The sequence below is a fragment of the Erpetoichthys calabaricus genome, chromosome 3, assembly GCF_900747795.2.
Source record: "Erpetoichthys calabaricus chromosome 3, fErpCal1.3, whole genome shotgun sequence".
Classification (NCBI taxonomy): Eukaryota; Metazoa; Chordata; class Cladistia; order Polypteriformes; family Polypteridae; genus Erpetoichthys; species Erpetoichthys calabaricus.
This window is the reverse complement of record NC_041396.2, coordinates 40,219,140-40,507,497: the sequence shown is the minus strand read 5'-3', so window position 1 is coordinate 40,507,497 and position 288,358 is coordinate 40,219,140. Positions and strand designations below refer to the sequence as shown.

Sequence of the window (288,358 nt, the reverse complement as noted above, 5' to 3'; positions counted from 1 at the left end):
TGTGTTTCTCACCTCATGTATTCTCCCAGTCCTTCTCTTTAATTCAAACTGAGTTTTTAATAACAATACATTTTATTTATATAGCACCTTTTTTATTGGTAGTCAGTACACAAAGACCTGATAGCCACACTGGCAGACCAAAGAAAAAGGCCAATATTTGTATTTCTAACTCTGGGGCAGTGTTCAATTCTGAAACTTACTAGAACTAAATTCCCTAGTCTGCTTGCAAAAGTATTGTATGCAAACGCTAATCTTAAATCAGGATGTCTGCTTGGTTATTGGCATATGCTCTTTTAAGAAAAGACTATAACAAGTCAATACAATAAATATAATGTTACTATCAACAAGTGGAAATGCAGGGTATAGAACTGTAGGTGGGTGCAAGATTGGCTCAGACACAGGAAGCAAAGGGTAATGACGATGGGAACTTTTCAGAATTACCGTATTTTTCGCTGCATAAAATGCACTTTTTTTCCTCAAAAGAAGGGTGGAAATGTTTGTGCATCTTATGGAGCGAATATTGCGTCATAGACCGTGATGTGTATTACCTGACAAAAGTCGACATCCAGGGGTAGAGGGTGACAATCAGCTGTTAATGGCAACAAAACTCACTGTTACGTTACAGGCATTCCCTCTCTGCTGTGAGAAATGTTAGACTCATTGACTCGGCATCTAATCCTTGCGTGTGCGTGAGTTACAGAATGTAAACAAAGGCAAGATGGCATCGACATCTCACGAGGGACCGAAGAGAGTGCAGAAAACAAAATACTCAGCAGTCGATGTTTTGCGCATTATCGCTGAGTCGGACTCTGATTTTTCAGAATCTGATTTTGTTGAGAATGATCAGGAGATTGAGCAAGAGAGTAAGGTACTGGCATCAGCTAATCGGACACCAGCTGATGCCGCCCCAGCTGAGCGCATTCACGCAGCTGATGCACCTACAGCAAGGTTCGTGTGGGAGCCAAATTTGCTACCGGGCTTCACAAGACAGCATGGGTTGCTGTTGGACTCGACAGATTACCAGCCGCTGGACTACTGCAAGCTGTTCTTTCCTGAGGCTGCCTTTCAGCTACTGTCAGATGAGACAAACAGGTATGCAGAGCAATTTTTTGAATCGCGGGCTGCACTTGCACCGCATTCCCATTTTTCAAAGTGGAAACCCACAACAAAAGACGAGATGAAGAGCTTTGTGGCATTACAAATAGATGGGAATAGACCGGCGATGTAACTTCAGGGAGCATTGGTGCAAATGTGCTTTGTCCCCTGGTGGCTTTGGACAGGTTATGCCGTGTGATAGGTACTTGCTCCTGCAAAGTGATTGTGAGCAACTGAGCTTCATAAATTCTGACACTAGCGATGAGGAGTTCTTGGGGTTTCCAGAAAACTAGAAGAGTGCTAGAACCTAAAAGTCTCTCCTCATTTGTTAATGACAGTGATGAAGGTTCTTAATACCGCTGTTGACTTTACATGGTTGAAATATTATTCTGCTATATTTTATTAAATATATTAGTACACCATTTGGTTCAGAATATTTTTTTCCATGTTTTCCTCCTCTAAACCTAGGTGCGTCTAATGGTCAGGTGCGTCTTAAGGAACGAAAAATATGTTCGTTTTTTTTTTTTTAATATACATAAATGATCCGATAAAAATATAATCAATAAGCTGGTTAAGTCTACAGATGATATCAAACTAGGTGTAGGGGAGGTAGTGGAGGATAACTGAAATTGTTTCAGAGGGACCTGAACAGCATACAGGTTTGGGTAGACTTGTGACAGATTAAATTTAATGTAAGGAAATTGAAAGTTTTACCCATAGGAAGTAAAAAAATCAGATTGGAATACACAATGGGATGGGGGTCTGAAAATTGAAAGTACACCTCATGAAAAGGACCTAGGATTTATAGTGGACTTACAATTATCTACATCCTGATAGTGTTCAGAAGCGATCAAGAAAGTGAATAGGATGTTGGGTTATATAGCACGATGTGTGCAGTACAAGTCAAAGGAGGTTATGTTTAAGTTTTTTATTGTACTCGTGAGGCCTCGTCTGGACTACAGTGTTCAGTTTTGGTCTCCAAAGTACAAATAAGACACAGCAGCACTAGAGAGAGACCAGAGGAGAGGAGAGCATCTAGGCTGAGGTATAGCTATGAGGAGAAAATAAAGTCGCTGAGCCTTTGCAGTTTAAGAAAAATTAGATTAAGAGGGTGCATGACAGTGAATCCCGGTCATGTGCAACAAGTACACCAGGACACGGATGGAAATTTCTTTAGGGCAGATTTTGCACAAATGTTAGAAAGGTTTTCCTCACGCTATAAACTATAGACACATGGAAAAAATTACCAAGTAGGGTGGTATTGAGCAGGACTTTAGGGAATCTTCAAATCTCAGCTTGATGTTATTTTTGACAATCTAGGTAAATAGAAGGGATGAGCTTGTTGGGCTGAATCTCCTGCTCTTGTCACAATTTTTCTAATGTTCTGGTGTTCTATGGTGGTCATTGTTGTACGACATTAAACACTACCATGCAATCGAGGTTTTGAATTGAAGACCCACCTTTAACTATCATTCATTGATTTTGAGAAAAAAAGATTGAAGTGGCTGAACCTTTTCAGTTTAAATAAACTGAGATTAAGAGGTGACATGAGTAAGAGAATCACAAGACAACGATAAAGAGGTGGAGCACCACCCTGGTCACCCCATAAACTTTTGAAGTCAAATAAGAAAAAAAAAACATGCAATAATTGTGGAGATGACTTTTCAAACAGGAGTTCTAAGTGAACTAGCAATGATTGTGGAGCTTCTGGCTTTGAGGCCTTCCAGTAGGTCCAGGGGGATGGACACCAGAAGTGACGTCAGAGGTGTTACAGACGTCAATCATCTGGTCGACAAGGTAGAAGAGAAAAGGCATTAGGACACAGCACCAACATCCTGGAGCGGCAGTAGAATTACATTTAGTAGAGCCCTTCAGCTGTTCTGTATGTGTGCACACGTGACACTTTATAGAAGTATTTAAAATTATGAAAGGAATACGTGCAGTAGATGCCAGCTGTTATTTTAAAATAAATTCTGTAATAAGAACACAGGAACACAGTTAGAAACCTGTGCAATATTCTAGAAAGTTTTTCATCATGCAAAGAACCATACATACCATGGAATAAATTGCCAAGTAATATGGTGGAGAGTAGGACTTTAGGGATCTTCAGACTTGACTTGATGTTATTTTGGACAATAAATAGGATAGAAGAGCTTGTTGGGCTAAATGGCCATCTTATCACCATTTTCTAAATAATCTAATGTTCTAAAATCTCATCTTATATGTAAACATCTACATGTGGAAGTGTGTGTGTCTGTCTGTCCAGCCCAGAAGTGCGAGGCTACCAGCAATGAAGCTGAAAGAGCTGGCAAGGCGACCCCAAGTTAACGAGTCAGAAGAAGAAAGAACTACGCAGCTACAGCATGAAGCTGAAAGAAAGCGACTCCATCAACAAAGTGAAACCTCTGAGGAAAGACAAACGAAAGAGGAAACTCACTTATAGATAGACAACGAAACCGCAGACTCTGTATTTCATTTTTTTTTCTGATGATTTCAATAGTTTCTAGGTGGCTGGGCTTTTAACAGTATGGACTTACACAGCTAGTTGAAAATAATATCTGTCTGAAAGCAAATGCAAAATACAAAAAAAAAATTGTGAGAAAGTTAATTTACCAAGAGTGCAATGTGTGAAATATTAATCCTTAAACTTACTAGACTGTTACTACACGGGCATGAAATTTATAAAGATGAAGGCACTGGATCTCCTGTTCTCCTTGGGCCTCCCGTCCAGGGATGTTTCCTGCCTTGATGTTCAGTGCTGCTACTCCCATCAAAGAGCTGCTGTGATGGGCTGGCACGCCATCCATTGTTGATTTGTAAAATGTGTTTGATGCTGTCAAATTAATCCCTTGGTTGACGCTCTTCATTCCTCTACAGACCGGATGATTGATGGCTATAACACCTCTGATGACCTCCGGCAACCCTGAGATAGATTAAGTGAGTCTGGAAATAAATGGATGAATGACTAGAAGTAGAATTGGTTCAAAAACTCAATTGTTATTATGTTCGGTTTGTTAGGTTTGAAATTAAACTAATTTACCACGTAAATTAGTTGATGCAAAGTCCATCTCTACTGTATTTTTGAGCAGTATATAAACTTGTAGTTGTCTTTACGTACATTTAAGAAATTTGTTTTAAAACTTTACCACCCTGAAAATTCTGTGCTGTTTGCTTGTTTGGGATTTTGTTTTGGTAAAGACACTACCTGTGGTTAAGGGGCTTCTTAATTTTCACCCCATTCTTAACAGTCTTGCAGATGTATATTCATTCATAGGATAAGCATTCTAGGGGTCAAAGGGGACAAGCTGGGACTAAAAACCACTGGTGCCATATAGCCGCCCCTTGAGGCTCATGGGTCTGAGGAGGCTTGATCAGGGTAATGCAAACATTCAGCGGCAGAGCTTAGATTTCAAACAGAAGCAGGTTTTGAATGTTTTTTGCCTCTTTGATCTTACACCCTGGAGGCACATTGGCGTTCATCAGCTTGTATCATGTGGTCATGCACACGATGTAGTAATCATGATCCACAGTTATGGCAGAACTATCACTTATTGGCTTGACAAGTATTTCAGATCCATTACCTCTTTGACTTTTTGTTTCCCATTTTTTTATATGTCAGAAGCAAAAAATATTAAGGGGCGTCATGTTTGCTCATTGCATTGTAAACCATCTTTGCCTTGTGATCTTGCTCGCAGGAATTTGCAAAGGCCTATAATCTTCATTCAAGTGTCACAGAAGGCTTTAAAATTTCTCTGTGGGGAGCTCTTTTGACCCTCTCTCTCTCTGTATTTCATCTCAACAGGATTTAAAAAGACGAATGGATCTAGTAAAAAAAATAAATAAAGGACATGAGAGGAAGATCTAAGTTACTGGGCTTACAGAAGGGGAAGCGAGTGGAGAGGATTCGGTTTCATTGACTTCATCCTTCTCCAGGCGTGCATAATGCAAGAGCGACAGTCTGAGCTGAGCCAGTTCATGAGCTTTGTGTGACATTCTATTAAGTGCCACTGAAGAGCCTGGATTATTTCTTAAAACTCTCTCAAAATGTCTCAAAGAATTTTGAACGCAGTATGGCTAAGACATGACCAAGACATTTCACATTAGGCTATCACTCACTTTGATCATTTTCAGTTTCTCCATTCACTGTAATGGTGTTGAAATTTTGAACTTTTTCATTGATTTTTACATACACTTTATAATTGCTGTCCCTGAATGTGAATGTGATGTTTGTGTGTGTGTTCCTCTGTCTGTAATGCAACAATGGCACATAAAACTTGTGAATTGATCAATCAATCAAAATGACTTTAATTTTGAACACTTTGCTCAATATCATTTCTAATTTTTCGACCTGATGCAACACAGAAAGTTATTTTTATTAAAAAAATTTGTATGACAGTTTTTCAATGTTTCTTACCATTTCCACTGTGTCATGATTTTTGCAGAGAAATGTTTGCTGTTTCTGACCACTGACACATCAACAGCATTCATTTTGGAATGTTTTTGGAAGTTCTCAGCCTTTTGAGACTTCCCAAACATCTACAGCGTGTTTACTTCAGTCACGTGAGCAGTGATGTTGATTTTTCCAAATCTGGAGCAGGGAGGCAGGGAGAAAGTCACACAAACCCCTGAGCAAGATTTGACTTTTTTCTTTGACGGTAAGTCCTTCTCTCTGGCTGTAATTCAATGTGTCCTCCCACTTTGCCTCTCACAAATGACTCCTCTGTCCCAGGTGCCACTTAATACTTTTATACTTTCCACTGACTGATGTGTTTGTTACGCATAGCCTTTCCCATCTCTCCATCTGCTATGCTGAGCTTTCACATACAGTGGATTCAAAAAGCATTCAGACCCCTTCACTTTTTTCTCATTTTACAGCCTTCTGATAAAATCACTTAAATTAAGTTTTATTTATTTCATACAAAACTTAATACCCCAGAAACACAAAGCGAAAACGAGATTTTAAACATTTCTGCAAGTGTATGAAAAATAAACAACTGAAATATCACCTTGGCACAAGTATTCACACCCTTGAAAGTTGGCTCAAGTTCAATCCATTTCAGTGATCATCACTGAGATGTTTCTGCACTTTCTTTGGTGTCCACCACTGATTGGTCATGAGGTGGAAAGGCACATACCTGTCTAGAGAAGGTCCCACAGTTGGCAATGTCTATCAGATTGAAAACCAAGCTGTGAATTTGAGGGAACTGTCTGCAGAACGTAGAAACAGGATTTTGTCAAGGCACAGATCTGGTGAAGGTTACACAAATTCCTGCAGCACTGAAGTTTCCCTAGTGTTTAGTGTCCTTCATAATTATTTGGAGCAATTACAACGCTTCCTAAAGCTAGCCACCTAGCCAAACTGAGCAATCTTTTACATTTACTTATTTGGCCGATGCCTTTATCCAAGGGAACTTACATCATTTATGACACAATTGGTTACATTTCTTTTGGTTTTCCAATTGGAGCACAGGCAGGTCAAGTGACTTGTTTATAGTCACACAGTGTTAGTAGCAGGATTTGAACCCATAACCTCAGGATTTAAAGTCCAAAGCCTATAACCACTACACCACACTGCCCGCCTCATGGGGGAAGGTGACCAAGACCCCAATGGCTGTACTTCAGAGAACCTGTGTGGAGATGGGAGAAAGTTCTAGAAGGACAACCATCACTGTAACACTGCACCGATGTGGTCTTTATGACAGAGTGGTCAGTCAGAAGTATTTCTTCAGTAAATGGCACACTTGAGCCCGCTTGGAGTTTGCATAAAAGCACCTAAAGACCTGTCAGGCTGTGAGAAACAAGATTCTCTGATCTCCTGAAGCCAAGATTACCATAATTTCTGGAGAAATCCAGGAACCACTCATCATCAGTGCAATACCTCGGTGGTGGCAACATCATGCTGTGGAGTTGTTTTTCAGTGGCAGGAACTATGAGACTAGACAGGGCTGAGGGAAAGCTAAATGACAAAAAATACAAAGATACCCTAAATTAAGATCTGTTCTAGAGTGCAAACGTTCACCTTCCAACAAGATAATGACCCTAAACACAAAGATAGCACTGGAATACCTCAGGGACAATTTGGGCAATGTCTTTAAGCTGCCTGGCAGAGATAGAACTTGAATCCAGTTGAACATCTCTGGAGAGACCTGAAAATAGTTGTCCACCGACAGTCTCCATCCAAGCTGAAAGAGTTTGAGAGGATCTGTAGGGAAGAATAGAGGACAATCCCCAAATCCAGGTGTGCGAAGCAAGCTATACCCAAGAAGACTGCAGGCTGGAATTGCTGATGAGTAAAGGGTCTGATTGCTTATGTCAATGTAATATTCCAGTTTTTTATTTTTAATAAATTTGCAAAAAATTCTAACATCCTGTTTTTGCTTGTTCATTCTTGATGAGGAAAAAATGAATTTTAATGAGTTTAGCATAAGGCTGCAACATAGCAAAATGAGAAAAAAGTGAAGGGATCTGAATACTTTCTGAAGGCACTGTGTTTCTAGTCAGTAGGCGGCATGGCACCATGGGTAAGTTATTGAACGTTAAACCACAAAGCTGCCTGTTCAGTCTCCTGCTCTGACACATTATATCATCCAGAAAATGCCAAAAAACATTGTGAGCAATAGTACTGCGTATTGTATTGTATTATATTATATTATGTTAAATTATATTATTATAATATATATTGTCCTGCGGTGGGTTGGCACCCTGCCCTGGATTGGTTCCTGCCTTGCGCCCTGTGTTGGCTGGGATTGGCTCCAGCAGACCCCCGTGACCCTGTAGTTAGGATTCAGCGGGTTGGAAAATGGATGGATGGATAATATATATTATATTATATTATATTATATTATATTATATTATATTATATTATATTATATTATATTATATTATATTATATTATATTATATTGTAGTGGTACTATGGTGTTAGCCATTATGGATGAAATAAGAAGTAAAGCAAAATATCACCATTTATTGACTAACTGATGTTTACTTCTTGCCCGAAGAAGGGGCCAAAAGCTTGCATTTTGTAATCTTTTTACTTAGCCAATAAAAAGTGTAATTTTCCTTGACTTCTCATTTCTGTCATAATTTCGTAAATCTAAATACATCTACTAGACCAACTAGTAATAAGATTGATTATTTCCCTTTAGTAAATAGTTCCAGCGCCCTTCACATCTGTCTGTCTGCATCGATGTATTCTGCTTCTGAGTATCTCAATCTGCCCACTATCCCCTAAGCCTTTCTCATTGTCCTGGACCCCATTAGTCTTTCATTGCTCTCCCATTATCTTGAGTCGTCATCGCTTAGCTCTTCCTGTCAGCCTCGTGACCTCATCATTTTGAGGGCCCCTCTAATTTTCTCTTATTATCCTTAAATTCGCTCTGTAATTCCATTTCAGGACTCCTGACCCTTTGACTTTTCTGTAGTTATCTCTAACCTTTTCAATCCCTTCAGGATTAGCAAAGAAATGTTAGGTCTGTCCACCATTAGTCTCTGCTGAAATAATTGAAACCCCACAGTTCGCACACTTTACTGCTAATTTGTGTGTAACTGGTTTAAGTTAAACTTCTTACTTTAGATTGGATCCCTTAAGGGGAGGACAGATGTGAAGTTAGGCAAGCAAAGGGATAGTTGGGAGTTGTGCACATTTGAGATTCCTGCTGCAAGCAAAGAAAGAACACAAGAGACCTGTTTTAAGGCGTTCAGGTCTGTGTTAATTTCATACTGTAAAAGAACAATTTCAACTCAGGAATCTTGTAAAGGCAATGTTACTGGAGAACCTTAGAAAACTGGGGAGCAGATAAAGGGAAAAAGAGAAGAAAGAACGCAGAGTATTAATTAGTAAGAAGGACCTGGTAATGAGAAAGGCAAGGAGTCGTTAAACCGCAGCTGTCCCACAACCTGCACTGCAGATGCGCTCCATACTGGCACACCTCTAGGTCACAGAAAATGAGGGGCTTGCTCTAATCACACCAACCAAAAAACATCTAGTAATTGGGCAGGTTTGGAAAAAAAAAAGTACAGCCGCAAAAGGTATTTACAAAGTGCCAGAAGCCCTGAGTGCTCAGAAGTCAGACAGGAGCACTGGAAAGGAGGCGACAACCATCCCTGAGCTGCCCAAGTAACAACAGGAGGCCACTTACACACAGGTTTGTACCAATGGCATGACTCGCCAGGATTATTCATTTTTAATTTTCAGAAATTAACACCTAAACTTTGGCCTCTTTAGAAATTCTAATTATAACCAATGTTGTTTTTGGCCCTCTCACCTTGAAAGGCTGCTGATCTCTCTGTAGCCTGAAGCAATCTGCTATACAGAAACTCCTAAACATTTTACACATACTTTGTGTTTTTGCTTGTGTGTTTAATTTGAGTCTAATATTTTGTAGTACAACTGGACTTTTTACAGGTAATGATTAAAGGGTTTCTTACTAATTAGAAAACAACAATGAAAATTCAAGAAGTGTATATGAAATATAAGTTGTATACAATATAAACACATTTACATTATGAATGGATGTGTGTATGTATATATTTTCTCTTGTATATATTGAATCATAGTTTAACAATTAATTTATGGAAGGATATTGCTGAGCTCCATTTATGTTAAACAGTTTTTAAATCAATTTATTTTCCTGAGTGCTTGATTCAGTCTGTGTCTTTATGTGTACTCATTATGTAGTTAGTCATTTGTAAAGCTTGTAATTGCATTTTATATAAAATAAACTGAATTGAACTGAATATATTAAAATATATATATGTATGATGTGTATGTAAACAGTAGCTGGGTCTAACTATAAAAATAAGGACTGCAGCAGTAACATAGCATACACACATTTATTATAAATGGATATATCTATGTACTGTACACCCACAAACCACTACACCTATGCATTCAAATGTGGATGGATGGGTATGCAGAGAGAAGTATAAACACAGATAACAGAGTTATTCTTATGCACATATTTATAAACTTAAAAATAAATAAATGCACATACTGGCAGGTGGTTTGGTGTAGGGGTTAAGGCTTTGGATCTAAAACTTCTTACCTTGAGGTTGTGGGTTCAAATCCCACTACTGACACCATGAGCAGGTCACTTCTCCTGCCTGTGCTCCAACTAGAAAAACAAAAAGAATGTAGCCAATTGTATCTTAGATGTGGTAAGTTGCCTTGGATAAAGGCATCTGCTAAATAATATTACAGTATAACCCTAAATTTGAAACAAGTGGTTATGAATAGGTAAACATGTAACTATTGTATATATATTCACTTTATGTATGTTTCTACTGTAATTATGCACACACTGTATATAAACATGTATTTAATATTGGTAACACTGTAGATTAGGTACTGCCAGAATGCATCTATTACTCATTTACTCCTCTTCTTTTGGTCTTCATCATGCTTATAAAAGATCAGTTTGTAGGTTATTCATCTTGGTGCTCTGTGGCATGAGAAGAGTCATTGATATGCTGGTAAAATAACTTGTAAATATTAGAGATATACAAGTCTTATAATGAAGTATGCAATATTAAGAGAACTCTGCCTCACTTAACCCACCGCTGACCACTCCAAAGTGAAGTTAGTGTAGAAGGCCGCATTGCTCAGATTAATAACCACTTTAAGGGTTATTAACACCAGAAGACACTTTTGGTGAGGTCTTGATACATAACAGTAAATGACTAATAGATTTGTTATTGCAGTGCCTAAACTAGGGTGTTTGTTACCTTAATATTTACATTTATAAATTCCTGTGACAGACTGACACCCTGCCTAGAACATAGATCCTGCCTTTCAATCAGTGCTGTCTGCACAGGCTAAACTGGATGACACAAGGCAGAGACGTTATGTTATGTTTTTCGTGAACACACACACACACAAGAGTAATCAGTGAATCTTTGTCAACTAATTACAGTACAGATATATACTTTATCTGGTTATACTCAGAAAAAATGTTCAGTAATTAAAGATTCATTATATATTTTCTAAGGAAAACTTAACTTTGTTGTGACATGCTTTGATTTCAAAATAAGGATTTTTTCATTTATAAACATATTTGTATCATTCAAGGTGGCTAATCTCTCCATTAAACCCATTTTCATAGCTAGCAGTATTACTGAACATTCACCTTTATCTGATATGGCACTTTTATCCCAGGCACATTAGGCTTTTACAAAAAATTCTAAAACAAAAGAATAGAAACAAAACATTCCATATACACCAAGAAGATTAAACTCTGCCATCTTGACATACAGTCTTATAGGGTCATTATTGTTATGTGTACATACAGGAGATACACATCAAAAAAAAGAACAATTTCGAACCTAAAAACTACCATGAATGATCATTATTACGTAACATAGTTGAGAAGGCAGGACTTTTAGCCTAAACTTAAATATTGAGACTCATGGAGCCTTGTGAAATAAGATACGACAGTGCAGGAAACGAGTTCATTAAGATCTCTGCATGGTTAAAAGATCTCAGCTGTTTCTTGGAATCTGGTGGGGAAAACAGTCTTGACTAGACTTGTAATAGCTTTGAGCAGATTAACCTCCTTGCCTTGCTCGTTGCAGATATGAAGCTTATTCTGTTCCTGACAGTAGCTGGATTTTGCGGGCATGCACTTTGTCAGCAGGACGACACCTACTTCTGGATGTCCTATCTGCGGAGCTACTGGCTTGGGTACAGTAGGTTTGCTGATCCAAGCCCTCAAAGAGCGCAGGGCAGAGATTGTCCCCTGGAATGCGAATGTCCTCCCAATTTCCCAATTGCCATGTATTGTGATAGCCGTAAACTAAAACACGTACCTTTTGTGCCATCCCGTATGAAGTATGCGTATCTCCAGAACAACAGGATCACCTTCATCCAGGAGGGAGTGTTTGACAATGCCACTGGGCTGGTGTGGATCATGCTGCACAGAAACCAGTTAACTGATGAAAAAATTGGGGAGAATGTTTTCGCCAAGATCATCAACCTGGAACGTCTTTATCTTGACCAGAACAACTTGACCGTCATCCCCTCTCCTTTGCCATCATCACTGAAGGACTTGCGCCTGTCCAACAACAAAATAGCCAAGATCCCAACTAATGCCTTTGAGGGAATGGAGAATCTCACCAGCCTGATCCTCAATAACAATCAAATTGAAGACATCGGAGGATCTTTGAAAGGACTCCAATCCCTCACCCTGCTGGATTTAAGCAACAATTATTTGAAAAAGCTGCCAGAGCAGCTGCCAGGCCAACTGCATCAACTTTACCTGGAGTTCAACAGCATCAACACCATTCCAAATGAGTATTTTAGGAAGCTCCCCAAACTACAGTTTGCCCGGCTCTCCAATAACAACCTGACTGATGAAGGTGTTCCATCTAATGCTTTCAATGTCAGCAGCCTGATTGAGCTGGACTTGTCCTACAACAAACTTCAGAAGATCCCGCCAGTCAACTCCAACCTGGAGAACCTCTACTTGCATGCCAATCAAATCAAAGGTGAGTGGGAATTAATCATTTGATAGCCTGACTAGTGTTTTTAGAAGGGCCTCAGTGCTAATCTAATTTCTTCATGAGAGTTCTTCATCTCAGAAGTGTTTCAGCTCATCATTACAGAAAGAAATTTTATGCAACATTTTGCCTCAGTCAGGGCCTTGTTTGCAAAGATCTTTTTCATATATCATAATTCAAACAACTTCTCTGATATGAGCCTCATTTCCATGGTGGTCTTCCACAACTGTCACCAAAACAAGTGGATAGAGTGGATGCTTTTGTATGAGACAGTATTCTATACCAAGATTCCTTCTTAGACTTCAGATTTGTATGGAAGTGGTTTCTTATATATGTTCTCAGGCTATTAACGTTGTTGGCAAAGTGCAAAATATTTAGAAACATTTCAGACTGATGTACCAGTGCAAGTGATTCCAGGACATGAAGTTTCTTCCCTCATTCATAAATCATCTTAGAACAAACATATGGCGTTCAATATCCAACATTCTTAGAAATGTGTCCTAATTTTTTATGTTTAAAAGTTAGTTGCACATTGAGTTGTCTTAAGCTGCTGCATATTGAGGAGGCAAGCTCTTCTTACTGGTTAGAAACTGTGAACAGACTGCTAATTGAAGACGGAAGTGAGGGTGCGTGAGTGAATGTGCCCTAATATGGCTTGGTACCTCGGGCAGGGATTAGCCCTACCTTTCCGTCACAATGTTATCTGGGTAAGCTCTGGCATGATGCCGAGTTAAAGAATGGGTGCTTGAAGACAATATCATAATGGCACCTTTGGCCCCAAAAATAATGTATTGAAGACATTTTACAAAATTTATTTGAATGGGGTGGTTTGCAGCTGAATGTGAAGTTCAAGGTTGTGTTTCCTAGCTGGAGAATGGTGGAATGGCCTTTCTGGGTTGGGGATGAGGTACTGCCTCAAGCGGAGAACTTTAGGTGTCATGGGACCTTGCTCATTAGTGAGGGAAGATTGACAGGCAGATCGGAGCAGTGTTCGCACTCAAGTGGATGTTGTACCAGTTAGTTGAGTGACAGAGAGCTCAACCAAAAAGCAAAGCTCTCAGTTTACTGGTCGATCTACATTCCTACCCTCACCTATGATCATGAAATATGAACAGTGACCAGAATAACTGGTACATAGGTACAACCTGCAGAAATTAGTTTCCTTCTCAGGGTGTATGGGCTCAGCCTTACAGAGGTGGTGAGGAGTGCATACATTTGGGAGGAGGAACTGCTGCTCTTCTGCATCGAAAGGACCAAGATGAGATGGCTCCTGGATGCCTTCCTGAGGAGGTGTTTTGGGCATATCAAACCAGGAGGAGATGTTTTGGCATCTTTGCTTTCACTGCCACCCCCTCTACCTGGACACGAATAAGTGGTGGAATATGGATGGGTGAATTTGATTTACTCTTTGTTACTGATCTCATAGACATGCTCTCTTTCACTATAAAAAATGCTATAACTTGGAATTTTCCAGATAAATAGAAAATATAAAAATGTTAACTGGTGGAATCCCAAACAACAAAGCCATCAATCCATTTTCAAATCCACATAACCTTCTGCAACTTAACATTGTGTTCTGAATGGAGCCTGTCCCAAACACTTTGAATCTAAAGCAAGAGGCCATCTTTGATGGGGCACAATAGTGCACTTTTCCGCACTGATTCATGCAGGGCTCATTTAGTCGTTGAATTAGTAGCAGTATAATTATACATTTCACATTGGATAGTACAGAGAACTCTCCTGCGTCATGAAAAACAAATGCACAACTACATTTGATTTAAGAGAAAACACAAAGCTGCTTACTTGATGTACTTAGGGGACACGGGGAACACAATATAAAGAATGCTACCTTGTTCATAAGCAATTAATATTTTCTCTAATGTGTTCCATGGGTTATCTATTGTAACATCTGTGCTGATACTTTCAACTTTGCTACCCCACATCTTTCATGGTTTCTGATATCTATAAGTTTTTACTACTTACTGGTCTTCAAGCAGTTTTCTGAGTACTCTGCTTGTTGTGCACATCCCTAATAAACAGTAGGTGAATTTTCATCTTTAATAAAAAGGTTTAGCAGTAATTATAAGATGTCTATTTATTAAAGTACAACCTTCTCGTTATGCTGCACACACTTCAATGGTAGCAAAAGTAGTCAAACAGCAGTTATTATGTACAAACTACTGAATAATAAACAATAAGAAAGAAAATGTAGTGCTACAAAGAACTATGAGGGTATTAATCAACCCCAAGTAAGAAATGCATGTTATATACATTATACTTGTTAGACCAAAAGAAAGTGACAGTTTGTTGCAAAATTACTCAGCTAGAGTGTAGGTGCAAAATCATAAAGGTATAGCTGAATTCTGAGTCAGTGCTCCAATAAGCATCCTTGTGGATAGCTGTGTCATGTGCAGATTATTAATTGTTAGAGTTTTATAGCTCTTCTCAAAGTACCTGTATTTCCATAAAACAAAAGTAGGTGTTGTACCGTGTTAGCCATTATGAATGTAGCGAGAAGTCAAGCAAAATGACACCTTTTATTGGCTAACTAAAAAGATTACAATATGCAAGCTTTTGAGGCAACTCAGGCCCCTTCTTCAGGCAAGATGTAATAATGTTATTACATTAAAACAAAAGTTACATCTAAAGTCTCATTTTCAAATAAAAAATATTTTTTGCAGTTTAAGAAGCAATGCTTTTTTATATAGTTATTGTCAAGCCTGGGTCACAGAGTTGCATGACAGGAAAGTGAGTCAAGGATTCCATGGAAACTACTGTGCAGTACTTTATTACTGTATAGCGAAGGTAGGCACAGTCTCAAGACTTCATTCAAAATAGGAGCTGTTACTTCAGTACTCTAGCACATGAGAAAGGAGCCGTGACTCGGCAGTCGTCCTGCCTCCCATCTTAAGATTAGAAGAACACCAGAATCACTGCTGTGGAAGACCAGGAGAATGCAAGAAAGAGCTGGTCAAAGACCAGTATTAAATGTTCTAAACATTGTGTGACAAGCATGTTACACAGTAAGCCTGTCCCTGTAGAGGACAACCAATTACTTTGCTTTCGTTTTACTGTTTACCAGGCGCAGCAGAAAAACTATGGAGCTGTCCTTGCGCCGCTGTCTCTAGACATGGTGAATCGCTAACTTCCCTCGTCACAATAGTATACGTATTTTCCCCATTTTCACCTGTACTCATTTTTTGAATGTCTATGTTTATTTATATATGTATATCTATGTTTTGTTTCGTATCCTTTGCTTAATTTAATATGTCCATCCATCCATTTTCCAACCTGCTGAATCCGAACACAGGGTCACGGGGGTCTGCTGGAGCCAATCCCAGCAAACACAGGGCACGAGGCAGGAATCAATCCTGGGCAGGGTGCCAACCCACCACACAACTGAATATGTAATTATTATTATTTTGTATCTTTCTATCTTCAATCTGTTAGTAGCTGGTTTTCTTGTTGGTGGGGCTAGATATGGTATGATATTGGCTACGCCTGAACATACAGTAAGCTCACACTCCCTTTGGCACTGGGCAGAGTGGTAACTCATTTAAGTTCTTTTTTGAGTGAGTCATTACAACAAGTTTTTGTTTCTGAAAAAATGAAAAGGAGACTCTTAAAACCACTCACGAAGCTTCTACAAATTCAGAAAGTTGAACAATGGGAAATGTGTGATGCCAACCTTTATACCAGTTTATACCGGTCACAGCCACCCAATGACACCTCTTAACAAAGTGCATTGCAACTATAAGAAATGTAGCTCAAAATGGCAGCGTCCATAAGGAAAACAAAATGGCAGCTTGCCAAAAAAACAGCCCCAGATAAGAAATCTATTAACAAAAATGAATTTCATATACTGTATATGGAAACACCTAAAAACAAGAAAAAAGCTCTACATAAATATGTGGAATACTCACAGAGAAAAATGATAAATTGCTCATTCTCATGACAGTTGCCAGTTAGCCTCAGAGCTACCACTCAGATCAGGCAATTTCAAGGATGGGCAAGGCTTTGTGGTGCACTCTTTCTAGGGGCTGTCGTGATTGTTTCCCTGACTAATTTTTTGTGTTTTTTTAATTTAGTTACATATGTGTATTATTTATTTTGAGATGATTTATTGTTGTTTTTGTTTACTTCTGGTTATCACCATTTTGTGTCATGGCTGCTGTTTTGTGCCTGTGGATGTTATGGTGAATAGTCTTAGAAGTTATGTGAATTCATTTATCGCTTTGACACAATAAAGATCAGTGCAATGGAAACCGTAAATAAATGAGTTCAATGGATTTAAACAAAATGCTTTTCACATTTTCTTTCATAGATATCTTCTAAAGAGCCCTTGATGAATCACTTTTGCTTTACATTTTCGACTACGGTTTTTGAGTTACAGTTAGGGTTCAATGATCTCTCTATTAGTTTTCTTATTATGATCCTCGCTTGTTCATACAACTCTTCTTCTTGTCTTCATATTAATTTTAATTGCATCTCCATGTCACCCCTAACTGAGGCTAAAGACGTGCACATTCATGGTTTAGAGACTTGATAAAGCTCTTCCTGTCCCAATAAGTTATTATATGACATCAGATCTGCTCCAAGCCAGAGCCTGAATAAGGAAGGCAGTTGGGTGTCAGGAGCTCTGCTGTTATTTTTTTTCTTTTTTGGATAATGTCATGGTTTGTTGTTATTATCATCCCTGATCCCACCTCTTTTCCTTTTTTTTTTTTGGCTTTCCCATTTTTCATTTTCTATTACTCGTTCCCCTATGCATTGTTTTCATGTTTTGTTTAATCAATGTGAAGGGGGGGCTTCCAGTCAGTCAGTTTCTTTCAGGGGGTGAGGCAGTTAGAAGTGCAGTCACCTGAAGGACACATAAGCACTGCCTTGGCTGCAGCTCCTTGTTGTGGCATTACCCTAGTCTCCTTTGTCTATGATAAACCTTGGTTAATTCTTAAGCATTTTGTTTTGTGTGGGTTTTCTGGTTTTCACTTTAGCATGTTGTTTGGTAATGTATGGTTAGATTTTCATGGTTAACAGTTTAGAGGTTATAAGTATTTCTTATAAATCCCCTTTATTCTAGTTTTCACACTTCTCCTCTTTTTTGTTTCTTCAGTAATGTTCGCTCTTTCATTTTTTTCTTTACGACAACAAGAACAACATTTATTTATATAGCATATTTTCATACAAATGATGTAGCTCAAAATGCTTTACATAATGAAGAAAGATAAGTAAAAAAAGACCACATTTTTTTTTCCTTTCTTTTTAATTGTTCCTGTCCTTTCTTTAATATTTCCATTACACTGGTCTGCACCAAAATCTTCTTGCGCAAAAAAAATTGTGTGCATTATAGATTTAGGTGTGCTGAATCCATTTCTGAAATTGGAACTTATTTACCCCAAACCATTTCCATGGAATATTGGATTTTGTGGAAAACACTGTTTTGGAAAATTTGTGGGTTTTTTTTTATTTAATTGTTTGTTTCATGCACAAGATACTATTTAAAGCATATTTTTAGCAGTCTTAACAATTAGTTGAGGTGAAATCAGCATACAATCAAATATTTGCTCCACATTTTTTGCTCTCATCCATTGTTTTTTTTGTCTCTTTTTATTCCTTCAAATAGTTAGGAATTTATATTTAGAAAGAAAGACGCCCTCAGAAAACAGGAAGTTGTTGTTTAAATATTTTTTACAAAAAATATGCAAAGTTGGAGTGATCCATCTATTGTCTTGACCAGGTAATAGATAAGCAAATGGTAAACAAAATGCACAGCCTTCCTTTTATAAAAAACAACGGGTTGCTTCAATTGTCTTGGAAAAACAAATGTAAAAAACTATGAAGAACTAGCTGAGGAGCTTCTGTCTTCCTACCCAGCATTTAGGAGCAACATATCTTTAAAGATCCTGTGAAAAGAGACAAGGAAATTCTGTACTGTATACTTGGCAAACAAGTAAAAAAAATCAGGTTACACGTCTTCACAGATTTGAGTTCACAACAGAACAGAGGATCTTCACAAAAGGCCTGGCAAATATATAAAACTGACAGGAAGACGGATTAAGGAAGTGATGAAATTTGAAGGGTGGAATCCTGGTGACCAGAAGAGGATGTGATTTCATCTAAAGGCTAATTCTGGATTACTAGATGAGGAAGTGTTGTGAAACTCCTGTGGATCGGAAGAGTGGTTAGTTACTGCTGGTCTACAGGGGAAGGGAAAAAGACAGAAGGCAATGCCAAACCCTGCTCCAGTGGGGAAACACATTTATTTGAGCCGGTAAACTGTCTCCCATGCCTACATGTGTGACAATCCATATCCTACACACTGGTTTGGATATTTTCCATGAGAATGTGGGAGCAGTCTCTGATGATGATCACGGAGAGAGCTTCTATCAGGATATTGCTCAAATAGAGAGACGTTATAGTGGAAAGTGGAGTGAGTCAACGTTAGGAGACATCTTCTGGTTAGACCACCGTGATACAAATTCAGTGGAATTTATAGGGGAAAAAACTACTGACTATTTTTTTGCAACCCACTCAGAAGCCCAACAGTGTTTAAAATGTAACAACAGGTGTAGAATATCCTGGCATTCATCCATCTACCTGTCATCCCTTTGTCTGTGTTTGTTTTTTACAAGACATGGTATTTTGTGTAACAACTAGACAACTCCATTGTGTGCTCACACAGGTAGAAAATGTTGATCCAGAAGTTTCTTCATCTTGGCACCAGAGAGTAGCAGCTTGCTGTATGTTGGTTCTTACAGACGTTTCATTATTGTGTTTGTCTTTTTTTTTTTGTCATTGTCTTTTTATGCCTTCTGCTCAGCTACTATTAGATATGATCGTCTGATGCTTCTTGACCTAATAGTGAGTGTACAAAACTGGACAGTATATGACGTGAAACTTGAGCTACTGCCTCCACCCATGTCAAGGCCTGTATGGTCTGTATGGGCATCCCAATTTACCTGCAAACAAGACAGGAATTGGGGACAAAGAGCAGGCATCTACACCAGGGCAAAACGCTGTGAACTATGACCTCTGCCAAGCATCCTTCTGGCCAATGTTTAATCACAGGACACTTAAACACTTTATCCTTTCCATGAGTGAAGCAGCAGTAAAATATAACTGTCATTCTAGTGTCAAAGAGTATTATTCCAAATAGCCTGACCCATATGCAGTTTGCTTGTAAACATGACAGGTCTGGATAGGATGTTGTAGCCCATGCACTGCACAGCCCCCTGGAACAACTGGATAAAAAGAGCTCTTATGTCTGACTACTAATTGCAGATTTCAGCTCTGCTTTCAACACTGTAATTCCATTCAGACTGAACACCAAGCTCCTTGACCTGCGTCTCAGTTTCTTTCTGTGCAATTGGATCTTGGCTTACTGACTGGCAGACCCCAGCGCGTACAATTTGGTAGACTCACCTCTTCTACGATGATTCTGCACACTGGCACTCCCCAGAGCAGTTTACTAAGTCCCCTGCTGTACTTTCTGTTCACCCAAGACTGTATGGCCTGATATAGCTCCAATGCCATCATAAAGTTTACTAATTAATCCACCATCATAGAGTTGCTCACAAATAATGATGAGCCAGCCTATCGAGAGGAGATTAGGCTTCTGTCAGAGTGGTGTCAGGACAATAACCTCTCTCTGAATGTCAGTAAGACTAAGGAGATGATCATTGATTTCAGGAAGCATCAGGTAAATCACATTCCCATTTACAATGGGGACACGGCTGTGGAGAGACTTAACAGTTTTAAATTCTTGGGGGCTACCATCACCAATGATCTTAGGCGGACGACACACACTACAGCAGTCAACAAAAAGGCCAATCAGGAACTTTACTTTCTCAGATGTCTGACGAAGGCCCAAACATCTCCAGCAGCCCTCATCAACTTTTATAAATGTACTGCAGAGTCCATCCTATGGACTCACTCTCTCTTTCTGCATATATATATATATATATATATATATATATATATATATATATATATATATATATATATATATGGTTGAAATAGTTTACTGTCAAATAAATGCAAAGAGTACACGACACGTGTTTCGCCCTCATTCTGGGCTCATCAGGTGTACACACTCCACTGCACTCCCTCTCGGGAATCGAACCTCGGATGTCAGCGTCAGAGGCAATGCCCCTAACGTTGTGCCACGGCGTGTGGTTCGTTTATTTGACAGCATGTAGATCGGGGTAATTACATTCACGGCATTCGTAGTCTGTGTCACAATCTGATTGTATGGGTGGTTACCTACCAGGTAACGCTTGTGGTTGGCCAGCAATCTGCTAACATCCGCCACGGTGCCCTCAGTTTGTATATATATATATATATATATATATATATATATATATATATATATATATATATATATATATATATATATATATACAGTATATATATATTGTGGACGCTAGAGGCGCAGTTGCCCCGTGAAACCCCATAGACAGACATCCAGGACACACGTTTAAAAGCACCAAGAAGAATTCTTTAATAATTTCTTCAAATAAAGTGCACAAAGTGCCACACACTCTACAATTCACAAATCAGTAATCAATAATACAATAAACACAATCCTCCTCTCCACCCAGCAGCTCCGTCACTCTACCACCCAACTCCGACTCCCTTTGCTGGGTCTTGACCAGTCCTTTAAATAGTCCATGACCCGGAAGTACTCTTTCTCTTCTTCTGGGCTAATGCCACATCCTCAGTTCTCAAATAGCCCGGAAGTACTGCGGGCTTCCATCCTTGTGCCTCCGAAGTACTTCCGGGTCGTAGTAACAATAGGAGTCCCTGAGTTCTTTGTGAGCTCCCATCCACGGTACCCAACAGGGCTGAAGAAACGGACTCCATGTCCCAGGATGCCCTGAGGGAATCTGGGGAATCATTGTCATTCAGGGGAGCTGCCACCTAGCATCCCAGGGGAGGCAGTGTCCCGAAAAGGCTGCTCTTCTACCTTCTTCCCGTTCTGGGACATCCCGGCCGGACTGAACCTCCGGCCGTTCATCACAATATATATATATATACTGTATATATATATATATATATATATATATATATATATATATATATATACAGTAATCCCTCCTCCATCGCGGGGGTTGCGTTCCAGAGCCACCCGCGAAATAAGAAAATCCGCGAAGTAGAAACCATATGTTTATATGGTTATTTTTATATTGTCATGCTTGGGTCACAGATTTGCGCAGAAACACAGGAGGTTGTAGAGAGACAGGAACATTATTCAAACACTGCAAACAAACATTTGTCTCTTTTTCAAAAGTTTAAACTGTGCTCCATGACAAGACAGAGATGACAGCTCCATCTCACAATTAAAAGAATGCAAACATATCTTCCTCTTCAAAGGAGTGAAGCAAACAAATCAATAGGGCTGTTTTGCTTTTAAGTATGGGAAGCACCGCGGCACAAAGCTGTTGAAGGCGGCAGCTCACACCCCCTCCGTCAGGAGCAGAGAGAGAGAGAGAGAGAAAAATCAATACGTGCCCTTTGAGCTTTTAAGTATGTGAAGCACTTTGCAGCATGTCGCTTCACGAAGCAGCTGCACACAGAAGGTAGCAACGTGAAGATAATCTTTCAGCATTTTTAGACGAGCGTCCGTATAGTCTAGGTGTGCGAACAGCCCCCCTGCTCACACCCCCTACGTCAGGATCAGAGAGAGTCAGCGCAAGAGAGAGAGAAAAGTAAGTTGGGTAGCTTCACAGCCATCCACCAATAGCGTCCCTTGTATGAAATCAACTGGGCAAACCAACTGAGGAAGCATGTACCAGAAATTAAAAGACCCATTGTCCATAGAAATCCGCGAACCAGCAAAAAATCCGCGATATATATTTAAATATGCTTACATATAAAATCCGCGATGGAGTGAAGCCGTGAAAGGCGAAGCGCGATATAGCGAGGGATTACTGTATATATATATATATATATATATATATATATATATACATATATATATATATATATATATATATATATATATATATATATATATATATATATATATATATATATATATTAGTGCTGGGCAACAATTAAAATTTTTAATCTCAGACAATCACAACAATCACATTGTTATGTGCAAAATTCAATAATGAACTCAAAAGTAGTGTATTGCGTGTATTTGGTTTGCAAACAGTTTAAACAAATAAGGTGTTTTTAAACAGCAGCATCCCTTTACATAGTAGAAGTTAAAATATTTCTTGTAAATCTGAACTTAAACATTAATGTAATCAAATCAAATATAAAACCAAAGCTATTTGCCACTGTCAGGGCATTAATGTTTTATCTAGTTTCTTATAGAAAAACAAGTTGCCCTCAGAGTCCAGAGCAACAATCACAACATTTTAACAGGACCCTTCTGAGCAACAGCAAGTTAACATTTCTAAATCAGTTTTCTTTTTTATCTGAACAGATACCAGCAGAAACATTTCCTTTTATCAGGGAGCAGCATAAACAGTCTATGTTCAATAGCAACTCTTTGAGGGCTAATATTTTTTCCAAAAAACTCTGAAAGCGCACAAAGCAATGGTTTCACACATAAATCAACATAAAACGTCTGTTGCTGCCTGTTGTGCCTGCTGTCGGCACCTGTTTGCAGTTTTCGGCTGCGTAGCGGGTGGCTCAACGGCCAGTAGGAATGCACGGATGGCTAGAATTTCATTATACATTGTACAAGTGTCAGTAAAGAAGACCTTGACCTTGTAGTTTGTTCAGATGTTAGATGCCCTACCATTAAAGTTGTACTTGTTAACAGTTGTGTTTTTGCCATGAAAACCATGGGGAAGCCATACCAGAATTTCCCCTATGAGTGCAAATGTCACTAATATTTCACATGAACTTTCTACTAATAATGTCTGTGCCTTTTTCTGTAATGATTAGTGAAGCATACAGGTTCACGCACCTTTAATATCACAAAAAATTCCATCAAACAATAAAATGCTGGTGCCTGGTCTGTCTCAGTTGGCATTTGATAATTATGATATTGTCTGACATCATCATCTTCTGAAAAAATATTTCCACAGAAATTTAAATATTAAGTAAAGAGAGAACTTCACAACCACTCACTGTTCAGGAAACTGTATTGGCTATAAACTGTCTAGACTGAAATATCAATGCCTCAAATTTAGAATTGAACTGCTTTGAGGTGGAAAAGGACAAGCCGCCATAACATGGAAAAAACATGCAGACTACTCACATGGCACGACTCAAACCGTACACTGCATGTCCAACAGCAGCACTAACTACCACGCAGGCAGGTGTTTGCTACTCAGTGTGAGACCAGAAAAATCAATAGCAGCAGCGATTTTCTACACACATCCCTGTTCTTTCTGCACCAGGTTTCTGAACTTCTTTGAAAAACGAGCATCAGTCTGTTGGCTTCTTTTCCACAAAGTGGAAAGAGCACATGTAATTTTCTTTGCTGGCTTTTTCAAATTTAGAGTAGTTCTCCTCTGATTCCTTTGAGAGCAAATCTCACTGGACTAAAAAGTACATCTGGTATGTACAGCATGCTGTCCTGCCAAGAAATGGACAGATGATTTATTTACTGAACCGGGAGAAGCACATAAAAAAATTAAATCAAAAGAAATAAAAATAAACTTGACTACCAAATCCTAACAAGAGACAAGAATTGATGCTGACAAAACAGCAAAGAGGTCAAACCAAATAAAACTCACGAGAAGCACAATAACTAAAGGTTTCTTTTTAAGTATAGGTTTGTATCTGCAGATCAGATAATGAAAGCAACCTCTAGGTAACCTTTCATCCTGTCACACCGATTACCTCCAAGTGATGATCGTAGAAGACACAACCCTTGCAATGCAGAATGCAGCACCAATGACAACTCTCAAAATGGTGGCAATGGGAGGAACTGAAAATAACATTCAAGACACAGAAAATACTAAATGAATCCATCCAAAACCTAATCATGACACATGGCATAAACTGGGAAACGCTGAAACAGAAGTGCAAATGTGTGTTTAACAAAAATAATAACAACCAGTGGTTGTCATGTTAATGCAGACAATAGCCTTCAAGCCTCATCGCTAAACTGGGAATTTCTATCTATCTATCTATCTATCTATCTATCTATCTATCTATCTATCTATCTATCTATCTATCTATCTATCTATCTATCTATCTATCTATCTATCTATCTATCTATCTATCTATCTATCTATCTATCTAGAGAACACTGCAGGACCAATTGGTTAGTCCCTAAGCGGGAATACAATTTAACAGAATGCAAAAGCAGTACTTTTTTAGATTAGTAATTATTTCCAGTATGTAATAGAAAATTTCAAAAAACCTTATGAGGGAAAACCTGAGAAACATTTTAATAACAAGTTAGATTACACAAGAAACCTTATTGCTTATGACCTTTAATACTTAAATATCACTGCTTGTCATTTTGTGACGGTGTAGTCATGAACAGTACCACTTACCCTGCTGTCAGAGGAAGGGATATTCATGAATGTTAGTTTCTTAACAGTTCCTCTGAGTATGCCTATTTGATGTGTCAGAGAATTTTCTTGAATATCCACTCCTGACAAGGCTAACAACTTGTGAATCTTCCCTGTTTCTATATGGATGTGACCCTTCCCATGCTGATGAACAGAAGGAGTGTTTCTGAGATCCTCACAAATATCCTTTCCTTACTGTAGCGTTACAAGAAGCTTAATTGCTTCTGTTATGATTCCTACCATACAAAAATAGCAGGAATGGATGTGAGTCTCAAAAACCCAAAAGATAGACCTGAATTTCACTCAGGGCTAATCCTAAAAGATTATGCCTCACCACTGGCTGCCAAGCCCTAAACTCAAGGAACTGTCCTGCACAGTCTAAAAAAATAGGGCAAATTTTCACCAAAACGAAGAAAGTAAAACTGTTAACCTCTAGTCCAGAACAAAACAAGTACATTTCTTTATGTTTATATGTTTATTCTACAAGGAATGCAAAAGATGATGTGGTAGACGACCAGAGACCTTACTCAGCCTGAGCGCCTGGAGCATGGAAGGACCGGGGGAGAGTGCATTTTTAAGATTGTTTCTCCACTGGACTGACAGAGTGCAGCCCCCATGGCTTGCAGCAGGACCACAGGTCATGAACATAGAAGTTCAACCCTGTGTGGGCCAATGGCCACCACCAGGGGGCGCTTGGACATTTGCAAGGCCCTATTTAGCCGCACTTCCGCCACACCCAGAAGAGGCTTGTTGGGCACCTGGAGTCCTTCCAAATGCCCTATAAAAAGGGGCCAGTCCCCACCATTCATGGGCCAGAGTCTGGAGGAAGAGGACAAAACCTGAGGAGGAGTGGAGGTGGATCGACTGGCAGCAGAGAAGGGACTGTTTTGTGTTTTAGTGCTGGTTTACTGTGTGCCCAGAAATGCAAATAAACTGTGTGCTTGGTGCAAAACCTGTCTCCTGCCTGTCCTGCTTCACAATGATTACAAAAACAGGCAGGAGCAAAATATAGGTTTTGACAAAAAAGCCAAACAAATCTGAAAAAATAACAAAATAGTAACAGTGCCTTATAGACAAAGTAAGGATCAAGGCCCAAATCTCCATTAGAATGGAAGTACAAAAACAAAAAAACAGGAATCGAAAGCCAAGAATGCAATGCTAAAGCTGCAATGAGAAGTAATGCCACAGATCAATTTGCATCCAAGCGTTTGTGCATGTTATTTATTAATTCTGGTGTTAAAAACATTTTCTTTTGATTATGATTCTTGGTTAGCATTAGGGCTTTGGTACCATTAACTGCAACTTTCTGGTTTACAACTCCTTTGTGAATTTTGACTCGTTTCATCACTTGGCCCATTTTGAAATCCTTAATGTTGCTTAGTAGAATTGTTGTGATTGTCTCTCTCTTAGGTAACCTCAAAAAGTGAGATAAAGCCAAACCTACACTCCATCACACATGTGAACCAAAAGTGTAGGCCTGCCATGCCAAGCAGCCTAGCTTCAAACTCAAGGTGCAGGTTATTGGCCTACACAGGCTCAATAGCGAGGCAAAGACTTTATATCAAAAATATCTTTAGAGGAAGAGGGGGAAACTGAAAAATGAAAAAACAAAACATAAACTTTGGGTCCACTCCACTTGATCACTGTTACAATAGTGATTTTATTTAAATTAATAGCATGCTGAGGCACCACATAAGCATTGTTTTGGAGTGCCTGAGGCACCTAGAGCCAGGGCTGGTTCCATTGATGTCATATTGTAATATTGCCAAGGCCATCCTGAGAATGTCATTCTTCTACTGGGGTTAACAGTAACATTAACAAATTTAACCAAGAGAAATACAAAACCAGAATTCCATGATTCCCAACCTGTGAATTATTTCAATATTAAATGAAAGTTTCTTAAACAGCATGCAATCAGAGAAGCAAAAAGGTAGCTTGGCTTTAACAGCTAGCAGTAACTACAGCATAGCATTTGTTTAATAGAAAGAGGGCTTCTGATTTATGTTTCAGATTAGTTTAATTGAAGAAGTTTTTAAAATGATTGATCCTTCTTCTCCTCCTTCTCCTGAAAGATAACAGTTACCGTATATACTTGCGAATAAGTTCTCCCGCGGATAAGTCGGGACTTGATTTTACAGTATAATTTCAAATGCAGAAAACTCACGCTATTGGTCCAAGAGATTATAATATGCTAATGCCCACCTAAGAGAGTGACCATGGAGCACACTGCCTTTTTTCTATGTGGGTGCGGCAATGTGCTGTATCAGCGTGTGCTCCTAACCTCTCTCTCTCTCTCTCTGTCCCTCTCTATTGTGCCTACGTGACCACACAGTAATACCCAAACTATTCCGAAGCAACGTTTGCCCTGATTTGTATTTTTTGTATCTCACAACCTCATACACCTTTATCATAAGAGCATCCCTTATCTACGATGGAGCATTCGATGAGAAGAAAATATGAAGCTGGTTTAAAATTAAAACTCATTGAAGTAGTGAAAGAAATTGGTAACTGCGCTGCTGCAACAAAATTCGATGCGTCTGAGAAAATGATGCAAGATTCAAGGGGGCAAGAAGATTTAAAAAAAAAAATTAAGTGTTGCATTTTTGAATGGGTGTATAAGTTGGGGTCTGATTTTATGATTTTTTGGGTTTCAAGGCCCGACTTATACATGAATATATACAGTAGTTAATTTACTGAGTGACGGATGCCACAAGGGGACTGTCACCCCAGCTAGAGGTGTACTGGGAACCTTACCTGGCTGGTACACCCATGGCGTGTAAGTCCTGTTGGGTTCTATGGGTGCTGCTAGGGGGCACAGAAACAATCAGTGAGCCCTACTTTTTTGGGCTCTAGCTTCACCTGGAAGTGCTCCTTGGCCAGAATTTCGGGACACTGGAAGTACTCCCGGTGTAACATAAAAGGAGCTGCCTGCCTCAACTCCAGGAGCCAGAGTTGAGAGGAGGAGGAGGATAAAGCTTGGAGGAGACGGAGGGAAAATATTGCTGAGAGCTGAACTGTGAATGTGGTGTGTATAATGCTTACTTGTAAAGAGTTTCCCACGAATAAACCCTTTGTGATTGAAGAACTTGCATCCAAGCTTGTGTGTATTGGGAGTTTGGGGAGCTGCAGCGCCCCCCGGTGACCACAAATGTTAGACCTCTCTGCTTGGCTGACTTTTCCTTTGAAGAGATCAAACATGCACATATCTTTTGTAAGGGCAGACTTTGCAAAAACTGAAGGCAGTAAAGCTGTGGCCTTTGTAAGGCCGGGGTTATACTTCACGCAATGCAACACATGCTGCAGCGGATGCTCCTGCTACGCAAGCATTATAGTGTTTATACTTGTGCGTGCACTTTGCGTAAATCTGGAGGAATCCACCAGGTGGCAGTGCGAGATATTATCAGGGGGAGAATAGGTTCGGCTTTGCTGTGTTGTGAATTGCTTTGAACACCCATTACATTCCGATGACACCTTACCTCAATATCTCTGAAAAGGATGTTTAACGATTAAATCCATCAGTCCAGGGATTTTTCCATTTCAGCTAGCGTTGGGCACGAGGAAGAAACAATTCCTGGACGAGGCATCATCTCATCGCAAGGTGAATACAAGCACTCACATACACACTTGCGTCATTTTAGTGTAACCAAATCTGCATATCTTTGGAAGGAAACTGGAGCACACTGTGGAAACCCAGCAGGAAAACATGTAAACTCCAGGTAGGGAAAATCAGCGACGTGACTCCCTGCAAGACAGCAGTGCTAACGCTCCGCCACTGTGTAATCCCATGTGTGTAATTATTAACAGCATTCATTATTTAAATGAAATTACCGATTTATCTGTAAAATGTAATATACATACTTTAATGCTTTTCATCATGAAAGTGATATCAAGTACAAATCTAAGGATTCTAAATGTGCAGAGAGTTGGAATATCATACATTTAATGTGCTCAGTGTGGCAATCAATTGCTGGCGATTCGCTGCTGTCAGGAGCAGAGGAAACCCTAGAAAAAAACACTGCGCAGAAGACGGTATGTGAGACTTTTAAAATGTATCATGTCATTACGATCGGGAATATGCGATGTTTGAATATAAAAATACCACGAATACATCTGTATGTCGGAATTTTGCTTCACCACATCGAACCATTCATCAAACATCGAAGCGCACACATCGATCTCGTAGGATCCGAAAAGCTTTCTGTCACATGTAGATAGTAACCAAAGACTCTGACGACACATTCTAACTTTTAGCACACTGCGCCCCCCGACTTTTTGCTGGTACTGCAAGTCGCGCACGCATCGTGTTAATTTCTGAGGACCTGCTCAGAGGGCACGTCAAATGAACGCTGGGAACGCGTGGCAGCCATAATGCGGGTGTGTACGCGCTTTGAGCGTGAAGTATAAACGAGCCCTAAGACATTGATTTCAACTGATTATGATTGTAGGCAGTAATTGAAACAAATCAAATCAAATTTGACGGGTTGTATCCTGCAGTGATATATTCATAACGTAAACGAGAACTAGAATTAAAAATATTGTTTTTCTTTTTACAAGAACAAGAACTGAAATTAAGGCAAACAGAGAAACTAAAACTAAATAAAAATAAAAATTAGTGATTTGTGAACTAACTAAAACGAGAACGAAAATTGTGTAAAACGAAAATAAAAGCAATAGCATTTTCATTCAATCTGGTTCAGTCGTGCAGAGGGGTTGTTTGTAGGTCGCAGTGAGCGTTCACTTACGTTGCGCTCTTCACTATGCGGTGATCTTGTAACTTGGGCTTACTATAGTCACATGGCACAACTTCCGTAAAGGACTGTTGTTTGTTTGTTGAGCACATTTACAGTAGCTCGTCGGGTTGAAGTTGTAATAGCTTGTGGTTGATGATAGCAAGTTTTGCATAGATGATTGCGGGTAGAAAGTAAGAAAGTAATGTGTGCAAATACTTTAATTACAGCACAGATGATAATAAAAGTAAATGTAGTGTGCAAGAAGAAGAAAAGAGTCTCGGAGGTTCAGTGCAGGGTCAGCAGGATCAGTGCTTAGTGGAAGTCCAGCACTTCTCTGGCATCATGACTGCACTTCATACAGGAACATGCAGTCTCACCTGTCATCATGAATAGTAAAAGAAATAATGATAGCATAAAATAAATTTGTCCACTGGTCTCCGCTATAAATTTGTTTTGTCTATGATTCCAATAATTTTGATAATTTTTATAGTCAAAATCGCTGAATTTGCACATTTCCTGTTCAAATACAGGAGAGAGACGTGATGTACGATGAGACAAGCCCTCACATTAAACTGTGCTGTCCCTCACACACAGGCTTGATGCATGCAATTGGCGTGTGCCTGTTGCTGTCTCTCTGTATGTTGCCAATAAAATGTTTGCACACGCGTTTATTATACACCCTGATTTTCCACAGTCTGGCTAAAATCTTTAATAAATGTGTGTGACATATCTAGTCTTGCTGATCGGACTTATAAAACCGCAGTGAAAAGGTACAAGGTTGTGAACCCAACATGTGCTTGTTGCTACTGTTCTTCTACACAGAGGCTCAAGGCGCCAATAAGTTAGCAATATCAGAAAGTAAAGTGCACTGCACTTCCGACTGACTGCCAAAAATGGAAGATTAAGAGTTTTTAAACTAAAGGAAAATAAGGAGGACTTTTACAAGAAAGTGACGAAGATTTTCATGGAGAAGGACAGGTGCATGGACTTCATTTACAAATAAAGGTAAGACCATAAATGGTTTTCAATTTCATAAAAATGTGATCAGACTAAGAAAAAAAATCCAATATTTAAAAACTAAATTTTGAACTTAAATAAAATATCCTTTTGTTGAGCAGTCTGTATTAAAATTGATTAAAGCATCAGAATTAAAAGCTTTTAAAAACAACTAAATATTTCAATTAAGGTCAAATTGAAATCCGTTTTTTTTGTACACCACTCTATACTTTCATTTGTATTGAATGAGTAGGAATTGTGAAATTGCAACGACAAATTTAGAACACATGGAGGGTGCAGCGCAAATGCGCACTCTCTGCTCTTTCTTTCAGCTATAAATGTAACGTTCTTTCTTAGCCAAATATGAACGTTACCTATGTGTGTGTAAAGAATGCTGATGAGATATGAAACATAACCAGTAACAAATGTGCATGCTGCCAATTGAATAGTGAATAAGGTACTCTTTAGGATTCATATGTTTGTAAATCTGACTCTGAAGGAGTCAGTGCCTCACCAGCCATAAACCACCGCACGTCACTGCTTCAGGACTGGCAGCAGAACTCGTCAACGTACAACGCCAAGGACCTTGTCTGTGCACCTGTGAATATTTTCAATGTGCGGCTATCTGTGCAATGGACATCGTTGCAACATGAACGAATCTCTCGAAATGCTTGCTTGTTTAAAGCTTAACAGCAACGTGCTTGCACAGACTAGTTTATTAGGTTGAAACATTTGATCTTGCTGACTGTACTCATTAGGCCTCTTGATCTGTTTCATCATTGATAGTCAAGCTGTGTGTAACAGCATTATGACCTGTGAGTGTATGTTGTTGACTGAAACATAACTTGCATTGAAATATGTGTAGGCCAGCATTTGTGGTCTTGCAACAGAGAAAAACTTATATATTGTACTAATATTATGTAAAAAAGCCAGAACGAAATAAAATAAAAACTACAATTTTAAACACAGAACTAAATAAAAATAAAAATTGTTGACTCCACTGAGAATTAGAACGAAATAAAAATTTAAATTAATTTTATAAAATAAAAACTAAAACTACAGTTAATATCAGAACTGAAATATCACTGGCATCCTGCTATGTGCTTGCAGTGTAAGAGCACAGCACTCAATGTCCTTCAAACTAAATCTGTTTAAAATTAAATATTAAGGAAACAATGACCAGACAGAAATGTCCTCAAACGTTTTATAAAATGTTTTGAACTCCTGAACTTCCTATCAAAGCTAAAATATCAGTAACATATTTCTACAGTAAATGTTCTATTGTTGCTTTATGAGAACAGGAAGGAGACAAAATAGGAAGTTTTGTAAATGTTACACTGATGTTATGAACATAGCATGCTGATATAATCCAAAAGGTACCAAATGCAAAAATGCTCTGCTGATGTCCTGAATGTAACATACCATAAATAAAAGAAAACCATACAGTCCTGCAAATGTTTAGACGGTAACGTTATGTGGTAACTGAAGATGAGCCAAGCACAAATTCCCTCATGTATTATGTAAAGGTCATTTTTAATTGCAATGTACGGTACAAGTTTATATTGAATAGCATTGAATATATTGAAGAGTTCAATCATGAAGAGCAAATCACAGAACTACTGGGCTAGAAAGATTGTCAATTAAGAGTCTTATGCAGTACTTGAATGAAACTTTACAAAAACATGACATATTCTACAGGCCTTCATGTTAAGATGTATACTGTTGTTTCAGAATGTGATAATCACAATTTTATATACAGTACACCCCCAAAATTCGTGGGGGCTATGTTCCTAGAGCACCCACGAATTGTGAAAAACTGTGAATTTTGGATGTGGTTACAAAAATGCCTATTTTTATAGTTTAAACCCTAAATATGCCCCCAAAACTCTTTAATTTGATTTCAAACTCAGCTTAATACATTACCTAACAAAAGAATGTAAAGGTAAACCTGTATACTGTACTGCTGTGTCTCCCGCAGTGCTAGAATGTAAAATACCGATGTTACCACTATATGTACTGTAGCTCATGCAAGCATGTTTTCATTGCCAGAAGCCTTAGAAGGTGCAGGGCATTTCGACGGCATCTTGGGGCTTTAACCGTGAAACTGCCACATACTTGGGGGTTAATGCATCCCTGGACGCCAAATACTTTTTTGCTGCACTTTAGGTAAACGTCACAATTCACAAAGAAAAAGTGAAATTTTAATAGAACACATTTTTTTTCCATGCAAAGAGTATCACAATTACTGCAACACTGATCATTTTACACACTGCTAATGAACTGTAAAAACTATTTAAAAAACTACTGGAACAATATGTACAAAGTGCAACTGACGGATGAAACTCAGTAAATCACCGAGCCAACTGCGCTTGAACTATAAGCACGCAAACACACAGAGGTAAACGCTGACGCTGTCTCAATCCCAGAGACTTCAGGCTGCAGTGCTGCAGGGTGTCACGGTTGGGTCACAGAGTTGCACAGAAACACAGGAGATTGTAGAGACAGGAACTTTATTCAAACTCTTCAAACAAGCAATCATGTCTCTTTCAGAAGTTAAACGAGCTCAGTATGCAGTTAGTTATCGATTAAAGAATAGACAAACATCATAGGAGCAGCGGATGTTGGTGGAGGAGAGAAAAACAAAGCAATCAGCCAAAAAGTACAGGTGCTGTTCAGGCTTTTAAGTCAGCTCCTGTGGGCTCACAAATGGCACTGGAAAACGACTACAGTAATCCCTCACTGTATCGCGCTTCGACTTTCGTTGCTTCACTCTATCGCGGATTTTATACGTAAGCATATCTAAATATATAACGTGAATTTTTCGCTGCTTCACGGGTTTCTGTGGACAATGGGTCTTTTTACTTCTGGTACATGCTTCCTCAGTTGGTTTGCCCAGTTGATTTCATACAAGGGACGCTATTGGGGGATGGCTGAGAAGCTACCCAATCAGAGCACGCAGTTAAGTTCCTGTGTGCTGATTGGCTCAGCGACGGAGTGCCGAATTCGATTCCGCTGCGTTAACCAGGAAGTCTTGTCTCGCTCATTCAGCATCAACGTGTTTCGCTGTGTAAAGAGTTAACTTTTGTGCTCTTTTTTGTTTGTCTTTGTGCATAGTCAAGCCCTTCGTTATGTCTCCAAAACGATCTGCTCCTACTACTGTTTCAGGGGCCATGGCCAAGTGCAAACGGAAGATGCTAACGATTGCCGAAAAGGTAAAAGTTTTGGATATGTTGAAGGCAGGGAACAGCTACACCGCTGTAGGACGCCATTACAGCATCAATGAGTCTACAATTCTTTTTATTTAAAAAGGAGGAAAAGCATATAAGATCTACGGCCGCGGTGTCCTTTAACCAGGGCGCAAAACGAGTTGTAAGTGGATGTAATAAGGCGGTAGTCTGGATGGAATCTGCTTTAGGGATTTGGATTGAAGATTGTCGGAAGAAGAACAACGGTGGTGCTACACAGACGCCTGAAGAGGCTCCTTTAGAAGAGCTGTAATGCTCTCCATTGTTGTGCAGTAAAATTAAACTCATCGTTATCGGACAAGTCGTCATGTCATTGTTGGTGAGTAACCATAATTAATTTTCTACGTACAGTACTTATTACATGTACATAGTTTAGTGTCACTGTACACACATTTTACTGTATATAATTTTTCTTAAATTGTACGTATTTGTTGCTGGTGGCCTGTCTGTTGTAACAGCTGTAACATATGTGATATCGGAGACGCTCGATATCTTTAAAATAATATTTAGGTTTTACTCTATATAAACAGTGTGTTTACATACGTACATAATTTCAACGAATCTTACCTAATATCTTAAAGAGTACAAAGAGTTTATGCTGTATAATTGTGCGGGAAATGTTTATAATAGTGTGGACGAGTTTATAAGTTTATAAAATATATAAAAATAACCGTACGATCATATGGTTTTTACTTCGCGGATTACTGTATAGCTGGTGGTGGCGGTTTAAGGGTTAAGAGGAACAAAACGGAAAACACAAGAACACTCAGCTGGAGATGCATCTCAGTCAATCAGCAGCAAGGAGAAATGAATAATGCTGTAGCAGTCCGGTGCTGCTAAGATTCACACTGTCAAGAAGACGGCAATTTATTTATTTTTATGGTGGAGATTCCAGGGACTTTGACCCGACCCGCATGCACTCACAAACAGAGACAAAAATAAAACAATCCGGTAATCATACAGCAAATAAAGAATGTAATGAAAACAAATGAAAACAACGATGCCACCCCTGTTCCTCTTACAGCGATTACACATTAAATACAACAAAGCACCAACAAAACACACACAGTAAATCATGAAAAACAGCAACAGATGAAATGTAATGATGAAAATAGATAGTCCAGAGATCCGCACGTTGAATGGGAATGTAAAGATAGTACTACCACTAGTTTCTGACATGGTGAAGATGGGTTCAGGAGCGCTTCTTTGCAGGATGGCCATGAATCCACTTACAGTCCTCATGTACACAGGCAGATAATGCAAATGCCAAACACGAAACGATCCAGGACAAAACAAATAAGTACAGGTAACCCAACAGAAGGCAGGCAGAGAGACAGAAGCTTGAAACACAAATTACATAAACTTTTTTTTTGTTTTTGGTCACCGCCCCCCCTTTGTAAAAGCTGCGCTGACATCCTTTGACCCCAATAGCCCCAGCATCCTCAGCAGAAGACCAATCAGAGCCACTGCAGGGACTGCTGGAAGTTGAAGTTTCAAATTCTATTGGCTACTTTCACCATCCCAAGTTACGTTTGCGCTGCAGTTTCTTCCCGTTCTCTCTACAGTACTGTATTGCCATGAAAAAAGCCATAAAAATTGCGGAGGATATTTGTGGTTTCCGCTAATAATTATTAGATACAGTAGGTTCTAAGGAAAAATCCGTGAATGACTGAGGCTGTGAACTCTGAACTGCGACTTCGCGGGGGTCTACTGTACTTCATATTGACATGATGTGTCATGAAGATGGCAAGTGCAATGTTTAGTGGGAAAGTTGTGACTTGGATTGGTTGTGTAGTTGAAGCAAGGGCTTGAGAATGAGCTGGCACCAAGCAGATCATGAGGGACCTTGGCTAATTAAGTATGCATGTGTGATCGAGACATCAGTGCAGCCATCCCTTATTGACAGCCCCAGGTGTTGGTAGTACAGCGCCTACACTGCCGCATTAAAGGTCTGAGTCCAGAGAGAGAAGGGAAAATAACAAAGAAATGGAAGAGAAAGGATGTCCAAAGTATGTCCAAAAGCCAGCAGGAGAATTTGAGTGATAGACAGCCGGTCAGGTGGAAGTCTGTTGGAGGAGCAAGTGTGATGATTGTCAAGGACCAAGGGTCAAAGGTCCTAGTGTCATTGCAGATACTGACAGAGATAGCAGTAAGTAGAGTAGGCTCAGTTCTAAGCGAACATTGACGTAGGTAACTAAAAGGTAAGTGAATTGCTTGGTACCCATGGCGTCATCAGTCTACTAATCTATTGTTGAATGGGAGCTGAGGGCAGAGGAGGTTCGCTGGATAAGAGGGAATTATGGCTGACTGTGATTTTATATTTTTTATCTATTTACTCTCAAAGTCTCTGGTTTTAAGGATCTATGTATTGAAAAATATTTATTGGAATTTCACAATGACTCTTTAAATTTTCCTTTTTAGGTAAGAAACATGCACTTCTATACTTCTTTACATCACAAAACTGGTGTGTCCTCATGCTATCCTTGATCAGAGATTTCACTTTTTGATTTTTGTTAAAATTGTAAATCTTTCTGAAAACATGTTTTCACTTTATCATTAGAGGACTGAGTATATGGATTGATGGGCTGAAATGGCACATTTGTCATTTTAAAACTAAATCTACTGTACAAGGCACTAAACTGTGCTGAAAGTAAAGGTGTCTCAAAACATTTTGGATCCACTGTATTTCACTGTGATCTGATCACTGTGTTTCTGGCTAAAATTCTAGAAAGAATTATTTATAATCAATTGGTCGATCACCTTAACTCCAATAATTTATTTGAGATCTACCAATCGGGCTTTAGGCGTTATCATAGTGTTGAAACGGCACTCCTGAAAGTGTTCAATGACATCTCTCTTATTACTGACTCAGGTGATGCGGCAGTCCTTCTCCTCCTTGACGTGTCCGCTGCCTTTGACACCATTGACCATGAAATATCGCTGATGCGGCTTGAAAATCTTGTTGGGCTTAAAGGGGCTGCTCTTAACTGGTTCAGGTCATATTTAACTGGTAGACACTTTTCAGTGACTTTTAATTCCTCTTTTTCATCTACTGCTCCTCTTAAATATGGTGTTCCTCAAGGATTCATTTTGGGTCCTATTTTATTCTCTATATACCTTCACCCTATTGGAGCGATTTTTAGGAAATTTAACATTTCTTTTCACTGCTATGCTGATGATACTCAGGTTTATATTCCTGTCTGCAACTCTGCAAGAAATCAACACCACAACTGTCTGTCTGAACTAAGATCCTGGATGGCTAATAATTTTCTGGATCTAAATCAAAATAAAACGGAGGTGCTTATAGTGGGCTCATCAGCTAAAGCCCAAATTGGTCTTGGACTTCTCGGCTCTTTCTCTGTCTTTTCCAAACCTCAAGTCCGCAATTTTGGTGTTACCTTTGATAGTAACCTCTCTTTTGAAAAACAAGTAAATTCTGTAGTCAAGAGATGCTTTTTCCAACTTCATCTATTAGGTAAGATCAAGCCTGTTTTATCTTCTAGGGATCTTGAGATAGCTACTCATGCTTTTATTTTTTCTCACCTCGATTACTGCAACTCGCTGTATTCTGGGATTAACAAATCTCTGATACACAGGTTACAGCTGGTCGCTTTCTGATTGGGGCAAGAAAGTATGACTCTGTTTCTCTTATTTTAGCTTCTTTACACTGGCTGCCTGTCAGTTTTCGAATTGATTTTAAAATCTTGCTGCTAGTTTTTAAATCTTTACATGGGCTTGCTCCTGCCTATTTATCTGAATTGTGTGTTTTACACCAGCCATCTAGAGTGCTTAGATCCTCTGATCAGTTGTCTCTTGTTGTCCCTCGTACCAAGTGTAAAACCAAGGGGGACAGGGCCTTTGCAGCTGCTGCGCCTCGCCCGTGGAACTCTTTACCTCATCATATAAAGGAGTCGTCTACAATTGAACTGTTCAAAACAAGATTAAAAATTCATTTCTATTCACTTGCATTCTGTGACCTTCAGTAATACTGATGGTTTCCTCTTTGTGATTATATAACATTACTTCTATTTATTATGTATCTCATTTTATGTTCATATATTTTATTTCTATTTATGTTTTTATGGGGCGGAATGGTGGTGCAGTGGCGCAGTGGTAGCGCTGCTGCCTTGCAGTTAGGAGACCCGGGTTCGCTTCCTGGGTCCTCCCTGTGTGGAGTTTGCATGTTCTCCCTGTGTCTGCGTGGGTTTCCTCCGGGCACTCCGGTTTCCTCCCACAGTCCAAAGCCATGCAGGTTAGGTGGATTGGCGATTCTAAATTGGCCCTAGTGTGTGCTTGGTGTGTGGGTGTGTTTGTGTGTGTCCTGCGGTGGGTTGGCACCCCACCTGGGATTGGTTCCTGCCTTGTGTTGGCTGGGATTGGCTCCAGCAGACCCCCGTGACCCTGTGTTCAGTGGGTTGGAAAATGGATGGATGTTTTTATCTTAATTGTTTTGTTTTTCTTTTATTCTATTATTGTAAAGCACTTTGGCCACAGCATTACTATGATGTTTAAAATGTGCTATATAAATAAATTGACATTGACATTTCAGCACCACCCGGTGTGTCTCCATTGTTCCAAGTGTCTCTAAGCATGGTTTCAAATATACAATTTTGTTACAATTGACTTTGTCTTATTTATGTGATTCCCACCTCTGATGATTATTTTCCTCCTTTCCCCATTTTCCTTTCCAGAGTTCTCACTTGGCAGCTTCTGTAAGGTGGTGGACATAATGAACTTCTCGCGTCTGAGGGTCCTACGGCTAGACGGAAACTCCATCCCCCTGAGTGCCCTCCCACCAGAAACGGCCCTCTGTCTGCGCCTGGCTGCTGTCATTGATTTGTAGGCTGATGATGGGTAATATTGGGTGGAAACCCACTTGAAGCTGAGGGTATGGAATGGCAGTGGGAGTGTTTATGTGTGAATGGGTTCCCATTGGCCACGTTTGGGCCATCACCTACACCCACTGCTGCCCATAGCTGAAAAGATATGTGGTGTGAGGAAGGCGTGTGCGAACGGAGGGTGAGCCATGTACAGTATCTATCACTTGTGTGAGGCCCATTAATCATTACTAATCTTGTTTGTGTCTGTGTGTGCACTTGTGACCCCTCACCACCACAGGTGACACCTGGAGATCATACGTCTAACTTTAATCAGAAACTCTTGTCAATGGATGAATATGACTTAAGTCTTGTATAGCATATATGGAAACAGTCTGCTGTAGAAAATCCAACCCATATGCAACTGGCGGACTTTGAAAATTATTTTAACTCTAAACATTTTGAAACCCTTGATCACAAATTGAATTACGTGGGTTTGAGAATAATATGTTATGTTATGTTACATTTGTAAGCACCAATTAGTCAAGACTGTATGGATTCTAATTACTTGAGTGACTAACTTACTAATGTGCTATAAATGAATTACTGTATTTGTATAAATACTGAATAAAACATTTTTAATTAAAAACAATCAGGTCCATCCATGTATTTTTTTCATTTATTGTCTGCTTTCACATTTAGAATTTTTGTGGTTTAAATCAGCCATTATGAAAATCTGTATATTAATTATTTATAATCCATATTTAGATTAAATAGGATCCATTTCTTAACACAATCAGTCATCAATTATGAATATTTTGTGTAAGTTTAGGAAATGATAGAACTATTTGACTTTTTAATGCAATGGTGTAAGACACCATCATTCACGATGCTTATAAGACATGCAGTGATTTACTTCATGAGGTAGAAGTACATAATAAACAAGAACATCCATCCATTATCCAACCTGCTATATCCAAACTACAGGATCACGGGGGTCTGCTTAAGCCAAACCCACCCAACCCCCGGGCATTGTGCCAACCCACCGCAGGGCACACACACACACACCCAAACACCAAGCACACACTAGGGCCAATTTAGAATCGCCAATCCACCTAACCTGCATGTCTCTGGACTGTGAGAGGAAACCGGAGCACCCGGAGGAAACCCACGCAGACACGGGGAGAACACGCAAACTCCACACAGGGAGGACCTGGGAAGAGAACCCGGGTCTCCTAACTATGAGGCAGCAGCACTACCCACTGCGCCACTGTGCCGCCCTAAACAAGAACAGTTTTGTCTAATATTTCAAATATTCAAATTTGTCCTTTAACTTAAATGTTTAAAGCCTAAATATTCTCAATTGTAATAGAAATTTGTCATTTTCACCCTCTGATGGAGGTTCATAGAGTACCAGATCACTAGTAAAGGGTCAAAAATCAAAATAACATTATATTTGAAATCACCGACCTTGAAATAGTCCAAAACGATACCCCACGGGCTTGTGTCTGAAGTCTGACACTTTTAACCTTCTGAGAGTGGCTCTTAAGAGTGTTGGGACCACCAGTGAAGAATCAAATATCAAAAATATTATCATACTCATGAATAACCTCAACCTCAAAATAGCATAAAATGATACTCCATATGCCTATATTACTGATGCCAGTATTTTCAAAGTTTTATGAAAATTAGTAACTTTGATCACTTAGGGGGTGAACCTTTGGTGTTGGTTGATGTGGTCTACACAACTTCAGTTATTTCTGATTGTTTTAGCTGAAAACACTTATTTGTTTATTCTTTATCATAAGGATGCAATTTTCTGCACAAAATATTGTCCAAATAATGATTAAAATAAGGGTTTTTAAGTCTAGCGGGCCAAAAACAGAGGAGAACCCCAAAAATTGTAATGTTTTTCATAACTAGACATTAAGACAAGTTGAATGGTATGTCGTATGTGGGAGTTTTCTCATACTGGAGATTCAGCAGGTGCTGGACAAAAAAAAACTGAAGTGATTTCAATGCATCCATAATAATTCTTATAAACGCAAAAACAGAACTGTTATATGTAACATAATGATAATGAAAATTCACTTTATTTGCCATATACAATGTCTTCCTATAACAGGCTTTTTGGAGTGCAGGTCAATGGGGAGCTTTAGCTGATCCCAACAGTAACAGGCACAACTTTAACCCGAAATGAACACACCGGCCCACGTTGTGTTCTCACTCAGCCTGATATGAACATCTTTGGGGTGAGGAGGAAATTAGAATACCAAGCGAAAATCCTTGCATCCCCTCAGAGACCACAAAGGCCCAAAATCAAACCCATTTAGTTGGATGTGTTCAATATGAGTACTACCATTGTGCCACAATGCCATCCACTTCCAATGTTTACAGAAAGTATTCAGACCCCTTCACTTTCTGCACACTTTATTGTGTTGGATATTTAATTTTAAATGGGGGAGTTTGCTATTTTTGCCCATTAACTTACGCTCAATAACCCATAATGACAAAGTGAATGGGCTTCTTGTGTCAATTGGCCATATCCATTCTGAGTGCTGCTCTATCCCAGACTGAGATGTGACAGAGGAGATGGCCAGTTTATTTAGCTACAGCCTCAGTGACATCAATCATTAACTAAATATAAAACTGAGCCAGGGAACAGAAGGTCATGAGAATTGTGAAAACAGACGGGCTTGTCAGAGATTTTCCTTTGATCAAGAAATCTTTCTTCTATTTCCAGTTTTTGTCATTACCATTTTAGAACTCACTTGAAAATTGTTCGAAGCTTAGACAAAAATATTGGAAAAAATGTGCAGGACAACATTTTAAAGTGATATGTACTGTAAATAAAACTCTATATTGAATGTATCTGATGCTTTTTTAATGTGTGATCCAGTGGACACTGATTTTAATCTTACTTTTAATTTATTTGGCTGTATACCACTGAGGACACAGTTGTTTGGTACCTTCACTTAAATACTCAGTTTAAAAGTAACAATTAAACTTATATGCTCATCCATGGGTTTAGCAGGAAATATAATGTAGATAGATAGATAGATAGATAGATAGATAGATAGATAGATAGATAGATAGATAGATAGATAGATAGATAGATAGATAGATAGATAGATAGATAGATAGATAGATAGATAGATAGATAGATAGATAGATAGATAGATTTGCAGTTTAAAGTGCTTTCCTGCTTTTTAAAGCACTTTACATGAACAGTAGGAGAACCACTTCCACCACCAATGTGTAGCATCCACGTGGATAATGCAATGGCAGCCATTCTTGTGCTAGTGCACTCAACACACATTAGCTATTAGGTGATGAAGTAGTGATAGTCAATAATCAGGGCCATCTTAACATATGGGCACAATGAACACCTGCCTGGGGCCCCAGGAACATAGGGGCCCACGATGTTTCTGATGTCTATGTATGTTTCCCTTTTGCTGTAAAAACAGGGACCCCAGCACACTGCTTTGGTCTGGGGCCTATGATGCTATTAAGATGGCCCTGAGTCAATTGGAGACAGATAAGAATTACGGAGCCAGAATACACAAGGTCATAATAGGCAAGTTTTGCCAGGACATCAGGGTACAACATACAATTTTTGAAGAATACAGGGATTGCTTGTGACCACAGAGAGTCAGTACCTCGGTTTTATGTCTCAAAGGAAGGATTTCATAGAGAAACCCAGTACAGAGAAGTAGATTATCCACAGACTCTACACAAAGAGTGACCAAACCAGGATTCAAGCTCAGTTCTTTGGAAGTAAGAGGTAGCGTCAATAACTGATGCATCACATTAGAATATTAGAAAAATCATGATATCCAACAAGCTCATCCGTCCTATTCACCTAGCTTCTCCAAAACTGTTTAAGATCGAGATTTGAAAGTCTCTAATGTACCACTTTCCACCACACTACTTGGTAATTTATTTTATGTGTCTGTGAGATTCTGTGTCAAGAAAAACATTCTTTCATTTGTTGGAAATCCAACTGGGTACTCCAGAATCTTCAGTGCTGAAGCATTGCTGTGCTCAAGTCTCGTGAGTGTATGGATCCTTGCTGTAGCTCTGAAAAGGTTCTCTTTTGACCTGGAGAACATTATGAAGAGATGTCAATGTTTGTGAAGCAGATGATATGCCTGCTTGTGCAGATCAGCAAGCTGCTAGTGTCATGAAGGAAGCTGTCCTAGCATTTTGATATCATATTACTGTGCTAATGAGGCTAATATTCCTTTTATTTAGAATGTTAATTCCTTATATGATTTGAAACTCAAAATATACATTTGATTGTTCCAAATAGAGAAAATGCTGTATGTACAGTATGCCCATACTTAAGTGGTGGCAACTAATATTAAATTATGAAGGATGTATCAAAGTCTGAGAAACATGAGACCCCAGGTGAAAAGGTTAAGTTTGTACCCAACAGAAGACACTGACAAGTAAGGGTTGCTTTGTATTCTTCCATTTATTTGAACATATCAGGCTCTTTTGACATGCAGGTCATGATGCACACCATTCAGAAACACTGGCTATCTGATTTGTGCTCAAGGCCAGTTGCAGCAGGAGCAGCTGGCATCGAAGACCAGGCCAGCAGCACAGTTCTGGTTGTAGGTGACACCATTCATGCAGTGCCAGAAATGGTTCTTGTTGGAGGTATCAGGGTAGAGGCCATTGGCTTTACCAGCACAGAATCCACTGCCTCCACTGCTGCTTCCTCCACTGCCACTGCTGCTGCCTCCGCTACCACTTCCGCCACCAGCTGGAGGGTTGGGAGCCTGGGTGATTGGGGGCAGAGGGTTGGCGGGGGCGGTGCAACCTGAAAAGGGTAAACAACACAAAAGGAAGCATCAGGTACACCTGCTAACTAGCAGCACACCTCACATGTATACAGCGGAGAGCACTGCATGAACATACCTGAGGTGTTTATTCCCAAGGCGCTCTTCAGGGTGTTGATCAGAGGGTACCTGCCCTGGTTACAGAATGTGCCAGAGAAGTCATCCAGATCAAGACTCCAGACCATAGCACCTCCAAAGTTGTTCTGCATGAGCCAGTTAGTCTGTAGAGGGAAGCAGAAAGAAGAATAGTGAGTGTGTTGAGAGCTGAAAATCGAACCCTGTTCCGGAATAAGGGTAAATAAAAGTATCTGGCTTTAAAATTGGTAGATTGACTGTACTGAAGTAGAAAGAAAAAGAGAAAAAATAAGAATACAAATTTAGGGATAACTTGTGATGATGTAGAGCCACAAAGGATAAGACTTTTAGCACAACCATTCTCTGCAATGTCTGGAATGTGCCGGATGTAATCCTACTAAGGACCTACTGGTGTTTGATCATTTACATTAGTTTCCTCTCTCAATGTCCAGTGGTCATATTTGAAGTGAAACTCTCCTTCGAGTTCAACAAAAGTACACTTCAGTTTGTGCTAATGCCCACCTTGATCTTGAAGCTCTTCTCGTTGTCATAGCCGACCCAGAGGTTGCCATTGTATGCATAGGGGACGTCCTGAGCAGAATCCCAAGCCTGAGTCGCTCCCTGGCCGAGGAAGGTGCAGATCTAAAGAATCAAAGAAAGAGGAAGATGTAAGAAGAAGCATTAATTTCAATTCATTTTATTTTTGTATAGCACACATCACTGAGTACAGGTGCAGAACCCGAAAAAAACGTTCACAAGTAAAATGCAATTGCAACTTTACGAACTACTAATTACAGAAAGAGTACATATAAAGATACAAATTTGTTTTAAGAATTTCCAAACTAATTAACAGAGGGGACTTAGCCATTTTGTCCATTAAATTTATTGCTGAGGTAAAATCACCGCTCTCAAGTAAAATTGAAACAGTAAACTCACAGAATGTATGTCTATTATAAGAAAGACAAGTTTGCCAGTTCACCAGCACTTTTCAATGGGAGATTCTGAGATTTCGGGAACAGGTACAGCATACTATATTCCAAATAGCTCAACAAATAATAACATGGAGACAAATTTCCATAAAGAATAAGTGGGCCAAATTTCAACAAAATTGGTCCACTGGGAATCAAGTTGCTTCATGTGACTAGACATAGATGTCAACGCATCAACAGACGAAGAATAAGTGGGCCAAATTTCAACAAAATTGGACCACTGGGAATCAAGTTGCTTCATGTGGCTAGACATAGATGTCAACGCATCAACAGACAAATATTCACTAAAAGAATTCCCAAAATGGGACCCATTAGAAAAAAACATTAGAAAAACTGGAATGCTAGAAACACTGCAGGTGCTCAGTGTTGTGAAGCTCAAGATACAAAGTGCTAGAGCAGCAACACTATTTGAACTCTCCTTTGACTTCTTCTGCTCTGCCGATTAGTGACTACTGCTTGATTAGCATATCCTAGCAATAGAGAATGGCAGAAGAGGCAGCTGGCAGTGGAGCCCCCCCACAGGCAAACCACTGCTACACACCAGTGAAAACAGGAATAGGCAGACCAGGAGTTGATTTCTCATACTGTATGTGAGCATAAGTGTGCCAGCAGTATGAGCATTACAAAGAAAGAAGAAATGGTTTCACCAGTCAACAGCTGTATCAGCATGTGATGATGAGAAAAGATAGGTGGAATGTAAATTCCAAATATCTCTGTATATTCAAGAAAAATTATATTACAGTCTATAATTGTTTTTTAATCTTCACTTTTCTTCATTAAAACAAGTGTCACGGTGGTTGCACACAAGGATTACGAGGTTCACAATGACATTCACGCCTGACTTGGTCAGTAGGGTGGATCCATTTCATGAGTCTCCCACACAATGATCCTGAACTCCATACGGATACAACAAATCAACACCATACTGAAAGTCTAGAAATTGTTTGTAAAAAGTCTAAAGGAGTGTTGTCATCTTAAAAGCCCAGCAAGTGTTTTGTAATGTTAGTGCTTTCAGAGCTAGTCATGGATGCCATATCAAAACCTTTAAAGGAATCAAAGTAAATTCTTAGCTTTTCTGTTTCTCTTCTGCATCAAGATTCCTAATGTTTGACACAACACTCCTGTCATCTTTATTTGTTGTAAAATCTGAAATGTGTCATAGCTTGGTGATATTTCAGAATTACACATACTGAGCTACCTATAAATAGGCCTATCAACAACAACAACAACAATTACAAAAGGAATGACTCAATGGGTCCCCCAGCCTTGACTTCCAGAGAAGACAAGGAAAAACTCAAACAAATTTGCAGGGAAAAAATATAAAAAATCTTGGGAGAGACAATCCAGAGAGAGGACCCTTTCCAGATAGGTTGGGTGTGTAATGAATGTAAAGAATGGCGTATATACAACAAACAAAACAAAACACAAGCTAGATGGCCACTCTATCATGGCCGCCTCAGAGATGCAACAGGGCAGTACAAAATACTTTGTTCTCACACAACACTCCTTACCAAGTACAGGCACAGAGTGCAGCAGCTACTTTCAAGGAAAAATGGAAGAATAGATTAAACCATTGACTAAATACAGGATAAAGATATGTTCAAATGCATCAAAAACAAATTAGAAACTAGTTAACATAAATGAAAAACAACACCGTCTAACCATCAGTTAACTGTAGAACCACGGCCAGATTGTAAAAAAGGAGAGAGAAAGACAACTCAGAGCTGACTTTCTTGAGATTCTGAATGTTATGAAAAGTCAAGCAAAATGACACCTTTTATTGGCTAACTAAAAAGATTACAATATGCAAGCTTTTCAGGCAACTCAGGCCCCTTCTTCGGGCAATGAGATTCTGAGAAAACAGTTTATCATCATGGCTCAAATTTCTTGTGATCCTGTAAGAACTTGTTTTACTTTTCACTTTGTTTGGTATTTTTCCACCCCCTCCATAAACTCCAAGAGCCAGTTTCAGCTGCCAAGATCTAGACCTGTCACACCCAAGTCTGTGACCTGACTAGCTTTGCACACAGCCCTAATCTCCAATTTAAGATGCTGAGTCCACATGACAAGCTTACCTGGCTTCTGGGGCTCACCTGGACAATATGTGCTTACTTTAAAACATGACTTCAAGGCCTGTCTACAGGAGATGGTGTTTCTGTTCTGGGTTGGGTTTGACTTGATTTAGTATGAACTGTCATGGAAGCCCAAATATTAGATTGCTCTTTGCCAGCCCCCTCCCCATACATTTCACCATAGATAAATCAACTGACTCTGACATCATACATCTGAAAATCATTCAGACATATCTGTTAGTCAGAGCTAAGAGATCCACCTCATAGTAGGACCAGATGTTGGAATGCCTAGTGTAGGGTACTTGTTGGATACTCTAGGATTACTCATATTTTAATATTAGAAAATATACCCAGTCCAGTTTGGTAACCTCAAGATCACATCCCTGCTTTTTGCAAATAATGTGATCCCGTTGGCTTCATCAGCTGGTGACCGCAGGTGAACACTGCGGCAGTTTGCCACTGAGCGTGAACTGGTCAGCATGAGGATTAGCACTTCCAAGTTTTGGATCATGTTTCTCACACAAAAAGACTGGAGTGCATACTCCAGGTCTGGGGAGAAGTTTAAATATCTTGGGGTCTTGCTCACAAATGAGAGAATAAAGGAGCAAGAGATAAATAGGCAGATCAGAGTGGTGTCGACATTAATGGAGAAGTTGCACTGGTCAATCAAGGTGAAAAAAGAGCTCTCTTCAAAGTTCTTAATGTATTGGCTAATCTACATTCCTACTCTCACCTGTGGCTATGAACTTTGGGTAGTGACTGAAAGAACTGGATTGTGGATACAAGTGGTTGAAATAAACTTCCTTTGCAAGGCATCTCAGCTCAGAATTAGAGATAAGATGAGGAGTGCCAACATTCGGGATGATCTCAAATTAGAGTTGCAGTCAGTTGAGATAGTTGAGGTATCAGATTAGGATGCCTCCTACATGCTTCCCTGTAGAGGTGTTTTGGGCAGGTCCAACCTGGAAGAAACCTCGGGGTAGACCCAAGACACGTTGGAGAGATAATATATTCCAGTTGACCTGGTAATGCCTTAGTATTGGGGGGGAGTTGGAGGTGGTGGCAGTAAAAAGGGAAGTCTGAGCATCTTTGCTTAGACTACAGCACCCAATACCTGGATTGGATAAGCAGTAGAAAATGGATGGATATGTCTATCAACAATGCAGAAGGCTGATTTTCTGGCCCTTTTCAAAGAACTATTTTTTCTTTGGCTCAAATTTGATGTGATCTTGCAAAGTTATTCATTATGTTTCATTTTTCTTGCAATTTATGTCACTTGATTACTCTTAATTCTTTTTCTTTCATCCAAGGGGCAATCTTAAAATTAGCTATTGCGCATATAATCCTATTCTTTATTTTTTTCCACCTATCTGGAAAATGTAATAGATATTCTTTATGCCATCTATTTCATTCAATCATTGGCTTATGTTTTTTTAGTGCACCTTGCCACATTCAAATGAATGACAGGGCTAAGGGACCCACCTCATAGTAGGCCCAGAAGCCGGATTGCCTGGTGTAGGGGCCAGCAGGTCCTGGTCCAGTAGTGGAAGCTCCTACGCCATTGTTGGAGGGATTGGCCAAGACAAAGGTGTGTCCATAGGTGGGGAAGCCAACCAACAGTTTCTCAGCTGGAGCACCATTGCTCTTCCAGTAGTTCATGGCATATTCCTGGTACGAAGAAAGATCAGTATGCAAGAAGATTAGAAAAAAATCATTCTTATAAAAAGATACATCCATGAAATTTCTTAACTTTAACTGATATAATGTTACAGGTATGAAGCAGTTATTTAGACATAGCAAAAAATTTAAATTAAATTGTTCAAAAAGACATTGGAGAGGCGCAGTACTTAATGCTGCTGTCTCAATGCTTCAGAAAAGTGATTTAAAATTCTGGTCCATTGATGTCTTCTATGCGGCTAGCTTCTTAGTCTGGCTATGCCTAAGCTTTTCTCCTGGTAGTGCATTTTCCTCACATAATCTCAAAACACAAGTTTAATAAATGGCTTCTTTAAGGTCACCTGTTATGGGCAAGTGTGGTTGTTTTGGTGACTGTGGCCACCGAATGAACTGGTGTACTGTTCAGGAATACTTTCTTTATGGAAAAAAATGCTAGAGGCTAGCCCCTGAACACCTGCCCCCACATAACTACCATTATATTAAGAGGGTTCAGCAATTATATGAACAAATGCATTAGGAAAGGCTGACTTGAAAAGATGACCTGTTTTGTTTATCTATTAACATGTCTTAATATTAAAACAAAAAAAATCTAAAATTGTAAAATTTACTTTATTGGAAGATATCCAATTGAATTCCTTTTACAGTCTGGGTACTTTTTATATTTTTTTTCAATTGTGGTACAGTGTAATGTGGAAATCTACTGTATATATAAAATGTATGAAATCTTCAAATATACATCAAGCATGTTTTCAATACTATTTATTACTAATCCACCAGAAAAACATGCTAAGGTAAACTTATCATTTCTAACCATGTGCCTTAAATACAGCAAGGAAAATGTCCATCTAACTATTCATTTTCTAATCTTCTTATCCTAACAGAACTGGACAGAAAGTGGAAATGGTCCTGGATGGGTGCCCGTCCATCACAAAGACCATTCACATACATACAGACTCATTCACACCAAGTCAAATTAGAATTAACAACTTACCTAAGATGTATGTCTTTGAGAGAGAAAAAACCCATGCAGACATGGCAAAGCCATCACATGACATGAGACGGGGTACAAACCCAGGATTCTGAGACACAAACCATTATGCCTCTCTATTATCTCTTGATTAAGAAGTGATAAGCACCATCTTATTATTTTTCCATTTAAATTTAAAGTATACATAAATATATATAATAAGCACCAGCTCCACACAACCCTAAATGGGTGGGTGGGCTCAGAAAATGGGTGGATGGATTAATATATTCATGAAAGATCATTAGTTTTTAATATCTCCTGAAAACAATTCTTTCTTTGAGTATCACTTTTATCAATGATTGTAGATGACCATAATGCTCACCTGGGGTCACCTTATAGTCATATTGTATCATTTACTTCACATTTCACAAATTAAAGGTTGACGTATTGATTCTCTGACTTCTAGATGATGCATTAAAGCATTAAATATTTGATAACAATTTTGTTTTTATGTATTTATTTGTGGACTAGTTCTCCCCAGCTTTACTCACCACATTGAAGTAGATGTAGCTACCCTGGTCAGCGGGTCCCTTGTACAGTGGGCTGTTCTCACCAGTCTGGGTCTCCCAGGATCCATGGAAGTCGTAGGTCATGACATTGAGGTAATCAAGGTACCTGGTGCAAAGTTAATGGGACTAAGTTCAGATCACTGGGCCATCAATTTTTTTATTTTAGTGTTGAATATAAACGCAGTGCTGTACTCACTGAGAAACCTCAGCAATCTGATATCCAGAGTCAATGTTGGACTTTCCAGCAGCCACGGCAGCGGTGATCATGAGACGAGGGCGGTTGGTCTGTTTGGCCTCAGCCTCAAAAGCTGCCAGCATTTCCTAAAAGTAAGAATGGGGTGGAAGTTAAATGAATGGAAGGTGTTGATCTTCTATTCAATGGAATAGTAGTGGAAATTAGTTTTGTGTGGGAATACATGTATTTGGTTTGCAGTTTAATATTGTAGTTAATTAGCGGAACATTAATTTGTTTGAAGATGATATTTAAAAACATTTTTGTTTTATTTGTAATGTACCTATTAAAAGTAATGTGTCGGCATCAAGCAGACTTAAATAAAAATGCATTTGCCCCTGCTGGGACAGATGAATTGTCTGCATTCATAGATCTTTGAGGAAAATATGTCACCCAAGTATTGACATTTGTGGTTTTACTGAGTAAAGTGGTTATTTTAAATGACTTTTCTTTGCTGGTAACATAACAATACCTGCATAAGGACAGTGTAGAGCTGTTTGTCCTGAGGGAGACTGCCTCTGGAGCCAGGATATTCCCAGTCAATGTCCAAGCCATCAAATTCGTAGCCCCTGAGGAACTTGATCGCAGACTGGATGAAGGTCTGGCGGGTCGCAGAAGAGGCGACCATGGCAGAGAATCTGTGATGTGGGAATAAGAAGGTGGACAACAAACAATCAGACTGTGTTTGAGTTTGGATTGAAAATAAAGCTAGAAGATAAGAAAAGTCACAACATACTTAGCTGTTCCAAAGTTCCAACCACCAACAGACAGCAAGGTCTTCAGGTTCCCATTCCTATGGAAGTATGGGGTTCATGATTAAATCAAACATTTCATCATTTGCCTAAATTCTTATCTCATTTTAATAGTTTTACTCACTGGTTTTTGAGGCCGTTGAACTGCTGGTAGAGGGTTGCATCATCCCACTCATAGGTGCTGATCTGGTTGTTGTTCATTCCAGCAAATGCATAGATCATAATGTCACATAGGCATGGGTCGACGTTCTTGGGGAAATACTTCCCAGCTCCTGGTCTGTACTGGCCCCAGTTAGTGAAGTAACATGAAAGGATGTAGGACGATCCTGTGGTAGAAAAGGTTAGGTCATGTGAATGGAAATGCAGAGTCCCACAAGAGTATTACCAGTCATGTATTACATCATAACTCCATGACACTTTTAAATGTATTTTGGTTTTTATGGTCACTATAGCTAACTATAGGAGGTAGCTATTAAAAGAAGCATTTACAGAGAATTTCTAGCCAATAACACTTGGACACTTAGGACTGTATATATGTAGTTCACCAGTTTAAATAGACTGAACATTCAGAATGTGGATGAGACCTTTCTGAACATCCTCACAATAGCTGTAATGTCCTGGCTATAGCTATTTCTGTTTACCTTATGTGCCTATCATGAATTTCATCAACCTGTGGTAGAAAGGGTTATGTATTGTGAATGGAAATGTGGAGTTCTTTCAGTAATGTGTTATTTTATATCCCTCCAACACTTTTAAGTTTAGTCTTACTTTACAGCTCACCAGTGACAAGTTACCAAGTTCAGTGAAAATGTTTAGATGTTCAACCACTTCAAAAGCATCAAAGTGGACTTCAGATTTGATTCTCCAATATAAAAAGACTACAATTTGAAAGGTTTTTAATGTGGGTAAGAATTACCAGAAGAATTAGTACCATCTTCAAAACTCTATAGTGTTCTTGTCTGTTTTTTCTGTACTTTATACAGTAAATTCCATATTTCCTCAATAGTAGTATCAGCCAACTCTTTTGCATTGGCGTTATCTTCAAGAGCCCACTACTCACTCAAGAAAAGCTTTCAAACTAAGTGCTTCCCCCAGAGCACATGCTTCTCTCTTTTCACCAGTACCACCAATAAGTTTCTCAGAGAGTAGCTCTCTAACTGTTAAGAAGAATCGGTAACACTTTTTAGTTTCAGTGCTGCAAAAATGCATCTATTACTCATTTCCACTTATGTAACAAGACTTTAACAAAGGCTTCTTTTGATCTACATGACACTTATTCATCTCTGTACAATATGGAGTATTAACATGATGACTTCTTAATATGAAGGGCTCACAGATCTTATACTAATGTATAATATCAAGAGAAATGTGTCCCAGTCAAGCCACCTCAGACCACTCCAAAGTGAAGTTTTGTTTAAAGGCCACTTTGCAGAGATGAACAAACACTCTAATGGGTCTTTGGAAGTGTTATGGAGACCCAAAAAGTGTTTGGTAAGGTCTTGTTACGTAAGAGTAAAATGAGTAATGGATACTTTTGGACTTAAGAATAGAAGATTAGTTTTGGTTAAGTGTACGCTGTTCAGCTCACCAGCTACTATCCTCTTGATATCTACAGAATATTAATGGCTTAGATCAGCGTTTCTCAACCTTTAAATATTTGCGACCCGAGTTTTCATAACAGTTTTAATCGCGCCCCACCTAACGTTTTTTTGAAAGGAGCCCAATAATACCAATTTGTTCTTTTTTAATTAATGATATATCATAGATGAATATTTTATTATACCTACTTAACTTTTATCGACATTTATCTAACTCTATATTTATTTTTCTAGTATCAGAATGTAGTTTAAGTTCTTTTGTTTTAGTTTCAGTAGATGTGTTTTTCATAGTTTTGATTCTTGTTTTTTTTTTTTTTTACATCTTCGCGCCCCCCTTTTTGTTACTTCGCGCCCCCCTAGGGGAGCCCACCCCACAGATTGAGAACCACTGGCTTAGATATTTGAAGGTCTTCTGCGCATTGCTTCACACATTCATTTTCTTTTTCTATTTTTTAGTAATTTGCAGAAAAAAATGAAATATTATATAATTTATAGATCACATACTTAATCTTCACAAAATGAATTCGTTATAGTCATATTTAAACATCATTTATTCTTCATTTTGGTGCACAAAATGAAAAGAAGCCAAAGGTTACATGTTGACTACTATAAAATGTTCCCATCCTTTGACTTAAAAAATATGCAACATCCTTGCCGTCTTGTGTATGTTGATCAAATGTGTAAGTAAGAATTTCATTATACTCGGTTCATGTGACAAGAACTTAGAACTTGAACTTGAATTAGTCTCCAGTCAATGCCTATTAATGATGAATTGCTTTGCCATTCTTGCTTTATATATTGAACGTATTCCAGTAACTTTCTCCTCAAATTTCTTTTCACAAAAAATGGAAAGAGTCTTTCAAACACGGCCCAGATTGCTGCCTGGAACCTCAACTAGATCTTCTGCGCAGGCTTGCTCTTCAGTTTTCAAAGGTTAAACATAGATAGTTAGAAACTTTGATAGACTAACGTTAGTGCTCTCTACTCAGATTTGTGACCCCTGATGACTAAAACACTACTGCATTACTTACTATCATCATTTAAATTTAGATCACTAACTCAAATGTTCTCATGTTTGAAACTAATATATGCATCTTTTGCTTTTTTATTTTCATTTACAGTAGGTTTGTTGCCGCCTTTGGCATATCAGGTATGCAATATTTCTAGATATTCTTTTATATTCGGCTTCTGTTGCCATCTATACACTGTGACTATTTTGTTTTTTATCAAATCCCACTTTAAGGGAAATCTAATTTTAGAAAAGTGCTGTAAGGAGAGGTGACCTCTAGAAATCGAACATTGTCAAGTGGACTTAGCAGTCTGATCTTGGCAAGAGAAAGTTAGAGAGCAGATTAGTACTCACCTAGCTGCAGGTGCAGCAGGAAGGCCAAACCTGAAGCAGATAAATGGAAAAATTATTAGTGTCACTCTAACTTTCACCAGTAGTAAGTAAAGGAAAAAAAGTGCTAATGATGTCTGTGCCAGCAGAGACACATCTTAATTCTACCACCTCCCACACTGAAGTAATGGTTAATTTTGAAGCCAATATAAGTTTTACTTAAACAGAATAAAGAGAAAGACAAGTTAACATGTACTCACCAGTCCAGATCAGCAGCTTACCCATCTTAAGCTCTGTGCGAAAAAACAATTGCTCAATACCCCTTTATATACTTTGAAGACACACCTCGACCTTTCCTATTTTTAGGTAAGCCAGCCCCTCGATTGTTTGCCTAAAGCAGTGATAAAATTGTTCCCTGTTTTAAAAAGTGAATATAAGTTGCTGACACGGCAAAAATTGGACTTTAGAGGTCAGTCAGCACAAACTCATGTCCTTGAGTGGACTGGAAATCTTCTAACCTTCGAAGCTGTTTGAAGAAATGTTGTGTTTTTCTTTTCCATATATAGAAATTACAATATAGGGTAGGGAGGAAAACTGAAACTAAAGGGCTCTGTGGGACACAATTCCTTTGAATGATAAAGACCCTACTCCCATACTCATCCTCGGTAATAACTATTACAGATTAAGACTCATTTCATGAGTATTGAAAAAATTACTGTTCCATCTGTAACCAACGCCACGAACTACCACTAAGAATCAACTTGAAAACAGCAGTTAAATCCGATTTCTCTTGTAATTAGTTTTTAGGAGTATTTATACTGAATTTTGTATGCATTATGTTAAGTTTTTTGAAGCAACTCATAAATCATTAATGCGTAGAATATTTTTTACACTTTAAGGCACTGGCAGGTTTACAGAAACAAGCCATACCACCTAGCATACAATGATTTCTCTGATTGAAAAGCCTTACATTGAAAAGATATCTTATAATGGTAAGAAGAGCAAAAAGTGGATATTGCATCACCTCAGGCATTTTCAGGCTCTTTCAATCCTTGATTTACTCTGCCTTTGACGAAATGTTGCAAGTGTGTTATCTAGTAATGGAATTAATTGAGGAACAAAATTTTTTGTATTCTGTCTAACAATTATTCTCAACTTCCTCTTCTCTTTACAATGTTATTTGTAAGAGTGGCTTCACACTCCGTGACTTTGAGTTGGAGAGTATGTCACACTTAACAACTGCAGTTCCTGGACTGTGAGGATGTCAGATTACATGACTATGAATCGCATGCGATGACAGACTGCATGACTTCCTCATTACTTTTCTGCATAGTTTTGAAATTTTTGCAATTGCAAATGTGTTGCAAGCTCACCTCATTTTGACAGCTAATTCACATGCTACCTGACCCTGTCATTAACTATTTATGCCCCTCTGAATACATTCCAGACAATCTATAGGGGTTTTGACATTCAAAGATTCTGAAAATTTGGTGTACCTGTTCATATTTTGTCTGTGTTTTACCACACTGCCTTATTGTTTCCTGAAGAGGAATGCTATTTTACAGCTGTGTTTTTGCTGTCTCTCTGGCAGAGGTTCCAAGAATGCTCTGCAGCAGCTTGTTGGTGATGTCATTGGAGCGACGGCTTAAAGATCATCCTCAGAGGTTCCTTAGGATCTAATTTTGACAGATAAACCCTGTTTCACTGTGCTAAAGAACTTTATGTTTGTCCTTCTTGGTGATTGAATTTCTGCTCTTGTTCTTTACCTTTCCTTTAACATTCTCTTTTTGGTTTTGGTTTTAGACTTTATCATCTTCTGGTTTTGACCTCTTCCGCATTCTCTGACTATAATTCTTCTGGTCTTTTCTCATTTTTTCTTTTACTGTCTCTCAGAACTGGTGGTTGTATGAATCTTTTCCAGGTGTGTTTAGTTCTTCCACATTCTTGGCCCATCTTCTTACTTTTTTCATTCTGTCATGGCATGACAGATTTAAGACATGAAACAGACAAGCCTTCCTGTTATTTGTATGGTCCAAAACATCCACTTTCCTTTTTTCCTTGCACCCATGGTACTTCTGTCTGAACACTCATTGATTGTTGACTCTCGCAAATGCTGGAGCCGATCATCACAACTAGTGACAAACTGCAGATCTTTGTTGTAGTGAATTATACCGCACTATGAATATGTTTCTGGAAATGTCGCACTACACAACTGGTGGACAGGTGAGTGCAGTGCGGCTGACCACAACTCTCTCTGCTTCTCTTCTTGGTATCTGGATGTGGCTCTTGGTGCCACTGCCCTACTGCCAGTCTGTTCTCCTGCATATGGAAAAGTCATTTTGGAATAAAGGAGTGTTGAAATCATCGGATGGAAACATTCTCTCATGTATGTATTGAATGTAGTATTATTATTATTATGGTTATTGTTAGCTGTAGCAGTAAGCTAATGGAGTATGGAACAGTGATGTTAAGATTCCAACTCAAGTTCTCACAAACAAAATACCTTCTATTATTTCACAAAATCAAACAATATTTGGTAGATAATTTCTATGAAATCTTTAATGTATGTTGTGTAATATCCAGCACCAAGGGTTTTCTTGAGGTCTTGCTATTTTTGAAAGCCGAAAAAGCTTTTAATTGAACTGAATGGGGTTATGCATTCACTGCATTAGATATTTTTGGATTTGCACCCCGTATATTTGCATAAATGCACACTACCATGTGTACTAAAAGCATTGATGGAGTTCTCAAAAATCTAATGCTGCCAGATTAATTTGAACAAGAATATATTACTTTCTGTTAATAGCAATGCACTTCAATTTAAAGTTGCTCAGATTTCATTTAATTATCTTATAGTAGTTCACATACTTAGGAATTTGAATTACACAACAACTTAAAGACATATTCAAATTTAATTTAGCGACCTGATGGAAAGTGTCAATCAAGACATTATTAGCTGGCCGTGTCTTCATCTTACATTAGAGGGGAGAATTAACATTGTTAAACTGAATATCCCCTTAAATTCTCATTTCCTATTCAGTGCATTGAGATATATATTAATAAATAATTCTTTTAAAAATTACACACAATTGTATCATCATTCATTTAGAACACAAAGAGGCCACAGATAAAAGAAATTCAATTTTCACACATCTAGAGCTAAGAGAGGGGTGGGCGCTATTTAACTTTTGCTGGGTTTCAGATATACAGCACTTACTGCCAGACTGCAGAAAGAATGAGAAAGAAGTTAAACGACTCTGACTTGGTTAGCTGTGCGGAGAGCAAATCCTACTGATTACTGTAACGCACTCCTCTCAGGACCACCCAAAAAAGACATCAATCGATTGCAACAAGTGCAGAATGTAGCTGCTAGAATCGTAACTAGGAAAAGAAAGTCCAAACACATCTACTTTTGTAGTTTTGTAGTTTTGATGTCACTACACTGGTTACCTGTGCCATTTAGAATTGACTTTAAAATACTGTTTGTGGTTTACAAAGCCTTAAATCATCTCGCTCCATCCTATATTTCAGAATGTCTTTCACCTTACACTCCAAATCGTAACCTTAGATCTTCAAATGAGTGTCTGCTTATTATTCCAAGAGCTAAACTTAAAAGAAGTGGCAAGGCGGCCCTCTGCTGTTATGCACCTAAAATCTGGAGGAGCTGACCAATAGAAATTCACCAGACAGTGGAGCACTTTAAAAAACTGCTAAAAACACATTACTTTAACATGGCTTTCTCATAGCTTCATTTTAGTTTAATCCTGATATTCTGTATATGCATTTAATTATCAATATCATTCATGGTGGCTCCGCAATACGTACAAACCCCTTCTTTCTCTATTGTTCTTTGTCCAGTTTTCTGTGGTGGCGATCTGCGCCACCGCCACCTGATCAAAGCACCGTGCTGTCCCTACATTGATGGATTAAAGGCCAGAGGTCCACATGACTGTCATCATCGTCAAATTCTTCCACGTGAAGCCTGAAAACCATGAGGACTGATTGAGATCATTTATGTTAGGTAGAATGCCTAGATGGGGCTGGTGGTGTCGTGGCCTTGAAACCCCTGCAGATTTTGTTTTTTTCTCCAGTTCTCTGGAGTTTTTTTTGTTTTTTTTTTCTGTTCTCCCTGGCCATCGGACCTTACTTTATTCTTTGTTAATTAGTATTGTCTAATTTTATTTTTATATTTTGTCTTTTTTCTTTTTTTTCTCTTCCTTCATCCTGTAAATTACTTTGAGCTACACCTTTTGTATGAAAATGTGTTATATATATAAATGTTGTTGTTGTTGTTGTAATTCCTCTTTAATTAGTTTTCTCTGCACTCCTTCATTTACCACCAGTTATGCACAAACCTTCTGCTCCAACACTCATTCAGAGTAGACCACCAATACTGGGGGCGCTTTATTGTTGTGATGTTGTAGCCAATTGTACCCTTAATAAAACAATCATATATGTGCCCACTATCCCTAAAGTACGCAATATTTAACATACACTGTGAAAGGTACTTAGAACTAAAGTCATGCATGTGAGCTTCAAGAAAGACTATGAGCCCATTCACACTTGGCTGTTGTTAATTTCCAGCGTTTGTTTAGAGTTTTTCACACTTTTTTCAAGCGCTTTTCAAATGTTTTTATGCTTTTTTGTTTTTTTATTTACTTTCACATATCTCACATTTCCCAGCATTTTCAGAGAAGCGTTTTGCAGGGAAAATATGAGTGACATCATTTCTATTTTGTAGGCTGTGAGTTGTTGTGTTTCTAGAAAGCCTTCTATGACTTTAGTGCTCTTTTTCCTAGTGATGACAGAACAGAAGAGCAGGTGTCCTCAATGTCATGAGTGAATATATCGGGTTCAACCTGTTGTGCAGCAAAGGGAGTCGAGAGAGTAATTATGAGCTCTCTATGTGGCAGGCATCATCCTGAAAACACAGCTGTAGATAAGCATGTCAGCACATACAATAATTGTGTTATTACACAGAAATTGCAGGTTAAGGGCCTTGCTCAAGGGCCCATCGAAGTAGAGAAGTAGAGAAACTTTTGGCATTTAAGGGATTAATGCGGCCAAATATAAAGAGGTCTATGAAGAACACCTGTTCGGCAGTGCACATAGCCTCAGACTGGTGTGAATGTTCACCTTTCATTATGACAATGACCTGAAGAATAGAGCCAAGACAATGCTGGGTGGTCACTGGGACAACTCAGTGTGTGCTCTTGTGTCACTGTGTGTTCCAGGCTGAAACCACATAGCACTTCTGTGGAGAGACCTGAAGTTGGCAGTTTTCAGAAGCTTCCCATCCAATCTAATGCAGCGTAAGAGAATCTGCCAGGAAAGATGGAATAAACTGCCCAAATCCAGGTGTGCATAGCTTGTAGGGACCTACCCAAGAAGACATGGAGTTGTAATTGCTTCCACAAAGTACTGAATTAAGGGTTTTGAATACTTTGATTTTTAATGAATTGGCAAACCTATCTGAGAACATTTTTTACTTTGTAATTATGAATAAGTGCAGACTGATGGGCAAGAATGGCAAATTTTCCATTTGAAATTAAATGTTCAAGGCAATAAAGTATGCAGAAAGTGAAAGGGTCTCAATACTTTCTGAATCCACTGTACACCTTCTATAACAATAGCTACAGTTCCTATCCCCCAGGGTGGAGGAAATATTACAGTATGTCCAAGCAGTCATCAGTCCTTGCCTTCTGGTGAAGATGGCACGAAACCATCTAGAAACAGAAAACAGTTGTCATTTGACACCTGCAGCAAGCAGATGGCACAAATCTATCTGGCTGATGCACGAATGGACCCAACTTAGTTAAACTCAACCTTCCATTAAACTGGGTTTTCCCAGCTGGGGCCCCAAATCTTTTATCATTCTTATTGTCTTTATTACAGTATGTTTACACCATACTTTCAAACTTTAAACAGCTGTTCCTTAAATAAAGCCATGTATCCAGAAATTTCTGTTACTACGTGCAAGTTAGACATTTTATTGAAAGAATCCAGGCTGACATTTTTAACCTTCTATCAAAGTCTCCTGTGGAAATTATACTATCAAGTTGTGATAAAGTTAAATAAAGCATTTCTATCAGTGTGTTCAAAAAGAGCGTACGTGTGCCTCTAGATAATGTGCAGGAGCTTTAGGAGCGAGACCTTTCAATTACATTTTCAGATAATGAATAGAAGTCAAGCCTTGATAAAATGCACTTCATCAATGTGTGCCGAGCAAAGTCTACTTCACCCCTGAATTGTACATCACATACATCTCTTTCATCAAAGACTATTCGTAGTGCAATGAGTGAAAGTCGTCAGACATCTGACTCAATGGTTGCTTGTGCTGCATGTGCCCTGCTGAGTCCCGTTTTGAATAAAATATCCTTCAGATGGAATTGGATTCACTTTAATTCCTAATCCTCTTACAGCTCTGTTTGAAGTAATAAGTAATGGAACATTATCATAACTTAAACTTTGCTAAAGCACGTCGCCTTATCTTAGTGAAATGGAAGAATCCTAACCCACCCTCTCAAACACAAAGGAAAAAAAAGTCAGATTAAAATTTAAAAAAAAAATCAAGCAATAGTTCAAAAACTCTTTAGACTCTGACGGGTATTTATTAATGTTGTCCTCAATTAATTAAACTGCTGAACCTCTACAAACCTTTTAGATGCCCCCATATCTTTAAATGATTACTTCATATTAATTCTTTTCTTCTTATGCTTTCTAGTTGAATAGCAAATGGAGTATCTGATCTGATTTAAATAAGATGTGCTGTACTGTAGTGATGAATGTCTGACTGACTTATAACTTACTCATTGTGATGTAAACTATATAATCAATATAATTTAACAAAAAGAATAAAAAAAAATCTCATCTCTAGTGAGTGAAACGCCACACAATGTGGTGTGGTGGAAAAAATTAATTTGCAAATGACTGAGGAAGGTATGAAGATTTCAGAATTGGACTTGAGATGAATGAGTGACTCTTTCATTTCTTTACGCTATTGCTTTTGTATAACTTAAAATATTGGCACCAGAACCTTGGCAGCCAAGATCAGAGCTACCTAACATTCTTTTCGTAACTTCAGAAACATTTTCTATTGTTGAAAAGTGAGGAAGGAGATGAAAACCTCTGGCTTCTTGTTTTGATAATTCTATTCATTATTTTTCTATTCTCTGTTCTCCATTTGCTATTCTTATCTTATCTAAAGGATCTTTATTTGCCCTGCCAGCACAATTAATTCTAAGATACATCTTAGAGGTTGGCACCATGGGTGAGTTAATGATTCATGATTCATTCAAGTATTATAACATAAGATATAATTTAGGTCAGGGATGGGTATAGATGTACAAAGCACACGCTGTGACAGTTGCTTTATCCAGGGTAATTTGCTGGACTACAGCATAGACAACACCCACCTACTTTTTGAGTTCCACCTGACCCTTTTTTTTATTAACATTTGATTGAATTTATTTAAAGCAAGTAACACTCTATACAAGGCAGTCAAACTTCTCAAAACTAAATTCCAATCAACCCCCACCCATGAGAGTAAGAGTTTAAGAGTAGAAAAAAAGGGGGAGAAAATCCTTTTCCCCAAATTAAGTGTTTTTTCTAAAATGTTATTAATTAGATCCTGCCAATTTTTAAAAAAGTTTTGAACAGATCCTCTAAGTGAGAATTTGTTGTTTTTTTCCAATTTCAAATAGTATATAACATTAGTTGCCCACTGACTTTAAAAAGATAGACTTGGATTCTTCTAGTTGTGCAAGATAAGTCTACGTGCCAATAGTGTAGTAAAGGCAATTACAGTTTGTTTGTCCTTCTCCACTTTAAGCCCATCTGGGAGTCCACCAAACATGGCTGTTAATAGATTAGGAGGGATTGTGATGCCAAGGCTGTCTGAAAGGCATTTCAAGATTTTGGTCCAGAATGATGTTAATTTGGTAAAGGCCTAAAACATGTGGCCCAATGAGGCTGGAGTTCAATTGCAACGTTCGCAGGTTGGATCTTGTCCTGGAAGCATTTTGGACAATTTTAAATGAGACAGATGTGCTTGATAAAAGATTTTAAGTATGCTCTGCACATATGGAGCTTGAGTGAATTCTGTGCATGGCTTCCGTCCACTCCTTTTCTGAAATGTTGAGTAAGAGATCCTTTTCCCACTGTACTGTGGGATCTTTGAAAGGAAGGGACTTTAAAATAGTTTTATATACTGTATTACAGAAATGCTGCCTGAGTCCTCGAGACTGATCAATATTTCTTCCAGAATACAAGTAGGTGGGAGGTGAGGAAGATTGGGTAGATTTTGTTTAGCAAAGTTTCTGATTTGGAGGTAGTGGAAGAATTGCATTGCTGGGAAGTTAAATTTGGACTGTAATTGTTTGTAGGATGCAAAGACGTTGTCTATGTACAGATCTCTAAGTGATTTAATCCTGAATGTTTTCCAAACATTACAAACTACATACGTTTGAGAGGGTGGAAAAAGGTGGTTATCGTGCAGTGGTGCCAAAGATAAAAGCTTCTCTATCTTGAAGTGCTTCCCACATTGATTCCATATTCTGAGTGAGTAAAGCACAATTGGGTTGTTAGTATATTGATGATAACTCGTATTTACTACGGTACAAAGTAAGGGATATAAAGAAGTACTGCAGGATTTTATTTCTATTGCGGACCAAGCTGCTGTGTATTCATGTATTTGTGTCAATGTCCAGATTTTTATCGCTTGTATATTTGCCACCCAGTAATAAAAATGAAAGTTAGGTAGTGCCATGCCACCTTCTGCCTTAGGTCTTTGTAGGGTCGCCCTTTGGATGTGTAGATATTTTGCATTCCAAATAAATGAGGTTATGATTGAATCTAATTTCTTAAAAAATATTTGTTAATGTATATGGGAATGCTTTGAAATAGAAAAATTAGCTTAGGAAGGATATTCATCTTGACAGTGTTAATTCTTTCAGCTAAAGTGAGATGAAAGGTGGACCATCTCTGCAAGTCTTGCTTAACTTTTTCCATGCAGACAGCAAAATTTTGTTGATAAAAAGCTTTATATTTACTCGTGATGTTTACCCCTAGGTATTTAAACTGATCTGCGATGATAAAAGTGTAGGTGTTTAATCTAATATTGTGAGCTAGAGAGTTCACTGGGAAGAGCAAACATTTATTCATATTAATTTTGAATCCAAAAATCTTTTGAAATTCTGTTAGTGCTATTAGGACTGCAGGCACAATATTTTGTTGATCTGATATAAACAGTACAATATCATCTGCATATAGTGGTATTTTCTGTTCAAGCCCTTCTCTGATAATCCCCTTTATCTCATAAGCATTTTGAAAGTGAATTTCCAGTGGCTCAATGGCAATTGAAAATAGCAGTGGTGACACAGGGCATCCCTGTCTAGTACCGCATTCTATTTTGAAGTAGTCTGAAATCATTTTGCCCAGCTGACACTTCTTAATTGACTACTGGGAAGAAGCAAAGTTACCACCCACTGGGTAACTAGACTGAGAGATGTGCACTTGTTCATGAAACTGTTCCAAGAGTTGATAATGAAAGTCTTAGAAATGATCATCAAAGTCAAAGTGGAAAACCACACAAGTAGCTAAAATGTGAATAGCCAGAAATCAGTTACCAAAAGAAAACCCTAAACATGAATTGACAACAAAGTCGAGAGGTGAACTGCCATGAGTCAGAATTCCAAAGACATGCTGTCCCCAAAAGAACACACAAAAGCATTTGTGGGGTCGTGAGGCGATTTACAATGAATTGAAAGTCAAAATCCATCTAACAAGGTCAAGCACTGAAGTTGTTTTGTGCTTGGATCCATAATCTCAGACACTGTGCTAACTGCAGCATAAAGAGATTATAAATCATGCCTTCTGCATGGGAGCAACAATGCAACATGTCTTTATAACACAAAATGTTCAAAGCTTACAAAATGATGGCACAGGAAATCTGAAAAATAATAATAATAAAATTCTTCTTCCTATTAATATGAAACACCCACGAATTATCATTCCCTGTTCGTCCATCACATGGTCCACAGAAACATCCAGATGCCTTCAGATTTCATCAGTATTTTCACATTTTGTTATGGTTCAGTCTTATGCTAAAGTCATTTCAATTAATTTTTCACCCCAGCTGACAACACTCTGAATAATAATGGGATTTTAGGATTTTTTACAAATTTATTTAAAATAAAAAAACAAACTATTACATTGACACAAGTATTCAGACCCTTTACTGTGACACTTGAAATCTGGTTAAGGTGTATCCCATTATGCTGATCATCAGTGAGATGTTTCTATGCCTTATTTGGTGCCCACCTTTGGTCAATTCAACTGATTGGTCCTGATTACGAAAGCAACAAAATTGTCTATAGAAAGTCCAACAGTTGACAATGTGTGTCAGAGTAAAAAAAACAACAAATGAGGTCCTAGGAATTACCTGAAAAGATTAACCTCAACTTCAACGTTATTGTCATATGTACTCAGTACAATGAAAATCTTATTCTGGAAGTCCTACTGCCATAGACAAGAATACACAACAATAAACTAAAAACACTCAGGTGAAAAGGAAATGCAAAAAAATAAAACAGAGTAAGAGTGCAAGTTCAAGTAAACAAGTGATTCAGTGTAAATTCTGTAGGTATATTGTCTCAAGATGGCCTTCGATCCTCCAGATACAAACTAGCCTGCAGTATTAAGGTTACAAACCTAATGGAGAAAACTGTCTTTTAGCCTTGATGCTCTAGCTGCTATGCTCTTATAACGTCTTCCTGATAGTAGCAGTATGAACAGTTCATGTTGTGGGTGGGTTGTGCCCCTAATAATGTTATGGGCCCTCTTGAGAACTCTGGTGTTATAGATGTCCTCTAGTGCAGGGAGTTCTGTCTCAACAATATTTTGCGCTGATGTTACTACCCACTGTAGAACCTTGTGGTCCCATGCTGTACTGTTGTGTTCAGGCACAGAACTGGAGCAGGCCAGGAAAGATTTCTTTAGCATTGCCCAAGAGCATAGGGACCTCCATAATTCTTAAATGGAAGCAGTGTGGACCAACTAAGGCTCTTCCTAGAGCTGTCTGCCAGGCCAAACTCAGTAAATGGGTTTGGATGACCTTGGTAAGAGCGATGATCAGCAATCCAGTGGTTACTCTGGCAGAGCTCCAGAGAACCTGTATTGAGATAGCAGAAACTTCAGGAAACAACCACCATTGCAACACTCCACAAATCTGGGCTATACGTCAGAGTGGTCAGACAATACATTAAAGCTCACTTGGAGTTTGCGAAATGGCTTCCAAATACTTGCACACTGTGAGAAACAATATTCTCTGGTCTGATGACATCAAAATTAAACTGTTTGGCCTCAATTGTAAGCATCTGGAAAAAAAAAAGGCTGTACTCATCACATTATCATTCCAGCAGTAAAGCATGGTGGTGGCAGTATTAGTCTGTAGGGTTACTTTTTAGTGACAGGGACTGAAAAACTGGTCAAAGAGGAGATAAGCTAAATAGAGTAAAATGCAGAGATATCCTTAATGAAAGCCAACTCCGGAGATCTCTGAACCTCAAACTGGGTCACCTTCCAACAGGACAATGGTTCTAAGCACAAAGCAAAGACAACACAGATGTGGCTTAAGGACAACTCTGGGAATGGTTTTGAGAAGCCTAGCCTGAGCCCATACTTGAACCCAATCAAACATCCCTGGAAAGACCAGAAAATAGCTGTGCACCAACGGTCACTATCCAACCCAACAGAGCTTGAGAGAATCTGCAGAGATGAATGGCAGATTCCCCCAAACTCAGGTGTGTGAAGCTTGTTGTGATATACCCAGGAAGACTCCAGGCTGGAACTGCTGCTAAAGGGGCTTCAACTAAATACTGAGTTAAAGGTCTCAGTACTTGTGTCAGTGTAAGATTTCAGTTTTTTATTTTTAACATTTCTAAAATTCCTGCGTTCACTTTGTCAGTCTAGGGTATTGAGAGTTGCTTTGTGGTGAAAAAAAATGAATTTAAATTAGAACATTAGAACATTCTAGACGAGAACTGGCCATTCAGCCCAACAAAGCTCGCCAGTCCTATTCACTTATTTCTTCCAAAAAAACATCAAGTCGAGTTTTGAAAGTCCCTAAAGGCTTACTGTCTACCACTCTACTTGGTAGCTTATTCCATGTGTCTATCGTTCTTTGTGTAAAGAAAAGCTTTCTAATGTTTGTGCAAAATTTACCCTTAACAAGTTTCCAACTGTGTCCCCGTGTTCATTATGAACTCATTTTAAAATAACAGTCTCGATCCACTGTACTAATTCCCTTCATGATTTTAAACACTTCAATCATGTCACCTCTTAATCTTCTTTTGCCTAAACTGTAAAGGCTTAGCTCTTTCCATCTTTCCTCATAATTCACCCCCTGTAGCCCTGGAATCAGCCTAGTTGCTCTTCTCTGGACCTTTTCTAGCACTGCTATGTCCTTTTTGTAGCCTGGAGACCAAAACTGCACACAGTATTCAAGATGAGGCCTCATCAGTGCATTTTAAAGGTTGGGCAGAACCTCCTTGGACTTGTACTCCACACATCAAGGCGCTATATAACCTAACATTCTATTAGCCTTCTTAATGGCTTCTGAACACTGTCGGGAAGTCGATAGCTTAGAGTCCACTATGACTCCTAAATCCTTCTCATACGGTGGACTCTCAATTTTCCGACCGCCCATTATGTATTCAAACCTAACATTTTTACTTCCTATGTGTAATACTTTACATTTACTGACATTAAATTTCATCTGCCCAAGCCTGTATGCTATTCAAGTCCTTCTGTAATGATATAATGGATTCTAAATTATCTGCTAATCCACCTGTCTTGGTATCATCTGCAAACTTAACCAGCTTGTTACTTATATTCCTATCTAAATCATTTATATATATATATTAAAAATAGCAGTGGCCCTAGCACTGACCCCTGTGGAACACCACTCTTAACATCGGCCAGTTCTGATGAGGTTCCACACACCATCACTCTCTGCTTCCTATGTCTGAGCCAATTCTGCACCCATCTACAAACATCACCCTGAACTCCCACTTCTTTTAATTTGATGCCCAACCTCTCATGCGGCACCTTATCAAATGCTTTCTGAAAGTCAAGATAAATAATCTCATAAGCTCCACTTTGATTATATCCTTTTGTTGTCTCCTCATAGAATTCCAGCATGTTAGTAAAACATGATCTCTCTCTTCTGAATCCACACTGACTGTTCAGAATAACTCCTGTCCTTGCCAGGTGTTGCTCAATCTTATTCTTAATAATTCCTTCCATTAATTTTCCTGTGATGCATGTTAAGCTTACTGGCCTATAGTTGCTTGGATCTGCCCTGTCACCCTTTTTATATAATGGGATGATATTTGCCATTTTCCAGTCCTTTGGAATCTCTCCAGTGCGCAGTGACTTCCTAAAAATATGTGTCAAGGGTTTATATATGTACTCGCTAGCCTCCTTAAGAACTCGAGGGTAAATATTATCTGGTCCTGGTGATTTGTTTGATTTCATCTTATTTAATCTGAGCAGCACTTCTCCCTCTACAATTTCCAAATCCCTCAGTACCTCCTTAGTAGTCCCTGTTACCTCTGGGAGGTTATCCACTTGCTAACTTGTGAACACCTCAGAAAAATGTAAGTTTAGGGCATCTACTATTTCATTGTCTGTATCTGTTTATTCCCCTTTACTATTTCTGATGCACTTGACCTCCTACTTGACTGTTCTTTTACTACTAAAATACTGAAAGAATCTCTTAGGGTCGTCTTTCGCCCTATCTGCTATATTCCTCTCCAACTGTCTTTTAGCCTCCCTGCTACAGTGTCCTTCTAAATGGTTGCCCTCATGTTCTCATACGCTATACGATTCACTTTGCAGTCATTAGTCTTATATGCCTTATAAAGCAGTTTTTTCATTGCAACTTCTTTTCTAAATCTTTATTAATCCACTGTGGAGTTTTTAAAAATTTCCTATTAATTCCAAATTTAGTTATGTATCTGTCTTGCATTACATTACATTAGCATAAGGCTGAAACATATCATAATGTTAAAAAGTGAAAAAAATGAAGAGGTCTGAATGCTTTCTGAAGACACTGGATGTAATAGAATCTCTTTGGAGAGACAGGACATTGCTATTTCTCTCTCTCATATTATATCCCACAACCCCAAAATGGAGGTCTGATGTTTTGATTATTTTGGCATTTTGACATGTGCAGATTCTTGCTTTGTTTTTATTCTGGGTCTTCCTTTCCTTGCTGTTGTTATTCATTTTTATCCCCATTTGTGTGAAGTTTCCACTCCACCACTTTGAGTCATGATTTGGATAGTAGGTGCTGCCATTTTGTGTATTTTTCATATATTTCATGGCCATGGCCATATTGTGCGCAGTTGCTATGGCCATTATCAGTTATATGACACAGCAATCACCTGAATTATTTCATTGCTTCCTGCCTAAATAAGATGGCTCGCTACTTTCAATGTCCAAGTTTCTGGATTTTCTAAACAAGTCATCTTGTGCTTAAGTTACTTCGAAGTTATGAATTGGGTGTTTGGTGTCTGGTTTCAGTGCTGGGCTTTGGTGATCAGAGTTTTTTGTTTTGTAGGTTTTTGACCCTTTGTTTTCATGATCACGTTTTCTCTGTTTCATTTCCCAATCCTTATAAAATATTTTCTGTCACCTGCTTTATGGTATCATAAAAACTGGGGTCTCATGTTTAAAATCTTGCTTAGACTCCATACTAAACTTTAGCTTACATTTAAAAAATGGTGTAAACACTAAAAGTGTCAGATTAATAACACCAAACATGTGCTAAGTTCCTTTATAAATCACAAATCAACTTAAAACTATTTGCTCATGCTCACAGTTTTAGCTATTATCCAAAAGTAGCCATTGTGATGTGCATGCAACATGGGGGACAGCTGCAGGACTCTTTTAACTGTAATTCTACTGATACTCCAGGGGCTGGCGCTCTGCCCTAATGCCTTTCTCACTTCCTCCCTCTGCAGACCAAATGATTGATGGCTAGATGACCTCTGATGTTACTCCTGGTGTCCGTCCACCTAGACCCACTTCTTCCTGTCAGAAGGACCCAAAACTGGAAGCTCCTCCATCTTGGGATGGTTCTGTTTTGAACTCATGTCTTCAAAGATGACTCCGCAATAATTGCATGTATTTATGTTGATTGTTCAAAACCAATTATATGGGTTGACTAGACTGGTACCCCAACTCTGTATCATTGTGGTCTCTTTCTCTTACACCATATATGGTTTAAAATCACCTTTTTTGAATATTCATGACCTAATCACCACATAAATTAGGCCATGTTTCTGAGTGACATCTTTACTACAAACCATGGAAGAACACATAGAACTTAAGTTATAAGTTATTACTGACTGAAATGGAGAACTGCAAAAACATTCTAATAACATTAATCAGACACATTTGAGCATCACATATTAGTTGTATATTAGTGAAAATGAAAGAGTTTTCTGTTTACAAAAACAAATTCATTCTTTGGTGGTGCCATAATCAAAACATGAGTGCAGTGAATTGCACCAATTACATTAGGAAAATCAGGAATTGTTGCAAATTGACTTTTGTTCTTTTGCTTGCTCACCCTGACTGTAAGGATGTATCTGGGTAGCATCTTAATTATATCATCCCATATAGATGGCATGACATGGCTCAGGGCTGACTGCAAGATAACTGACCCATTCAGCAAGTTCACACTGAAAAGCGCCCTTTGCCAAATACCCCACGGTTGTTAGAACCTGTGAGGGAACAGAGATTGTGTGATTTCTGCATGATGACCCCTGTAATGTAGGCTCTAATGCGACACTCAGCTCCAACAGAATGGCTCCAAACCACTCATCACCATTATGAGCCAAAAAAATCGTTGCGATCCCAAAATGTTTGCACCTTACATTGACTGCCATTGGCAAAATCATTCAAAAGAGCTAACTCTGAAATTGCCAGTTATGTTATACAGCATACAGCTCACCCATTTTATAGACAAAATAGATAGGCTACACACTAAGGAAATTAACTAAGTGTATGCATTAATTAAGTGTATGCATTAGGCGTTAATACCAACATTGAAGACAGTAGTATTGTTAGAACATGTTTGATCTAATTGATTCAAGAATAATGGAATGTGACTGACATATTATTGAAATATGCAATAAAAAAAGATTTTCTTTTCATTTCATTGTTCAGCCACCTGGAGTCACTAAATTTTCAACAGACAAAAAGTCTGCTAGGATTTGGAGATGGTGGAAATTTGCCATAACACTGAGTTAATTGAGTGGCTGGGGTCCTCAACAATGAGGATCCTGCGAGCCAGATCCTCCTCGGGAAATCGCGCCACATGGCCGTAGTGTAATAACTGTCCTTCCCTCACAATGCAGGGAATGTGCCTCATTTGGAATGTCAGGATAAATAATATCGTATGCACCACTTTGATTGTATCCTTTTGTTGCTTCCTCCAGCATGTTAGTAAAACACAACTTCCCTCGTATGAACCCTTAGTGACTGATCAGTAAAACTCCTATTCTTCCCATGTGTTGCTCAATCTTACCCTTAATAATTCCTTCCATTAATTTACTTGTAGTGCACATTAAGCTTAATGGCCTAGAGTTAGATCTGCCCGGTCACCCTTTTTATGTACCGCGATAATATTTGCTATTTTCCACTCCATCAGAATTTCCCCAGCGCACAGTGACTTCCTAAAGATTTGAGTAAAGGGTTTATATACAGGTAAAATTCCATTACAACGAATATCTTTACAATGAAATTTTCATTACAACGAAGTATTTTTATGGTCTGGACAGTTTCCACATAAGACAGAGTCTATAAAAATCTTGTTACTACAAAATATATTCAGCAGATACTTTCATTACAATGAAGTGCCCAAAAGACCTTGAAATGCCTGAATGAATCCTCCACAGAGCAGTTAGTTCGGTGGTCGCAGCTCAGTTGTGCACAACGATCCCCAAACAGAAACACTATAAATTTCTGTTCTTCGAGCTTTCCTCGTATCATTTTTTTGCTGTTTTTGTTTTCGGTGGTTTTCAGTGATACCTTTTGCTTATTGCTCATCAACATTTGAAAAACATCCATTGGAATTTAACTCATTGCCACCCTCCTATAGAAACGGCAGACACGAAAAAACGATAACAGTTCATATTAGAAAAAAAACTTTACATTTTTGCAGCTCTCGATTGCAGCAAAAAGAAAAAAGACGTTGCCAGTGAATTCGAAATTTCGCCATCGACACTGTCAACTTTCTTGAAAGACCGAACAAAAAAAGAAGAAAAATCTCAGGTTGCAAATGTATGCAAACTGCTGCATTTGAAGACGTTGAAAAAGCCGTTTTTATGTGGTTCAGTGATGATGATTCAAGAAACATTCCTATTAATGTGGCACTCATTCAAGAAAATGTGAGGCTTCTAAACTCTATTGGGACCTCCCACAACTGGACAACATGCTGAAGAGCGTCCCGAAGTGCGATCACCACGTCTGTGGAAGACTGTTTATATGTTGCCAGGGCAACAGCAGGCTCCCAGCTCTGCTGTGTCTCTCCGCCATAGCAAACTCGATGGGTGATGCAAGGAACATTGTAAATGCAGGGGACAGGATTACTTGGTCATTAACCTGGCCACGATCCTACCTGACTGCTGTGTCTGTTTATTGGAGAGTGGCAGATCACGCTACAATAAATAACCGTGCTGTTCCTGTTTCAAGCTGAATAAAGCTAGTTTTGCTAAAGTACTTAGACTCAGCCTCATGTTTTGGGGTGTAAGACAGAGACTTATAGCACGGCCCTGATCTTTTAGGATTCGCTTCTGTGGAGCCTCACTGCACCTCTGTGAGCCTGCTGTTGCCCTGCCCCGACAACGGATGAACAATCTTCCACAGAAGCAGCAATCACACTTCAGGATGCACTTCAGCGTAACGTTCCTGTTGGGTGGGGGGGATTGGGGGGGATCCCAAAAGAGTTCAGAAACCTCACAATATGAAGAAGAAGAAAAGGATGATTCGGCTTCTGATTGATAACTGTGCTGCACACAATATGCTTCCACATTTAGATAATGTCCCCGCGACCAGACCTCGGATAAGCGGAAGAGGATGGATGGATGGATGGATTTAGATAATGTTCGCGTAGAATTCCGTCCACCCAATTGCACAACAGTGCTTCAGCCATTGGATTTGGGCATCATTCGCACCCTGAAAGTGTATTATTGCAAGGAAATGCTGAGAAAAATTCTCATCAGCATAACTTGTAGATAGGAGAAGATTAAAATTAACGCAAAAGAAGCTATGGATATGATTGCAGACACCTGGACACAACTTAAAGAAAGCACTATAGTGACAAATACAGAATCTCATTACAACAAAATACTTTTTAGGTCCCTGGAAGTTCATTGTAACGGAATTTTACCTGTATAAATCACTAACCTCCTTAAGCACTCGACTATAAATATTATCTGGTTCTGGTGATTTGTTTAATTTCAGTTTATTTAATCTAAGCAGCACTTCTCCCTCTACAATTTCCCAATCACTCAATATCTCCTCAGTAGCCCCTTTTACTGCTGAGATGTTGCCCACTTCCTCACATGTGAAGACTTCAGTAAAGGTTTAGAGTATTTGCTGTCTCATTGTTTTTATATTTTGATTCACGTCTACCTGTACTATTCCTGATACACCTCACTTTTTTCTGAACTTTTTTTTTTGATTACTAAAAACTGAAATAATTTTTTGGGTCATCTTTCACTTTATCTTTTAGCTTCCCTATTATCCCTTCTAATGTTTGCACCCATGCCTTCATATGCCATATGGTTAGTTATTTTTTCTTGTAAGATTTACTAGTGTGACTACATCCCTGTCCTCACCTATGGTTGCAAACTCTGGGTAGGGACTGAAAAATAAGACTGGGAGTACAATGAGGAACTTAACAAGGAAAGAAAACTTTCTGCACACTTTATTGTGTTGTAGATTTAAATTTAAATGGATGCATTTGCCTTTTTTGCCCAAATTGGAAAGGTGTTCTCTGAAAGGTTTGCAAATGTATTAATATTCAAACAGTGAAATTTGTTATTCTTAGAAGGACCCTGTGCTATGGTACTCTAAATTATAGTCCGGTCATCCTGTTTGCTTTAATTCTCCTTGAGATGTGTCTAGAACTTGATTGGAACCCACCTGAGGCAAACAGAATAGCGTGGACATTGTTTAAAAAGGCATACATCTGTGTATAAAAGGTCAACAATTCATACTGCATGTCTGGACAAAAACCAAGCCATGAAGTCCAAAGGAGCTCTCTGTAGTCCTTGTGGTGAGGCATAGATCAAGGCAAGGATATAAAACTGTTTTTAAAGCTTTGAGTGTTCCCTAAATAACTGTGAAATAGAAGAAGTGTGGAACCACCAGTATTCTTTCTAGAGTTGGATGTCTGACCAAACAGTGTAACTGGGAAAGAAGGGCCTTAGTCAGAGAGGTGACCAAGAACCCAATGGTCACTCTAATAGAGCTTCAGAAGTCCTCTGCTGAGATGAGAAGACCCGTCTGAAGGAGGACCCTCTCGGCAGGACTCCATCAATCAGATATTTATGGTAAAGACGTTAACTCCTGCTTAGGGTTTGCTAAATAGCAATTAAGGACTTTGATAGCCTGAGGAAAAAGATTCTCTGTTCTGATGAGACAAAAATTAAACTCTATAGACAGTATAGATAATAATAATAATAATAATAATAATAATAATAATAATAATAATAATAATAATAATAATAATAATAATACTTTTATATTTATATAGTATGCTCAAAGTGCATTTCAGTATTTCAGATTTTTAAGTTCTATTTCTAGGAAAGCTCAGGCACTGCTTATTACCTGCCTAATACTATCCCCATGGTGAAATACAATGGTGGCATCATTGTGTTATATGGGTGCTTCTCAGCAACAGGGACAGGGAGACTGGTTGAAACTGAGGGAAGGATGAATACAGCCAGATCTACAGAGATCCTTGAAGAAAACCTACCTCAGAGCACACATGACCTCAGGCTTGGACAACAGTTCACCTTCAAACAGACAACGACCCAAAGGATACAGCCAAGACAATACTGGAGGGGCTTCTGGGAAGTCTGAGTTTCCTTGAGTGACACGGCCAAAATCCAGACTGAAATCCCATCTGTGGAGAGACCTTAAAGATGGCAGTTTACAGAGACTTCTCGTCCAACCTAATCAAGCTTGAGAGGATCTGTCAGGAAGATTGGGATAAACTGTTCCAACTCCAGGTGAGCAGAGCTTGTAAAGACTTACCCAAGCACATTTGAAGCTGTAATTACTGCCAAAAGGGAATTAACTGAATCAAGGATTTTATGTATATAAAAGAAACATTTCAATTTTTGATTTTTAATACATTTGTAAACCTTTCTAAAACACCTTCTCACTTTGTCGTTTGAAAGTGTAGATTGATGGCCAAAAATAGCAAATCTGTACATTTAAAATTAAATCTGTAAAACAACAAAAAGTGCTGAAAGTCAAGGGGTTTGAGGATGTTGTGAATCCATTGTACATTGCATATTATTAAGTAGTGCCCATAGTGTAATGTACCTGAAAACTTTTGTTCATAAAGAAAAAAAATTGCTCATGTTAGCCTGGTTTGAGTTTGAGCAACAGAGGAATGGCCTAGCACTCACATTGGTGTTGGGTGATCTTTACAAAAGACTCAGTGGGCTAAGCTGTGATCCAATGCCACCACTCTTCCCGTGAGACTTTGCTTTTTGTCTTTTCAAAAGAGCATCTCTCTTGTTTTTTTTTTATAACATGTTATTAATTTTATTAAAATCAGGTAACATTCCATACATGCAAGTCAAGTTTAACAAAACTAGGATTAAAAAAAAATCAATCCCCACCCATGAGAAAGAGAGCTATGCAAGCAGAGTGAAACTTTAATAATAGTAAAAATATGTAAGTAAATAAATGAATAAAAATAAATAGAATAATAAAAGAGGAGAGAGAATCCACTTCCTCAGTTTAAATGCTTATTATAGAATGTTATTCATCAGACCCTGCCAAGTTTTGAAAATGTTTTGTACAGATCCTCTAAGTGAGAATTTGATTTTTTCCAATTTTAGATAATGTATAACATCCATTATCCAATGCCTTCTCTCTTCTGATCTGTATCCAACTAATTTAGAATTTGCATCTGCTCATGTGGGGTCCAAGGCAACATCTCCCTCGCTCCCCAACTCTTTGAGCTGATCAGTGATCATTTCTGAAACTCATCAAGATCAGCCCACCAAGCCTGATAAATTTTAGCGGGCGAGAGCCTCATAATTGCTGTAAAAAGGTGCTATATAGGCGTCCAACCCAACACAGATGGACCGGGTGTGGTGAAAACACAGCCCACAAGGGCTTAGGAGTGCCAGCTGCAGCCCCCCCTGGCGGCACCTGCGGGACCCAATAGAGCTGCCCCAAACTCCAATTCCCATGGAGCCCTGCGGGAAACCGAGGCATCGCTCCAACCCAGGGGGGCGGCCATCTAGCATCCAGGGGGAGGTATTGCACCGTCCATGGCTGCTCCCAGCCGAGCATATAACGAAGGGGTGTCCCGGCCGGACGTGGATCCCAGCCGTCCACCACATTGCTTATGTCCTAAGAGTGAAGTGCTCTCTTTTTATCCCCCATTTACACCCTACACAGACAACATTTTATGACAGACTCTTCTAACAGTTGTCATGTATGTGCACCAGAGGGTCACCTTCCAGTTTCGCCTAAAGTAAGTAAAAATTAACCTAGAGGGATGGGGTTGCGCTATCACTAGCAGTTTTGTCTCCTTTTTCCCTCAAAGTCTCAAGAAACCACCACTTGAGGGCAATGAAGAAAATGAAGCCTCGCCTCTTCCGGTCCACTCGATATAAAAGGGGAATGCTCCCAGAAGGTGAGTTCTCATTTCTATGCTGACCATACTACTGTGCAGACCTAAGCAAGACCCTGTAACTTCCAGAGTGAAGGACTGTATACTCTAAAAGTATACAGTCATTGAGTCACATATTTTTTGTTACCTTTCTTATTTTCGTTCCAATTAAAATGGGGTTTTGCCCAGTTGGCACCCCAACCATTTGGCTTTGTCCTGCCTCTTCATTCACTCTGCTACACAGCCCATGGTCACTTAGCAGGATCTCTTTTGTCCCCTCGCTCTGTATACAGTATGTATATTTCAGACCCATGGATAGCAAAATACAATTTATTTGAACCATGTAATTTGCTGCACTGTGCAGTGATGAACGTTTCAAATGAGGCAGTACTGCATGAACTTTGATAGAAGGGTAACATCCACGAGCGGTGTGGTGAACAGTTGGCGACAATAAAGACACTGACACACAAGAGTTGCTTCATATCGGTTGAATTTATTTTAAACTTTTTGTTGTATATTGTGCTTTGTTGACATAAAGCTTGTGACATTTGTTAGGCAATCATTTACTATTCAAGGCCAGTTGCAGCAGGAGCAGCTGGGGTCAAAGACCAGGCCAGCAGCACAGTGTTGGTTGTAAGTGTTGCCATTCAAGCAGTGCCAGAAGTGGTTCTTGTTGGAGGCATCGGGGTAGAGGCCATTAGCTTTACCAGCACAGAATCCGCTGCCTCCACTGCTGCTTCCTCCACTGCCACTGCTGCTGCCTCCGCTACCGCTTCCGCCACCAGCTGGAGGGTTGGGAGCCTGGGTGATTGGGGGCAGAGGGTTGGCGGGGGCGGTGCAACCTGAAAAGGGTAAACCACACAAAAGGAAGCATCAGGTACACCTGCTAACTAGCAGCCCACCTCACATGTATACAGCGGAGAGCACTGCATGAACATACCTGAGGTGTTTATTCCCAAGGCGCTCTTCAGGGTGTTGATCAGAGGGTACCTGCCCTGGTTACAGAATGTGCCAGAGAAGTCATCCAGATCAAGACTCCAGACCATAGCACCTCCAAAGTTGTTCTGCATGAGCCAGTTGGCCTGTAGGGAGAAGAAGAAACAAAAAAAACAAGAGAATGCATTGTCATTACAAATGGTTGTATTTTCATCTGCAGAAAACAAGGATATGCCAGTAAACAAAAAGGAAAAGAAACAAATAAAAAGTATGACTGTATCATGTATTCCTTGTCAATCTGTGATCATTACTTCCATCATTAGGAAGGCTTGCCAATAGATGTATTTTCTATACTGACTAAAGACATGAAATATTTCAGAGGCCACCCTAGTACAGTTCTACCAAACCATAATTTCAACCATAATTGAAAGTGTGACCATTTGGTCCGGTCCCAAAAATAAATTATAGCGTGTTTTGAGGTCTGCTGAGAAAATAATTGGCTGCACTCTTCCATCTGTTACAGAACTGAATGCGTCTAGTATCATAAACCACATCAAAAGGACCACTACAGACTCATCTCACCCAGGTCATCACTTGTTCCAAAATCTCCGTTCTGGTAAATGCTTTATGTCAATGAAAACTAAAACTAATAGACACTTAAACTGTTTTTTTTCCCCAGAGTCCATAGCCCTTGCCATAGCCCTCACAAACCAATAACCTAGACTATCTTCCTCACTAATTTGTATGTTCTTTCAAAAATGAATGTTTGTGCATGTGTGTGTATTTTTTGATTTTTTTGATTTGATATACTTTGTTATTGCCCAAGGGGAAATTATATTTTTGCAAGACCTTTGGGTATTAGAATGTAGGGTCAGCCATTGTACAGCATCCCTAGAGCAGTATATGCATATACACATGTATGTGTGTGCACGTGCCTACACTCTGTACACACACATGCTTTCATTTGCACGTCTCCTGTTTATAATATACCATATCATAACATTTTCAGGGTCATTGGGTTCTGGAGCCTAGCCAAGCACAGGGTGCAAGGCAGGAACAATCCCACAGCCAGGGTGCCAGTCTATGAAAGGCGACTGTTTATAATATGTCATGTCATCTCATGTTGTAACCCACTTAATCCAGACTGGGGTCACTGGGGGTTGACAGGGCTGGAGCCCATCCAATTTATATGATATGTTCTTTAATTAATGTTATTTGTATACTGTATGATGTTGTTTTCTGTTGTAAGCAGCTTCCGAGCTACCAAGTTAAACTGCTGTACATTAAGTGTTGCCAAATAAAACTGATTCTGATAAGAGGCCTGCCAAAACTGAGCGCCATTATGAACAATGCTGCACATCATCTCTCTGACAAACTAACACTGAGGACATTCAGCCAACGAATCATTCAGCAGAAGTGTGTCAAGAAATGGTACTGGGGCTCCTTCATACCAAAAGCAATACGTTGTCTGCATAATGCCTCACTGGGTCTGGGACTGCCAAGTCAGAAGTTTTCTTTATTTTTAATTTCCTTGCGTTTTGTCATTTTGGAGTATGTTCAGAACATAGTGTTTGTTTGTTTGTTTGTTTGTTTGTTTGTTTGTTTGTTTGTTTCTTTCTTTCTTTCTTTCTTTCTTTCTTTCTTTCTTTCTTTGTTTGTTTGTTTGTTTGTTTGTTTGTTTGTTTGTTTGTTTGTTTGTTTCTTTCTTTCTTTCTTTCTTTCTTTCTTTCTTTCTTTCTTTCTTTCTTTCTTTCTTTCTTTAAAGAGCATCTGTAAAAAACCTAATTTCCCCTGGGGACAAAAAATGTTGTTTTCTCTCACTGCATTGTAAAACAGAATGCTTTAGAACAGCGTTTCTCAACCTTTAAGTATTTGCGACCCGAGTTTTCGTAACAGTTTTAATCGCGCCCCCCCCCCCCCCCCCTTAACATTTTTTTGAAAGGAGCCCACTAATACCAATTTGTTCTTTTTTAATTAATGATATATCATAGATGCATATTTTATTATACCTACTTAACTTTTATCGACATTTATCTAACTCTATATTTATTTTTCTAGTATCAGAATGTAGTTTAAGTTCATTTGTTTTGGTTTCAATAGATGTATTTTTCATAGTTTTGATTCTTGTTTTCTTTTTTTCACATCTTCGCACCCCCTTTTTGTTACTTCATGCCCCCCTAGGGGAACCCACCCCACAGATTGAGAACCACTGCTTTAGAAGATCATTTGATCCTACTGCAGTAAGATTTCATGACACTGTTCTCAATAGAAATGATTCATATCCTGGTTACCCCTCTGCCTTCCAACACTGTAACGACTGATCTATTTGTACTTTTTACTATTTATTTATTAATGTTTGTTCTCCTTTTATAATAAATTATGTGTCCAAATGTGTTTGGACTACTGGACACCTGAATTTCCCTGAGGGGATGAATAAAATAATAAAATATCTATCTATCTATCTATCTATCTATCTATCTATCTATCTATCTATCTATCTATCTATCTATCTATCTATCTATCTATCTATCTATCAAAAACAAGAAATTCTGAACTCTACCAGGGCCACGCTGTTGTGATTTGTCTGTCTGGTTTATGCTAATGCCCACCTTTATCTTGAAGCTCTTCTCATTGTCATAGCCAACCCAGAGGTTGCCATTGTAAGCATAGGGGACATCCTGAGCAGAATCCCAAGCCTGAGTTGCTCCCTGGCCGAGGAAGGTGCAGATCTAAGGAAAGGAAAGGAAAAAAAGGCAAAATGTGACATCAGACAAATAGAAGCAAGTAGGGATTAAAAAGAGTCGCCGTGTAGACCGTGAGATATGGTAGCAAGTCATCACTGCACAATGTGGGAAGTGTTGATACTTGAGATCAGATAGTAAAATCAGACTCTAATCTCTTCCTTGAATGAGCAGATGAGAGCAAGTTAAACAAAGCAAAACCACCTCCTCAAACATGGGGTCAGAATTGGCCTCTATTAGCATCTTACGGCTATTCCAAGATTTCTTTTTAAAATTGCCTCAATTTCTGGGCTTATTGTAATATTTCATTAAATTCAAAACATCTAATGAGGATCTTTAACTTAAAAATTCTTAGTTTTTATCTTTATCTTACTCAGGCCACAGTCACAATGAATCTTACCAGTAGTGCAGAGGTCTGGCTAATGAACATAGCATGAGTCAAAGGTCTAGGAAGAAGCCAAGAAATTCATAAAGCCAGTTGTCCTCCTGGTGTGTGCCTGACCTCGGTCAGTGAGGAGATGACCACTCAGCCCTACTCACAGCCCAACCTCCATGCAAACGATATAAAAGCACACCATCGTCAACATGCATGTTTTCATTTAATTAAGACTGAATGAGGACTGGCAGTCAGCAAAGGATTGAAGAAAGCCAAAGATTGTTGAATTACAAATGGCACTCCCATTAAGACCTGTCAAGCCATGTCATTAAATTGTGAGTTAGTCTACAATTTTTCTGTGACAAAATAGATATTACTGGCAATATTTACAATCTCAAAGTACATCTAAAGTCATAAATGTCAGTGTTTGTGTATCATTTAGCTTGTTGGATTCTCTAATATTAAATTTATTTCTAGTATACAGTATATGTCTATCATCAACTCAGAAGGCTGATTTTCTGGACATTTTCAGGAATCACTTTCTTCTTTGGCTCACATAAAATCTGATCCTGCAAAGCCTTTATTATGTTTCATTTTTCTTGCAATTTATTTAACTTAATTGCTCCTTCTTCTCTTTTTTTCCATCCAAACAGCAATCCTAAACCTATTTCTTATTAATATAATCATATCCTTGTTTTTTTCCAACTATCTGGTAAGCATACCATAAGCAGATGTGCTTATGTCATCTATTTTAATCGATCATTGGCTTACGTTTTTTAGTGTGCCTTGCAGCATTCAAATGAAGAACAGGGCTAAGGGACCCACCTCATAGTAGGCCCAGAAGCCAGTTTGCCTGGTGTAGGGTCCAGCAGCTCCTGGTCCAGAGGTGGGAGCTCCTACGCCATTGTTGGAGGGGTTGGCCAAGACGAAGGTGTGTCCATAGGTGGGGAAGCCAACCAACAGTTTCTCAGCTGGGGCACCATTGCTCTTCCAGTAGTTCATGGCATATTCCTGGGAAGAAGAAAGATCAGTATGCAACAAGATTACAAAATAGGAACACTACCCAAGGTCCTTCAGTGAAATTTAATGAGAAAAATAGAAGTAGTGATACCATTTTAAAGGTAACTATACTTTTTTTTCTTAAGAATATTTCAAATAATATAATGGAGAGGAGTTGACTTTATAAGAGAGCCATTTAAAGAAGTGCTCTTATTAAGATATTGAAGAGGACTCCTCCATTTATCTGATTGCTGATATTCTTTAGAATAAATCTTTCATCTCTTCATACACTGAAGTCAGAATATGGTACACATTATATAAAATAACTATATTAAAAATGAACAGTATAATTAATAATGTCTGAAAATGTGTTTCATGTGCAGGTCCATGACTGATCTCAAAAGCATGAGTGGTGTGTTTGTTACCAACAGTATTGTCCTTAGTTTTCCACTGTATTTCCTAATGGATCCAAAAAGAGACTATTGCTAGCTTACACAGTTCATTTAAGTTCAATTTCATATATTCTTGTAAGGAGTATTTTACTGAAATTCTGTCATCTTGCCGCCATGTGAGAGACACTTCATTATAATAAACTAGCTGAAATACCCAGCGTTGCCTGGGAGGAAAATAAAGTGTATTTTTTCTTAATTATTTGAGAAAAATATAATTAAAAATAACACAACTTTAAAAATAAAAAATAAATTAACAAATAATGAAGACTCAATAATGTGCTTGTCTTGCGGTCTTGTATTTACTGTATGTTATCACCCATTTGAAGCTCGGAACTGGTTGACTCTATTTAATTTCAAAAGCAACAGGGGCGCGGTGGTGCTCAAACATAAAGAATGCTGGCAGTCATCTCCAGTTTGCCCTCCGGTGGTCGTTCTGAGTGTCAACTGGATGATAACATGCATACAAGACTGCAAGATCACCCCCACCGTACCCAGAAGGGGGTGAGTTAGGGTTGGTTTCACCCTACAGTATTGTTAGTCGACCAATGAGAAATGTGTACCAAGTTTCATGAAAATCGCTCCAGCCTTTCGGAAGTGATGCTGGAACATACACACACACAAGCATACTTTGACTTTTTATATATATATATATATTACTGCATGCTTTGAACCTTCAATTTGTTGATGAAACATTAAGTATTGTAATCAATATATTTTGATTTTATATATCCTGTGGCGGCCCACTTCAACAGCCATGGACACTGTGAGAGGGACTTTAAAGTCACAGTGCTTATGGGCAACTTCAAAACACAGCAAGAGAGAAAAGAATGGGAAGTTAAACTCATGCTAAAATTTAATACTTTACAACATGGATTGAATAGAGACAAGAGTTTTATGGCCAGATATGAGGATTGTTTACATCTCTCAGAATGACAGACAAACCTGTCTACAGACCCACATTGTTTTGAAAAAACTCATTACAAACTTCAAAAGACTTTGTTGGACAGTTATCTTATCCAGAGATCTTGGCAATACATTGTTCTTTTCTCTCTTGTTAAATTAACCCTAGCCTGAATGAATCTATTAATTTTTTACATTTAAAATTTCTTATTTAAAGATTTACCAATGTTGTTTCTTGTCCTAGAGTGTGTATATAAACTCAGGGAACTCCAGTCTCTGTATTATATCTTGCCTGAAGAAGGGGCCTGAGTTGCCTCGAAAGCTTGCATATTGTAATCTTTTTAGTTAGCCAATAAAAGGTGTCATTTTGCTTGGATTTTATATATTAAAGTCAAGTTTTGCTGGTTGATTGCTTCCAGCTCTACTCACCACATTGAAGTAGATGTAGCTGCCCTGGTCAGCGGGTCCCTTGTACAGTGGGCTGTTCTCGCCAGTCTGGGTCTCCCAGGATCCGTGGAAGTCGTAGGTCATGACATTGAAGTAATCAAGGTACCTGGTGCAAAGTTAATGGGACTAAGGTCAGATCACTGAGCCAACAAAATTTCTCTTTTAGTGTTGAAAATAAAAGCAGTGCTGTACTCACTGAGAAACCTCAGCGATCTGATATCCAGAGTCAATGTTGGACTTTCCGGCAGCCACGGCAGCGGTGATCATGAGACGAGGGCGGTTGGTCTGTTGGGCCTCAGCCTCAAAAGCTGCCAGCATTTCCTAAAAGCAAGAAGGTGTTGAGATATACCTGAATGAAGATGTTGTTTGATGAGGTTGCAGATTACTCTGGCTTGCTATCTAAGACCTTTCTAAACGTGGACACTATAAAATACTGAAAATTAATTTGTCTATCAAATATATGTTGCCTACTCAACTGGAGCAATTCTACATTCATGCATCTGTATCTGTAGATAGATTCTACATTCAAATATCTGTATGGAAAAGTGATCACCCTTGTGGTAATTTCAGTCTTGACATTTCCACACTTACAGGGTCTTTCTTTAAACTGTGGTTCTTTGCTGGTAATGTAACAATACCTGCATAAGGACAGTGTAGAGCTGTTTGTCCTGAGGGAGACTACCTCTGGAGCCAGGATATTCCCAGTCAATGTCCAAGCCATCAAATTCATAGCCCCTGAGGAACTTGATCACAGACTGGATGAAGGTCTGGCGGGTTGCAGAAGTGGCGACCATGGCAGAGAATCTGTCATGTGGGAATAAGAAGGTGGACAACAAACAATCAGACTTTGTTTGAGTTTGGATTGAAAGTATAGCTAGAAGATCAGAGAAGCCACAACATACTTAGCTGTTCCAAAGTTCCAACCACCAATAGACAGCAAGGTCTTCAGGTTTCCATTCCTATGTAAGAATGGGGAGCATTTTTAAATTGAACATCTCACCATTTGCCTAAATTCTTATTTCATTTTAACAGTTTTACTCACTGGTTTTTGAGGCCATTGAACTGCTGGTAGAGGGTTGCATCATCCCACTCGTAGGTGGTGATCTGGTTGTTGTTCATTCCAGCAAAGGCATAGATCATAATGTCACATAGGCATGGGTCGACGTTCTTGGGGAAATACTTCCCAGCTCCTGGTCTGTACTGGCCCCAGTTAGTGAAGTAACATGAAAGGATGTAGGATGATCCTGTGGTAGAAAGGGTTATATCATGTGAATGGAAATGCAGAGTCCCCCAAGACTTTAAGTTACTACATAACTCCGTGACACTTTTAAATGTATTTTGGTTTTTAAGGTCACAATTGCTAACTATAGGAAGTAGGTATTAAATGAAGCATTTACAGAGAATTTCTAGCCAACAACACTTGGGCACTTTGGACTGTATATATACTGTATATAGTTCACCAGTTTAAATAGACTGAACATTCAGAATGTGGATGAGACCTTTCTGAACATCCTCACAATATCTGTAATGTCCTTATTGTAGCTATTTCTGTTTTCCTTATGTGCCTATCATGAATTTCATCAACTTTCCCCTCAATGGTCTTTTAAACCAGTTCTGTTGAATTAGTTTCTTTTTCATGTTATCACTCTGTTCAAGACCCTGGGTGCTTTGAATGCCGTTCTCAGAGTGTTTGTCTACAATGCCATTCGGCATTCACCTCATTTTTGCGTTTGACAAATAAGAGTCTCTTAATTAAAGGAATACTCCATCCAAAAGTGGGATTTTTATATTGCAGTGGACAGCAAGATAAAACCCATACCCTTTCCTTGCAGAGAGGGCAGTGTAGTGAATGGACAGGGGGAGATAGCTTCCCAAGAGCACCAACATGGTGGGCAGCAGGATTCCTGGGCCATTATGCCCATTCATGTACCTGCAGGGCAGGGCTGGATTAACCATTAAGCAAAATAAGCATGTGCTTTGTGCATCAAGGGAAAGGGGGTACCACAGGAATTTTTCATTGCTGGATTTTTCATGGACTATATGGTGCACAACTGCAAATTGTACACCTGAACCAGGTTCCACAAAAGGGGCTCCCACATTACATGAAAAAAATTGCATACATATAAATACAAAAAAAAAATAAAGTAATAATTAAGGTTAATGATATATATTAATCTTGGGAATACAACAAAATTAGAATCTGGTAACTGCCATACGGTCCACCGAGGCTCACGTGATTGTTCTTGTCTTGGTCATGTTGTCCACTGAGAGAGAGTGAGTGCAGCTCATACATATGAAGGCACCAAAATCATTTACATGCTTAGGGCCACTAAATGTCTTAATATTGTCCTACTGCAGGGCATGCTGGGGATTGCAGTCCCATGGTACAGCCCTAATGGGCTATGTGGGTGCTGACAGGGGAAGCTGCAGGGGAGAGCTGTCCCTATTTTCCAGCACTCCTGCCTGACCTGGGTATGATTCCTCATGGACTTGAAATTACTCCTGGGTCTGAAATAAAGGGGGCTGCCTCTGTCCACTCGAGGACTCGAGCCAGGAGAGGACTCAGACTACACTCACCTGGGAGGAGTGGAGGTAAAAAGAAGCTTGTATTTTAGTTGTGAATGAAGGATGGAAGTGATCAGTGCAAAATAGTTGTCAAATAAAAGCCATTTGTGTGCACCGAAACTGGGTCTGTGAAGTTGTGTCAAGAGTTAGAAGGCCGTGAGATATCCCCTAAAGGGCACAATACATTATTTACTCTTTGCAGTTTGTAGTGAGGGTCAAGAAGAAAATTTACACTCAAGTTTTCATGCCAAACAGTAATGACAAAGTTTTTGATAGAATAGGCATGTATGCTGACCAATGCTGGACAACAGCAAGCAATATCAAAAATGTCCTTGAAAAACTTTCACGTCACTCATGTAGCATTATCCACAAGTCAGGTCATCCAGTTTTATGTTCACAGTCCCCCAAACATATGCATTTTGCTTAAAGCTCTCAACTAACCAAAACAGAATGCACTTAAACACGTTTTTGGTCATCATCACAAACTACATAGGGAAAGTACCATATAAAAAAAATAATTTTCTTTGGGTGGAATATTCAAGTCTGCAATCTATTCAGAATACGTGATTCACTTTTCTCTATAATAAAGTGAAGATAAGAAAATGAATGTGGAGGAAGAGCCCAACATAACAAACTGTGATACAAAGATCTCTAAATTTATTATTTTCAATTACACACACCAATTCAAATTCCAAATGATTTGTCTTAACTTCTTAAAGAATTCCATGAAATTAACTTTTTAAAAACACTGGTCATTATTTATGGAATATTTTAATAAATTAAAATCCTATGATACCAAGGTGATTCTACTCACTAATCGTGGAGTGACATGTTACATATTAATTAACATGTGAGTAAGAATGTCACTGTACTCTGTACACAGGACAATGAGGACCCTTTCCCAACTAAAATCTCAGATCCTATCGACTATTCCAAATTCAGCCAGTCTTTTACTTTCCTTTTTCACTCTGTAATTTTACAGTTGCATTATTTCTCCACTTTGATTGCAAAGCATAATTTATTTATATACTATAAACAATAAAGAGCCTTCTTAATATTTTAGTTGGCTTGCAGTAAAATTGCCTCAAAGTTTTTATTTTCCACAAAAATCCTACACAGGCATTTAAATGCTATTTTGTAAAGTCCAACACCATGGACATGTCAACCCATCTGAATCCACATTATTAGTTTCCTAAAGACTTTGGGATTCTTCTAAGGTTCTACTTCTTTATACTTCTTTGCATTCATATAGCACTTTTCTCCTACTCAAAGCGCTCAGCAATTGCAGGTTAAGGGCCTTGCTCAAGGGCCCAACAGAGCAGAGTCCCTATTGGAATTTTATGGGATTCGAACCAGCAACCTTCCGATTGCCAGTGCAGATCCCTAGCCTCGGAGGCACCACTCTGTTCTGCCATTAATATTCACAGCTCAGATTTCCCTTCTACACTGCCCAGATAATTAAATAAAGGCCCCCCGCTTCTTCGATACACTTCATTCAGTACCACTCACTCAGCTTTGAGGAAGTCTCAGCTGACCTGAACTCCATCTTGTTATCAGCTTCCAGCATGTAGCTCTAGATCAAACAGCCAGATGCCTCAAAAGGATTACTTGAAACTAAGGTACAGAATGATTTGTTTCTTCTTACTTTCACTAAAATGACATTGAATCTTTCTAGAATTACTTGCATTTCCTTATAGGCCCTAGTACCATTCACCGAAGTATATTAATTTATTTTGCGGCATTATTCCTAAAGTTGCTTTAGTTCTTTCTTATGATCCTTACGGAAGGTTTCACATAAAGTGAAAAACAATGAACTAATCTATAACAGTGTTAGAGGAAGAGATGACTTCTAGAAAGCAATATGCGTCTTATGCACTTTAACGTTGGTCGAAGAATTCATTGACTACTTACCTAGCTGCAGGTGCAGCAGGAAGGCCAAACCTAAAGCAAACAAATGGAACATTGTAGTTTAGTCAGCGTCATGTACTGAACAAATTTCACATACATTAAGTATAAAATCATACTGGTGCTATCTTTGCCAACAAGTCTAGTCTAATGCTTATTACCTTCAAAAATGAAGGCAAATGGGGCGATCAAGTTTAAAACTAACAAAAGGATTTACTCTGAGAACAAAGAGTAAGAAGAAGAAAGGAGTACTCACCAGTCCAGATCAACAGCTTACCCATGTTGAGCTCTGTGCGACAGACGGTGTCTCTCTGGCGCTTATATACTCAAAGGACATGCCTTTATCCATCATATCATTATGTAACCCAGTCGTTCGATTATTTGACCAAGACAAACCCTTTGCCAAAAGTGATAAAAATGTTCCATGTTGTGGATGGTCCAATAGAATTCAATTTTCAGTGTCATTGAGCACAGTGCCATGTCCTTGAATGTGGATGAAAGTGTCTGTTGTTTGAACATTTTGAAAATGTATGTTTTTTTTATTGTCTTTATTATAAAATGAAACTATCGAGCGGTGTGAAGGAGTTATGAGGCTGAACAGTCTTATTAACTGGTGGTCCTCTGAAGGGTGCTGGCCATGTCACCCACTCAAATGGCACCAATGATTGTTAATAGTGTAGCCTTTATTAACTCTGTCTCACCATTTTGGAACGGTATAAGGTATTGTAATGTAAATTTGACAACTTATGCTCTGATCTTTTTTTGTTTAGGTAGCTTTTAGATTATAAGTAAAAAATTAATTTTTATTTTCCAGTTTGTTTAGTTACTGTATGTCAGATTAAGTAACTTACTCAGTTTACATAGTCAGTAATAATGGAGATCAAACATACTGGTTTCTGTATATGTACCACTGGAATGCATACAGTACTATGTCAAATGAGGGGTAATATATGGGGCACATCATAACCTTACAGTTTTGTAACAATGTACACTGCAAGAAATGTTATGTAAAACATTAATTGAGTGGATACATACAGTGGATTCAGAGCGTTTTCAGAGGCCTTCACTTTCTGCACAGTTAGTTGTGTTGTAGATTTAATGTTAAATGGATACATTTGCCATTGTTGCCCATCAATCTACAAAAAATAGCCCATAATGACAAAGGGAAAACATGTTTTTCAGAAAGGTTTGCAAATTTATTCAATATCAAAAGATAAAATTGCTCATTCATATAAAAATTCAGACCCTTCCCTGTGACACTCCATATTATAGCTTTAAACTCTCCTTGAGATGTACCTAGAACCTGGTTGGGGTCCACCTGTGGTACACTGAATTGATTGGACACCATTTAAAAAGACACACACCTGTGTATAGAAGGTCCTACAATTCACACTGCATGTCAGGACAAAAAACAAAGCCATGAAGTCCATGGAACTTTCTGTAGACCTCTGCTATCAAGTTATCATGAGGTATAGATCAGGGCAAGGGGATCAAACACTTTCTAAAGTTTGTGTGTTCCCAGAAATGCAGGGGTGTCAATAATTGTGAAATGGAAGAACTTTGGAACCAACAGGACTATTCCTATAGCTGGCTGATTGGCCAACTTGAGTAACTAGGCAAGAAGAACCTTGGTCAAGGTGGTGACCAAGAACACAATGGTGACTCTAACAGAGCCTCAGGAGTCCTCTGCTGAAATGAGATAACCTGCCAAAAGGATGACCATTAATATATGAAGTTTGAGAGCCCTGGTCTAAATTGACGTTAACCGGTCTCAAACCTGGAGTTAAGCGGGCAGTTCATTCAGTTAAGGACACCCTACAATTTGTAGCAGCCTCCATGCTTCTTCTGCACATGGTGACTCACTTGCCTATCCTGCCCAGTGTGGTGTTGGTCTGGTTGGCATCAGGTCACCTCCAGAGGCGAGGGCACCTCTCTTCTTTCTAATCTTGTGTTGGCCATCGATGATCAAATGCCCGTGAAAGGTACGTACACACCAAACAATGCACTTAATCTTAAGTGCTTCTGATTAAAAGTCTGGACAAACATCGCCTGCAATGGCTCTGTTTCATGTTTCTATTAAAAACTCTGATAACTTTAAGCAAATAAAGGAAATTAAGTAGATTAATAATGCCTTGTTTCCAGTGCAAGGCTACACATTTATGTAAGACAATTTTTAGATGTGCTTTCCAACATTTTTTTCTGCTAGAATGTGTCTTCCTATGCTTTAGATGCCAAGCCCAGCCACACTGTGAATTTATGGTTGAAAGTCATATATTATAAGCCTTTTTTGTAGACACTGTCACTAACTTGAGAAGCCAAAATTGCGGTAATTTTATGAGCAATTTCAGATGTTTCTTTCTGGAAAGGTTTTCATCAGGCTATGGAGATTATGAGTTTGTTCTAACAAATTTCCACTTATTCTATCCAGAGGTGTTCTTTGCATTGTCAATCAAGTTGTGTAGTCAGAAAGTTTTGAGAAAGTAGATACCTTTTGTAGTTAATAATGAATCATGCTTTTATCCACCATCCACAGCAGGGAACATTTTTATCACTTTTGGCAAAGGTCAATATAGTGCCTTTGCTGTTTTATATTGTGACATGGGGCCCATCAAAGTCGCACCTTGACAAAGTAAAAAAAAACAAAACTATACAGTATTCATCTCCTTGAACGTCTTTAAATTTTAGTGTGGAATCATAATGTATTTAACTGAGATTTTTGCCATTCATAAATGTAAAGTATTTTGTAATGTCAAAGTAAAAAAAAAATCTAAATTAAAAATTAAAACAGAAAATGGCGTATGTATTCACACAAACCCTCAGTGAATATTTTCTAGGACCATTTTTGCCAGCAGTTACACCTGTGACCACCAGTGTTGTATATTTTGAAAGCAGATGTTTGGCCCATTCTTATTAGCAAAACTGGACAAGCTCAATCAATCAGGTGAGATAAAGATCATCTATAAGCAACGATCTTCATGTCATTCCACAGATACTCAAGTGGACTGCGGTCTATGTCTTCACATGGCCACTCTAGGACATTCACCTTTTTTGTTTTTAAGCATTCTCTTCATGTTTCAGATCGTTGTCCTGATGGAAGATGAAATGCCACCTAAGCCCTAGTGTTCTTGCAGACTCAGCCAATTCTCCTCCTGCAGTTTTTATACTTATCCCCTTCCATTTCCGTATAATGCGCAAAGCACCTATTGGAAAGCCCATGTCTGTCTGTCTGTCTGTCTGTCCTTATGAAACAACTCGGCCAAACCCTGTAGACCAATTTTGTTGAGATGTGGCACACTTATTCCTAAAGAAATTTATTGAGACAGTTAAATTTTTTGTTGCAATATCTCAATCATTTAAAATGTAAAAATTCCCATTGAAAAGCTTCAGAAAATTTGTGAACTCGCCCATCATAAAATGAACAAACATTCTGTGCAGCGTCAACTAGGAATTAGTTTACTGTTTCAATTTTACCTTGACAGCTGTTGCTTGAATTGAATATTTTGTATTTTGTCTGCTTTCACTTATCTGACAGTCATTCATATATCCAATGCAGGTGAGTCAGACACCGGGCAGAGCGGGCAGGAGCTGACACAACAGCGCCTTCACCTGCTGCTTTAGGTAAGTAACTAACTGGACAAAAAATCACTTCTTTAAAAATAAATGGAAGGGGAAAGCAAATATGTAACCATATTTAAGAATGAACTGATATTATCTGCAGATTGTTATTGTAAAGAACTGGCATTACCAACCTGCAACTAAATGACGTTTTAACTAAATAACACAGGAAAGATGCAGATACCCTAACTGAGGTAAAATAGGATGGGTTTAAAAATGGACCATGATATCAGGAGTTGGGGGGCATTCTGTGGCTTAAGCCCTTATTCTCTGGTGCTCAACCCCTGATCTTTCACTCCCAGCTATACAGAAACAATCCCAGCAGGCCCTTGATCTTCTTGCCTATATTGTACCATTTGTATTCCCATTACACAGTAACTCAGTTCCTTTCTAAGTTCTTACCTATTTGTAAAATTGTAATGAATGACAGGGTTTAATTGATATTAGCTAGATGGTGAACCTATTTCAGTTCATTTCTTCCTTTCACGTGGAAATATTGAGAGTGATTTTTATACTAGTATTGGTCATTTTTGTATTAATCGATAATTTTCAATTGCTAATTACTACTCTATTGGTTATACTTTCAAAAATTTAAGAAACTGAACAATTAGTCATAGATCTTCCACCACTAACACTTATCAGTCGACATTTTCACATCACTTGAATTGTAGACTGCTGTGTATGGAAGCCATTGAGCCACCACACATCTATTTGTGCTTCGTTTTTAACTCCTTTGTAAAGTCTGGTAAAAATAAGGTATTTAATGTGATCTACTAACACATGGAATTGCAGTCTATTGTTGCTATTACTTTTGAATATGATTTATTGTTACAAAATAACTTAAACAAAAATTTAATAACTGACTCTTGGATGAAGCAAATAAGAATGTGAACATCTCCAACTTTCATATCATTTAACTTTGTCAATGAGCGTACCTGAATGTTACGTCATGCGGATATTGTCCTAATTGTTGTTTCTCAGTTTTCCATTCCTCGTCACTAAGAAGCATCTCCAAGACATGCTGTTGCCAAAGCCATTCTTTCCATTATGGATGGTGGTCCCACTGTGATGTGCCGTGTAAGGCGTGCACCAACCACACCGCTTGGGACTAAAGCCTAAAAATTCAATTTTGGCCTCATTAGACCAGAAAGTGCCATGAAAAAGTATTTACCCCTTTCCTCATTTCTTCTAGTTTTGCTTATTCATAATACTTGTTCCTGATCTGCAGAAAAAAAAATGCAATAAAATACAAAAGACAACCCAAGTAAACACTTGTGATAGACAGTCAAGGACTTTGCCCGGTTGGGACGTCCTTTTGAGGTAGAGGACCAGTGGAGTGGACATATCAACAACAGTACCTCCCCCGAGACACGAGAGGGCCGCCCCCCGGGTTTGTTTTAGGGCCACGGATTTTGGGCTTAGAAGCCCAACCCTGCTGGAGCCTGTGGCCACCACTAGGGGGACCTGGACAGCTCTGGAGCCTTGGAATACAGGAAGTGCTGCCAGAAGAGGAGCTGAACTCACATGCAGCACTTCCACCACACCCGGAAGTGCTGCCGGATGTTAATTAGGAAGCACCTGGAGCACTTCCAGGTGCAGTATAAAGGAGGCCACCTCACTCCACTCAGGGAGCCGGAGTCGAGAGGAGTAAGACGGAGCTTGAAAGTGAGGAGTGGAGGTGGCAGAAGAAAGCACTGAGTTTATTGGGGTTTGTGCATTGTGTTGTGCCAAAAAGAAATAAACGTGTGTTCTGGACATTGTTGGTCTGGGTGTCTGTCTGTAGCTGGGCTGATCTTCTGCACACTATACACAATTTTTAAATGATCACTTGATTTTTTGCAGGTAAAAAAAGTTCACCAACACCTATATCACCTTCCCCAATGTGACAAAGTAATTGCCCCTTAAATGTGATATATGGTTGTGTCACCTTTAGCAGCAACAACTGCAATCAGACTTTTTTGGTAACAGAAGATCAATCCTTGGCATTGCTCTGGAGAAATTTGGGCCCAATCTTGTCTACAGCATTGCTTAAATTCAGCGACATTGGAGGGTTTTGACTATGAAAAACCCATTTAAGGTCCTGCCACAACATCAAGAAGGGGCTCAAGTTCAGACATTGACTAGGTCTCTCCAAAACCCTAATTTTATTGTATTTTTTCAAACATTCAGAGGTGGACTCACTCTTGTGTTTCAGATTGTCATCCTGCTGTATTACCCAATTGTACTTGAGCTCCAGATCAGACTGATGACCGGACATTCTCCTGCAGTACTTTGGTAGACAGCTGAATTTACGCATCTCTCAAAAATGGTAAGATGCCCAGGCCCTAAAGCAGCAAAGTATATTCACACCATCACACTCAAACCACCATGTTTGGTTATGAGCATGATGTTCTTATTGTGAAAACTTGTATTAGTTCCACTTCTGATTCATCAGTCCACTGAACAATAATCCTCAAGTGTTTTTTGGCACATGACCCTTTAGATTTCTCTTCTTTAGCAGTGGTTTTTGCCTTGCAACTCTCCCATGGATACCATTTTTGTGCAGTCTTTCTAATGGTGGAATCATGAACACTGACAATAACTGAGCTGGGAGAGGCCTGAAGTTCCTTAAATATTCATCTGGGATCTTCTCTGAGTTTTCTAAGGGCTTTTGGAGTATTTGTGTTAGGCCGGACACTCCTGGGCAGATTTATCACTGCATCCAAGTTTTCCCTATTTGGAGATGATGGCTGTCACAGTGGTTTGCTGGAGGTTTTACACAGATTGCTTTGTAACTCTTTGATATATTTTATTAGCATTCTTTCTCAGGTTTTCTGGAATTCTGCTTGTCGAGAGCTTTTAGCCAACTTCACATTGCTGGGAAGGTTCTTTTTAAGTGATGTTTAGAGTCAGTATGGATTGCAGCAATCAAACTCTATGTGTCTAGTCTAATTTAACTCATTATCATTTAAATTTGGTTCACTGCTTAAATGACTAAAGGGGTGTTACAGCCTGTTAAAGGCTAGGGGGCATAGAATTAGGCTGCACACAAGTAAGAGAGAGACAAAAAAAAAAAACTAAACCAGCTAAACAGACTCCATTTATTATCAAAAAGAAAAACCTCAAAATATGGTGAAAGTTGCACACAAAACAGAAGCAAGGCAGGAGGACAACACTAACTTCACTATCTAGCTAAACAAAGTTTACACAGCTAGATACACACTATCCACATTTATCACATAGATGGCTAGCTAACGACAACAATTACATTTCTTTAACAAGCAATAAGAAAAAACCCCAAAGCCAGGACATCCAACCCTAACTCTCCATACCTTGCTCTGTGATACCCAACCCCTTCTCCTCTCTCACTCTATCTCTACCCTACATTCCAAACAAGCTTCATTTTATAACCTACATTAACCTACAAACCCAGATGATTTAATAACAGTGGGTAATTCAATAGGTGGGTAATTAGGGCAGGTCTCAATTAAGTAATCTGCATCAAATTAAAGAAAACAAGCTTAATTTACCAAGTGTCACACATGTACGAGTAGGATGAAGCTGAGTGGACCAAGTCAAGGTAATTCCCACCATACCAGGGGGTGTCAGGGTGCACTAATCCCACTTCTGTTATCCCTGAAGGCCAAATATGAGAAAACCTACAAGATGCACCACCATTGATACCACTTCCGGTTCTGGTGCCACGCATGATGGCACTTCCGGTTCTGATGCCACGGATGATGGCACTTCCAGTTTGTGGCCTTTAAAGCCGCCATCATTTCTTCAGCACATCAGTTTGATTCAGGACTCAAACCAATGCACATGAGTGCACTAAAAAAAAACATTTGCTGCCAGGGAGAATATATGGGTGGCTGCTCCAAACCTTTGTGTGTGTCGAGGCTCTTCTTTTCACACAAGTAACAGATCTGGAGTAGGTCATAACATACCCCCTCCCTTAAAATTCAAATACATTTTTGTTTTTTATTATAAATATCTATACATTAATACATGGGTGGCACGGTGGTGCAGTGGTAGTGCTGCTGCCTCGCAGTTAGGAGACCCGGGTTTGCTTCCCGGGTCCTCCCTGCATGGAGTTTGCATGTTCTCCCCGTGTCTGCGTGGGTTTCCTCTGGGCGCTCTGGTTTCCTCCCACAGTCCAAAGACATGCAGGTTAGGTGGATTGGTGATTCTAAATTGGCTCTAGTGTGTGCTTGGTGTATGGGTGTGTTTGTGTGTGTCCTGCAGTGGGTTGGCACCCTGCCCGGGATTGGTTCCTGCCTTGTGCCCTGTGTTGGCTGGGATTGGCTCCCGCAGACCCCCGTGACCCTGTATTCGGATTCAGTGGGTTGGAAAATGGATGGATGGATGGATGGATGTTTTACTTTGAATTTTAAGTAAACTTTTAAAAACGACTTTGATACAGTTTTAACATATTAACAAAATTGGGTTTTACGTTTATGATTAGGAGTATGGAGAAGATAATCCTGGTCACTCACTTTTCTATCAATTACGTAATGACCAGAAAAAGAAGTTAGTCACTAATTAAGAAGATGGTTAGAATGAAAACCTGCAGCCACTGTGGCCCTCCAGCCCTGGAGTTCGACACCCATGATCTAGCTAAACAAAGTTTACACAGCAAGATACACACTGTCCACATTTATCACATAGATGGCTAGCTTACAACAACTACATTTTTTTAACAAGTAATAAGAAAAGAAAAAAAAACAAAGTCAGGCCATCCAACCCTAACTCTCCATACCTTGCTTGTTGAAACCCAAATCAATCAATCAATTAATCCATCCATCCATCCACATCCATCCATCCATCCTTCCTTCCCTCACACACACACACACACTCACTAAAACCCAAACAAGCTTCTTTTTCTAACCTACATCCCACCTACAAACCCAGATGATTTAATAGCAGTGGGCAACTCAATAGGTGGGTAATTAGGGCAGAACTCAATTAAGTCATCTACACCAAATTAAAGAAAACAAGCTTAATTTACCAAGTAATAGATCTAGACTGCGGTGGGCTGGCGCCCTGCCCGGGGTTTGTTTCCTGCCTTGCGCCCTGTGTTGGCTAGGATTGGCTCCAGCAGACCCCCATGACCCTGTAGTTAGGATATAGTGGGTTGGATAATTGATGGATGGATGGATAGATCTAGAGTAGGTCGTAACAGGGGCAATTAATTTTTCACCTGGGTAATATAGGTGTTGATAAACTATATTAATTCAATAAATCAAATGATCATTTTAAAATGGTATTGTGTTCATTCATGTTGTCTTTTGTTTGGAGCTCAGAAAAATTTAGGTGTTATGATTGAGCAAAAATAGAGGAAATCAGGAAGGGGGCAAATACCTTTTCACAGTACTATAAGTGGCCTTTAGATTTGGAGGAGGAGAAGAGGGAATTGCCAATGGAAATAGGGCATGGGTTTAAGATCCAAAAAAGTCAGTGGGCTGCTTCTGCTACACGAGGCGTGGGTTCAGATCCCATTACTGACACTGTGTGGACACAAGCATGTCACTTCACCTGCCTGTACTGCAATTGGAAAAACAAAAGAAACATATCCAATTGTATCTCAAATGTTGTAAGTCGCCTTAGACAGTAATAATGATTTTGCTGCTGTTTGTTGGGGAGGCAGTACGACAGATAAGAACACTACAAGGCTGGACAAGGTGCTGAAGGCTGGTGGATGCGCAGGGAAATGTGGTGGAAAGGTGTATGGAGAAGAAGGTACAGGCCATCCTTGACAATAGCAGTCACCCTCTCCACAACATTTTGGAGGGTCAGAGAAGTAAGTATAGCAATTGTCTTCTCTCACTACACTATAGAACAGAACACTTTAGAAGATTTATCTATCTATTTACTTATTTATCTAAAAAGGTGGTTTACTCCAAAAGAAGTCTGCATATTTGTACCCCACTAATAGAATTTTAAAGATGTTCAAACTATGCTGTTGATAGGTTGGATTCCAATCCGTTCTTTTGTGTACATATAATACACTTTAACATTTTAAACCCCTCCAAAGTGTTTGCATTGCCCCCCCTTGGTATTTATTTATCCTAATAATACTTATCTTAGGTTTACTGACTGATTATTCTTTCCATTTTAAGCCGTCTGATATTTTATCAATGAACCTTTTCAAACTAACAGTTTAAGTAGCAATGGGTAAATTCACTTATCGGTAGATAACAGTCACACGATCCTACAAAAATCATTTCAAGAGTATTGTTTGCTGAATCGAATAGGGCCACAACAAGGCACAATGATTAGACTGAGTTTTAAGGACCTGCGTTTAATCGCCGGTCTGTGTTGAGTCTGCACATTCTACCCAATGAAGATGTGTCTGTTAAGTTCATTGATAAACACTAAATTACCCAAATGTGTTTCTCAAGTGATGGAATAACATCCCATCAAATGTTACTTCCTATGTTTTCCTGATGATGCTGTGACCAGTAGAGGGCGTTGTAGCACCCCAAACCCTAGACGCAACCTCACTGACACAAGTCCCAGTTTAAGTAAAAGGTTTATTTACACAGGTACCTTTCAGCACAAAGTTCTTGTTAAATACAATAAAATCTTCTCTCTTTCTGTTTCTCTCTCTCTGCTCCTTCTCCCTTCTTCCCAGTCAAGCCTTGTCCCTCCTTCACTCCCGACTCCAACTCACCTGGATAAGTTAGAGCAGCTTCTTTTATCTGTGACCCGGGAGGACTTCTGGTGCCAAGCATAGCCCGATGGAAGCACTTCCAGGTCAAATGGAAGTCCCTGAATGTAGGGATTGCAAATCCTGGTAGCTACTCCTGGCAGCCTCCACGGAACTCAACATGACTGCCCAATGGGACTACAGGTCTTAGTATACCATATGGATGCCTGTGTGGAAATCCAAATCTAAGAATAGTACTTGTATGTTGTTGTCTACCCTCGTCTCCTGGCAGGGTAAGGATCCCTGTCCCAGCCCATGCATTGCAAAAAATCAACTTAGCCACTCCTGGTAAAGCATTTCCTTCAATAGAGGTGAGGTTAGGAGCATGCACTGATACAGCGCATTGCCACACCCACCAAATGGCAGATCAACTTAGGATCCCCAGATTAGGACCCAAGTGCAGCCAAGCAATGGGTGACACCTCAGCACCATGCTAGTTCCGATGGAATGGAACAATGTGAGGTTTTTGTATGGTGGCTGGAGTGCCAATTCTTCAATAGAAATGACAATTAAAAAGTGGAATGTCAATGGGCTGCTAGCTGTGGCCTAGTGATGAAGCACACTAGATAGCCAATGCAGAACACTTCCAGATTTTGAGGAGTGTCCTTTAGGGATAGCAGCTGTGTCTTGCAAAGTCTGAAGACAATTGACCAGCTTGAATGATGAACTTTCATTAGCTTTGTGTGAATTAGTGTGGGTGAATAAATCAAATCAATTTAAAACTACAAACAGTTAAGAAGAAACAACTACCGAAGCCACTCGTGGTGGAGAAGTTGAAAGATTGAACCATGACGGCTGATTTCACCCTGAAGATACAAAATAAATTCCAAGTGTTTGAAGCATTGGATGGCATCAAGGATAAATGGACCCATTTCAATTAGACAATTGTGGGATGTGCTGATAAGACCATTGGACGCCGATAGGGCAGCCTGAAAGAACAATAGATTCAGGATCGCTCGTGGTTCTTAACCAACCAATGGAAGTCAGCAAAGCAAAGTTGAGAACAAGACAAAATAGATGAAGAGATCGTCACCACCTCAAAATGATATGGTGAGTTACATTGGTTGGTCAAGCAAAGTTGTAGATGTGACTAAAAAGAGTGGATTGTTTGAAAAGGTGAATAGGCACAGAAATTAGTTGAAAGAAATGATTACAAGTCCCTTTATTGTATCATCAATGAAATCATGGGCACGAAGAACGATGCAAACATGCTGATCAAAGATAGAAAGGGATGGGTATTGGCTAAGGAAGCGGAGCAAGAAGAAAGATGGTTAGATCACTTTTGAGAGACCCTGAATCAGCCCAATACACAGATGAAATAACACCAATAGAGGTGAAACAGGCTCTCAAGGGCATCAAGAATAGCAAAGTGGCTGGTTTGGATGAAATCACGGCCATATTTCTCAAGGCTGGAGGTTAGACCATCATCCATGAGCTCACCAGTTTGTTCAATAGATGCTGGATGTCTGGGGAAGTTCCAGTGGATTTTAGAAGAGGCACAATCATCAAAGTCCCAAAGAAGGGCAATAACTAGTGTGGCATCACCCACCTATCCATACCAGGAAAGATATTCTGTACCATACTACTCAGGAGACACAAACAGGCGACCAACAATGTCTTTGGGTGGAGCAAGCTGGATTTCATCACGGAAGATCTTGCAATGACCAGATTTTTGCACTCTGGAACATCATTGAATAGTCCATTGAATATCAGGGGCCACTGAGGATAAACTTTGTTGACTTCAAGAACGCTTTTGGCAGTATCTACTGATATTCACTTTTGGTTATCCATCCATCCATTTTCCAACCCACTGAATCCTAACTACAGGGTCACAGGGGTCTGCTGGAGCCAATCCCAGCCAACACAGGGCACAAGGCAGGAACCAATCCTTATCCCGAAGGTAAATGGGATCCCACTAAAGTTCATTAGCATTTTCAGCAGCCCATATCTACAGTCAAGCTGTTGCATTCGGATGGCTTCAGGTTACTCCGCATTTTTTGAGATTGAGACTGGAGTACAACAAAGATATATCTTATCACCAGTTCTGTTAATATTGGACCTCAACTTTGTCATGTGAAAGGCGATTGACAGCCAAGATGTTGGCATTGACTGGAATGGAAATGATTGACTTGCCGATTTAGATTTTGCAGATGACATCACTTTGACAGCAGAAGGCGACTCCCTCCTGCAGACATCAACGTCGTCCCTGCACCACAAAGCCAGTTAGATTGGGCTGCGGATTAGCACCGGGCAAGGGAAATGCCTGTCTCAGGATCGAGTTAGTCTGGATCTTCACCTCAGACCTGTTTGAATTGGGAAGCCCTACCAGAAGCATGTAGCTCCCAACAACATAGCTCCGAGGATCACTAGACCACGCAAGCCCTTCTGCCACGGCAAGGCCTCGATCAAAGAAGGGAATATACGCATGCAAAACCTGGAAATCAACAGCCAGGATTAAACATGTTCCACCAGCAATGCCTTTGACAGATTTTTGACATCCACTACTTCAACCATGTTGCAAATGAGGAGGTATTTCAACAAAGTGGCCTGAAAAGTCTCCATAACATCATTGCTCTCTGTTGACTATGCTTCGCCGGCTGTGTCTTTTGTATGGCAGCTACTCAAAACCCAAAAATGGCCATGACATGGAAACTATCAGTCTGTTGGCGAGGAAGGGGATGACCATGAATAACCTGGCGTGGGACTTTCATTGATTATCTGAAATGACTCGATACGTCATGGGCTGAGGCAGAGGAAATCGCAACCGATCATATTCACTGGAAACAACGTGTTGCCCGATATGCTACATAACTATTAGTGGAACTAGACTAGATTAAACTAGAATGAGTGAGTGTGCAGCTGGTGGCTGAGCTCCATAGTAGAATATATCAACAATATTTCAATCCATTAATTAATTTTTAATTTAATTTTTGACAGTTTTGTGCTCTGACTTTTAGAATTATGATAGCCAAAATGTCCAACCTTTACATTCTGTAGCTGTAATTCTTAAGCTGGGCCAAAGTGGAACAGAACTCAATTTCAGTAAACACTCTAAGTCCATTTATGTCATTTCTGTCAAGCTTGATCCATTCATTTTGCAAATTGATTACCCTCTTAATTGTAGCAGGGATCTTTTGCATGTACATTTTTTTTGCAAAACTGATCAGAATCCTGGGAGCAGCAGTCTTTGTAGCTGCTGGGTAGCTAGAACCCTAAAACAACTAAAGTGACAAGAGCAGTCTGGTGATAAGAGGAAGTGTGGAATGACAGTCGCCAAATGATCTGGGTTCTGCATCACAAATGGTGTTTTGTCAGTTTATGATGATAGGGTGACCAGATTCTTCCACAACCAATGTAATCTAGGTGGGAAACATGTTGCTATAGGCGTGATCTTTGAAATCACAGAACTTCTGATTTGGCAGACAGCATCTGTTTGCAATAAAACTGACAAAACTGTTGAGTAAAGACAGTGCATTGGCATTCCTACAAGGCATGGCGCAGTGTAATGTACAGACTGCAATGTCTGCAGAAAGAACTGCACTGAAAAACTGGTCACTTCTGAAATGTGGGCTAAATAATGATTTTTAAGAAAAGTATTTAATTTCAAGAATGGATGCTGAAGATGGATGGGCATCCTAGCTGGGGATTGGTTGTTTTTTCTGTTCCAGGTGTCAGGAGGTCGTATAATGGATAGGCAAATACAGACTGCAACCTAGGACTATGTGTTCCCCCAGTACGCTGGGTGGCTGTCTAGTGTAGCTCCTGTTTGAATGCTTGAAAGGGTTTACTTGGGAGTTGTAGCTCGGCCAAAGAAAACAGAGAGAAAATGGAAGTAGAATTATGCCTGTTGGTTTGTGTGAAAAGCATCTTTTTGGAAGTAACCCCACTTGTAACAAAAGTAGTGTCTTAATAAAAGATTCTTTTGGACCAGAGTCTCAGTTGTATGTCTGAGATTTGGGGTGTGAGACACCCCCTACAGACCACTCTATCTATCTATCTATCTATCTATCTATCTATCTATCTATCTATCTATCTATCTATCTATCTATCTATCTATCTATCTATCTATCTGTGTGTGTGTGTGTATACATGCGGTATATACAGTATATTATGTACTTCTTATAGTTGTATGTTGGTCTTTTGCATTGTAATCCAGGCCTACTTTGTCACCTGCATTGCATTTTCACTATGAAGGTGACTTTCTTATTCGTGTTTGTTTCCCAACTAAAGCACTGCTTAGCTCTAAAGTTGTCCTGAAACTGTGAGCTTCACCAGGTAACTTTACTGCCACCTGCAGTTGAAAACTAGAATACCAGGCACTGTTAAGATTTAGATAGATAGATAGATAGATAGATAGATAGATAGATAGATAGATAGATAGATAGATAGATAGATAGATAGATAGATAGATAGATAGATAGATAGATAGATAGATAGATAGATAGATACTTTATTAATCCCAGGGGGAAATTCACATTTATCACACTTCCAAGGCTAACCAAACATCCCTGCTTATTGGCTGTATTATTAGGGTATAGTCAGATTTTACTTGAATGTATTTTTATTGCAAGAAAAACTTCTCAAGATGTCTTTCAGAACTAAAGACCAAAAGTCTAAAACTCAGTAGGTGTCTGCAAAGCTGACCTCTGAAAGATTTTTTTTTTCTGGGTGACTTTTGTGAAGTTTCATAAATGATGTAAATTAAACTATACAACTTCACTACTCTCTTTGATTTAGTACAATTGCATTAAATTGCTATTATTACAAATTATTACAAATTTCTTCTTGTTCCGGTGCCTTTGTGATCCTCTAAAACAGGGGTCCTCAATCACAGTCCTGGAAGGCCGCAGTGGCTGCAGGTTTTTGTTCAAACCCAGTTGCTTAATTAGAAAGCAATTCCTGCCAATAATTTAATTTCATGGCATGTTAGTGCTTTAACTCTGCTATGTCAGGTCATTCTCATATCTTAGATTTTCTTCCCCTTTCTAAGGATATCATCCAAATGATCTGAAGGCTAAAATTGAGGAGTATCCTCAGTCCTTCACTTTCCTTCCAAGTATTTAATTAAACCCAATAGCGCATGATAAATACACATAGGTGTAAATGGTAACAAGCTAAATGGAGAAATGCTGGTATCTTTTGTCATTTGCATGCTATTGCTAATTAGGAGCGATTAAAAACCAAGAATACAGCTGTTTTAGAATAAAATACCCACTAAGGGTTCAAATTCTTAACAAGCAAGACAACTAAAGTGAAGCAGAAGTGTTAATTGAGCAATAAGTGCTTCTTATTAAGCAACTGGGTTGGAGCAAAAACCTGCAGCCACTGCGGCCCTCCAGGACTGTGATTGAGGACCCCTGCTCTAAAAGATCCATCCTATAAAAGATATTTAAATAGAAGCTTTGGGTTCTCTCATGTAATTTTGTCTTTACTTAATAAAAAGTTGATCACAAAAAAATAAGAATTGGGTTTGAGAAATGTTGCTACTCTATAGAGCTGGTGGATAGGAGTTGGTCCTGAACAGTTTGTTGTCAAGTTCTTTCAGATGTCATAATACCTGATTCTAAATCAGTTGTCGCATCTTTGAATGGTTTCAGAAAAGAAACCACAGTTGTACTTTTTGTTGATGTGGCCAGTCGTCAAATTGCTGTAACACCGAACCCAACATATCGAAATTAGAGTTCCACTGACACAAGCAGACACCAGGCACAAGTCCAGCATAACACCCATTCATTTGAAGTGTAGGAAATGCTTCCTTTTGTTTCCCCACCACTGCACTGTGTACAGCACAATAAACACATACCTTCTTTCTCCATCTGCCTCCACTCCTCCTCTGGAAAGCTTTGTGTCTCTCTCTCTCTCTTCCTCTTCCTCTCTCTCTCTCTCTCTCTCTCTCTCTCTCTCTCTCTCTCTCTCTCTCTCTCTCTCTCTCTCTCTCTCTCTCTCCCTCCCCCTCCTGACTCTGGCTCCATAAGTGAAGTGAAGCAGTTCCTTTCATGTTGCACCTGGGAGTACTCCAGGTGGCTCGTTAATAAGGTCTAGAATCACTCCCAGGTGTGGTGAAAGACTAAAGTAGGGTCCTGCAGCTCCCCCTGGTGGCTGCCATGTAACACAACAGGACTGTGCCAGACTCCAATTCCCATGGAGTCCTGTGGGGAGGTGCTGCTGAAACCCAGGAGTATTGCCATCTAGTGCTCTGGGGGAAGCAGTGCCCTGTGTATATCTGCTTTTTTAATTTTAATTTCCAGACTCTAGCTCCCACCTGCACACAGGTGTCAACCACCCGCTGCAGCTTGCAATACTTAAAATCCGTTCTGCGTCGCAACACTTGCATTGGGTCCCGCGAGTCCCAGGGTAATCCTGTGGGTGTGCAGAACTCTTCTGTTGCACTCAGGACATTTTTTTTTTGCCACAGAAACCATAAACTGCAGACTACTAGGCATTTCAAAATCTAAATGCTGAAATAAGACATACTTTTACCTGTTGAAATCTTTATTTTAATTTTTTTGTATCTTTAACTGATGTTAATGTAAGCAAGGTATTTGACTTAAATTTTAAATCATTGTTGATCTGAATCTTTATCTTTGGGTTAATTTCTTTGAAATGTGCAAAAATAACTTAATTTTTTATCCTGGGGTAATTAGGATCAGAAGGGACATCAATAAAATGGAAAATAAAATGTTGATGTAATGAGATTATTGGTTATTTGTGCATTGATTGTTAAATCTATATGAAAAATGGTCTTTTTAAGTGGGATTCATGCTACATATTGACAAGGGAACAAAATAAGGAAGAAGAGCAAGAGAGAGAAGATCGTCACCCAGACTAAATCTGAACTTCAAGAGACCTCTGCGGACTGAAGACAAATTTCCACAGATGCGTGCCTGGAGTCCACCTGTGGCAAATTGAATTGATGGACACCATTTAGAAAGGCAGACACCTGTGTATAGAAGGTCCCATCATTTACAAGTTCAAGGAACTCTCTGCAGACCTCCATGATCAAATTGTGATGATGCATGGAGTAACAAGAATACCCTGTGTTTTTAAAACAAGTTGCTATTTTTGGGGCCTCTATTAGAATTTAAGACTGACTTAAACACTGCTGGAAAATGTTATGAAGTAGTCTTGTGGTAAATTCTTCCAAGTTTCTTTCAGGATTTGCTACAACACTTTTTTTATTTTGGCTGCTTTCTGTTCTTTTTTTCTGTCCAAGTGATTCTTCACAGCTTCAGTTATGAAGAGATCAGGCTCTGAGGTAGCCTAAAGCTGTTAGTGTTTCATCTACAGGCATCCATTCCAAGTAGGTCTTAATTGTATTTTCAGTTCTTGGCATGTTTTAGTATGTTATCATCCTGGAAGATTAATATTTTGCCAGGAAATCTTTTCCCCAGAGGTACAATATGATGAATAAAAATGTGCTCATATTTTTCAGCAGTGCTCATTCCACTGATCTTGACCAGATTCCCTATGCAGTAGGCTGAAGTGCACTTACAGACCACAACTGAGTGGCCACTGTGCCTCACACAACACTGCAGACAGGCTTCTCACCAACTCTTCTTCTGACATACGGGCATCTTTGTGACTCCAAATGTTCAGATTTGGACTTATCAGCCCTGTAAGACATTTCACCACTGCTTGCTGCTTTGCGCTCTATGGCCTTTCACATTCTACAATCTACTTGTTGCCATTCCACAAGGATGCTGCAGCATGCGCTACAAGACCAGTTTCCTATAAGCCTTTTGCACAGTCGAAGTGCATGCTTTGGCGCCAGAAGGCTCTGCCAGATGCCGAGAAAGCACTTTGCTGGATTTCCTTCTGTCTTTTAAGGATGTGACCTTTGAGTACTGTTCATTACATGCTGCCAGTGTTTGTGGGCACAATTGGTTCCAACTTTTTGGCCACTGCCTGTGTGGGAATTGTTAGAACATTTTGCCTAATTTTAGTTTTAGTTACTGTATTGGCTGCTGACATTGCTGCCTCTCACAACAGTGTGGGCCAACCTGGATTAATACTGAGACCAGCTGGTGTTAATCCATTTGCTTCTTGGCCTTCATTATTACCAGCATACATACTTTATCTAATTCTTTTCCATCATTTGTAATTATATAATAATGTGGATCCAGTCTTGGAATTATCCCCAATTTCACACAGTCTTTATTTTGCCTCCTGTTTTTAACACCCTGTGTGTCATAGCTGGCATAACAAATCTCTCGGAAGCCTAGAGAATTTGCTCAATGGCAGGTGGACATTTACATTCTTTGGACTGATTCTTTTTTGAATCCCCCATGCTATGCACAAGACCTTGTGTTTCATAGTTTCCATAACCAAACCACAGACATTCTCACAGTTTGATGAAGTCCTTCCCAGTCTCCTCTCATTTTAAGATCTTCACTTTTCCTTCTTGCTCCCTCATTCCATGTATGGGTTCTTGCTTGATATTCAAGACATATGTATTTTTGTCCTGCTTCTGTATTGTCTTTATATTCTTAGCAGGAATATGAAACCTCTAGGTTCAGGCTAGGGTGTAATCTTCAGATGTAGTCTTTCTGCTCCCATCTTCTTCTTCTTCTTCTTCTGGGATCACCAGTTTCCTTTCAATGACATGTTGTTACATTTTTTTAATGACATGACTAGATATGAGTGACTAGGCTGAGAGGTACGTAAGAACTGTGAGGATAGATTGAAGGAGCTGAATGTTTTTATTAAAGGTGTTAGATCAGTGGATTCATCCTGCTACTTTAAAATGAGTTCAACAACAGCACAGTGCCCATTTGGAAGCTTGTTGAGTGAGCATTTCATACAAAAGGTAGAAACATTTTCTTCACACAGAGAACCATAGACACATGGAATAAATTACCAAGTAGTGTGGCAAAGAGTAGGGCTTTAGAAGATTTCGACTAGATCTTATTTTGGAAGAATAAGTTGAATAGGCTTGCTGAGCTTTGTAAGGCTGAATTACTTTTTCATGTCAAAATTTGTCTAATGCTATAATGTGTGTCTGGCAGCATGATTGTGTATGACCTGAGACCTCATTTATAAAGTGTGGTTATTCACAAAAAGAGTCCCAAAATGTGAACACACAACTTTCCATGCAATGTCGAGATTTCTTAAAATTCCCTTGGGATCAATAAAGGATCCATACACTCATGAGACTTGAGCACAGCAATGCTTCAGCAGTGAAGGGTACCCAACTGGATTTCCCACAGATGTAACAATGTTTTTCTTCACCCAGAGACTCATAGACATATAAAATAAATCACCAAGTAATGTGGTGGGGAGTAGCGTATTAGAGACTTTCAAATCTTGACCTTAAACTATTTTGGAAAAGCTAGGTGAATAGGATAGATGAGCTTGTTGGGCATCATGGTTTTTCAAATGTGATGCATCAGTCATTGATGCTGCCTCACATTTCCAAAGAACTGAGTTTGAATCCTGGTTTGGTCACTCTGTATAGCGTCTGTGAATTATTTGCTTCTCTGTATGAGTTTCTCCATGAAATCCTTCCTTTGGATGAAACATAAAACTGAGGTACTGACTCTCTGTGGTCACAAGCAATCCCTAAATCCTTCAAAAATAGTATGGTGCATCCTGACATCCTGGCAAAAGTTGCCCATTATGACTTTGTCTATTCTGGCCCCCTAATTATCGCCTGTCTCTAATTGACTATCACCACTTCACCACCTAATAGCTAATGTGCGCTGAGTGCACTAGCACAAAAATGGCTGCCATTGCATTTGGTGGATACTACACATTGGTGGTGGAAGTGGTTCTCCTACTGTCCATGTAAAGTGCTTTAAATATCAGGATAGCACTTTATACTGTAAATCTATCTATCTATCTATCTATCTATCTATCTATCTATCTATCTATCTATCTATCTATCTATCTATCTATCTATCTATCTATCTATCTATCTATCTATCTATCTATCTATCATATATACTCACGTTTAAGTTCTCCCGTGGATAAGTCAGGACTTGATTTTACTGTATAATTTCCAGTATTTTATAATATTGGTCGTATAAGTCGAATACGGAAAACTGACGCTATTGGCCCAAGAGATTATGATATGCTAACGGCCACCTGAGAGAGTAACCACGGAGCACATTGCCTTTTTTTTCTTATGTATTGTGCCTACATGACCACACGGTAATACCCGAACTATTCCGAAGTGACGTTTGCACTGTTTTGCAATTTTTGTATCTCCTTTATCGTAAGAGCATCCCTTATCTACGATGGAATGTTTGATCACAGGGAAGTATGAAGCAGGTTTTAAATTAAAAGTCGTTGAAGTGGCGAAAGAAATTGGTAACTGCGCTGCTGCAACAAGATTAGATGTGTCTGAGAAACTGGTGCAAGATTGGAAGAAGCAAAATAGAGTTAAAAAAAAATTAAGTGTCGTATTTTTGAACGGGTGCATAAGTCGAGGTCTGATTTTATGATCGATTTTTCGGGTTTCAAGACCTTACTGTATATGACTTATATGTAAGTATATGCAGTATCTATGAAAGAAAACTTGACTGGGGTACATGCATATATTTACTGCAACTCTGAGCCATATGTACGCAACATTTCCTAAAAAGTGGGAAATGACGACACCCTTGATCAAGTGGGCAATGCAGCCAAACCAGCTAAACGACAACGTGCACGCATAATAATTCATATCTCGAAGCTGTTGTTATAATGTACGTTGACATGACAAACATATTACACCTCAAAGTGATGATTATGATGCACAGACTGTATTTTAGTTCCCTTTTTAGAGAGCCAATGTTGCGTATTTAACTGGAGAACTTTTTCGGTTATTCATCAGTTAATATCGCCTATCTGTTGTCACTACTCAGGGAACTGGCTGACACAACAGTAATATCTCAGTCAATCTTCAGCTGCATTGTGCTTGCTGTGCTGGAATCCATTAATGAACTGGGCTCTATGTTTTCAGTTTTCGTATGGTGTGGGTGCACATGAATAAAACATAACATGCTTTTGCCACACTAAAAAGTCAATTTGCAGCAGTGTCTGATTCTCCTAACGTAATCGGAGAACTTTACCGCACTCATATTGCTATGAGGGCATCTAGCATGAATGAGGCTGCTTTTGTTAACTTCAAGCAGTGATATTCCATCAATGCACAAGTCATCTGCAATGCCAATATGTGGCTGACAAACATTATGTCTCAGTGGCCTTGGCCAAGCCGCCATTTATTTATTTTGATGCAAAGTTGCTTTGACAGATGTGATGCTGCTGTATGTGGTGAACGACTTGTTGGTGAGGTAACTGGCTAAACCCTCAGTTTTTCATATGGCCTGTACTATTTATTCTAACAGCAGTCATGTCATTACATGTGCCTGGTAATAGCAGCTACCCGCTCAGGCACTGATGCCTTTCCTTTCCTTACACCCCAAAAACACAGAAGAGTTGCACTATAATGCCAAGCATGATCTTGCACTTTCAGTTGTGCAGCACAGCCAGACACTCTTGAATACAAGTGGCAGGGTCTTGAAGCATCAGAAGGGGGCTCCTGTACCAGCCAATGAAGTTCTGCAGCATCATGACTGCATATGTAAGAGGTTCACTAGCATGCTCCATATATGAATGTGTAAGGGCAGCATTCGACATGTGTTCCCATACGCATTATTTACAAGGTAATTGTAATGTATGAAGGTTTAATTGCATAGAAATATGTACTGTATATGCCATGTTTTATAAATGTGATTTTTTGCTTTTGGTATATGCATGTTCTTGGTTTTTTTTTTTGCTGTGCACATATTTTCATGTTTAAATCCATGCAGGGTTTTCTAAATGAGGCACAGGGCATATTAAGAACAATGACTTACATGTTTTTGGTCTCATCCTCCTGAGTTGAATAAAAAGTACACAACTGATGACTTCTAAAAACTTATTTAAGAATCTGTAATATGAGGTAACACAATGGTTAGCACTGCAGGCTCATGAATCCAGCATCCTCATTCTGAATCTGGTTGCTGCCCACATGGAGTCTGCATGTTCTTCTAACATCCATCCATCCATTTTCCAACACGCTGAATCTGAACACAGGGACACGGGGGTCTGCTGGAGCCAATCCCAGCCAACACAGGGCACAAGGCAGGAACCAATCCCGGGCAGGGTGCCAACCCACCGCAGGACACACACAAATACACCCACACACCAAGCACACACTAGGGCCAATTTAGAATCATCAATCCACCCAACCTGCATGTTTTTGGACTGTGAGAGGAAACTGGAGCGCCCGGAGGAAACCCACGCAGACACGTGCAAACTCCACGCAGGGAGGGCCCGGGAAGCGAACCCAGGTCCCCAGGTCTTCTTCTAACATCTGCATGGATATTTTTTCAGGTACCCTGGGTTTTCTCCCACAGATGTGTGTGTTAAGCTAACTGGCAATTCCAAATCAGTGCTGTGTGGTTTTATACGTGAGTCACACCCGTGATGGACTGGTGCCCAATCCATGGTTGTTTCCCATCTTGCACTCAGTGCTGTTGGAATAGGCTCTAAAATGTGATTAAACAGGTTTGAGAATGTTATGCTACATAGACCTGCATTGTGACAATCTGCATGTTGGGTTAATTGGGGATGCTAAATTGGTCCTGCTGTATGTGTACGTGTGTTTGTGTGTGTGTGTTCATCCTGTGATGAACTGCTGCCCTATTCAGGGATTGTTCCTGTTTTGCACCCTATGCTTGCTGAGATAGGCACTAGCTTCTGGTCTGAAAAAGCGGTTTTGAAGATGGATGGATAGATGATACTGTATTACAGTGACCAACCCAATGGTAAAGTTGTAATGCACTAAACTGACCAGAAGAGGGAGACAGGAGCACAGAATTTGCAGAATGATTATACTGTAAGCCATTCAAAACCTCAAGGGTGTCATAAAATGTTTTATAAAAAATAAGAATTGTAACAAAAAGAGTAAATAATTCAGCCTTTACATCTTACTTATTTAACTAATAGCTGAGTTACTTAATATTCTGTCTTTTAAAAGATGTCTTTTTGTCTCCAATTCAACAAATTACCTTTGGCTTTTGTGTGAAGGAGTCCTTCCAGGTTTGCATGCACTCCCCTGCAGTCTCCATTAGATGTCCTCAGCTATGTGATTCATTATTTAACTGTAAGATTGTTTTAGGATCAGTTTATCAATGAAAGACCTGAATTAGACCATCAGATAGCCTTTACTTTTCAAGATTAAAGAAATTCAGTGTATGGCAGTGGTGGGACACATTTGTTAATGTGCCCAAGAGTTTAAAGAGGTCTTATCCTAAAAAAGGGCAGTTTAAAGGTGAACCAGGAGATGAAGAAGAAGAGTCAAATAACAAGCAGAGTGTTGAACCCTGGAAGACAAAAAATCATAGTGTCAAAAATTGAAGCCAACGAACTTAGGATCAAAAATCAGCAATAAGCATGAGAAATGAGGATTATCTAAACATGTATCCCATTACTAGAAAACAGGAAGTTTGGGTTGCTCTGCTTTATAGTTGCAGTAATGAGACGCCATTGTGAACAGTGTGGCCTTCAGGAGGTGCACCAGCTCCCCAATCTGACACAGACAGATGCAGACACACATTCAGCATAGCACACAGGTTTATTTTTGACTGTGGGAAACTCTTCCCCAAGTGTTTCCCACACCAGCACAGTCCAATAAACACACCGCCTTACTTTGTCTCTTCCTTCTGTCGCTGTCCACCTCCATTCCTCCTCCAGCAAGCTTCGTCACCTTCCTCTTGACTCTGGCTGCTGGAGCAGTGGCAGCCAGCTCCTTTTATGTGATACCCAGGAGTACTTCTGGTGTGCTGTAGGCTGGGTCTGGAAACCACTTCCGGGTAAGGTGGGAGCCTGATGAAGCAGGGCACAACAGTCCCTGGAAGCACCCCTGGAACCCAACAGGGTTGAGCCACCAAACTCCAATTCCTAGCAGGCCCTGTGGGAATCCGTGGTGCCATAGCAACCCAGAGGGGCTGCCACCTAGTGGTCCATGGGAGATAATGCCCTGAGCACACTCTCTCCACTGGTCCTTCCACTTTGGAGGCGTCACAACCGGGCAAGAGCACCGGCTATCGGCCACAACGGTCAATCATGTGACCAGAAGTTGCTGAGGCACATGTTCAAGACATCACAAATGGCAATGCCAATAATAATTTAACGTTCAGCGTTATGTTTGCTGCTGGAAAAATTAGTCAAAAACATTGAATTTTGTTCAACAATAAAAAAAATGTTCTTATGCGTAACAGAAACATGAACAGACCAGGGCATTAACATAAATACAGTAGGAATGGTATGTCAAATATCCACTGCTGTACTGATGCAGATTTAGTACACGTCCTTCGTGTGATATGTTTTGAAACAGTCATCACCGCACAGCCGACCTCAGACCTGGGACAGTAGAAGTGTCTCTTTATGCACTTTTCTTATAATATTTTTTCTGTTGCTTGCACATGAGAGGGTAGAATGTCATTGTAGGCCCCGCATGATTGACTTGCCCCTTGTGTCAAGGCCTAATGACTTCCACATTTCCCCGAACATGAACATAGACAGTTGCTACATTGTGAACAGTGCTTAGTTTTTTTTTGGGAGGGGGCTTAAATGTCTTCCTTGTCTTTCTAATTGATTGCAGTCATTTTGCCTTTTTTACCATCCACTTACTGACACCATGATGGACATTAATGTGACCGAATTCCCCAGCACATTGTGTTGTTTTCAAACTCATAAATGAAACAAATCGCTCCATTGCTTTCTGATTGTTCTGTCAGGCTGTACTTAGTGAAATGGCTCTTGTGGTGAGACTGTTTCACCCCATCTGTACAAAAATGAAAGCAGACTGTCCAGCAGGTCATTGACATGAAGCCCTGTTAAGTGAACACCTCTCTTTAATTAAATAAACAGGTACCTGTACATTCTGGCAGCCAGGAGAAAAAGCTGCTATGTGGAGCTACACAATGGCTTTTCCAGCACTAAAGGAGAACAAAAGTCCAGCGAGCATGTAGAGGCAGAGACAGGCCCTGAATTAGGATATTGTTTTTAATTCATCTACTCATCTATTGTCTCTTTACCAAATGAGGCCCATACCAGCAGCACTGCACTCACGCTGAGGCACCATTTTTGGATGGCATGCCCAGCCATCACAAGACACAGTCTACTCCTTCATCTGCCTGGTTGCTAAATGAAATTTCAGGATCGCTCAAAGTTGGAGCCTATTCTGGAAGAATTAGAAAAAGAGCAAGTGTCAAACATAGATGTGATGCCCACCCATCATAGGGTACACTCATTTATCCATTCATCTATATATTGAATTCAAATAATTCAGGAATTTCCTGGAGCCAGAGGCTATCCTGTGAGCAACACTCAAAGTTGCAGGGTCTCCTGGTGCACGTGGGTTTCTTCTGGATGCCGCAGTGTCCTCCAACACTCCAAAGGTAGGTGGACTGACGTGTATGCGTGTGTTAACTTTTTGCTTCCATGTCCAGGTCTTGTCCCTTCCTTGATAGATAGATAGATAGATAGATAGATAGATAGATAGATAGATAGATAGATAGATAGATAGATAGATAGATAGATAGATAGATAGATAGATAGATAGATAGATAGATAGATAGATAGGAAAGGCACTATATAATAGATAGATAGATAGATAGATAGATAGATAGATAGATAGATAGATAGATAGATAGATAGATAGATAGATAGATAGATAGATAGATAGATAGATAGGAAAGGCACTATATAATAGATAGATAGATAGATAGATAGATAGATAGATAGATAGATAGATAGATAGATAGATAGATAGATAGATAGATAGATAGATAGATAGATAGATAGATAGATAGATAGATAGATAGATAGATAGATAGATAGATAGATGTTTTGGCTTTTTAAAGAAGCTCTTTAAATAAACAAATGCATAAATAAGTAGACAAGTAAGCAAGTAAATAAAATAAATAAATATACACACACTTTGGTCTGGAATTACTATAAAGCAACAAAAATTCAAAAGAAAAAAAAGATAAGTTCAGAGTGAGGCATTATGCAGATGTATTGCTGTTGGTATAAAGGACCCCCAATTGTGTTTCTTGACACGCTTTGGCTGAATAATTCAGTGGCTGAAAGTCTTCAGTGTTGGTGTGTCAGAGAGAGGATGTGCAGCATTGTTCATAATGGCACTCAGTTTTGTTTTCATTCTCTCCTTTGTTACGATGAGCAGGAGGTCCAGTGTGTGTCTTATAACTGAGCTTGCCCTCATAAATAGCTTGTTGATTTGGTGGGCCTCTCTTGAAGTGATGTTACCAACCCAGCACACCGCAGCGTAGAAAATCCCACTGCCCATCACAGTGTTATAGAAGATGTGAAGGGTGTCACTTCCCACATTAAAGAAAAGCAGTCTCCTAAGGAAAACTGATGGATGGATGGATGGATGGATGGATGGATGGATGGATGGATGGATGGATGGATGGATGGATGGATGGATGTGAAATGGGAAGTGACCCTACATGCACTTTTACTTATATGCAATTAAAATCAGATTCTTTAAAACTTTTACATGAGTAGTTTTCTTATGAGCGAATTTTACTTGTGCAATTCTTTAGAACAGTACCTCTACTTCTACTCAAGTATGGCTCTTAAATACTCTATACTGCAATTGACACTGCACTGTCAGAAGCCTTCCTAGATCGTGGTGGTGCTATCTGAACTATTGTCTGTAAATGTATATACATTTATGTATATAGTGATCATCCACCACAACCTCTATATACAAATTTTATAAATGACTAAATATAGAATTAGTATACATAAGGGCACAAAAAGTGTTTTTATGTGTAGAAGAAGTAAGCCCTCGCTTCACAAAAGTTCCCAAAGCCCCTTCTGTGTCACTTGTTTCTTTTCTTACTGTAAAAACATAAGCAAAAAGTGATATAAATACATCCATTGCAGGGCAGGCGTTATGCAGGGGGCACTCCCATTGTAAAACAATCACCAAGAGTAGAGTTAAAGTGCAAGAATGAGCTGTTCAGGCACCACACTAGATGGCTGTGCAATTGCTGACACGGATCACTGACGTCCTAAATATGGGAAATATGTGGCTATGAAAAAAAAATCTGTAAACCTGACCGTATTTATAAATTACAAGGGAGGCGGAAATGTACAATTTACTAATACGCGAGTCAACCCCGCAGTGCCATCCCTCCACTGAAAAGGAAATGAATTGCCGGCCTGTGTAGCGATTGCATGTCCTTTTCGAGCCTGGACCTATACTGACACCCTGTGGTAAAAAATGTGTATTGCAAGTAGGAGTGCTAGATATGGCAAGAACAGAGTGAGAGCAGCCATCCGCACCTTGAAAAGGGGCCACGATAAACCGACCAGGAGTCAAGGAACTTCACAAACGGCCGTTACGAGAATGTATGGACCATTTGTAAGCATGCAGGCGGCTTAGCGGGATTACAGCTGAGCTCCACTGAAACAAGGTGTAATAATGGAGAAAGCGTGCCAGTTAATGGGCACTTCAGGCAGTGTCCACGGTGCGAGACACGAGTTAAATCTACTACAATTTAACTTCCCACTAGACACCTCAGCCCAGCAGATCTGCCACGGTTGCCATCCATCCGCCAAGTGTGGAGTTCTCACATCTTGTTCTTCACATACATACAGTGCATCCGGAAAGTATTCACATTGCATCACTTTTTCCACATTTTGTTATGTTACAGCCTTATTCCAAAATGGATTAAAATCGTTTTTTTCCTCAGAATTCTACACACAACACCCCATAATGACAACGTGAAAAAAGTTTACTTGAGATTTTTGCAAATTTATTAAAAATAAAAAAATTGAGAAATCACATGTACATAAGTATTCACAGCCTTTGCCATGAAGCTCGAAATTGAGCTCAGGTGCATCCTGTTTCCCCTGATCATCCTTGAGATGTTTCTGCAGCTTACTTGGAGTCCACCTGTGGTAAATTCAGTTCGTTGGACATGATTTGGAAAGGCACACACCTGTCTATATAAGGTCCCACAGTTGACAGTTCATGTCAGAGCACAAACCAAGCATGAAGTCAAAGGAATTGTCTGTAGACCTCCGAGACAGGATTGTCACAAGGCACAAATCTGGGGAAGGTTACAGAAAAATTTCTGCTGCTTTGAAGGTCCCAATGAGCACAGTTGGCCTCCATCATCTGTAAGTGGAAGAAGTTCGAAACCACCAGGGGCCTCATGTATAAACGGTGTGTACGCACAGAAATGTTGCGTACGAATGTTTCCACGCTCAAATCACGATGTATAAAACCTAAACTTGGCGTAAATCCACGCACATTTCCACGGTAACTCATACCTTGGCGTACGCAATTTCTCCGCTTGGTTTTACAGACTGGCGGCACCCAGCGTCAAAGCAGTGCTACTGTTCCTGTGTGGTTACCCTTTCTTAGATCCACATCCACGGCGGCGGCTTTATCAAATACACTGAAATTAACCGCATATCGTTCATAAATTTAATGCATCTGATTGTAATTAACCTGTAACAATATTATGGTCCACAGAATGGTCAAACTACTGTTCCTGTGTGCTCATCCTTTCTTTCTTAGCTCCACATTCCTGACGCGACTTTATAAATACACTGAAATTAACTGCATATCGTTTATTAGTGTAATGCATCTGATTGTAATTAACATGTAGCAATATAATGGGCCAGGGAATAGCCATAGCATTCCAAATACCATAACTGCTTTAGCGTTGTTACGCTCACTGCATCTTGTTCTTCTTTTTGCTGCTCCCATTAAGGGTTGCCACTGCAGATCATCTTTTTCCATATTACTCTCACTGCACCACTCAGAGTATTTATATCACTGTATCTGAGTGGGGAATCACAGCAGCAGATGATCGGAAAGAGAATTATCGGTATATAGTTTCAAGTACACACTATCTCAACCACGGCAAAAAGCGTCAAAGCCTTTCCTGTACGGACCTTGCGTTTCAGAAACAGTTTCATCCCAAGAACTATAAACGCACTCAATCAGTCCATCAAGTGCTCCTTGTAGAACTGTTTGTACTTATAAGTACAATGACTCACTGTAAACTTACACTACAGTTATAATATTGCACAACCTGCGCTACTTTATAAAGCGCGTATGATGACAATATCATTTTTAAGATGAAATGCAGCAAAATATGTTGCTTATAGTATACAGATAAAACTTTAACCTCATTTAAATAATCTGTATTGTTAATAATTAAACATGTGAGGACACGGTGCCGCAGCGTATAGCTGGTTCAAGGATAGCTCCTGCCTTGCGCTGTATTCTTGCTGGTGCTGACGCAACACTGGAAGGATAGACGAATAGAATAATTAAACATGTACTACGAAGATATTTCAGTGTTCCTTAAAAGTTTTGAAGAATCGGCGTTCTAAGCTTACAAATGGCTTAACGTCTATTACAGAGCTGATTGTGTGACGATTGGAGAAAGAAAAGTAAGGACAGGAATTGGAGGTTAGTACGTTTGAAAGAGACAGTACTTCTGTAATAAATTATTTCATCGAAGGTCGCACATGGCGCAGCACGCCTCTTGCGTGAGATATGAACAATCACTGCGCCACCGTGTTCCCATGTTTAATAACATGCTTTCATTCCTATCATCATGAAAATGATATCACGTATACATCTCAGTATTTTAATTATTCAGAGAGCTGTAATATCTCGAATGTAATGGATTCTGTGTCCTGTCGGAGAAAGAGAAAGAACGGAAGCATGTAGTGATTCACACACATAGAGCACATAGAAGATCAAACACAGAACAAAGCATTTTACATACTACTTGAGAAACTAGTAAAATAAACGATTTTAAGATGAAGTTTATGATGTTCTACTTTAATGGCAAAATAAACTACGTGATTAAAGTGGAAATTTCGAGATTAAAGTTGACATTTCGTGCTTTTTTCCCACTGTGTGCCTATGTTTTTTGTTTGTACCCTAATACGCTTTCATATGACACTCAGACGGTGGGCTACGACTTGCCTTTTCACGGCGACTTTGATATGTGATTTCTTTTTTATTTTGGGAACTGTGCGACTTTGTGAATTTGATCTTTCGAGTTTTTCCGACACTCTGTCACTCGATCAACTTCCTTTTGTTGATTATACCACTGTTTAAACCAACAAATAGTACGTTTTTCCTTTGCCTCCACTTGGTATTCGCTGAAATTCTTATATTTTCCCCTGTGCTTTTCCCATTGTCTTTTCACAGAAGGCTATTTATATTGATTTGCATATTCAAAGAGGCGTAATTCTGGGAGGAGCTGGGGCGGGACAGAAGGCGCGTGCACGTGCGTTACTTTTCACGTTGATCGGGATTTATGTAGTGGAAGAACGTGAAAGTATGCGTGCGCACAGATTCCTGCATCTGGATTTTTCTGTGCGTACGCACAATCCCGCTTTTGTGCTTACGCCATGTTATAGTGTGAGTTCTACGCATGGCGTTATACATGAGGCCCCAGGACTCTTCCTAGAGCTGGCCGGCCATCTAAACTGAGCGATCGGCGGAGAAGAGCCTTAGTCAGGGAGGTGACCAAGAACCCGATGGTCACTGTGTCAGAGCTCCAGAGGTCCTCTGTGGAGAGAGGAGAACCTTCCAGAAGGACAACCATCTTTGCAGCAATCCACCAATCAGGCCTGTATGGTAGAGTGGCCAGACGGAAGCCACTCCTTAGTAAAAGGCACATGGCACCCGCCTGGAGTTTGACAAAAGGCACCTGAAGGACTCTCAGACCATGAGAAAGAAAATTCTCTGGTCTGATGAGACAAAGATTGAACTCTTTGGCATGAATGCCAGGCATCACGTTTGGAGGAAACCAGGCACCGCTCATCACCAGGCCAATACCATCCCTACAGTGAAGCATGGTGGTGGCAGCATCATGCTGTGGGGATGTTTTTCAGTGGCAGGAACTGGGAGACTAGTCAGGATAAAGGGAAAGATGACTGCAGCAATGTACAGAGACATCCTGGATGAAAACCTGCTCCGGAGCGCTCTTGACCTCAGACTGGGGCGATGGTTCATCTTTCAGCAGGACAACGACCCTAAGCACACAGCCAAGATATCAAAGGAGTGGCTTCAGGACAACTCTATGAATGTCCTTGAGTGGCCCAGCCAGAGCCCAGACTTGAATCCAATTGAACATCTCTGGAGAGATCTTAAAATGGCTGTGCACCGACGCTTCCCATCCAACCTGATGGAGCTTGAGGGGTGCTGCAAAGAGGAATGGGCGAAACTGGCCAAGGATAAGTGTGACAAGCTTGTGGCATCATATTCAAAAAGACTTGAGGCTGTAATTGCTGCCAAAGGTGCATCGACAAAGTATTGAGCAAAGGCTATGAATACTTATGTACATGTGATTTCTCAGTTTTTTTATTTGTAATAAATTTTTTAAAAACCTCAATTAAACTTTTTTCACGTTGTCATTATGGGGTATTGTGTGCAGAATTCTGAGGAAAAAAATGAATTTAATCCATTTTGGAATAAGGCTGTAACGTAACAAAATGTGGAAAAAGTGATGCGCTGTGAATACTTTCCGGATGCACTGTAGCATTTTTGTTTTCCAATTCGCCTATCAAATTCTGGAAAACTGGATTTCAACCTTGAACATCACAACTGTGAGACAGCGGGCCTATTAAGTGGACATCTTTACTCCATAGTTGCATTGTAAACATAACTGAGCTGACAGTACACCCATTTTTAAAGCACTCGTACACAGAAAACTGCCACAAATGGGCATTGTCCCAGTCCACACTACCACATTTGAAAACGATCTCGTCCACACTAGCGTTTTCGCATCGTTTACAAAAGAATCCCTGTCCATACTGAAATGCCAGATAACGCAAACGACCGTGACCTTCACCTACACTGGGCATGCGCGCATCGGCGCAGACTCCTCCAATAAAAATTCAGAGCCCTGTGAAAGTCAGATTCCCGTGTTCTTTGTGCACATTCAAAACTATCAGCGCGCGCGGCACTCTGCTAGCGCGTTAACAACATTTTTAAAAGAAATTCTATAAGGAGTCGCAGCGAATTGTCTCTGTATAACGTTAGTACGCGGATTATGGTTTTACAGTCTTCAGAACTGGCGGCGGTCGTCATGCCATTAAATAAAAAGAAAGCTAATGTTCAAACGACACTTTAAAATGCGAGATGGTTGATTATAAGTAATTCACAGCAATCGAAGCACGTCTTGTATCAAGCAACATTTGTAAATCTAACTCAACAGATTAAATAAATCTATGCGAGAGTCTAAACGGTTGCTTTACTGCACTGTGCTTTTATTTCTTTGTGTTCTGTAATGTCCTGAGCTCAGCAGCATTCTACACCCATCCACTTCGTTAACCGTCGCGTTATCAATTTTGCTGCGGAATGCGCATCTCCCTTACTGAACAGATTATGTTTAAATAATAAACGATGTTTGGAGTCTGTCAACTCAGTTATTTCCAATTAGATTTTCACGAGACTCTGATTTTTTCACAACAACGGTAACGCGGGATTTCCGCCAAGTAACTGCGGCATTGTGTGCTCTGTAGTAGGATCCTTCTCGAAATTATAGCAAAATTGTAGCGACCAGTGAGTATTTTGCTTTTTACGAATGTCATGGAAAGCAGCTGTTCTATGCCCACTATGTTGGAAATGCTTTTCTTCCGCGAAAGGTAACCAATCAGGGAATGAATCGTTGTAATGATCAGAATCCAATTAGGGAAGGGCCACGAAATAACGCGGACGTCCATTCTAGTGATGGGAAGTAAGACTCTTTTCAAAGATTCGTCTCTTTTGGCTCGGCTCCCTTAGAAGGAGAAGGGTCTAGCTGCAGCTTGCAATACCTATGACATAGATCAGGTAATGCCCACAACGCCAGCCACAAAACGCCGTTTGACTCAGATAACTCTCCTACAACCCTAATCTTAACCATAGTGTAACGGGGCCCTGATACTAATCATAGTCTAATATGATGGGTGTTACGTGACTGACGTTAAGGGCGTTTCGTGATGTTGGGGCATCACATGACTGACCTCATAGATACTGCGGTCAGCAATTACACTCTAGAAGAGTGGCACTTACGGCTCCCAAATGGTTCTTCATTTAGTATCACTCGGAGCCTTCTATTTTAGCCTAATTTAGCAATTATGAATGGTTTGTGTTGGTAAGCAATTTTTTATTCAGTGTTTTCATAAAAGCCTTATTTTTATGCACTTCTTTGTTACAAAAATACAGTTACTATTGTTTAATATTTTAATCAAACCTTTAAATGAACAATTGAACACAATTGTGAATTTCCCCTTGGGATTAATAAAGTATCTATCTATCTATCTATCTATCTATCTATCTATCTATCTATCTATCTATCTAGAACCAGAGCAAACAAATCAAATAAAAAAGGCTATAGTCTTAACATTATGACACTTTAGATAAAAGTCTTTAGTGCAGGTTGGCATTCAGAAATACCAGATTCCTCAGCTTGGATGGTGTGCCCATCAAAATAAAGTCCCGCCCCTGCCTGCATGGAGTCTCAGCAGAGTTGAGCAGGAGGAGCTGAAGGTTCGGCTCAGCTTTTCTCGGTCGCTACAATGAATCGGCTCTTAGAGCCGGCTCGCTCGCGAACGACACATCGCTAGTCCATTCACACCCAAAACGCTGACGTTTTCACAAGTATACTGGTGTTCTGGGGAGCGTTTTTAAAAGTCTCCGACGGAGTAATGTGGACGAAAGGCGAAAATGTAAAGAAACGTAAACTGTTTTAAATGAAAACGCATTAGTGTGGACGGGGCCAGTGTGGAGAGCTAAGGTCTGTCAACTTTCCCCCCTTTGTGGTTTAGCATACGGTGAAAAGCATGGCTGTGTGGTTATAACGCCAGGTTAAGGGGGTCGTGGTCACCCTTGCACATGAATCTAATCCCCCCACCACGGGTCGGGCCAGGGCCGGTGTTCTGACGATTTGTCCTACTTTGTCGAAGTATCCTACCGTAGTTTATTTCGACAGATGTATCTATCGATTGGTGCTACCTTATAATATACAGTCGACCCTTGATATACGACCGGCTTGACATGCGAACAACTTGATTTACGACCAACATCTTGCGTTACGACCTGAGTGCGGTCACGTGTATCCGCTTGCGCGATTGTAAACAAACAGAAACATTCCTATTAATGCGGCACTCATTCAATAAAATGTCAGGTTTGTAAACTCTCTTGGGACCTCCCCCAACTAGAAGACATGCCAAAGTCCAAACTCCGTATGGAAGACTGTTTATCTGTTGCTGGGGCAAAAGCCGGCTTAAAGCTGTGCTGAGTCTCTCAGCCAAAGCAAACAGAAAAGATATTGATGGGTGATATGCATGTGATATCCCTGCCCGGCAATGGACAAGCAAGCTTCCACAGTCGCGGCAATCGCGCTTCAGGACGCACTTCAGCACGCACTTCAGCATGTCGTTCCCATTGAGTGGGGAATAGGGGGGTCTCAGAAGAGTTCAGAAACAGTTCCTTGTATCATCGCAAGGAAATGCTGAGAAAAATTCTCGTCAGAATAACTTGTAGGCAGGAGAAGATTAAAATTAACGCAAAAGAAGCTATTGAAATGATTGCAAATGCCTGAGCGCAAGTTAAAGAAAGCCTTTAAAAAGCCTTCAGTTTCATTATCATCCTCCTCCCTTCCTGCAGCCCAAAGATGTCAAATTAAATGGTGAGTACAGTATGAAATTGTTGTTTCTGGTAGGCTAGGCACTTTTTATTACTTTTTGGTTAGTACATTAGAAAAATTATTGGTGTTTTGGTAAATTATGCACATTATACAACCCTTTTTTTTACTATGAAAAGGTTAAGTAAGTGTTGCAGTGGGAGGTTCGGAACGCATTATGGGTATTTCCATTATTTCTTATGGGAAAAATAGTCTTGACTTACAACCAACTTGAGTTACAACCAGCCCTCGCGAACGAATTGAGTTCGTAAGTCAAGGGTCCACTGTAATGCATATGGGTAGATCATCTCGATGGGGTAAATAACACTAACTAAACATCCTACCTTTATTATACACATGGGTAGATCATCTCGATGGGGTAAATAACACTAACTAAACATCCTACCTTTATTATACACATGGGTAGATCATCTCGATGGGGTAAATAACACTAACTAAACATCCTACCTTTTATAATGCATATGGGTAGATCATCTCGATGGGGTAAATAACACTAACTAAACATCCTACCTTTATTATACACATGGGTAGATCATCTCGATGGGGTAAATAACACTAACTAAACATCCTACATTCATAATGCATATGGGTACATCAGTAACACATTTCCAAGGACTGAAATATACTGCAAAGCTGACACATTATATACAGTATAGTATAACAAAATAAACAACAACTGTATTACATACAACATTATAAAGTATGTGTAATATTTTCTATTGAACATATTAAGTGAAACTTTTAAGGTCCATAAAGCACCTTATTTGAGGGCATTTAAAATAAAACAATAGCACATCATAGGAAGAATAGAAAGGCTTTAATTTACATACATTTGTGAACAATAAAACACTCCAACAACAAAGACCAAAGAACAATACTTATTTATCTATACATTTTTTACAAACATATGCTATTTCAATTTTTTCATTGTATTTTTCACATTAAAAATGTGCTCAGCGACTGCACATATCACACTGCACCTGAAAAATAAAGCATAACGATTAGTCTGAACATGGAAACAGTAATAATAGTGACTGATTCAATTAACTATTTGGTCCGATGCAGCCAAGCAGGTGTAGAAGCAGTTAATATGTTACTTGTTAAGTTATATTACTAGACTCCAAGAACAAAATTATGAAGACTGAAAATGAGCATAGTAGGATATTATATTATTGTGGATGGCACATGTTGAAATATTGTTACCATTTCAATTGTGCTTTTGTTGGGATCATCTTGCAGCATGGAACAAACCAAGCAATAACCTTCTGCATTGCCTATAATCACAGTTGTTCTCATTAGTATACAAGCTTTAACATCAGTCATTTGATTAATTTTCAGTATTTTGAAAAAGCAATAGTAGTGTTAGGTGTAACATACTGCTGTTAATCAAAATAAGAAAATAATCTTCACTCAATATTTAATTTACTTTCAATGATTTTATTGCTCTGCGGTGGGTTGGCACCCTGCCCAGGATTGGTTCCCTGCCTTGTGCCCTGTGTTGGCTGGGATTGGCTCCAGCAGACCCCCGTGACCCTGTGTTCGGATTCAGCGGGTTGGAAAATGGATGGATGGATGGATGATTTTATTGCTAGTATGCTAATATTTGCGGCTTCTGACAAAATAATTTTTCAAGCAAACCTAACTTAAAATTTGAAAGTGTGTTGCATCATGTTAGGTTTTCCAAAATGCAATATCAAAGATGTTAATCAGATATCATTACAAACAAGTATTGGACCTTAGAACATTGGGATGCTCCTTTCACATTAACAGAACTTTTGCAGAAGAATCCTTATGAACTGTATGATAAAATATATTACTGTTTGTGAATCATATCATTGTATTATCTCTGTATTCAAGGAGAGCACAGGCTATGTCCATCCTTACAGTTCTCATGGCAGACTCACTGGTTAACACATCCATTAGCCCTCCTTTTGTGAGTTATAAATTTCTTCCCACTTTTTTTCCATAGCTTAAAAAAGCAAAATAAACAAGTTGTAATTAGCACATTAAATTAACAGTTTATTTATTACACACTATGTCAACAAAAGCAACAGATTACTTGGCATGAATGGTATATACACCGTATATGTTACACCCATCCATTTATTGTAAGTCGTAGCATTAAACTTATAACGTTATACCATGTCATCAGTTAAAAATACCTATGCAGTAAACTGTAATAAATGCATTAATGTAGTAAGGCTAAGAAAAGCATACATATTACTGAAATACAGTAACACTTACCTCAAACTTCAACACTAGGTAGGACAGATCGACAAGCAGTTGGTAAGCTTCGAAAAAAGTTGCGTAATTTTGGTCTGCGCATGCGTAGTATCAGTAAGTAGATCATTTCGATGGGTAGAATGTTTCGTTAGAACTCCGGATTAAGACGAAATTGGGCCTGATGCTGCAGTGCAAAAAATGCCTATTTTTTCTCGGCATTGGTGCATGTGTATTCGACACTCACCGTACATGCGCACTCAGACCGACCAAGGAACCTTAATTGCTTGCGATGCAACCAGCCAGCCTTTATTGAACATGAATAATACTAACGACGTAGTATCGTAACAACTCGAGATTAACATCAAACTATGTAACATCAACATTCAATAGCAATTGTCTGAAAAGTGCACTTAATGCAGAAAACCTAACAATGAAATAGATAGATAGATACACAAAATTTTGCAATTCTCTTACAAAACAGAGTAAGAAAAAATGAATTTGCAGAGACATTGGGTCAAAGTGACTCAGTTCAGGCTCTTGAAGGTCAAAATTTGTCCACAATTTAAATTTCATAATAGACTAGAATCCTGTCAAGAATTTTAAAAATTCTAAACATGCATACCGGGCCCGTGGGCCGGCTTTTAGTTTTACCTTTACAGATAACCATTTAAATAGCCATCGATTTTTACTGTACAACTAACTTTCAAGGTGAAAAATTTACTACGTGGCACTTACTGAACAATAATAAAGTGGCAAGAATCCCCAAGATATTGCAAAAAACGCAGCTAAATTACTAAATAAACTGTTTAATGTAAAATTGATAGCATTAACTTGAAATCTTCGGTTAACAATAAACACAACGACGTTATAGTTACGTCACAGCGCAAAGAACAATAGTAACTGTATAATAAGTAACGCTGTGTCTAGGCGTCCGAAAGTCGGACTCCATATTTCATTCTAAGAATTATTTTGAGGTTAATATAGCAAAGGAAAACTGTTCAGCTTCCGGAAAATTCTCGTCTGTTTTCATCTGGGCCTATTTCAGGAATGGGCCTAATGCTGCAGCATCAATAGCACCCACCTTAATCCGGCCATGGGTCGGGCCACCTCAGATATCATCTTTGCACCCCAAATTAGTGTTACGGGTCAGTTTTGAACTTCAAGGATAGGTGTGTTGTTGCCTTATTTTTTACACTTAACGTCTTAAATGACTTGAAATTCGCAGGTAGACTTAATCAAATTCATGGTTCTTAGGAGCTGTAGGTTTTCCTTGGAGTTTTGGATGTGAGGATGGAATTTGGATAGTTCATTGCAATGCCCACACACAAGCATGATCAACTTGAAGTTGTCAGCTAGCATAACCAGCAGGTCGTGTGGGGTTGTGGGAGGACAACCAGAGTGCAAGTGTAATTAAAAATTACACATTTTGTACAAATGTTCAGACTTGAGCTAAGACCCTGTTTAGGTGATAAGTGCTGGTGAAGACTCGCTTGAAGTTAGAGATGCAGGAGGAATCCATGCTGCCCAATAAATTGAATTACATTCAGCATAATGTCACATACACATATTCCAATGTAAGTTTTAATAATGATTTTATACTTTACTTATTAGCAATACAAAAAGTGGACAGTGGTTATTGCAGTTGGGTCACAGCATTGCAAGTCTGCATTCTCAGCTGAGATCTGGCTTTGAGGAGGTTGCACATACTTCAAATCACATACTTAAAAGAGTTCTTTCTTTTCTATTCTAAATTCAACAGGCATCCCATTCCATATTACTTTGATTTCTGTGTGGCACCTTTCAGATCAAATTTTAATGTGGTTAGTCAAAGGATCCCACCCAAAACATTTTAATAGCCTAGATGTTGAAAGAAACACGTCATGTGAGTGCTTATACCTTTCATGACTAAATAAAAATGATTTCAGTTTTTTAATTAAGCTAGCCTATTACCTACTTAAATAGAATGGGATAGGTTGTGTACACCAAAGTTCAATGTGCTGCTGGGTATGATGCAGTTAAAACACAGGCTAACAAAGTTGAATTATTTGTATTATAATTGTACATTCATAAATGTAGCTCTGTAAAAATACTAGCAATTTCCAGTAGATGGCCCTCCAATGTGTCCTCCAGTCGGTCAGTGAACTGAGATTCAACGTACTGCGTGACATGTGTCTGCTTTTCATTCTTCCGTTCAGTACCGTTCAGTACGCAAACTGATTCTTTTGGTGAACTAGTTCAGTGTACTGTACTCCGAGTCTCTTGTCTGCAGTTCGTGAACGAACTTGCAATGGTCCTCCAGATCAGTAGGGGCAAACTAGTTCATTCAGTCAATGCGTGTATTGAGACGTTCATAGTCACTCAGTCAGAGTGAACTGTTCAGTGGGAGGTGCTTGGTGTCATCTGCCAAGTCAGTCATTGGCTAATTGTCGTCATGATCATTTTGCTGAAACTTTTTACTGATGGGCTATTTCCTGAAGACAGCATTTAAGTGAGGTTAAGATGATAGCTCTGGACTGTCACGGAATCCAATATATAACATAGCAAATACTCCTTGAAAAGATTTGTTCTTTAATGTCATTGTACTAGTAAGTTCATTCAGAGACCAAGACAAGTAAAAAAGAACTAGTTCATTTGTTCATTGCATGTCACTAGTGTAGATGTCCAGAAAATTGGACAGTGCACACCCAGTGATGTGCTCAGCTGATCGCACCACTACCTCTGGAGCGAGGTCCTACTGTGTGCTTTTTTTCAAACCAGGCTGTAATACAGTGGATTTATCGAAGATCTTTAATATCTAGGGGGCAGCCTAAAATACCAGAGGCATCTGAGGTGACAGAGACATTGTTATACCTTCTTCACTGAGGTGTCATTGTGCCTTTAGTAGGTCAAGTCCTCATGATGTGGACCCCAGGGTATCTGAAGCTATCCACATTCTGTATTCTTAAAGTCCACAATCAGCTGTTTGGTCTTGCTGACATTCAGGAAGAGGCTGTTATCCCAACAAGTGTGTCAGACTCTCCACTTCATCCAGGTAAGCTTCATCATAGTTGTTAGAGATCAGGCCTACCACACCTGCATCATCATCAAACTTGACAATGATGTTAGAGTCATGTGCAGCCATGAAGACATAAATATAGAGGGAGGCAGAAGATGACCCAGAACACAGCCCTGTGGAACCCCTGCGTTAAGACTGAGGTTCGATGAAGTGCTGCCTCCCACTTGAACCACCTTCACAGTCTGCCTGTGAAAAAGTTAAAACCCATCTGCACAATGAAGTGCTCAGAGGCAGATTCCTGTACATCAGGGGTGTCAAACGTACGGCCCGCGGGCCAAAACCGGCCCACTAGGGGGTTCAATCCGGCCCACTGGATGAATTTTGAAAGTAAAAAAATTAATAAAAGACACGAACTCGAAATTCGTAATAAAATGCAATTCCTAAATCGTCCGCTAGGGTGTTAGTCAGATGAGAGGGGAGCACTGTTTTAATTAGAGTAAAAGAAGCAACAACTCTGCCACTCTGTAGGCTACCTTATTTTCTACTCACCTTGACACCCTCATTAGCCAAAATGTCTTTGTCAAAAAGGAGAAAAGTGGATACCGAGTGTAGGGTTTTCCAAGAGAAATGGACCACTTCCTATTTATTCACAGAGATAAATGGGAAACTTGTGTGCTTGGTGTGTAATCAACAAGTGTCGGTGCTCAAGGAATATAATATTCGGCGCCACTATGAGACTCATCATGGTGGAAAATACGACATCTTGCAAGGACGACTGAGGAGAGAGAAGATAAATGAATTGCTGGTGGGTCTGAGAAAACAGCAGTCAATTTTCACTCGGAGCCGAGAGGTCAGTGAAGCAGCAGTAAAAGCCACCTACGTAATTGGTAACGAAATAGCATTAGCATCAAAGCCGTATTCCGGTGAGTTCGTTAAAAGATGCATGATGAAGGCTGCAGAACTCGTGTGTCCTGAAAAGCGACAAGCATTTGCCAACATTAGTCTGAAGAGAAACACTATGGCAGAGAGGATATCGGAACTATCGGCTGATTTAGACAGGCAGTTGAAACACAAGGTCAAGTCATTTCTTGCATTTTCTGTTGCAATTGATGAGAGCACTGACATTACAGACGTTGCTCAACTGGCCATATTTATTCGTGGAGTTGATGAGACATTGACCGTCACTGAGGAGTTCCTTGAGTTGGTGCCTATGAGTGACACCACAACAGCTGAGGACATTTTCGGCTCTGTGGTTGGCGCCGTCAGCCTGGCTACAGATGGCGCGCCATCAATGATCGGAAGAAAAGCAGGTGTTGTGACAAAATTAAGAGAGAAAGTACAAGCCGCTAATGGAGGAGATGGTTTCTGGACATTTCACTGTATTTTGCACCAGGAGGCATTGTGTTGCAAGTCGTTAAAAATGGATCACGTCATGGAGGTGGTTGTCTGAACTGTTAATTTCTTCCGAGCCAGAGGCCTGAATCATCGTCAGTTTGACTGCCTTCTCAGTGACAATCACGTTACTAATACCCTGCCATACTACACTGAAGTAAGGTGGTTAAGCAGAGGTGCTGTGCTGAGGCGTTTCTTTGATCTACGCGAGGAAATCGGACAATTCATGGAGAAAAAAGGAAATCCAGTGATGGAATTACAATGTCAGGAATGGCTGCAGGACCTTGCATTTCTGGTGGATATTACAGAGCACTTGAATATTCTGAACAAAATGTTGCAAGGCCGCAAAAAAGTTGTCACACAGTTTTATGACAGCATATGTGCATTCAAGTTGAAGCTGACTTTGTGGGAGACACAGCTGTCAAGTGGTGACCCTGCACATTTCCCTTGCCTAAGAGAGGTATGTGCAGCAGGCATTAATGCTGACATGAAACGGTATAAAGACAAGATTGCAGGATTGCTGTGTGAGTTTGAGAAACGGTTTCAGATCTTTGGTGAACTCGAGAAAGAATTTGCAGTTTTTCGCTCACCCTTCACAGTCAAAGCTTCTGATGTACCTGTCGACATCCAACTAGAGATAATTGATTTGCAATGTGATGCAGATTTGAAGGACAAGTTTGCCTCAGTGGGCTTGGACACATTTTATCAATATCTCTTGCCAGGGTATCCCAAATTAACAGCCCTGGCTGCAAAAATTTTGTGCATTTTTGGGACAACCTCCCTTTGTGAACAAGTTTTCTCAGTAATGAACATCAATAAAACAAAATTGCGCTCAAGGCTCACAAACAAGCACTTAGATGACATTCTGAGATTGGCTACTAGTCAGGACATGACACCTGATATTGATGCACTTGTGCAGACCAAAAGATGCCAAGTTTCAGGAGCAAAAACAAAGTAGTCTAGATGTGACTAACTCCTTTAAAATATTGCTTCAGACACCGATTGCACTTAAAGAATTCAGTTCTGTGAAAATGAATTCTTGCTGTATAAATAGTTAAAAAATGTTAAATTTAATGTAAGTTAATAGCTTCTCTACAAAAGAGTTTGGTTTGGTGGAATCCTATTGTTCATGTAATGCCATAAATTTTAAGGTGCAATACTATATTTTTCAGTTCCAAATACCTCTGACTTAAAGTTTTGTTTGTATTTGTGCAAACACATGTTTTAAGAAATCTGAGGTTGTTTATATGTTTTGATATGTTGATATGTTTTGTAAAAGGATATTTCATTAAATATGAAGATTTTCTAATGTACTTGTACTTCTTTGCACGAAAACAAAGGAAAAAAACATGGACTTACTATTATTTATAGGTAATTATGTTATGAATGTACTGCTCCGGCCCACTTGACATCTAATTAGGCTGTATGTGGCCCCTGAACCAAAATGAGTTTGACACCCCTGCTGTACATGGTATGGAGCTTAGAGGGATTTATTGGGATAAAAGCCAAACTATAGTCTGCACATTTTATTTGCACAAAAGCCCCTCTCCTGTTGCCCAGGTGGACCACTGCTGTATGCAGGATCAAAGTGATGGCATCATCCGTGGATTTACTGGAGCAATATGCAAACAGAAATGGATGTAGGTTTTTTGGCAGTGAAGACCACGTGTAATTCTTGACTAGCCTCTCAAAACACTTCATTGCTATAGGTGTTACTACAATTGGATGGTAGTCATTCAGGCAGGTTGGGTGCGATGGTGGATCTTTTAAATCATTTAGGTATGCCAGACTGGGTTAAAGAGAAATTACTGTAAATTTAGAAGTGGTATTCGGCCTTGCCCTTTTTGCACCAAGGTTTGAGTGGATTCCATGAATCTTTTAATTATTTTGTGAATTGTAGAGAGTGAAATGCTCAGATCCTACCAATTTCTCTTTGAGGAATGTTGTTCTCAGATTTCTGGATCACTTGCTGACGCATCAGTTGGCAAGTTGGCGAGCCTCAACCCGTCTTTACTCTTAAAAGGAGTAGGCTGTTTTCAGAGGATCCTTATAGTATGTAGTAGAACACGGTTGCCTCACCCAAGTCACATCACCTTGTTATTTCAACTTGTCAGACTGTTTTCCGTCCCAAACTACACTTGTCCAAACTGTTTTTGGAATATGTTGCAGGCATCGATTTCACAGTAAACACATATTTTCAAAAAACAATGCAATTCATTGGGGTAAACTTAAAACACCTTGTCTTTATACTGTTTTATATTAGTTTTGTCTTTAAATGCAAGTCAAAGTAAATTTACATTTCCTTCCTTATTAGCATTTTCTATATTGCTCCAACTTTCTTGGAATTGGAGTTGTATAATTTATAGGCATTCGTACTCTTAGCACCAGTATTTGGGTTCAGGGAGGTGTGATTTGCTAGGGTTAAATTAGTTGTATGATGATTTTCAAGTTTGAATACTTTCTAGGGACATACACCAATATTCCCAATAGACGGTGAGAAAGATCAGACTCGACACACTTAAAAAGGTTTGGGGCAGCCACCCGTTTATTATCTCTGGTTGCAATGGGTTGAGTTTTGAGACAAGTGTCTTGGTTGGAGTCCAGACATGAACTTGTGAAGGTTTGGAAAGATGGTGGTTTTAAGTGACTAAACCTGAAGTGATGTAGGGGAACTGGATGTGACCTTCTTCTGACGTTAGTCTAGGTGCCGGAACTGGAAGTGACATCATCCTAGGCACCATAACCGGAAGTGACATCATCCTAGGTGCCAGAACTGGAGGGGACGTCATCCTGGGTGCTGGAACCGGAAATGGCATCATCCTGGCACTGCCGGAGCCGGAAGTGACGTCTTCAATGTTGAGTCAGACAGGTTTTCCTGCGGCTGGTCTGTAGAGATAACAGGAGAAGGTTTGGTGCAACCCGCCACCCCCTGGCCTGGCGTGGAATTACCTTCTCTTGGTCCATACAACGTCCTCCTACTCGCACATGCATGATAGTGGTCACACATGCACAGCTGGGTGCCACCTTTCAGCTTCCGAAAAGGTAAGCAGTGCTACTTTGAGATGGAAGGGGGCACTGGCACTCACCATTTATTCTCTCTCCACCGCAGTTCAGAGAAGATGTTCCAGGATGGCACCTATCTCCACCCAAAATGTCCTGAGAAGGTTCTGCCATTTCCATCCTGGGCACTATAAAAACAGGCTCTTCCCCTGGAAGCAGGTGGTCATTCTGGATCAGGACCTCAACGGAGACAAAGCTGCCTTTGAGGTGCCATTCTATAGGCCAAGGGCACTCATTTTTTTTAAAATTTTTCTTCAACTGTCATAAAGGCTCTCCAGCCTTTCTCTGGCATCTTTGGTCTGTTCACGTGGTCACAAGAAATTAAAAAGATTGTTTGGATGGGTCGATTGACAACAAGCAAAACATCATTTTTTTGTAGGGAAAGTACGCAATTTTTCTGTGTAAATGGGCATCGTGTTATTATACAGTCATTTACAACACGCTCTTTGATATTTTGAGCTGTTTTCATGACTGCAAAAATGTGTTTGCCAATGATATGCTTTGGGAATTTTTACAGTAGTTCCCCTTAGTGGCCAGTTACTATAAATCATTTTGACAAGAGGAAACCTCCTGCCTTGAAATAAAATACTTCATACTAGAGCACATCCAGTGGCCCATCAAACTACAGCTCTGCTGTTCCAGCCTTACCCTTTGTGATGCGGGTTCTGCTCCATGCTCCCATCTTCTGTTCGGGAGCCCTTGAACCCAACACCGTCGATAGTTATAACCGAGATGAGCTAGACAGTGAGACAACAGCAATGGAGCAAGGGGATGATGTAAAAAGTACAAAGTGCTTTTATTTAAAATCAATCAAAACACAGGTGTTCAAAATAAAGAGTGCAGTGCATTCAAAAGTCATTAAATAAATAATCCGTTAAAACGAAAGTGACAGGTTTAAAACAATAGAACAATCCTTTAAAACCGAAGTTAAAACGTTGCTGGAAGCAGTCTTTTAAAAACCAATGACAAGCCCGGTGCTTCTTTTAAACTAGCGTCTCACCTGCTTCTCCCTTTTGGGCTCTGCAGCAGGCGAGAAGCTCTCTCTGCAGCTGTCCGTCTTTCCTTTCTAAACAGGTCTGGAGGCCTCCCGATCCTGGCTTCGGTCGCGCTCTCCTCCCAGGCCTGAGACTTGGAGTCCTTGATGACCAGGACGCTCACACCAAAGACTTCACCAGCAAGCCTCCCGACTCCCGCTGCCGTCCCGGCCTTACGTGGACAGTCTCTCTTCTTCATTGGTCACTCCCGCTACATACTCACTCAGCGGGAGCGACCATTATTACAACTCCCGGGTGTCGGCCTAACACCCAGGCTTCCCATACAGCTGCCTGCGAGCATTCACTCGCTCACTCGCTCACCTGCACTGGCGCTCTCGCTCTCGCTCTCTCTCTCTCTCTCCCTCTCTCTCTCTCTCTCTCTCTCCCGCTCTCTCTCTCTCTCTCTCTCTCCTGCATCCTGCTTTCTCCAGCAACCTCCGTCTCTTTCTGTTTCGTCTTTTTCTTATTCTATTTTTTTTTTTTGTTCTCTCTTTTTTCAACTCGCGCTTCTATATATGCCAAGAGGGCATAGCAGCTGCAGCACATCAGCAGCCCCAGGAACAGTCACGGATGTGGGCACCTGTGCACTTAGGTGAGAAACGCCCACACCACAGATCGTCCTCAGACCCACTTTAGCCACAACCACCATGCCCCCTCGCTAAGCCGCGAGCACGGTGATTATCTATTTAAAACGGGCCTTTTGAACGGGAGCTGTGGACCCGCTATACCACACCCTTCCTCACCATGTCCACCTAATATAGCCAGGTTGCTGTCTGCTGAGGACTCAGCCGATGACACAGAGGATGAACACACAGAGGACTTTAACATCAAAGCCCATAAGGTTATCTGAATGATCTGTTTAAAAATCAGCCTGGTTTATATTTAGGTCTGCCCTCCAAAGCTGGTTCTTTTCTTGCACCCACTGGTGCCATTTTATAGGGCTGGCTTTCTGTAGCAATCTTCTTTTTTTTAAATATCAATTCATAAAATAGAATGAAGTTTTATAAATTGAGGGATCTGAAACGCTATTGAGGACAGCACAGTGGCACAACGGTTAGCCCAGCTTTAGGTTCAGTCATCACCTGTTCACTGTCCGTGTGACGTCTGCATGTTTTCTCCGAGTCTGTTTATGTGTTTGTCTTCCAGTTCTTCTCAAGAGCATGAGGTTAGTTTAATGACTTTAAATTAGTCTGGTGTGAACATGGGTGGGTGAGCCGGCGAGTGACTGTGCCTTACCATGGAGTGGCTTCCAGTCCTAGGTTGGTTCCCTCTTGATACCATCATTAGAGGCTTCTTCACACTGTAACTTTGAATTGAATTAAGTGGGTTTGCAAAATGAATGAATTACATTTATTGATAAATCAGATGTTTACATATTCTAAGTCTCTTCTTCTGTTTTTGTGCTTTTTTCCTCATTCTGTTGTCTTTTTTTGTGTATTTTGTCACTCATGTTAGAGCAAGCATTGACACATACTGCAGAGAGAGGCATAAAGTTCAATGCTTGAACCTTAAATAAATAAAATGACAACATGGTACTTAACCTGTTTAGCAAGACACACCCCTGAAGGATTGCTTCAGGTGAAAGAGAAAGGCACGTAATCGTCAAAGACTTTGTGCCAAAGGTGACTCCATGACAAGGGAGCAGTTGCTGAAGCTCTCTGCTCAAGTAGTAACCTGCTTCCTTCAAGAAGGTGCTTGTGAGCCTTAAGGCAGACAGACACTCCTCTTATAGGTGACTAGCTCCCTGGGAAGTCTGAGTGCAAACCATTGCTGGGTACCCACTGTGTGACCCACATATTCCATTATGGGGAGTAAGATATTGAAACATCCCCCAGGTGGCAAGCTCATGTGGGCACCAAATGTCTCCCACATGGGCCATAATATGGAATCCACCAATAACTTATTTGGCTGATGCCTTTATTCAAGGCAACTTACAACATTTGAGATGCAGTTGGTTATGTTTCTTTTTGTTTCTCCAACTGGTGACCACAGGCAGGTGAAGTGACTTGCTTATTGTCACACAGTGTCCATAGTGGGATTTGAATTTGAGGTTTTTCCGCACTTCCAATACACTTGTACCGGACAATCCGGTGCACGATTTGATGGGTCCCATATGGGACACCAACATGTGAACCATATTTTGGCCCATATAGGACACATCTGGTGGCCATATGGGCATGCTACAGAACAGGGGCCAACCCTGTATGGGATGCCAGTCCATAACAGGGCACATTAGTGTGCACGCACTCACCCAGGGCCACTTCAGAGTCACCAATTAACCTAACGTCCATATGTTTGGCTTGTAGAAGAAAATGTAAATTCCACCAAGTCTGTGACTTTACCCAACATCAAAACAGACCCCTAGTGTTGTAAAGCAGCTTCACTAACCATTTCTGTTTCATTTCATTCGCTTTATCTTATATAGCACCCTTAACAGTAGAAAGGCTCACTGCAGGATTATTCCATCATCCAAAATGTAAAGGCTACCAGGGAATCTAAAAATATGAGACAGTTCTATAATATGCAAAGGCCGCTCTGCTCACCGTAAACTGTAACATCACAGAGGAAGGCTTAACTGCACATTTCCCTGAAGGAGCGACCATTGCAGGCCTTGCATGTACACCAATGCTAATAACCGAGGGCTAGCTGTGGCTCTCACGCTTCTCTAAAGTGCAAGTACGCGTCATCCCACGGTCCTTTGAATATGCAGAGTAACACAATTTGCCAAAGCAAATATGCATGCCTGTAGGAAACAAAGGGCACGGAATAATCCACCCACCCAGTTCCCATCTTATGCTACCCATTTCTGGGTGTGTATCAGATCCGTTCAGCCAGCTGACAGTTTTGGCCCCATATGTTTAATAAAAGGACTTGGACTTCAGGAATATAAAAAAAGAACTTGTAATGGGAAAAAAGGTCAGAGGCCACCTTGTAGGAAAATGTGTGTCGAATACACCCAGTTATGGTGAGATGTAATAGGAGTGACACCATATTTAATCAATTTAACAGATGTCTTTACCGAGCTTGATTTGTGCATTTCTAAAGTCCACCTTAAAGGTTTGTGTATCTGTGTGTCTGTCTGGTTGGTATGTCTCTGTCATTCCCACAGATGGCGCATCACAAACATTTGTAGTAATTAAATGCATTTCATTTGTCTTTCCAACAGATGGCACATCAGGAACATTAACACTGCTTTTACAAAGCTCATATCAGATGGCTTATAGCAGAGTCATATGCATTGTGTGGGGCACTGCAAACATTAGATAGATAGATAGATAGATAGATAGATAGATACTTTATTAATCCCAATGGGAATTAAAGCTGAGGTCTACATTGGTTATTAGGTTTCAGCCAGTCTTAGACAGCTAGTTGACCTTAATAAAAGAATATGTGTTTGTGTATCCATCCAGTTACGTCTCTGTCATTCCCACGAATGTGGCATCACAAACATTTGCATTAATAAAATGCACAGCATTTGCCATTCCAACAGATGGCACATCACAAGCATTAACACTGCTTTTACAAATCCCATACCAAATGGCATACAACAGAGACATATGCAGTGCTTTTTTTATTCCGTCAGATGGCACATTGCAAACATTCATAGAAATGCATTTTATTACTTCAAATGTTTGTGAAGTACTGTCTGTTGGAATGACAAAAGCAATTTAATTTAATACTACATGCATTACAAAAAGATGATGCCCTGCAAATGTTAACACTGAGGTCTACGTTGATTTTTTAGATTTCAACCAGTCTTAGATGGGTAGCACAGCTACCATTCTATAACATTCAGTGGTGAGGACTGAGCTTGCATTCTTGCACTTTATAATACAAAACAATTTACAGTACACCATCTATATAGATCTTATTTTCTATAATGCCTTTCTACTGCGAACATGATGGCTATTTACGCACTTTCCCCTTCAGACCTCAATAACTCTTGTTAAGACTGGTTGACGATTGAATTGGCATCCTTGTAGTTTAAAATTGTAGTACCTACATACTTTATTTTCTATAGAGTTTTTATAACACTATTACTTATACTTCTATATCTACAAAGTTGCAAGGAAGACAAGAGATGATAAACTGCGCAGAGGACAGTACCTCTCCCTAAGAGCGAAACTCTCACTGGCAGTCAGGGCCTGGCACTCCAGTGTGGATGAACAGGTCAGGAGCCACTAGAGGACTCGAGCCCTGTCCCTGAAAGGACAGCTTTTGAGGATGCCAAAGAGAGTGGGACCATGGAAGAATGGCAGCCAGCCAGTACAACTTGTAACACCAACATATATATAGTCTTGAGACTGGCTTAGATGGACGGCCATTTAAGGGCTTATCAGAGGGGCTGGGCTACTGGAGGGAGCTCAAGTCAGAGGCATAGAGCATAGAGGCATGTCTGACAAAAGAGCTTGAAAAAGAAATGACCTCAAGATGGCGCTGAAAGGCCAAAAGGACAAAACGGAAATTTAGGGTAGCAGGAGTAGAGATCTACAGAGAAACTGAGGCTGTGGAGGACTTGAGGAATTATTTAGAAATATTCCAATTATGTGCTGTAATGCTTTCCATACTGAGCATTATTCAGATCTATTGGTAGATATGATATGTTGTCTCCATTTGTCATTGGTGAATTAAATGACTTACTCCAGAATCACAGATTTAATATATATCCATCCATCCATTATCCAACCTGCTATATCCTAACACAGGGTCACGGGGGGTCTGCTGAAGTCAATCCCAGCCAACACAGGGCACAAGGCAGGAAACAAATCCCGGGCAGGGTGCCAGCCCACTGCATTTTAGTATATACTGTATATATATATTTATATACTAGCTGTTCCCTGCAGAGTTACCTGGTAGTAGTGAAACAGGACAAACTTTAAAAATCAATAAAAAAAAGTCACAATTTGTATTGAGAAGATTTTATATTAAGAGCTTTCATATCTGATGGCCTTCTGATATACAATATTTTTAATTTTGCTATCGGGGCGAGAATGTAGCTGTGATCTCTTTTCTAAAAATGTAAAAAGTTGGCAAGGTATCTCTGGCCAAGCTGAAGGCAGGTATGCTCCAATGTCAAACATTGCCACTGTATCTGATTGTGTTCAGCTTTGATGGAAGAGCATCCCCCGCGTGGGGAGAAGAGCACATGGCTGTGATATCTCTGCCAATGAGCAGATACCCTCTAAAATACACGTAGCTGTGATCTCTCTCTCAAAATCGTCAAATGTTACTCTTTAACAATCTCTAGATGATAATGTATGCTGAACAAACAGGTATCGCTAGCTAAGTGGAGGCAAGGTACGCTCCAACACATGGTGAGAAGTAGAGCGACTCGAAAGGAGGCTGGAGTGTGAGTGAGGAGGGCCCTGCCTGGCTTCCTACGCCTGTGGCCCTGCTTCCCCTTCCCCTCAGTCTGCAGCCTGTCTCTCGGATTTGTGCGAATAAATCAGTGCTGCAACCAAACTCTAATACTTACCACAATGAGAGAAGTCACAAAATCAACCGGAATGTTCAAGCAAATTATAGAAAAAAACCTGATCTAAATCTGTTAAGCAGTTCTCGCGTGAAAAGCGGACAGACATACAGACAGACAGATTGATGTTGGATTTTATATATTTAAAATGGCCTTCAGGGGGCTCACAGCTCCCTAACCCCGGCACAGACTGACATAGGACATAAGTTCAGCACACACGTTTTTTAGTTTTCCTAGGGAAACGCTTTCCCTTGTTTCCCACCTGGTCAGCATAGTACAGCCCACAATAAACAGCACCAAAGCATGCTTATTCTTTCTTCTTTCTGTTCTTCTCTAACTTTCTCTCTCTCTCTCTCTCTCCCTCCCTCCCTCCGCTTTCACTCCTCCTCTGGCAGGCTTCGTCTCCCTTTCTCCCAAGTCTGGCTCTCAGAGTGAAGGCAGGCGGCTCCTTTTAAGCTGCACCCGGCAGTGCCCCAGGTGGCTCGTTAGCTAAGTCTGGAATCCAGGTGTGGTGAAAGCCCAAAGTGGGGCTTTGAGGCTTCCTCACCTCCCCCTGGCGGCACCCATGAAACCCAACATGGCTGCAGCGAACTCCAACTCCCAGTGTGCCCTGCAGGAATCCGTGGTGCCACAGCAACCTCGTGGTGGGCTGCCCTCTAGCACTCTGAGGGAGGTAATGGCCTGGTCACACTCTCTTCCCCAGTCCTTCCATAATGTTACTGTCCCAGCCAGGCAGGGCCCCTGGCCGCCTGCGACAATATATAGTAATAGAAAACACAAACAAAGATAAAGGGGTGAGCCACCAAATGATGTTCCCTTTACATTGCTGCACAAAAAAATGAACCTGTTGACAAAATTAAGTCTTGGCAAACAGGAGTCTCCCACCTGATTGGAGAAAGATGCTGGCGAAAGGGACAGGTTCAGGTACTCCAAAACTGGAAATAATGTCATGCTTCACCTTATTCTCTGCATCTGCAGAGGGAAGGAGAGGAGGGCCATTAGGAAGCAGTGCCAACTCCTGACTTGGAGCGGAATTGCCAATCGACAAGCCCCCAGGCACACATGTGTATATATTAGGTCCATAAATATTTGGACAGAGACAACTTTTTTCTAATTTTGGTTCTGTACATTACCTCAATGAATTTTAAATGAAACAACTCAGATGCAGTTGAAGTGCAGACTTTCAGCTTTAATTCAGTGGGGTGAACAAAACGATTGCATAAAAATGTGAGGCAACTAAAGCATTTTTTGAACACAATCCCTTCATTTCAGGGGCTCAAAAGTAATTGGACAAATTAAATAACTGGAAATAAAATGTTCATTTCTAATACTTGGTTGAAAACCCTTTGCTGGCAATGACAGCCTGAAGTCTTGAACTCATGGACATCACCAGATGCTGGGTTTCCTCCTTTTTAATGCTCTGCCAGACCTTTACTGCAGCGGCTTTCAGTTGCTGTTTGTTTGTGGGCCTTTCTGTCCGAAGTTTAGTCTTCAACAAGTGAAATGCATACTCAATTGGGTTAAGATCAGGTGACTGACTTGGCCATTCAAGAATTTTCCACTTCTTTGCTTTAATAAACTCCTGGGTTGCTTTGACTGTATGTTTTGGGTTATTGTCCATCTGTATCATGAAACGCCGCCCAATCAATTTGACTGCATTTAGCTGAATTTGAGCAGACAGTATGTCTCTGAACACCTCAGAATTCATTCGGCTGCTTCTGTCCTGTGTCACATCATCAATAAACACTAGTGTCCCAGTGCCACTGGCAGCCATGCACGCCCAAGCCATCACACTGCCTCCACCGTGTTTTACAGATGATGTGGTATGGCTTTGGATAATGAGCCTTCTCCATACTTTTTTCTTGCCATCATTCTGGTAGAGGTTGACCTTGGTTTCATCTGTCCAAAGAATGTTTTTCCAGAACTGTGCTGGCTGTTTTAGATGTTCTTTAGCAAAGTCCAATCTAGCCTTTCTATTCTTGAGGCTTATGAGTGGCTTGCGCCTTGTAGTGCACCCTCTGTATTTACTTTCATGCAGTCTTCTCTTTATGGTAGACTTGGATATCGATATACGCCTAACCCCTGGAGAGTGTTGTTCACTTGGTTGGCTGTTGTGAAGGGGTTTCTCTTCACCGTGGAAATGATTCTGCGATCATCCACCACTGTTGTCTTCTGTGGACGTCCAGGTCTTTTTGTGTTGCTGAGTTCACCAGCTTGCTTGCCTTCTTTCTCAGGATGTACCAAACTGTAGATTTTGCCACTCGTAATATTGTAGCAATTTCTCGGATGGGTTTTTTCTGTTTTCGCAGCTTAAGGATGGCTTCTTTCACCAGCATGGAGAGCTCCTTTGACCGCATGTTGTTTGTTCACAGCAAAATCTTCCACATGCAAGCACCACACCTCAAATCAACTCCAGGCCTTTTATCTGCTTAATTAATAATGACATAACGACGGACTTGCCCACACCTGCCCATGAAATAGCCTTTGAGTCAATTGTCCAATTACTTTTGAGCCCCTGAAATGAAGGGATTGTGTTAAAAAAATGCTTTAGTTGCCTCACATTTTTATGCAATCGTTTTGTTCACCCCACTGAACTAAAGCTGAAAGTCTGCACTTCAACTGCATCTGAGTTGTTTCATTTAAAATTCATTGTGGTAATGTACAGAACCAAAATTAGAAAAAAGTTGTCTCTGTCCTAATATTTATGGACCTAACTGTATATATACAGTATATATATATATATATATATATATATATATATATATATATATATATATATATACACATACATACAGTATATATACAGTATATACACAGTATATTTTGCAATTTTGTTATGTTGCAGCCTTCTACTAAACATCAAGCAACACTCAATACCTCAAAATGACAGACCAAAAACAAGATTTTATATTTTTTTGCAAATCTATTAAAAATAAAAAACAGAAATATCACATTGAGTCTGTACTTCGTTGAAGCCTCTTTGGCAGCAATTACAGCCTGAAGTGTTCCTGGGTCTGACATGACAAGCTTCACGCTCCTGGATTTGAGAATCTTCTGCCTTTCTTCTGTGCAGATTCTCTCAGGCTCTGTCAGATGGGATGGAGACCAAAGGTGAACAGCTTTTTCTGGTGTCTCCAGAGATGTTTGACTGTGTTCAAGTTCATGCTCTGTCTGGGTCACTCAAGGACATTCCCAGAGTTGTCCCTAAGCCATTCCTGTGTTGTTTTAGCTTTGTTCTTACGATTATTGTCCTATTGGAAGGTGACCCTTTGGCTCAGTCTAAGGCCTAGAGCTCTCTGAAGCAGTTTTTCATTAAGCGTATCTTGGTACTTTACTGTGCTCACCTTTTCCTCAACTCTGTTTAGTCTCCTAATTCCTGCAGCTTAAAAACTATCCCACAGCTTAATGCTGATGCCACCACCACTCTTCAACATCGGAATGCTATTGTTCAGGTGACGGGCAGTTACAAGTCTCCTCCAGACATGACACTAATCCTGCTTTCATCAGACTCTTACTTCTCACAGTCTGAGAGTGCTTCAGATGGCATTTTGCAAACTCAAAGTGGACTTCCAGGTATATTTTACTGAGAAGTTTTTGTCTGGCTACTCTGTCATAAAGCCAAGATCAGTGGAGTGTTGCAATGATGGTTGTCCTTCTGGATGTTTCACCCATCTCCACACACACATTCTCTGGAGCACAGGGACAGTGACCTTCAAATTCTTGGTCGCCACTCTTACTATGGCCCGTCTCCCACAATTGTTCAGTCTGGCTGGGCAGCCAGCTCTAGCAAGAGTCGTGGTTGTTCCAAACTTCCTTTGTTTAACAATTATTTAGGCCACTGTACTATTGGGTACCTTCAATGCTGCAGGGATTTTTTGCAGCCTTCCCCAGATCTGTGCCTTGACACAATCCTGTTCCTTGGCAGTTCCTTCAACATCATGGCTTGGTTTTTGCTCTGATACAGTTGTCAGGTGCAGGACTTTCTATAGACAGGTGTGTGCCTTTCTTAGTCATGTGTAGTCAATTAAATTGAAAACAGGATAAGCTTCAAATGACGATGACACATTTCAAGTGTCATAGCAAACGGTGTCAATGTGATATTTTTTTTTTTTAGTACATTTGCAAAAACTTCTAAAATCCTGTTTTCACTTTGTCATTCTGGAGTATTGAGTGTTGCTTAAAGTGGATAAAAAATGAATATACAGTATATGGTTTTAACCCAAGGCTGCAACATAACAAAATATGAAATAAATTAATACCTTCTGAATCCACTGTAAATATATACCATACCGTTTTTTAAACCTGCTTAATCCTGAGCAGGGTCTCAAGGGGCTGGAGCCCCAGCAACCATTGGCCACAAGGCAGGAACAATCCCCTGGACAGAGTGCAAGTCAGTCGCTGGGTGAACGCACACACTCACATATTTACATTATGTAGACAATTTACAACTGCAGTAAGTGTATACAGTATACATAATGCTGATATTTTAGATAGAACTTCATACATTCCTTGATCTCACGGATCCATGTCTGCATTTTCAATCCCTTTCTTTCAGTTGCCTTGTTAAACATGGTTTTGTAGTTACTGTATTAAATTCTTTTTTTATTCTGATCTTTGTTTCTCATGTATTCATTTTCTCTGATTTGATTCCCGTTTCTGTGGTTACGGCCACAGTTGTCTCTGTTTGGCTGCAGGGGTGGGGTCTTGGGGGGTCCTGCCCAGCCCTGTAAGTCCAGTCATAGCTGCGGCACACGCACTCCCGCCGAGATTTCGCTATCGGCGCCCGCAAGGCGGCGCAGCTCGACCTCTTCTACAGTGGAGACGGAGAAAGGCAAGGCAGGGAACGAGAGAAAGAAAGAGAGAGCGAGCAAGCAAGCGAGAGGGAGGGAGGAAATGCATTGTCTGCTCACATATGCCCGAGACGCGGCCCGGCCGGGAAGAGACATTGGCTCGCTTGTGACAATCTGACGCCGAACCGGATCCGATTAAGCGGACTTCAAGTAGAGCACAGTCAGCTGTGACCGTATTAGTCTTTTCCAGCAGGTGAAGGCGAAGAAGTGACAAGTGTAGCCGATCTGGGATTTGTGTAAGCTGGGATACACGACACTGCGAAGTGCGTCTGCAGCGTGAATCTGACAGCGGAACGAACTCTGCAGCTGAGCGGAGCCGATCCGTTCCGAGAGGAGGCAAACGCCAGAACCAAGTCACACCGGGAGAGCTCAGGTGAGGGTGGGCACCGCTGCGCGGTTGGGTGAATGGGAGTGTGGAAGAGGTCATCCAAGCGGGGTTCGTTCCGCGTGTGTGTTCTGGTTATTCAGACAAAAGCCTGGGCACAATGAAGGGGCTGCTCGTACCTTCTCTATTGTGCGCAAGCGCTAGCAGGTGCACTCCGAAGAATCCTCGGTATGGGCTCCATGGCGACTATTGTGTAACTGACAACTTTTCGGTTGTACCGGAGGTAAACACTATAGTGAATGATCCGACTTAAATCCTTGTTTTGGGCGGGATGAATATCGGGAGCTATCCTCAAAATATTAATCACCCCATGGGAGTTAGGGCATGTTAAAACCACCGGTGGGATGGCCGGATTATTGTTATCACTTACTTGTGACAGAATACTACACTTAAATAATATTACCCGAACTCAATGAAGGAGATGCGGTTCAAAACCAATAACCTTTCCTGAGAGCTCAATGGCGATTAACAAACCAGTGATTTTGTGAGGAAAGGTAGCTTCCACCACAATTATTAAGAACAGCAACTCTAGAAACCCTGATTTGTAAGCAAATGTGTCAAAGAGAGCAAGTGGGCAGTGAACCCTGAAATCGCTTCTTTTGGCCTGGATGATGATAAATGGTCAGGTGTTAAGTGTAGATCTGTGTTATGTAATTCTCAATTGATTTATTCTTATTTGCTATTTTAGGTAGGCCATTTATTAAGTCCTTTCTTTACCTGTTTTTAATTTTCTCTTTCTTGTAACATTTTCTTTTATTGTATGAAAATGTTGTCGTAGCTGCACTAATTTATAGCGGCTCCCCCAGTGTAGCAACATGACTACCTCTCAAGGTGTGAGTTTCTAATAGTGGAGCTTGATGGAAAGTGATTAAGTTTGGGGGCAAGAGCAGACTGGTGGATGATCATCTAATATCGCAACCATGGAAGCCTACTGATAATTTTTTAGGTGCTTCCCAAAGTATAAGTAGAGTAACCACTGTGGATGATGATTCCTGAAAACCAGCTAGTGATTTTAAGTAGACCGACTTCACTCGAAAGTGGAGGGTGCCATTAGCAGCTCATGGAAAGGATGTGTGGTGATTGTGAGTGATGGTGGGTGGACAGAGATGATTACGTACTGGTTCTCAGCTGATCATCTTTAGGTAACTGCATCTATATTTGAATGGGTGAGGGTATATGAAGTGTGCATGGGTCTGGATAGTAATGATCTGATCGTAATTGTATGTTATCTTGGGTGAAATTACACGCTCCCTACTAACAGCATCGAGAGCACCCTTTCCCATTGTGTGGCATGCCAGCTACAAGGATGCCAATCGGAAGGATCTGCATTGTGTGGTGAAGGTGGCTTAGCGAATCATCGGGACGGGTTTCTCGCATCTGCACAGTGTATATGTTAGCTCACTGAAGGAGAAGGCTAGCAGCAAAAGTGGAAAACACAACACACCCTGGAAATTCCCAGTTTGATCCGTTACCATCTTGTAGGTGGTATAGAGTGATCCAGTCTCACACAAACAGACTGAAAAATCTTTTTTCTTTTTCCCAGATAAAAACAAGTGGCCTCCATCACCCTCATGCCAAACTGCTGAGAACTGATTTAAACCTCACCTTGGTCTGTTATTGTATATACACACACACACACACAATTCAGCCCCCAAAGGATTAGTCATTTATCTATTGCTAGTTATTATTTTACTTCTGTATCTATCTATCTATCTATCTATCTATCTATCTATCTATCTATCTATCTATCTATCTATCTATCTATCTATCTATCTTTATACTGAGGACAGATGAAAGGAATCCTAGGTGCTTTCACAAAGTGTTAGGGTGCCAACCAGGTTGCCCCCTTTATTCCTTGCGCAAATAAAGTAAACAGGCGCACAATGGTGCTGAAATAAACATAAATTGTCTCTATGGCTAAACATGAGTGGTTTCTTCAGGATCACAAGTCTGGGGAGCTTCGTTCTTATCAAAGGTTCATAGCCAAATGAGATGCCGACATGCAGGAGCGTCTCCTTTTTATGCCGGTCCTGCCTTCAGGGGGGATCTTCTCTGAGCTGAGGAAGAGATAAGAGACATGCCTGTTAGTGGCAGCCCCCCTCTCTCCCCAGTGGGGTATTACATACCTACATACAGAAACAATGGAGAGGAGTGGATCTGAGCATCTGAAAGTCGATGAAGAGCTGAGGGTTTTGGAGGGCTGGAAACTAAAGCTTTGCTCTCACTGCAGGCCCTTTTCTTTTGTTTCCGCTTTCCACTCGCTTACGTTTCATCTCCTGGTCATCTCTTGGTGTCCCTCAGATGCTCGTGTAACAATATATATATTTTAAATATATGTATATATATTTGAATTATTTTCTATTTATATGTTGCTTTTCTTTAGTGATAGATAGATAGATAGATAGATAGATAGATAGATAGATAGATAGATAGATAGAACTTTATTTGTCTCCAGGGGGAAATTGTCTTTTTACAGAAGCTCCATAAATATATAAGCTCCAGAATGACAAACAAGAAATAAAACTAAAAAGAAATAAAACCGTTGATTTGGCAGTCACAGTCAAAGTGAGGCGCTGTAAAGGCATATTGCTGTTGGTATAAAGGCGCCCCATTGTGTTTCTTGACACATTTCTTCTGAATAATTCAGTGGCTGAAAGTCCTCAGTGTTGGTGTGTCAGAGAGAGGATGTGCAGCATTGTACATAACGGCACTCAGTTTTGCTCTCATCCTCTTCTCTTTGTCTTCCTCCAGGGGGTCCAGAGTTTTAACAAGCTTGTTGATTCAGTGGGCCTCTCTTGAAGTGATGTTTCTGGCCCAGCACACCACAGTGTAGAAAATCACCCTTGGCATCACATTGTTGTAGAAAATGTGAAGGATGTCACCCCTCAGATTAAATAAAGGAGAAAGAGTCTGCTCTGCCCTTTCTTCTGTAGATGTTCTGTGTTGTGAGACTAGTCCAACTTGTCATTAATGTGGACCCCCAAGTAGTTGTAGGAGTGGACCACCTCTACATCCACTTCTTGAATAGTGACTGGACATGGAGGGTTTACTCCATAACAGGAATGGCTGGATGGCGTTGAAAGTACTAAATAAATCTAAAAACACAATCCTCGCAGTGCTGCCAGCTTTGTCCAGGTGACAATAAGCCTTGTGGAGCAGAGAGGTAATTGCATCCTCCAATCCAGTCTTTGTCTGATAGACAAAATGCAGTGGATCCTGGTGGTCTGACAAATAAAAATTTCTTCTTCTAATGCGAAGATATCAGGTAGACTGCATAATCAGGGCTGTGGAGTTAGAGTCTGAGTTGGAAGCAATTATTGGGTTGCTAGAGTTGAAGTCAGTAAAAATGTATCAACTCCAACTAAATGTAAACTGTAATGTACAATAATGTGTTTAAAGTTACAATTTCACATATGCTATTTTAAAGAAACTTATTTTCTGGCCTTTTGATAAAAATATAACCTCTTCTTTAATTTTGTAAGTTGCATCTTTTCTTAAACTAGGGGGCTTTGCCCCCTGCTCACTTCGCTCGCCAACCCCCATGTTTGGTTTTCCGGACACACTTTTAAGATTTTTTTTTTCTTTGAATTGTTGCTATTTCATTAGTTTCACTTTTATTTCAGAACTTCTGTAAAAACAATATTTGGAATCTTTCGAGTCTAAATACAGTGGAACGTCGGTTCATGAACGTCTCGGTGCACGTACAAATCGGTTTACGACCAAAAAGTTCGCCAAACTTTTGCCTCGGTTCACGACCACACACTCGGTGTACAAACAAGCCAGTTTCCCTTTCGGTTTGTACATGTTCAGTCTCTCCCTGTGCATTTCCTGTGCAGCGAGCAAGAGAGAGAGAGCGAGAGAGCGCGCGACACACACACACACACACACACACACAGGCAGGCAGCGCAAGAGAGAGAGCCGCACACACAGCACGAGAGAGAGACACACACACGGGCAGCGCGAGAGAGAGAGACGCACACACACAGGCAGCGTGAGAGAGAGAGCTGGACGTATAAAGTAGAGAAGGCAGTTAAAGAATGCACTGGGCTTGTTTTTGTTTTCACTTCTGTTTATAGCGATCGGTTTGTAGCGTGCATTGTTGCAATGTTACTTTTCTTGGTGGTTTATTAAATTACGGATTTTTCCAAATGTTCATTTTTTTCCCTGTGCTTAAAACTCATTAAAAAAAAGTGTTTTTAGCCAGCGGTTGGTAGCGCTATAGCGCGAACTATTGCAGTGTTAGTTTTCTCTGTTGTTCAAACTTTTCTCAGTGTTATTCAATGTTTTTACATTTAATTTACTATTGCGCTGTGAATTCTATGGTTTAATTAACTATATTTGTATTTAAAAAAAATATATATTTACATACAGTTTGTATGGTCTGGAACGGATTAATTGTATTTACATACAGTCCTATGGGGAAATTGCTTCGGTTCACGACCAAATCGGTTTACGACCAGAGTTTTGGAATGAATTATGGTCGTGAACTGAGGTTCCACTGTATGCTGAATGTTTTAAATGAGGTCAGTGAGACATATGTTTAATGACTTTGTCAGGTTAGAGATAATGAAAACTGGAATTCAAAAGACCCCAAAAAAACGTAGGCGCAAAACACATGCAGAGCAAGATACAGAATATGAAAGCAGCAAAAAAACCAGTGTCAAAAAAAACTAAACATCGCATTAGCGCCAAAAACCAGAAATTATTACTCAAAGAAATAACTGAAAGGTGTATAGAGATCGAATATATGGACGTAGGTGATATGTCAGAAGTATGTAAATATTGTAAGGCTTTGAAGTTTAAGTCAGAGAATTTCAAAAATGTGTTTACCTCACATGCATTTATTGGTTACTTTGCAAAAAAATGATTAACTGCTGATGATGTAGATCGCTTTGTCTGTGCTGAAGTTCCAAGCAGTGAAACCTATCCTGAATTATCTCTAACCTGCTCTGCTCATGTTTGGCCCTTTTGTTTTGTAACCTCTTTATGACGTTTTACTTTGTTTTCTACTGTCTTTTATTTCTGACCTCGCTTTGTCCTGCTTTTTTTTTCAAAGACACCTGGTCCGTGGTGATTATTTTCCCTTTTTCGAGTATTAATTTCCGTTTGTTTGCGCTACTGCGATCTTTACCTTCTTTTTTTAATACTTTCTAATGTTCCTACTTTCATATTCTTTAACTTTCTCCACCTTTGAATCGCGCATACTTTTTTTTTTTTTTTTTGGAGCCTTTCGAATTGCACTGCTTTCATAATCTGCTCTGCATGTGTATAGCGAACATCTTTATGAAGTTCTAGTTTGTCTGTTACTCTGTCTTTTAATTCTGAGCCCGACTGGACATGCTTTGTTTCATTTCCACTTGTTATGGGCTGATAATTACTTGCCTTATTTTCTGAATTTGCACCTAGATTATTTTTTCTTTTTCCTTTCCAACGCTTTTGAGTCTCTTTTCTCCGCGCTGATTTTTTCTTCACTTATTCGTCGACGTTTCATTTATAACGTATGTCCTTATACGCTTTATATGCACTGAGACCCTGGATCTGTGTGTGCTCAAATCCTTCACAAGACTGAATGTTTTGCTGCCCCGTTATCCTATTTGATAGATTGTAAGTAGGGTGTGTCTTGCAAGAATCTCATGTTCTACGTCATCGCGAGACGGTCCTGGGTCAATCTCTTGGCACAATGTCTCATGTTTACGGTCCCCGTGAGACGCACTGTGGCAAGTCTCTTTGGTCTCGCAGGTCTTTTAAATGTCTTCTGAGAAGATCACGTATTGTAGCCTTGCTTTTGCTTTCCAGGACAGGATTTCTTTTTATAATAGAGAGATGTTAAGATGGTGTTTGTTTCTCACACTACAGACCCTGATGTTCTTTATCTCTTATGCAGTTACCCATCTGGGCCTTCCCCTATTTTCCTATCCTGGTTAAATCCCATTCTCCCTCTTTTCTCAAGACAGTAATAAATGCTTTAGCATGAAATCTTAAATTTCTTGGCAGTCAGTCCCATGGAATAACCTTTATTCCAACAGACTAACACCTCTCTATTATAAAAGGAAATCCTGGGACGAGACTTTCTTGGACATAATTTCAGGTCCTGCGAGACGAGACTTTGTGCCAAGAGATTTTGACAAGTCCCGCCCTCCTCTTAAACATTTACAACCACACCCACGATCCACTCACTTCTTATTCACGTGAATGCTATTGTCAGAACTAGTTCCTGTGCTCTCAGCTCCAAGCGGGGTTTGAAATAAAAGACAAAGAGTAGAAGACAAAGTAGAAAGTTGTAAAGAGGTTCAAAAACGTTGGCGCGATACACATGCAGAGCAGGTTAGAGATTATGAAAGTACTAAAATTCAAAAGTCTCAAAAACTGATAGTAAAGATCACATTAGCGCTAACAAACGGAAATTATTACTCCGTGAAATAACAGAACAGAGAAAAGAGATTGAATATATGGACATAGGTGATATGACAGAAGTATGTAGATATTGTTTGGCTTTAAACTTTAAGTCAGAGACTTGTAGATCGTCTAATTCGTGTTGCCATCAGGGAAAAGTAGCGTTTCATCCCAATGAAGAGGCCTATCCGTGAGAATTAAAAGATTTGTTGTTTGGTGAAAGTGAAATCCACATACAAGTGGCTGGGGTGTAGCGCAGGCCGGGGGGTTGGCGAGCGATGCGAGCATGCCCCTAGTTTTTCTTGAAGAAATCTTTTTCATGTTGGCCATTTTTTAACCAAAGTGAAGTTTTGCAATGCCAGTACCTTGTAACAGACGTAAGGGTTCAGTGGGGCTAATGCAGTTACAAAGGTTTCTCTAATAACCAATTAGCATTAACATGTAACTAATTAAGGATAAGCTTAGGGAGATTACTATTAGGAATTGCTGCTGAAAAGGGGCTTTATAGCCATATTTGATTAATAAATGAAAACTCGGCTATTTCAAGCAGGAATAGCCATTATTCACACTCATAATGCCTTGGCTATAATTTTAAATCATTTTAATGATACCTCGATATAAAGGTATCAATTTCTATCAAAAACATGAACATTTCTAGGTGACCCCAAACTTTTAACCTGTACTGTGTATTGGCTAAGATTACACGTAGAGGACCTGGAGTCGGAGACGGTTGTACCATAAAAAGGAGTCAGCGTCAGAGTCAGTGGTTTTGTGTACCGACACCACAGCCCTGTGCGTGAGGATCACAATAAAGTGCACTCCGGGAGCTTATTTGTTTAATATCACTCTGCAGGGACAGGGGTTTAAGAGCAGAGTTCTTAAACCGTTTCAGCAACTTTTGATTCTATAGTGCGCATTGTGCAGCAAATTTTAATAAGCAGGCCTGGCTGTGTGTGGCCTTAGGCAGCTGTGCACTGTGGTGGCCTTGGGGGAGATGGTGTGAAGAGGAACACCGAAAGTGCTTGCTGTTGTATGTGCTTTAAAAGGTTTTTTGTTTTTTTGATTGTTATTAATAATGAGATAATGGACTGCATCAGTGTCGTCGTAATGTTACAGGAAAGTGGTGTTCCTTTTTTTGGTCATAGAACATTGATTTTGATTTGTTGCCTTGAAGTGTTAAAACCACATCCTACAGCTGTGTAGTAAGTGGGATGGTGGGGGTTGGGGACAGTCTTAAGACCCTTTTACGAGAGAGTACAAAGTTGGTACTGTATGTGGTAGTGTGGCAGCCTTTTGTGCTCTGAATCGCTTGCCCTTCATTAGTATTTGGGGTTATGATGGGCTCCTTCTGATGTGACTCGTATGGGAGGTGTGCTGAAGTTAATATGGTGCAGATGAAGCTCTTTATAAACCTGGTTATGTTCATCTCTCTCCTCTTGAAAGCAGAGATGGTTTGGGACTATGTACAGATTTTGTATTTTAAGCTAGTGAGGGAAGAAGGGATGCTGGGCTATAAACAAGGTCAATCGTATTACATTTTTTTCTTTAATCTGAACAACAAACCCAGCACAGCTGAATAGTGCGGCCAAAGCGCCGGCCTTTTTTTTGCTCTCTAGGCGCCACAGTCTGAGAAGAAGGATTGTGCATGTGGGTCACAGGGTGGCTCAGTCTGTGTACCTCATTGTTATCCTGATGGGCAGTTATGAGATTGGACTGAAAAATCGGCAGGCTTTACGTTCAAATCCCTCCTGTGATGCAATGTTTGGTCCTCAGTAAATCGTTTTGCTTGCCTATGCTGCAAAAAACGCAAGAGTTGTGAGAGAAGCTTTATCAGCGTATATCTGTAAAAGGAAATAAAAACATGGTGACAGTTGACACAGGAAAAGAAGAAGAAAAGAAAAACAGGTTAGTGAAGACTGAGCGGCCAAAATGTTTTTGTAGCTTTTGTTTTCATTGTTTGACTATGAAATGAACCCTCACCTATTTTTTCCCCCCCATCTAAAACACACTTTGATAAGAAGTGTATTTTTCTATTACGTTAATGGACCTTGGTACAGGATTTGCAGTGAAAGGTGCTCTCCAAAATAATTTCTCTCTGGATGGCATGACAGTCTTCTGGACTCAGCATGAAGTTTCTCTAGTGGAGACGCAGGTCCTTCCCTTTTTATATTATAGTATGTTATCGAGCCTTTGGCATAGCAGGCCTGCCTAAAACCCAGCTCCTTGGGGCTGCCTTTGAAATGCTTCCCACAACTCCGAAGGATATTTTAAGAACTGGAGAGCATCCAAGGTTATTGTACTGGTGATAAAAGCAATGCCCTGCTTGATTTTTTGCTTTGTTTTGGAGGAGAGTTCAAGGTGAATTCATTTTGGGATTATCTTATTAAAGCGCTCCTTTGGTGGTAGGGCAGTACGGCAGTGCAGCGGTTGGTGCTGCTGCCTCCCAGCTCTCAAATCCTTGGTTTGAATTCCAAAGTGGAAGTTGCATGTTCGGGGCAGCACGGTGGCACAGTGGGTAGCGCTGCTGCCTCGCAGTTGGGGGACCTGGGTTCGCTTCCCGGGTCCTCCCTGCGTGGAGTTTGCATGTTCTCCCCTTGTCTGCGTGGGTTTTCTCCCACAGTCCAAAGACATGCAGGTTAGGTGGATTGGCGATTCTAAATTGGCCCTGGTGTGTGGATGTGTTTGTGTGTGTCCTGCATTGGGTTGGCACCCTGCCCGGGATTGGTTCCTGCCTTGTGCCCTGTGCTGGCTGGGATTGGCTCCAGCAGACCCCCGTGACCCTGTGTTTGGATTCAGTGGTTTGGAAAATGGATGGATGGAAGTTGCACATTCTCCTTGTGTCTGCATGAGTTTTCATGCCGTGTACCTCATGGTGTGGTCACTGTAGCTTTCCCTGTTCTCAGTGTTGGTGTGTCTGACAATGCCCAATGATGGACTGGCAGTCAGTCCTTAATGTTTCCCACTTTATCCCCAGTGCTGTTTTACCACATCTCTGAACTGAATGAGCAGGTTAGTAAACTGAAAGTGAATGGATAGTCTCGTCCTTACTTTCAGTAGATAATAAGATTGTGAGAGTGAGTACCCATGCAGGACTGAAGCTGGACATTAGGGTGCATGGGTAATGCTGCTTGAAAATGTGAAGCTTCTCCTGTAAAGCTGATGTCACATTAGGCAACTTCCAGGCATTGGGTATGTCACACTTGCCGACTGCTGCTGGGCCATATTGGTTTACACGACCGATAATCACGGGGTATGTCGCATTTAGTGACTGAAAGCTGACTTATCAGCACAGTCCTGCTTGCCCATTTCTGTGACAGCTAATAACGTGCTGCCTGATTAACCCATCACTGCGTGAATGGTTAACAGCTACAGTGAGCTCAGCCACAATCTTGGCCCTTTTTTCTTTTTTCTGTTGTGGCATGTGAAATGCAAGATGTCTGCCAGATAAGCTTCTCTTCTGTATATGAGTTTCAAAATACTCACATTTCTTATTCTGCATTGTTGCATTATATGAATTGTACTTCAAGATGAGTATTCATTGGTTTTTAGCTCTCATGCCCACAGTGCCCACCCCAACGACTAAAGACAAAGTCAAACCTGTTTGATTTTGTCAGAGTGAGTCATTGGTGTAACGGACAGCATGCAGGGGCTGGCAGCCCAACCTGGGGTGAATGCAGATTCTTACCTGGCCGGGAGGCCACTGCAAAGGAAAGACGGTGAGAGGTGAGGATTGCCGTTTATTCTCTTCCCCCAATACACTAGGTGGCAGCCTCCCTGGCATAGGATTTCCACACAGATGACCACAGGGCATTCTGGGACCTGTAGTTCTGTGGGACAGCCCTGTTGGTTTCCGTGGGGGCCGACAGGGGGAGCTGAAAGGATTCTAAATCCCAACATTTTAGGACTTCCAATTGATCCGGAAGAACATCCTCCCTAGGAAGTACTGTTGGGTCCAAGATGAAAGAGACCACTTGACCTCATTCTTGTGAGTCTGTCGGGAGAGGAGAAGGACAAAGCTCGCCTGGAGGAGTAGAAGGAGAGTAGGAAAAAATGAAGCAGAATTATGTGGTTTATATTGTTGTACAAAGTACTTGCAGTGATTTTTAATGGGACTTGTGTCATTGTGGTTATGTTTTAGGAGTTTGTTTTGTTGCAGTTCCCGCTGGTGGTCACATTGGGTATGTCACACTATGTGACGGGCTTCACTGGAGCACACCAATGATTGCTTTCAACTCACAAAGATTATGTAAATGAAGGCTACAACTGAAAATCGATGGAAAACTCATCAAATGCAACGTGGTCCTAAGGGATTTGGGTGACTGATTTCTGCACGATAAGGGGCAATGTTAATTTTAACCATAGGACAAACCTGGCAGTTCAGTGAAACGTTTGATAGGCAGATGTTTGTGGATGTTTCCATTGGATTTCATGTCCAAATGCACAAAAATATAGTAAGAGGAAGAGTATGCTGAAAGGTATTTGTGTACGTGATCCTAATGTCAGTTGACAGTTTGTGAGTTTTCGGAAGGCACCTACCAACTTTGGTGATTTATTGCAACTGTAAAAGCAAACACAACGAAAGGTTGCTGTTTGTAACGTCTGGACACATATAGGGCAGGGCAGTATGGGTATCGACTACATCTGCATCTCCTAAAGACTCTGTCACAATGCACGACTTTTCCAGTGATTTTCAATTATGGACTTCATTTATATAATCTTAATGGATTAGAGGAAGTCATGGCACACTGCTGTGACCGTGAGACGTGTAGTCTGACGTACCCAGTAATTCAGTCCAACCACTCTGCTACTCGTCACAACAAAGTCAAACACCTTTTATTTTGTCTTAAGTTGTACTTGTTGAGAACCAATGAGTGCTCAGCCTTAAATACAATGCATGTAATGCAACTACGAGAAATAACAAACGCGGATGTTTTGGAGAAGCTCATCTGCCTGCTGTCTTGTATTATGACAAAATGGAAATAATATGACAGTTGAGTTTGCTGTACCTGGAAAGCATTCATACTGCACCAACTTTGTCAGGCATCCATTTTGTCAGAAAAAGAGGTTGAACTGCAATACTTAGGAAATGTGAAACTGCTGGAAAGTTGTTATGGAGTTGTGTAGCTTGTCATGTTCTGTGATTTCTAGTTATGTATTCTAACATCTTCTCGCTCTTCCAGTCATTGAGTTTAACAGCCCCTTTGACTGGGAGTCATGAAATATGCCACTGGCTTAGGCAAATTCACTTGTTCTTTGTTGCCTTTGTCACAGGTGGCTGGGGGAGCGACCCGGCCGAGACACCTCGGAGGACTGGAGGAGGGCTTACGCCTCCCCCAGACCACGTGGGGGCAACCGCCCTGGTGGCTATGGGGACCACGGGTACAGAGCTTTGAAGCTCAACCCTGTAGGGGCCCGTGGTCACTGCCAGGGGGCGCCCCAATGCCTATGAAGACCTGGGGGGATGAGGATCGGGGACACCCGGAGTGCTTCCGGGTGCGCAGCCGGCACTTCCGCCACACTGGGGAGTGCCGGCTGAAGATTGTCGGGAGGCACCTGGAGCACATCCGGGTGATTATAAAAGGGGCTACCTCCCTCCGTTAAGGGGCTGGAGTCAGGTGGAAGAAGGACAAGGTCTTGGAGGAGGAAAGGAGGCGGCCTGAAGAGTGAGGCAGTGACTGTGAGAAAGGCCTGGACTTTGGGGGAGTTTGGGGTTGTGTTGCATCTTGTATATAATAGGAAATAAGAAAATAATGTATAATAAACGTGTGTTGGGTGAACCATCACTGTCCATCTGTCTGTGTCCGGGCTGCTTTCCACACCTTATACATAACATACACAAAAAGCACCTTTGCCTATGCAGCGCATTAACTGTAAAGTGCCATGTTGTGCTCTTCTGAAAAAGAGTTCTGCACTAGTGGTTGAATCTTCAGTTATGTTGAATGGATGCGCAGTAATTTAATAGTTCACGTCAGAAAAGATCAATTACCTCACTACCCAGCTCCTTTTTTCCCCCTCTTTATCCTTCTGTCCACGTGATCCTGTGTGCAAGCCCACAAATTAAAAAAGGCAGCAGAATCTGAATGGAGAGCTCCCCATTATGTTACCAATCAGTCACTCGAAAATAATTTGGCTATTCTTAACCGATCCGTTGTTTGGGTGTGCTTAGTCGAAGATTTGGTGACAGTTACTGCCTTCCTCTCATTTTGTAGGGTCCTGCTCTGAGGTGGAAGTGTTTGGGAGACGGACGTAGGCCTACAGGGCTACCCTTCTACTTGCCTCCATACATCCTCCGCGCTGCTGTGTTTACCGTGTTTAATCAGAAATACCAATAAAGCTTCTTCATGTAGAAAATTTTTAATGGCAAAATACTATACACTAATTAACGTTGACCAGATGAATATTTTATTACGGGAAGATTAAACTGTAGCATATACAAGATAGCCAGGTTGGTATCTCATTAGATGTGTTTATTCTTGGATCAATCTGGGAAATCAATAGAAGATCAGGTAACATGCAGTGCTGTTAACATTAACTTCTTGGAATGAGCACATTGTATCCATTAGGTCAGGATTTATTTTTTTCCAAAACTTGCTTTCAGATTAAGTGTGTGTCATGATTTTAATCGATCAGGTTAAATTAACTTGTGACTATAAATTAGCTTGGAATGAATGGTTGCAACTGTATTTGTGAGTGTGTGTCATCAATATAGTGCACTGGCACTCTGTCCAGGGTCGCATCCTGTGTGTAAAGAAATGTGGATTTGGTAAATAGATGGAATATTAAACTTAGCTTTACCTTCACAGTATGTAGTTCCCTTCGCAGAGTACACCATTACAAGCTCCCTCCTACAAAGCAAACAGGAGTAGAATTCAAAGTAACAAGACGCATACATCCATCCATCCATTATCCAACCCGCTATATCCTAACTACAGAGTCACGGGGGTCTGCTGGAGCCAATCCCAGCCAACACAGGGCTCAAGGCAGGGAACAAACCCCGGGCAGGGCGCCAGACCACCACAGGGCGCACACACACTCACACCAAGCACACACTAGGGACAATTTAGAATTGCCAATGCACCTAACCTGCATGTCTTTGGACTGTGGGAGGAAACCCACACAGACACGGGGAGAACATGCAAACTCCACGTAGGGAGGACCCGGGAAGCGAACCCAGGTCTCCTAACTGCGAGGCAGCAGTGCTACCCACTGCGCCACCGTGCCGCCTAAGATGCATACAGCATTATTCAAAACCAATGAAATTTCCAAGAAACAAAGTTACATTCTTTTTATGTTATGTTCATGTAAAAATGCCTAAAATAAACACATAATGTGTATTTAAATTCAGATACATTGACTTTTAAAATGCAAAATGTTAAGTTCAAAGTACATGCTCTAGATGCTCTGCAGTGCATCATCAGTGATGTTACCTTTGGCCATTAGGTGTTTGGGGTCTTTCAGCATCATCCCCTCCTCGCCCAGGCGACCCAGCCATGATTGATCAGACCCCAACCTGCCTCACAGCAGCAACAACCCACAGATTTTAATCCAAAGCTACCTAGTGGCTTCCTCTATGGCTTTGGACGTAGACTTTTTGGCTGTTCTTTTTGCAGCCCCTGTAATAGCCACCGGGTTGAATACTCTGCAGAGTGGGGGCACACCTTTATTCATTCTCAGAGAGTCCACCAACCAATACAACTCTACCAGTTTCTGGTACGAGGGTAAACCAAAATGTATTGGCAATTAGAAAATTATGGGGCAAAGTATAGAAGCTGATGTAATACAACACTCACACAGCGCAGTGCTCTGCCGTTAGTCTCATTGAAGCAATAATTAAATGAACGTGGATGTTCCTCTGCGGGATTGCCCCATTATTAAACAACGTGCCATAGTGAGATTTCTGTGGTCAGAGGGAGTGAAACTTGTTGGTGTTGGCTTCTGCAGATCAGTAAGCGGTCTGGGTACCCATCTTGCGCAAAGTTTACAGTACCTCAAGTCATCATGCACTATGGCATGTGCAGATCCATAGCTGATATCCAAATGTGGAGCAACAGTGGATAACATAATCCGTCGGTCTTCTCTGATGAATGCATTCACCAGCTTTTTAGGTTACAGTTGTTCTTCCCGCTTTAAACCTTTCTACCCATTTATAAACTTTTCATTGAGTCCTGCTGTTTTCACTTCAGTACTAAGTCAGCATTCTCTGGTGAATTTCCTGCTGGTTTCACTCCCTCTGATCAAAGAAATCTCACTACACAGGGCTGTCTTAACATATGGACACAATGAGCACTGTCTGGGGGCCGAAGGAGCGTTGGGGCTCACGATGTTTCTGATGCCCATGTATGTTTCGGATTTGATATCAAAACAGTGCACTGCTTTGTTGGGGCCTATAATGCTGTTAAGACGGCCCTGTATGGCACATTGTTCGACAACGGTGTAATCCTGCAGTGGAAAATCCATGTTCCTTTGACTTTGGTTAGGCTAATGGTAGAGTACTGTGCTGTGTGTGTTCTACCCATAAGTCACTGAGAATGTGTTGTATTGTATCAGCTTCTGTCTGTTGTGGTTAGTGTATAATTTTCACACTGCCTTTGCTTTTTGATTTACCCTCATACTTGTCATGCTTTTTTTTTTGGTTTGCTTCCTAAATGCATCATTCCCTGGGTACTGTGACCTCAGAATAATTAGTTGTTAGGTAGCTTCTGACAGGCTGATTGTGTGTGGATGCAAAATTGTTGTAATTAAGTGAGCTGGAAAGCTCAGTCTTTTGTCCAGGTCCACATTGAGTTGCTAGTTAGACACTGTAGTTCAAGACCAGTGTATATTACTGGTTGAGACTATAGCCTTTCTCCAGCCTTGACAAGAGCCAATGGTCTTCTTTGGAGGATGTTGATATTTGATGGTGTTAATGGCTATGGCTACACTGTCGGCAAATGTGAGCTCCTGGTAATGGACCCAGCAATATCAGCCTACCTCAAGGACTTTCAGGTAGCTGCTGAGAAAGTGTTCCAGAGATCGTCATCTTTCCTCAGATGTGAAGGTTTGCAGGGCTCGATACAGTATCCCAAATGGCTTTGACAAGGAGCTAGACATGATGGGAGTCAGATATTAGTCCAGGTATATCTGCGCCATAGTGCCCTTTCCCACCTAGTTCATGCTCCCTAAACCCCATCATCCTGTTTTCTCTTTCTTCCTCCTCACTTACTCACACTATCACACGTCACATCACACATGCCATAATGGAATAGTCTTAGGTGGCATACAGCAAGTGTATCTGCCTGTGCCGAGTGTAGTGAATGACGTTGAGGAGAAAGGAAATTGCAGGCTTTCTGGACAGTTTTTAATGAGCCAGACCTTGCAGAGTAGATATATATTGCAGCCAGTTGATATATTTTCAGAACTTAATTTTTTTTCCAGTTGATGGGTTCCAGGTATTGGAAGCCTAGAAGCAGTGGGCACAATCATGAAATGAATCCTTGAATAACAGCCAATAGTCTGCAGCACAGTGATGATAACAGATACAACAACAGCAGAAATCTAAACAAAAGACTGGACGTATCTCCTTCATTATGTGACTTTGAGAACTATCTGAACAGATTATGGATACTGTGATGCCCACAGTAAACCCTGTAAATATGTGGTCATCTGCATTGACTAACATTGGCCCAGTGAAACTTGTCACTTCTCTTTTCAGGTTGATACATTGGCTCCCTGTGGCAGCACGCATTAAGTTCAAATCCCTGTTGCTTGCCTACAGAGTAGTCAGTGGGTCAGCACCTGTGCATATGGAGATATTGGTGAAGCCCTATGCACCCACTCAGGTCTGCCAGTGAATAGTGTCTACTGATGCCATCTCTTTGTGGTATCAAGTCTCTATCCAGACTCTTGTCCTGTGTAGCTTCTAGTTGGTGGAATGTGCTGCCCACCTCCATCCATAGTGCGGAGTCCCTCAGATGTACATCCATCCATCCATTCATCCATTTTCCAACCCACTGAATCCGAACACAGGGTCACGGAGGTCTGCTGGAGCCAATCCCAGCCAACACAGGGCACAAGGCAGGAAACAATCCCGGGCAGGGTGCCAACCCACAAACACACCCACACACCAAGCACACACTAGGGCCAATTTAGAATCGCCAATCCACCTAACCTGCATGTCTTTGGACTGTGGGAGGAAACCGGAGCACCCAGAGGAAACCCACGCAGACACGGGGAGAACATGCAAACTCCATGCAGGGAGGACCCGGGAAGCGAACCCGGGTCTCCTAACTGCGAGGCAGCAGCACCACAGTGCCGCCCCTCAGATGTACAGAGCTATTCAAAATGAAAGAGCAGATTTCAAAAATGTATTTTAAACAAACTGTATAAGACAGAAACATATTTGCACATCACTGGATAGAGGAAAGTTCATAGTTTGGTCCAATGGTCCTTGAAGTTGCATGCACTCAACATGAGCACCATGTGTAGTGCGACAAACATCAAAACGGTGGACTATTTCTTACCACACACGAGTCAACTGGTCCCTAGTTACTGAATTCACAGCTTCCTCAATTTGATGTCACAAATCTTGAAGATCAGCGGGCATACTGTAAGTGGAACAAGCGCTCTTTCTTTAATGTACCCCCATAGATAAAAATCTGGAGACCTGGGAGGCCATAGATGAGGAGCAAGATCTTGTTGTCCACCTCTTCCAATCCAGTTGCACTTGAACAATGGACTCACACTTCGCAAATTGCAGCACGCAAAATTATTTCTCTTGTGGTGTTGTTGCCCTTTTACTATAAATGAGAAACAGCGCTCGGTGGCATTGACTGGTACTTTTAGGCGGGCTTTTAAACTTTGAACTTTCCTCTATCCGGTGATGTGCGGAATGTGTTTCTGTCTTATACAGTTTGTTTGAAATACATTTTTGAAATCTGCTCTTTCATTTTGAATAGCTCGGTATTTAAGAAGCCACTGAAGAGCCATCTGTTCTGTGAATATCTGTCTAATTGATTGAAAAAGAATAAAACTATTCTTGGTGATCTTTTATATTGTTGGTTAATTTGTTGGGTAAGTTTAATTGCTTTATCGATTGTAATCTATGATTGTAAATTATTAATTATTATATCTTTTCACCTTTTGTTACTTATCTTGTTACACTTTCTGATCAAATAGACCCAAGCCTAAAGTTACTCGATTATGTTTACTTCTGTTGTAAGTTGCTTTGGATTAAAATGTCAGCCACACAAGTAAATGTAAATGTGAAAGCAGTGCATGCTTTGTAAAATCAGTGTTCCCCACATACAGCTTTGCATTTTTGTCATTTGACTGGCTTATAGCTGGAGGGAAAATGCTGTATTTGGCAGAACAGGTGGTTAAAGTATGTCATCTTTGTCAAACAGTGTGAGCCGTCTCCAAGGCAGGACCATTGTGATTCTCTTGCTGCAATATGTAAAATATTCTGCTTTTGTTTTAGGGACGTTTTCCCTACCATAAACGTGGCCGTCGCAGCCGTTTTTTGCATTACTGCCCCCCCCCCCCCTTTTTTTTTTTAAGATGGTCTCAGGGCTGTCACATTGTAACCACAGATGTGTCCCAAAGGGCAACGGGAAAGGAAGGATGGAAGTGAGAAATCAAAACCAGTCAAGCAGGAAGTCACGGCTAACATCTGGTCACTGCTTTCAAATAACCGATAGTGTCTGATTTCTTGCCCTGTTTACAAAGCAGCAGATCAGGTGAAATTACACAGCGTAACATTCTCAAATCTGTTTCATCCAATTCAGGAGGGCAGGGGGCTTGGAGTCTATTCTAGCAGCATTAGTTGCAGGGCAGCAACTAACCCTGGATGAGATGTTGGTGTTGACTGTAGGGGTCACTCACTTATACCATCATTAGCTAACGCTGACCAATTTAGATTTACCGATTAACCTGACATGCAGTAATGTGCAGACCCACCCCACAACCACGGTGACCAAATGTGGGATTCAAAGCTAGGACTCTAGATCTGTTAAGCTGAAGCCCTAATCACCATACCACAATGTTCTCTGGTAGACTTCTGCACTACAGATGCTTTGGGATTGAGTTGCTATGAGGAAGGAATTAAAGCATTAGGGGTCAAAACGGAGAGTCAAACAGCAGAAAGCAGCAATTGAACTTGGTTCAAAGAAAAGAAATGGGCCGCTCAAAGCTGAGTATGGATTGAAAAGAGTTTTTGAAAAATAAAAGTGACGGTGTAATGGTACTGCTGCCTCACAGATCTCACATCTTGGATTCCAATCCCACTTCTGGTTGTTATCCATGTGGAGTCTGAATGTTCTTCTAGTGTCTGTATGGGTTTTCTTCCAGATGCTCTGACTTTCCATCTCTCTCTTTCTCTGTTTCTGTTCCCTCTCTGCTGGTTTCCTTAAACACCCCCTAAAAGACATGCATGTTATCTTAGTAAAATACTCCACCCAAAAAAAAATTATACAAGGGTAAATCATAAAGTAAAGGCAATTTGAAAATTACGTGGTGCCCGCAAGAGATAGAAGCAGATGTAGTACAACACATTGGTGATGACTTATGGGTGATCTGAACATTCACAGTGCAGTGCTCTACCATTAGTCTAGTTGAAGCCAAGGTCAAATGAACATGGACACTCCACTGCAGGATTGCACCATTGTTGAACATTGTTGGGCAGAGAAAGTGAAACCTCTTGAAATTCACCAAAGGATGTTACCTTGTGCAGAGCACTAAGCTGTCTGGGTACCCAACTTATGCAAACTTTACAGTACCCCACGTTGTCATACAGTATGGCATGTGCAGATCCATAGCTGATATCTGAATGTGCAATGACAATGGACAACGTAATCCATTGGTCTGCTCTGATGAAGGCATTCACCATTTCGATACAGGCTTGTGTGTGCAATGTTGGTGAACCAGATCGCACTTCATTGCTTACACTTGTTCTTCTTGCTCTAAACCTTTCTACCAATTCATAAAGTTTTCACTGAGTTACACATGCTGTTTTCAGTTCCATACTGAGCCAACACCCTGTGGTGAATTTCAGCAGGTTTCACTCCCACTACCCGAAGAAATCTCACAATGGCATGTTGTTCAACAATGGTGCAATCTTGCAACAAAGTGTCCATGTTCATTTGACCTTGGCTTCAACTAGACTAATGGCACACACACTACACTCTGTGTGTTCAAACTACCCATAAGCCATTGCGAGCGTGCAGTACATCAGCTTCTATCCGTTGTGGTTACAGTGTGATTTTTCAAATTGCCTTTTCATTTTGATTCACACTCATATTGTTTCTTTTACTTACCCATTGTAATTTGTAGTGATGGCCTAGAAAGTAAATTAATCTCAAAGATCCATGGAGAATGAATATAACAAAGTTTCTGAAAAAATGGGATCAAATGGTGACCAATGCCAAACAACAGCAATCAATATAAAAACATCCATGAAAAAATGTTACATTATTCATGTCGTGTAATTCACATGTCAGGACATCTAGTTATATGCTCACACACAGGCGTTATTTTGTGAAAATTTTGTTAAATAAATAACTCCAGAGAATTGAAGTAGTCCACAAAGAGGAAGCCCCTTCACACAGGCCTGTGCATTTGAATTAAAGACCTGCCTCTTCCCCTTATTTATTAATCAAGAGTCCTGTCTTTATTTCAAAAGCACGACCCCATGTGATGGGGCTTTTTCTTTGAAGACTATTTTAATTTTCTGGAGTTATTTATTTATCAACACATTAGCAAAAGTGTTTAATGATTGGAAAACATACAGGATTATATCACATAGAGATTTGTACATAAATAACGTCTTTGCAACCTACGAGCAATTACACTCCAAATTTAACTTCCTATCACAATTTTTCCACTATTTCCAAATTACAAACTTTGCTAAACAAAATCTGCTCAATTTTCCTCACCTCCCACCTATTTCTATTCCAGAAGAGATATTGTTCAGTCTTGAGGACTCAGATAGCATTCCTATAATAATATAAAACCATTTTAAATTCCCTTCATTTCAAAGATCCTAGAGTACAGTGGGAAAAGGATCTCTCACTCAACTTCTCAGAAAAGGAGTGGAAGGTAGCAATGCACAGAATTCACTCTAGCACCATATGCTCAAAGCATATAATTATTCAACTTAAAATCTTTTATTGAGCACATCTGTCTCGTTTAAAATTACCCAAGATGTTTCCAGTGCAAGATCCAACCTGCAAACGTTGCAAGCGAGCTCCAGCCTCATTGGGCCATACGTTCTGGGCATTCACCAAATTAACATCATTCTGGACCAAAACTTTTAAATGCCTTTCAGACAGCCTTGGAATCACAATCCCTCCTAATCCATTAACAGCCATGTTTGGTGGGCTCCCAGATGGGCTTAAAGTGGAGAAGGACAAACAAACTGGAATTGCCTTTGCCTCACTATTGGCATGTAGATTTATCTTGCTCAACTGGAAGAATCCTAACTCACCTCTTTTGACTCAGTGGGTAACTGATGTTATATACTACTTGAAATTAAAAAGAATTAAATACTCACTTAGAGGATTTGTACAAAACATTTTAAAAGCCTGGCAGGATCGAATCAATAACATTTTAGAATAAGCATTTATGCTGGGGAAAAGGATTCTCTTTCCTCTTTTCTGTTCTTAAAGTTTTACTCTGGCTGTTGGCCTTCCTTTCTTTCTCATAGGTAGGGTTGATTTGAATTTAGTTTTGTCAAGTCTGACTTGCTTATATGAAATGTTACTTGCTTTTAATAAATTCAATAGAACAGACAAAAAATACATTAGCAAAAAATGCAAGCATGTTGTGCATGTACTACTGGATGACCTGATGTGTGGATTATGCGACACGAGTAATAAGAGATTGTTTTCAAGGACACATATTGTTTACTGTTGGTCACCATTGCGTCTCATTCTATCAGAGACTTTGTTATGACTCCAAGAAAACACAACTTTAAAAGGTTTTTCTTAGCCATTACTACAAAGTACATGGGGCAAGTAACATATAAAAAAAACATTTTTGATTGGCGGATTCCTTTTACTGGTGATATCAAATTGGCTGTGTGTGAGTGGCCCAATGTGATGGACTGCTGCAGTGTTCAGGATTCATTGATTCCTTGCTTCAGAAGCTCCTCGGGTAGGCTGCAGCCCCTGACTCTGAACAGGATTATGCCGGTTTGAGAATGTTGTATTAAGATGTGTTTAGAGGTGAACATGACCACTGAAGTGGGAGAGAAGAAGCAAGTGGTTGGGTGGCGTTTCAGCATTGGATTCACATTGTCTCACTATGACCAGTGGACACAAGAACAATGGTCAGTTAAGGCTTAAACTGGCACATTAACATTCAAGTTGTTAATGGTTTGTGCATAAGGAATGTCACTACTTTGTGCTGCCACTGAATTTATTTATTTAACTCTTTCAGGGCGGATATTGACTTTTGTTGAAATTCAAGGCTAGAGGACTGTAATCAGCTGTAAACTGTAACAAAACTCACCATTACGTTTCAGTTCATCTCTCTTTGCTAGAAACACGAGTAACAAGGAGCAAACACATTCTAAAATGGCACTGATATCTGGTGAGAGATCAAAGCAAATGTACAAAGCAAAATACTCATGTTTAGTGTATCATCGTTGATTCCGACTTTGACTTGTCTGACTCTGATTTTGATACAAGTAATCTGGAGATGGAGATCGAAAAATGAAAGTGAGGTATTGGCATCAGCTAATCGCTTCCCTGCTCTTCATGGTGCTGAACACGTTTGCATAGCTGATGCGCCTACGACAATGTTTGCGATGACAAGAGATACAAACCAGATTGCGTCGCACTGCAACTGCCATCGCTGCTCTCCCACTGTGCAAAGACAGCCAGGCAGCTGTCAGAAACAGCAAACAGGTGGTGACAGCAGGCCACAGCATGCAGCATCAGACTTTTTTTGTTCATTTATGTGTGAAACCATTGCTTTTTGTGCTTTTCAGAAAACTGAGATTTTTGGAAAATTTTCAGCCCTCAAAGAGTTAATAAATGCTGATTGTCTTCTGACAGAGGTGCTTCTTTGCATGTCGATGGAGATTCGTCATATGCTTACCTCCACTTCCTTGAGGTTGGCATTCCCATTGTTTGACACCACCTTCCTTTACCCATGTTGGTTAGAGTGTTGGTCAGACCTGACGCTTTAATACAAAGTGACTTGTAAACCAAAATTTTGTGAGAGGGGTAGGGGGTTTTTCCTTGTCTTCTTAGAGAGTCAAGGCTGGGGGGCTGTCAAGAGGCAGGGCCTGTTAATGCCCACTGCGGCACATCTTGTGTGATTTTGGGCTATACAAAACTAAATAGTATAGTATTGTTAAGTGACTTGTGTAGTGTCACCCACCAAGTGGGGTATTACCTTAAATACTAGGCCACATTGCCTACAGAAAGTGTAAGGCCCCCTCCACACTACTGCATTTTCATTTAAAAAAAGCATGCATTAATCTCCACACTACCACAGCATACTCAACCCCTGAAAACAGAGACCTTTAAAAATGCTCTACAGCACCATATACTTTTTAAAAAGAAGACTCTGCATTGTGTTGTAGATGGGTGTAAACAGCAGAGTCTTTGTTTTTGAAAAACTAATTGCACACTAATTTGTTTGCGCTTCCCTGATTGGTTCCTGCTCATTACAATGTGTAATTTCCTGATTGGTCACCCTCAACATAGCGAACATAGAAGAGGTGCTTTCCATGGCACCTGTTGTGTTGCCTACCTGTTTGCATTTAAATTGCGTTTCGTACAGTTTGAATGCTGCATATGTGGCTCAAAAGGCAAATCGGTGGCCACAATTTTGCAGTAAATCCCGTGGTCAGAGGCATTACCATCCTTTCAAGGATTTTTCTGCCAACACATACATGCCCAGTGTAGACGAATGTTTACGTCATGTGAGTCTTTGGTTGTTTTAGTGTAGACGGAGATACTTTTGTAAGTGATGTCAAAGCACTAGTATAAGTGGGGATCGCTTTGGTTTACATGAATACTAGTGTGGACTTAGCCTAACTGTCATTTGATTGAGTGAGGATATCAGTTTTAACAGACAGAGAATTTGTGGTAATTAACACTGTACAGAAAACATTTAAAAAAGGGACTGGGACAAAAATTATTTGATAATGTTGTGGGGACATAGCTCATGCATCTCTGGTGAAAACTAAAACTGTTTTTTAGTTTGTAACAACCTGGGTTCGCTTCCCGGGTCCTCCCTTCGTGGAGTTTGCATGTTCTCCCCGTGTCTGCGTGGGTTTCCTCTGGGTGCTTCGGTTTCCTCCCACAGTCCAAAAACATGCAGGTTTGGTGCATTGGCGATCCGAAATTGTCCCTAGTGTGTGCTTGGTGTGTGTGTGTGTGCCCTGTGGTGGGCTGGCACCCTGCCCGGAGTTTGTTTCCTGCCTTGCACCCTGTGTTGGCTGGGATTGGCTCCAGCAGACCCCCATGATCCTGTAGTTAGGATATAGCGGGTTGGATCATTGATGGATAGTTTATAACAGAGAAACCTGCAAGTTCAGAAAGGATATGACATAAAGTGCTGTTGAAAGGCACTGACACTCAGTGTCTTCTTGGTACATTACTTTTTTTCTGCTATTTGGTAGGTCAGAACTGGCTAATATTTCAGGGTTCTCCATCATCAAGCTAATATTTTCTGAGCTTTGACTCTTTCTGTCACATGACACGTGGCCAGATCTCAGTGCTGAGGTCCAATGCCAACTGCCCCCGTTTACCTGCACACTCTACAGTTCCACTTTTTTGTGCTGTACAGTTAGGTAAAATCCCAAAATGTATAGGAAGCTCCTCATAAGCTCCCATATGACAACATATCATCATCTACATGGAGCTACTGTACACTTTTAACCCTTATTCTCCACCCTCCACTCTTTGCCTTGTATTTTTTGTTTTCTTCCATGAAGCTGCTAATGCTCTGAGCAAAACAGATTTGTTTGGCTTTCCCCATTATCAAGGAATTAAAAATGCTGGCCTAACGTCATGTTAGCTTGATGAACAGGGGCTTACGTTGTTCATTGAGTGCATTTTTTTCAGAGCACGAAGGGTTAAATGGTGCTTGAAGCAGGATCAAGTCAGCATGTCCGTGTTTTTGGGAGGACAAACTTCCTATTCAGAGCAGGAACTGACAGCAAACAGAGGCGAAGTTCAGATTTCAGCTGTGCCGTCCGTCGGCCCCCATCCAAGATCTGCTGCCAGTCTGGCTGTTTTGCATGAGCATAAAGCGGTGCCCACGTGAGTATTTGTTGTAGGGCAACTCTTTAGTGCATGGATGTAAAAAGACTGAAACACAAAAGCTAACCCAAACAACCTCACATGCCAGCTGGGATCTGGAGGGCCAAACTGTTGGCACGCCCTGGCATTCAGCATAGTGTCAGAAATAACAAGAGCTGATAGGGATCTTCTGCGCCCCACCTTAATGTTATCTCTGCTGTAATGCACTTATGGCAGCCAGCAGGTTTCGTGCAGGACATGCTGGACAGCTACCTCTTAAAGATTGGCAGTAGGCTTGTCTGTCAGGTTTGTATGAGGCAAACTAGAGATCAGTACTACTGTAGAAATAGCTCAGAGAGTCCGCCACATAGGCAGATTACGGGCAACTCATTTCCAGCATCTGTTTTGGGTCTGCAGTTAAATCAAAAGCAGCGGAGCTCCACTGGTGCACTGGAAAGCTTTCCTTTTTCATGCGTTATCTGTGACACCCAGTCCCAGTGTCACTAAGTAATGGCTTTGTTAACTACTTTGGTGTAATGTTCACTAAGGAAGGCACTATATATCTTTTCCTTTAAATACAATAAACTTTTCTTTGTGAAATACATTTCATTATAATGCAACTCAGTGGTTATCGCTGCTGCTTCATGGATCCAGCTTTTTGTATTCAGTTTTTGATCTGTGTGTAGCTGAGGCCCACTCAGTTACCCTGGTATGTGATAGATAGATAAATAGATAGGCAGTGCTTCATTTGTGCAAGTTTAGTTTTTTACAGAAACTCAATGAACAAATGAATGAATAAATAAATAAATTTAAACACCCCCCTCAAATACACAGTAGAATTACTAAAAAGAAAGAAAATGTCTGACTTGCCTTAAAATATAGTGCCCCCGTGTGATGGCTCTCTTAAAGGTGTATTGCTGTAGGTGTGAAGGAGGCCCAGTAGCGTTTCTTGATATTTTATATATTCATAGGTTGGCAGTGGCAGCTTACCCAGTGTCAGTTCCTGCTTTATGCCCCATGGTGCCAACATATACTCTCACCACTGCTGCGGCACTGTATTGGAAAAGCAGGTTAAGTAAATGACTTATTATTCCATCTTAACAAGTTTGGATTAGAACCTGGAAGCTGAAGGATTCAAAATGCTTTCTGGGTGTTTTTACTGTATTCCCTGAATTTACTCTTTCTTGTTTGAATTATAACGTACCTTAACATTATTAAATCCAATTAAACTCTTTCAGGGTCACAGAGGGCCACCATCATTATTTTTTTAAATGTATCCTCATACTGTACAGTGCCCTCCACATTGTTTAGAACAAAGATATGTTATCTCTCTCTCTACCCCTCTGCTCCACAGTTTAAAATCACAAATAATTCAGACATCGTGATTAAAGTGCATATTGCAGACTTTCATTTGCAAGTATTTGCATATATTTTGGTCACAGCAAGTAGAAATGAAAATACTTTCTGTACATGATCCTGTCATTTCAGGGCACTTTAGTGTTTGGGACTCAGCAATGGCAGGCATATTAAAGCAGTCGTTTTTAGTACTTTGTCACTTAACCCATGAAGGCAGTGACTGCTGAAATCAGTGATTCATGAACATCACCAGGTGCTGAGGATCTTCTTCTCTGGTGCTGCTCTGCCAAGCCTCTAATGCAGCCATCTTCAGCTCCTGTTTGCTTCTGGGATTTCATCCCTCATGTTTTCTCTTCATTATATGGAAGGCCTGCTCAATTGGATTTAAATTGGGTGACTGGCCATTCAATAGTTTTCCATTTTATAGCTTTGAAAAAATCCTGTGTTTCTTAACATTATGTTTGGGATCACTGTCTTGCTGCGGGATGAAGCACCACCCAATGGGTTTGGAGGCATATACTGAACTTGACCAGATAAGATGTTTCTACACACCTCAGAATTCATTGGGTGACTGCCATCAGCAGTTCCATCATCAATGAAGAGAAGTGTGCCAGGACCTGTGGCAGCCACCACCCTAATATTTAACAGATGAGGTGGTCTGCTTTTCACACTCTGCTCTTGCTATCACTCTGATTCAGGTTCATCTTTGACTCATCTGTCAACGGGACCCTTTTTCAGAATTCTGCAGGCTCTTTTAAGTTCTTGTAAGCTGTAACCTGGCCATCCTGTTTTTTGTGGCTAACTAGAGTTTGCATCTTGCAGTGTGGTCTCTGTATTACTGTTCATGAAATCTTCTGCATAGTCGTCTCTGACACATCCATATCTGCCTCCTGAGGACTGTTTCTTATCTGTCAGACAGGAGTTTGGGGATTTTTCTTTACCACAGTGAGGATTCTTCTGTCAACAGCAGTGGAGGCCTTCCTTGACCCACCAGTCCCTTTGTGATTAATGAGCTCACCAGCGCGTTCTTTCTTCTTAATGATATTCCTGACCGTTGAATTAAGTAAACCTGAGGTTTTACCGATGTCTCTAATGGTCTCTAATGACTTTCATTGGTACAGCCCTTGTCCTCAAGTTGAGCAATGGCAACTACACAATTCAAAGTTAGTCTGTAGGTAGAAGCAAGCCGATTTTATGACTGCAATAATAAATCAATGAAACTCACCTGAGTAATCACAAACACCCTGAAAATGCCCTGAACTGAGGGCACCTTGTAATAAAAAAGTGTTGTCATTTCTACGTGGTGTGGCCAAAATTTATGCAGATACCCTTAAATGAAAGTCAGCAATGTGCGCTTTAATCACATCTGAATTGTTTGGTTTATAATTTTAAACTGTGGAACAGAGGGGTAAATGAAGGAAAAATGTGTCTTTGTCCCAAACATTATAGAAGCCACTGCATATTATATTAATAACTGCTTAATTTGGCAGGTTGCAATGAAAAGTTGCTAAGAAAAGCACTTTACAAGATATACCAGCCTTCAATTTATGGTAAAATATACCTCATAAACCACAAAATATGCATAAAAATAACATATCACATCATAGCAGGACTTGAATATTATTAAAACTCAAAACTGCCTTGCTGTGAATGAGGGTTAGTGTTCCCCATGACAGACTGGGACCTTAACCTGGCTTAGTTCCTTCTTTGCACCCAATTCTGTTGAGAATTATGTAGTTCTGATAATTGGTAGATATTATTCCAGGTTTTATTTACTTCATAGTGAAGTGTTTTATTTGTTTTATTTTTGTCTGACGTATGCTGAACCAAATAAAACATCCTCTCTGATACACTAATACTGAGTTCTTTCAGCCAACAAATTATTCAGCAGAAGTGTGGAAAGAAATGCTACTGGGGGTCCTCCCTACTGGCAGAAATATGCAGTATAATGTCTCACTCAGACCCTAACTACTCATTTTACCTTTAGCCAGGTCAGAAGTTTTTCTTTCTTATTAGTTACTCTGGTATGTATTTGAGAGGGGGTTGTTGTTTGTCATAATAAACTTATTTATTTATTGAGCTTCTATAAAATGCCTCGGGACAAATAAATTATCCATCCATCCATCCATCCATCCATCCATCCATCCATCCATCCCCCTTTTACCTGTATCCCAGACTTTTCAAGTAAAAATTGGCAGTTTTACAGAGGACCATCTGATGATCACGAGTGAGGAGTGTTTGACAGACATCTGTCTTTATTGTGGTAACCTGCCATTTTTTAGTTCATGACCTCTGGTTTTAATCCATCCGGATGTGTCTTCCTTATGAAATTTGCTTATTCTCCCTATGTCTATTTGAATTTTCTTCCACAGCTTACAGTCTGGTTGTTGTGTTAAAAGCTGGTAACATTATCCATCCATCCATTTTCCAACCCGCTGAATCCGAACACAGGGTCACGGGGGTCTGCTGGAGCCAATCCCAGCCAACACAGGGCACAAGGCAGGAACCAATCCCGGGCAGGGTGCCAACCCACCGCAGGACACACACAAACACACCCACACACCAAGCACACACTAGGGCCAATTTAGAATCGCCAATCCACCTAACCTGCATGTCTTTGGACTGTGGGAGGAAACCGGAGCGCCCGGAGGAAACCCACACAGACACGGGGAGAACATGCAAACTCCACACAGGGAGGACCCGGGAAGCGAACCCAGGTGGTAACATTATGTTACTTTTAATTTAATTAGCTGATGATTTTATCCAAAGTGATTTACAAATCACGAGAATACAGCTTAATTATTTCCATATTTCTAAATGTATGTGCACAGGCTTGTGAACTGACATGCTCAAAGTCCCACGCACTGAGTCAGAGGTGTGTATTAAATCCTTGTCTTTTGACAGTCCAATTCCTTTGTCAGTTGTCCATATTGTCTACCTAATGGTTGTTATATGTGTATGCATGTGTGCTTAGCAGTAGTATGGATTCTTTCCATGATGGGTTTCTGCCACATTATCGGTGCTGCCAAGATGGCTGATTCCCAATATCTTTGCCTTGGATACAGAAGCTGGAGCAACACAGATCTGTACACAGAATGCACACTCTCATCTTGTGTTCTAATGCCAATTTCCTTGTGAAATGCTTTGATGTGATTGATTATAAAAGGTACTATATTATATCCGATAGTAACAGACTACACATAATGCCTTTCCAGTTACACCCTGTCAAAAGTGTAGCTTCCTAAGAAATCAAAATGCAAGGAATTATGTAATGTAGTGTTCAGAAAAAAGTCCATATAAACATGGGAAAGCAGCAGAACGTATGGTTGTACATCAAGTGGTTCTGTAGCATACTGTTTGGAGGTACTGCATTCATTTTTGTGGAGTTACGGTAATTTCTCTGTTCATTTTGACTCCTCTAATAACATGGTGTTAAGGTGATTTGCAACTGTAAATTGGCTTAATGTAGGAATGTGCATTAGTGTGTCCAGCAGTAAACTAGAATCCAGTCCAGTGATGGTCCCTGCCTTGCCTTGCACCCAATCTGCCTTACCAGACTCAGATTAAAGGAGAAGGCTCATTCAGGAAATGGGAGGATGAGTGAATGAGCGGGTCCAGTAATTATTAGGCAGTGCTTTGGAAAGGCCTTGCTTCTCTCTCATTTTAACCAGAAAAAAACAGCAGGATAGAAAATATTCATAGATGGATATCAGATGGATTCAGAAAGTACTCAGACCCATTCACTTTCTGCAATCTTTATTCTGTTTAAAGATTTCATTTTAAATGGATAAACATGCCATTTTACCCATAAATCTACACTCAGTTATAGCAAAGTGAAAATATGTTTTCAGGAAAATTTGCAAATTTATTAAAAATCAAAACCTGAAATCTCTCATTTATTTAAACATTCAAACTCTTTGCTGTTGCAGTCTAAATTGTGGTCAGGTGCATCCCTGTTAGCTTTAATTCTCCAATAACAGTGTCTAGAACCTGATAAGGGGCCTCCTGTGTGAAACAGAATTGAAACTAGAGACACACACTTGTGTAAAAATAGGGTCCCACAATTCACACTGACTGTCAGGATGAAAACCAAGCTCTTGATCTCCAAGGGGCTCTCTGTAGACTGACATAATCAAATTGTGGTGAGACATAGATCAGGGCATGGGGATAAAACCATTTCTTAAGTGTTCTCAGGAGCACAGGTGCTTTAATTATTGTGAAATTTAAGAAGTTTGGAACCACCTGAGCTCTTCCTAGAATGAGTAACAACCTGTCCAGAATGAGTAACTAGATGAGAAGAGTGTTAGTCGGGGAGGTGACCAAGAACGCAGTGGGTACTCTAACAGAACTGCAGACATCCTCTGCTGAAATGGGAGAACCTGCCATGAGGACGTCAATCCTGGGAGCTCTCCTTCAATCTGGTGTTTATGGAGAAAAGTCACTTTTGAGTAAAAGTTTGCCAAATGGCAATTAAAGAACTCTGAGAGCATGAGGGAAACGATTCTCAGGTCTGATGAAACAAAGACTGAGCTCTTTGGGCAGATCTCTAAGCACTATGTCTGGCAAAGAGCAGGTACAACTCATCACCTGCCTAATACCATCCCTATGATGAAGCATGCTTTTGGCAGCATCATGCAATGGAGTCTCTTCTCAGCAGCAAGGACAAGGAGACAGAATTGAGGAAAGGATGAATGCAGTTAAAAGCAGAGAGGTCCTTGAAGAAAACCCGATCCAGAGTGCACATGACCTCAGAATGCGGCAACAGTTTGTCTTTCAGTCTGACAATGACCCAGAGCATACAGCCAACACAATGCTGGAGTGGCTTTGGGACAGATCTCTGTCTGGCCCACATTTAAACCCCATAGAACATTTGAAGAGAGAAGATGGTGGTTTACAGATGCTTTCCATCCAATCGAATGGAGCTTGAGAGGATCTACCAGGAAGAATAGGATAAACTGATATTTCAGTTTTTGATTTTAACAGATTTACAAAACTTTCTTAAATCGTGTTTCCACTTTGTTATTGAGTGATGATTGATGGGCAAAAATGGCACATTTGTCCAACAACAAAATAAAGTAATCAAAAAGTGAAGGGGCCTGAGAACATTTTGAATCCATTGTAGGTAAAATGTTGAATTGTACGTACAACTGTTTGTAAGGGAAGGTCCAATAGAGGATGGTAAAACTGCAATTTGGATGTTGTTGACAACAGAGGAGCATCAAACTGAAATAATTTAAAGGGGAGTAGGTGACATATGTGCTCACTCGCTGTGATAGGGAGAGGACGGCTGCACCTCCAGACTGAGAAGAACCATTTCACGTGGTTTGAGCATTTAATTAAGATGCAGTCTGGGTGCTAAGTTACTTTTTTCAGTAGTTCATTTAACTGATGGTGTTTATGACTTACAAATTGAAAGTGTACTTTTGTTATTTTCATAACAAGCACCTACCAACCGGAAGAACACGAAGGCATTCTGTGTCGATTGTGTCCCTCGTCTCTTGGCTGGCTTTGGAGTAATAGTGGCGTAGTCTGCTCACACTGAAATGCTGGCAACTCAACACCCGACCAGGAAAAGCCAAATCGTATGTGAAGTGAAATAAGGACCACGTGGCAAGTCCTCTGTGGGATCATGGACTTCTGGCCCGACAGTGGTGGTCTACAGCCGGACTCTACTGCTGAGATGTCCTGCAGGTCAGCTGTCTGCACGTGTTCTGAATCAGCCTGCATGCTTAGCCTTCAGGATTTATGTTGCTAGGATGAATTTGCTTCAGCACATAAACCCTCGTGCTGTCCCTGCATCTTTTTATCTGCTCTTCCAGACTTTTTTTTTCTTTTATTTTAGCGTTCTTTTAAATTGACTGGCTAGCTGGGGGTTGTGAGCAGTGCTCTCAGAAGCAGGCCAGTGTTAGAAATGAATAAATATTTAAAGCCAGGCTTCCTTCTTGAAGATGTGAATGAGAGAGACAGAGATGGAGAGCGCCGTCACATGTGTGTGGGATGCCGTCGGGAGGGGGGTAGGGTTCAGGGTCTGGCTTTGTCTGTGCTGCTCAGCGGCAGCCGTGAGACTGCGCCTGAAATTCCTGCTTCACGTGATGTGGCTTCTGGCCCTTTTGTTTTGTAAATCTGGGAAATCAGTTCTAATTGAAACCGATTAATTCCTTGTGGGAGGTGAATTCTGCCAGGCTGCCTTTCAGCAGCTGGGTGTCTTTCTCTGTGGAACAATGCCAAACCTGTGCTCCACCCCCACCACCCCCTACTGCTGGACGCATCGAAATGCTGCTTCTGGGTGGAAGCATGCCATCAGAACGCTTTTGGCGCCACCGCCCTTTGTAAGGCCGCTCATTTATGATGCATGCGCCTGAATCTTTTGTTGTTTTTGACATTGGCCGGCTGTGGTCAGCAACACTTCTGCCTTAGCGGAACCCCCCTTTCATCTCTGCAAGCCGCCTGGAGCTGAAGCACTGACTGCCGTGAAGGGCAAGTTGTCCTCTTGATTGGACACACTTTTGACCACTTCTTACTCCTGACATCTGTGAGCCTGGTCAGTTAGACTCCTGTAGAGACGCCCTCGGGGAAAGACAGGAGAGACAACGCAGGAAAGAAAGAAACTATAAAACGGCAGGAGCTGCCTCTGGCTGGTTAATTCATGCACCAAAGCTGTCTGGCTGACCAACTTTGCCTCATTATCAACAGGAAAGTGGTGAGCTAATAAGACCGAGCAGACTGGTTCCATCCAACCTTGCTCATGAAACTTCTAAGTTGAGCTCCATCCCCTCAAGATTAGGAAATGGACGGATGGATTGATGAACAGTGAACAAGCAGCAAAGGAGCCAGTCTGTTAAAGCTGGGAGGTGTGCAAATGTGGCTGTGCAGAAACACACGCTGCACCTGCTGTTCTGTCTTTTTTTTTTTGACCCAGGCATCATTTTTAATATACATTTTGGTGTTCTACCATTTCTCACCTGAATGCTTAATATACTGAGGTGGGTTGGTGCCCTGCCCGGGATTGGTTCCTGCCTTGCGCCCTGTGTTGGCTGGGATTGGCTCCAGCAGCCCACTGACCCTGTGTTCGGATTCAGCGGGTTAGATAATGGATGGATGGATGCTTAATATATTGTTCTGATGAACTGAATTTATTTTAGCTTTGTTCCTTCACTTCCACTTCCCCCCTGCCTTAGGTAACCCTTACTAGCATCTTGTGTCATTGAGATGGTCAGACGTTTAACTGAGGTCCAACAGAGCTGACACAAAAGGGAACACCTATTGCCTTCCACATACTGTCTGCATCTCATGGTGTGTTGGTCTGCTAACATAATCCCCTTACAATCTCCCCAGGGACGGACTGGCCATTAGGGCATTTGGGCAATGCCCGGTGGGCCATGGAGTCTGGTCTGGTCATGGGCCAGCTGTTTCATGAAATAAATTTTCTGTACTGGTTACTGTTTGACATTAACATTAGCTTTGTAAACTACTAAACATTATCTGACCGGTACTGTGATTTATATAATCCTATATAATATACTGTATTACGTCATCAAGTTGTTTTAGTTGTCAGTACACAACATTGCAGCGAGAAATTTGGTCAAAACTGCCTTTTGACGATTTCTGTTTCAATACCACTACTTTTCGGTTAGTATATACATTATTGCAAATTATTTTATCTCCTATCTAGTATTTTAATTCTTTGGTGCTAATAATTAGTTTAGATTATGTATTATGCATTTTATTGTTCTCTGGTCGTCAGCGTGAGCGATAAGGTTTTCAGCTGCGATTATTAGTATGATGAAATAAAGTTATTAAGCAAAGGATAGGAATTTTTCATATTAGAGCGGAACATCCATCCATTATCCAACCTGCTATATCCTAACTACAGGGTCATGGGGGTCTGCTGGAGCCAATCCCAGCCAACACAGGGCGCAAGGCAGGAAACAAACCCCGGGCAGGGTGCCAGCCCACCGTAGGGTACACACACACACACACACACACACACCAAGCACACACTAGGGACAATTTAGAATCGCCAATGCACCTAACCTGCATGGCTTTGGACTGTGGGAGGAAACTGGAACACCCGGAGGAAACCCACACAGACATGGGGAGAACATGCAAACTCCACGCAGGGAGGATCCAGGAAGCGAACCCAAGTCTCCTTACTGCGAGGCAGCAGTGCTACTACTGTGCCACTGTGCCACCCTAGAACGGAACATTTATAGTTTATTGTTAAGTTAATGGAACATTTCAATCATGTGAGGTTTTCATTATATCTCGGTTATAATTTATTCCATTGTAAATGAGCAGCTACTAGGGTACTGGCACTTGGACATGACACTGACATTTGACATGTACTCTAATAACGTGTAAGCCATGTTACTAAATTTTTATATTTCATTAAATTTTATTTCTAAGCATGTTGTCAAATTTTAAGTTGTGTCTAAACAACCGTGTACAGATTAAGTTTGGCAACAGTTTAGATATACAGTTCATATCATAGGCTTATCATACATAGGTAAGAAAATTACAATGAATAATGGGCCGAGTAGGTCGACCTCGTCACCTCACTCGTTGAAGGATGCCTGGGCCGGTTTTGAGACCCAGTCCGCTCCTGGATCTCCCAATATGAAAATGTGTAATATTTAAATAAGTAGGACCTTATACTGTACTAGCTGTGCAAGCCTTTGCTGTAAAAAGCCCGGGGTCCTAGAAACTATTGAAATCGTCAGTTAAAAAATTGAAATGTAGAGATGTCAGGTAATTGAAAGGAACTGCTCTGGGTATCCCTCCCCTGGGTTTCATTTTGCCAATGTGCTCTCCTCGCTTGTGTATTAGCGGTGGAAGGAAAAGTAAAAGGGATACCGTTTTGCCGATGTGCTCGTCTCGCTAGCGTAAGAGTTACTCTCCTTTCTTGGCAGTTTTACTTTGGCAACAGAGTGACTTTCTTCTTCCGACTCGTTAACTTGGGGCTGCCTTGCCAGTTCTCTGAGCTTTATGCTATAGTAGCCTAGTACTTCTGGGCCGGACAGACAGATGCACACACTTCCATGCGTAGACGTTTATATATAAGATAGGCTGATATTATTATATATCATTTCTCGGTCTGATGTATTTATTGCTTCATTCCTGCTTGTTCTCTTGAAGTAGCCATACCCAGTATGCATTCCGCCTGTCCCAGCAGGCATTCCGTTTAACTGCCAAGCATATATGGAAAGTCAAATCTTGGAGTAGAAGACACACTTGTAAATGTGAGTGCCTGTGTAGGGTTGTCATTAATTTTTATAGCCATGCTGCACTGCAGGAGATGCTCTGTTGGACAAAAGAGTATAGAAATTTTTAGTTTGTATGCGTATTAAATTCTAATAATTAATTAACAATGCTTAAAATTACATACAAATTATGGAAACTCACCTTGGTGCTGCATGTGCTGCTGACTGTTATGCCCTAGGAGAGATTTTTTTTTTGTTGTTGTTGTATATGGTATGCAATGCAGGCCAATTACTTTACTGCAAAATACTCATATTTAGAATTTGGACACTCAAGTTTATTTTTTTTAAATTAAATAAGATATCCTCAACTTCCATCTCTTCCTCTTTTTACATATAGTGTTAATGTAGTTGCCCCGTTCTTAACAGTGGGTGCCATTGTTAGGCGCTTTTGAATCTTGACCTCTCTGTTGCCTTTGGGATTTCTCTGGTTGCTGAGGGTTAGGATTGCTTAACAAGCATAGTGTACGAGAGTGTGTCTAGCATTGGTTCGGCATCTTCTGCAGGGTTTGTTCCAGGCATGTTCAACAAAAGATGTGTGCTGTGAAAAAGCAGACCTACAGGCCACCAATCTAATTCTTTAGATGCATGCTCATTAATGTTGTAGAGTCACCACTTTAATGGATTAGTACCTAGTCCACCTCTACTAGTGATGGGCAATTTGCAGGTGATTTATACTTTTTGAATGCCACACTCTTCAGTGATTCATAGGAATCAATTTAATTGACCTCAGTGGAAGTGCTAAAGTACAAGCGTGATGCCGTCAGCCTATTTCATATAAATATTTAAAGCGCATACGTGATGCCGTCAGCATTTTTCATCTAGACTTTTAAAGCTCATGTGCAAGTACCGCCTGTCTGATTCATGATTCTTGTTCACTTCACTTCCGATTCTTTCTTGTTAGAACTAAATCACTGTCACTTAACAAGAACTCTGGCATTGATCATTCTCTCCTTCATCATACAAGTACAATACAGTAACAACATAATTGTATTAGAATGTTTTAAGTGTCTGTATTGTACAATTCATTATTGGAATTGTTGTAAACGGAATATTTAAACATAATATTAACTAATACATTTATGGCCCTTTGTAAATTCAATAAATTAGTTGGTTAAAGTTGAAACTTACAAAAATAACATTCTAATTTGTAACAGTTATTTACGTTCAGCTTCACTTTAGCCCATACTTTTTAGCAGTTCGTTGAATGCACCCAGCAATTCTTTCAAGTTTGAACTTAATCAATACCTGAGAACGAATCACTTGATTCCCAATCATTTGGTTCGAGAACGAGTCGCTCATTTCTCGTTTGTTCGGAGATGAAGTCACTCGTTTCTCGCGTGATTTGAGAATAAGTCACTCATTCATTTGATTCACAATGTGAATTACTAATCACATTACCCAAGAATGAATGGCACAATTCTTCTTCTCTTATGATTCTACAATTAATATTATATGATATGAATTACTAGCATGTTTAATGCATAATATAATAAAATGGAGGCAGGACCTCTGTGTTTTTCCCAGTTGATTCTGGGGTTCATCAGGGGTGTGTTCTTGCTCCTACTCTGTTCGATGCTTGTATGGACTGGGTGTTGGGCAAGGTCGTGGGGTCCAGCGGCTGTGGGGCACCTGTTGGTGAAGAAAGATTCATGGATCTTGACTTTGCTGACAATGCTGTGATCTTCTCTGTGTCAATGGAGGCTCTGATCAGGGCGCTCGAGAGACCGAGTGAGGAGTCCTAGTCTCTGGGCTTGCGAGCGTCCTGGATAAAAACCAAGATCAAGGCCTTTAATGACCTCTTAGGCACAGCCATCAGCAGTGTGTCTGTCTGCGGAGAGAGTGTCGACCATGTTGAGAGGTTTACTTACCTTGGCAGACATTCATGTCTCTGGTGACTCTTCCTATGAAGTCAGTAGACAGATTGGGAGAGCATGGGGGTTCATGAGGTCGCTGGAAAGGGGTGTGTGGTGCTCCCAATATCTATGGAAAAGGACGAAGGTCCAAGTCTTTATAGTCCTGGTGCTTCCTGTCTTGATATATGGTTGTGAGACATGGACGGTATCCAGTGACTTGAGACGAAGACTGGACTCCCTGGTACTCTGTCTCTCCGGAAAATCCTTGGGTACCGTTGGTTTGACTTTGTCACGAATGAGCAGTTGCTCATGGAGTCCTGAATGAGGCACATTACCTGCATTGTGAGGACGCGTCAGTTACGGCACTATGGCCATGTGGTGCGTTTCCCCGAGGGTGATCTGGCTGGTAGGATCCTCATTGTTGGGGACCCGAGTGGCTGGATCAGGCCAAGGGGTCGCCCACGTAACACCTGGCTGTGGCAGATAGAGGGTCATTTCCGGAAGGGTGGGCCATGTGTCTGCCTCGTGGGTTGCCAACCAGGATCCCGAGTTGTTTCGTCGTGTAATGGGTGCGGCAACGCACTGTACCTGTGCATGCTCCCCAACTTGACTTGATAATAAATATAAATAATATAATTATATAAATAGTTAATTTGTGATAAATTCAAGGGAAGCCTCATCCCTGCCAAGGTTTTCTTTTTATTATGGATGAATCAAATGGTAGACTGAAAGAGTCAAATCAGTTAAGTGAATCAAAATGCCCATCACTCCACCTCTCACTTCTTAGCAGGAAAATGGATGTGGTTCGTTTGCTGATCTGTGAGAGTTGAAGATCATTCACTTTGTTTCACACACGAGCGAATGCTGTACTGATTTAAAAAGCATGATCATAAGCAAGTGTGCCTTGCACTATTTCGTGTTAGAAATGTAACAGTCAAATTGCCCCCCCAACCCAACCATGGAAATTATGCTTATTGCCCACTGGTTAGAAAATACTATTCCTTTCTTCCATGTCTGAAACAGCAAATCACTATTTAAATAGATTTAGCTTTTACCTTTCTTTCAGTTTCTGTCATCCACATGTTGTTTGGCCTATTGAATTAAAAAAATCAAATTGCCAGTCACTTGTGTTGTACAATGGCTAAGTCCAAAGAATAGTTGCGATGCCAGCCCAGCCACCCCATTTAATAGCGAGCAACAAATATTGACAACCAAATAAAGAGGCATTTATGCTTTGTGCTCTGGGGGTTCAGGGAGCCAATGTCTCAGCGAGTAGCCAATATCACCTAGCAAATGTAATGACATGATTGCTGTTGCAATAAATAGCATGTGGCATATGAAAATCTGAAGGGTTAGCCAGTTACCTTATCAGCAAGACAGCCATCACATACACGAGCATCAGCAAGGCATCTGCCAGTGCTACTTTGCCTCAAAGTAAATGAATCATGGGTTGACCGAGGGCACCGAGCCGTGATGTGTGTTAGTCTAATCTTAGCAGCACAAATGACTTGTTTGGAACGTAACTGAAAATGGTTAACAAAGGCAGCATCAAATTGCCTTTTTATGTTGACCTGTACACCCGCACCATATGGGAACTGAATATAGTGCACATCAGTCATTTAATGGGTCCCTGCATAGCGGGCATGATGGAGGTGAAGCTTGGTTGAGATATTTCTGACCTGTCGGCCAGAAAGCCAGCCATTGTTAAAACCTAGATTTGAACAGGTGTTCCATTTCATTTTTAAGCTTTTATTTTCCAGTGGTGCTCCATGTCAATCAGCTTCTACTATAAAACACCAGGGCAGTTAACGATTCTTTTTTAATTTATAGAAAACACTTAACAATTTTGTACTGCAAATGTGTATATACTGTACCATGTTTGTGAAGAAATAACTTTGACTTTACTAAACTTATTTTCTAACTAATATCCAGTAGTTTAGCTAACCTCAGACTGATAGAACATGAACAGAAATGTCCTGTTCATATGAAAGGGCCTAAGCTGCCTCATGAAATACAGTTGACTCTGGTGCTTTCTTTATATGACTTGTGTCATATGTGTCTTCTGTGTCATTGTGTGCAGCACAATCTAGATTTCTCCCCGGTTGTACACCAAGATACTTAAATGCCCAACCTTCTCTTTGTTGTAATTTGTATGTTCCATCTAATCTTTATCACAGCCCCCATAGTCATATCCTGTAAAAAAAAAGAAAATGAATAATTTATTCATTGTTGTGAAATTTTTTTTTCACTCAATTCCTTATTCTTCGAAATATTTTTTTTTACCTCTTACAATTAATTTTCTTTCTCTTTATGCTGCTGTTTCATCCTATTCTGATGTCCATCTCTTTGCCTCAACAGATCAGCCAGACCAATGCAGCTACTGAGGACCCCATAACACCCTGTGGGATTCTGTTTCCTTCTTGTGCTGGCGTCCATCTGGGACAATGTCAGTGCCGCAGACGCACAGTGATAATGAGCAGAGATGGGGCTGTCTGAAGCCCTTAGGGCTGAGCACTCATGAACTTGTCCTGGCTGAAGCCCTGCAAATGGAGTATGATGCCTTGTCTCGTCTCAGACAGGACAAGGATAGACCAGCACTGCAGAGGGGACTCTCAGGATCTGACCCAACTCTAAATCTGCAGTCTTGCCCACAAAATTCTTCTTCAAGTCTTCTGAGAAATAGCCAGGAATCCCACCAATTCACAAAGGAGCCTGTGTACATTCTTAGTAATTCCGTGAAGGAGACGGACATGCTATCAAAAAGCCTACCTACTCACAACCCACCTCCAGCTATCCCTCCTCGGATCCCTCTTCGGGACTCAGATGAGCTCCCTTCCACTCATCTCCAAAGAAGGTTAGTGCCACGTGATGTTAACGTGTTCACGCCAGAGGCCGACCAGCCCAAACTAAGTGTGAGAACTGGTGACCTTTTACGGGAGTATCAGGATCTAAATGACACGTTGGTGAAGCTTAATAGCGGAAGTAGTGACACACAATGTGACAGGAGGAGCAACAGAGAAACCTCAGGGAAGCCAGTGGCACGCAGCAAGACGCTTCCTCCTCAGATACCCCCAAGAACTCTCCAACCTGGGCTCCGCAAGGATAAGGACAACCGACGGGCCTCAGCGAATCCGGTAAGGTGATAGAGAGCATGGAGTACTGTAGCTATAAGATGTTTATTGTACTTTTGTGTGCCTTTTAAGTTGTTCGATAACTGCCTTAGAAGCTGTGCGACCAATAGTATAGTAAAATATTTTATTGATTGTAAGCCACTTTATAATACAGGAGTATTTAATACATTTTGACTAATAGTTTTGAAACTTTTGAAAGTCACTATTCAGAATGATTGATTGGTGTATGGGCTGTTTGTGGCTCTGGCTTCACTCGCTATATAAAATGCATTTGAATTTATCATATTGTGAATTGCTTTTAAGAAGTGGTTATATAAACTAACTTCAGTTTATAAAATAAAGTTCAGTGTCCAACTACTTAGTTCAGCTTTATACTTTATTTTCATGTGTACATAGTACAATAAAATTCTTACCTGTCTGTCTCTCACACACTAATGATAATAGTACAATGCCAAAAACCAAAGACACATTGAATGTGTCTCTTAAGTAACCTTATGACCTATTCCTGAATCTAGTGGTGTGTTTGGCAATGATGAGGTACCTTTTGCTAGAATGAAGAGGGGATGAGGCCTTAAATAATTCAGTTTGCCTTTCTAAGGCAGCATGTGTTATATATGTCCTGGACAGAAGGGAGATGTGTGGTATTCTGTGCTGACATCAACTCCACCTGAAGTGCTTTGTGGTTCTGAGCTATGCAGGTGCTGTCGAGTATAGATGGAGACATCTGTTTTTCTTAGCGGTCTAAGGAAGTGAAAGTGTTGGTGAGCTACCTTGATGATAGTCGAGATGTGTAGTACCCACTTTATGTTGTCACTCTGTGATGTTGTAGGTCAGCTCCTTGCTATCCCTCTTCGTTTTTGGGAGCCTCTTGAACCTGACACCATCAGTACCATAACCGAGATGAGCTTGGCAGATGAGGACAAAACGCACATGAAATAAGGGGATGGTAAAAAAAAAATCGCAGTACTCTAAATGTTCCATAAATAAATAATCCTTTAAAACAAAGGTGAGGTGGAGGTTAAAATTCCATCCATCCATTTTCCAACCCGCTGAATCCGAACACAGGGTCACGGGGGTCTGCTGCAGCCAATCCCAGCCAACACAGGGCACAAGGCAGGAACCAATCCCGGGCAGGGTGCCAACCCACCGCGAGGTTAAAATTCAAATAAATAAATCCATTAAAATCAGAGGTTAAAACACAGGCAGGAAACTTCTCTAAAAACACTAGCCTCGGTGCCCATTTAAAACAGATTCCTTCTTGTCTAATCCCTTCCCAGATCTTGCAAGCCAAGGAGAAGACTAACAGCAGACTCAGACATCCTTTTGTCCTGGCTTGTGTCCCTGCCACCACTTCCTCGGTGGGGAGACACCGAACCCTGATCCGCTTGTACCACTGCCAGTCAATCAGCCCCCTGCCCACCAACCTCAGGCACAAGTGCCCTGTCCTCCCACCGCTGTCAGCCTGTTGAGTCCTCCTGGCGAGATCTCAATCCTAAGCCCAATGGTTGGTCCTGCTACCAGGTCCATTCAGTTCCCTCCTGAGCGCCAGCCACTCACGCTGCCCCCTGGGGTTCCATACCTGTCCGCCTGCTTCCTTTCCTCGCACCAGCTGTCTCTCACACTCCTATCTCTCTTCTTTTCCCTTTAACCTCCACTGTCTTTTCTTGTCTTTTTTTCTTTAGTTCCTTCTCCTCCTCTCTTGCACTCGTGCTTCCCTTTTTAAACGCAGGGATGTGGCACAGCTGTGACATTCAGCAGCTCTCGGCATCAATTAGGGGTGCGGACAATTATTTATTTAAAACACCAATCAGCCGCGGACCTCACTTTACCACACACTCCAAGAAATTTAAATGTGCTAATCATCTCCAAAGTTTCTCCTCTAATGTAGAAGTCCGTGTGGTTTGCAGGTGTTAGTGTGGTCTGCCTACTGCTTCCTGAAGTCAGTGAACACCTCCTTCATTTTGATGACATTAAGTGTGAGATTGTAGTCCTGACAACACAGTGTCAGTTAATATATCTGTTCTCTGAAAACTGTGTCAGCATTCTTGGTGATCAGGCCTATACTGGTGCTATCATCAGCAAATTTAATGATGAAGTTAAAGTTGCATCTGGCCACAGAGTAATAGCTGAAACAAGAAGTATAAGTATAGGCTGACCACTATACCTTCTGTGGTGCCTGTGTTCAAGGTGAATGTGGAGGAAGTAACATTACCAACTAACATGTGCTTGGTCAATTCATTTGTAAGTGCAAAATTCAGTTGCAGGCTGGCACAAAGACCCAAGTCTCTGACCTTGCTTTATCAGCTTTGATGGTACAACAGTGTTAAATGGTGACTCTAGCACAGCATTTCTTATTATCCAGTTGTGCAAAAGATGTGGCAACCTTTGTTAATCAGTTGTGATGATATGTAAAGTAGAGGTGGTCCAAAGTATATGGGTTTCTGCACTGGTGTTTGAAGTATGAATATCTCAGATAAACAATAACAGAGGATGAAAAGCTAGATCTAGAAGTATACTATACAATGTTATCTGGTTAGAACAACTGGAAATAGGAATTCGGAGTGTTATGTGACTGCAAAATGAGTGCAAGAGTGAAGAGTATACTGTATAAAATAGTGGTCAGGCCAGCATTGTTGTATGGATCAGAAACCTGGGCACTTAAAAAGAAACATGAAAGGAAACGGGATGCTACAGAAATGAGGATTGTGAGAGGAATGTATAGAGTAACAGAGCATGATAAGATTAAGACTGAGAGAATTGGAGGTACAATTGAAAATATTGGAAAGAAGGTTCAACTGGTAGGGTATGTCCTGAGAATAGAATTAAACAATCTGGGAAGAAGAATGGAGGTGTTTGGATGGAAGAGGATGACCAAAAAACAAGTGGATGGACTGTATAATGGGGGAAGTAAAGGAGAAAGGGGTGTCAGACAATGAAATGTTCAACAGATGAGAATGGAGGAACATTAGAAAAGTTAGACGAAATGAGCCATTCAGTCCAAACAAGCTTGCCATTTCTATCCACTCAATTCCACCAATATACTGTCAAGTCGAATTTTGAAGATCCCTAAAGTTCTGCTGTCTACCATACTACTTAGCAACCTATTTCATGTGTCTATGGTTCTCTGTGTGAAGAAAAACTTCCTAATGGTTGTACGAAATTTACCCTTAAGTTTCCAACTGTGTCCCTGTGTTCTGATTAGCTCATTTTAAGGTAACAGTTTCGATCCACCATTCTAATTCCCTTCATAATTTTAAACACTTCAATCCTGTCACCTCGTAATCTTCTTTTACTTAAACTGTAAAGGCTCAGCTCTTTTAATCTTTCCTCATAATTTATCCCCTGTAGCCCAGGAATCGGCCAAGTCGCTCTTTTCTGTAGTTTTTCCAGCACTGCTATGTCCTTTTAGTAGCCCGGAGACCAAATCTGTGCACAGTACTCCAGGTGACATCTAACAAGTGTGTTTATTTAACAAGAGGCTGGTTAATAGGACACCATCATGAAAATGGGAAAAGCTTCAGGAGGAGGAGAAGAAGGAGTGAATGCCAAAGGACTGTAATCATTAAGTTAGTAATTTATTGGCACAGGGATAGTTGTCATTTTGAAGCAGGTGGGGGACAAAGGTTCTCTCGGTGAGATACAGAGATGTACTTGAAAACATCAGCTAATTAGTTGCTACAGGTTTTTAAAATGAGTGTGGACTGGTTGTCTTATCTATGTTGACTCATTTAGAAATCCTCCTTACCTCATTCGCTGAAAAATAGAAAGATTAACCTATGGTGCAGCAAGAACCACATGGCAAGCAGTTTGTTATCATACTCAAAGCAAGAATTTAGTTCATGGGAAGGACTTATCCCATTATTTATATTTACCAACTTTAATAACTTTTCTGAGCTTTTACTTTTATTTATTGTATGTTGCTATATTGCCAAACTGAAATGCATCACTGCATATCAGTAGTAAACCACTGTTGCTTATTAGGAAATATTCAGATTATTTTCATTTTTTTTTTTTTGATTGTATACACATTTTTATAATGAATCAATAACATCAGATACATACTCATCCGGATCAGATGTAGAAGCTCTATACATGTCCCAACTTACTGAATCAAAACAATCTTTTCCTTGCAAGCTCCTTCTATTTAAGTCTCTGGTCATAAGCTGGCAGTAAGAATACCGAGAGGTGGTCTCACTGTCCAAGATATCATGGGTACTTTAGTTTCCTCTCACATTCTCAAGATGCACTTCAGATTAATTGATGCCTGTTATATGGTTGCAGTATGAGGAATATTGAAGGGTGAGTGATTGATGTGGCATATTACCCTGGCTTTGTTTTCGATCTAGTCTGGTCCTGCATTTATCACAATATCCTTCAAAAACCATTTGATCTAGTCTATGTGCAGCAATAACTGCCATAGAAATTGTTTAATTAAATGGGATTCTTACAGTCTGCTGGGTATAGTCATAACACCCAGCCTATTGATCTGCAACGTTTTTGCTTGAGTAGTTTTGAGATAAAGTATAATTTACATGGATAGACTGTATGGGTCATTACATAATTATTTTTGTTTATAAGTTAATTTGTTTTATATGTTCTGATTTCACACTTTTCAACAAGTTCTGTATAAAATGTTCCATCATTAATTAGTAGCAGTGGCATGGGTTCAAATTCTAGCCAAGGCATTGTCCGAGTTGAGTTTTCAGAATCTCTGTTTCTTCTGGTTTTCTTCACTCATTCCAAAGATGTGTACAGTATATTAGGTAAATTGGGGACTCTAGATTGAGCTTGTATGTGTGAGTGTGGGCAAATCTGTGGATGTAGCCTTCAACAGACTGTCTGTTGCTTTATGTTGCTAGATTAAAAGTGTCTAGCAGTTTATTGAGCTTAATGTAATAATGCCTCATTGGAAATGCACTGTGTAAAGTGTGGTAAATCCTAATTAATGAGTATTTCTGGCTGCTCAAGTTTTGTGACATTTGAAAAGCAATTTGAAGAATAAATAGTCCTTCACTTGTTTATGGGATGCCTGTGGCCAGGGATTTTCAAAGTATCATGTACAAATTACTATATAAATCGATTTTAATTGCCTGGTTTCTGATTTGTTTATTACTTCTGATTTTGTGAGTTGGTGTGCCGTGTTGTGCTGTTTTTAACATTCCTCTCGAAAGGTGCCGCATATGGTAAAGCTTCAGTGGTTTGTTAGTATACTGCCTTTGCAATGAGTTTTATTTTGCATGTTTAGCAAGCAGTGTACTTTAACCCCTCATGAACACTTTTGCTAAATGTCTGTTTTTTATCTTACTTTGACACAGAATTAGACTTGTAACAATGATCTTTACTCCCCTGATTCCAGGTACCCTACCAACCAAGGCTTTCAGGCTTCGCTTATGAGCTCTTTCAAGTGTCAGACGAAAGAGATGAAGAGGTTGCAGCTTTCTGTCACATGCTGGACAAGTAAGAAATTATGTGTTTATTTTCAGACGCCATACTTTATTGTTCCTAAATTGACAGGGCAATCAAACTGTCTACCCTGTCATAGCAGTAGAACATTGTCAAGACGCAGTTGATGGGTGCCAAGATGCCATACTTCTCGTAGAGATTACAGTTCTGTTCATTCTTTTCACTCCTGTACCCCACAATAGTTTAATCTAGGACTCACATAGTTTATAGTTTAATATACACAGTTAATACATATAGTACAAATACACATAGTTAATACATATACATATGATATACCTACAGTAGATATAATAAACATATAATCCTCTTTAATAAAATCCCTGTGTGCGTCCAGGTGTCCGTGTGTGTGTGTGTCTTCTGGTGAAGTGCTCATGCGTGGGGCACGGTGCGACGCGCGATATTACTGTCAGAGAAAATTAAAGGCATATTACCGACGCACATGCCTATATTACCGCCAGAGAAAATTAAAGGTATATTACGGACGTACAAGCCAGCGGACGTACAACACAGTATTACTGTCACAGAAAATTAAAGACACAATAAACAGCGGCAGCCCACGAAGAACGGTCAGCACAGCAACTAAACATCAACAAAAGAAAGGCTGAACGACAAAGAAAAATACGACCAACAAACAGAATGAGGTCAAGGTCCCTTGCCATTTAATATAGACTGTTCCTACTAATGTTTATGCACTACTGTTCTAGCGCCCGTTATTGTAACGGGCTTAATGACTAGTATATATATAATTATACATTTAATATACATACCATAGTTAATACATATACATATAGTTTAATATACATATGATATACACAGATACAGTATACTATACATCTCTTATATATATATATTTCTCTTCCGGTTCGTCCTGCTTCCACTTCAAAACCGGTCCCGCCCACACGCAGCCGACACGGCATTTCTCGATTCCTGTTCGTCCTCTTCCGTGTCATGCACTATACTGGCCTGCTGAGCGTAGTACATCCAACAAGTACTCGAGGTGCTGCCACAACGGTAAAGTAGCTTTACCACCTTTGCGGGAGCCACCTGTGTCTTTACAACAGCTTCTTACACAGCAAACATCAGAAGCTAAAAATTATCGTGAACACATTCGAGAATACAACTCTTCTCTAGCGTTGAACAGATAACTCAACCTCTTGGCCACGGACCATACTGTTTTAAAATACACGGGCAAATTTATCACCAAATCTCTCCACTATATGCTAACACTTCTACCTCTCCAGGATATGGACAGTTGTATGTTTTTGACTCAGCGCAAGCTACTGAAATTCGTTTACAAAACAAAGCAAACTCTGCATGCAGCGAAAATGTACTTCTCCAGCTAGATTCCATGCTCAGAACCATCAACCCCTTCGCTAAATCATACAAACACATGCATGAAATCGCTCAGTCCAATCCAACAGCATCTGTATGAATGGTTTTCAAGAAAAACCCTATGCAGGATTTACGACGATACAAAGCCCCGTCATGTCACACCGATGTTGTAGCGATTTTCGTCAGAGAAGATGGCAAAACGCCTGCCGAAAGGGATATTTGCATCTATCCCATAGGTAACTCCTGTAAACAGATTTCCACGTTCAATATGAATTGCGATCCTATGGTTTACCCACTTTTATTCCCTTACGGAGACATTGGCTGGCACAAAGATTTACAATATGTTCCCGATAAAAGAACCGCCAAGCGAATAAGGCTTACTCAATACCAATTTTACGTGTACAGATTAGCAACGAGGAATACTTTTAGTATTTTGCACTCAAGCGGCAAACTATTCCAACAGTTTGTCATAGATGCATATGTTAAAACAGAGGGCGCGTGTCTCAACTATCTCAGATTACATCAACAAGATCTGCGCGTGGAACTATCAGACGCACTGCAAGGAAATGCTGAAAATAACAGCATACGTGTAGGCAAAATGATCATATTACCGTCCACATTTCCAGGAAGTCCAAGATACTGTACATGCAACAAAACTATCAGGATGCCATGGCCATAGTACGTAAATTCGGAAAGCCTGGTTTATTTATCACTTTCACATGTAATCCTGCTTGGCTGGAAATTCTACATGCACACTGCGTCTTTCAAGAAGTATTTATTTCTTCTTGATTTCTGAATTCCTTTCTCACCGTTTTCCGTTCCTATTCTTATACCGCTGTATGCTACGGCAGGCGTCAGCTAGTATATATATACATATAATACACATAGTTCATGCATATACATATAGTTTAATATACATAGTTAATAGTTTAATCTAGGACTCACATGTTGTTTGTTGCCTACATTGATTATTCTGCATCGAACTTTTAGGTCCTTATTACATATGTGATTAGTGTCTTGTCAATCAGAATAATTTGGAGAGGGTAAAATAATAGGTTAATTTTGGACATAATTTCTATGAGAGCAACCATCTGCTTACTCTTTAGCATTGAAATGAAGCAAATCGTTCACACCCCTAGCTCAGTAAGTAGGAATCTAATGGGGTGTGGGTTGGACTGACAGTCACAGGCAAAGCTCATCTTTCACTTACCCTTTCTGTTTTGGTGATGTGGATAGTGAAGCATAAATAAAGCAGAAGACGTTGCAGTAGTTAGTTCTGTTACCTCCCAGCTTCAACAGTTTCAGTTCAACTGCTGGTCCATTTTCCGTCTCTGTTAAATGTATACATTCTGCCTGAGTTTTTGTTTCGTCAGAGTATTACTGTTGAGTAAATTGGTGCTTGTGTGCATGTGTGTGTGCGTGAATGTGTGTGAGTGTCTAACCCGTATAGGCTTGGCTTCTGCATGCTGCCCGAACAGATTTCAGCTCAATATAATACTGTTATCAACTATGCTGTATATGTGTGTATATATATATATATATATATTATATATATATATATATATATATATATATATATATATATATATATATATATATATATATATATATATATATATATATATATATATATATATATATATATATTTATATATATATATATATATATATATTTATATATATATTTTTATATATATATATATATTTATATATTTATATATCCATACTGTATATATATACTGTATATATTGTTTAATGTGTCCTGTTAATGTCCTTGTAGAGTCATAGAATTAGAATGTTTCAACCCTTTTATTTTATTCACCCACTCCCTGTCCCATTTTCAGATTGCGCAGTGCCTACCCCTGCACAGACTTCTCCTCAAATGCCGGCTTTGTCTGGAGTCCTGCCTTGACCAACCAAGATCACACCTGCCAGCACAGCAGGATTGTCAAGGTCACAGTTAACAAGGAAAATCTGAGAGAGCCACTCACGTTCAACTGTGACAGTAAGTAGCTGGCTTCACACATAACCTGTCTTGTTTGGACAGAGCTTCATGGTGCATGTTTAACTGATTTAATAAATTGAGACCCTCTTTCCAAACTTGGGCCGTTTGCCGTAGGGAGATCTGATGAAGACGGATCTGATGAAGGAGTCGTTGCTTGATTATATACAGTTTTATTAGAGTGGCAATATTTTATTATTAAACTGTGGAGATGATTTTCAGGGCAAGGGGTGGCAATGTAGGCTGCACTGTCAGGGTGTTACAGTTTAATCTTCTGTATTGTATACGCCCTCCCCAATCCCTATTCTCTTAATAGAATGGTTCTTAAATAGTTCTTTAATAAATTGTGTTATTCTACACTCTTAAAAATAAAGGTGCCAGAGTGGTTCTTCAGAGAGATGCATTAAGGAGAAAATGTTTGGTTCCCAAAAGATTCATCCACATGAACGTTCCTTAAAGAACTTTTATTTATTTAGATCTGTAACATGTTCCATGCTGTAAATAACCATGAATAGATGGTAATGGGCTTATGAAATACCAATAAGTCATGAATTTTAAAGGATTCTTCATGTAAACAGTTATGCAGGCTAAGTTCAGGTTTTCTTAATCTGTTTGTGTCCTGTTTGGCAGCCTACCATATATTAAAGATTTCTGTTTTTTTTCCTTCTATATATTGGAAGTTTTTCAAAGGTCAAAAAACCAACATCATATGCAGAGAGCCCTTTTCAGAATGGCATGATTCTTTGTCAAGTAGGGAACCACACAGCCCAATAAAGAACCATAAAATGCCATTAAAGATCCAGGATTTTTAAGAGTTTAGGTAGAACCCTTGCTTGACAAAGAACCATTCAATCCTGGGAAAGTTGTTTTTTTTTTATACAAGAAATTGGTTCCTTAGGTTTTTAATATTCCTATTATGTGTACAAAACAGACATCTTTAATGTTTAATAGGTTACTTGACAGGATGCTGACAGATTAAGAAAACCTAAACTTAGCCTGTTTTATTGAATGCAGCAAGAGATATTTTAAAATCAGAAACCTTTTGGTATTTTACAAATCTATTATCACCTATTCATGTTTTTTTATGAAACCTGTTATGAGTCTAAATAAATGCTCTTTCTAAAACCTAAAATGGTTTCCTTATGCTATCGCTCCAGAGAACAACTTTCACTTCTAGAATGTACATCAATAGTCAAAAGTAGTTTTTTTTTAACCTGAGAGCCTGTTTTCTTTATTGAAATGCATTTATTTAACTTCCTACTGTATTCTAAGCACCTTATAACTCACATAAGGTTGAGAGTTGAAGTTATCTGCCTTGAATCATGTAATCTGTTGACTGGTCTGAAGTGTTGGAAGTCAAATGATATTAAAGACAGGTACAGATGCAAGAAAATAGTAATTACGACAGTTGAAATACGTAATGCTTTTATATGTGACTTTTCAATAGTGAACACAGTCTCTAGGTGTATACAGGTGCAGGCCCACTCCATATGCTCTTATTTTACATTACATCCTCTATACTATGAGCTCCAGTAAAACGATTTGTTTGAGGTTACACAGTAAGTCGGCAGTGTAGTCTAAGGCTGACATCATTCTACTAGGGGGCAAGTCAAGTTTTACAGATGCAGTTGCTGAATCTTCTACCTCCAAGGGTATCAAATTATACAAGCAATAATTTAAGGAAGTGACTGATTTCACAATTCCAATGAGATAGTACTGCAACATTGCCTCATTGTAGCAGCATATCTTCAATGTGAAGCACACCAGAATAAGAAGACTTCAGCCGTTCTCTCAGTGTTTTTCCTTTTTCCATGCTGTCATGTTAAAATAAATATGAATCACTGAACAGATTGCAACGTTGTCTTCCAAAGTTTGACAATGCTGTCCTCTGTTTGCAGATCCAAAACAGATTACCTTCTTTTCTTCCAGCTGTCATTGTTCTTTACTGTTTAGGGGCATCGTGTACATTGAATTTCCTGTTGAACTGTCACTGGCTGATACCTCTTACAGATACAAGAGCCCAATGACTTCCAACTCACTACAAGAAATTCAAACCAGCCTGATTTTGTCATAGCAAGATGCAGAGAGTTGTGGCAGCTGTGAAGAGCACAGTGACTGAGCTGCAGGATGTGTCACACTAGATAACTGGCGGTCATGGGCAAGCACTCAGTGTTCAACTTCCTGTAATTTTCTTAAGATTATGTACAGTTTATGAAGTCCACAACTGAAAAATATATGAAAATATGAAAATCATCCAGTCCTTAACCATTACATATTAACACTCTGTGCCTTACCCACTGAAGTGATCCTATTGGAAAGTTGTCTTCAATCCCATGATAAGAGGATTTGTAATTCTATATCGCACGCTTATGGCATTATCCACTGAGGTGGCATGTACAGTATAAATGACAATAAGTCATAGAGACTAACCACTTGGTTGTTGCTGCTGGGAGGCCAAGCACATGAAAATGAGTCAGGGAGGCTATATTTTTATGGAGTAGGAGTAGCCTCCACAATCATAAGGTAAAGGAGGAGGAGGAGGTTGATTGGGGGCATGCGCTGATACAGTGCATTGCTGCACCTACCACATGACGAACCACCCAGATTGACACCATTTTTTTTACGGTGGCTGGAGTGCCAGTCCAGCCACCAACCCCCAAGTTGTCCCTGCAATGTGCTGGATGCAGATTAATGTCATACCCAGAACGAAGCAATTGCAGGTTAAGGGTCTTGCTCAAGGGCTCAAAGGAGTAGAGTCACTTATGGTATTTGCGGGATTTGAACTGGAAACCTTCCAATTGCTGGTGCAGATCCCTAGCCTCAGAGCCACCACTTTGCTGTAAGGTAAAGGACTTTATAAATTAATTTTCAAAAAAGTTGACAATGCAGTCACCACCAAATGCACAGTTTCCTCCACCAGTAAATAGAAGTCATTAAAGCGAGGTGAGGGTTTATGTAAGGTCATAATGTGTCCATATAACATACATTCTTCATTATTTGATTAGTTTTCATTATGAGTTTTGCCTTGGGTAACGGCTTATAGTCTGAGGCATCCCACTGAGATAGTGGTGCAGCACAGAGATGGTGTTCTCACAGTATAAGCAAGCCATTGTGGTCCGGTAAACAAACAGAAACACCCGAGTGAATCCTTTCCAAATTTCATGTCTGTGTTTCAGTCTCCTCGACTGTAGACCTCCTGATTTACCAGACTCTGCTCTATATGAATGATGACCTGGACCAGATCGATGTGGAATGCTACGTGCTCAAAGTGTGTGGTCTGGAAGAGTTCCTGCAGAAGTGAGTGTAATTATTTTCTTAAAGCTTCTCTCTTTGCTGCCTGTTGGTCTGCTGTGGTGGAGACAAAGTAGCGTGTACTGATAGAATCCTTCCTATTTTTTTTTTGAAAAATACAAACAATAAGCATAAAAAAATGTCTGTAGATGGAGCATCTGTCCAAAATCTGGGTTCATCAGATCTAGCTCCTTTGTTCTACTTCTTCTATAAACAGCAAACCAGGAAAGCTTGAGAATAATGTTCAGACCATAATTTTGTTGATTTCTTTAGAAATTACCTAAATGATATGTTCTTATTGTGCTATTTCCTAAAATACATCCAGCTGTACAGAAAAAATACTCCATTAATACAATATACTGCACTACAATTGACTTGAGCATTCATGTTATTCATCCTCTTTCTCTGTACTTTTAGTATTCGTTTGCTCAGAGGTTGATGTGCTTGTTGCTTCCTGAGCAGCTCTTCTTTTCTCCACCCTAGCGGCCCACTTCTTCTCTTCTTTCGTCAGCATCTTTTTATGTTAAAACGGATTAAGTCAGTGTTTGTGTTGCAGTTACTTAGTACGTTTTCCTTAATTTTTCATTTAAGCTGGCACTTAAGTCTTTAATCTGCCTCAAGAATGATTTAAGATATGAAGAGGTAGGGGAAGTGACGGCGAAGGTGGTAGGGATGAGAACCACCACCCTGCTGGCTGCTGCCGAGAGCTGATTCTACAATAAAATAAAAATAAAAAGAGGAATAACCTTGGAGGTCAATCATCATCCTGAAAGCGGATAGTAGACGTCACATAGTATATGTGTACCAAATTTCAGGTCAATAGTTCAAACGGTTTGCGAGTGATTTAAAATCCTGGACAGACAAATGAACAGCCATGGTAGTGTATTATATAAGAAGATGAGTTCAGCTGTAAAACTTTCCTTCATTTGCCAGAAGAACATAATTTTAAGATTATTGTTGATCACAGAAAATATTGCAGTTTTGCTTTAATGGAAATTGCATGTCTAAACAGAACTTGCAACCCACACCTGTTTAGCCAAAGCAGGCAATATATTTCAAAAGCTCAAATTTATTTGCTGTATTCCAATACTTTGGCTCTCTGCTGCAGTCGTAAAATTGAACAGGTGGTTCCATGTCCTTCCCCACCCATTTTGTGAGTTTAACCTCTTAGAACTTGCAGTTACCTATTTTAAAGTTTGTACGTTGGTTTATTCTACCCAGATTCATTGGCAGCAACTGGCCTGAAATGAGTGACATCCTGCTTTATTGTGTACTGTGATGGACTGGTGTCCTGTCCCAGTTTGCACCAAGTTCTGCCAGAATAGGTGACCTGCAGCCTTTTTCATCAGGGCTCTGTAACACAAGAATACAGGCCTTTTTAATGTGGCCCACTTCTTCAATGTTCAAGACGTTTTACATACAGAAGTGATGCTGTTAATTTCGTTAAAGACTTCCTTTAACGTCTATTTATATGTAGATTGTATAATTTTGCCACATTACATTTCCACCTGGAATGAAAATGCGTCCTCAGTGTGCGCTCCCATATATCTGCACAGCACAGTGCACCACAGCCATTGATCTGTTGTTAAAATGAAAACTGGGTGCCAGAACAAAAACTGAAGTGAAGGTGACATGCAACACTGCTTTAAAGAACATTTGTGTTTTAGCATGATGGCAAAGATGTGACAATCTTGTGAAGGAGACAGTAGCTCAACTTCACCAATGTCACGGTGCTCACATTTTATAGCTGCATAGGTGACAGCACTGGCCACCTTATCATGCCTTACCTGACTGCTGCCACCACCCTACAAAATTCTTTTATCTTTAATGCTGACTTGACTATTGGTTGTGGATAGAAAATGCACTTAAATTTCCACTTGTACAAAATTTGATTTCTTATAGTTTCTGATCAGCTGAAAATGTGGCCTCTGTGATCTGTTAACAGTCTGTTTACACCCAGACCTTGAAGTGTCATCTGATTATGATGTATGTTAATGCAGATGTAAACAAATGTACTTTGCTCTAGCTACATTATGTGCTGTAAATTTTTTACTAAATACTGATTTCGGTCCCCTGGGTGCTGGTAGATTTCTTAACTTGCTGCAAGTTCCAAGGAAAGAAAAGGTGATTAAGAGGGAAGACCATTTCAAGCGAGACATGAGGCCAAATATGTGAGCATGAGTAGCCCCGTGATGAACCAGTGATGTCACATTTCATTACTTTTAGTCGTTGGGTATGTCAGTTTGGCAGACCACAGTTGCTGAATTTGTCACTGGATCATGTCAGTTTACCTGACTGGAAATCGCTGGGCATGTCACCTTTAACAATTGTGTGCTGACCTTCCATCACAGTTGTGCTCACTCCTTTCTGAAACAGCCAATAGAGTGCTGCCTAACAGACCTAGAATTGTATGAAGGGTTAACAGATATGGCGATTTCAGCTGCAATCCTGGATCCTTTTTTGTTCTTTTTTCCATTTTGTCATGGTACAGAAAATGCAAGATATCTGACAGACAAGCTTCTTTTCAGTTTGTGAGGTTCAAAGCCCATACATTCCTTATTCCTCGTCACTGCATTTCTATGCATTATGCTTCTGAATGAGCAGTTATTGGTTGTCAGCTCTCATGCACACAGAGCCCTCGTCTATGACTAAAGACATTTTGTCAGAGTGAGTCATAGCAAGGTTTGGGGCAGCCACCTGTATAATTGGTTTCCTGGCTGCAAAATTGCAAACAAAAGATAGCATTGGTGCGCACAAATCAGAGTCCAAAACAGAACTGAGGGAGTAGGGGAAAGGTGGAGGCTTTTTAAAGGGGAAGACAGGAAGTGAGGTCAAAGGGGTCGGGCTCATAAGGGTGTTCAGCCATAGGCTCGAGCCCAGACATGACATCAAAGGGGCCGGAGCTGGCAAGGTCTTCCTCCATAGGCTCAGACCTGGAAGTGACATCAAGAGGGCCGGGTTGAATCTCCCGGAAGTGCTGCTGGAATTATGTCATCATACACGTGGAGCACTTCCAGGTGCCTTATATAAGGGGTCAGCAGACACATGGTCGGGAGGAGGAGGATGAAGCTTGCCGAAGAGAGAGTGGAGGAGAAAGAAAGACAAAGAGAAGGATAAAGAGGGAAAAGGACTGAGCAATAGTGCTGATGGTTTGTGCGCTGTAGGGAAGAAAATAAATGTGTGTTTTGGGACTTCTGCATGTCCTGTGTCTGTTTGTAGCTGGGATAATTCCTATATATATATATATATATATATATATGAGTATGCATACAGTATGTATAAAATCCTCTTTAATAAAACCCCTGTGTGCGTCCAGTGTTCGTGTGTGTGTGCCTTCTGGTGAAGTGCGCATGCGCGGGGCATGGTGTGATGCTTCAAAGCCCGCCTGACGCGTTACACAAGACAGAGAGGGCGAGACCTATAAAATATCACGCGGCCGATCCAATCGGATTTCAGTAAATGAGGTAAGACCTAAAACATAACGCATGAAAAATCCAATTGGGTACTGAGACGCAGAGACCAGCTTCCCCAAAGAGGTGGGATTAGTGTTTATTGTTGTGCAAGTGTTCACTCTGAGGATGTCAGATTTGCGATTAACAAACTTGGCCTGGTAAAGCGTAAAGTGTCAGTCGTTGAAGGGGCTTTCCTAAATATACGAATTTTCATGATATTACAATAGGATGACTTTTAAAAGAAGATTTATTTTCGCGCACATAAAATCTGTTGCTGGGGAGATGCCACACATACAATAATCAGCGGCACGCCAGCACAGATTGAAATACTTGCTGGGGAACTGCACAGTACTTGCTGGAGAGACGTATTACTGCGAGAGAAAATTAAAGACACACAATACAGTGACGCATATTACAGCCACATACTAATGTTTATGCACTACTGTTCTAGTGCCCGTTATTATAACGGGCTTAATGTCTAGTATAGAATAATACATAAAAAATAATTTTCTTTACATGTTCAGAACCCCAAAAACCCTGAGCTGGATGAAGCGGGTTTGAGAATGTTATGTTACATTTGAATAACATCAAGCCAAACTATCAGAAATGGTGCCATGTTTTATTCACTTGTTCTTAGTTCAAAATAAACATCAATTTGTGTATGCTGTAAGTTGTTTGAAGTTTTGAGAACAAAACCACAGAGCGTCTGCCTTAGTTTCCAGAAAGCTGACAAGAAAGCTAGTGGTCGAAACCTAAACAAAGTGGTTTGGTCAAGTGGCCTGGGAAAAAATGCCTGCAAACACATAAATAACCGCCGGCATGTCCAGGAGAAGTGACAGCTTCTTCACTTGGGGAATGCCGTGCTGCTGGACTATTTTTTACGTTTGTATTCTAAATTTGGCAAAGAGACCATTAAGACGGAACCACCACTCCACAACAGAGCTCTTCCTTTTCTACTGCCAGCAGTTGTCGTTTTTATCTCATCATCATAAAGAATATTTATGAGCCAAACAACATTCACACATGCTGGAGGCGTCTTGCTTCTTTTTCCTGAACGTTTTGTGATACGAGGCCGGATGTAAGGGAAGGTGAAAACATGTGTTTCTGTTCAAGTGTGAGCGACGTGGTAGTTTAGGGAGGGGGAAGTAAAGCAGAGCAGGCAGAGAGAGCAGCTGTGTGACAGGAAGTGTGAAGGTCCCAGATAACTAAAAAGTTACTGTGTACAGCCTAAGGAGGCTTGGACTTCCTGTGATTAACAGGACCATTGTTCTGTGTTGGTCAGACAGCTAGGATGCACACTTTATCTTGTATTCCAATTTTAAATTCAATTTTGTATAAGAAGATATGACATGAGTTCCTTCATTTTAGGGTTCTGGTTTTCAAACTCAGATTTTTTTTTCATTCCTGCTCCCACTGATTTATCCTATGATTCTTTCAGTATTTCATAGATCCCAGATATTCTTCCAAACCCTAACTAAAGTTACTCTTCTTCTGCAGTCATCAGATGCTGGGCAGCCATGAATACGTCCAACAATGTCAGAGGAATGACCGGGAGATTTTGTTGAAACTGATGGAGCGAAAGGATATATGCCGACAACTTGCTCGGATGGTATGCTGGGGGGGGAGTTGGGTTATCACAGGTCTGACAAGATGGTGATTGTGATAGGTGGGCTTAGGGAAGGCCCCAGCGTATTGCTCTAAAGGAAAATTAAAGAGGCTTTCTGGCAAAATTATTAAGGGATGACAATGCATGTCACAAGTGAAAAAACCTGGCTTGAAGAGAGAATCTTGGGTTGCATAAAGGTTGTCTGGCTTGCCAACTGGCCAGATTGTCAGTTAATGTGATTTTTATTACATTTTAGCCAAAGTTTAAGAATCGTTCTGTTACTCATCATTTAAAATAATATGTGTGATAACATATTTTAATATTGCAGAGCTAAGTACATTCAGTTATGGTTTTGCATTTTTAAATGTATAGAAGTGCCCGGAGCCTGTTCTAATTGAATAGCACTATATAAAAACAAGCAGAAATTAACTGCATTGAATAAGGAAGTAAAATAACTGACTGGGGAAATTTGTATTCACAGTAATATGCAGAATAACACAGTGTTAGGACAGCTTAGTCAAAACATTCTGCACAAAATATTTGAACAATGAGTCTGTGATACCATGACATGGCAAGGTATAAGTGTGAAATGATACCAGAACAAAGATGAACTGAGATCATTCTTTTACTGTCACCTAACTCCATATAGCTCCCTCTAGTATGGGAAGTAAATAATCATAGTTGGAATAGGTGGCTGATCATGTAAATACACTGAATATTTTGACAGGATGAAGATGATGCCACCTCCTCTACAATGAACCAGAGTCTTCTGCTCCAAGAGCGCCCCATCAAACAGATTGTCACCAGGTGAGGGTGAATGTTGCATCTTTAGTGGTATACATCTTAATATTTAACTTTCTATGTCCCATGTTCAAAGTTGTCCTTTTTATGCAGTGGCAAGTCCAGATTGCTCCACCATGCTGCATGCTAAGACTTTTTCTTATATAATTTGATTACACAGTCTAACAATCTTCTGTGGTTTCACAGAGAGGCCATGATCCTTCTACTTGATACCTTTCATACTGAAGGAGAGTCATTTCTACTTGCTCAGGTACATACTTGTTTTGTTTCTCACAGATTTTTATCATGTTCTCCAGTGCATGTTTAGTTCTACTGCCTCGTAGTCCTCTGAATCATTCCGCTAGTCAGCTGTTGATCATTCTGATGTTACACCCGCCTACAGTACGTGAATCACTCTTCAGTGTCATTCTGAGATCATGCCATCCTATACAATTTACATTTGAGTGATTATGAGATGTCATTAATACCTTTTAGGCCAGACTTCAGTCATTTACAAACCTTTCTGTAGGGGTTCTTGCATAGGTCACTGGAAATTGTTGCAGGTATTTAATTTGTTGACTTACCAAGTCATCTGGAGATGAAGTAAGTAAAATTTATTTGTAGAGCATCTGTCACAGACATGACATCATAAAGCGCTGTACAACGAAAACACATAAAAGTGTCATCCAAATACAACAAAACAAGAAAAAAGAAAAATAAGACAAAAATAAACAAAGTCCAAGCAGAGACTACTCAGCTGTGTTCAAAGGCCTGATTAAACAAAAGTTGCTTACTAAAAGAATCAACTAATTCAGCCATTCACAACTCTAATGGAAGACCATTCCAAAGCCTTGGCACAACAGACTGAAAAGCATAAAGCTGGGTACAAGGAATAATGAAAACTAAGACTGGGTATTAATAGTATAATAAGTAGATCAAATGGCCACATATTAAGATTTTGGTTTATTTTTTAAGTTTATTTTAATGTTTGCTGATGTGGTGGTGCAGTAGTTAATCCAGTGATTCAATCTCTGTCTATGTACATGGGTGAATAGTCTCATGGGTTTGTCTTTGGCTACTCTGGTTTTCCTCCCACGTTCCAAAGACATGTCAGTTAGGTTGATTAGCAACTCTAAACTAGCCCTGTATTAGTGAGTGTGATGTAATGTAAAGGTTTGGCGTGGTCCCTGCCTGGCACACCATACTGCTAGGATACGCTTCCCTGCTACACTGATCATGGCTGGATAGACTTTTTAAAGTATGTTTACATTTTTGCACAATGTTTGTCATGCATCTTAAGTGTTTGTCATCTCATTGTTATTGCCAGTTATTTTGAATGTTGTGTATAAAAGACTACCTTTTCCAAATTAAGGTGTTTGAATAAGAGGAAGCCTATAGAAAAAAAATAATTTTAAAATCATTATTGCCAATCTTTTTTGATTTTTGCCCTTTTGGTTTGTTTTCTATTGGTAATTTATATTGTTACGAATCTTTACAGTTTTTACCAAGAATATGGTCTCTGCTGTCCATAGATTTAAAATACTTGTTGAGTAAACTTTCTCTAATGCTACCATGATTCAACTCTCTGGAATGCCACTGGATCATTTTTAGGTCACATTGTCCTTTATAAATCATTACTGCCTGGTTGTGTGGCCATCATATCTTCCTAAAATGAACTCTGTCACAACTCTTCCCGTAGCTGAATTAGAAAATCAGAACAATCTAGGTGAGAACAGGACATTCAGCCCAACAAAGGTCTCGCCAGTCCCATCCACTTAATTCTTCCAAAATAACATCAAGTTGAGTTTTGAAAGCCCCTAACTTCTTACAGTCTGCCACACTACTGGGTAACTTGTTCTATGTGTCTATGGTTCTCTAGAAATCTTTCTAATGTTTGTGCGAAATTTACCCTTAACAAGTTTCCAAATTACACTCGTTTATATGAACTCATTTTAAAGTAACAGTCTCAATCCACTGTACTAATTTCCTTCATAATTTTAAACACTTCAATCATGTCTCCTGTTAATCTTCTTTTGCTTAAACTGAAAAGGCTCGGCTCTTTTAATCTTTCTTGGAATCAGTCTAGTCGCTCTTCTCTGGATTTTCTCTAGTGCTGCTATGTCCTTTTTGTAGCCTGGAGGCCAAAACTCCAGATGAGGCCTCACCACTTTGTTATAAATCTTTAGCATAATTTCCTTGGACTTGTACTCCACATATCAAGGTGCTATATAACCTGACATTCTGTTAGCCCTCTTAATGGCTTCTGAACACTGTCTGTAAGTTGATAGTTGAGTCCACTACGACTCCTAAATCCTTCTCATAAGGTGGACTTTTGATTTTCAGACCTCCCATTATGTATTCAAACATAACAGTTTTCTTATAACGTAATACTTTACTTACATTAAATTTCATCTGCCACAAACCTGCCCAAGCCTTAACAGTATACAGAATTATGTACCATCCTAAAACTCCTGTACTCATGCACTTTGTGTTTTATGGACACACTTTGAAGACATATGAGTAATTTGAATTTCTTGCAGGCTAGGTTCATTGGTTCTTCTAAATTAGTCCAATCTGTGTGAGTGTTTCCCATGTTAGACCAGCACTGCGCTCAAGGTTGGTCCCTGAGTTATGACAGCTGCTGCTGGGATTGGCACTGGCCTACTGCAAACTTGGAATTGGCACACATTAGATGATGGGTACTCCTAAAATCTGCTGGGGATGTTCTAATTGGTCTTCTACAAAGCTGACTTGTGCCCGAGGTATCTAATGCTCATTGAGGTCATTGATCCCCTGCAGGAGGTTGCTTTAAGTATTTAGAGATGTAGTGATCTGTTAGTTGTTTGCCATTGATGATTAATGTGTCTTATGAACATTTGACCTGAGGTGTGTAGATTGGTGTAAACATTTAGTATTTCCTAATTGGAAAGGATGTTTTGTCATTTTTCACAGCATTCTGATTTTGGCCACCGGGTTGAGCGTCTGGTACAGTCAGTGAAGGCTCTGTGCAGCACTCTCGCTTCAGTGGAGACACCTGATATCACAGAGGCCCTCAGCCTGTTACCAGCATGTCCCTGTCGCCTGCAACCTCGTGTCCTTAAGGTAAGGTAGGAAGAGAAGTGAACCCATGACATCAAGGGCCAGGCCTGAGCGTGCCAAGCTCCAGGATAAGGCTGGCCTATTTAACTATAACCTTACAATGATGGCACTGACTTTTTCCAGACCTTCAATTGTGTGCTGGAGTGCCTTTTAACATTTGTTAGTCAAAGTGGGTTAGGTCTTCCTGTGTAAAACCCAACCCAGGTTGACCACAGAGAATCATTTGGATATAAAAGTATGTTTTGGAAGAGTTCCTTTCTTTTTGCTAATTTATGTCTTCATCTTTTCTTACAGGATGTGGCAGTACTGGACCAGATAGAGTACAGAGGTAATCAGCAGCTCTTGCCGCTCCCTTCCACATGTTGTTTTGAGTGACGGTGTGAAGACTCCTGGGAAAAAAAATTCCCCACATTACTGTCTTGCTCATTTACTGTACATGATGTGAGCATTTTACTAAAGGGATGTCGCTCAGTTTTCAGAAGGGAGCAGTGTCAGCAGGATTTTCTTCCATCTAGTTTCTTAATTCTTGCAGTTAATAAAGCTTACTATTATAATTGTGTAGCATGTCAGTTATTTTTAATATTGGAGATGTTCTCCTTTTTTTAGTTTTCTGGTCTGGGTCAGAATAGAACCCTTCAAACCTTCTTTTTTATCCCCCTTGTTTATTTCCTGATACTTTATAGTGAATACAAACTGATTAACATGCAATCAGGTTAACTGTTGGTTCCTTTGCTTTTCCATCTTAATTATTTTCCATTTAAAAATAATTGGCTTCTAATTAAGAAACTGACTAAGTCCCTCCATAGTCTGTAAGTATGTAGGAAGTTTTTAGCGTGTGGTAGTATATTGATTGACTGAATTAAAATCCCTGGGTGGCATGATGGTTTTGGATTCCTCTGAGACAAGCAATGTCCTCTTAAAATCTAAAGATATGTCGTTATGTTCATTATCCATTCACTCATCCATTGTTTGTGCACATTTTTAAGACCAGGGCTGTGAGGAGATTCAGTATTAGTCACAGAGTGTGAACCTAGGCTGGGCAGGACACTCGTCCAAAGCAGTCCATAATGATACTGGGCCAAAATAAAGTTCTCAATCCCATATCCCAATAAAATGACATTGCATTTCTCTTTTTGGCATTTTTGACTGCTCACTTCATGTTACTGGGTGTGTTAGCTTAGTTCAGGAACTCTTTTTGTGATAGGGTAAGTTACTCTTTTTTTTTTATTAATTTATCATGTGATACTACAAGTTTTCTGAATCCCTGTTTATGGCCAACGTTATCTACAGCATAAGGAAGCAGGTGTGCTGGCTGCAGTGCTAATTCCGCTACCAAGTTGGTCTATGAATACTTCTTCCTGCTTTTGTTGTGGAAGTTGAAAATAATGAAAAAGTAAAGATGTGTGGGATGAAATGAATGGAGTGTGGTTGCAAACAGGATTTGATTATTTCAGTAATTCTCTTTGAGTTTATTTACTTAAACATTTTACAATATTGTTCTCAAAGATTCCTTTTTGTTGGGATGGAAAATTGTGGGGAGGTGGATCAATCAGTTCAAAGAATCTGGGCTGAATTGTGTCAGACAAATGGAGTGTGAGCCTGAATCTGAGCTTGAAGTGCCTTGGAGGAAGTGAGTTAGTGGATTAACTACCATGCCTCTTTTTTCAAATGTAATATCCTCCACTCCATGACAGGCTCAACCAGGTGCTTTTCTATTCTGGCTTGCTCTTCAGATCAAACCCAACTCTTGATTCCTTTGCATTTTCATTATCTTTTTCTGCAGAGAGAGTGGTGGAGACTCTGACAGCATCCATCTTGGACCTGGTAGAGCTATACTGCTGCACCTTTAAAGCCAATTTCCACACCGCCATGCAGGGGAGCCAGAGGGTGGCACCAACACAGGAGGTGCTGCACATTGACAGCCCACTCAGTTTCAATGTTTATGCTGCACATCGCATCCCGATAACCTGGGCCACAAGGTAGGGTAAAATGGGGGATACACAGGGTTTGTGGGAGGTAATAGGGTTTGAAAGCATCTCATTGATGGTATAGTAGGCAAGACATACATCTCATTGTGTTGATTCAGTATGGGCCTGTGGCTCAGAAGTAATAAGATCAAAGGAAAATATAAAAGATCTCTATCTGTGCTGAAGAGTTTTTATTTTTGAGAAACAAATATGTGGTGTGTTTGTGTCTATTGTTAGAGTCCTAGATCTGTTGCAATTTTGGTGAGTGAACACTGCAAGGAGTAAAAGGGAAGCCTGACAAATGAATACACTCACAGGCCACTTTATTAGGAACACCTTGCTAGTGCCAGATTGGACCCCTTTTGCCTAGAGAACTTCCTTAATTCTTTGTGGCATAGATTCAACAAGGTGTTGGAAACATTCCTCAGGGATTTTGGTCCATATTGACATGATAGCATTGCTGATTTGTTAGCTGCACACCCATAATGTGAATCTCCCATTCCACCACATCCCAAAGGTGTTCTATTGGATTGAGATCTGGTGATTGAGGAGGCCATTTGAGTACAGTGAACTCACTGTCATGTTCAAGAAACCAGTTTGAGATGATTTCAGCTTTGTGACATGGTGTGCTATCCTGCTGAAAAAAATATATCAGAAGATGGGCACACTGTGTCATAAAGGCATGGACATGGTCAGCAACAATACTCAGGTAGGCTGTGGCATTTAAACAATGCTCAGCTAGTACTAAGGGGCCCAAAGTATGTAATGTATGTAAAGAAATATCCCCCACACCATTACACCTCCACCAGCTTGAACTGTTGCTACAAGGCAAGATGGATCCATGTTTTCTTGTTATTGATGCCAAATTCTGACCTTACAGTCTGAATGTTGCAGCAGAAATTGAGACTCGTCTGACCAGGCCACATTTTTCCAAACTTCTGTTGTCCAATTTTGGTGAGCCCGTGTGAATTGCAGCATCAGTTGCCTGCTCTTAACTGACAGGAGTGGCACCCGGTAATCTCCTGCTGCTGTAGCCCATCTGCTTCAAGGTTTAACTTGTTGTGCATTCAGAGATGCTCTTCTGCATATCTTGGCAGTAACAAGTGGGTTTTTGAGTTACTGCTACATTTCTATCGGCTCAAACCAGTCTAGCCATTCTTCTCTGACCTCTGGACATTTTTACCCAGAGAACTGTTGCTCATTGGATATTTTCCCTTTTTCAGACTATTCTATGTAAACCGTATAGATGGTTTGTGTGTGAAAATCCCAGTAGATCAGCAGTTTCTGAAATACTCAGACCAGCCTGTCTGACACCAACAACCATGTCACATTCAAGGTCATTTAAATCACTTTTCTTCTGATAGTTGGTTTGAACTTCAGCAGGTTGTCTTGACAATGTCTACATGCCTAAATGCATTGAGTTCCTGCCATGTGATCGGCTGATTAGATATTTGCCTTAACAAGCAATTGAACAGGTTTACCTAATAAAGTAGCCGGCAAATGTTTATCTTTAAGGTGTAATTGTAAAAATGAGCAGGATCTAATACCAGAAAAGACAATTAAAACCTAGTGCTAAAACTATAAAATCAAAATTTAGAAATAGTAAGTCCTTAGTCTAATAGGCCTTCCCATTCTCCTATTGTAAAAAATACTACATGAAGAAATAAAAAAAGTTTAGTCTTCGATCCAATATGACTTGCCATGCTGCCATTATCAGTAGGGATAATGCAGTGACCTCAAACATTGTTACAACATGTGTAGACACAATTAGCAATTTTTTTTTGGTATTTGGTAAAATGTATCATTGACATTGTCGCTACCAACAACATCACTATGGCCAAATGAAAAACCTCACAAACAGCGACAGCCATGGAAGAACTGGTTAAAGATGGTGCCATGATGATAATGTCATAATACTGATAAAATTATGCACAGTGCCAAAGAAATATAATAAAACAACTTTCATAAAACAGAAATCAAATATTAAACAGAGAAGAACCAAAACAACAGTATGAATTCATGGCTTAACAGGTCTATCTCATTTCTGTCTTATGTTATATCAACAAGCCCCCTTTATTCCTCTAGTTAAACTGTAGGGGAGAAAAAGACATGTTTCTTTGGTTGTGGTATACTGATCAGTTTCAAACAGTGCCAGATTAAACAGTGTTACATTGACTTAATCAGTGTAAAATAAATTAAATGGTGATTATTGGGGTAGAAAAAATTATTCTTTGCAAGTTAGACACAGAGGGTGACACAGTGGTAGTGTTGAGGGCTCACAACAAGAGAACTGGGGCTCATGTCTTTGGTGCTCCAGTTTCTTCTCACAATCCAAAGACATGCAGGTTAGGTGAACTGGTGTTGTTAAATTGGCCCTAGTATGTGTTTGAGTGCAAACGTGTTCACCCTGAGATGGACCCGTGCCCTGTCCGGGAGTTGTTGCTGTCTTACTTTTGATGCCTGCAGGGAGAGGGTCCAGCTTCCCAGCAACACTGCTTAGGATAACCAGGTTCGAAAAAGAACAAATGGATCGACCCTGAATTTGCCATGGAAAAGTCTACATAACCCTCAATGATTGTGTGTAAATTCACTTATAGCAACCCACTGGCCTAGTGTCTGACATTTTTTGTCACACATGGGCTGTGCTTCTCATCTGCAGATGATTCACTCACTACACTACACCTTGTACTGTTGAAAAAACAAGAAATCCTGGCAGTGACAGAGAAGGGCGGAGTTAGGCATTCATCTAGACGGCCTCATTGGAGATTTTAACTATACATTTGCATCACATGATCATGTTACAAGATTTTTTTTATCTGATCTTTATTATGTGTTAGTTGTTTCCTGAGTTATTTTACTCATGAATTATTCCCTTGAACTTTCATATCTTAATGCAGCTGCTACTTTACTTTTTAGAAACACTCTAGTCACATGTCTAGTACAGAATGGTACAGGTGGCTTTGCAGTGTTTACCTTCCCATGTTTGCCATGCAAAGTTGTTACAACATTGATACTAATTAAGGAGAACACAAGGCAAAAGGAACTTGTGGCACACCTACACCCTCATTTCTTTAATCTGACTAAATCTGAGATTTTTCTTATAGTTTGTAGACTTTGGTGTGAGGAAAACATGTATTTATTTTCTCCCTTTTAATTCATTAATCCTGAGACAGGAAAAACCTCTAGCTGTTAGTAAAGTATGGCTGTATTATGTGCTGCTAGAATACATATATTCTTATTTATCAAGGATCTGGAATTGATTTATTTAAAAACAAAAACATAAGAAATTTGACAAATGAAAGGTGACCATTCAGTCCATCCAGCTGGTTTATTTAGCTAATGGTTAAACTGTCCCAATATCTCATCGTGATACTTCTTAAAGGTTGTGAGGGTTTCTCCTTCAACTCTATGTCTTGGTATTTAGCTCCAGTTTCCCACAACTCTTTGCTTAAAGAAGTGCTTTCTGGCTCCAGTCCTTAATGCACTACCACTTAATTTCCAATGGTGTCCTCGAGTTTGTGATTTACCATTAATACTGGACATACACACTGAGTCTGCATATTGATTTGGCAAAATTTTACACTGGATGCCCTTCCTGACGTAACCCTCCCAATTTTTCTGGGCTAGGAACTGGCACAAAGAAACACACTGGTTTGTGCATCCCCTGTGGTTGGGTTTTCAAGAATCTCAAGAAGTGGGATAGTCAGAGAGATGCAGGCCAGTCCAGTACCCGCACTCTTTTACTACGAAGCCACGCTGTTGTAACACATGCAGAATGTGGCTTCGCATTGTCCTGCTGAAATAAGCAGGGACGTCCCTGGAAAAGACGTCGCTTGGATGGCAGCATATGTTGCTCCAAAACCTGTATGTACCTTTCAGCATTAATGGTGCCTTCACAGATGTGCAAGTTACCCATGCCATGGGCACTAACACACCCCCAATACCATCACAGATGCTGGCTTTTGAACTTTGCGCTGATAACAATCCAGATGGTCCTTTTCCTCTTTGGCCCGTAGGACACGATGTCCATGATTTCCAAAAACAATTTGAAATGTGGACTCGTCAGACCACAGCACACTTTCCACTTTGCACCAGTCCATCTCAGATGAGCTCGGGCCCAGAGAAGCCGGCGGTGTTTCTGGGTGTTGTTGATATATGGCTTTCGCTTTGCATGGTAGAGTTTTAACTTGCACTTGTAGATGTAGCGACGAACTGTGTTAACTGACAGTGGTTTTCTGAAGTATTCTTGAGCCCACGTGGTAATATCCTTTACAGAATGATGTCGGTTTTTAATGCAGTGCCGCCTGAGGGATCGAAGGTCACGGGCATCCAGTGTTGGTATTCGGCCTTGCCGCTTACGTGCAGAGTTTTCTCCAGATTCTCTGAATCTTTTCATGATATTATGGACAGTAGATGATGAAATCCCTAGATTCCTTGCAATTATATGTTGAGAAACGTTGTTCTTAAACTGCACGACTATTTGCCCACGCAGTTGTTCACAAAGTGGTGAACCTCACCCCATCCTTGCTTGTGAACGACTGAGCCTTTTGGGGATGCTCCTTTTATGCCCAATCATGACAAACACCTGTTTCCAATTAACCTGTTCACCTGTGGAATGTTCAAAACAGGTGTTTTTTGAACATTCCTCAACTTTCCAAGTCTTTTGCTGCCCCTGTCCCAGCTTTTGTGGCACGTGTTGCAGGCATCAAATTCAAAATGAGTGAAGATTTGCAAAACAATAAAGTTTATCAGTTTGAACATTCGATATCTTGTCTTCGTAGTGTATTCAATTGAATATACTGTAGTTTGAAAAGGATTTGCAGATCATTGTATTCTGTTTTTATTTACGTTTTACACAACGTCCCAACTTCATTGGAATTGGGGTTGTAGACAAGAGTACAAGGAGATAAGGCACAAGATGAAGAGAGAGGTGGCGAAGGCTAAAGAAAACGCATATGATGAGTTGTATGAGAGGTTGGACACTAAGGAGGGAGAAGGGGACCTGTACCGATTAGCTAGACAGAGGGACGATCTGGGAAAGATGTGCAGCAGGTTAGGGTGATAAAGGATAAAGATGGAAACATGCAAGCGAGGAGAGTGTGTTGAGCAGATGGAAAGAGTACTTTGAGAGGCTGATGAATGAAGAGAATGAGAGAGAGAAGAGGTTTGATGATGTGGAGATAGTGAATCAGGAAGTGCAACGGATTAGCAAGGAGGAAGTATGGACAGCTATGAAGAGGATGAAGAATGGAAAGGCCGTTGGTCCAGATGACATACCTATGGAAGCATGGAGGTGTTTAGGAGAGATGGCAGTGGAGTTTTTAACCAGATTGTTTAATGGAATCTTGGAAAGTGAGAGGATGCCTGAGGAGTGGAGAAGAAGTGTACTGGTGCCGATATTTAAGAATAAGGGGGATGTTCAGGACTATAGTAACTAAAGGGGGATAAAATTGATGAGCCACAGCATGAAGTTATGGGGAAGAGTAGTGGAAGCTAGGTTAAGAAGTGAGGTGATGATTAGTGAGTAGCAGTATGGTTTCATGCCAAGAAAGAGCACCACAGATGTGATGTTTGCTCTGAGGGTGTTGATGGAGAAGTACAGAGAAGACCAGAAGGAGTTGCATTGTGTCTTTGTGGACCTGGAGAAAGCATATGAAAGGGTGCCGCAAGAGGAGTTGTAGTATTGTATGAGGAATTCGGGAGTGGCAGAGAAGTATGTAATAGTTGTGCAGGATATGTACGAGGGAAGTGTGACAGTGGTGAGGTCTACAGTAGGAGTGACAGATGCATTCAAGGTGGAGGTGGGATTATATCAGGGATCAGCTCTGAGCCCTTTCTTATTTGCAGTGGTGCTGGACAGGTTGACAGATGAGATTAGACAGGAGTCCCCGTGGACTATGATGTTTGCTGATGACATTGTGATCTGTAACGATAGTAGGAAGCAGGTTGAGGAAACCCTGGAGAGGTGGAGATATGCTCTAGAGAGGAGAGGAATGAAGGTCAGTAGGAACAAGACAGAATACATATGTGTAAATGAGAGGGAGGTCAGTGGAATGGCGAGGATGCAAGGAGTAGAGTTGGCAAAGGTGGACGAGTTTAAGTACTTGGGATGAATAGTACAGAGTAATGGGGATTGTGGAAGAGAGGTGAAAACGAGAGTGCAGGCAGGGTGGAATGGGTGGAGAAGAGTGTCAGGAGTGATTTGTGACAGACAGATATCAGCAAGAGTGAAAGGGAAGGTCTACAGGACGGTAGTGAGACCAGCTATGTTATATGGGTTGGAGACGGTGGCACTGACCAGAAAGCAGGAGACAGAGCTGGAGGTAGCAGAGTTAAAGATGCTAAGATTTGCATTGAGTGTGACAAGGATGGACAAGATTAGAAATGAGGACATCAGAGGGTCAGCTCTTGTTGGATGGTTGGGAGACAAAGTCAGAGAGGCGAGATTGTGTTAGTTTGGACATGTGCAGAGGAGAGATGCTGAGTTTATTGGGAGAAGGATGCTAAGGATTGAGCTGCCAGGGAAGAGGAAAAGAGGAAGGCCTAAGAGAAGGTTTATTGATGTGGTGAGAGAGGATATGCAGATGATGGGTGTAACAGAACAAGATGTATGGAATATGGAAGAAGATGATCTGCTGTGGCAACCTCTAACGGGAGCAGCCGAAAGAAGAAGAAGAAGACTGGACATACGCGTACACAGTGAGATTTGGCACAATTTAAAGTCTGATTTGCAGTCAGTGGGTTTTCTGAGCTCTCCTGAATTTTAGCATCATCAGACATCATTTCACATACAGTATGAGAGGGATTGTGATGCCCAGTTGCCTCTTATGAATGAGCTGTTATACAATCGGAAGGATTTCTGCCTTGTCAGAAATTTCAGTTGGCTGTCCTCTAGTGTGAGCAGTCTCACGACCCAATTTTTGGATTTGGTCATCAGATTTCTTTATGTATCAATCACAGTATTTGGTACACCGGGTATCACCATTGTCATGCTCATTTTCACATTTTTGATTTCAAAAATCAAAGTATCATATAACAACACACATACAACTAAATGGCCAATGACAAAAACATCTTAGGAAACCTTTACTGGAAGAACTCAAAATAAACACAATGGTAAATTACAGTAATCCCTCCTCCATCGCGGGGGTTGCGTTCCAGAGCCACCCGCGAAATAAGAAAATCCGCGAAGTAGAAACCATATGTTTATATGGTTATTTTTATATTGTCATGCTTGGGTCACAGATTTGCGCAGAAACACAGGAGGTTGTAGAGAGACAGGAACGTTATTCAAACACTGCAAACAAACATTTGTCTCTTTTTCAAAAGTTTAAACTGTGCTCCATGACAAGACAGAGATGACAGTTCAGTCTCACAATTAAAAGAATGCAAACATATCTTCCTCTTCAAAGGAGTGCCCGTCAGGAGCATATAAAGTCACAGAGATAGAGAAAAGCAAACAAATCAATAGGGCTGTTTGGCTTAAGTATGCGAAGCACCGCGGCACAAAGCTGATGAAGGCGGCAGCTCACACCCCCTCCATCAGGAGCAGACAAAGAGAGAGAGAGAGAGAGATAGAGAGAGACAGAGTTTGTTTTTCAAGCAAAAATCAATACGTGCCCTTCGAGCTTTTAAGTATGCGAAGCACCGTGTAGCATGTCATTTCAGGAAGCAGTTGCACAAAAGATAGCAACGTGAAGATAATCTTTCAGCATTTTTAGACGAGCGTCCGTATCGTCTAGGTTTGCGAACAGCCCCCCTGCTCAATCCCCCTACGTCAGGATCAGAGAAACTCAGCGCAAGAGAGACACAGAAAAGTAAGTTGGGTAGCTTCTCAGCCATCTGCCAGTAGCGTCCCTTGTATGAAATCAACTGGGCAAACCAACTGAGGAAGCATGTACCAGAAATTAAAAGACCTATTGTCCGCAGAAATCCGCGAACCAGCAAAAAATCTGCGATATATATTTAAATATGCTTACATATAAAATCCGCGATGGAGTGAAGCCGCGAAAGGCGAAGCGCAATATAGCGAGGGATTACTGTACTTATACTATGTACCTCTAATTCTCTCGGTATTTATCCACACCTCAACCTTCCGTGTGTCCAGTTATGCCTTGTTCTTTTCTTTGTACTTTCAGAGCACAGTACAGCAAGTATTACTAGCACAGCTCTTTTCTTCATTGACATTTTGACAAATCTGTAGCCATCTTGTTTTTTGAATGGGTAAAAATGTCTGTCGGAGCCATGTACATGTACAATTTGAGCACCCACATCTTGGTGTATCAATCAGACCGACTGTGTTTGCACAGTTTGAGCACATATACAACTTGTGACTCTTATCGTACAGTATGAGCAATCGCTTGCCTATGGTTTCTAAAAATCGCACAGTGTACACAGTATGCGCAACATAAGCTGAAGGAATTTTGGTAGCTCTGCATTATTTATTATTATTTAATGATTCAAGCACTGCTAAATTTACATTTTTTTCTCATCTTGTTTTCTTCAGAATTGCCTGTAATTGTATATATAGTATAGTTCTAATTCTCTGGTAGCAGAGTTCATGAAAGATGTTGCCCTTTATGCTAGCCCCTGTGAGTGTTTTTTTTTATTGCCTCATAATGAAACTGGAGTCTTGTCAAACAAGTTGTCTCACTAGTTGTCAAAAGGCTTTTTAACACCTACATAGATTTAACATGTTAGAGGTTGTGCTCAACATTGATACCTCATGCTTTATTTTTAACTGTGTTTATAAAGTATACAGTGATACATACACATTTATGAGCCCTTATTGTAGTTCCATATTACTAGGTGAACATTTCTTAATGAAAACTAGGATTTTTTTTTTTGTAAGAATAGTTTTTTTTTTTTTTTTTTACCCACAAAAATCTGAGTATTGTTTAGAGAAATGGGTAGCACAGTAGTACAGCGGTTAGCGCTGCTGCCACAAAGCTCAAAGAAACAGGCTTAAGTTGCAAAACGATGGAGATCAAGGGATCTCTGAAGGTGGCACTCGGTTTATGACAGACATGAAGTACATGTATGAAGTATAGCACTGTATGTACAGAATGTGTGTCTGTATGACTATACAGCAACGTTGTGAGATACTTATGGTATATATTTCTGAAACCTTTACATAACTTGTCTAGGAGTTTTAATAAATAAAAGAATGCCTTGTGTTTAACATGATGGAATGAATAAAAGCTCAAAAGCTAAAGCTGTTTATGTGTAAAGTGCTGCATGATCACTAGAGTGATCAACACAGAGAAAGAGTGGGAGGCAGTACAATGTAAATAGTGCAGTGCAAAACTAAAGATGATTGCAATTAGAGAAAACAGCATTTAAACACAGGATGCTGTATGGTTTAAATAGTGGCACTCAACTGCGATAGAGGATGTGAGTGCTTTATTGGAAGCTGCAATATTTAGAAAAGTCCATTAATAATGAAAGATCCCCACAGTTCTAACAGGCTGACCCAAAGCCCATATCTTAAATCTGTGCACCTGCTGGAAAACAAGAAGTTAGTTTAAGTGGAGAGAGAAGTTTATTTTGTAAGCAGAATCTTGCTGCTGGACAGAGTGAGTTCAAGTGAGAAGCACTTGTACAACTAAATCTATTGGTGAATATACTTTGTGACAGATAGGGGGCGCTGTCGCTCCCTTGAACCCTCGGATCAGATGCCAGACACCAGATAAAAGTCCAATAATTGACTTTATTCCAATAATAAAGTGCACAAAGCACCCTCCACTCCACTATACTCATAAATAATACACCAATACAATAATCAATAAACAAACCTCCACTCCCAGACGCGTTGTCACCCTTCCTCCCGACTCAGCTCACCCGTCCGGGATCTCTCACAGTCCTTTATAGTCCTTGACCCAGAAGTGCTTCTGATCCTTCAGTCCACGTGACGTCCTAGCACTTCCGGGTCAGATCAAAACTCTTCTTTTACTTTATCCCGGAAGTCCATCATCTCTTCCGCTCCCATGACTGGGAAGTACTTCTGGGTTATAGGGAAAATAGGAGTCCCTGCTCCTCCCTGCAGTGTCACCTGGAGGCCCCCATGGTATCCAGCAGGGCTGTGATGTAAAACTCCACTGTCCATGATGCCCTGCTGGAACTCGGGGCACCTCCTATGTTGCAAGAAGGGCTCCACCTGGCGGCCTGGGGGTATTGGCCGGGTTGAGCAGCTGGCCATATCCCACAATTTATATTTTTTCACATTATTTTATATATGTCTGTGTTTATTTATATCACAGTTTACCTAACTCATATTTACATATGTTAGTTCATTTTATATATAAATGTCTACGCGTGGAAGTGTGTGTGTCTGTCCGGTCTGGAAGTGAGAGGTGAAGTCGGGGTAAGGGCTCCACCTCCGAGGATACACAAGTGAGACCAACACGTTGGCATAGCGAAACTTCCGAAAGAGTCACTTGCTTAGTGGCTAATACAGAAGCGAGGCAAGCACATTGGCAAAATGGTGTCCCTTTTACTTTTCCTCCCGCAGCTAATACACAAGCTAGACGAGCACATCGGCAAAAGGAAACCTCAGAAGAAAGACAGCCGCTTTGCCACTAATGCACAAACGATGCAAGCATGTCGGCAACACAAAACCTCCTAGGGGAGAGATGCCCAAAGTAGTTCCTTTCAATTACCTGACATCTCTATATTTCAGTTTTTTTCTGACGATTTCAATACTTTCTAGGACCCCATGCTTTTTACAGCACGAGCTTACACAGCTAGTGTACATATATATTTTCTTGATGTCCAAAGAAATGCCAGGGAATAATCTCAGAATAATTTGTCTTCTCCCTATTTCTGCCTCCTTGTAAGTGTAGCTATAAACAAAGTAAAAAGACAAAATAGAATCAAAGCTAAAGTTTTGTCAGTGTGCATCTTCCTGCTCAGGAACTATCCCTGTTTCTAAGATGGACTGACTTGTCTGTTTGCCCATCTTTCAGTTACCACACCAAAGCACTATCTTCACTCCTCTCATCTCTTTCTCTATCTCTCCCTTTTGTCTCCTTCTGCTGCCAGTTAACATCTGAACCAGTTCTCCTCCTGACTCTTAACTCACAGACACTCATGTCTGATGTTGTATAAACTTCACATCTAAGTCACGTCCCAGCCAGCTCCAGAATTACTTCCAAGGTGACTGCAGCCCCTCTTCCCATGCTAAAACATGAGATCAATGGTGCGACCAGTATCTCCAGAGCACTCAGTACATCTTCTAGGGTCAGGTCTTCTTGCAGTGGAAATTTGCAACTCCCATTCTAGAACTGTGTTCCCACTTGGCAGGTGGATGAGAGAGTTCTTACTGGTCTCATTCTCTGCTTCAGGCCCCTCTGCTTTAATCTTTTGTCCAAGAGAGATCTTGTGGTCTCCAGCATTCTGTGGGAACTTTGCAATGTGAGTGTCACACTATCACTTTGAAACACCCAGAGTTTACACATTCATCCAAAACAAAATGTCTACCACTCCTCAGCAATACACTACACTATACACTATATATCTACATACAGAAACACACCCACAGAGTGGGTTTCCAAAAATATAGAATATTGTCCATATATGTGTATATACAAGGAAGAGTCAAAAAATAGTTCAGACTTTGAATACTGTGTAATGTTGGTGACAGCTATGATGTTAATGGATAGTGAGAGAGCTGGTGTTCAATGTGTGTTACAAATACATAAGACATTATTTATAGGAGCGTGGTTAACATGTACCAGAGTGGACACATCCTGTTCAGCAGACAAACAAGAACATTCAAGTTTATTGTCATGTAGCGAGTACAATAAATTCTGAATTGCATGTCTTGATATCAATACGTGATGAGAGTTCATTGAAGTTAGATATACTGTAACAAGAAGTGGATAAACATTAAAATTACGTAAAATGTTTGTAAAACCTTTACCAAGACTTTTAACATTCTTAAACAAGAACAGGATTTTCAAAGCATATTACAAGTGTAAAGTACATGCATCAATAGAAGTGCTCACAAAGGAGGGCCTGTTTCTTTAAAGTACTTGTATAATTTAAGTGCCTTGAGCATGGGAAAGGCACTATATAAATACAGGGTGAGTCACAATTATGTTAACATTTGAATGGCGGAAACAGTTTATTCACAAAACATACTTCATATGAGCAAGATGATTTACAGCAATGTCTCAACCTGTTCACCATCATGTTCAACACATGTACCATATGTGGCACATAAATTGTCCACAAAAACTGTATATGAGTATATACATAGCAGTACCATTAGTGTTAATATAATTTTGTCTGACCCTGTAAAATTTATCATTATTATTCATCTGTGTACATAACCATCAGTATCATTTATACTTAACTTTTAGTAACTTGTTATAGATCTCATATGTCTAATGTACAAAATATGCAGACTGTCATGAAGTTCAGGTACGCTCATTTGCTTATCTACCAAAGATTGCAGGTTCTCATCCATCCATCCATTATCCAACCCGCTATATCCTAACACATTATCCAATCCCAGCCAACACAGGGCGCAAGGCAGGAACAAATCCCGGGCAGGGGGCCAGCCTACCTTAGGACACACACACACACACACACACCAAGCACACACTAGGGACAATTTAGGATCGCCAATGCACCTAACCTGCATGTCTTTGGACTGTGGGAGGAAACTGGAGTACCAGGAGGAAACTCACGCAGACACGGGGAGAACATGCAAACTCCACGCAGGGAAGACCCGGGAAGCGAACCCAAGTCTCCTTACTGCGAGGCAGCAGCGCTACCACTGCGCCACCATGCCACCCAGGTTCGTTCATTAAATTTTATGAAAGGTGATATTCTAAATGAAAAAGTCTGTAAGGAGATGCTTCAGTATTCCTGCTAGCTCCATGCTGTTTGCCAAGCTGGATGACTACAGCGCTTATAAAACCACCTGGCACTATTATAAAATGCAGAATTGTATTAACTTATTTAAAGTGCTTCTTGTCATTTCTACTTTTCATACATTTTGGTGAATCCTGTTAAATTTTGCATTTCTTTTTTAATTCACATTTTCATGTACTGTACAGTTCTGACAGATAATTCTGTTGTGTTTTGTGTATATTATTGCTTTTCAGTATATTCAAGTAATTTATATTTTATATAGTGAGCTTTATATTGTACTCCCATAACACAAGCAGTTTTATAGAATGTATGAAAGAAGGGACTATATGCATTAAACAAACCATCTTTGGTCAATACAAACTACTGTAGTTACAAAAATGTTCACATCTATAAGCACACAAAAATTGATTCCAAAAATTGACTCCAAATATTCATCAAGCAATAAACATTTATAGTGATACCTTTTGTCACTTATAAGCTTCTTGAAAAGGAAGAGAAATGTCTTAAGGTTTTTTCCACATTGGCAGCAAAACATACTAACACAAACTCGCACACTTATTTATCTTGTAAGACCACTGACCACAATCACAAAAGCACATGATCCCACACAAAGTGAGTCTTCTAATTGATAGCCTAGACCCACCCCTCCCTCCTGTGGGACCTCTGGCTTTTGTTGCCTTCAGCAACTCTTTGGCTTCACTACATTTCTATGCATATGCCTTTGATCACAGGTGTCAGCTTTGTATTTTGCTCAGTGTAAGGTGATCAGTGTCTCCTCTGTGCTCCCCCACCTGCTTCCTTATATAAGCATCTTTGTGTCATCCTCCTCATCATCATCCCCCAGCCCCAGCCCTCTTTTTTTTTAACTGGATTGTCTTACTCCCGAACTTTCCCACCCCGCAGCAGAACTGTCAGTGGTATGACCCGACTTATTATCATACCCTGGGGTTTGCAGCTCCTCCTCCTCCTGACCTCTCGTGACCTGCTTATTGTTCAGAACTGAAACGGATGCTGATCGATGATTGGTGGCTGACAAAGAAGGCAGCCTGGGAACCTTGTGCGCCCCTTCACCTCTCCGACTGTGAGAGCGGCTGGCTGGTCGCTAGGCACCTGTCACATGGTGTGCCATCTGTCTGTCTTTGGGGGGGAGTTGATGCTCCTGGGGCGGAGGCTTTGGTGGTGGTGGCGGTGGATGGGAGGGGGTGGTATGTTATGCAGAGGAAGGCCTGGAATCATATCTTGATGTCCAAAGAGTGAGACACAGCAAAGTTTAGAAAAAACAGCAAAGGGAAAACCTGATTCTTTAAGCACACTAGTGATGTGGTAAAAAAGTACAAGCCTAAAAAAAAGAGGAATTAAGGCAGCCAGATTCATAAGAGCATTTAAATATGACACAGCTATGTACATGGAGATGAGCCACATTTAATGTGGAAATTTGGATTACAATACAGCACCACAAGATAGAGGGGTAGCAATGGGAGTAGTTATAGAACATATAGTAATACAGTAAATGAAAAGCACAGGCACTTCTTTTAGGGTGGTTCCAGTCTTATGTCAGATACTGGTAAGATAAGCTGTTGCCCATTGGACGAAAAATTAGATTGAGCAGGTTTGAAAATAAATGAATCGATATGTGGAGGCAAATTAACTGGGATTTTATAGTAATGGTTGATTGTAATTACCCTAGTATCAACCAATACACAGAACAGAAATTCATAAATGTAATAATGTATTGTCTTTTTACGTCAATATTTCACATTAGCGACAAGTAATTACCTTTCAAGAGCCACTTATCCTTTTTCCTTACACATTTCATCCAATTCAGCTTTCCAAAAGTGAGAGCCAATATTCTAAAAAATACAAACAACCTTTCTATAACAGGACACATTTCTATGGTGAAATACAATTCTAATGCATATTAAGCCTCAAGGGATATAATACAATTTTTTACATTTATATATTGCAGTCGGAGCACAGGAAGTTTAAATGACTTCCTGAAGGTTAGGAGGTGAAAACTGAACCAAAAACCCCAGACTTAAAGTTAAGTTCTTTAATCACTAGACCACACCGCTTGAAATAATAGTGGAATGGCAGTGGGTTGCATTTAGAAAGAATATGTTGAAATAAAAAAAATAAACCCTATCTTTTTTTTCCATTAGTTTGAGACAAGCTAAAAAATGATAAATGTGAATGCTAAAAGAGTGAAGAAAACTACTGATGGAAAGGCTACTCTATAGTTGTCTTTGACAAAGGGCCTATAAATAAAAGATCAAAGTTATAAAGGTTGCTGAAATTGACAAAATATGGGTGAAGAATACTGCTTATAATACAAAAGTGAAAATTTTTAGTAATAACAAAAAAAAATCAGTCCCGGTTGGAGGTTGAGTCTGTTGGGTTAGGTTGGGTAGACTAATATCCCAGAGTGAAATTAAGAGTTACATTTAGGACAGTAGTTCTCAAGTGCATCTCAAAAAAGTTCTTCAATTAAGTGGACTCATACCTTAATTAAACAAGCTTTTGTTGCCCAGTTTGTTTGTTTATATGCATGAATCAAAATATTACAAACTAGTTACAGTACATTTTTACTGAACAAAGCATTTATTTATATACATAAAAGTATATATTTTTATTTTCTGATTATTTATGTCACAATTTTCTAATAAGTATGGAACTGGGTAATGGTGAAATAGCTGCCCTGTAGCAGTGAGTGTTGCTTGCCGTGGTATATGCTGTGCTTCATTGTCAGTATACAGATACACTTAATAGAGCTAACTCCAAAGAAAAAGTGAATTAAAAAGAAAAATGACAGAGTTAAGCATCTAAAGATATGGCAAGAAATATATATTTCTTCACTACTTATACATCTAAATCCAACACTAATGCACTTCCTGAATTCAAAATAAGAGAAGAAAAAAATGTCACCTAATAAAACAGTGAGATCAATTAAAGGTGGAAATGACTGACTGATTATGAAACTGGTTGGAACAAAAAACCTGCTGCCACGGAGGCCCCCAAGAGTGAACTTGAGAACCTTTGGTTTACTGAATGCATTGCTAAAGAAATGGCAAACACGTTTAATTTTTTTTTCTAATGTTTTCCTGTATGAAGAAGTTAAATGCTACCGGCCACAGGAAATGTTCAGGTTATGTTGAACGATTATAGATTTAAAGAGTGATGTAACACTGAAATCAAATACATGTGCTTTGAAAAATCTAAGGAGGCGTGCTTAAATGTGTTATTTTTTTAAACTATCAGCATTTGGAAATTTGAAACTGATTTCAGTACTATCAGTAGGTTAGGATGACCTTTTCTAGACAAAATACTAAAAGCTAAAAGATTGTACTTCACAAATATTTATTGAACGTGAAGTAAGTGAACAAAATTACATTTCTTTAAATGGAAAAGTTGTCTATCCTTCAAAACCTACTGTAACTTTGTTTGGCAAAAACTGCTTCATGTAAGTATTTCTTAGAACTGTGTAATAGCTGCTTACATTGTGTGGATGGGATTGTTACCCATCTCACCACACGCAGCTCCATCTGTGTGATGGCTGAAGGCTTTCTTCTATATATAATAGTCAAGTTCCCCAAAGCTTTTTGATAGACTTTACATTTAAGTTTATATTAAGTCCTTAGAAATCTCAACTTTTCTTCATTTTGATCATTTCTTTTAAAGATTTGCTGAGATGTTCAGGATTATTGTCCCTGCTGGTTGATTTCCAGTTTAGCTTCACGTTTTAGACACATGGCCTCCCTTTCTGCTCATGTATTATGTGGTATATTTATGGAATTCATGCTTAATTCAATGACAGCTGCAAAATAGCCCCCAAAAATAACGTACCCACCACCACCTTAGTTTCAACAATGCTCTTCCATTCCATGTTTTTGGTTTGCACCAAACATTATAAATGGTGCTATGGAAATGTTGCTCCACATTTGATTAATCTGTCTAGAGCATAGTGTTCTGGAAGTCATGTTCTACTCTCAGATGTTCTTTTGTGAGAGCAGAGGTTTCTTCCTGCTAACTTCCCATGTAGACTGTATTTACTGTATGCAGTTTATTTCTGATACTTTATTCACACCTTTAAACGTTTTGATGTAAACATGTGTCTCTTTGTTGCTAGCAAGTGTGCAGAATTTAATTAGAAAATGTCCCTATTTTCAAATAATCTGTTATTCTGCTGGTAGATTGAACTTGAAAGTCATTTGGAACTTTTTTGTAATGACTCCAGGACCCATTAACAGTCCTCCTTCTCCTGTGTGTGTTGGGGTGGGGGGAGTTGTATGGGTACTACAGATATCCTGCTAATCTTGGCATTACTTGCTACTACACACTTGCATGGTTAAGACTATGTTTTTACTGTTGCTGCAAAGCTGGGCTCTTAAATATATTCTGTGATTATTAGGTAGGCTCTTAAATATATTCTGTGATTATTAGTTAATTATTTTTGCCTAGTTTTGTTCACCTTAGGCTTTGGGACTGACTAAATTAGATGTGTTTATTATCCATCACTTCTAGCATTTGTAAAGTGTGGCCTTTCGGTGTTATTTATTAAACTTGGTCACCTTCATCTGTTGATAGCATTGAAATGAGGATCAGATTTCTACATCTTGCCATGTGTTAAAATATTCAACACTTTTCAAAGAGTGTAATTATTTTCTCACAGCACTGTGAATTGGCAGACTTAGGCAATATTTATCCTAGTGTCTAAACACAGCTTGTAATTAAATATTGCATTCAAACTTTTGACATAAATTTTTCAGAGGTTATTATTACAAACAAGTGAAATGTTTAAGGCCTGGAAGCCAGCCAATATGGCTTGAAAAGTGAATTCATCTCTTTGAACAAGATAATTTCAGTTCATTAAGCATAAGTTATATCTTAGGTAAATTAATTCAAGTAATTATAAAAAATAAAAACACAGAAAATGAATGTTATCAAACCAGTTTTGACTGGAGTTTAATAAAGAAACAATTGATAGTAGTGGAGTGGATAATATTTACTTTGACATTGAACAAGCTTTTGATGTAGCAACCACCGAGCGACTAGGAAGATAAGAAACAAAGATTCCATTCAGTTTGCAAATGAAAACAAAAAATAGCTTAGATTTTAGCTTAGATTTTTTATTAATAATAAAAAGATATATGAAATGGCCATTGGGAGTGAGAGATGTCCACAAGGTTCGGTGATGAGCTGTTGCTCTTTAATTTTTATGTGTTATTTACTAAAAAATGCAAAGCTGCAAATTCCAACAATGACTAGTGCTGCTGTCCCAGCTCCTGAGATCAAATCTTGATGAAGATGGCAGACGGCACTAAATATGACGGTTTACAAGATACACTGGCATATGCAAAAGCCTTTAAAAAATGGACCAGGACAGAATTCAGGTATGAATGTGTTTGTGGCTTAGTTTAAGGTAAATGTAAACAATTTCACACAGAGAGGGAAATTATTAGGTACGATTAGATAACCCTAATTTAGAGCCCAAATGAACAGATGAATGTTCACTACCAGTGATGAATGCTTAGATGTTTGCAGGGTACGGATTTTTTTTGATCCTGCTCCTGGCAATACTTGACGGTTCCATTTTGCTTCCAACTGTTTTATCCTTTTCTGCCTGCTTTCTCCTGTTCCTGCAAATATTCTATCTCGCTCCTGACCACATTCCCCTTCTCCCTTCTAAAATGCACATGAATTAGGCACAAACTTTAAGTAGATTAAAAAACAACAACAAAACTCCAACCAGTAATCATTGGTTTTCTTGAATGCTTGAAAAAAAATTCAACTGAAAATTCAGTTTTGAAAAGAAAAGAGAGGCATAATCATATATCACAGAAGCGTGCACACTATATTTTCTTATTTTCCAACTGTGTGCACATTTACAGTAAAATAGTATTGATTTAAATATTGGTGAAAGTTTTTTTTATTTACTTTTCAAAAAGCAACTTTATCAGAGGTTTATTTTGTGTGACTGCCTGTTCCTGGCCCACATAAGTAAGGACTACTCGGTTACGTTTGCTCACACTCGCACTGTAAAATAGTTGAGTCTGGTACCAAAGGATTTCCTTGGGATTGCAAATCTCTTGCAGAGGTGTTTTAAAAGCTATTAAGATATTGGGTCATGTAACACATTGTATAAAGTATAAACCAACAGATGTTCTCCTTAAACGTTATAACAGGTTTGTAAAGCCACATATGGGATACTGTGTAGTTTTGTAACAATTAGAACAATTGCTTAAGAAGTTCTGGAGGACAGCTGCTTACCGGATTACAGAGTATAAGATATGAAAAAAGAGTAATGGAGCTGAGACTTCTAATCTAAAGCAAAAAGGGACAAAGTGGGAAAATGGTGTCATGTTTTAAAGTATGAATAGAATGAGTAAAGCTGCAGGCTTTGCAATGTACTGGCACCCTGTCCAGGGCTGTTTCCTTCCTTGCACCCAGCGCTGCACGTCAGAAAATGAAATTATTATGATGGACACAGAGTTCAACAATTACCATGAGGAAAGGAATAATAACCAGGAGATGAATAACGCAAGATAAGAAACATAGTGAGAGAGAGCTGGAGTTGTAACCAATATAGACAAATGCTCAGGCAACCAAAACACAAGGGCAAAAAGACAGAAATCAGTAGTCGAAGACAGAAAGAAGTTCAGAAAACCAAAAATGAAACCTGATGTTAGGACCTGGTTGTTTTAAAACTAACTATCGTAAGTCATGATGCCACCTCCGTTTTTATGTCATCACTTTCTATGATGTAATAAATATGACAATTGCAGCCATGTGACACATTCTGCTGCATTATGTAAACAGCGAAGAAGACAGGAATAAAAAATAAATCTAAACAACTAGAAAAATTACAAAACAGAATCTACAAAGTAAAAATACAGTTGCTAAGATGCACGTATAAAATCACTTAATCATTGCAGGTATGATATGCTATCACTAAAGTTTGTCATTGTTATTACATCAGAATATGTTGTATAAAAGGACTTAACACCCAGTTTAAATTTTTAATAAATATCGTAAAACATTTCACATTATGAAATGCTTGTGATATTACTGATTTGTACTACTGATCCTTTGTATAATTTCAGAAGAAAGTGATAAAAAGGAGCATTCTCCTTCAGATCTTAACTGGACATTGTTTGTTGACATATTAGATGAATAAAATTTGCCAAGCATTTTAATAAGCTATTCAATATAAAGTATTTTCTTATGTTCTTATGAACTGTTGCCAAAATCTTCCAGGCAAATAAGTTGCTTGCCAGGCAGTCATATTCATTTACATTTAAATTTTATCCTAGAAAACAGTTTCCTCATTTAGTACAGTAGATGAGTCGGCCATGGGTAAGTAACATTGATAGCTTTCACAGAAATACAGTTGTAGTAGCCAGATGACACTTAAATCAATGCTCAATAATACTGTATAGGAGCAGAGAGTAACAAAGTTGTTTCAGAACTCTTACGTAAACCTGATTTGCACTGTGGCAGCTTGCTAGAGCTTGTAGCTCCCAGGGTTCAAAGTGGGGGGTGGGATGGGAGGAGTTAATTGAATGTTCTGCTGCAACCAGAACAGAGTCTGTAGTGCTTCAAAATGTATCCTTAGTTTTATGTCTTTTCTTTGCCAATTGCCTCTCACAGCTATGAACATTTCTACCTGTCCTGCTCCCTGAACCATGGCGGGGTGGAGCTTGGTCCTTCCCAGCACACTAGCAAGCAGAGTGTGAGCAAGTACCTTTTTCACCTGGTTGTGTGGGATCAGAGGTAAGTGTCTAAGGGACAGCTAGGTCTGATGCTTCTGTCTAGAATGAATATAATAATTCTCACATGCCTGCTCTGACTGTTCTATTCAATTTATGTTGCAGTCAGACTTGCTGTGTTTATTTATATTTGGTTGACATTGTACATCATCTCTCATCTTTCCTTTCCAGTAAACAATATAACAGATACTTGGTAACTTTCAATTCTTAACAGTCTTTGCTCCCCAATAGTTCTTCACTTACCTGGATTCGTTATTAGGCCCACACCTCATTCCTTGGAGACTTCAGAGTCACTTTTCAATGGAGGGAAACATTTCAGATACTTCAGTTTCTTTAACCACTTATTCCTTGTACTGTGTGGGATTCCTTTAGGCGCCACAACACTGTTTTTATTTTTGTTCTGTTTTGAAGTTCTACTTGGTTGTCTAATCTTTACATTCTCTCATTGACCCTTCATATGTGGCTTGTAATAATACTTTCCTTGAGCATTTATGAATTCTTAATTCCTTACAGTCTCATTGACTCTCCATGTCTCTAGTATTATATATTCATTTGGGTGTCTGGCACCCATTAATCTTTGTGTCTTTAGGAAATAATTTCTCTTTGGAATGTTTAGAATCCCTACTTTCTAGATTAAGCAGATATGCAAGTACTAATCTGTTGATGTGTGTTGGAACCATTTATCCTATGGATTTTTTTTTACTTCTTTTTCCTAGTTTTTTACATTCTTTTTCCTTCAAGGATTTCTATCTGGTATTCCACATTCCTTGAGGACTTATAGATTCCTGACTTCTCATGGATTGATGTTTCTGGTTTTCACTTGGCTGGGTTTCTGACATTCCTAAATCTTCATGTGTTTGAGCATCTCATATTCCTTATAATGTTCTGGATTTCCAGCGGCTTGCTTAATGGCACTTAATAGTTATCTGCATATCTCCACCATACTAGCAACAGTAATAAAATACCAAGACAATGAACAGAAAAGCAGACAGTGAGTATAACATTAAATACATCACGAGATAATATATAAAATGAAACACTCATGCAGTTCAACGATCAGAGATCAAGGATCTTTTATTGTCATTCCAACATCCATGTAAAGAAATGTAATTCGGTACTTAGGTCCCAGTAATTAAACACTGCCTACTATATTGGCTTATAACCCCATACAACATTTCTGATCCCTAGGTTAATGATTTGCTACACGTGCTAACTTATTGGCCCCACTATCCCACTAACTCTCTTGGTTTTTACAGTCTTGCATTTCAGCTACCCCTTGCTATGGTTTCTAGATTTTTCTCCTACTTTGGGTGGTTTTTGGATTTTTCTGTTCATTTTGGGCTTGCAGAATCCTGACTCCTTAAATTCTCATTGATCTTCCATGCATTTTTATCTTTGAGAGTTCCAATTCTTGGGCTTCTGCTCTCCCTAAATCTTTATTTTAGTATTTGTAATTTTTTGGAATATGTGGCATTTTTGCTTCTTGTTAAACTTCAATAAATCAGTGAATCTTCCTGGAGTTTTTGTATTTCTTTTGGCATCTGTTACTGTCTAGGACTTTTTTCGTATTCCTTCCTCCTTGGGGTACCTGGGCTTTCCTACTGTTTGAGTCACTAACTGTTTTACTTCTTTTGCTTGCTGGAATTCTCTATTTCTTTAGGTCTTTCAGATTTATCACACTTTAGAGTCTCTGTGACCTTCTATGCATTTATATCTGTGCAATTTCTCAATCCTGTGAAGTTGTCCTAAAACACTTTTTTTGATATACCATCTGCTTGATGTTTGTTGGACCTTCTGTCCCATAAAACAATTGGGTGTATTAACATCTTTGATTTTTTGGGGGGCTCTGGGACTCCTTAGGCTTTTTAAAACCATTGATTTCTTATGCTACTCAGATTGCTGGTTTCTTTTAGAGTATAGGTTTCATAATAATGTCAAATATCTGTAAATCCAGACTTATATGATATGTTCTATATAGCTCTAAACTGAGCTGAAGAACCTTTTAATTCCTATAATTTGAAAGGCTAAGGCTCTTGGTGGTTTGAGACTTACAGTATTATTAGTATGTGCGCTCCTTTATTTCCTGTGACAACTTGCATTGTACAATTGCTAATTGCTTTGAGGTTTGCTTCCTGTGAGCCATTTAATGTCCAAACTGATTACTTTTGTTCTCTCAGAGATAATTACATTAGAGACCAGGGTACTAGGTATGTCTTATTGACATTGGTCTCTCACATCTTCTCTTCTCTCAATTTTCTATAGGGTCACATTTCCCGTGCAGATTAATCGCCTTCCACGCGAGGCCCAGCTGACAGTAACTCTATATGCCACTCCTCTACCGCCTCCTGGGAGTACAGATGATAAAAGCAGACAGCGAAGCAATGTGGAGGCCCTGGGATGGGTGACAATGCCCCTTTTCAACTTCCGACGGTAAGGGCCATCTGGGTACATTCAAACTCTAGGCTGTGTGAGTAATATGTAATAATTTTGGAAGTTGAGCATTTTGGTGTACTCTGAGACTAGTCACTATTGACAAGAGTTAGCTTCATAGACCAATGTAGTGAACTGAACATCAGTGACCTTAGAAAATCATAACTGAGCTTCCAATTACTGTCTAAAAAGAATACTGCTTGCTTTTAAGCAATGTTATTTTCAACTCAACTTTTATTGTCATTCAGCCACATATATTGTATAGTATATGATATATCAGTGCTTCTATTTGTGCAATGTATTTAGATTACTTATAGTGCCCAATTTAATGCAAAAGCCAGAGAATCGCAGATCTTGAAAAGCAGAGGATTGTTGGTTTCTTAATCTTGTGCATGGAGCAGGACTGCATGCTTATTACTGAAGCCTGAAATTTATAAAGGCCTTGTGATGGGTGATTTCATCTATGGGTTCATCAAGAAATAAGAGGTGAAATGGAAGTCTTTTGGAACCACCTAGCTTTCTTTTTAAACATAAATAGGGGATTACGGTTCAGACTGTGTGTCAGTGATGGAGTTTTTTCTTGAACAATCTCTTCTGAAGCACAGTATGATGGATTATTGACTCCAGAGATCAAAATTGTTGTCACTGTTGGCTTATTTAATGTGTCAGATTTAGACTATTTACATTTTAACTTATGTTTCTGGATGGGCATACTCTTATGTGCTGTCCTGTCTATCCAGTGTTCTAGCTTGTGGGAGAAAGCTTCTGGGCTTGTGGCCTTCAACCCCTGGAGATGGAAATGCCCGTTCCAGTACTCCTAACTTTAGCCAGCCAGACAGTGTCATTTTGCAGGTATGTATATTAGTATTATTATTTATACTTTATTGGTTCCCAAGCAAAATGTAGGTATTTTTGATCCCTATTCAAAACTCTCTGTGACTACTCTTTCTCTCTCACTCTTCATGTATGTTCTGCTGCCTGATATTCCTTAGGTAGGAAGATGGGTATTCTGGTCTGCCATTCCACCTTATTAGGCTTTCTTCATAAAGTGTTAAGCTCCAAAAGTGACATTAAAGGTCATCACAGTAGAAATATGACAGCTCATTCCAACCTGTGCCTCACCATCAGTTGGTTTGCATGTGCAGTTTTGACCATTTGCACCATTTTTACATTCAAAGACAAGTAAAGCCTAAAAAATGTAAAAGCTTTTAATGTATTCAACTTACAATATGCACATAGAACCCAAAGAGTGGAGTCAGGGCCTGCAACGTTGATCCCATGGATTCATGGAGCACTGATGTATATAATTAGCCAGTGATTGTCGTGTTCCTTGCCGTGTCCCCTTGAATTTGTTAATTAGATGTACTGTGATCTCCCTTAATGAGAGGCGTCGGCAGGAAAATGCTGCTCTGTAATTAGGCCAGTGAGCTTGCTCTCTGACTGACTGCCTCTGAAGGGAATCTGGACTGAAAGGTACATCTGCTACAAATCAGCACAGCAGTCCTCATCTGCCCTGCATTTACTTCACTCTCTGTTTCTTTCTTTCTTTCCATATCCACTCCCATCTCTCCTTTTTGTTTCACCCATTCAGCTTTCCAGCTGTGTTCTGAGTTCATTGCTGTTCACTGTTCGTTTTTTACTTCTATCATGTTGTCTTATTTGAATTATTTGCATTGTTAAGCCCCTAGGGCTTCACCAGTTATCTACAACAGACTGTATGGATAAGCTTAAGATATATACCATATGATATAAGAGAATAGGATTACACAGTGGTGCAGTGATTAGCACTACTGTCTCATGGCTCTGGAGACTTCAGTTCAGATCACAGCTCAGCACTTTCCACATGGAGCTCACACATTCTCACTATGTCTATGTATAGCAAGGATGTCAAATTTAGTCCAGCCCCTGGATCTTTCTGAAGTGGCGAACTTCATCAATAATCAAAAAAAATTACATACAGGCTGGCTACTATTTCACATGTATTTCTTCCAATCGGACCATTATTCATTTTACGCTGATCAAATGCATGTGTTCCTCTGCAAAATCTGTTGCATGCAACAGTGTCTGAATTTCAGAAGTGGACTTTCTCATTAAAAAAACTACTGGATATTAAATCCTAAATATGTTTAACAATGAAATGGAATTTACTTTTGTGAGCAAATATTCTTAATCAAAATAAGCAAATACTCAGTACAAAATAGCCTCTACCAAAGAGAATAGATGATGTAAAAACATCCAAAACTGAGTTAAAAATTCCTGATGTTGGCAGCGTGAGCAGAAAACCTAGTTTTAGAAACTAGTCATCGCCCTCTAGTGGAACCCGGTTGTTTTTTGGTTAGGCAAGTCTTTTTATTGATATTGCACATAATCAAGACCAACTTTTATGTCTGTTACTCCAAATAAAACAGACTACACTTCTAAATTTTCTACAGGTTGTAACCACAAAGATTTAAACCGTATCCCCTATGACAGGGGTGCCCACACTTTTTCGACTTGCCAGCTACTTTTAAAATGACCAGGTCGAAATGATCTACCTACATTAAAAATGCTATATATATGTATATATATATATATATATATATATATATATATATATATATATATATATATATATATATATATGTGTGTGTGTGTGTGTATAGATAGATAGATAGATAGATAGATAGATAGATAGATAGATAGATAGATAGAAACTTTATTAATAATATAATATACTGAGTATACTTTATAAATAAAACATATGTTGTCGTACCTTGCATAACTCTGAATAACCTTTATGGCACAATAACAATTCAATACATTTATGGTCACTACAGTATTTGGATTTAATAATCTCCATGTGGGAAAAGGCTGACTCGCATAAATAAGTAGAGTCGAATAATGCAGTCAAGGAGGTAGCACATTTCCTCATGTTTGGGTACTTTTTCTCTGCGAGTAAGTTCCAAAACTGTCCAAGAGCCCCATACTTCAGCTGAATGTCATCCTGTAGTGTCAAAATCTCATCCTCCACTGTAGAGGAGCTTTAGGTGAAACAGTGTTGCAATTTTTGATGCGGGTGAATCACCCTCAACATCTTCCCTAAATGGATAGCACTTAAATGTAGTGATTGGCTCAAGTAAAGCTGAGTCTTGAAACTGTCTGTCAAAGTTTTGACACTGTCCGTTTTTTCTGCTTTCATATTCTGTATCTTGTTCTGCATGTGTTTCGCGCTTACGTTTTTTTTTTTTTTTTTTGAGTCTTTTGAATTCCAGTTTTCATTATCTCTAACCTGCTCTGCATGTGTTTGGCCCCTTGTTTTTTAACCTTTTTATGACGTTTTACTTTGTTTTCTACTCTGTCTTTTATTTCCTACCTCTCTTTATCCTGCTTTTTTTAATGACAACTGGTCCGTGGTGATTATTTTCCTTTTTTCAAGTAATAATTTCCGTTTGTTTGCGCTCCTGCGATCTTTACTTTCTTTTTTTTATACTTTCTAATTTTCCTCATCACTGTCCTGTTTCACTTCTACGCGGGCAAAGCCACGGGGGATGGCTAGTTATTAATAAATTCATGAAATTAATGTCAACATTTTCATGGACCTTCTTTTCAGTTTAATACTCGCCTCCCATTTTCTTCCATCCCTTCTCAGGTGTCTCACTTGTCTTCTTTTTATCTTGCCTCATCTCTCAGGTAGATGTTGTTTTGAAATATACTGTCTACTGTGTTGCTCAAAACTTGAGAAATATCATAAATTAGGAAAAATATTTACACAGATACAGAGTAAATAAGGAAATCTTTGGGGTTTACAGTAAGTGATTATACTAAACAATGATGCATTTATTTACATGGGGTTTAGCTATGGAAAGCAGTCCATTTTGTCACAAATACGTATGTGTCTCCGCAACGGTAGTGAGCAATGTTGGGACCCCACAAGGGACTGTTCTGGCCCCATTCCTGTTCAATTTATACACAGCAAACATTAAATATAAGTCGGACTTTTGCCACATTAGAAGTACTCTGATGATACAGCTACTGTAGCATGCATAAAGAATGGGCAGGAATGGGAATATAGGGATCTGGAGCTTTCAGTGACTGGAACAATAAAAACTGCCTGGTTGTGAACACAGCAAAGACCAAGGAGATAATTGTGCATTTCCTCAGGTCTAAGCTTCCCCTTCATCCTGTTAATATCTAGGTGTCCACCTTGATGACAGACTGGACAGGTCTGTGAAAACAGATGTCCTCTGCAGGAAGGGGCAGAGCAGCTTTTTCCTCGGCAGACCCAGATCATTCACAATATGTAGTGAAATATTGTCTTTGTTCTATTAGACAGTTGTTGACAGTGTCCTATTTTTTGCTGCCGTGTGTTGGGAAGGCAGTATAACAGAAAAGAATTCAAAGAGGCTGGACAAGCTGGTGAAGAAGGCCGGTTTGGTGTTGGGTAGGACTGTGGACTAACTGGGAATTGTGGTGGAAAGTTGTATGGGGAACAAGATACAGGCCATCCTTGACAATAGCAGTCACCTTGTCCACAACATTTTGGCAGATCAAAGAAGTAAACGTAGCCGTCGTATGCTACTGTATGACCAAATGCTATAAAAGATTATTTGATCCTACTGCAGAGAGATTTTATAACGCTGTTGTCAATACAAGTGATTCATGACCTGGTCACCACTCTACCTTCCAACGCTGTAACAGTTGAACAAATTGTACTTTTCATTATTTATTTATTTTTGTTCTTGTTGCTTTTATAATAGTTTTTAACAATTTTTACTGATGTGTTTGAGCTACAGGACACCTGAATTTCCCTGAGGGGATGAATAAAGTATCTATCTATCTATCTATCTATCTATCTATCTATCTATCTATCTATCTATCTATCTATCTATCTATCTATCTATCTATCTATCTATCTATCTATCTATCTATCTATCTATCTATCTATCTATCTATCTATCTATCTATCTATCTATCTATCTATCTATCTATCTATCTATCTATCTATCTATCTATCTATCTATCTATCATTTCGTGTTCTCTAACTGTTTTTTGCTTTATGTTTTTAGGTGGATTTCCCCACTTCCTCATTTGATGTGGTCTTCACAACTCCTCGGGCTGCTGACTATAGTCCAAAGTATGAGTTCAGTCACCTGGATCAAGACAGCCAGAGACAACTGCAAGAGGTCCTACATAAGAGCTCCTCTTTCTGGTGGGGATCAATTTTCTCTTATTATGGTGGGACTTTGTCCTGATATTTATTTCTCTCATGTTCTAAGCTTTTACATATCTTCAACATGTTATAGCATTATAGATACATTTGAAGCACCCAGCAGGACAGAGATGCCCATATGAGGGTGAATCCTGTAACCACATTAAGTACTGTACCTAGTCTACTAACTTGAGCCTTTTAAGAATATAAGGTGTTGCAAAAACTAGAGCAGACCATTCAGTTCATTACACTTGTTTGGTTAGCTAATAGTTAAGCTTTCCCAACGTCTCATTTAGATACCATTACAAAACAGATGAAGGTAAAATTCATATTCTGCCTATGTCATTAAATTTGACATCTAGTACACACTATTAGAGAGTGTTGTCTAAATGACACATGAATAGATTAAGTCTGTTTTGTACAGTGCCTTTCATAAAGTGAGTATGTGAGGCTGCAGCATTGTAGGTTCCAGTGCACCCTCTTAAACAAGTGATATTTGTGACTCATACTCCCACACAGGGAGACTGAAGGGAGTGACCATAAACACTAGAAACAAACAGAAAGCGATTAATCTTCAACATGCTGGTGCCTGTCTGTCAGGTGTGGCATCTTGTCTTCTTGCCCACCAATATAATGCAACACTTAACAGACTCCACTCATTTATAAAAACTATTGTCATGGCCTTCCACCTTCCCATTAAGCCCTTACCATTTTATCATGCAAAGCAGGGATGGGCAAGTTGCCGCTTCGTGGTGATAGAAAATGTACACATGACTCTGCCAGGGCCAGAATATTTCAATTACTCTTCTTACTGCACACTTTGAATTGTACAGTATATTATCTTCCAGGTTTAGTATTAACAATATTAATGAGCAAGGTAAACCAACATTGTGGTTAGCACCAATATTATATAGTCCCAGCATTGTGCTCAAATTCTTTGCCTTGTTGCTATCTGTATGTAGTTTGCACTTCGTCTCCGAGTCAGCTTGGCTTTTTCTCCAGTAACTCTGGCTTTCTTGACTCAATCACTAGGCCATGTGACTTTTAGGTATTCGGTTGATTCTTATTTGGCCCTGCATGTGTGATTGGGCATTACGATGGACTGGCAGCCCATCCATGGTTGGTTTCTGTCATGTATTTGGTGCTTCTGGAATAGATTTCGGTCCCCTGTTGCCTTAAATTGGATTAAGTTACTTCCAGAAAGTTATCTTGTTATGAAAACTGTATATTTGCAATACGATTCTGCATTTCCAGAATGCTTCCTGAGAATGTTATTAAACATTGCTTGATTATAACTCATAAATGCTAACCAAACTTCTTTACTCTTAGATTATACAGAGTATTTGATATTTCAGTATTCAATGATGATATTGTTGAACAACCTGTTTCCCTTTTTAGATCTGAAAAGATGGAATCTGTAGCATTCTGAGGGTATTTTGATTATGTATATTAATAGTGTTCATAAGAATACTCAACAATCTACATTTCCAATTTAGAGATTACCTGTGAACTAAATAAATGTGGTTGTTTACCACTGAAACATGAAACAACACTTTCTTTCTTAATTGAAAAAAAAAAAAAATGATAATTTTAGTCACCATCTCATTTCACAATTTTTTTTATAGAAAGAGGCTAGTCCACTGCTCACAAATAGTCAAACCTAAATGTGAAGTAATAATACAGTGACCACTAATAGTCAAAAAGAGAAGGACAGGCTCAATTTTATTTTCCCCGACCATATCTTCTGTAGCTGGTGTTGGCCAAAATAAACAAGACTGTGTCAGCAGGATCACCATTTCCCCATAACCGACCTGGTAGGGAATGCTTTTTATTAGGATTATGGGGGCATTATTCTCACATGTGCAGGGTACAAGTAACCAGAAGTAGTAAATCAACTTGTTGTTTTTTTTTTTTTTTTTTACTTTTCCCTTTTATTTTTATTGCATTATGCATTAATGCACTAATAAAATGTAAAATATTCTATTTACCTTACCCTCCATTTGATATTCCCAATTATTCTTTTCCTTTTTCTTATTAAGTATCACATTTGAAAGAAAAAAAAAAACAGAAATATTGAAAGGTGTGAGATCTTACTCTGCCTTGTTTTTCTGTAAAATAGCTTTGCTGATCCCCATTCCTGGGCCTTTGTGAGCCAGAACATTACTCATATGCAGCGTGGACTGTTTGTGTTCTCTGTGTTTTCTTTCCACATCCCAGAGAGATGAGGTTTAAATTAACTGGCAAATACAAATTGATCTCATATAAAACAGGGTGAATGTGTGCCTTACGCTTCACTGTTACTTCATCTAGGATAGGTTCCGACATTGTGTCCGGTGCTGCAGGTGCTGGCACTTACTTCCTGTGGTCATAAACTGAATAAGTAGGTTAAATAAATGGGTGGATGGTGTAGGGTGCTTCAAACTGAGCAAGAAAGCAATGTAATAAAGCAAAAGGCATTGTAATGCTTAACCCTGTCATGAAAAAGCTGATTCAGAAAATGAGTGGATGGATGGAATCCGGTTATTTTCCTCATCTCAAAGACATGTTTGTTAAGTTATTAAATGGCAACATTGAAACGGCCTGGTATGGGGGAGTTTAGGTGGGTGCATGCTTGTGTGATTGAGTGTGTCCCATAATGGGCTCTCATCCTCAGCCCATAGTTGGTTCCTACTTTGTGACCAAAGATGCCAGCATAAGCTCTGTCCTTCAGTGAGCCTATATTGGAATTAACAGGGTCAGAACTTGGATAAATTAAAGAAATTAATATATTCATTTGTAATTACATTGCCTTTAATATGTAAATATATGCATATAATCTATCCATCCATCTATCTATGGTTCAGATCTTCTTTTTTTGTTTTTTCGGGGAACAGTTTGATTCAAATCTTTGTTGATTGAATCAATGGTTCAATGTAATGTTATGCAAGCAACTAACCTACCTTTATTCTGCATAGCATCTTGTCTATCGTGAACACCACCTACAATACAGAACAGTACTGTACAATAATAATAATAATAAATTACATTTCTATAGTGCTTTGCTGGCTACTCCAATTCTTTACATAGATAGAGGGGAACCACTTCAACCATCACTGATGTGTAGCATCCACCAAGATGATGCTACAGCAGCCATTATTGTGACAGTACGCTCACCAAACATTACTATTGGCAAGTAAGGGTATGAGGGAGAGTGTTAGAGACAGGGAATAATTAGTGGGGCACAGTGGATGAAGCTGTGCAATTTAGCCATGACATTGGGATAAACCCTACTTTTTCAAAAGATGCCCAGGGATCTTTAATGACCACAAAGAGTCAGGTTTTATGTCTCTTCCAAAGGACTGTGCCATATTTACAGCACGGTATCTCTGACACTGCACTGGGGTATTTGGATCTACACACAGACCACAGGGTAAGAGCCACCTGATGTCACTAAAACCTCTTTCAGCGGCAACTGGAACTTTTCCTAGATGGTCTGCTATACATTACAGATGGTATAGTACATAAATACACATTCTATTGTTTGAGTGTATTTTTCACACCTACATCAGAAGTGCATTTATTGACTTGCTCAACATCACATAGTGAGTCACAGGTCGACTGACCATAAAACCTTACCATTTAAAGTCCAGTGCTCTTCCACAACATCACACTGTACTGCAAAATGCTAAGCGCTATACCTTGGACTTCATGCTAAACAAATCAATAAGAAACTATAAGAAATAATCAGATCTACTTACATTAGCAATTTTCATAAAATAAAGTATTTTTTTCCAAAAGCAATAATTTGCTTTTTGCTCACTTTAAACTGTCTAGTAGTAGACAGCTTCTTATGCAAGCAAGTGTAAGGTGAAAGTAGTTACAATCAAACAGTCGGGAATAATAAAAAATAGCAGAAGCAATGTGAGGCATGTTTAAAGCCTATCCTGAAACACTCAATAGATATCTCTTCACATGTCACAACTAGGCTCAATGCTTCCATAGAAAAGAAAAATGAATCGTGTTTTTAAAGGCATAACACTATTATTCATTAGATTGTGAAAACTGTTTATCAGGCCTTAATCTGCCTGACTGTACAAATTTTCATTTAGTTGGTGACACAGTAATACAATAGGTTAGTATGAAGCTGGCACATTCTGTCCATGTCTGTGTGAGTTTTTCCTTCATATATTTTAATTTTCCTTACCGAGTTTCAGTGTTTAAGTTAATTAGTAACTTTGAATTTGCCCAGCATGACTGTGTGAACTGTATGTGTGAATGTACCCTGCAATGAACTGACTCCAAGTCTAGGGCTGATTTCGGTCTTGCAGTCGCTGCTGCCGGTGTGGCACTAGCTTCTTGCAAAACTTAGTTGGAGAAGTGGCACAGAAAATGGATGAACTTTGATTGACATTTAGCAATGAATAGCTTTGTATTTAAACAATTTGTTCAAACCAAACTGATTATATAGTGGATTCAGAAAGTATTCAGACACATTCACTTTTTTTGCATTTTGCTATATTGCAGCCTTATCCTAAATTCATTCAAATTAAATTTTTCCCCCTATCCAGCAATATTCAATATCCAAGAATGACAAAGTGAAAACAAAATTCTAAAAATGTTTCAAATGTATTAAATATAATAAACTGAAATATCATATTTACCTGGAGACTTCTTGGATATGATGTGACAAGGCTTCACATATCTGGATTTAGAAATCTTTCTGCCATTATTCTTTGCAGATACTCTCAAGCTCTGTCAGGTCCGATAGAGATAGTCAGCGGACAACAATTTTTCAGGTATCACTAGAGATGTTTGTTTGGATTAATGTCCGGACTCAGGCTGGGCAACTCAAGGATATTCTAAGAGTAGTCCTTTATGCACTTCTGTGTTGTCTTTGTTTTGTGCTTAGAGTCATTGTCCTGTTGGAAGAGGAACCTGCAGCTCAGCCCAAGGTCCAGAGTATCTTGGAGCATGTTTACATTAAGGATACCTCTGTACTTTTTCTCTGTTCAGTATTCCCTCAATCTTGTGTAGTCTCCCAGTCCCTGCCATGGAAACACAACCCCACAGCATGATGCTGCCGCCACCATGTTTCACCATTGGAACAATATTGCACAAGTGATGAGCAGTGCCTAGTTTCTTCCAGAAAACTGCAAGCAGGCTTTCATGTGTCATTTACTGTTGAGAGGCTTCTGTCCTACCATCCCATTTCCACACAAGTTCTGTAGTCAGCCAAAGTGAACATCGAGTTCTTGGTCACGTCTCTTATCAAGGCACTTCTCCCACCACTTCTCAGTTTGTCCAGGTGACCAGCTCTAGGAAGAATCTTGGTTGTCCAAAACTTCTTTCAAGTATGAATTTTAGAGGCCACTGTGCTCTTAGGAATGTGCAGTGCCACAGGAATTTTTTGTAGCCTTCCCCAGATCAGTGGCTTAACACAATACTGTCTCTAAGCTCTGCAAGAAATTCCTTCAGCCTCTTGGCTTGGCTATCATTCTTGTACTCATTTTCATCTGTGGGACCTTCTATAGACAAGTGTTTGCCTTTCCTAATCTTGTTCAATCAAGTGAATTGACCACAGGTAGGCTGCAAACGAGGTGTTGGAACACAATAACAGTAATCAGTAGAATGGAATACACCTGAGCCAAATTTCAAGTGTCACATCATAGGGTCTTAATACATGTCGTAATATTTCAGTTTTTTATTTTTAATAAATGTAATAATAAATCCTGTTTTTCTTTTCTCATTCTGGAGTATTAAGTGTGCATAATGAGGGGAAAAAATGTAAATAGTTTTAGCCCAAGGCTGCAACATAATAAAATGTAAAAAATGAATGGGTTTGAATACTTTCTGAATCCACTGTATAAATATGAAGAATGTGGGCAGAGTATTTAAACATGATATATTTTGAAGAAGAGTGAATGGCTGTGACTGTTCAGGAAAAACAAGGGATTCTTGTACTGAATACACAAGTTGATGAAAAATCTTTTCATGAACTGATTTTAAATTATTAAAGATGCCATATATTCAGATTTAGACTGGAACCCAGGATTTGATTAGGTCATTCCAGAACATAAGCATTTTTCTTTTCAAGCCACTAACTTGTTGCATTGGCCAGATATTTTGAGTCATTGTTCAGCTGGATTAATAACTCAGAATATCATTAATATTTACCTAAGTCAAGAATCTCTTTTTTTGCCTGTCTCCACAAACTTTCCAGGGTAATGTCGAGAAGAATTCTTATAGCATGATTCTGCCACCACCACACTTTCCAGTCAGAATGATATGCTTTGTTTCCAATTTTTGCCAAATATAGCACTTACCAAAAGGTATCTCCTACCATAAGTATTTTTGTGTACTGGAGAAAAACCTCTAGCTGAACCAAGGCCTTTTTTTCAATGCTGTCAAAGAATTTCTTTTCTGCATGCATTCACACTACGTTATAACTCAGACATTTCCACTGCCCTGCGGAATGAGGAGGGATTATTAGGTCAGGCATGGGAAATCTGACAGAAAGCGAAAGGAAATATGAGCCCTAGCATTGCATGAGATGCAAGTGTCTCAGCTGTTGGGCGTTTGGCATGAAGCAAAATACTGTACAGTAGTTATAAGTGTAGAACATTTTATAAAGTAAAGACACAAGAAATCAGTAATGTTAATTGTTAACTTTACAGATCTTGCTGTATAGGAAAAAATCTATATATTGTCTATTTCTGTTTGGAGCATTTCTGAGGATTATATTGTTTCTTTTAAGATTGTTCATGGCCAGTATGACAACTCCAAAGGCATGATTTCATATCGTAGACTGGTCACCAATCACACAATGGAGTTTATATAGTCTTACTAATGCATTTTTTGGTGATACTTCATGTTTCTCCCTAATCTCAAACATGCAGGTTAGGTTTGTGACTTCAAATTGTTCTGTATAGAATGAGTTTGAGGGTATGTGAGAATATGTCCTGAGATGTTTGACTGTCTCATTCAGGATTTGTTCCTGTCTTGTACCAAGTACTGCTGGAGTAGGCTTCAGCTTCTGTCAACAATGTAATTAAATGAATTTATTCACAATATAATATAATTTATTTTTCATATCCTTGGCCAAGGTTGGACACTATCAGAGCTCCCCACAACCCTGCACTTGATAAGCAGATTAGAAAATAGATGGATGGATTATTTATTTTGAAAAAAAAGTAACGTGCCATTAGTTTCATTGAAAGGTATTGTCCTTTTAGATGATCCTTCCTTATAGAGCTTTCAAGCGTTGAACTTATCTTTATGGAATGACCTTGGCTCCTCCATATGATATGCAGGAATAGGAAGTGTTTTTTTAAAGGACCAGACATAGAAATTTTATTTGTACAGCAGAATAAATAAATGATTATAAATAAATAAATGATTATAAATATTTCATGTTGAATGCCTATAGCTGTGAATTATTATTGTGCAGATATTTTAGAGGAATGTGTAAATATCCAGTTATATGACCCAGCCCTTTTATAAGGTCCTAAAATAGGAAATTTGTTTATAGAACATCTAATCCCAGCAGTCATCCGTACAAAATGATCACTTATTTAGTAACTATCTGTTTAGATAAATAGAACTAATTCTAACATGTTTTAAAAATCAGAATCATCTTTGTGAATTTTCCTAGGATATGAATTTTGAAAACCTGGGGCACAAACACTTCTTGTTAAACATTGAAGAATGTGAGCTTTAGTTTAAAAAGTGTCAATAATTGAAATGTTCAAAAAATCAGATTTATTTTCCAATGATTCCATGAGGTTGTATGATCGTTCTTTCTAAAATGAACTAGAAGACAAATCCTGAACTAGAAAGTTAATCCTTATGGAGTATTCAAAAAAATCATACAGTATTTCCGTGTACATTTTATTTTAGTGATACTGTAGGAAACCACTTAGTAGAAGATTTTGAAATATAATACGATCAATTGTACTGTACAATACACAATAACATATACAATATTTATTATGTACACAAATAAATGTAGAATAAAATGAACAGGTAATTGAACCAAGTCAACAACTTAAATACTATTTAATTTAAAACCTAATACATTGGATGAAATGAAGTAAACAGGACAGATAGGAGTGGTACAGGTATGGCTTAATGCCTCTGTCTACACTAACCTTTACAGATTTATTGTGGTGTGTGTTTGTGTGTGTTTATATCTGTCTCTTCATCATCAAGCATGTGCTCTGGCTGGGCAAACAAGCTGTTAGCTAGCTTCTTCACTTATGCATTTTTTCTAAGTGTGTGTGTGCATATATTTCTATAAAATATGTATCTCAAAAAATACTTGTGCAAAAATTTTGCAAATCAATAGTCCTGGTCCAATGACTAAAAATCTCAGCTAAATTAAACAATTTGTATAGTCAACCCATTTTTGAAGGATATAGAGATAAGTACTGCGAAAAATGGACCAAAATCAGTTGGTCTGGAACCTGTAACAACAAAAAAATGATTGAGCTTGTTTGAAAAAGTAAGGTAATTTTTTTCAGAAGATACAGGTTTCCACCCTATGGTAAAATTAACTTTTTTCTTCACTTTGAACATCATAAAATCAGAACCTGAACTTAACTCTATAGCACATTTTCACCCCATCACCAAACTCTGATTTACTTCAAAGTAAAAAAGAATCTCTTTTATTTTTTAATTTACAGTAAAAATCATTTGGGGATATGTAGTATATGAACAGTAAAAGTCCTTCAGAAATACTCAAATCATTGTAAAATGCCCTTTTGAAATGAACAGTAGCTGTGCGGCTCCAGTAGTACTAGTCATATTGTAATGGGAACTGCTTTTTGGTTGAGTATTCAAAAAATACAATCCACTTTATTAGGAAAAGTAGAATAAATTGATGTATAATTCAGCATTTTGACTAATGCTGTTGTGTTTGAACACCTATACTATGCATTTTATTTTTCTCTTTTTCTTTATATTCAGTGTCTCAACTTTCTGACAGTATTTCTTTTTCTTCAGCTTGATCTTCAACCTAAATTTACAATACCCCTTGTTGCTGCTTCCAGAATATTCTGAAATCATGCTTAGTATTCTTTGACTCATGGCTAAACCAATGGGATTTGATGTTTGCTTCATGCAGATGTTGACCACTAAGTGAGGCGTGCATATGTGGCATCACTATTCAAAAGTTAATGCAAGAATCTATCTATCTATCTATCTATCTATCTATCTATCTATCTATCTATCTATCTATCTATCTATCTATCTATCTATCTATCTATCTATCTTACAGCGTATGAACAAGTGTAACGATAAAACATGCATTACCATCCGTTTGTCGTGATGTCCCGATGCATGCTCAACAATCCAGGTAAGAAAATTCTAGAAAGTTGATCCTGTTCATCAGGACAGTTTTTTTTCCGAGGGAGATATGTTACCTCACTCATCCGGATGAATGATGTAACGTATCTCCCTCTTGAGTGACGTAACGTCCCTCGGAAAAAAAAAAACTATGTCCAGATGAACAGAATCAACTTTCTAGAAGTTCGTCGTGATGTATTCGATCTATCATTAACTTGTAGAGCCTTAACTTTAATAGTGATAGGCAATTAGTTATTCATGCCTGAGGAACCACTGCCAGGGAGAACCCCCGCTGTTTTCGTCCTTATTTGCAAATATACCTGCTGATGGGGATGTATGGAAAGGAACAGTTGAGCACAAAAAGAGGGCGTCTCTTCATCTCCATCTTCAGGTGAGGTGCCTAAGACAGCTGTTTCTGGAGCGTTTGTTTGAATTGTAACATTTGAATTTAGACAAACGTTGGGTCGAGCAGTTTCTGCATATTTTGTTTGCTGACTCTTGGATCTTGGGATTGATAGAAATTTGTCTGAAGTGCCATGTGTTACAGCTGCATGATTGGAGCATCAAGAAAACGGTATTTTGAAAAAAGTACAGTGTATTATAAGCTGGCTTAGTCTTTATTTCACAGAAAAACTTAACGGAAAAACTGCACATGTGCGGTGTTACAAAAAAAATGAAAAAAAAAAAAAAAAACTAGGAAAAGCTACATAAGTCGCATAGCTAATTATGTATAACTAAGATTTTTCGCCTTCCCAATTTATGATAAAGTCGGTGATATATTTGTAGATTTCATCTATCTATCTATCTATCTATCTATCTATCTATCTATCTATCTATCTATCTATCTATCTATCTATCTATCTATCTATCTATCTAATTTCCTTTCATATCTATCAACCTATCTGTGTTCGCGACACATTAATAAGGCCTTTGGTTAGCCAGTTGCGTTTATTGGATTTAACATGGCCGTTCAATCTGTTTAGCTTAATAAACTTTAGACAGTATAACTGCTTAAAAAAAAGATGTAAGCCATTTTGAATTCGCACTCGTACGCTGACACATTTTCTCAAAAGCTCAAACAATAACCGACCAGTGCGACATACGACAACTACCGAAACTTCTAGAACAAGTGGTGCCACGCGCAGTTTGTTTTATATGTATATGTAGCTTCTTACGGGCTGATATCGGAAATGGTTGACTGCTCTTCCCGTCTACTGTATTACCCTTCTTCAAAGTCCAACGCCATAAACGCTTAAGGCGCAGACGTAATTCCTACAGTGTTATTTCGTCTTTGAAATGGTAATTTTGACCATTTAAACTGGAAACTACTTTCGATGGTTCCCCAATGTCACATATTGTGTGAATTACAAACACAGTAAAAATACATTACCTTTAAAATCATACATATCATTTACCATGTAAATTTGACTCCAAATGTATTCATAATCTAAACTATATGTTTGTTTATTATTTTTTTTAAATGGTAAAGAATACCGAAGACATTTATTTATTGATATGTGATCAATACAAAACCTTCTCTGGTTGGACATACAAAATGTTTTATCAAATGATTTTAACATTGATATTACTTTTAAGAATAGGGATGTTTTCTTAGGTTTTACATTTATAATTATTTTTATTAATCCAATTTTATTAATGGGTAGATATCATATTCACAAAACACTATTGTCCAGTAATATTGAATGCCTCAGTTTTTTAAACTCACAGTTTTATTTAAATACCATATGGTCCAAATATGTATTTAAAATGTAATAGAGTTAAAAGAACGTAATTACAAAGCAATTTAACAGAAAAGATGCAGTATATATTTCTTGTGTATTCACAACGTTAAAGTCATCTGATGAATAGTTTTATAAAAGAAATGCGTCTGTTTTGTTTTTGCATTTTTCAGATTATATATGGAATTAAAATCAAAGTGTAATTCTGATTTAAAATAATTTAACACATAACATTATTAGATTATTTGAATTTGTCAGTGTTGTATCTTCCCATTTTTGAAAAAAACATAAAAATAAACACTCCGCATACAAAACCATCCAAGTCACAGATCCATATCAGGCTAGAGAGCTAGTATCAGTTTTGGTCTGCCTAAATTAACTGCACATAAAAACAAATATTGACACAGGACAGAAGGAATGTTTACAGTCCTTTTAAAGATTATGGAGGTGTTCGTCTGGCAAATAATTAATGGAAGGAGTTAATGTAGGGCACTTGGCAGACAGGAATCCAGAAACTAATGCAAATGGAAGTATTGTGCATGTGTAAACAGTGTGGCAACTGAAGACTTGAAAATGGCAACCACCATCTTTGTGTGTCCACTGAAGTTTATGTTCTTAAAATAATGAAGAGCTGAGCAGTTCTAGAACTGTGTTTTGTTCAGCTACTCATAACCCACTTTTCAAACTAGCACAAATATTCATAATAGTTATTTTATGATACAATCTGCACAGAAGGATTGTATGCATCCAATCTGTATCATAAAGCATACAGCTCAATTAGCACCATTTCTGACCAAAATGCTGCACAGAGTAAAAAGTGCATATAAGAGATAATATCAACAATAAAAATAAAATCACACTAAAAACATCACAGTACATCAACAACTAAGACTGAATGTTAACAAAAAGCCAAACCAAAGTACACCGAACCTGGCGACGTCATAAACAAATTCTGTACTTTGTACTGTGTCCCCAAAAGCCATAGTAAAAAAGTACGACTTTTAGCGTGATTTGAATGTAGTTTTGACATCAGAAAGTAGGCCATTTCAAAGTTTTGGGGCAGCCACTGTAAATAACTTGATCACCACTTACGTGTGCAGCAAGACTGTACTACCACCAGAAGAGACTGTGAAGAGGATCTGAGCCACCTGGTGGTGAAATACTTGGAATGAAGCTCTGAGATATAAGGAGGAGCCATGTTATTTTGGGCTTTAAACACAAACAAAAACCCTGTACTTGACAGGCAGCCAGCAAAGAGAAGTTATACAAGTGACGAGTTCCCTCTTACAGGTGCCTGTTAGTAACCTGTCTGCCACATTTTGAACCAGCTGTAGACAAGCTAAAAAGGACTGAATAATCCAAACATACAGTGAATCACAGTAATCCAGACGATTTCAGATAAAAGCATGGACAACTGTCGTAAGGTTTTTGGTTGATATAAAACGTTTCATTGTACCTGTATTTCTAAGATGGAAGAAATTGCCCTTGACCACTGCATTCATGTCTCTGTCAAAATATAGAGAAGAGTCCAAAATCACTGTGAATTATCAATTTCAGAAGGAGAATATTCATGGCAAATTGTGTTGGGGCTAAAATGAACCCTACAGGTTAATGTAGCGGAGGAAGAGAAAAAAATACCAGTATTTACAGAAAAGGATCTGTTATTAAGATATGATTTAAACCATGTATGGGTGGTGCTTTGAATACCTAGCTTTTGAATTTTTATTAGATTGTCTCCCCTTGAGAAATTCAGATAGCAGTTAACCGCAATTAGTGTAATGCTGAATATTTCTTCCGTGCAGGAGCTATTTATACTAAATCTTTATGAATAAAAAGAATTCTAGTTGTCTCTTGTTAACTCTGTAATGAACTCTCTACTTTCTGTACATCACAAAGATATGACATTTTGGTTCATTGATGACTGTAAATGCACCCAGTTTGGCAGTGTGTGTGAGTTTGCCCTGCTATGATTGGTTACCATGTTTCACTCACCGGTATAGGCCTTGGCTTTGTGGAGACTTGAAGCAGATACGCATGTTGGATAATGGATAGGTCTTTTTAGTTACAGGATACACTTTATCCTTGCTACTTGGTTTTTTTCTGTATAAGCAGTTGTAAAAATGTACTATAATTTTAAAGTTTTTAGATGGGTATTTTAACCATCAGGAAGTTTTGTGTCAGGTTAAAAACTGTGGAAACTTGATTAGATTAGATATACTTTATCTTTTTATACCTTTTATACTTTATTTGACCCCAAGGGGAAATTAAATCTTTACAGCAGTCCAAGAAGCAGCAAGAAGTAGAAATTTAGTTTATGTTGAAAGCCTGCTTAAAAAGAATGTCACTCTCCTCATTGGCATCTCTGCAATTTTAGCAATCTCTCTTGCAGAATGCCCTTATCCAGAAGTCACAAGAAGAGTTCTCACAGCAGTGGACTGTTCATTTGCAGTGCCTGGGGACCATCTGCTTATTTATAGTATCCTACCACATTCATTCTTCATTATTGCCTGTTTTTATTGTTGCTTGTTATAGCAAAAGTATTGTTTAGAATTAAAAGAGGTTTTGGTAATAAAGTAAAAAGCTCACCCTCACTAGTTGGGTCTAGGATATTATGAACAGAGTGAGCATCTAAGCACCAGCACTTCAGTTGGCATTCTTGTTTGTGGATGCTCTCTAATTTTGGAAGTGTTACTTAATACAGGGCCAAGCTCTCCACACCCTAAAGCTTGTTGGATACACATATTTAAGGTATACAGACACATACATAACACGTGTCTGGTTGGTTAGCTACATTTGATCAGAGCTACAGCTTGCAGCTGGTAAGGTATTCCTCTGTGTTTCCGTCTGTAAACAGGATGCAGTTAATTTCTTTTTTCTCCACAACAGAAACAAAAAAATAATCGCCATCCACAATTCACCATGGTCAAGTTCTGTATTTTCCCCCCAACACACCCCACCCCCCTGCTCCTCCTCCTCCACTGTAGGATTGGATTGCCAGCCCCATGTGGCCTCTTCTAGCCAGTTGCTGAAATTTGTTTTGCAGATGACAGCTCGCCAACAGGCATTTCATCCTTCCCCGGGACATACTATAGAGCTCTTATTTGGAGGAGACTCCAAAAACTAAGGTGTTTTGGCTGTAGGAAAGAGAAGAGTATTTTTCAGACAATCTTGTTTCTTTATAATCTTGCAAAGATCTTTTGCTCCCTCTGGTGGCAGCAGAAATAAAAAAAACAAATCTAGCTCACTAGACTTGGCACTATAGGGGCATATTCAAATCCTTTTCCGGCACAGCCCTGCCTTTTGCCTAGTGTTTTCCAAGAGAGACTGCAACTGTCTATTAAGAGTTTTTACTTTATTCAGAATGAACGGATGAATTGATGGACCTGCAACTGACACCTTCTTTCTTTTTCCAGACTTTTCATGGGGAAGACTCTCAGGTCGAAATTGCATTTTTATTGCAGTTTACTTTTGATGTTAATTATCCTTTTGTTACAGTTCTTTCTTGGTTTCTTCCCTGTGTTGTTCCCCCTTTTTCTTTTTTCCCCTCCCTCTGGAAATTTAGAAAGTTGTACTTTCACTTCAGTTTTATATCTGTCATTGGTGAGTATATGCTCTTGTGGTTTTTGAATTAACATTTCTTGCCTATACATCTAACACAACATCTAACTTGTTTGAGCTAATGCTGGGGTTACTTTTCCATATTCTATGTTTGATTGACATGTGACATGGTTTCTATCAGTTCTGATCCCTAAGAATCCTTTCAAGTTGATGTCCAAATATTTCCTGGGCCCGGAACCCCTGGGACTAGTACTGCTTGAAGTGTTTTAGCACGAGGTTTTACACTCCTAGGTTCTACACTTTGATGCAATGGCTTTTTATTAATATTTAACTGATTACTACTGGGGGGGTATACTGCCATGTTGTTATTCAAAATAATCTTTTTGTCTCCTAGAAGTTTGTTCAATGCTATAAGAGGCTGTTATGAAAACAGGGTTTTCTCCCCTAGGTGCTACGTTTCACTCATATGCTATTCAGCTTTAATCATTTGCAGACACTATGATATAGTTGTCCAAACATAATTCAATCTGTCTGTATCAACAAGTCGGTACTAAAATATAAGGTGTTGTGACATTTGTAAACCAAAGCAGCAAATCACTCTTCTCGGTTCTGTATTTTAATGAATGTCCTTATGCATAATTCCCTAACACTATTATGCGCTTACTCACACAAAATCCAATATGTCCACCAGCCCTTTGTGAGGTGGCGGTAGGTAGTACTACGTATTGTTTTCCTTTAGTGATGTGAGAATGTTTTTTAGTGCTCAGAGTTAGTCACCCTAGTTTGTCGAATTTGTTACATTTGCTGCCTGCCGTAATTCAAATATAACTTAATTTGTCCTCCAACATCTGAAAGAGAGTTCCTTTGATAGCATAACAGACTTTAATAAAACAGATGGCTGCTCCTCCTGGTTGTATAGTTAGATACAGTCATTTCTGATTATCTCCCAACTCTAGTAGTTATTGAGACATGTGGCAATCTGGTATGCTTACTGCATCTGGAGAGAAAATATTAGATGCTAAGAATTGCCCTAATGAAAATTACTCTCCTAGACTCTGCTCATTTTGTTCATTGACTCTGTTCAGTAATACTCTAAATCAATAGGGGTTCTGTTGCATATATTCAAACATAACACAGTTTGTCCATCTACACCAAAATGTAGTGCTAAAAGGTTGATTTACTCTTCTCCCTGATCATTAGATGTAACCATCATTCAGTTTTACAAAGATAATTCAGTCTGTTCACCACTAACTAAAGCATTTATGGTACTAGAAAGCTTCTGGATGCTAAACTTGTTACATCTGATGTTTGGTCATTGATTTCATCCCCTCTGATCAACTTGACTACTGTCTTTTTTGAAGCCAGAATCCTTTTCTTTTTCTTGGCAGGCTGACCCCGGATAATAGGAAGTTAATGTGGGAGAAGCGATATTTCTGTTACACAGAGACCAGTTGCCTTCCTTTAGTGCTTGCTAGCGCTCCCAGCTGGGAATGGGCCTGCCTTCCTGATATTTACGCCCTGCTGAAGCAGTGGACATGCATGAACCACCTGGATGCACTAGGCCTGCTGCATGCCATGTAAGTGTTCAGGACAATCCTGATTAAAGGAGTGATCACTGGGTTAGAAAGGAATTTTTTTTAACTGCACTGATCTCACTTTGGCTGTACAGATTTCCTGATCAGGAAGTACGCCACACAGCTGTCCGGTGGATGGACTCCATCTCAGACCCAGAGCTTCTTGACTTCCTGCCACAGTTGGTGCAGGTAGGCTGTGTTTTACCGTTTTCTGAAGATCAGGTGATGTCTTCCTAATCTGAACTAAGCTGACCAGGCAGGATGAACTGGTTCATTGTTCCTCCGCAAGTGTTGCCCTCTTTCTCTCTGATTTTAGCTGTTATTTTCATTCAACAGGCCCTAAAGTATGAATGTTATCTTGATAGTCCATTAGTCAGATTCCTGCTACGCAGAGCCATCAGAGATGTTCGTGTCGCACACTACCTTTTCTGGTAGGTCCTGGTCAAATCAGGCAATGTTATAGATAGCAGTGGGCATCTTTGTTGCCTACAGTATAACACTTTAGTTAAAATTTATTTTCTCAGCTACCAAAGGTGGTTTTTAACCAAAGTGAATGTTTGTGTCTTGTCCAATTTTGTCACCCTACAGGCTTCTGAAGGATGCACTCCAGGACTCCCAGTTCACTGTGCGTTACCAGTACCTGCTGGCTGCCCTCCTCTGCTGCTCTGGACGAGGTTTACGAGAAGAATTTGATCGGCAGTGCTGGCTGGTCAACATACTGGCCAAAGTTGCCCAGCGTGTCCGAGAGGCTTCCCCATCCTCCCGGCAAGTAAGTTGGTGTTGTTTATGAGTTTCACCACTCTGGCCCCATGAAGGAGTCAGTTATCACTGATCACACTTTTCCATTCGCAGGGTATTCTACGTGAGGGTCTCAGTGAAGTGCAACACTTCTTCAAGGTCAACAGCAGTTGTCGCCTCCCTCTTAACCCAGGTCTGCTGGTAAAAGGCATCCACATCCAGGTAAGAGGAAAAATGGTTGGAAGATTTAATTTCTTTGCTTAATACTGTTTTTCTTTTTTCAGTTTAGACCTCCTTGTTGGGATTATAGTGACTGCAGAGTAGTGAGCTGCTGATGTTCTTCTGTTTGCATATATAGTGATGCAGAGAAATGGTGGTTTAAATGTGACATATGATTACCATAGATACTCGCGTATAAGTCGAAAAATTTATGCCTTAAAATTCATTCAAAAAAGCAGAATCGACTTATCCGCGGGGCAACACAATTGTCCATACAATTTGTGTAATGACATTGTACACTCAACACTTCACGGTGTTAAGTCACCGGGTCATCTGCCATTTCCCATGGTCTTTGAAATAATTATAAGCCAGCAATACTATTGCTAATTAGCTATTTTTTTTCTAATTTCATTAAATAATTCTTTAAACTGTGAAATACTTCAATTTGAGCATTAGCTTTTGCAGGTTTTGGATAACAAACAGACCATTAGCTGCCACGTGCAACCAGATTTGGAATCAAAAGAACCAAGGCAACGCACGCTATCAATGCGATGCAAGCGCAGCCCGCAATTCAAAAAATTTCTCTGCCTACCTGTTTGTCGCGTCTGACAGTAGCTGAAAAGCAGCATCAGGAGAGAGCAGCCTGAAGTAGTCCAGCAGCGGGTGATCTGTCGTGTCCAACAGCAAGCCATGCTATCTTGTGAAGTCCGGTAGCCAGTTCGGCTCCCACGGATCAATGTCTGGGTATTCCTTCCACGCGAACCTTGCCATAGCTGCATCGGCTGCGCGAATGCGTTCAGCTGGCGCGGCATCGGCTGGTGTCCGATCAGCTGATGCCGGCTTCTCACTCTCTTGCTCGATTCCTGATCAGTATCAATAAAATCCAATTCTGAAAAATCAGTCCGACTCGGCGATAATGTGCAAAACATCGTCTGCCGAGTGTTTTCTTTTCTTTTGTGACATATCGACGCCATCTTGCCTTTGTTTACATTTCGCAACTCATGCACACACAAGGATTAGTTGCCGAGTCAACGAGTCTAGCATTTCTCCAAGCACAGAGGGAATGCCTGTGACGTGACAGTGAGTTTTGTCGCCATTAACAGCTGATTGTTGCCCTCTATCTATGATAGCTGTCAAGTTTTACCCTCGACTTATACTCGGGTCATAACAAATTTCGTAATTTTCGGCTTAAACAATACTCTCGACTTATCTCCGAGATCGACTAATACGCGAGTATCTACGGTACTTCATCCCTTAACTCTATTCTTCTTTCATTTCCTTACAGGCTTGTTCCTATTTCAATTCTAATGCAGTTCCACTTAAACTATCATTCCTGAATGTGGACTCATTAGGAGACAACATTGAAGTCATCTTCAAGGTTAGTCTGCCTATTTTAATCACACTTGTGACCGATAAATTTGGGGTAAAAAGAAGAGAAAAGAGTATGTTGCGAGTTGTATCTTTGGTTTATGCAAAACTGTCCACTTTTGTCTAGTCAGGGGATGACCTGCGACAGGACATGCTAACACTACAAATTATACGTGTCATGAACAAGATCTGGCTGCAGGAAGGTCTGAACATGAGGATGGTCAACTTCCGATGCTTCTCAACTGGTCGTGGTCGAGGTAAGAAAGGGCATATTTGTGAAGTGGTGGCTGACCAGAGTAGAATAGGTTCATTTCTTTTATCATGCTGTTCATCCTCTGAATTTCAGGGATGGTGGAAATGATCCCAAATGCTGAAACTTTGCGGAAGATCCAAGTTGAGCATGGAGTAACTGGGTCCTTCAAAGATCGGCCACTGGCTGACTGGCTGCAGAAGCACAATCCCAGTGAAGATGAATATGAAAAGGTTAGATGGAGGAAGACTATTGCTAAAAAGGCCCGCTCCAGTATATTTACTGGGTGCTGGTAATTTATCAGAATTCCAGATTTGAAATAATACAATTAAATTGTAGTTCTTCAAAGTAATCACTTGTCACAGATATAATTTTCTTTATTTCTTTATTTACTAATATACTTGTCATGAGCATATTGGATATCATGTGTTGATGTGAATTTTAAATTACTCTGAAGCAATCCACTATTGTGGGGAACTGCTTGCTGACCAAACAAATTGGTATTAATTTGCTAAAGTTGGCTATGTCAAATTTATGTAAAACGTGTGATAAGCAGGGTATGAATGTACTTTAGAACCTAGCATTTATCAATTTTTAAAATCTATAGTTTGCAGTACAGGTAAACATGTAGCCAAACCTATCTTGACATCAACAGGTATAAGATAGATGTTAATCCTGAATGGAGGAAAGCACAAAAAGCAGCATTTTCTGAAACATTTAGCACCGTACTTGCTCCTGAATCAGTCTTCTTCCCTATCACTCATGAAAGTTACTTTGTTGAACAATTTATGCTTTAAGCACAGCAGTCGTCTAATGAACCTTCTTTTGTGTTTCTGTCTTCTGTGGACTGTATATTAAACTTAATTAATCTAAATTTGCTTTGGCTAATACAGAGAAGCTATTTTGTTGACTTAATAGTGTAGGCCCCTGGTGAAAAAAATACTGATCTATAAAGTGTAAAGCAGCTAGTTCAGTTTTATCAGCGGCCCACTGTGCTACATTGAGCGAGTCTCTTAATTTAAAAGAGTTCACAATGGAGAAATACAGAAAAAGTCCAGTTATGTACTTGAAATTCTAATTTAGATAAATGCACCAGCTAACTAAATAAATGAACTAAGCACCATATTTGCTAATTTCAGTAGAGTGTCATGGGAGGCTGGAGTCTATTCTGCCAGTATTGGGAATAAATTAGAGGCTATTGACAGACAGGTTGCTGGACACACTCACAAATATACCCACACTCACTCATACATATGCACTCGGCCCTACACACATATATTCTTGGTCTCCCTCTACAATTTCCTTACCAGTTTTATGCAATATGCCACCCTGCTCATAAATCTGTACCCAAATAGTGGTTCACCCTACAGTGACATACAAGTAACAGATGATGTCAGTGGGCACCATTCCTTTGAAAACAATTGGCTCTAAGAAATTAAACAAAGTGGCAGAACTTTTCGTGTGTCCTATGGTTAATGTACTGTCAATCTTCCTTCAGGCAGTGGAAAACTTCATCTACTCTTGTGCTGGATGCTGTGTGGCGACCTACATCCTGGGCATCTGTGACCGGCACAATGACAACATTATGCTGAGGACCTCTGGCCACATGTTCCATATTGATTTTGGCAAGTTCTTGGGCCACGCTCAAATGTTTGGCAATATTAAACGGTAAGATGGATACACACCGCACCTGGTGATTTGATGAATAAAATTTCGTTTCCCTTAACTTGTGAGTGTTTGTGTTTGCAGGGATCGGGCACCTTTTGTCTTCACGTCTGACATGGCGTATGTGATCAATGGAGGAGACAAGCCATCCAGTCGCTTTCACGACTTTGTAGACCTGTGCTGTGAAGCTTATAATCTGATCCGCAAGCACACACATCTTTTTCTCAACCTGCTGGGTCTGGTAGGACATGTGTTTCTCAGTGATTGGGATTATTTTAATTATTGATGCTGTAAACCCTTAAACTGCCACATACTTGGGGGGGTTAATGCACCCCTGGACAACAAATACATTTTTGCTGCACTTTTTAAGGAAACGTCACAGTTCACCAAGAAAAAGTGAAATTTTAATGGAACACATTTTTTTCTTGCGAAGAGCATCACAATTACTGCAACACTGACCATTTTACACACTGCCAATGAACTGTTAAATCTATTAAAAAAAACTACTGCAACAATCTATTAATATATGTACAGTGGTGTGAAAAACTATTTGCCCCCTTCCTGATTTCTTATTCTTTTGCATGTTTGTCACACAAAATGTTTCTGATCATCAAACACATTTAACCATTAGTCAAATATAACACAAGTAAACACAAAATGCAGTTTTTAAATGATGGTTTTTATTATTTAGGGAGAAAAAAAATCCAAACCTACATGGCCCTGTGTGAAAAAGTAATTGCCCCCCTTGTTAAAAAATAACCTAACTGTGGTGTATCACACCTGAGTTCAATTTCCGTAGCCACCCCCAGGCCTGATTACTGCCACACCTGTTTCAATCAAGAAATCACTTAAATAGGAGCTGCCTGACACATAGAAGTAGACCAAAAGCACCTCAAAAGCTAGACATCATGCCAAGATCCAAAGAAATTCAGGAACAAATGAGAACAGAAGTAATTGAGATCTATCAGTCTGGTAAAGGTTATAAAGCCATTTCTAAAGCTTTGGGACTCCAGCGAACCACAGTGAGAGCCATTATCCACAAATGGCAAAAACATGGAACAGTGGTGAACCTTCCCAGGAGTGGCCGGCCGACCAAAATTACCCCAAGAACGCAGAGACGACTCATCCGAGAGGTCACAAAAGACCCCAGGACAACGTCTAAAGAACTGCAGGCCTCACTTGCCTCAATTAAGGTCAGTGTTCACGACTCCACCATAAGAAAGAGACTGGGCAAAAACGGCCTGCATGGCAGATGTCCAAGACGCAAACCACTGTTAAGCAAAAAGAACATTAGGGCTCATCACAATTTTGCTAAGAAACATCTCAATGATTGCCAAGACTTTTGGGAAAATACCTTGTGGACTGATGAGACAAAAGTTGAACTTTTTGGAAGGCAAATGTCCCGTTACATCTGGCGTAAAAGGAACACAGCATTTCAGAAAAAGAACATCATACCAACAGTAAAATATGGTGGTGGTAGTGTGATGGTCTGGGGTTGTTTTGCTGCTTCAGGACCTGGAAGCCTTGCTGTGATAGATGGAACCATGAATTCTACTGTCTATCAAAAAATCCTGAAGGAGAATGTCCGGCCATCTGTTCGTCAACTCAAGCTGAAGCGATCTTGGGTGCTGCAACAGGACAATGACCCAAAACACACCAGCAAATCCACCTCTGAATGGCTGAAGAAAAACAAAATGAAGACTTTGGAGTGGCCTAGTCAAAGTCCTGACCTGAATCCAATTGAGATGCTATGGCATGACCTTAAAAAGGCGGTTCATGCTAGAAAACCCTCAAGTAAAGCTGAATTACAACAATTTAACAAAGATGAGTGGGCCAAAATTCCTCCAGAGCGCTGTAAAAGACTCATTGCAAGTTATCGCAAACGCTTGATTGCAGTTATTGCTGCTAAGGGTGGCCCAACCAGTTATTAGGTTCAGGGGGCAATTACTTTTTCACACAGGGCCATGTAGGTTTGGATTTTTTTTTCTCCCTAAATAATAAAAACCACCATTTACAAACTGCATTTTGTGTTTACTTGTGTTATATTTGACTAATGGTTAAATGTGTTTGATGATCAGAAACATTTTGTGTGACAAACATGCAAAAGAATAAGAAATCAGGAAGGGGGCAAATAGTTTTTCACACCACTGTACAAGGTGCAACTGATGCCATTGGTGAAATGTAGTAAATCACCGAGCCAATTGCTCTTGAACTGGCTGCACGCAAGCACATAGAGGCCAAGGCTGATGCTTGCTGGCTAGTCTGGTGCAGCGGCTGAATCCCAGGGACAGTGATGCTGATTCACTAGGGGGCGGCAGTGGTCATGAGCTGGTTCCTCAACAAATGTACGGCACGGACTGATCAGCTCCGGCGTACTGGCAAATTACACTGGGAACCAACTATAGCTGGTCGCGGCATTCAACGAATGTACGTCGCCGAATATACTCTGCTTCGGCGTGCTGGCAAATTGCACTGGGATCTGAGTATAGCCAGTTATGGCGGTTTAAGGGTTAATATAGTTGCTTGACGCAATAGTGCCAAGTAAACTAGCACCCTACATTCTTTAAATATTTCTCCTCTCTCTTTGTAGATGCTGTCCTGTGGAATTCCAGAACTTTCTGACCTGCAAGATCTAAAGTATGTTTATGATGCACTACGCCCTCAGGACTCTGAGGCTGATGCCACCATGTACTTCACCAGGTGAGATGACCATTGGACAGCTAGTACCCATTTGTCTGTTCTTCGCCATAAAGTGGTTTGCTACTGAGCTCTTTGTTTGCTGAATATAAAACACTTAACCTCTCTTTCTATCACTTTTATTACAGGCTGATTGAATCCAGTCTTGGCAGTGTAGCAACCAAGCTTAACTTTTTCATCCATAGTCTGGCACAGATGAAATTTGCTTCCACAGAAGAAAAGCCCTGCCTCTCCTTTGCGCCTCAGGGTCATACAATGAAGGTTGATGGACTTATCAAAAACTTGTTTGTGTGTGGACATGTGAAGACTTCAAATTCCAGCAAAGGATATGTAAGTTTGAATCTGTGACATTCCTGTACACTGAAGTGGTGTCACTTTAGGTTGTAATGAAGGAGGTTTTATAGTAAGTTCAGTCAGTTTCTCCATTTGTGGTCTTGAATCACCTGATCTCTTAGAGTTTCAGTGGAGGCTGACTCCCCATAAGTCCCCAAAGCACCTGTTATTTGGGAAAGAGGCAGGTGGATACCAATAGGATCCCTATTGCGCCTATAACTACTCTGTCCTTCATGGAATTCTGTGTTAAACTGGGAGGTATTTCATTCTGATTTCAAAGTAACTTGATTGAGTGTTATTCTGAGTCACCTCAATGATATTTTACAGTGGAGGGTGTGTTACCCTGGTTTGATTTAGTGTCAGCTTAGCCAGTGATTCCCCATATAACTGAATCTTGGCACTTTAGCTGCCTCTCTTTCAAAACACTCGCATGCATCATAATCATCTGAATGTAATTATTTAGACCTCTTGTGCTTTGGAGGAATTTTAAGACATAATCCCAAGAAATATTAAAAATTGCATAGAAGAGGAAGCACAGATATTTTCCACATATATGTACGGTATGTTATCTAGAACAGAGGTTCTCAGTGTCGGTCCTGGGGGCCCACTGTGGCTGCAGGTTTTTGTTCCAACCAGCTTCTATTTTTAATTGGACTCCAGGGCTAATTAAGTGAACTGTTATTTGTCAAATTATGTGTTTTGGGAAAAATGTAGAAATTAGAAAACTAAGTTTGGTATTTTAAAATGTACCAAGCAATTATATTGGAATAATGTATGTTGTTTTCTTTTTAACAATATGTTCATCTTGATTTTCATTCTGTTTTTTTGCTGGGTGTTCTAATTGTTTAATTAAATCATTATTTTCTAATTAGTGGGTCTAACGCTGAAGTAGTTGCAGCCTTGTTGTTTATCTGGCTGTCTGCTCCGTTGGTTGTCATTGTTAGGATACAATAAAGGGAGCAAACTTCACAGAGAAAGGGCAAAATAGAATGAAATCAACAAAAGGTTGTTAAGCATTTAAATCTCTAGCAAAAGCAGAAATATTCCTAAATGTCTTACAAATGTAAAACATGCTGTGGTGCTTTCTTAATGAAGAATAAGTGAATAGAAAAAAAAATGTCTGCTAATTAATTGAGCTCAGTGTTATCAGATGTTGTCACTGATTAGGAATCTGGTTGGAACAAAAACCTGAAGCCACAGTGGGCCCCCAGGACCGACACTGAGAACCCCTGATCTAGAATCAATTTTTTTCAGTCTTCAATCTTGTCATGTAGCCCAGGCAGCTTGCGGTAATTTTATTATTAACAATGAATAGCCTGTGTGGGTTTGATTTTTGTGTGCTACCATTGAGTTTTTATTTTATTTATTTTACGTCTCCACTCTTAACACTTGTAGAGCTACATGATCAAGGTGCAGCGTGAGGGTCAGCCACAGTCTGCAGTGGTCCAGAGAAGCTTTGAGGAGTTTCATGAGTTGCACACCAAATTGAGACTACTGTTCCCATCATCCAAACTACCTAGGTAAATGTATTTCCTGTCAAGATATCTTAATGTGAATGTCTTGCAGGAGAATTAGGGGACATTTGGGTTTACTCCTTTGTGTATTTTTACAATTTGTGAGGTGTTTTGCTTGGCCTTAGTTACAGTATATCCTTTATTATAAGTTTTAAAGGATGCAATATACTTGAAACATTGTTTTATCTTTTTGCTCTGAAAACATTAGAGAAATTAGGTAAACTGAATCATATAGTTAACAGTTTACTTTCCCAGCACTTGATTAAAGAAGGCTGTGTATAGTAAAGCCTGTGAAGCAAAAGTGAGAATTTACTTATAGTATCTTTGACTACAGTTAGTTGTTCTGGTGGTCAAAGCCATAAAAGAATGAAGCTGGTATGGGGATTCTGCTTCTTTTATGTAGCTACGACAATCTGGCTCTCACTTCATGGGCTAGCTGCTTGGAGGTTGTGTAAGCATGTGAAACCTTGTGAAACTTGCAATTAATACATTTTGTAATTCTTCTTGCACTAGGTTTCCTAGCAGATTTGTGTTTGGTCGATCACGTGGTGAGGCAGTGGCAGACCGTAGGAAGGATGAGTTGAATGGATATGTGTGGCACTTGATCCACACCACCCCTGAAGTGGCCCAGGTAAGCACTTGAACTTAAGTCCTAGTAGCACTATAGTACAAAGAGTGAATCAGGAATGTCAAAGTGTAGAGTTGGGCTGTGTGGATTAGGATTTAAGTGGTATTGTCCTAGGTAGAACCTGAACTAAGCAGAGTCAAGTGGAGGTATCATAGTCTCTCACCAGTTTGGACAAGGTTGAGTAGGGAGAAGAAAGTGTAGCATAGCCTTGACACCAAATGAAGGAGTAAATAGTACATAGAAAATATGTATGTCAAGAATAGCAAGGAAAGTGTGTTACAACTTGGCATTAGGCTGAACAGACCAAATCACTTGCGTCATACCTGGGTTCAAGTCTGATACAATGAATCAGGAATGCCATTTTGTGGCTCAAGGATGGTTGTAGTATGCCTGGCAGACGGAAGACTAGCGTAGGTAGGGCCCAAGTTGAATACATTTAATCATATGCAATAACCCCACAGTAAACTGAAGAGAATGAAAAAAGAGTGCCATAGCCTGCCACTGGATGGGCAGTTAATCACAAGACTGGACACCTCTTCCAGATTCTGTCAAGATGGTCTTGCTACATTGCTGCTAAACATAATGAAATGAGTACCATTCTGACATTCTCCTTTTCTACCTTTTTTGAATGCAGTGTGACCTCATCTACACTTTCTTTCATCCACTGCCACGGGATGAGAGACCAGAGAAATTAGTGAATGTCACCCAGCCTAAATCAGGTAACCATTCACTCTGTGTACCTGTTTCCTGTTCTAAGGTTATTTTTAAGTCGCTTTGTCTCCTTCAAAGTTTCACCATCATATCTTGTTCTACCTCAGATATGACATGGGCGCCCCCTGTAGGGCAGATATGTGGTGAGGTGAAGCTGTCCATCTCCTACAAGACTGACAAGCTATGCATTATGGTCATGCATATTCGTGGATTGGTGAGTACACAGGTTCCTTACACCATGGAGCTTAAATTGCTTTAGCTTTACTTTGGAGTACCTAGCACAAGAATCCAGTCTGGCTGTCAGCTACATCTATAGATTTCAAGGTTTGGTTTAATGATCTCCAGGACTTTTGACTTGTGAGCCTAATAGGAAAATTATGAAGATGAAATTATGATTAGATAAATGAAATGATTTGTAACAATCTAGCTTTTTGTGGTTAGGCAGGCAACACTGGATTATGGTGAAAAAGAGGTAACTCTAACAGATGTGAGCTTATGACAGCCCACTTACTTGTGTATGTGATACAGAATAACATTCACACAACTTCTTCTTCTCAACAGCCACCGCTCCAGGATGGGGCTGACCCAAATCCTTACGTCAAACTTTACTTATTGCCTGATCCACAGAAAACCAGTAAAAGGAAGACTAAGGCTGCTCGTCGCACCAGAAATCCAACATACAATGAAATGGTGAGTAGTAGGTAGGGTGGTAGTGGTGTAGAATTAAAACAGAATGAGATATAGTGCACCTAGAAGGAGAATAACATGAATTTTATGCCAGAGAAAGAGAAATTGTAAATTAATTAATAAATAAATGTCTTACTACAATAATAAAAACAAAATATAAGTGTATACTACACTAAAGTGTTCTTTACCAGGTGTTTTTAAGGGAAATATATCTATATATAAAAAGAAAGAATGTTTAATGTTAAAAACATGCTATATTACAAAAATATGTTGGTGTACAAGACTTAGTAGAAATGGAGCTATGTAAAATAAAAATGAATTGCCCTTAGTATTAAAGCACTGATAAAACAAAAACGTTATATACAGTATATATATGGTGATAGTTCATCTTGTGTTTTGAGATAATCTGGCCTAAGAGAAGCATGTACCAGTAGATGAAAAAAAGTAGTCATCCCAAAATAGACCCTTGTAGTACACCATATACTAAGAATATGCAAAGAATTTTCTACCTGTTAAGTAAGACTGAAACCAATTTAAGACACTGCTGGAGAGGCCCACCCATTGTCTAAGGTGATTTCTAAGAATACTGTGGTCTATATTGTCAAATGCTGCACTCGGGTATAAGAAAACAAGAACAAATTGGCTTCTGTCCGCATTAACCTACAGGACATTTACTTCTTTAACCAGTGCTGTTTCTATACTGGTATAATTTTTTCTAAAACCTGAAAGATTACTTTGTGGTGTGTTTTGTTTTGTTTTTTTAGCTTGTTTATGATGGCATACCACGTGGAGACCTTGAGCAAAGAGTCATCCATCTCCGTGTGCTTAGCGAGGAGGGATTTTGGGAGAATCCTTTGCTTGGGGAGACCCGAATTCCACTAAGTGAATTTGACTCTAATCATCAGAAGGTGGACTGGTACCAGTTGAACAGTGGCAGCCAAGATGTTACCCGATAAGCCATAGAAAAGATGGGGCTTTTGGGGGGTGCAAAATGAAGAAATGGTGATGTGCGTGTGTGACTAAAAGTGTATGAAATAGAGAACTATAGAGTGTGAAGGATGTCTTGGTGAAATAGGGGAATCATTTGTAAGATGGAAAGATATGAGAATGTATATCCCCTCTGAGGGAGCAACTGTGTCTGCTCCCATTCCAGAATCACTTTCTCTTTCTGCACTGCAGATCACAGACCACATGAGTTCAGTATTCTCAGTGGAGACAACAGGACTTGGGAGAGACTGTGAAGAAGAACCAACTAGGAGTCTATGCATGGCAGTAAATGAGGCACATCAGCTTAAAACCCTACTTGGGTTGCTTTGGCACTTGTACAGGGATGTGCTAAGGAAAGGTTTTTCAAGAACAGCTGTACCCCACCCCCCACCGCCTTTTCTGTATATTATGAGGCAGACTTGTTATGTTTTTCCTTGTAACCTTGGAGGTGACATCAAATTTGCTCTGCTACTTCTGGAGCCAAGGTAATCCATGTTGCCAAAAAAAGCCTCATGCATATCTTACCATAAAATTCTGGATTAAATTCTGTACTACTACACTAGAAGGCAGCCTGTCAACTCCTTCCTTCCTGTATCCTTCATGGTGTCAGATGGCCTTGCTTAATTCTAACCAGGTGAAGACGAAATTGTGCTAAAGACCTTGGTGAAGGAGAGAATAACTACTGAATTCTTTTTTTGAAAAATGGACAAATACAGTAATGACATTTTATATCTGTGTGTCTGAGTGGCTAAAAAGAGCCAAGCAAGCAATATTTTCATGTTTTTATACATGTCATATCATTAATGGTATTATTTTATTTGAAGTCATCTTTAGTCAACAGCATGTTCTTAAAGCATGGCACATGCCCTAATGGTTACTTAAAAAGCACATTTTGGAGGATAGTGTTCAAACAAAAATGCGCTGAAGGTGTGGATAGTTTGCTGATACTGTAAGCATTTTAAGGCAAAATTCTACTGATGCATTAATGTGTTTATAAACTTCATTGGTATATTTATTTGTGGAGGAATGTTTAACACTGTCTAGAAGCATACAGTATGGCTTATTCTTCAATTTATTGGTCCTATGTACACTTAAAAATTATTTATGAACATACAGACTCTAAATTTTCCTAGATTTATATAACTAAATGTGTGGACTGTCCATGAAGTTATGCATTTCTTGTGAACGTCCTGATTGTTCATAAATTTGCTCTCTCAGTTTATAGAACTCCTAAATTTATAAATTGTCAATGAAGACGGCGTACATTTACATATTTCACAAAGCTGAAAACTGTGAATGCATGGACTACTCATAACTTTTAATTATTGATTTCATAAATTACTACCTGTGTAAGGACTATACAAATTTAAACTTAAATCCAGAATTTAGGAATTGTTCATAACTGTACAGACAGTTGTAAATTTAGTTATGCACAATTAATGATATTCCTGAATTTATTAACTTTTAATGCATGCATAGACAATTCATAAACTTGCAAGTTTTCTGTGTTACTGAACATTATTAGTGTATAAATGTACATCATTTATGAGTATATTAACTGTTCATGAATGTGGAAGCCATTCATACATTTTTATGCTCTTGTTTTACAGATTTTCCAAGTTTATGAATTTTTGAATTGTTGAGTCAGGACTATTCATCACTTAGCAGAGTCAGTTTTTCTGTTTTCTAAATTTACAGACAGTCAAGAAATGGGCTGTCTCTAAACATATGTGTTTCCTGATTTTGTGACATGATGAATATATATTTGTAAATTTAGAATAATATTATTTTACAGAATTTTTTGGCAGTGAATAATATATATAGTCCATAAATTTACAAATGTCCTATAAATGTTGAAGTTTAGTGTGGCATATTTCTGCTGGCACATTTACAGATTTCCTCAGCTGAACCTTGTACTGTTTGTACAATTGACACAAGTTGCCAGTGCTTATGCATTATTTAAAAGTATACATGCCTTCCATTAATATTCAGATTATGTGAGTTTATTTGTTAAATGTACAAAGTAAATTAAATTACAGAATATATCAAAATTATTAATTTAGAAACCACCCGTGTATTTGAAGACATTCTTCTTGAGAGCTTATACTACTTTACATGGTTTTACGTGGGATAGCAAACTGAATTTTCAGCTCATTTGAATTCTTAAGTTATGGTGGATTCATCTGTTTATGCAGTTTACAAAAGAAAATGAATTATATAGTCTCAAATAACTTCTTTTGACAATTTGTTCATGGACCAAATGTAGGAACTCTTTGAAGATGTCAAGTGTCTAAATGTATGAGCCGTCTATGCATTCTGTAGTTGCCTGTAAATCTGCCATGTTTGTGAATTCATGGACGGTACCACCAGTCAGCTATGTGCACCTTCACTGCAGAGAGGGTCTGTCAGCAGGTCAAGTACAGTTTGTTGAACACATTATTTTTCCTCATAATTAAGACAGTGTTGTGGTTTATAAGCCAACAGTATTTTTTATTCCTTTTCAAGAATACCTGGCTGGGCTTCTGTGCTTATTCCTGTGGCCTGAATTTGGATTACCAGGGGGGATGATGGGCAGTGCCTCCTATGGCTCAACATGGTTTGAGTGTACCCTGATGAATTAAAGGAGCACTAATTTGATGCTCCATAGGTCAGTCATGTTGGCATCAGGGGGAAAAAAAGTACTGGGGAACGGAACTGGAATCTTAATTTAATTACCTTACGGGGCTTGTAAACTTCCATACTGAAAACTGGTGCCAGCCTGTAGGAGATGTGTGACCTTTCCTACTTCATGTAGTTGTAAACATTTTTATGGTGCTCAGGCATGGCTGGGTCTCAGTCAGAGTAAATGTCTCTATTGTTCTGCCTGCCTGAACTTGAGATCTGGCTACTTTTAAGTGTATGTTTATGGTCTTTTAATGGCCATTATGTGCCCAACAGCAGGCTTGGGTAATTAGGTGGGGTAGATGGCACAGGGTGGCCATTGTGCTGTGTGCTATCTGCAGCGGTGCCACCTTTCTGTCCCCTGGAGGCAGTGACCGTGTTGAGATGCATCATTGACAGATAAGCAGATGCGTAGTGTCCTCTGGAAGACTGGCCCTATGGGCTGTCAAGGATAGAATGGAATAGAATGTAAGTTCAAACTGAACAGGATGTGTTGCAAATGCAGCACTTATTATTCTTGTAGGATTTTTAAAAAGCTCAATGTTTGTATGTATCATTGTGTGTATGTGTGTCTATTTGTAGATTTGTTTGGTTAATTATGAAGTCCTTTTTTAATTTTATTTGCACTAAATAAAAGGCAATAATTTAACAAAAAATGTCCAGAGACTTGTACTTTAGTTACATTTTGTGTTTATTTAAATGCATTTTTTTCCTCGTGGTTAGGTTTAGAACAGTCATTTCAACTGCTTAATTCTTTGCAGTATGTGTTGCAGGACCATAAGAAACATTGGCAGTAATAGCTGAGCTGACATCCTACATAATTAAACACAAGCAAACATGAAGCTGCTAGCTCAGAAGTGTGTGTCCCATTTATAAGAATGCACACCCAGACCTACAAACACAGAAGCACCAAGAATGAGCATGCCATCCAACTCGCCATTTATAGACGGACTTGAATGGCTAGAGTATACATCCAGTGCCCATTTGTCATTCATTTTTACCACTTTGCAGAAACTTGCTTTCACTTTGACATTAGAGAGTCTTTTTCTGTTATGCCAAAGGGGGGGGTCATTAATTCTTACAGGCACTGTATATGGAAATCTCAAGTTCAATTTGAACTATTTAAACTTTTCACAATTGTATGTAGTGTGTTAATTTTGTATGACTCTTTCTCTGCCATACTCCATTAACAACTTTAAATTGACATAGTGCATTTTTGCAACAATTGCATCATAAATCCTAATATTTTCAGATACTTTATTTTAAGGGGTGATAATAGTGATAAAAAATCTATTTCCACTCGTGTTGCATTTTTGTTCACAAAGAGCACAGTGCTGTAATTCTAACACCAGCCTTGATTATGATAAAATGCACTGCCGCCTCACTTATTCATTGATGTACTCGTGCTTGCAATCGGGTTTTCAGATGTCTAAGTCACATTGTCTTTGAAGTCTGAATGTCAGGCCTAAGTGTATGCTGCTACAACACCCATTTAAAGATTTTGCAAGTAATGAAAACTGAACTTTGGTGTGTTCTATTCGCTAGTCATGGCATCAGAGAGGGCCAATGTGCTGCAAGCTGATGAGCATGCAAGTAAGAATTTCACTGTGCTATGTACACGTGACGATAGTGACCCTATAAAATCTATATACTATATTTTCACTAGCCAAGTGATACAGTATCTCTCTGATGGTCAGTATCTGGATTGAAGAGTAAGGCTGCTTTTCAAAGGATATATTAGTAGCTGTGTGGGGTACGCAGCACTTCCCAGTGTTGGAGCACCAACTGAACCAACAATCTTCAGCTGTACAAATGGGGAACTTGTGGAAAATCTGTCAGAGATCGGGTCAAAGGTATGGATTTGAATACTGGACATGGATACATGGACACACTTGTAACTTTATATACTGTATTAGATCAATACACAGGGTGTAAAAAGTAAACATTTACTGGTAATCTGAGCATAAGACCAATTAAAATGGGACAGACTTTATTACATTTTAATTATCATAACCACATCATACAAACATAGAGCTTCCATGAAACATAATAGATGATTCATAACATTCTCAAACCTGCTTAATCCAATTCACACACTTCATAAGGTCAGTTTGGAATAGAAACAGACGCTAGGAGAACACACAAACTCCACACAGACAATGTCCACAAGTAGGATTCAACCCCAGGTTACACTGACTACTCCACCAGTCATTTTTTTTTTACCTGCTTAACAGTATCGCAGGGTGTGTTGGAGCCTAGACCAGCTAGCATAGGGCATAAGGCGGTCCATTGCAGGCCATACGCACACTAGTGCCAATTTAGCACTGCCAATCAACTCTAAACTTCAATGTCTTTGGATTGTAGGAGGAAACCAGAGCACCTGGAGGAACATGCAGGGAGGGCCCAGGACACAAACCCTGGTCTCCTTACTGCAAGGCAGCAGTGCCGCCCTATCGCCATACAGCAAAATTTAAATCAAAATCCTTTACTGTATTTCACTTAGCTTATGAAAACATTAACAATGTGACCACAAGGGGGCACCAGAGAGCCCCAAACCACACACACTGCAATATGCCGCACGTTAATGGAATAAAATAAAGGATATTTATTCCACCAAGCACCTTTACAAATTTCCAGCAATGTGCCACAATTATGCAATAATGAGCAATAAACCAACAATTCTTCCTCCTCCTCATCCACCTCTACTGAGCATTGCCTGCTGCCTCCCGACTCTGACTGAATTACTCGAGACATCGGGCTCCCTTTTACACCAGACCCAGGAATGCTTCTGGTGCCATGCCACGTCTGCCGGGTAGCACTTTGGGGCCATAAGAAAAATAGTGAGGTCCACCCCCGAAAGAACCCTTTACTGGTACTTAGAGACCCCGACAGGGTTGCATTTCCAAACTCCACGTCCCAAGCACCCGCCGTGGGTATCCCAACTGAGTTCCCATGTTAGGACCACTGTCACCTTGGATATGGGGGATATTGCTGGTCCTTCCATTATTTGATACCGGCCAGATACAAATTTATTTATTTTTTTCTGCCAGCCAATCTGTCTGTGTTGTCGCGTTGCCCTCCTGACCTGGTAACAAATTATTCTCCATTCTTGCCAGGGTGCTAGTTTTCCTCCTAAACAATATATAATAAATTCAAAAAAGCCCAAACAAATACAAGGTTCAGAGCATATATTTTGATATTCATACTTCCATTTTCTATCCTGTTTATCCAGCTCAGGGTTGCTGGGATCCAGTGCCCACCCTATCAGCATTTGGCATAAGGCCATCACAAAGCACTCTTGGCCCAGCTTGATCTTAGCAGACCTGTTTCAGCACACATTTTGGAATTTGGGGGAAAACACAAAAATGATGAAACAGAGAGAACACACAAACTCCTCACAGATGTTGACCAAGTGTTCATTCAGACTCAGAACACGAGAACTCTGTGGCACTAGTCTTACCCATTTGTGCCACTGTGAACAGTTCAAATGGGTATAACACAGAGAGACTGGTAGAGCTGCAGTCAAAGCACAAGGCACCGAGATGTGACTCCCGGCTGAGCCGCTGTGTCGACCTACACATCACACAAATGCACGTTACGTAGTAGTGGTAGTAGGATCACATCTAGAGTACAGTGGATGTCTTACCTGCAGGTCCAACCAACTTGCACCATGTCACCAATTTTATGAGTCATGATAAACAAGAATGCATTAAAACGATCACCTTGAAAAACAAACAACTTACATTTAATCAAGCTTCTTCCTTTGCCACAACTAAAGAATTGGTTTGTACAAGTCCATTATTGCAGTGTTGACCGGTGCCCTGTACAGCGTTGGTCCCTATTTTGTTCCCAGTGCTGCAAGGATCCATGACGCTGTATTAGAATAAAAATACAGCAAAGTCCCAAGTGATAAAATGAACTCTTAGTGTTGAAGATATGCAGGTGGGTGAGCCTGTGGTGTCCTGGAAGATGGACTGTCTGGCAGACCACGTTTTGTGAGGCTCAAGGTCTTTGTTTCTCATACAGATGTGAGCAACACTGGAGCGCCACAGTGAACTGCCCTGTCATCCTTCGTCTTCACTCTGTACATCTCAGACTATATTATAACAAGAGTTCTGGTCACCAGCAGAAATTCTCAGATGATTCTGCACTTAAGGGGGATGAGACAGACAAGAGGAGTCAGGGGGAGAACTTTGTTTCTTGGTGCAAAGAGAATTGTCTGCATCTTAACATGGGCAAAATGTTTGCTGCACAAAAAAGTCTCTACATCTGGTCACTATCCAGGGAGTGAATCCAAAGGTGGTCCATTCCTTCAAGCACTTGGGGCTCCACATAAATGACAGGTTGGACTGGTCTCCGCACACAGAGAAATTGAAGAAGAATGGACACAGCGGGCTCTTTTTTCTTTAGGTGACTGTGTTCCTTTAATGTGTGTAGTGCCATCCTTCACATCTTCTACAACTCTGTGATGGCCAGTGGGATTTTCTATGCTGTGGTGTGCTGGGCTGGTAACATCACTTGAAGAGAGGCCCACCAAACCAACAAGCTAATTAAAAGGGTAAACTCAGTTATAGGATGGTCGGGACCCCCTGGATTTAGTAGCAAAGGAGAGAATTAAATCAAACCTGAGTGCCATTATGAGCAACGCTGCACATTTTCTCTCTCACAAACACACACTTACACTGAGGACTTTCAGCCAACAAATCATTCAGCAGAAGTGTTTAAAGAAACGCTACTCGGGGCTCCTTTATACCAATAGCAATACATCTGCATAATGCATCACTGGGAATATGAATGCCAAGTCAAAAGTTTTATTTCTTATTAAATTTAGTCAAGATGTTCCATTACATTCAGATCTGCTGACTGGAAAGGCCATAGATCTCATTGTCATGCTCATGATACCAGTTTGAGGGGACTTTTGCTTTACGACATGGTTTATTATGATGCTTGAAGTAGCCATCAGAAGGTGGGTAAATTGTGACCATGAAGGGATGCACATGATCAGCAACAATACTCAAATATCTGTGGCATTCAACTGAGGATTGATTGGAATTAACAGGCCCAACGAGTGCCAAGAAAACATTCCCCCCACCATTACACCACCAGCAGCATGGACTGTTGACACCAGGCAGGTGCTTTTCCAGTCTTCAACTGTCCAGTTTTTTGACTCTGTGCCCACTGCAGCCTCAGTGTCCGGTTCTTGGTTGACAAGAGTGTAACCCAGCGTGGTCTTCTCCTGTTGTAGCCCATCTGCCTCAGAGTCCAACATGTTGTTCATTCCAAGATGTTTTTCTCTTCCTAACAGTTGTACAGAGTGGTTATGTGTTACTGTAGCCTTTCTGTCACCTCAAACTAGTCTGGCCATTCTTCTCTGAATTCTTATCAACAAGGCATTTTTGTTTGCTGAAATGCCACTCAATGGATGTTTTTTGTACCATTTTGAGTAAACTCTAGAGAGCGTTGTGCCTGGAAATCCCTGAGGATCAGCGGTCAGGCTTCAAGAAGGGCCATCCCACCAAGATGGTTCTACTTGCCATTTCACTGGACTAGAGCTACCAACGTGTCACCTGTCCTCATCCTGCTAGATCTCTCCTCTGCTAACAGATCCTCCATGCCACCCTCTCTGACCTTTAGTATTACTTGGACGACTGCCCTCAATAATCTTACCAGGTGTCCTACTATGAGAAGATATCAAGGGTGCACCAGGTGAGCATGGGTGTTCTCCAAGGATCTGTGCTGATTCCTCTCCTCTTCTCTCTATATACCTCCTCAGTAGGTCCTTGTGACAGTGCGGTTCAGCACCACCGGGTCCTTCCTTCCGGGGAGCCTCTTGAACCCACTACCGCCGATAATGTACCCAAGGGATGAGCCAGTGGATGAGAATACTCACGCAAAGTAAGAGGTAGGTGTATAAAGTTGACAAGTGCTTTTATTAAAACGATTCAAAATCAAAGACTGTCCCAAAATGCAGTGCTCTCTTCCATGAATAAATAAATTCATAAAAACAGTGAACATCCATGCGGTTAAAAATCCAGAACTTAAAACAAGAATAAAGCCATCACAGTCATCGGGTCCTTGTTTCATCGAATGAGCCCAGCACAACATCCACTTCATCTTCCCAGTTTACCCATTGCTCACTCAGCTGATGGAGACACTAGCAGCCACATACTCTCCAACCCAACACCCATCTTGGCTCGGTTGTCCTCTCATCTTCCTTCTTGCTCACTCTGGTGCACCTTGCATCCCTAGAGAGAACTCCACCACTCCACAAAATTAAATCAGTAGGGATCATCCGCCCCCAGAGCACAAATCCTTCACTGGGACATCCACTGCACTGCCTTTCACACATCCTGGCTGGAAGGCCCTGCCTCTTCTACCAATGTTGTTCTCACAGCTCTTGTCTTTCTTCTCTTCGCCCTTCTGTCTCCTGCAGGCTCCTGTGATACTAATGCTCCTAACGGGGTGGAGGTGTGAATGCGCTGCGCCCTCCATGGAAGAAATAAGGCACCTGGCTGATGCGCTCAATCGCACGTGTCTTCAGAAAGGCCCCCCTATATGGCAGGCCATTTTAACAACGCTGATATCGTTGGTTTTAAATTGGATATCACGCTTTTAAAATTTTATATTGAGCTTTTGATATCTGATATAAAGTTTTTGAAATTGTGCTTTTGAAACAGTTTCAAAGAAAGAGAGCGTAAAAGCTAATATATGTTGGCAGGCCCTTTTAACATTTAATCCATTTTCCCTTTTTATGAAATTTGATATCAGGCTTATAAAATTTGATATCTCACTTTTGAAATTTGTTGAGAATTTGAAATTTGATATCAAGTTTTTAAAATTTAATATCGTTCTTTTAAAATTTGATATCAAGTTTTTCAAATTTGATATCACACTTTTTTAAAAAATTTTATTTATTAATTTTATTGTAATCATTCCATACAGATAGATCAATTTATACAAAAAAGAATTGAAGACAAATCAAACCCCACCCTTGAGAAGGAGAGCATGGCCAAAGGAGAATTGCTAAGGGCTTTTTAATAGGGCAAAAATAAACAAAAGAAAGGAAAAAATATATATAGGTAAATAAAAAATGGAGAAGGGAGAAAAATGTTGAAATAATTATTTATTCTTATTCTAAAATATTATTGATTAGATCCTGCCAGGTTTTGAAAAAATTCTGTACAGATCCTCTAACTGAGAATTAGATTTTTTCCAATTTCAAATAATATAAAACATCAGTTTCCCACTGACTTATCAGAGGAGAGTTAGGATTCTTCCAATTTAACAAAGTAAGTCTGCGTGCCAAAAGTGTAGTGAATGCAATCACAGTCTGCTTGTTCTTCTCCACTTCAAGTCCGTCTGGAAGAACACCGAACACAGCTGTTAATGGCTTAGGAGGGATTGTGATACCAAGGCTGTCTGAAAGGCACTTAAACATTTTGGTCCAAAATGAAGTTAATTTGGTGCAGGACCAGAACATGTGACCCTGTGAGGCAGGAGTTTGGTTGCAGCGTTTGCAGGTTGGATCTTGCCCTGGAAACATTTTGGACAGTTTTAAGCGAGACAGATGAGCTCGATGTATAATTTTTAGTTGAATAATTCTATGCTTTGCGCATATGGAGCTCGAGTGAATTCTCTGCTTTGCTACCTTCCACTCCTTTTCTGATATATTGATTAAGAGATCTTTTTTCCAATTTCCTCTTGGATCTTTGAAAGGAAGGGACTCTAATAAGATTTTATATAATGCGGAAATGGTGTCTAATTCCTCGAAATTGAGCAGTATTTTTTCCAGCATGGTGGAGGGTACGAGATGAGGAAAATCGGGCAGTTTCTGTTTAACCAAGTTTCTAATTTGAAGATAGTGAAAGAAATGTGTGGCTGGGAGGTTGAATTTGGAATGTAATTGTTCAAAGAATGCAAAGATATTGTCTATATAAAGATCTCTGAGCAATTTAATCCCAAATCTTTTCCAGGTATTAAAAACTGGATATGTTTGCGAGGGTTGAAAGAGGTGGTTCTCTTGCAGAGGTGCCACAGATAAAAGATTTTCCATCTTAAATTGCTTTCTAAATTGGTTCCATATTCTGAGTGAGTAAAGCACAATTGGGTTATTAGTATATTTGCGATAACTTGCATTTATTGAAGCGCAGAGCAGGGAGTATAAAGAAGTATTACAGGATTTTACTTCTATTGCGGGCCAAGCCTGTGTATGTTCATTTTTTTGTGTCCAGGTTTTTATGGCTTGTATGTTTGCTGCCCAGTAATAACACTGAAAATTAGGTAAAGCCATGCCATCTTCTACCTGAGGTCTTTGAAGGGTTGCTCTTCGGATACGTGAGTGTTTTGACTTCCAAATGAATGAGGTTATTGTTGAATCTAATTGCTTAAAAAATGATTTATTGATATATATTGGAATGTTTTGAAATAAAAAAAGAAGTTTAGGAAGGATATTCATCTTACAGCATTAATTATTCTGGCTAGAGTGAGATGAAGGGTTGACCGTCTATGCAAGTCTTGCCTAATTTTTTCCATAGACGGCAAAATTTTGTTGATAAAGAGCTTTATGTTTTTTTGTGATATTTACCCCTAGGTATTTAAACTGATCTGCTATGGTAAAAGGTAGGGTGTCCAATCTAATATTATCCATCCATGTTCCAACCCGCTGAAGCCAAACACAGGGTCATGGGGGTCTGCTGGAGCCAATCCCAGCCAACACAGGGCACAAGGCAGGAACCAATCCCGGGCAGGGTGCCAACCCACAGCAGGACACCCACAAACACACCCACACAGCAAGCACACACTAGGGCCAATTTAGAATCGCCAATCCACCTAACCTGCATGTCTTTGGACTGTGGGAGGAAACCGGAGCGCCCGGAGGAAACCCATGCAGACACGGGGAGAACATGCAAACTCCACGCAGGGAGGACCCGGGAAGCGAACCCGGGTCCCCAGGTCTCCCAACTGAGAGGCAGCAGCACTACCCACTGCGCCACCGTGCCGCCCATCTAATATTATATGCTTGTGAATTCACTGGAAAGAGTATACTTTTATTCAGATTAATTCTGAGACCAGATATCTTTTGAAATTCTGTGAGTGCTGTTAAAACTGCAGGCACAGTGTTTTCTGGGTCTGATATATATAAAACCATATCATCTGCATATAGAGAAATTTTCTGTTCCAGTCCTTCTCTGATAATCCCCTTTATCTGATAAGAATTTCGACAGTGAACCGCCAGTGGTTCAATGGCGATTGCAAACAGCAGTGGTGACAAGGGGCATCCTTGTCTGGTGCCACGTTCTAGCTTAAAGTAGTCTGAACAAATGTTGTTAATACAAACTGAAGCATCTGGATTGGTATACAGTAGTTTGATCAATGCACAAATAATCAGGCTTGATATCACACTTTTGATATTTGATATCAACATCCTCAAACTTGATATCAAGCTTTTAAAGCACAGTAAAAAAATTCCGAAAGCGTGATATCAAATTTTAGAAGCCTGATATCAGATTTCATAAAAGTGATTTCAAAATGGGGCGGCACGGTGGCGCAGTGGGTAGCGCTGCTGCCTCGCAGTTGGGACACCTGGGGACCTGGGTTCGATTCCCGGGTCCTCCCTGCGTGGAGTTTGCATGTTCTCCCCGTGTCTGCGTGGGTTTCCTCCGGGCGCTCCGGTTTCCTCCCACAGTCCAAAGACATGCAGGTTAGGTGGATTGGCGATTCTAAATTGGCCCTAGTGTGTGCTTGGTGTGTCCATCCATCCATCCATCCATTTTCCAACCCGCTGAATCCGAACACAGGGTCACGGGGGTCTGCTGGAGCCAATCCCAGCCAACACAGGGCACAAGGCAGGAAACAATCCTGGGCAGGGTGCCAACCCACCGCAGGACACACACAAACACACCCACACACCAAGCACACACTAGGGCCAATTTAGAATCACCAATCCACCTAACCTGCATGTCTTTGGAATGTGGGAGGAAACCGGAGCGCCCGGAGGAAACCCACGCAGACACAGGGAGAACATGCAAACTCCACGCAGGGAGGACCCGGGAATCGAACCCAGGTCCCCAGATCTCCCAACTGCGAGGCAGCAGCGCTACCCACTGCGCCACCGTGCTGCCCTGGATGGATATCAAAATGACAAAATATAATGTGAGAGTTTTAATGCATTTAAGCTCTCATATGAAATTTCAAAATTGTGATATCAAATTTTAAGACCTTGATATCAAATTTTATAAGAGTCACATAATGTTTCAAAAGCTTGTTATCAAATTTAAAAGCTCGATATCAAACATTACAATGTTGATATCCATTTTTAAAAACTAGATATCAAATTTCAAAAGCTCAATATCAAATTTTATAAGCCTGATATCAAATTTGATAAAGATGATATCAATAGCACAAATTAAGATGTGAGTTTAAAATGCATATATATCAGCATTTAAGCTATCATATCAGATTTTTAAAGTGCAATGTTAAATTTTAAAAACTTGAAATCAAATTTCAAAAGCTCAATATCAAACTTTATCAGCCCAATATCAAATTTCTAAGTCCTGATATCAAACTTAAAACTCGTGACATCAACATCAAAGGAATTAAATTTTAAAACGGCTTGCCATACCCCTGCGCCGTCCACTGAGTGAAGTGTGGTCGCACCCGATTAGCGCCTGCACTCATGCCAGGCACGATTATTTATTTTAAATCAGCACAGCGTCATGGACCCCTTACCACAGTCCTATCATCTAGTGCCATGGTTTTTACCATCAGCGCAATGCTGATGATATGCAGCTGTTCCTTTCATTCCTTCCAGAGGACCACACAGAACTTTCTGCTAGAACTTCTGCATGTCTCACTGATATTTACATTTTCATTTATTTGCCCAGCAGACGCTTTTATCCAAAGTGACTTATAACAAAGGTAAAAAATCAAGTAACATTAGGCTATGGCCTGTTTGTTCAGCAAGTGTAACAGGACGGGTAACAAAAGTTTATTGCCACAAGTGAATTAAACTTAAACAAATTAACCAAGAATATAAAGTATCACAGAGCAAAGGTTTTTTTCTTCCATCAATTAGACAGATATTCACAGAACAGATGGGTCATCAATGGCTTCTTAAATACATCTGAGGCAGTAAGCAGTATGGATGGCGGTGGGCAGCTCCTTCTACCAACTAGAAACTACACAAGATAAGAGTCTAGATTGAGACTTGAGACTTGCCACATAGAGATGGCATCAGCAGATGCTATTCCCCAGCAGACCTGAGTGGGTGAGAAGGAGTACAGCATTTCACCAGTGTCTCCATATATTCTGGTGCTGATCCACTGATTATTCTGTAGGCATCAGAGATCTGAACGTAATGCGTGCTGCTACAGGGTGCCAATGTAGCGATCTGAAGAGAGGAGTGACATGTGGCCATCTTGGCTCATTAAATGCAAGACGGGCTGCTGCATTCTGGCTCATCTGCAGTAGCTTGATAGCACATGCTGGTACTCCTGCCAGAAGCGAGTTGCAGTAGTCCAGACACGACAAGACCAAAGCCTGGATCCGAAGTTGTGTTGCATATTCCAGATAAGGTTTGATCTTGTAGATGTTGTACAGCATGAACTTACATGAGCAACAAACAATATATATGTGGTCAGAAAAAGATAGTTGCTCCTGAATCACCACCCCAAGGTTGCGTACTGACTTGGCTGGAGTTAGCAGCAGTAAGCCAAGCTGTACAGGGATGGGGAAATGAGCAGACTGGCTGGCCGGGATCACAAGAAGCTCAGTTTTTACCAGGTTGAGCAGTAGATGGTGGTCCTTCAGCCAGGTTGAGATATCAGTAGGACATGCAGAGACTCTAGCTGATTCTGTATTGTCCTCTGTGGCACTACAGGTATAGCTGTGTATCACTGGCATAGCACTTTTAGGAGAACCCATGGTATTGGATGATGGATCCCAGTGAGGTGGTGTACAGAGAGAAGAGTAGAGGACCCAGCACTGGTCCTTGGGGTACACCGTTGCATGTCTGGCATAGCTTTGACAACGCTTCTTGCCAGGACATGCTGTAGCATCTGCCCGAGATCTAGGACTCAGACTATCTGAGAGCAGTTCTAGTGATGCCAAGGTCAGAGAGGGTGGCAAGAAGGGTGTTGTGGTTGACCGTGTCAAAGGCAGAAGAGAGATCTAGCAGAATCAAGACTGATAACAGGTTGTTAGGTCTAGCACGGCATAGCTGGTCAACTAATGTCAGAAGAGCCATCTCAGTTAAATGGTTCCTCTTGAAGATGGTGATATGACAACCTGGGTGTCAGCGGTAACTTGTTTAATGACAGTAGATGTAATCCTAGCCTTAAAGACTGAAGAACAGTCGTAGACTACTAAGCACTGTTGTAAGTCGTTCTGGATAAGAGCGTCTGCTAAATGATGTAAATGTAAATGTAAATGTAAATGTAAATGTAAACACAATCTCCAGCTCAGTGTGGCTAAGACAGATCTTCCTGTTATACCAGTTCCTTCATCTGTTCTATCTGCTCAGCACCTCATCCCTGTTTAGCTTGGTTAATTATTTCTAACAGTGTCCAAGTCAGTGCAAAACTTTGGGATGGGGATTAATGGCTAGCTGTCCTCCAGCGATCATTTTGCTACAGTCTCAGTAGTGCAGTGATTGCTTCAAAAAATAAATAAATGAAGTAATCGACAAAAACACTGCACTCTGTGGAGGATATAAATCCATCAAAGAAATATTCATTAGCTTCATTAAAATAAGGTTAAAATCTCAAAAGCGGGAAGCCTCCCTGTAAAATCAAGTCCATGGTGAATACCTTTAAAATTGATGTCTCCTCTGCATACCCCACACAGAGCCTTGGTGTAAAGAAGATGCCCTGCCGACAGGCTCAACCAACCTTTCTATACAGGACTGGGTCTTTGCGGTCCATGGTTTCCCACAGGGAGTGACCCTCAGCAGCCCCGGACGTCGGCCTCATGATCCCCAAGGGGCTCTCCTCCCAGCTGCCTGCCTCCTCTCTCGCTCACCTTTTTGTCATTCTGGTTCCCCCTTATATATCTCCGGGGGTACAGTGCCTCAATCACAAACTGTACAAAACCAATGGAGCAATCAACACAGACCATATCCTCATGTGCAGATGTTCTTCATCTCAACTACCCCACAGCCACATAAGCATGCACACCAACAGAGATCAAGCCAGCTATTTAATTATTCATTTATTTAAAAACTGATCACTGTCTGCTATGCTGTGGCCCCACTATTCCACAAGCACAAATTAAGTTCAAATCCTTGATGCTTGCCTACAGCTTAGTCAATGGGTCAGTATTCATCTCTATATATATAAAATCCAATGTCTGACTGTCTGTCTGACTGTATGTCTGTCCGCTTTTCACGAGAGAACTACTTTTTTGTCTATAATTTGCTTGAACATTCCGGTTGATTTTGTGACTTCTCTCATCGCGCTCAGTATCATAGTTCGCTTGCCGGAGCGATATATTCATGTTAATCTGAGACAGAGGCTGCAGGCTGAGGGGAGGAGGAAACGTGACGTCAGAAGTGGGGAGTCAGTCTACCTCTGCGTTTTGCCTCCGCTTAGCTAGCGATACTTTTTTGTTAATTGATTTTTAAAGTTTGTCCTATTTCACTACTCACCTGAGCCACGGAGTATGGCTACTATGTTAGATATGGAGACATGTGAGGTTCTTTTCTTCTTTTCGACCTATAAGATCTGCTCATGAACGGCATCTGGTGATGTCTCCACTATGTGACATCAAATCTCAATTCAGACTCTTTTTATGTACACCTCTTACCTTACCTGCCCATTTGAAATTCTGACTCTCTCAATGTTTTTAAGAAGCAGTTCAACCAGAGGCGTGACCACGGGGGGGCTGGGGTGGGCACTGCCCCCCCAGAGACAAGCCGTGCCCACCCTGCGAGATGCTCTGTCTGTCCATTGAAAACCCTGGAGAAGAAAACATTTGATTTTCAAAACTGAGTTGCTTTCCAATCGGCCCGTTTGAATTTGGAGCATATCCGTCAGTGTCTCCTCTATTAGACAGGCACCGTGCTGCTCACAGTTCACTTCACCACACATTTTGCAGCACGTTTTGAACTTCTTGACCGCATTCTTTAATTAAAACAGCGTATACGTTCCATTCTTCTTTTATTTTCTGGTTGGTAACACCAAAGGCTATGCATAGATGGCTTATTAAAAAGCAGGCATCTTCAACCTCTGTCCCTCCGCAAGCTGCTGGCTCCACGGTTGAGCCCAACACTGCAGCAACCAACACGGAGCACAGCGCACCCACATCGGGAACTGAAACTCCAAAAGATGCAGATAAGCCTACACAATCCTCCAGCTCTGCGCCCGTGTCGAGTACTCCAAACCTCTGTTTTCAACAAAATATACAGTCCAGTCTGCCTGACTTAAATATGGATAGCCCATCCCAGCCCATTTTAATTAATTATCCCAAGCGCGCATTCGGAAAGACACTCAGATGTTTTAATGCAAGCTGGTATCAGACTCGACCATGGCTTGAATATTCTGTTGTCCGTGAAGGCAGCTTTTGCTTTGCCTGCCGCAAATTTAGTGTTTCCAATTCGGACCGCGAGGACATATTCACCAAACACGGCTACACTAATTGGAAAAAAGCTCCAGAAAAAGACGGTGGCGGCTTCCACAAACACGCGTCTAGTATCCTGCACGTCAGAGCATTGTCTGCATCACAGCACTCATCATTGGTGTGTCTTCAGCTGCATGCGAAAGCTCTTTCTCTGCTTTGAACTGCATTCTCACTCCACTCCGCCGAACAATGCTGCATTCAAGGAAGAGAAATTAGTCATTCTGGCACATGAGAAAAACATCACAGAAAATCTAGACATGAATGAATTTAGTTCAGAATTTGCCAAGAGTAACCGCAGACTGGTCCTGTAGATAATATCCAGGTTAAACGCTGGAAACTGATATCCTATAGCCTCCCATGACTACAATAAGCCACGTTTCTGTTCTTGCTCTCATATGTTGTATACATTTGACTTTATTGATATTTACCTTGTAGATGTAGTTCTATATTTATTCACAAAAAATAGTAATACAAGGTCCATTGCCTCTGTTAATTTTATTGAACAATAGGTTATGATTTATGCCACAATTTTTGCTTTTATATGTTATATAAAACTATGTTGTTATTATTATTTGACCCCCCTACAAAAATGGGGATGGATGGATGGATATTTTTTGCCACCCCAGACAAGCCAAATGCCCACCCACACATGATGTTCTGGTCACACCTCTGTTCAAGACTCTTTTTCAGTAAATTTCTATCTTGTATCAGCTGCTAGGTTTTTTTTATAATCTACCAATTGTGACTAGTTTTTAATTTGTTCTGAGCTCTTCACTTGTGATTAATTTTGTACCCTTTGTCCTGTAACACTTGTTGACCTTTTTTGTAAATTGCTTTGAATAAAAGCATCTGCTAAACAAATAAATCTAAATGTAATTACAGAAATATTCAGTCAAGCCTATCTGACACCAACAATCATGCCATGGTAGGAATTACGGAGGTCACATTTTTTGGGGCTTGATGTAAACTTGTGTTTGGCATCTGCAGGATTTTATGCATTGCATTTCTGCCACATGATTGGCTGATTAGATAAATCATGGATACAGATATTTCTTATTTGCTCAGTAGGGGTGTTTGTATATGTGTGTGTATATAGTATACACTAATATATATTATATTATATATAATATTATTTATATGGATAATGGATGGATATATATATATATATATATATATATATATATATATATATATATATATATATATATATATATATATATATATATATATATATATATATAAATATTTGCAGCTGGAGATCCACGAAGGGAGAAAAAACGAATCACGTATCATAAAATAGTTTTTTTTTATTTCTGAGCTTTCAACCCCTATCAGGGGTCTTCATCAGAGGATAATGCTTAGACTTACAAGAATCAAAGGCAATATATAGCAACACATTCAGTGTGTCGGGGGTGTAGGTGACTAAGTCAGTATGATCAAATTGTATAGTTTAATTATTGTGTACATGTCCTTCTTAAATTGGCATATGCTGGATTTATGTCCAAGTGTCTGTTGATGGCGTTTTCATCTGATAGCCAAGACTCGGCCAACTCTCTGGCACTTTTAGTACTGGCAAAGCTCAGGAATAAAAAAACTATTTTATGATACGTGATTCGTTTTTTCTCCCTTCGTGGATCTCCAGCTGCAAATATGCAAACCGTATCACAGACCATCTCTTCCATATATATATATACTATATATATATATATATATATATATATATATATATATATGGTTCTTTACGTGAGGAAGAACTTACTAACTTACTAACATTTGAACGAAATCTGCTCTTTTCAACCTTGTCACCGTGTATACAGAATTTCATTTATTTTCCTTTCGTAATTTCAAACACTTCAATCATGTCACCTATTAATCTCCATTTAATTAAACTGAAAAGATTCAGCTCTTTCAGTCTCTCTTTATAGCTCATACCTCTTAGTCCCGGAATCAGCTTAGTCGCTCTTCTTTGGACTTTCATATCATATGATTCCATATTGTCACTTAGTCAAATGTGAAAGGCAGGTTATGGGCAGATCGCTAATTCAATGCTTAAACTGTACACATTTGGAAAAAAACATTAAAAATGTTGATTACTTCTTTTCTGTAAAATTAGGTCCAGTGTTCCCACAAAGATCTAAAATACACGTCCGTACTTTTTTTTCTAACACACGAAACGAGCAGATCGTCACTCACTGAGAGAGAAGGGTAATGCGCGGTAGGCGTGATAGATAATTTTTGATTGACACGTACTCGCCTCTTAGACCCGCCCACAAGTAGTCTGCAGCTTCACTTTGTTGTCAGGTGTTGGGACATTACGCACATGCACAGACTATAAGACAACAATGGCTAAGCAAAAACGCAGCAGTTTATGTTAATAAAGTTCACAGGCGTGACAAATGTATCCCAGTAAGCTGTGACAAAAAAGTCAAATAATAACAACCGATTCAGACATTCAAAAAACGCACATGACAACAATCACGGTTGCTAAGCACAGCGGTTTAGTTGCACTCCGTCTAAGGCAGGGCACTAGAAGCCCATTTCCGCCAAAAATAAAATAAAAAAATACATTTATCTCATATTTAAGACTTACTATCTCATTATTACGTTTTACTAATTTACAGTTATGACATCTTATAATTATAATCTTATAATCTTATAATTTCGATTTAATATTTCATAATTACTACTTACTGTCTCGTAAATATGACTTAGTATCTCATTATTATGACTTACTATCACGTAATTGTGACTTAGTATCTTGTAATTTCAATTTAATATCTCATTATTACGAGTTTTTATATCATAATAATGACGTAGCATCTCATAATTTCGATTTTGTATCTCATTATTACGATTTACAATCTCATAATTTCGAGTTAGCATCTCATTATTACGACTTACTATTTTATAATTTCGAGCTAGTATCTCGAAGTTATGATTTACTATTTGAGCTTTCATTGGACAAAATAGTGTCACATGACTTGAGCAGTTTTAGTCCCGAGGTTCCACGGGCTTCCATAGGGGGAAATGGGCTTCCATATAAAAGTGACCATCCATCCATTCATTTTCCAACCCGCTGAATCCGAACACAGGGGTCACGGGAGCCAATCCCAGCCAACACTGGGCACAAGGCAGGAACCAATCCCAGGCAGGGTGCCAACCCACCGCAGGACACACACAAACACCAAGCACACACTAGGGCCAATTTAGAATCGCCAATCCACCTAACCTGCATGTCTGTGGACTGTGGGAGGAAACCGGAGCACCCGGAGGAAACCCACGCAGACACGGGGAGAACATGCAAACTCCACACGAACCCAGGTCCCACAACTGCGAGGCAGCAGCGCTACAACTGCGCCACCGTGCCGCCCTAAAAGTGACCAGTAAATGGAAATAATAATTTTTATTACTTGTTCAACTTCATTGGGGAATAATAGCGTTAATGCCATATTTAGACTTTCTTAAAATATGTTCTTGCCCAATTTCACATTATTGAGATTTCGTTGTATTGGGAGGCTGATAGAGAAGCTCCCAATATAACAGAACCTAAAAGCAGGAGTGTAATTAGACTGGTCCTGAAAATATTAACCAACTACTTTTCCTAAAATTAAAGTAAGTATAAAATCTTTATCTCGCTATAACTAAATACATACCAGAATGAAACTGAAAACGCAAATGTGCAGATACAGCTTCTCTGTTCGTAGGAATACTTATGAACTCTTTGAAGTCACGTGTTTTAAAATTTTTTTTAGTCGCTTCCTGACTCGAGAAAACACTTGTTACCTGTCACCCCTCTTACGATACTCCGTTCGACGAGACGTTGAGCTTTTGGGACTTCCTCTCCCATTTTTTAACATCTAGACCCGAAAAGCCCGTAGTTTTAATCATATTTTGTTCAGGAAATTACACCCTTATGCGAAAGAGTAAACCAATGGGTGTCTTTAGCAAAAAATAATCAGATGGACTTGACGTTGTGCATGCGTGGAATGCACCCCACGGGTTCACCTCCTAACGGGACACGAGGGGTGCAGTTACTCCTTTTTAACAAAAATGAGAATCGGTATTACAGGCAGGTGCTATTCTATTTCGAGGTTGCTGATAACGAAAAAAATACTTTTTTTGATATTTGATTCTTTACCGGTGATCCTAACACTCTAAGTGCCAATAACAGAAGGTTACAAATGGCAGATTTCAAACATAAGCATGTGGGGTATCATTAGACTATTTCAAAGTTAATGATTACGAATATAATGTTATTTTGGATCCTTTGGGATCTGTCCCTCTGGGGACCTCTGCCAGAGGCTGTAAATGATACATTTCTATCCAATTAAGAATATTCAGACTTTAAACATTTAAATTGAAGCACACGTTTTTATATTACAAATATCTGACGCAACTATTTGTTTATTATGTACTTCTACCTCAGTAAATAATTTCTTTTCTTATGAAGACTCCGAATTAGGGCGACTTATGCTAATTCGGACTTTTTATTGGTTATTATTTATCCCCAAAATGCCAACTCATTTAATGTTTTGATTTTAAAAAATCGAGTACTAATAAAATAATAAAAATGCAGATTAGTTTAGAAATTACTTAATTTTGTATAATGCTTTAAGAATATAGGCAGTGTAATAGGAACTGCATAGCAGTATGATTTTGTCCATAAATGTTAGTTATAAAACGTCAAGTCCGAAGCAAAAGTAAAAAAAGTGCAACTATCTGATAGGAAGACATCTGGCGAACCCAAAGTCACTAGCCAATCAGAAGACAAGTTTGTGAGGGTCATCAGCTTGCATGATAGGCGCTTCACTGCACAGCCCAACAGTTTCAAGCTGTTCCCTGAAGAAGACCCATTTGTAATATTCTGATATTTACTTTTTTTCAGTTTTTGCTAGCCTAAACTTTAAATTTAAACCTCTGGCAGTTTGCTGCTTTACATTTGAAAAAAAAAACTGAGGTGTTATAAAACTTTGGACCAGTTGTGTATATCTATTATGAATTATATTAGTATAGTTTAGTCCAATGTGGAAGAGCGTAAACTGTGCAAAATGACTATTACCTGTGCAAGCTCTTCCTGCACACTTAGACGCAAAAGAGTTAATTTGTAGACGTCCCCTTAAAGTGCTCACTGCTGAGAGTTGAACGACCTTCCCTTGCCGTTTCTGATGAAATCCTGTCAAGGGAGGAGGGCGTCGACGTCGTAACGACGGGGACCGTGAAATGTGTAGGGCTTATGAGAGATAAAGGGGGGTCGTTTTGCCGCTAGAGACACATGTAATCAAATTAAGTTTATTGCATGTTACTACGTGGTAGTTGTCTGGTACGCTTTAAGTGGTGATTCGCTCTGTTTGATTTCTTTCTGTTATTTAATTGTAAATCCTCGCTGGACCCTGCTTAAGAAGGCAACAGGAGAGCGTCCAACGAAAAGTAAAACCAAATTTAAAAAATTAAAATGGCCTGCACTTTCTCTGTGGGCAGCAGTAGCAGAGAGAACATTTGTGTCGGACAGTGGCGCACAGGAAAGCGCCGTGGACAAAGGCAAGGCGCGAAGAATTGTGCGCCGGGATCACCCAACGGCTGGGCCGCTCGCTAGACCCGGGGTCAGGACTGGATAGGCCGGCCGCGGTTTCTTTGGGACGGACAACTCGGAGGCCTGTCTGAAAAGGTTTGACGTATGGAAGTTTTTTTTTACTTTTATTATAGAAGGTTGACAGGATCAACTCCTTCGACCTTTTTATTTTTTCTATCGGTGAACAGTATAATCGCTGGTACAAATTAAATTTTTTCTTCCTAATTGCAATTTGGCGGCATGGAAACTAACGGCCTGTACACGAAGCAGCGCGTCACGTCCTTCATGCGGTCTGAAGAGCAGGAAAACTCGTGGATTGGGACGCTGACCGCCCTCGTTACTAGGCCCAGCCTGCTACTTCAGCGCTACTTTCCAACCTGGACAGGTGTCGGCAGCGTCTGTGACTTCCGAAAAGCGGTCCCGGGGCAGGATCGCAGCCCACCGCTGTCTTTGGTGCACTGTCAGCATGGAGATGATTTACTCTCCGAAAGCACATCTCTAGGCTGGTTTAACGCACAGGCCTTGCAGGAGGTGGGGTTGATGGACTTGGAGTCGACACTTGTGGACGGGTGTTGCATGAAAAAGGTAAACCACAGCCAGAATCCGCCAGACGGACAGCAAATTAAACGAGAGCCGGCAGCCGCGTGTGGTTATGTATCCGCCGTACGGAAATCTTTAAACCAGGAGTGGTTACATATGGCGTCTGTCATGTCTGCTCAGAGTAGCCAGTTGATGACACCAAACTTGCCGGTTGCTGTTAGTAAGACTTGTGTTGGGCATTCGCCTTTGGAGTCCAGTGCAAAATGGAGCTGGTGGGCCAGTTTGTGGGGTTGGACTGATTATGGCAAACCAGATCCAGATGAAGCCCAAAATCGAGATGAACGACACCTGTTGCAGTCTCTTGCAAACGATTCCCACAACCAGCTTTTGTGTGGAGAAAATACGGGATGCTTGTCACATAATAGACAGGCAGACAATAGCAGCACCGAAGCGGCCTTACCACAAGGGTTTTGTCCTGAAAAGCCTCAGCTGGACCAGACGCTGGTCTGCCGTATCGCGGCAAGCAGCGAGGTGTTTCTCCTTACCCCCGATCAGGATAATGGGTACTCGAGTCTGGAGGAAGAACATTCTGCAGGTAAACTTGCCAAAATGGACCCTTGCACCAGAGCAGAAGTAGTTATACATCCTTGTTGCACACAGCTTACTGACCTCCCTGATGAATTTTCTGTCTTTGGTTCGGATAAGGAGAACTTGGTAAATGAAGCTGTAACCTTTCATCCTGCTGAGGAAACGGCACAATGTGTCACACCTGCAGATACTCTGCCCTCCGTTTCCAAACCCCAGTGTCAGAATAAAATGATCTCTTATATTATTGGGGGCTACTGCAGTAGTGAAAGCTCTAGTGAGGATTCAGATGTGGCTTGCAGTGAGGAGGATGATGATGGTTTTGACAGTGATAGCTCATCTGTATTTTCAGATTCAGATGAAGAGAATTCACCAGAACGAGAGAACCTACTGGGCTTCTTTTCTCAAAGCTCAGATCCCTATAATCTCCAAAATTTCACTGCAACTATCCAGAGTGCCAAACCCAGTAATCCAAGTGAGGAACAAGAAAATTCAAATACAGATGAGGGTTCAGAGGAAGAGAGTTCTCTAGGTTCATCCTCTTCAGAGGAAGAGGAGGATGAAGAGAAAGAGGAAACAGATTCTGAGGATGACCAGAGCAGTTGTGATGAGGAAGAAAATCTCAAGCTCTGGAATTACTTCTCTTGTGGCAAGGACCCTTATAGCCCCTTTAATTTTCAAGGTCCTATAAGAACTAAAAAGGCTAGGCAAAACCAGACTCCTCTGTCTAGCTGCCAAGCAGCAAACATGCAAAGCCTAATTTGCCATAATTTAATGAAAGGACCTTTGGACAGCTACTCCTTAGAAACCCCCTCCCATGAGGAGGATCGCTTGGACAGTGGCTTCTATGAGGCTATCTGCAGCATGGAGGAAGAAAAAGAAGGTCTAGTATTTGTCAAGAGGAAGAAGGTAATGTCCTTTTATGAGATGGATTATTGTATGCTTAGCTTAATTCATGTTTTATTTCTTTATAATTTACTGTAGTGACTCTTCTACCTTTTCTGGATTTTTAATATGATTTGGGAGTTTTTGGGGTTAAGGTGGCTGCTGTATTTTTTTTTAATTTGCTCATAATGAAGAAAGGTAATTTTTTGTAGTGCGTGTGCCACTTTAACTTTTTTCATATTTTCCTTTTTCACCTTCTCATTTCTCACTCATTTCTCTCACTTTCATTTGAAGCCTTTCAAATCAATTGTAATGTGAAAAGTATTTGGATTGTTAAAGCAGTATCTGCTGGTTTGGCAC

The 288,358-nt window shown here is 39.9% G+C and overlaps 5 protein-coding genes and 1 long non-coding RNA gene across 6 annotated transcripts in view; 4 read left to right on the top strand and 2 right to left on the bottom strand.

Annotated features, from left to right (window-relative positions):
- The first annotated feature begins 8,824 nt into the window (after positions 1-8,824).
- Positions 8,825-39,511, top strand: fmoda (fibromodulin a). The gene is made up of 3 exons (XM_028796668.2): positions 8,825-9,241; positions 11,667-12,578; positions 38,738-39,511. Exons 2-3 carry the CDS (start codon positions 11,669-11,671, stop codon positions 38,887-38,889), a joined length of 1,062 nt encoding a protein of 353 aa, XP_028652501.2. The 5' UTR covers positions 8,825-9,241; positions 11,667-11,668; the 3' UTR covers positions 38,890-39,511.
- Positions 39,512-43,334: 3,823 nt separating this feature from the next.
- On the bottom strand, positions 43,335-54,360 carry LOC114647949 (acidic mammalian chitinase-like). The gene is made up of 11 exons (XM_028796667.2): positions 54,241-54,360; positions 54,005-54,034; positions 51,168-51,369; positions 51,028-51,084; positions 50,764-50,929; positions 50,256-50,380; positions 50,042-50,165; positions 48,329-48,514; positions 44,308-44,427; positions 43,790-43,931; positions 43,335-43,691 (listed from the first exon to the last, which is right to left on the bottom strand). Exons 1-11 carry the CDS (start codon positions 54,263-54,265, stop codon positions 43,420-43,422), a joined length of 1,449 nt encoding a protein of 482 aa, XP_028652500.1. The 5' UTR covers positions 54,266-54,360; the 3' UTR covers positions 43,335-43,419.
- Positions 48,317-80,973, top strand: LOC127527212 (uncharacterized). The gene is made up of 2 exons (XR_007934520.1): positions 48,317-48,375; positions 80,840-80,973. It is a non-coding gene; the product is annotated as an uncharacterized LOC127527212 (long non-coding RNA).
- LOC114647948 (acidic mammalian chitinase-like) lies at positions 76,418-87,602 on the bottom strand. Its single transcript, XM_028796665.2, has 11 exons — positions 87,492-87,602; positions 87,242-87,271; positions 83,808-84,009; positions 83,668-83,724; positions 83,404-83,569; positions 82,962-83,086; positions 82,748-82,871; positions 80,793-80,978; positions 79,460-79,579; positions 76,855-76,996; positions 76,418-76,756 (listed from the first exon to the last, which is right to left on the bottom strand). The coding sequence occupies exons 1-11, from the start codon at positions 87,514-87,516 to the stop codon at positions 76,485-76,487; spliced, it is 1,449 nt and encodes a 482-aa protein (XP_028652498.2). The 5' UTR covers positions 87,517-87,602; the 3' UTR covers positions 76,418-76,484.
- A 55,651-nt stretch (positions 87,603-143,253) lies between these two features.
- pik3c2b (phosphatidylinositol-4-phosphate 3-kinase, catalytic subunit type 2 beta) lies at positions 143,254-266,462 on the top strand. The gene is made up of 33 exons (XM_028796664.2): positions 143,254-143,669; positions 183,132-183,907; positions 189,261-189,361; positions 192,544-192,704; positions 195,878-195,998; positions 200,942-201,053; positions 201,778-201,857; positions 202,038-202,101; positions 204,783-204,932; positions 205,224-205,257; positions 206,713-206,908; positions 227,420-227,542; positions 229,801-229,968; positions 230,709-230,820; positions 235,014-235,156; positions 251,163-251,351; positions 251,444-251,537; positions 251,685-251,779; positions 251,937-252,117; positions 252,201-252,308; positions 253,591-253,683; positions 253,801-253,930; positions 254,020-254,156; positions 255,422-255,591; positions 255,673-255,829; positions 258,179-258,288; positions 258,414-258,615; positions 260,014-260,138; positions 260,646-260,763; positions 261,395-261,479; positions 261,579-261,685; positions 262,033-262,161; positions 262,923-266,462. Exons 2-33 carry the CDS (start codon positions 183,218-183,220, stop codon positions 263,112-263,114), a joined length of 4,677 nt encoding a protein of 1,558 aa, XP_028652497.1. The 5' UTR covers positions 143,254-143,669; positions 183,132-183,217; the 3' UTR covers positions 263,115-266,462.
- Positions 266,463-285,585: 19,123 nt separating this feature from the next.
- Positions 285,586-288,358, top strand: part of LOC114647946 (protein phosphatase 1 regulatory subunit 15B) — an 11,773-nt gene continuing 9,000 nt past the window's right edge. Inside the window, exon 1 of the mRNA XM_028796663.2 lies at positions 285,586-288,022. Within this exon, the coding sequence (XP_028652496.1) occupies positions 286,229-288,022 (1,794 nt within the window). The 5' untranslated portion in view covers positions 285,586-286,228. The remainder of the gene's footprint in view (positions 288,023-288,358) is intronic.

Bases quoted from the DNA above. Each gene is read 5' to 3' on its own strand.
- fmoda (XM_028796668.2), top strand. From the start codon at position 11,669: ATGAAGCTTATTCTGTTCCTGACAGTAGCTGGATTTTGCGGGCATGCA. The intron at 12,579-38,737 runs GTGAGTGGGAAT...TTTCCTTTCCAG, and splicing joins GCATGCCAATCAAATCAAAG to AGTTCTCACTTGGCAGCTTC.
- LOC114647949 (XM_028796667.2), bottom strand. From the start codon at position 54,265: ATGGGTAAGCTGCTGATCTGGACTG. The intron at 51,085-51,167 runs GTGAGTAAAACT...ATACTTCCATAG, and splicing joins TTCAACGGCCTCAAAAACCA to GAATGGGAACCTGAAGACCT. The intron at 50,381-50,763 runs GTATTGTTATGT...TCTTACTTTTAG, and splicing joins TCTACACTGTCCTTATGCAG to GAAATGCTGGCAGCTTTTGA.
- LOC114647948 (XM_028796665.2), bottom strand. From the start codon at position 87,516: ATGGGTAAGCTGTTGATCTGGACTG. The intron at 87,272-87,491 runs GTGAGTACTCCT...TGTTTGCTTTAG, and splicing joins TAAGCTGTTGATCTGGACTG to GTTTGGCCTTCCTGCTGCAC. The intron at 80,979-82,747 runs GTGAGTAGAGCT...TCTTCTTCCCAG, and splicing joins GCTACATCTACTTCAATGTG to GAATATGCCATGAACTACTG.
- pik3c2b (XM_028796664.2), top strand. From the start codon at position 183,218: ATGTCAGTGCCGCAGACGCACAGTGATAATGAGCAGAGATGGGGCTGT. The intron at 189,362-192,543 runs GTAAGAAATTAT...TCCCATTTTCAG, and splicing joins TTCTGTCACATGCTGGACAA to ATTGCGCAGTGCCTACCCCT. The intron at 229,969-230,708 runs GTAAGGGCCATC...CTGTCTATCCAG, and splicing joins CCCCTTTTCAACTTCCGACG to TGTTCTAGCTTGTGGGAGAA.